The sequence below is a fragment of the Halichoeres trimaculatus genome, unplaced genomic scaffold (genome assembly GCF_033239565.1).
Source record: "Halichoeres trimaculatus isolate MK-OKI-2021-1 unplaced genomic scaffold, fHalTri1.1 fHalTri1_scaffold_2, whole genome shotgun sequence".
NCBI classification, from domain to species: domain Eukaryota; kingdom Metazoa; phylum Chordata; class Actinopteri; order Labriformes; family Labridae; genus Halichoeres; species Halichoeres trimaculatus.
In genome coordinates, this window is record NW_027437180.1 from 27023782 (window position 1) to 27265592 (window position 241811).

The 241811-nt window shown below is 40.4% G+C and overlaps 9 protein-coding genes across 10 annotated transcripts; 6 read left to right on the forward strand and 3 right to left on the reverse strand.

Annotated features, from left to right (window-relative positions):
- Positions 1-8053: 8053 nt before the first annotated feature.
- On the reverse strand, positions 8054-104185 carry LOC141800207 (uncharacterized). Its single transcript, XM_074682624.1, has 5 exons — positions 104006-104185; positions 82560-82669; positions 74878-75027; positions 64304-64448; positions 8054-8198 (listed from the first exon to the last, which is right to left on the reverse strand). Exons 1-5 carry the CDS (start codon positions 104183-104185, stop codon positions 8169-8171), a joined length of 615 nt encoding a protein of 204 aa, XP_074538725.1. The 3' UTR covers positions 8054-8168.
- Positions 104186-106079: 1894 nt separating this feature from the next.
- psip1a (PC4 and SFRS1 interacting protein 1a) lies at positions 106080-118436 on the forward strand. Of its 2 annotated transcripts, XM_074663948.1 has the most exons (17): positions 106080-106396; positions 106756-106838; positions 107004-107080; positions 107421-107559; positions 107935-108024; positions 108340-108435; positions 109527-109586; positions 109685-109745; positions 110193-110286; positions 110640-110820; positions 110922-111001; positions 111263-111318; positions 111541-111611; positions 112167-112268; positions 112749-112950; positions 116493-116589; positions 117850-118436. In XM_074663948.1, exons 2-17 carry the CDS (start codon positions 106767-106769, stop codon positions 117878-117880), a joined length of 1509 nt encoding a protein of 502 aa, XP_074520049.1. In that variant the 5' UTR covers positions 106080-106396; positions 106756-106766; the 3' UTR covers positions 117881-118436. The 2 variants fall into 2 exon arrangements, with proteins under 2 accessions (XP_074520049.1, XP_074520057.1); XM_074663956.1 differs by lacking the exon at positions 108340-108435 and having other exon boundaries at positions 106083-106396.
- A 1185-nt stretch (positions 118437-119621) lies between these two features.
- snapc3 (small nuclear RNA activating complex, polypeptide 3) lies at positions 119622-126088 on the reverse strand. Its single transcript, XM_074697168.1, has 9 exons — positions 125836-126088; positions 124533-124616; positions 124344-124422; positions 124148-124252; positions 123889-124038; positions 123675-123757; positions 120873-121031; positions 120002-120109; positions 119622-119914 (listed from the first exon to the last, which is right to left on the reverse strand). The coding sequence occupies exons 1-9, from the start codon at positions 126066-126068 to the stop codon at positions 119767-119769; spliced, it is 1149 nt and encodes a 382-aa protein (XP_074553269.1). The 5' UTR covers positions 126069-126088; the 3' UTR covers positions 119622-119766.
- Positions 126089-128066: 1978 nt separating this feature from the next.
- LOC141805225 (tetratricopeptide repeat protein 39B-like) lies at positions 128067-133561 on the forward strand. The gene is made up of 18 exons (XM_074690126.1): positions 128067-128197; positions 128647-128678; positions 129025-129129; positions 129259-129390; positions 129575-129651; positions 130162-130291; positions 130395-130500; positions 130629-130694; positions 130792-130900; positions 131044-131111; positions 131195-131254; positions 131359-131520; positions 131605-131696; positions 131777-131897; positions 131983-132094; positions 132178-132295; positions 132568-132684; positions 132846-133561. Exons 1-18 carry the CDS (start codon positions 128168-128170, stop codon positions 132958-132960), a joined length of 1752 nt encoding a protein of 583 aa, XP_074546227.1. The 5' UTR covers positions 128067-128167; the 3' UTR covers positions 132961-133561.
- Positions 133562-134292: 731 nt separating this feature from the next.
- On the forward strand, positions 134293-142154 carry dnajb14 (DnaJ heat shock protein family (Hsp40) member B14). The gene is made up of 8 exons (XM_074694631.1): positions 134293-134490; positions 137902-138076; positions 139679-139824; positions 140007-140195; positions 140485-140570; positions 140725-140834; positions 141004-141176; positions 141273-142154. The coding sequence occupies exons 1-8, from the start codon at positions 134358-134360 to the stop codon at positions 141395-141397; spliced, it is 1137 nt and encodes a 378-aa protein (XP_074550732.1). The 5' UTR covers positions 134293-134357; the 3' UTR covers positions 141398-142154.
- Positions 142155-142850: 696 nt separating this feature from the next.
- Positions 142851-144973, forward strand: pla2g12a (phospholipase A2, group XIIA). Its single transcript, XM_074694656.1, has 4 exons — positions 142851-143278; positions 143616-143692; positions 143838-144003; positions 144592-144973. Exons 1-4 carry the CDS (start codon positions 143059-143061, stop codon positions 144708-144710), a joined length of 582 nt encoding a protein of 193 aa, XP_074550757.1. The 5' UTR covers positions 142851-143058; the 3' UTR covers positions 144711-144973.
- Positions 144974-145232: 259 nt separating this feature from the next.
- LOC141808203 (caspase-6-like) lies at positions 145233-148783 on the forward strand. The gene is made up of 7 exons (XM_074694644.1): positions 145233-146105; positions 147258-147300; positions 147410-147553; positions 147678-147754; positions 147944-148119; positions 148226-148373; positions 148550-148783. Exons 1-7 carry the CDS (start codon positions 146075-146077, stop codon positions 148771-148773), a joined length of 843 nt encoding a protein of 280 aa, XP_074550745.1. The 5' UTR covers positions 145233-146074; the 3' UTR covers positions 148774-148783.
- Positions 148784-150343: 1560 nt separating this feature from the next.
- LOC141810348 (caspase-6-like) lies at positions 150344-156714 on the forward strand. Its single transcript, XM_074697786.1, has 8 exons — positions 150344-150427; positions 150707-150748; positions 151613-151655; positions 151750-151899; positions 152063-152139; positions 152291-152466; positions 152546-152696; positions 154668-156714. Exons 1-8 carry the CDS (start codon positions 150406-150408, stop codon positions 154904-154906), a joined length of 900 nt encoding a protein of 299 aa, XP_074553887.1. The 5' UTR covers positions 150344-150405; the 3' UTR covers positions 154907-156714.
- A 117-nt stretch (positions 156715-156831) lies between these two features.
- Positions 156832-176440, reverse strand: LOC141810341 (calcium uniporter protein, mitochondrial-like). Its single transcript, XM_074697773.1, has 8 exons — positions 176114-176440; positions 160623-160683; positions 160364-160531; positions 159096-159200; positions 158837-158997; positions 158533-158736; positions 157359-157475; positions 156832-157134 (listed from the first exon to the last, which is right to left on the reverse strand). Exons 1-8 carry the CDS (start codon positions 176219-176221, stop codon positions 157057-157059), a joined length of 1002 nt encoding a protein of 333 aa, XP_074553874.1. The 5' UTR covers positions 176222-176440; the 3' UTR covers positions 156832-157056.
- Between the last annotated feature and the right edge of the window lie 65371 nt (positions 176441-241811).

Sequence of the window (241811 nt, forward strand, 5' to 3'; positions counted from 1 at the left end):
ACCTGTCGTGTGAAAAAACTAAAAGTAAATGCAAATGATACATATACATACATACAAAGGGATTTTTCATTTATGATCTGGCAGAAATAAATCTAAAATGTAACATGAACACCTGCCAATAAAAATCAACCATTTAGAGCTAGGAAACAGTGACACTGACAACAGATACTAAGAGTGACACTGAACAAATGTAAGGTCATTTTACAAAAGCGGCCTGGGCTGACATCATTTGCGGTGACTGGAGGTCAGATTACAAATTGATATGAGCTCCAGCAGGGATGTCATGTTTGCTCCGGTAAGCAACAGGAAAACACCCCCTCTTTCCCCTCTGTGAGACTGAAGGAGTGACACAGGCCTTATTGACCTTGAATTAGACACCCTTCCTCTTTGTCACACACCAGCTCCTTGATCCCCTGTCATTTCTGATAAGTGCACAACACACATACAAGTACACACCCACACAAGTGCGCACACACACACACACACACTGACTAATGGCACCGGATTTTATTGATTACATGCAGGGGAAGTAAAAAATACGCAAACATACACTGACTTCCATTTGGGGACGAAGTCCCACCAGGGAGGCGCTGCCTGCCACCAGGCTAACCCCCCCGCTACATAACCAAGCTTGTTTTTGATGGCCGTAGACCATCGATTGGCATGACAAACACGCCGACCCTCTACTGACCTTTCACCAGAGCTCAATGCTGTGGGTGAACACATACCGACTAACAGACAGCCGGGGCCAGCTTTGTTGTGTCTGGACGAGAAAGGGTGAAGAGGTTGACAGGGCAAAGATGTCCATCAGTCCATCTGTCTGCGGGTCTGACCTTACAGTAAGGCAACTGAAGTGTCTGCTTCTTCCTTTTTTCCTGCTTAGGTTTAAATGTTTTAAGAGTGAAGGTTTCTGAGGAAATGTACAAAAAAAGACTTCCCTTATCAATGAACAGCAGTCACTTCAAAACATAATTGAGTAATTTTTTTAATGCTGAACACTATCATCTTTTGCAAGTCAGAAGCTTATATATGGGAATAAAACAGCGCACTTCCTCACATTAACCGTCAAAACTGCCAACATGTGCAAGTGTATGGAGCAAATGAATAAGGACACAGCTTGCTTTTTTAGCCACAAACAGTGCTATATAATAATTTCATGGTGTCTACAAAGGTTATGTAACATACCAGTTTAAGTTGTGAATGTCTATTACTTTGTAAAGAACAGACCAGCGTCAGAAATACTGTCCTAGAAAAAAAAAACATGCAAATATCATGCAGGCAATTAAAGAAATAGTGTAATCTGTGCAGACACAACATGGTATGCTAATAAATAAAGCAATAAAATGATGCACACAGTGTGGTAAAAATGGTATTTATTTATCAAAAAGTGTATGATTTTTGATCATCTTAAACTGCACAAACCCTGTTAGTGTATTCTCCTTCACCAACAAATCTTTACCAGCTCAGCAAGCAACTGCAAAATACTATGCCACTAACCGTCACTGCACCTCATCATGATGCAATTTCATTATCACAGTCTATGCATGTTAAAAGAAAAAAGGAAAAAAGAAACCAGAACATGTAGTGAGTCTTTCTGGAAAACAAGCAGCTAGAAGCATACAACACACCTTTTTTAACCGAGTATATATAAAGATATTGATATATAAATTTTGGAAATCATTCAGGGAGGAAAATATAGAGACCAAAGTGACACAGGGGGAATCACACTGGCAGTTAATTAAATTTTAAAACCTCTTTCACCGTTGTATGAAAGGATACAAGATAAAGATGGTGGCTCTAAACGCAGTGAGGTCAAGACCCTGCTGCACTTTCTTATATTCTACTATGTGAAATTTCAACGAGTCAGGTTGTCCCCGTATATAATGCAATCTCCCAGACTAAAAAGTCTCCATACATACTATATTTACTCAGACATCTTTTATTTTTGATCTATTTTTTTCTTACAACGCATGGGATTTATCTTCTCAGACACACTAATACACACTCACAATTCTGTCGGAGCACCGAGAGAAGAAATCAATTTTCATTCAGGACTAATTGATTATGATTGTGTTCTATAATTAGAGAGTCAATTAACAGAATTTAAAGGAAAAGTGCAAAAAAAAATTACATGCCCCCTTTTTCTTATCTAAAATCAGCAGATCCATACTTAATGTCACTATTTCATTGCCACAAGCTTCTAGCAGGATATGTGGTTAAGCAGAGAGATTGGAAGACCATAAAGAGAGGTGCCTTTAAGTGTACGTAAATTGCTGAGGAAAAGTTAAATTAAAGCAAACAAAATAGATGGTGACTCCTGAATTCTGGAAAAAAAAAAGAACTTAAATGTGGTAACATGAGCCTTGGCTGGGATGGACCACATTCACTTATTAGACTTTTTACTGGGCCCTATTGATTTGGTTCTACACCAGTGAGGCCTGCAATGCTGGCTAATGCTATTGACGAGCCATCAGTCTTGTCCAGAAGTGTGGAGGCATGCAGCTCTTTTTCCAAGACCAACCAAGGAAGGAGAGAGGAAGAGGAGAAGAGAAAGAGAGGGGAAAAACATCAATGGACAGTGATGGAGAGTGGGGAGGAGGGCGAAGATGCAAGCACAGCAGACAGACTCAGACCCCTGTCCATGGTTTGGGAACACTAAATTAGAAAAAAGACAAAAGGGATGAGAGAGGGAGAAACTGTAAACAGCCGCATCGATCCAACTAGTGTTGGGCAAATCAAACCATTACAGCCAGAGTCTCATGCCCTGCAGTAGAGGGAGATAGTGTGAACATCTCCACACTTCCCTGGTGTAGAGAAAAGTTTGCAACAGCACACCCTGCATCTCTTTTAGAATTGTTAGACTTGCTAAGTCTTAAGTCTGCTTCGCCCACTAAATAACAAGGTGGAAGTGCAGCAGGACAGGAAGGGGTTAACCCAGATGAGGGTGGAAGGCAGGATGAAAAAAGCCCTCTGGCAACCCAGGGACAGAGGGAACGCTGAACTCATCACAAACCCCTCTCCTGGCGTCCGCCAGCACATAATGACCCCAACAAGACGGGAATCCCTTTTAATTAAAGTGAAGGGAGATCAGTTAAGCAGATGGTTGCCGACAAATATTAGGGGAAATAGAATGTTTAATGGTCTGTGCACTTATCGCAGGCTATTTTCCACACCCAGCCCCAAACTGATAAACAGGACAGAGCCTTGTTAATCAACCTTACAACCTTTAAAGCCCAAGATAAGAGAATAATTCGGGATCTTTGTAAATTAGCTTGAGATGTGGCTAAGACTCTGGCCCCTTGCGTACTCAGGGCCAGACTGTCGAGGAGGGAAAAGAATTTCTATCAGTGTAATAGCCTTGTGCCACGGTGAAGAAGTTTGGGGGAAAAGTACTTTTTTTTCCAGGGGATGAAGATATTTTTTCAGGCATTTTCCTGAGTTTTTATTCCCCTTGTGGTTTGACCCTCTTGCCACCACCCTACTGCGCTCTAATCAGTGACACAAGAGAGTCACCCGCCTCTGTGGAAATAATCTAAACAGAGAGGCGGAGAATCTGTGGCCCGGGCCAGTGGCCTGTGCGAGCAGGTTAACGGGCTCTCACCCCTTTCAGGCAGGCACAGGTGGGGGTGGCCTGTGTTTATTTTGCAGATGATGGATTGGACAGGAAGGGATTATCGACAACTGGAGCAGCCCTGTGAGAACAGTAGCAAGAACTATTTTCCTGTAAATATATATATATAAAAAAAGACTCACGCTGGGGAAGTTTTTCTTCTGTTGGCATACTGCAGAAATTTTATAAGCTGTGTGACTGAAGACCTAACTATTTATTAACCTAACAACCTCATCAAAACAAAGGACATTGTTTGATTAATTTGAAAAATGACAGATACTTTAATACCAATCAGGATAATCCTTATTCATAATTTCAACCCAGAACTGGAACATTTCTGTGAGGTATTTAATAACCAATGATAAATCTTTGCAACTCTTATCATCTGTTTAAATAATTCTTAAAATACTGGTTTTAAAAATAAGTTTAAGACCTCATGTAAAGCTACACAATGATATGTTATATTCTGGTGAATGACTTGCGATAAAAAAAAAAAACACTTATAATTAATAGACTTTTTTTTTTCTTATGTGAATAAAAATAATTGATGTCATCAATATTTAAAGACAGTATTGTTTTTTCTCATATTTTTATCACGGATATAAAGCTACAATGCTGAATGCCCATATTAAAAGTGCACAAACGATCAAAACACTACGTATCCATATGTAGGGGAAATCCCCAATCTGTCTCTCATCTGCTCAAACCACTCAATTCTAAAAGTAGCACAAGAGCTTCAAGCAATCCTCATGAGACTTGCTGAAAAGATGAGGTCATTACATAATCTGGGTAATGATACAGTGGAGACCGGGCCTCAAACATTAAGGAATGTAGCTCTGCCTCTGGCAGGCCTCGACAGGGCTGGCCAATCAGAGGGAAGGGGGTTTGTGGAACAGGGAGCCTTTAAGAGACAAAAGTTAAAAGGGCTTCAGGGAAGGGGTGAAATAATGGGATTATTTTTTAAATGTAAATCAAATAAAGTTATTAAGGGGGGACCAGAGAGTTAATATCAAGCCAAAAAAACATCATACCTCTCTTTAAAAAAAAAAAAAAAAAACAGCAAACATATTGTTTTGTTCTATTTTGCTACAGGAAACTATTGTCAGGGAGCTGCTAAACAAAATCATCTACTTCTTCTTCATCCACAGACAGTATGGATTTTTTTTTCAACAATTTTGATTATTTGATGTCTTTAAGTCATGACCCCAATGGTATAAACTTTTAAACTTAGAAATCCAAAATGAACATAGACAACTGTGTTCAATCTAATGTCCTCAGGGACTGCAGACTTTTGCCAATGTAAATTTCCCCTTTGGTATATTCTACCTTTTCTTTAATGTAAAGCACATTGGCTGAACTCAGCACCACTTCCTCCAGTCCCCTTCTTTTTTAAGTAACATACAGCACAACCATACTTCACATTGTGCTCAGGTTATGATTTTCTTTTACCAGTTCAGCTTTGTTGTTCTGAGCTCTATTTTTTCCTTCCTGGCCTCTTAGTAAGGGGACACCAGATTGAAGGTAATTACATTGAGAAATGCAGACATTTATCAGTGCTTGTGGTTTGGGACCTTAATAGTCCTGCTGACAATTTTCCTTTACAGTAGGCCACTGTGGAACTGGCAGGTTCCGTTTGGAGCCCCAACACTGGGCCTGAAAGCTCAGAGTGCTGCCATATGTTGGACCTCACTGGTGCCAAAAGTAAATGTGCTGAACAAGGGGACTAAATCCTGAACTTCGTGCTTTGGCTAAAGGTGTGTGCACGGGCTACTTACAGGAAGAAGTACATAGTTAACAGGAAAACATTGCATATTAAGGTAAAAGTGTTTTTGTGTGTCTAAAGTCCTGACTACCTGTCTATTTGTGTGTCCAGTGTTAGATCGGGAACACATTTCATCCCCGGGTTTCTCCAACGCACGCACACCCATGCATACTCGTATTAGCCCAATATCCATGGAGAACATCCCAGATTGCAATGGGTCACACCTGGTTATGTTTCTTTCCCGTCTTCCCTCTCTCTTTACTCCCTGATTCCCACACCGGCGGCATCTGGAACCTATTGGCGTCAGAGTCACACCGAGCCATAAAGCCCTCAAAGGCTCACAAACGCACTAGGGGTAGAACGTCAAACAATGTTGGCCCAACAAGCTGCCAACAGACACAATGCATCTTGAACCTGAACAAACCCTACTGCTCATTTTTTATCCTGTCTGTCTCTGTATGTTTCTCTGAACTATTCCTCTCTCTTTCTCTCTCCCTCACAAACACCACCTGGGAGTTAGTCAGGGGAGAGTTTTACATTTTTACCCCTAAATGGAATTGGTACTGATGCTGAGGGAGCTAAATGCAGCTCAGGCGACCGAGACCGTGGAGAAACAGATACTGACGAGGCCAGAAACTGTCAAAATAACTTGTAACAGAAACAATATACTCTGGTGCAGATTTTCGTTTATTTAAACATGCTTTGGCTTTGTCCTCTTCGGTCTGTACCCTCTGCCCCACAGTGTCACCAAAGGGTTAATGGGCCACTTATTCCACCCAGCTGATAACGTGATCTGTCCTGGATATGATCTCAGGAGTGTGAGCGAGACCCGTTGTCACACAGCCATCCTTTTAGACACAGAGGGGAGCGGGAGGAGACAGGGCCTTTCTGTCACAGACTTGTAATGCTCTTATCGATTCTTCATATCTGTTACGGAGGCTGGGAGGCACGTCCTAAATTTGATATGCTTTTAATAGGGGCCAAGTTCTCCAAACAACACAGAGCCGATCAAAATGGAAAAACAACAGAAAAGATGACAGCAGCCAGAACAAAGCCTTTGTGGTTGAGCAATTAAATAAACTGAAGTATGTTACGTGTAGTTAGTCTGGCAGTTCTCTCGCACACTTTATACGTTGCTGTCTTTCTCCCAGCACTTTCTCCCTTTTTTTGATTTTGGGGCATTAAAAAAATGTTGGCCAGTGTTTGAGCACTAAAATCTGTGTTGGAGCAATCTCAAACCAGTGTTTTATTGCTAACAAATGCTGCCTTTGATACCGGCTACAATAGGTGATACTGCAGTGTTTGTTTGTGCTGGAGGTGAAAATGAGTTGCTAACATTTGGGAAAGAAAGGCTTTTTGAAATGCAACGCAGCAAAATACTGGCACTCTTTAATGTCGTGAAGGAGCAGGCAATGTTTTTCCACTCATTAGAGGGACTTTGAAGTGTGTGTCTGAAACCTAAGCACGGGAAATCTGACAGAGACAAGATTGTGGTGAACACTTTCTTCTCCAAGAATACCATGATTCAAGGTAACATATCCACATCCTATTAGTTTGTGGTAAACTTACCAATTGAATGCAGACAGACTGTGGCATTAGGCAGCACAGGATTTGATCATATTGCTCAAAGTATAAAATACTGTGAGTCTACATGGTGAGATAAATGCAGTTCTGTAAAATTTTATTCCTCCTTACCACTATGACCACAACAGCATTATTAAAAAATGAAATGGAAGACAAAAGCGGATTTAGTGTGAGAAGCTACATAAGTACTTGGCCGGGCTCAAGTCCTAAGGACTCCTGTGAGAGGTGGTGCAAAGTCTTGCCTCTTCACTGTCAGACCCCAGGGTGCTGTCTAAATTAACTGGGACGAGTGGATTGTTAGAGGGATGACCCTTTCCCTATTCACCCCCTTCTTCCTTCACACACACTCTTCATCACACATACACACCCTGAACATCAACCACTAAGCCTCAATAAATCTGATAAGCCGCCCCGGTGGCTTCTGTGTCCAATCCGCGCAGAGAACAACATGGCCGGTATCAGGCAGCTGCAAAGCCCTCGTCAAGCGGGACTGCAAAGTACTCTGCAGGGCCATGCTCGCACCCTTGAAAGCTGGCCTGTCTCTCAGCTCTCCTTTACCCCACCCCGGCTCCCATCCTCTACCCCAGTGCCTGGGTGATGTCATTATTGAAGTCTTTGGCGTGCTTTCCGAGGAGTAAGTTACCATTGACAGGTTCAGAGCCTAGCTGGCTCACCCATGAGGATTCATGACTTTGAAGCTATTGGCCTTAAGCTGCAAATTATTCTTTTCAGGCTCTCTCTGCTCTACCTTCAGCTTTAATCCACACCCTTCTTCCCCTCAGTACACTAGAGCTCCAGCAGGCAGCACCCACCAGCCTGCACACACACACACACACACACACGCACACACACACACGCGTATTATAGAAAGAGATGAAGAGATAGAGACAAGCCAAGACAGAGCGAGAACGAAAAGCAAACACATGCTCACTCACTTTTCCAGATATCTAGAAACACATAGTTTATTGAATAGCCTCATTGCCCCCCTCCCCTGTACAGTAAAGTTAATAACAGCAGCAGGGCAGAGCGGTACCAGGCTCCAGCAGCACCGGCAAAGATCCTCTCAGCCCCAGCTCATCCATTCCTCACTCCCTTCATCAGCACTTAGTGGACATCTGTGCAGTGCCAGCCCTCTCCATATGCCACGGCGGTCAGAAGACAAACGACCGTGTCAGTGCAGTGGCACGCCTGTATGTCTGATGCCACACAGGGCTACAGGGTAGGTGTGGTGAGGGACAGAGACTGTGAAAAAAAAGGCCAAGGCTGGTTAGGAACAGGCTGAGTGTGGACAGCTGCCAGCACGTAAAGAAAAACTGTAGACACGTGAAATACCAACCAAGACGTGGCTTATGTGGTTAAGAAGGCCTGCATGGAAAACAAAGAATACTTGAAGACTGGCAGCTTTAGAGGTTGTTTTACTAGTTATGGCCCATTTAATACACATATACATATTTTTGAAATCAATTTTCTACTTTCCAGGCAGCCACATTTGTTTATGCCCTTGTGTTTTGGGGGTAAATTTAACATACCACCTGTTTTTTCATGTACAACCTATCCACCCATTAATTCTGTGCATGGTAAGTGAGTAGAAGCCTTTTCAAGCAGGCAATAAGCAGCTTTGTTTCTACCACTGGATAACACTGGATTTCAAGTCATGATACATTTTTATACTGGGAGTTAAGAATCCTCAGATTGAGTATTTTTATTGCAAAACTTTTCACAAAGTTAGACACTAAGCAAAACAAGTCAAATTGAAATGTAACTTTTGAATGTACTCTGTTGAACACACTGGGGGCTAATAAAATAGTGAGACATTTTAACTTATACCAAAAATAGTTTGACATTTTTTGCTGAAAGTTCATGTTACTTATAAGTTGACAGAAGCAGTCAGACTATGCCATCACGAGCCAATGCACTTGTATGATTCAAGGAACAACTCGTTCATGTCCTGCAATTTTTCCTTAAGGTGTCCAAAGCCAAAAAGCTGATTTTCTCACAGCAAAATTAACATTTTTACATCTGGTTCAATGGCGTTTTGGGTCTGAATATCTAATTTTTCTGTCAGCACCTACCGTACAGGGGGTGAATTTTGAAGTTATTTACTAATCTTAAAAGTGATGCCCATATAAGGGCATGGCTGACTTGCCTGATAGGTGGGCAACTTGTGGCCGTCTGCAGAGAGGCTAGAGGCCACCTCTTTACCTCATCCAGACTCAAAACTAGGTTGAGCTCAGAATTCCCAGTGTGACTTCAGTCAACAATGGATTTCAAAACTCTGTTTCAGAAACAAATGGGTGACATCATAGAGACTACATCCAACCATTGTGTACTGCAAGATATTATAAGAAAACAATGATGCTCAGATTTCTTGTAAAGAGTAAAAAAAAAAAAAGGCTAACACTCAGGTTACAAAAATTTTCTTGTCATGTCCCTTGAAATAAAAAAATGTCTCAACAAGAACATTTTTCTTGCCCTATGGGTGGATTTTTTTTTACTCTTTACAAGAAATTCAAGTGTCATTTTTGTCTTTGAAACATATTACTATGAGACATTTTTCTGGACTTTGCCAGGAAAACATGGCTCATATTAACTTCATGAAGATTTTTTTTCATTAAAAACAAACACAAACATTTACTTGGACTTGTTAAGTTGTTGAGTTTTTGCAGTGAATAAGGTATAACTATTTAATAAATGCTCTTGTTTAATTTGTCAATCACACTTTTTATTGTATAATTTAAGGAACAACTTGTCAATGTCTTGCCGTTTGTCCTGTAGGTGCTACCCCTAGTTTCCTGAAATTACCAAAGTAATTCAGAATACCAACAGTTTTATTTTAAAAGAAGGAAAGAGACAAACTTAAATACACATTTTTGGGATACAGTGGAAAATTGTAAACTGTGCTGTTTTTTTGTTTTGTTTTTTGTTTTGTTTATTATCATTATTTCTTTTTTTTTTACCAAATTCTCCAAAAATAAATTACTTTAATGAAAACCAACAAGCCTGTCTGGAAAGAAGATAATCAATACCAAATTATATACTGCCGATGTAAAGCAATGAGCCCAACAGACACTGGCAAAACTGCTGGCATGTTCTTTAAGCATCAAAATGGCCTTGACAAAAATTTGGAGATTTAGACTTTCTGCAGCAAAGATGTAGAGCTGACAACACACAATTACTTTGTGGAGACTGTGGTATGCAACACACACTGGTCAGCATACTTTGATGATAAATCATCAAAATTGCCTGAATGATTTCATAGTGCAGGACTGATCCACATTCTTCCCACTGAAAAATGAGTTTGATGGAGTGAATGTGACTGAAAGGTGACTGCAATAATTCAGGCACACATAAGGTTAAACGTGTCATACTTGAAACCCCAGGCTCGAGTTTCAAATGTAACGCTATGACTCACGTATCACTCTCATGCTCATGCTCCAAAAACAAAAATCTGTGTCCAGCCCAGGCTGGGGAGAGAGGGACTGGTGTTGGGTAGCGGGGAGATGAGAGATGAGAGAAGGTGTGTGAAGAAAAGTAGGGGAGGAATAGCAGTATTCCCTGGGCAATGGGCTCTGGCGAAGGAACTGAGAGGTGTTTTGGCTTGTGTTGCATTCGGGGAGAGTGCAGCATCTCCCTGAAGGAGGCTATAAAAAGACAAAGGAGGCATGAGGCCATGTGGAGAGACTGTTGAAAGGGAGCAAACACCCACTTCATAATCCCACCACTGCCACCAGCGCCACTAGGGAAGAGAAAGGAACGCACCATCAGACTGAGATCACATAAACGCTGCCTTTAATTGCTATAACAATCACAGAAACAGACATATTAGTTATTTGATCAGTACTAGGTGAAGGTCACATTCAAGTTTCATTGGTCCAAGTGGATATGTAGTGTTGTAGCATGTATAAAACAAGGCAATACATCAGATACACAAGACTGACAGTCTAAACAAACATCGTGACATCCACCCATGCAAGGTGCTGATGGAGAGTTTTGGGCAAGCAGCCTTCAACAAATTTAGTCACATGTGCGCCTTGTTGGAACAGAGCAGCCATTAAAGCTATTTTCATATGAAACAGATGAAATTACAGATCAGTATCACAAAGGGGATCTGGAAATTCGACTGAACACAACGATATCAAGAGGAAACGAGGCTTGCACACACACACAGAACAAAAAAAGCCTCATATAGGCCTTAAGTCACAACTGACAGCTCGATAGACGTATACACAAACATAGGAAAACAAATGCACGGAGCACATGGTTTCACAGAGGGAGCGTTGAGCATGTTCTTTGCAAGATAGTTGAGAGATGAGGTAAAGTTGGCTGTCTTTAGTGAAAAAGTGGAGTGAAATCTAAGTCTGAATTCCTAACACAGGACAAATCAAAATCAGATAAATCCAAAGCCGGCCTCTGCTTTCGTTTTACTCCTGTCCTGGCCGGCGTGGCCAATGTGGTCGGTCAAAACATGGCAGACTGATTTGAGTGAAGGGGATGAGACGTGAAACAGAGAGGAGAAAAAAAGGACAAAAGAAAAAAAGAGGGAGAGGACATGCCACATCCAATTGTGAATATTTACGTGTAAAATGTGCTCTGCAGTTCTTTCCCTGAGCAGGTCCATGGGAATGCAATGCTCTGGCTCTCTGCCTGGGTAAATGTGTTCCCTATGTGTGGGCTCTCTATCCCTCTGTTGTCTTCACCAGATAGGGGAGCAACTGGGCAAGGTGCAGGAGAAAGGTGTCTCTGGTTAAAGAGCTCTTTTCTTCACTTACACATATGGTTGAAGAGTGGGAGAAAAAGAGAAAGAGAGGAAGAGATAGGGTGGGGAGAAACAGAAAGCCATGGCTCTGTGGTTGAACCTGAGTGTGGGAGGTCCAAACTCCCCCCATCCTCATACACACTCATATACACACTCACACATACACACCTTCACTACCACTGCTATTAAATACCTTTGGAACATCCCGACTGGCTTTTAAACAGAGCTGCAGAGGGTAACTGGTGGATATGGGGGAAACTAAGCATGCCCAGAAGGGGGGGATGTTGTGAATCGCTGGGTGTCCATGACCTGGCACTGCTCGAGCCCTCCAGCTCATTGTTCTGTGCCCAAGAAATCCTTTATAAGCCCATTAGAGTGTGAATTTTACCAATCAAATTGAAGTGTGTAGTACTAACAAATGCAAGCAGTGGATTTTATTGTTGTGTGAGCCCTGCTGGTGCGGGCCTTGTGGACTATACGGTCAAGCTGTTAGCCATTACATTGACAGCCATGCACACCTTTCTACATCTGGCCTTCTGCAGCTCAAACACACCAAGCCAATTACATTTTGTTGTTCCTTTTGACATATAATGTTTTTTGTAATCAGATAATTGCTCTACCCTTCAAACTTCCCCTGTTTCCTTTTTTTCCTCTCTGTGCATGTGCGCTGCGGCTAAAACACGGTGCCAGAAACTGCTTCATCAAAAGAAGAGGAAAAGGCCATTTTCTGTTTTTTTTACGTGTGCTCTTTTTAACAACATATTCTTGTGAAGTGGGTTCAAAACTTTACAAAGAACCCCCAAAAGGTGAACTAATGATAACAAATAATAATAATAATCATAATAACCACTGGAAAAACCCCAATGTGCACACAATTTCACTTTCACATGCAGGGGAGATTTCCTCGAACGAGTCCTCAATGACAAGAATCTGTCAGTTTCTCAATACTTGCATGTGAAAACGGCCACAAAGCATGCTGCATGTGTCAAGACTTTGATGAAGGGAGGAGATCTCCTGATTGAGTCATGTGGCTGCATATTATCCCTCAAATCAAGCAGCATGTGCTCTGCACTCACAGCTGCACTCCACACCACAGCTCTGCCATTTAGCCCCCAAAATACTGCACACCCTCTCATGGATATAAATATTATTGTTGGATAGTGTAAAACTAAAAATTAATCTGATGGTTGAGGTGAAGACATGATCTGTCTTCTGTAGCAGATTCCCTTCTTCTAAAATCCAAGTTCATGAAATGTTTTAAAATTTGCAGTGATTCAGCACAGGACTCTATATATACATCACAGAGTCCCCTCATTAGGAGCAGTTGCCATCTGCACATAGAGCTACCCATTGCCTGGGATAATTGTGTTGCTAATTGTCATGTGGTGTCTTCTGGTTGCCAAGAATAGATGCTGCCATGTGGCGCAGTGTCTTGGGGTTTGTTTCTGGCCTTGATAACTTGATAGGGAAGAAGAGAGGGCATTGGTCTCGCAGAATTGAATCAAACATTAAATAATGTTTGTGTTTTTGTCACAAATTCCTGTTTGTAAGGAGCCCCATCAGGGGTTTATCTTGGAGTGTTTTCTTCCTCACACACCCTACAGCTCTACCTCTCCCAGCACACTCCCTCCTATCCTTGTACACACACACACACACACACACACACACACACACACACACACACACACACACACACACACACACACACACACACACACACACACACACACACACACAGAAGAAACAGTGTCTACTTTATGCTCTACAGATGAAACGCATTAGCGAATGCATGGCAAGGGACACCGAGGGAGGGGGCAAAAAAAGCCCTCTCCAGTTCCAACGACATCAGCATTTTTTCGCAAATTTGCAATTAGTCCTAAGGGCCAGTGTAAATTAGGTCTCCTGACAAATGAGCTACCGGGACAGGACATGAAGTTTCAATAAATCTGAGAGGCTGCTCAGGGCACTGGTGTCCTCTTACTCTACAGCATCAAGAGGGAGTCCCAGCAGACAGCAGGGGAGAGATCCATGGAATAAGCCCAGGGAGCAGCACTCACCACAGGGATTCATTCGCCTGAGCTCCCTCCTCTACCCTCCCGAAAGCTCCACCAGGGAGAGCACTCTGAAAGTATTTCATGAAGGAGATGTGAGAAGGGGTTGAGTCTCAAAAGCTCTGATAAGGGGCCTGTAATGTGGGTAAACTAGCACCGGTGTCTGTGTCTGTGCTCATAACTTCATGGATGAGACCACTTTACGCTGAGACACTGAGAGTGAGAGTGCCGTGGTCCCATTCAGGGGAGTCTAGAGTTGCGTCTCATCACTGTTTAAACATATTAGAGCAGGGCCTGCGCTGTTGCTGATTTGATCTGCTGCCTCAGTGGAAAGAAGTAAAATATAAGGTTTTACTTTTTAAAGACTGTGCAATTCTCTCATCATGGTTATTGATGATGCATCAACTTACACAACTGGCCATCGCACAGGAGGGCTTCTGGACAAGTATGACAGTTAATGGAGTTAGCTGAGGAAGCCTGAGCTAGGATCAGGTTCAAATGGATTCCTAGTTACTGTCCATTTAATCCAATTGAACAAAATAACACACCACAATAAAGTGCTGCTTAAGGTAGAGAAATGCATTTAAAGGGGAGGAAAACTGATGACAAAGCGAGGGAATGTAGGATGGCACTGTGGATAACATTAAAGCCTCATTTGTCTGCATTACCTGCATAGAAGGGAGGTGAAACTTCTGTGAGAAGGTACAGTGATGGGAGAGAACAATAATGTGGTGGCAGGAGGGACTGCTTACTAGGTTACACGCAGATGTAGCCCAAGATTGAATTGCTAACAATTGGGATACTTGGAAAGTACAGGTTGAGACATCTGCCTCATGTTACAGCGCGATGCGAACAGTATCACATTATGTGACTGTGAACTGGCTATTTGATCAGCTTCATGGTGCTGGATTAGGAGCTGCACTACTTCAAGCTTTGGGACCAATGAAAAATAAGGATGGTTTTTCAATAGCAGCTTATCAAATTCACTCAATCGAATTCATTCAAAATAGTCTATTAACACTCAACAAAATTAGATAGTTATAAATTCAACCATCAAATTAATCAGTGACATCATCACTAGGGATAGGTAATGATTTTTTAAATATTCGAATGGTTGTTAACATAAGAAAAATTGAACAGTTCATATAAAGGTCGCTTTGTCCTGTCTGTGGCAGATGGCAGTTTTATGCAGGATACCAGAGCTGTTACGCGTCAATTTCACAAAAACCAGGTCAAGTGGGATAGGAAGTTGTGCAACCATCTATAATGCCCAATAACTTTGAAAACAAAACAAAACAAAATGTGTCCAAACCAGATTGTATTTAACTTGACCACGGCAATAAACTGACATAATGAATGGAGCCAGACCAGAAGTAAACAGGCTGGAGGGTTAACAGCCAAAACAAGAATGAGGAGATGTTAAAATATGGATTGGGAACCCCAGGAACTCCCTCGAAAAATGAACAAAAACAAGGTACGGTGTAAACTCTGCAAGATTAGTCTAGCATATCCCAAGTCGTCAACAATTGCACCGCCATATGAGAGCAAGGCATGCTGTGGAAAGTACGGCGCTGTCTGCAGATCAACATTCAATGGTTGGCTTCGTCACCCAAGAAGTAAATTTGATGATGGACGTGCAGAGCGTAACAGCCATCTCCCTCTTTGTCAAAGTGTTATGTTGGGGCAGGTATGTGTGTGGGCAGCGGCTTTGGGCTTGTCGGAATAATCTTCAAGTGTTAACGAGTGAATAGTGAATAGCTCTTTTGCTTGAAATGCCCATCCCAAATCATCACACAGTTAAGTTGCTGAATAGTGAGCCATCTCACATCCTTACTATCTTTGCTTTGAGCGGCCAACGTAAAACTGTAACTTGAAAGCAACAGGCAAACACAACATATCATTACAAATTACTGTGGGGTAAGAAATCTTACACTCTTGAAATCTTTGCTGTGTGTGGTACAAAAATAGTGACAGATCAACAAAACAGTGTGACATGACAGCACTAATGTTTTCAGTCCAGAAGCATTCTGAATAAACATTGTCACCCTCACCAATCAGCACCAGAGGCAACAGTGGGCTGACCCATAGACTGTATATAGAGTGAACAGTGTGGCTCCGCCAGTTATCATTGTACGGTTTTGAAGCCAAAATACCCCCGTCACAGGTGCAGCCATTGTAGCAGTTTGCAGCTAGAGTCTGCGCAGTAGAGACGATGATGGATTCTGGGAAAATCTGAGAGCAAAAATTAAAAAATACATTTTTTTCTTTCGAGAGTCTAATCACTTCTTGACTCTACCTCCGGACATATGTTACAATTCCCGGAAGAAATACACGAGAACGGCATCTGTCAATCATCGTTAAACACTGCTTAAAACCTCATTTTTAACCTCATATAACAAATAAAAACATAATTTTTAAGAAAAAAGAGGACTTGAATACAAGACAGCCAAATGATATCTTTAAATCACCACAACAATCAGACGTGAGAAACATTTCGGCGGGGTGTAATAATTTTTTAAAGTTTGACCACACCCTATCTGGAATGGCTGGAAACCCAGATTTTTTAACCTATACTGCAACCAGCCACCAGGGGGAGCAGTTTTTGTGGAGACCTCACTTTGAGCCGAGCAAGCGGACGTCCATTTTTTTTAGCCTATGGGTGGAACAAATTAATTATATTACTGGAAGGCTTGAAATGCTGGTCATACTTGAAAAGGCAGAATATGTAAGCACAGACATTAACCTTTAAATAGAACAGAGCTGGTGGTGCTCTGCTAAAGTTAGCCACACACAGCTAACCAATTTGACACGGTTTTGCTTTAGTATTTATTGTTTTCAATCTTTCTGGTTATCTTTTACCAATCTTTACACTCATCGGTAAGTCTGTATTCAAATTTTGATTTTAAGACCAGGAAATATAAATACAGACGATCCCTAAAAGCAACTACATAACATAATAAAACTACTTTTTTTTACTTCCATGAACAATTTTTAATGTCGTGGCATATTCAATTCATCTTCCTTTCATCTGGTAATTGATGACTGGGTAACTAATTCAGGAGCTGTAAAGCTTCTTGTTTTGTTTCTAATTCTTTGTAACCCCTTTTGCATGTCTTAGATTAATAAATGACCAACTTATGATCAACTTATGTGACAAGTTGCAGCGAGCTTAAACCGTAAATCATCTACTTCTGTGCCACTCAAGAATCTTGCACCAGTTTTGGAGATAGTCAATGTAAACCAGGCTTTTACTGAATTGACTGCCAACTACAGCCTGAAGTAAATGCTTTGTCTCTCTGTACTCTCTTCTTTTGTCTGAAACACAACAAAAAGTGCAACTTAACAGCTTTAGATTATGTCACATTGAGAGTAACAGCGGGACAGGTTTAGATCGGTATCTCAGTAAAGAGAGGCAACAAGGGGAGCAGGTAAAGGGAAGAGAGGAAACACAGGGACAAAATGTTGAATCAAAGATAAGTGTTTTCTTCCTCCCAGGAGAAAACTATCTGCAGCTCTGCACTTCTTGGCTGCTGCTGATCCGGTTGTGTTTTGCAGACACTATTGACACAAAGTAAAGCTGATAATTAAATTACATGTGTTGTGGCAGTCCTGAGATACTCAGAATCATTATCACATGTAGGGGGAGGAAGGAGGCAGTCATGGGAGACAGCCTGCACACTCAGATCAACTTTGAAGCTTTCTGTGATTCTGTCGTGGGCTACGTAATAAAGTTTAACAGCAAACAATCTGTTAATGATGTTGACGCAAAACAAAAAGGAAGCCAGGTATTCCAGTAAGCCTGGCCACTGATTTTCTGACATCCTCCCTGAACCTGGTCCCACATGTCACCTTCAGGAGGGAGAAATAAAAGAGAGAAGAGAAAACATCAAGAATTTTGCGGTTTGGCGTCTGCCCATCTATTATAACTATAAAGGCTTTCACACAATCCCTTTGATGCGCATCACTGATACGTGCTTCAGGGGCTTGTACTGCTTGCATGGGAACAGTCTATCTAAGTGACAGCTCCACCAGCTCTCTACAAACACGCACACGCCCCTGAACATGTGCATGCACACACATAAAGCAGCTGCTTTGAATCACTTAGTCTTGTTTGGTGTGAAGACAGAAAAAAATTTCAAGTAATACACGTCTCCAGTGGTTCCGTATGATGCCATGTCCCCTTAACTTAGAAAAGACATTTAAATGCAACTAACAGTCCATTTCTGCAGCACATTAACCTGCAGTTTAGAGATGAAATCTCTCTCCATCTCCCTCTTCGACTCCCAGCTCACCAGTCCAGTCCCTGTCCTAATTGAGTCAGCTCTCCTCTGTTGCTTAGACCTTATCGTATCACGCTTTCTAATTGACCTGCGCTGCTTCATAAGACAATGCGCCAGGAGCTTGACAAAAGTTATTAATTTTCACTTTGTCCAAGGCTCTGTCCCAATTAGGTCCCCTGGCTGGGGCCGACAGGGCGGCTAACGTGATTACAGGACAAGCTTATTAGTCTGTAGCAGGATCGAGGAGCAGGAGGAAGACCCTGAATGAGAACACAGAACAGAGCGGGCGATAACTAGAAGTCTGCAGCAGACTGAATTTGTTCTTCTAAGATTTAGGGCACAATTTTTTCACTGTTTCACAATAATAAGTTATATATCAATCAAAGGTAATAAACAAACTTGTCTTTTTTCAATTGATGTGTTTAATTTAATGCATGGTGCACTTACATTCCTTAGTGTACCCTGTCTTCGAGGTATAAGACTGTAATGGGGTCTAGGCAGTGGTCACAGTGAGTCTGGGGGTTGTTTAAGGAGAAACCATGCAAACCGGTGCTCAGTGAAACTTTACTAGATGCCAGGAGCAATGGCATCACTCCAGTCCTGACTTCCAGCCATGTCACTCGAAACTGGGAAGTGAGTGGACAGGCTAAAGGGAACCACTCTGCCCCAATTAAGAATAATTGCCTCGAGTCCATCACAGCTTGAACTGAAGCTCCCACTTTTGGTCTCCCCACTACCTCACACACACACAAGGCACCAGGTGAAAAGGAAGTTCTAAGTCTAACAGAAACCTGGAACAAAATGGTGGTCCTTGCTTTTTGGTGCTGACCTCCTTGATGCACTCCATCTTGTGTGGCATCTTGTTAAGCAATTCACCACAAGACAAAAGAAGATTTCAGCAAATTCTGTTTCCTCAAACCATCCAAAAAGTAGCTGATGCTTCTCCTAAAGAAAGTCACAACAGCAGCATGTATTTTGAGCCCTCTTTCATGTCTAGTTACAGCGCTGTCATGTTCAATCAAACACTGTTCAGAAGATTAAGATGGGAGAGATTGGAAGCCAGCTTGTTGAAAAGAGGGGAAAAAAGGAGTTATTCTTTAGATGGCGACTTCAATAGCCCTGAGTGCAAAATTACTACCGCACTACCAATGCCCGTGGGGGCCGTTTTAATGACAGCTCACAAAGATTGGCTTCACCCACCACGATTAAGGTTACCCTTCATGATCAGAGGCAGAGAAATACAAACAGTTAGTCCAGGAAAACAAGTGAGAGGTTTTGCACAAAGACACCTGCCCACTCAGCAGCTCCTTGTACAGTTTCAGCCATGGGGCCTCGCCTGTAGCTACCTGGCTAACAAGTCCAAAGTCCTGTAGATGATAGGAGAGTGACAGCAGCCTGGCAAGCTACTGCTCTCTGATAAATATTTCATCTAGGACCTTTGGCCCAAAGATGTATCATACTTGTCTTACTCTTAGATGACTTAGTGCTGAGACTACAGAACGAGGGACTTCAACACTATTTAAAATCTGTCTCTTGCAACTTTTTTTGACAACATGTCAAATGAAATGAAAACTGCTTTTGCTGCTGTAGTTCCTAGCTGTATCTCAAACCTCAAGGTCACAAGTTATTTTTACATCACAGTAAATAAAAAAGCATGTTTTAGGGGTAGTACCATAATTCTGGATTAAAATTTAACAGCTAAATAATAAAAATAAAAATAAAAAGTATGCTAAATGCTGAAGCTGTTAGGAAATTTTCACAGAGGGGACACTTCTCTGCAGATTCTGGGCCTAACTCTAAGGTGTCTGGCAAATTAACGTTGCATTCTATCCTTCGCTCATCCATCATCTGTGGTTTACTGGCAGAACTCTGGGGGTAAATATTTCTCTTATCAGATTTTCCTGGCAGGTGCGCCTGGCATATAGCACAATTTATCGTATCCCCTTACAGCACAACATAATGAGGCAAAATAAACAAGGCAAACCTTAAGTTGATTATTTTCATTTTGTGGAAATATGCATTTCTGAGGGTTTGAGAAAATGTCCTTTTCAGGGACCATGTGGTGAGAGCTGAGTCTCTGGTTAGTGTCCAGGCTGGGCTGGAATGAAATACGATTGAATGAGTGTGAAATCAAGAAAATGACACATGCATCACTCGGTGGTCTCTCATTGCATTTCACAGGACATGTCTTGGTGAAGTATCTGGCATTTCTTTTCCAAATGGCTTATTAAAATATTTACCCATGCTGCTCTGTCACTTGGAGAAAATGAGAAGACATGGATTCATAATCAATAAGCAGCAAAGGCAAAGTCCAATTATGTAAAAGTGTAAATTATAGATTTGGTATGATGCCAAGGACATGGACACTCTCTTGCTCTTTTGCTTGTACACACTCTTTTTCTCTCCCCTCTCTTTCTTACACATGCACACAGAACAAAATATGAAATTCTAATGTTTTGAGCCACAAGCTATTTCAAGTGCTGTGTGACTACATAGTGTACATGTGAGACCATATTCAAATTTGGACTCCTCGGCATCAGGGCGCACATTTTTTCTGAAGGTTTATGAAAAATGCATCTATTAATTCATTATTTCGATTGAACCTGTATTATAAAGCCCGACACGGAAACACAACAGTGATTCTGTCTGCCTCAAGTTTCTATTTCCATAATTTAATTGAGGTCACAAAGGCAGCTTTGAAGAAAGTCAAAAGTTATGGGGCACAAGCTTTGCCACATGTTTGCATTGACCTTTAATTTTGTGAAATATGTGTTACACAATCCTCAGCTTCCGTGGGTCAACCCTAGTGATTATTCATAGCGAAAAAACTAGCAGCTGTTGACTCTGACAGCCACATTCCTCTCTAGCCTCCTGCGTTTCAATTTGTCTTACAGCAAAAAGCCCTTCCGTTTTTAAATACCAAGCAGGGCTTTTTCCCACACAGGTCCTGCTGAGGTGAAGAATCCCACTCCTGCCACCACAACAGCAGATACGCCAGGGTCTTTCGAGAGGTTAAAACATTCTGCCGATGTTGGAGGAGGAGAGATAAAGAGTAGGGGGAGGGAGTAGAAGAGGGTCTCACTGACAGTCGGAAAACAGTCCCTCACAGCGTTCGCCCCAGCCTCTGCTGCAAAAACAACACTTGAATTCCTAACAGCGAGTGCCAGGTGGTCACAAGATGAATTCATCAGGGCAATGCATAACGCAAAAGGCAGAGATTATCACATTGCAGCAGCCCTAGGGCCATGGCAGCGCAGGCTGATTGGAGACATAGAAGGAGGCCCAGGAGAGGAGCTGGTCTTCCCTCTGGCCAGCGGAGAGGTGTCGGTCCACTCCTGGGAGACACGCAGGAGTAAGGGAGAGAGGAGGGAGGGGGTGGGTGGTTCAGAGTGATGGTTCACCTCGCTACAGGCAGCCCTCCCATTGGGGCAGGAGCAGGGTAGGAGAGGCCTGAAGGCCACACACACACACACACACACACACACACACACACACACACACACACACACACACGCACACACACAAACACACATTCTGCCTTTCAAAAGACACAAACACAACGATCTTTTCCAACCAGATCCTTGGCAACATTTTTTTCTTGTCATGGGACTTGCAGTCCCAACAAGATAAGGGTTAATATCAAACAAGAGTGCTTGTATGCTTTGCCACTGTAACCCTGCATTGTTGAATAGTTAAGTCTGAGTAGCTGCGCGGGTAACTTTGTGTCTATGTGTGAGGAAGTGTGTCTGAGTGTGTGCCTGTGTGTGTTTGCTTTTCAAAGGTGATGGAAATCAGGAATCATCTACGCTGTCCAACAATACAATCTAAAAACAGATACTACTGTCATTCAGGAGCTCATCAAAATGGCCATATGGGAAATATGCTAAACCTACGAGGCATAAACATTGAATACTTGTATAAACTATGTCAGAGTGAGGGTAAAATATTCGGTTGTCTGCAGGAAGGAAAAGCTCAGCGTGCAAAGAGTCAAACTGCTTCACACTTACACAAAGTGCTGCACATGACAGTTAGTAGTTAATGGTTGTATCTCCGTCATTTTGAATTATCATTACACCATTTGCAGCATGCCAGCTTAATATCTGTTTATTGGACTTGGATCAAAAGCAGACAGAAGTAACTGCAACAATTTCTCAACAGTTTTAAATACAAACTGGATTATGTTCAGTATTGGTGTTGTACGAGGTGGGCGTTGTGCTTCACCAGTAGATTGGATTTGATTATTTATTTTTTTTATACTTGACAGATTTCCCCTCCTAATGATATCTGTGAGAAATAATTGCAGACAAAAAAATGAAATTAACCTTTCACATGAAAAAAGTGGGATTAAAAAGACAGTTTTTGGAAGCTCCTGTATAAAACACTTTAACAGTAGGTTAGCTGTTCTTCTGATGTGCCTCTGGGCAAGATACTGACCCCAAAATTATTCCTTAAGGGGGGTGTGATGATAAAATATGTTCTTTCTTTTTGAGAATTAAGAGTCTATATGAATGTCAAAAATGTTTAAATGTTTGAAAACACCAAAATGACACAAAACACTGTCAGATGGACGGGTTAGATGAAGAGAGCATCATTTGTTAAACAGTTGCTGAGACTTTTAATTAAACTTATAAAGAAAAAAACATATAAATACATGAAAAATGCTCAGTGTTATGTAGGTGGGTTGTTATCAGGGGGTAAGTCTGCCATTAAGTGCACTTTGACACTGTCACGGTATCATAAGCACAAACATCTCATACTCCATCACAGTACATGCTGGATCAGATGTGCCTCTTAAAAGGCTTTCATTTTGTAGGAGCACAATACTACTTGGTTCGTTTATGTTGCACTCACCACCACTTTAAAAACTAAACTCATTTTATGATTTAAACTGCTGAAATATGGGACACTTCAAAACTCTAAACAGACTGTAAATTAAACATGACAACATTTCCCTTAACTCTGTGATTTCTTATTGGCCTCTGTTTTATTTCTCATTTACCTCAAACAGTCTGAGAATAAAACGGGCTCCTGGTTTTATGACGACCTCTCTTTCCTGCTTTGTTTGTTCTGACATAAAGATCATTTGAGTTTATCAGATCCTAGGACATGTAGGTATTGTGTAAATACATAATTGTAAACATGTCGTGTGAATCTTGACTTTGCAGTATTTGATATTTATGGAAAAGCTGTGAGATCCTTGTCTTTCGGGATGTAATATTTTTAAAAACCTGGTAATAAACAAAATAAAGCTGAAAGGAAAATAAAAAATTAACTAATATGACTGATCTTTCTCAAGAAGTAATCAAATCCACCCCTAATTTGTAGATTGTTGACATTTTTAGCAGCTTTGTTCACTTTTCCATCTGTGTTTTCCTCTCTTTTCTTATTCTAACATAAATTATTGACTGGCTAATTTGGTCTGCTGGCCCTGTGAGACACTGCAGCATCGGCATGACAGCTTTATCTATTAGACTGAGTCCAATGACAGCCTTGTTCCGGCTGTGTGTGCACTACGTGTGTCTATATGTGTGCATGTGTGTCGTATCTGTTCATGCATGTGTGTGTGCACGTGTGCGTGTGTGTGTCATGTGTCTGTGTTTCAAACGGGGAGGGGGTCAGGCTCATTCTCAGTTGCATTAGCACAGGAGCAGGACTGGGACACATCAACATCTTAATCAATATGCGAGAGTCAATTACTGAGGAAGCGCGTGCTTAAGCAAGATCTGATTATTGGGTTCATGTTCAGTCCACCAAATGGACCGAATCAATGCGATGTGATATGTGCTATACCCCTCTCCACACACACAGACACACACTCACACAATCATCCCTCCTCTGTTCATCTCCTGTCACCTCTCACACGTGGACTCACTCCACCCGCTGTCCCCCACCCGCTCGCATTCCTTGCGGACACTTGAGGAAAGGAAGGAAGGCTGATCAAAGTGACAAAGAGGAAGGATTTATGCTTTGGTGCGGCAGCTCACAGGACTGCACTGAACTTGTCCAGACAGCATGGGTGCATTGAGATGAAAAGACTGGAGGAGCTTCAAGCTCTTAACCAACCTTTAAATAAGTTATAATCAGGCATGATTTAAGAAACTGTAAGACAGTAAAAGAAAAGATCATCTAAATGTGCCTGATAAAGACTTGATGAAACAAAAAAAAACCTTATGATAGAATCTGAGCCTTGTGTTTTCCTTGTAAAGACACCGAAAACTTAACCAGTTTTTGTCCATAGTTTCAACTGTGGATTTGAACTTCTGTCTCTGAAGCCATCTGCTGATTCTTGTGAAGTAGAGCTGATTCTTTTACTTGTTATCATGTCATTTCAGCACTGATATCTTTCAGAGAGCACCACAACTCAACAAGCCAGAATCTGCAACGATTGAAACACTACAGCCTTTCACTTTTCTATTTTCAAAAGCTTTTTCTGTTAAAGATGCCTGCTGGTGTGCCCCCCTCCTCACTTTTAACATTTGGTTGTCATATTTGCTTTTATAAAGGAGTCTGTTTGGTGTGCGGCTCCTGTCTTTAGCCCGTCAACTTATCAAGATGGATCATACATTTCAACGGCCGCACTTCCTGGAAGAGAAGCCTTGCCACACCTCAGGCCTCACCTCGGCATCCCAGAAACCCCACCACACTGTCGGACCACTACTTTATTTACCTGACTGAAAAATCACACCTAGAGCACAGAGGACACAACAAAGGAAAGAGGGAGAAAAATAGGGCGATGGGAAGCTGGGTGGTAGGGAGAGGACCAACAAGGCAAGAAATCAATAGCCCACAGATTTTTAACTAAGGGTTTTTTTTCCTCTCACTCTCTGTCTTTTTTTATCTCGTAAGCTGCCAAACATCACCAGTGAAACTTGCACGAGGCAGTCGTTGCCAGAGGGTGAATCATAGCAATATTGATTTGATTATGTAAAAGCTCGGTGGAACCTCAAGCCAGATGCAGAAATAACTCCTCACCTAGGTCCTGCGGGAGAGTACACACACTGGTTTGGAGGAGAAAGAGAGACCGAGAGTGAGACAGAGAGAAGAGAATGAAAAAAGGAAAAAATATTGTTGCGAATAAAAGAATAATTACTTCCTGCAAAGATGAGATGAGTTTTTTTATTTTCAAGCTATCTCTTCCACCCATGCCCCCCTGCTCCCTTTCTCAATCCTTGCAGAGTGGTTATTAACACTGCTCTACTGTACTGAATTAGGAGCTGACAGTTATGAACTCTGCAGAAGGAGCGTGCTACCTTCCTTGATCAGACCTGTGTGTGATTGTGTGTGCTTGTTACCAGACAGCACCACAGCAGATAGAGAAGAAAGCAAGAGAAACGATAGAGCGTGCCTGAATTCTGATCTATGGCACCCTCTTCTGGATCCAGCATCTCTGTCTGCGCTCTGTTCCGAGAACACAACAAGACTTAATGATATGCTCTGCTTTTCTCATTCACTGTCAGACTCATACAAGTCAGTGTGTACTTAATTTCTGAAGATATATATTTAGCATTTTAAAAAGAGGTTGTAATTTTGGAATTGGATCAGCTATTTTAACAAAATGTGCAGTGTGATCCTGCAGGGGAGGAAGATAGTTCTGACAGTGATAATGTGTCTGCAGCCCAAAAAGTCGAGAGAAGAAGTAACATCTGTGGCATGTAGAATCCTCGCCTTAAGTTACAAATAGAGTCTTGAACAGCTACATAACATGAAAAAGTCTTATAAAGGATTTGACAACCAATCATTTTGATGGCATATGCAAAGCCAGCGCTCCTGGCTAGGCACTAATTGAGCCACCGTTTTTTATGGTGCATTATGGGGGCCACTGATTCAGGGGTCTGTCTTTGACTGCTTTAAATTATGATTCCACCTCAGTGAATCTCCAGCCCGTCGAATGACTGGAACATTGTGGTCAGCTCTCATAATTGGCCTGGGCTGGTATCTCATGTAAAATACTAATCAGATCACATGAGTGGTGGGTGTGTCTTCAAAGGGAGATGGGGTTTCACTGAATCTATTTGAGCGTGTGATTAGGTGGGTATAAAATGAGCCAGAATAACAGATCTCATTAGACTGAACTGAATGCCTACCACTCACTTTTTTTTTCTCCGCTTCCTGAGCATTTTGCTCATCTGGACTTCCCGTGAATTTTCAAATCCATCTGTGCTTTTTCTCACAGTAATGCAAAGCAGATAAGTCCCAATTGCTATTGTACCTTCTACAACCGTGCTCTCATCAGAGAGTAAAAAGCTAGACAGAGGCAGACACAAAAGAGATGCCGTTTCTTCCACTGTTACAAAACAATAACACCATCGTCATCTCTCTATCTTTAAGAAATGTAAAGAAGAGGTTATTTTAGACTTTTTCAAGGGTGTCATTTTTCATTATGATTTAATTTTCTTTGAACTAGTACAAAAAACATTTTTTGCAGTTATCTTACAGTTTCCAATTAACCCAAAGGGGAAACAAACATATTTTTAAAAAAAAAAAAAAAACGTGGCTGTCTAATTTTCAAAAAAAAAAAAAAAAAAGAAAAAAGTTGTTGTATAATTACAATTATTTGAGTATAACTTTTAAAAAACAGACAGCATTTAAACAAAAGCTTAAATTTTCTCTCCCACATTTTTGCTGACTTTGTTGAGATAACAAAATCTCACCCCTTAGTTTTAACAGAAAATTGGATAAACATTCAGCAATTTAAACTAAGTTGGTCAGCGATTGAATTTCTCCTTCATTCTGCATGATTAGGTATTAATGTGATTTAGTGTGAATGAATGCATGGTTTCATACCTAACTGGCATTGACTGCTTTAAGAGTAAACATCAATTCCAGATGCATATAATCATATTACCCGACTAATCATCATCGATTTTCACTCGAATCAAGACAATAGAGAAAAGGTGGCATGCAAATAAAATAAAATGCATTTCAAGCACAAAAAGAGCAGTGTGTACAGGGCATGTGAAGGACAGACTGCACTTGGGGTTTGAAGTTTGGAAATAAATAAAAAACTGCTCCTTTGTTCTAACAGACAGTAACTCCCAGTCTGCCTTTCTACCTCCAAAATGACTAAATTCATCTGGTTTTATAACTGTATTCAGATTACTTTACTTTGAAAGGAGTCCTCTGCCTTTGCTTGGTAATAACAGTAGAGCTCTTAATTAAGGTCTGTTTCAGTGAGAAGCCTTCACTCCTGTAAGCCCCCTCTTCACAATAAGGATAATTCCCATTCATTTGCAGGATCTCTTAATGATCACTCCCACACTGGACTCAACCTCCAAATAATACCATGCCTCAATCAGCATATTCCTCAATCAATTCTGGATGGATTTCCTTTGCTGCTGATTACTTTAATAACTTCAACATATCTATTAGCAAATGTGAATTTTGAGATGATTATCGTTTAGCTATGAGAGAGGATGGCTGTAATTTAATTAGGGTCCAATATGGCTTTGCTCAATTATGGTGCAGCAAAACGTGTTTCATTTTATTATCTGAACGGTTGTTTCAGTAAAGGTAAGTGTGATGAGGATTTTTGTTTAGAAAGGGTGTAAAATCACTTAGATTATGATGTTAGGAGTTTTTTTTTTCTTTTCTTTCTGCTGCTTAGTCCACGAAGGAGAGACCACCATAATGTGCTATGTGAACCAATCTCTAATTACATCAGCACTGCTCCGAAGATTTGAGCTCTGCGAGGGCTCACACACTCCAGTGGGTACAAACTCGTCTAATGAGTTCCGAGCACAGGATACAGACATATTTTACAAGCAACTGAAACCTTGGAGGGAGGAATTTCTTGGACAAAATCCCACCCATCTTCTGTTTGTTTCCATCTTTAAATACCTGTGTGACTGATAACCCGAAAAAACGCTCCTAATGTTCCCGTTCATTGTTTTCCTTGAGCTCAAAAGAAAAACTGTTTTTGTTTTTGTAAATTATATTTTTTGAAGAAAATTCTTAGGAAACACCCTGCTATTGAAGAAAGATAGAAATTTCAGGGAAGGTTTCATTGTTGATGACATATACTCAAATATAAGGTCTGAACAATCTGTATGTCTGTTATAAAAGCATCCAGGGTGATGAAGGTCTTAAAGCCTCTGGAGTCTGTGCATGTGTAAGTATCTATGTGTAGGAAAAAAACAATAATGTCCTGTTCATTTTTTTTGATTGCCAAGTCAGCACACATAACTATCAAATGAGTTATCATAAATGTTAGAATACTGCTTTGACACAGGTCTTTATCCTTTTCTGCTTATTTCCAGAGCTGCTCTTTTATGTCATTTTCACTTTCTGATGTTCTGAAGAAACTGAAAAAGAGATTTTCCAGACTACAGAAAAATCTGGCAATACAATCCCATTACATTAAAGCAAACATGCCAAATTACTGGAGAAGGAGAGCTCCTGAGGACTTCACTCAATGCCCATGCATCAGCTCCAGCACACACAAACACAAACACAAACACAGCAGCAGCAACATTAGTCTCCACTGCTGACAGAAACAACTGGAAAGCGTCATAAAATGTGCATTTGTCATGGCACATACTGATTTGTCAGGAGACCATCATTCATGGTCTATAATGTTCGCCCTCTCTATGCCTATCCAGGAACGTTAATGTTGTTTAAATGCCCAATGGAGCTGCACCACACCAGATAGCATCCATCTCCACCAATCAGTCAATCAGTACCTGTGAGAGCCCTAGAGAGCCTCTGGATTAGGCCAGTTAGGGTGCTCTCTGGTCTAGTTAGTGGATTAAGCTCTTCTCTCAGGCTCAGCAGAGTAACCCACAAAGAAAGGTGGCGGAGGTGAAAAGTAGTATCTCCTCTGAAACGTATTTGTGGCTTGTGGCCTCAAATGTGTTCTTAATTCCTGGGACAGATGTAATTGTTGAGCTGCTGGCTGAATGCGGTCTGGTTCTGTGTTGAGCAAGTCTGTGTTTTGTTACACTCCATCACAGCAAAGCTGGGAGAAATAAGATGTGTTTAAAAATGCAGCACTGCAGCTCTAGGATTTAATCACAATAAAGAAATGTGCAGAATTCCAAATATTCTCCGTAAGTCATACAAATAAACCAAAGGAAATTCAAATATGCTGGTGTGGCCCCTGAACCCAGGCTGTTATTACTTCTGATCCAGACATCTTTATCATATCAACATACACTTTCCCTGTGGGCTGCACTTAAATACTCCAAAGAGAAAGATACTACAAGAACGACTTTCCTGGTCGGACTGCAAGTCTGTGCTCCTATTAAATTAGTAACAATTATAACACTGTCAAAGAATTTATTGTCCACTGCTCCCCATTTGCAAAAGCTCTGTGGAGAATCCCAGGAGCAAAGAGTTTAAGATTCATCATCATTTTGTTGGGGGAACTCATGGGGTCACTGAAGGTGCACAGGCTTTTTTCCCCTGACGCAAACAAGCATTCCAAAATTAAAAAACACTGCAAGGAAAAACAAGCAAACGCTGCAATTAAAGGCCAATCCTGCTCATATAAAGCAAAATAAAAGCACTGTACAAATGGCAATAAACTGCGGATAATGACCTCAGGATGCCAAAGTAATATTTTTCCCTCCTTTTTAATTGTAGTTGTATTCGCCCTCACCGTTTCATGTTATGGGGTCGGGCTTTTTAAACTTTTCACAGCTGCGTGGAAGGGAAGGGGACAGCATCCCGAGGCTCTTTCAGACCCTGGTGAGCCGAGTCACTGTGCCAGCTCCCAAGACTTGGATTCATTAGCCGCTTTAGCAGTGCAAACATTACCTTAAATGGTGAGGCCATGTGCTGGCAAGGACCAACTCTCGCCTTGTTTCAATTACATGGAATCAAACATTGCAGGTATGCTAGGCACAGGGTCTTTATTGAAAAGGGGGAAAAGGAGGGAGAAAGTGGTTTACAAAGCTCTTGCTCTCCCTTGCCTGTGAAAGCCGGCCTTGTTTTATTAGAAAACTATTGTAAAACAAAAGAAAGTGGTAGTTTGGCAAACAGTTGTGTTTTCAGTAACAATGTGATTTCTTTCTTTTATCTTGAACAAAGCTGTGCTAACTATTACATGCAGAACTTTATAGTGAGGTTGCTTTGATTTTATGCGACTTGTCAGCCTTGTTAAAACGTCTGAAAAGATTAGAGTCAGATTATACAGTATGTGTCACTCCCCTCATGTATGTGTTTCATTATAAATCTTGGACTGATCCTTGATATGCAGAATAGCATTCCTGTTGTTCACATAGTTCCTGGGACTCCTGCAGAGCCCCCAGCTGGTGCCAAAGTACGGCCTTGTACCTTATTGCCCCGACATCACTAAACAGCTCTAATGTGCTCACACATCTACAAGAAGTCTTTACAGGTAATGAGGTCATTGCTTTGGAAGAGGATCATGACCACATCTCTGTAATGTGACCCAACTGGAGGGAAATAGATGGAATAGTAATTGGATGCACTGAAAAACAAAAAGCTCGCTCTCACTTTGAGGCTAAGGTGCAAAGCTAAGGAGTTCAGGGGATATAAAAATGGAAGCCATTTTTATGATAAGGTGGTGAGACTGTTACAGCCCATTTATGTAGAAGATATTTGCACGTTGATCCCAAATGGCAATCTGCTAAACAGAGACCAAATGTGAGCATTTATTGCTGATATGAACCTTGTGTGATAAAAAAATATAAATGAGAAAAGTAAAGGTGAAGTGTTCTTTCTGACTCTTTATGCATTAACTTTGAGTGTTATGAGTGAACTCAGTATCTCTGCCAAAGTCAAACGTATTCCCTTCTGTGCAAGCTAACTCTTCTTTGTACGGAACTCCAGCTCACACAAATAAAGTAAATTGCCCATCTGTATTAACTAATGCAGGGGTGGCCAACCTGCGGCTTATGAGCCACATGTGGCTCTTTGCCTTTCAATCTAAAATATTGATATACTGATGCCAACGTTAGGATCAGTGTTGATCAATATTTGGGTATACACATTGATACTTAAGTTTCAGTTTCTCTTCTCTAGTACGATTTTCAACACACCAACAAACACAGTGAACCTCCCTTTAAAAATTGAAAATGTATTGATTTTTATTTAAGTCATTTCGTTTATGTGTGACAGGAAGTGTGTTTGTAAGACCCATGTGTGACGTGGCTCTCTGTTGTACCACGGTAATTTTTGTGGCTCTTGGTCTCTGACTGGTTGGCCACCCCTGAATTAATGCCATTCACACACCAATGGCACAGCCACTGGGGGGCAATTCAAGGTTAAGATAACTTTGTCATGTGACCCCTAACCTCTCAAATGAGAGACTCTAACAGTAAGAAACATTTACTTTTCATTAATGCTAATGATGCTAGTAATCAGTTGATGTTAATAAATGTGTTTCAGTAGTAAGCTGTCATCCATATCATCACAACAGTAGAAGTCACACTTCTCATCAAAAGGGAAATTTAAATACTTATCATGTTACGTTGAAATAAGTTACATTAAAATGTCCTCAGACTTCCCAAGATCATTTTACCAGACCTTTTTTTGGAGTGCAGTTTCTTAATTTACTTTACCAAACCTGCCCAGAAGATGATGAGGGCTATGTGGATTTGAAATTGTAAATATTGAGTATGTTCAATATTCATGATCCTGTCGCGTTGGGGGAAACCCAGAGGACAGCCAAGTACCCACTGCTTGAACTGTCATGAGAAACAGAATAATAGCACATCAAGAAGCAAACTGACCGGGACTGATGGAAGCACAACAAACAACCTATCTGTGGAGGATCATCAATGTATAGTTTGCTTGATGTCAATAATGAGGGATCAACTTAGTGATATGTGGCAAAGAAAACCAAAGTTTATACTGTGTGTCCTGTTAAACATATCAAGAGTCAAAATGACAGAGAGTGGAGTTTGACAGAAATAATTACTGCACCAGATGTACCAGGTAGCTGAGCAGGTAGCAGTGTGGAGCGTGACAACTATCCAGTCATCTGTCTTATATGTCAACTAAAGTCACATTTGGTCTAAGAGGTTTTGTGTCATTTTCAGGTTTTGAGAGGTGACAGGAATCTGGCAGTGTCTTAGGGTAAGCGGATATAAAAACAGTTTTATTTGTAGGCAAATTAAAAAGAGAAGAGTTAAAACAATCTTGGGAAATCTTCCAAAAGCCCACAATCTTATCCCTAGTCATCTTCTACTTACAGGAGCAGTGAAAAACTAAGTTACAATTCACTTCATTTTTAGACCACTTCCCTGCAATGCAGTCATTCTTTGTCATTACAGTGAAACGTGTTAATTTTATGTCAGCAAAGTACAGCTATGACACTGTTATAAAAGTTGATAGTGTCTTGTCAGCTCTTTAGCAACATCACTTATACCTCACCATGCCATCCAAAATCAATACAATATTTTTCTCTCAATAAATAATGTAGGCCTGAAAAAGGTCCAAATGCACGCATCGACAGTTGGCTGCAATTAGGGGGCGGCGGCAGCAGTAACTGATGACAGTCCCTCCCTCCCTCCGGCTCACTCGGGATCAGCAGAAAATGAAGACGCGGAGACCACTTTGTCACCGGCTGAGGGTGGACCTGGAAATGACTCCTAATGGAAAAAAGGCTCCCTGAGCCGCTACTGCAACTGCTGCTCCAAGCACTTTCTCCGGGCCGATGGGCCAGCCCCAACCAGTTTCCAGCTCCCTTTATCTAAGCCTTTAATATGCTCTGGGCAGCCAGCAGCGACCACAAGCTGAGGTCAGGAGGCATCGTTGGCTGAGTGTATATGTGTCTCGTCTCAACAGATTTCAGAGTTTTGTGAAGTAAAATCACAAAATAGAAGAAGATAGTATTGATACCTGGCTACCTGACAGTGCTGTACTGTCATCCCTAAGTGACAGTAATAAAAAGAAGTGTAGCAAGACAGCAGAAAAATTGAAGAGAGGATGACTACTGCCACAGGAAATGCTACTGATCCATTGAGACTAAAATGATCATAACATCTAAAAGTAAAAAAAAAAAAAAAAACTCTTAAACTATTCTTGATTCAAGAGGTGGAATAAAACATATGGGGGCTTTCTTTCTGTTTAGTGGAAGTTGCCTTTTGGCAACTCAACTAACAGTTTGGTTTTACATCCAGAATTTCAATGAATACATATTTGTGTGAAATCATACTTACATAAATGATGGAATCCTGTGATGCAAAGTGTCAAATGGGGCTGTTTGATAACTGCTCACTGTGGTTCAACATGATTTCCTGTTTACTCAAAGGCTCACTGCTGGGTGTGTGTTTGTGATAAGGGTGATAAGAAATACTCTGCCTTTTCTTTATCTCCAGGGCTCTAAAATCTTAGCACATTGGGTGTTTATATAAATGTAAAATTAAGAAGGATGTGTAACTTGAGCATATGCAATGGCTACTTTGTTACCCAGTCTGCTACAGAAGAAGTCAGCGGTCACTAGTGTTTTTTGGAATCTGTGGACCATGGGTGTCATGAGAAAGCACATTTTCTGACAGTGTCTTGTAATTAAATCTAACCAACTACCCAAAATTTCCATCACTTGAGTTCAGCATCTGGGGAGGAAAGAAATGAGGGTACTGCAGGATAAAACTGCTCCTGCCTCTTGGGATGTTTGTATACTTTCTCAATTTTTTAGACACTTTATCGAGCCCCTGTAGCTGCCAAGCATATTACTCTCAAAGGACTTTTTCAGCTCTTCAATCACTTTAGGAAATTCAGTAAGAGATAAAAGTGAGTACCAAAGTAGGCAGAGATTACGAGCTGTACTTGCAGCACTTAACACACTTCTTTTTGGGACTAGCTTTCCAAACAGGCTGCTCTCCGAGGGAGGTAGAGATGGTTTCACAGAGTCTATCTTTGTGTCACTCTGTACTGGCATGCAGGTGTCTCAGAGTGATAGAGGGAGCTGTGGGAAACATTTATATCTCAAATCCACTTTATTGACCGGGCCCCTGTCGGAGCAGAGGTAGCGGTGGTCGGGGGTGGTGAAGGAGAGCAAGTGGCTCTTAGCACACATGCTGACACTGGAGCCCGTAGACTCCAGCACTCACTCTTCAGCTGTGAGTCTGGAACTCTTTATGGTGATTGTTTTATCAGCGTTCCTGTCTGTCCCCGGGGAGGCTGGGCCCAAGGAGGATGACCCTCATTTTCTGAAAGCAAAGTGTTCAGTATTGATCAGCAGGAATGAGCAGCCCGTGACATGGGTTAATTTACTGGACCCGGGAAGGTTCATTGTTTCCTGTCATTCCTGAACTCATCGCGCTGACCTTTACTGTGCTGTCCTGCCACACACTGTGTGTGTCTGTGCATGGACACACACACACACAGATCTACAAAGGCATACTGCTCCAGTGACTTCACTGCTCACTGTGTTAACACAGACAGAGGAAAAAGTGAGAGTGACACACTGACAAACAGATAGATGGATAAAGAACAACCATCCCTTCAGCAAAGAAAAGTCATCATAAACTGAGATGTTTTTTTAATCTATTTTAATAAAGAAAAACCTGATGAGAAAAAGGCAGAAACCATTTAAGAATATAACCCTCTCTACCTGGGACAGCGTCAAATAGGAGTTGGTATCAAAAATGTGCTCTAAACTTGTTTTAACAACATGTTTGATGTTTGTTTAAATGTGTAGTTTGCCATTCTGTTGGTATCATTGTATTTTATTTTTGTATTTTATTTCATAAATTGTCAAATGGTGTAACCACAAAAGCATTATAGTTATTGACCAGGAAAGCACTCAGAGAGAACATGCCTCCGCTAAGCATACCGTGATTGTCACTAAACACTTTAGTCCTACTTTAATGTTATACTCCCTTTCAGCCGACTGTCTGCTACAATTTGGTGTTAGTTGCAGGTTTGTACAATAATTTGTTATCTGACAATGATGAAAATTATGATGACCCAGTACATATTTCATATTCCAGATCTTAGTATCCAGAATATTACCAGGATCTGGATTGTACTTTTACATCCGTCAGAAATTATGGTGACCTTTCTGGTATTGTTTTGAAAAGCAATCCAACCATTTATGGTAGAGTTATATACACATATGGTAAAAAAGCAACCCTATCTCACTTGGATAACAAATCCTTTTAAAAATTCCGGATCTGGATCACCTCCAAAATTTATCCACTTCTTTCTTTTCTCATTTTGAACATTTCCTAAAAATTTCATAAAGGTCTGTTTGTTACTTTTTGAGTAATGTTGTTCACAGACAAACAGACAAACTCTCCATAAAACATAACCTCCTTGGGGGGAGCTAATAATTCACCTCTCTAGAAGTTATGCAAGTGTAATGGTGAAATAACTTATATGTCATGAAATATCACCTCAAAGTATATTTTAAGTATTTTATTTCTAAACTTGATGAGTTTCATTGTACTGCGCAAGTTAGTATGCCACAGACGTCAATATTTTCTCTCCTTTTTAGGTTGGTTGGTTTAAAATCGTTTTAAATTTCATTTTTACAGTGAAGTAGACTTCTCAAATCATAACCAACGTAACTTTTTTGCGCAATTTCATTTCGTAAATTTTGTATGAGAAACATGGTTACAATGTTTCTCATGCAACCTCTAAGTAGGTGAAATTTTAACTGGGCTTATTGATGATGACCAGACAAGTCTCCAGACCACTCCTGTGTTATGGCCTGCGAGGCCTGAAAGATATTCCACAGATAAATCCCTGAATATCAAATTTTCGATTTAATCCACCACAAATCTGAAAGGTTCAATACCTGACCATCTTTAAGACAAGATATAATCAATACCAAATTCATAGCCTGTGCTCAGAGTACAGAGAGTGACAGGGGTCAAAGGTGAAAGTCTGTGGGTGAAAAGGCCAGTTTAGTTACATCGAAAGGTCAAAGCCTTAATGTGGGGCTCAATTGCTGAACTTATTAGGGGCATGGCCTAACAACAACACTACAAAGTGTCAGGGTAGATCATTTTAGATAATGCACACTGAACACACTTAGGGTAAACAAAGAACAAAGAAATTTAAATTACAAACCATTGCGTCATTTTGTGTTTTTCAAAGTTGTTCAAAATATTTAGAAATTTCATTCATTTATTTTTAATTCGAATGAGCTGCATTTTACAAACACATGGAGCTGCAGAGCTTTGAGGGTGTTTTTGTGCTTTAATATCGTCTGAGCAATTTGCTTTGCCAATTAGATCTTGAGATGAAGCAGACAACAGGGGCAAAGGATGTTAGTTCTTGGTGCAACAAGCGGTCCCAATCCATTCTTAGTGAATCCCCCCTTCTGTTTTTAGTTTTCTGCCAGAATACTTTATTTTGCTACGACGAATGGAAAAACAATCATCACATTTTGATCTGAGGTGACAGGAAGAGAATATAATGAAAAAAAAACCAACTATCTCTCAATAATTATTCATGTAAACAAAGGAGCAAAACACCACCAGCTTCAGCACAAAGGCAGCCCTCTGGAGCTTATATTTGCCATGTTTGGTTAACATTGCGGTTGGGTTTATGTATTTTGCCCATTTTATGCAGCATTCTCCCCACTCAGGATGGAGATGGGAGGTAATAAATCCGTGAGGTGTCATCTCACTCCCCTCCCCTTTGCCTGGCATCTGCGAGTACTATGCCACTTCTGATTAGTGCCGCCCTTCCCTCCCAGAAAGCCAGCAGACAGGAACAAACTGATTACTGCCCATCTTTAGGGGATTTGAGACACCTAACAGGAGGATTACATTAACATATTAACGGACACCCCTCACCTGAAACCTAACTAATATTGGTTGTAGGCGCCTTTATTTTTGGGGAGGGGGGGTGAGGCATGTGTGGTGTATTTCATCTTCAAATGGAGAGCAAATAAATAAAGAAAGATAGTGAGCCCCTCTCTCTCCCATGGTGCGCAATCTGTCATTGATGATAGGTGAAGAGGAGAGGGGCTCCTTTGAAGTTTTTCGACATAAAAGGCGCAAATAAACGCAAACACATCCTTTCAGCTACTCACATGAAATTAGGACCTGCTGAAGACGGAGGTAGAAAGCTGGCCTCCGCAGCCACACCTAATCACTCTGACGGCAGCAAAGACTTCAGTCTCTGCTCTACTGGGAGCATCAGAATTGAGAATGAGGGGGGAAAAAAAGTAAAAAAAGAGCGCTTTAATCTGCCTCAGCTACTTTTCCAGTGTTTTTAACAATGTTCAGCTGAAACAAAACAACAAACAAGGAGCAGAAAAAGGGAAAAGTTTTGCCGCCCCCTGAAATAAATATGAGGAAACTTTGAGCTGGTTGACAGAAGTGTGCATGAAGTTGACTCAGGCTGTGATAATGTCAGTCTTTGATATTTTCACTGTGGAAAAATCATAGCATGATCCTATGAATCAATTACAAGGGTGGACGGGATAGTCCCTCCTATGAACTACCTCAGAGTAGAGAGTAAGAGCACAGACAGTGATAGTTATCAGAACTGTAAGTGTGAGGGGGCTCTTCTCACATTATTATTTGAAGCACTGCTCCAGACAAAATGAGCTAACTGCCAAAGGAGATAAAGGGATTTAGAGATTCAAAAGAATAGAGATTTAAAAATTAATGGTGGAAAGGATTTGCCTTCATGTTTCTACAACTTGTAAGCGGAACATGACTTATAAAGAGTCGAGGAGACAAATTGCTTTTTAGAATAAAGTGATGGTGAAAGGGAAAAAACAAGCTGTGAATATTTAATGTGCACCACAGCCTCTTCACAAACAAATCAATATGGTGATAGTAAACATCAGGAGGCTCATACTGTGGCATCGCAGGCCAGGAGAGAAGGGAGGACAGGTGTCAGCGGGTCCAGCCACACAGTTTAGGTTTATCTTGACATTTCTGAAGGTTAGGAGATTGTAACTGTCTATCTGTGTCAATCACTTAGCACAAAGGTCACAGCTAGTCTATTTTTCATTAATTATACCCTCAGATGTCTCCAGAATGCACGGACACCTAACAATCCCAACTCCCCGCGCAAGCTGCTGAAAGGTTGTAAGAGAAGAATATATACATAAATTTATAATCCAACATTTACTCCGAAGGCTTTGTCAAATCTGGATTCAGGCATGATTTATTCTGGAAACTTCAATTCAAAAGGACTACATTCCTGCAACAAAACTAAAAAACAGTTTTGGTTTTTTTTGACAAATACCTTATATAATGCTTTCCTGATCAAAAGGAGTGAGCAGTCAGTCACCTTTTTTGTTATTTCTAAAAAACAGAAACTTCTTTATCGGCCAAATATGCAAATACATACAGAGAAGTTTACTGGTTTTATGGACCTTCAGTATACTAACACCCACTTCTGAGTACAACAGAGCTTGAGATTAAAAAAACATATAAATACAAGTGGGTGGATAAAGATGTATACATAAATTTAAATTAAAAAGTACCAAAAAACAACTCAATTCAAAGCTCATTTCCAAGTGAGATACTTCACTACTGATTTTTTTACAGTCTAAATTTAAAAAGCAGTGCATAATGTATCTGATTTTTAAGTTTTAGGTGTAGAATAAGTTTGGGGATACGATGTAAAAATCACGCAAAGGTGAATAATACTGAATGTGGTCGCAAGTATTGTCTTACATAATCGATTTGAGGGAGGCCAAAAGGTGTCTGCAGCCTTTGACAGGATTTATGAGGACAGCTTGTACCATCCATGAGAAACCACTGGCCCTGATATTGTTGTTCTTTGTAAGTCTTTTCACATCTAAAAGAAAAAAAAACATATTACGTAGCCAGTTTCACCTCACAAAGCTCTTCTCTCTCGTGGTGAGCACATATTCCATGAATTCAATTACAACAGTGATGTCATGAACCAAATGTGCTCCATAACCTCAGATGTAAACATCAGTAAATGTTTATCACATGCTCTGGAGTATGAACTGTGCTTCACAGACAGCCGAGGAGGACGCTGGTCGAGCACAAGAGAAGGCAATGCGAGGACATTTTCCAAAGAGTTTTTGATCTGATACTTCGACTCTGATACATCCTGTTCCCAGCTTTAAGCTCCTGTCATGTTCTGCTCTGCTTTTCGGCATTCAACCAATAGTGTCACTGCAGCAAAGTGATATGCTCTGCATCGTTTCTGTGTGGAGTCGAGTCCGTCTGAATCTGTACCCTTAATGAAAGTAAATACTTAGCTTTTATTTTTCCCATTTGTTTTGTAATATTATATATCTGATATAAAAGTAATGAGAATGAATATGTTTGTCTGATCAGATGTAACGTTTGATCCTGATCGAGTCTGTAACCATTTGAGCGGCCCCAATTTTCAATCACATGATCTGATCGGGACATCCCTAGTGTTTGCTGTAGTTGCAACGCCTTTAGTGAAACCAAATTAATGGCATAAATCTAAGAGTTGGGCATCTATGTTAATCTGAAGCATCTTAATTTCTCTATAAAATCTGTCAAAAGATAGAAGAAGCCAGGGAGGCTGCAGTTAAAAGTTTTACAACAGTTTTCCTGAGTGCGCATGCACAGACATGATTTGTCATCCTTGTGTTGGATGTTTTAATCACAGTTGAGCATTAATATGCTTGTTAGACTTGTTTTAAATGGATGAAGCTGCAGTCTGTAAAGAAATCCTTACAAATATTCCCCCATGTCCGTCAATGTACACCTTTAAATCAAGCCTTTCTGATATTTCATAGCTCGTAAACTAAACTGTAAAACTTAGGAGACATTGAAGTTCTTCCTGTTTTTATATCCCTGCAGTAATTTAGGCCTTGTGAACAAGACTTCACAGTTTACTTGTCTGTTACTCTGCCTATCACCTTTGACCTCCTCTGGAGCACTAAATGCTCTCCTTGTCTTACCATGCGAAACAAGGCTGAAATAACGCCTCTCTCCGGCTCAGGGGGCATGTAAGAAAATGGCACACAACCTGAGGTGAACAATAGTCAGTGCACTCAGAGCACCTTTCAGAGCATTCCCTGAGCAGGATGCTCAACCGCTGTGACCAAGCCCTAAAGTGAGCGCTGGACTCTTCTGAGGCATGAAATAATAATAACATCCCACTTCCGTCTCCCTGCGAGAGAAGAGGGGAGGAGAGTGTATGAGGGCCTTCTATTGTCACCATTCACTAGAGAGATACCAGTATCCCTGAGACTTTAATGGGAAAGACAATAGGGCTGGCCTAAAAAGGCTTCCCATTAAAATTTAATCAGAGACTTTTGTCTCTCACTATATGTGACGATGCGTGTGTGAGTGTACCTCTGTATGTGTGTGTGGGTATAAATGACTACAGGGACAGGTAACAGCACTCACAGCCCATCTTCAGCCCCCTCTCCTGTTGTTTGTTTCAACTTCATCCCTATATTGCACCTTGGGAGAGTTATTTCACTTTCTCCCAGGTGTGTCACTATCGTCCTTTAACCACCCAACCACATGGCAACTGCTTGAAAAAAAAATGTTAAAGGCAAATTGGATTAACACCACGGTCTATGGTCTGGGCACTTAACAAACACAGATGCACTTAAGGGAGCCCGCAGTTTGATTTGTGACTGAACAAAGAACTGGAGAGCTGGAGCCTAGGCATGACCACAGGACTGGTGTAATATGTCATCTACCGGAAGAGTTATCAGCTCAGCCTACTGGAAAAGGAGGAAACTCCCAAGTGCTGAAGGCAAACTATGTACTGTCAAGTGCTTCTGTCCTACTTTGGTGGCTAACAAACATTGTTCTCTGTTATTGAATCACAAGGCTTGGTCAGGTTAACAACAGCAACTTTTATACAGACGCTTCAGAGGAAGACTGTGGTCAGGTTTATCATGGAGAGAAGCATAGACCTGATTTTTATGTGAGCAACAAAACTTGAGAGAACTGAAATCTCCTTAATTTTTCCTTGATTTTTATTTTTTTTATTATTTTTTAAATTAATCTTTTGTGTTTGTTTTGAACTACATCTATTTTGTTTTCAGGAAAGAAAAAGAAACAATTCAAGAGTTGAAGTTAACTTATGAGTATGTATAGTAAGTTTAGTAAACCTTGAATACATTCAAACATGATGCAGGGTGGCCTGTTGCATCAGAAGGAATCTGGTAATGGGAGCTCATAACTTTTTGATTTTTTTTCTAGACATGCACCATTCGATCGGTGCTGATTTCCTTATTTTTGGGGGATCGGTTATTGGCCCATCCTTACATATGAAACTGATCATATATACCTCCGAGAAGGTCTGACAGCCAGCCATTGTTGCTTTTTGCTCTGAGACCTAAACCTCAGGACAGTTTATTGGTTGTTTAAGTTAAAACATAAAGATTTTATTGTTTCACAGGTATTGTTCAATTATTTCCAATAAGATAAGATTGGAACGTTGTAGGTATATGCTGTCAGTTACAAAAAATAAAAATCGGTATTGGCCCAAATCGGTATGGGCAGGTCAGGGTTTTTAAAAATCCATGATCAGTGATTGGCCAGAAAATTGTGATCAGTACACCCCCATTATTTTTCGGTGTGTTCTGAGAATGCACAGAGGAATATCATGTTTTCAACCCTTTTACTCTATCATTGTAATGTTATACGTATTTTTGCAAGCCATTTTTGCATTTATCTTTTTTTTTTTTTTTACCTCCAAATTCAACTGTCATCCAAAAACAATAACAATTGATCACTATTCAGTTTCAGCAGACAGGTGAGATCTAAACCTACTGTAGATGATCCATAAGGGGTGGGGGGCTGTTGTTGTGTCTCTCCTCTTAATTAATAAATTCCAGAACAACAGCTTGTGTTGAATATAGATGTAAAAATATAAAATGTGTTATTCAGGGCTCTCTTGGCTTTAGGATATTACTTTCCTGATACTTTATTACTATATGTTGTGTCTGATGGATCTCTGTATTTAATACTGTTAGGAATTGTTATTTGCTGTTTTTTATGTCTTTATCCTCAATGTAAAGCACACTAAGCTCACCTGTGATGAATTGTGCTTCATAAATAAAGTTGCTATTGCTTAAAACGTCAAACTCCGTGCAACACTTGCTGAAAAGAGAGCTAGACCAATTTGTGACATTTTAGTTTGAATGAAAGACAATTTTTCCAGTCATATGCTACACCGTTCAAGTTTGGAGAGTAAAACTAAAAAAAGAGAAAGTAGGAATACATATGTGAGAAAAAGTGACTTAACATGTACCAGAGATTTTAAGTGTTGTAAAGGTATATACTGCAACTATTTGGCCACCAACCCCTTCACTTAATTTCTGGCATCTTTAATTGTACCTTATTTCCTTCACACTTTAGTAAAAGCCATTTATAAATGCTAATACTACAGGGCCCTATCAGTTTCATCCAGTGACATTCATGGCAAGGAACAGCCATCGATTATCTCTCTGTGCTTTGTAATTGTTTCTTCAAGGTACTGCGATCCTGTGTGCAAGTGAAGTTCCACGTATGGATTTCTTTCCAATTAAGGTTGGAATTATTCACAGGGGGCTCACCCCTGACGGCTGGCAAACAATGACATAACATTGGAAAAACATTTTTGAAACAATCGATAGGAAACAGCCAAATGATGTAGGCTGAATGATAAACAGCTCTTCTCACTGGGCCTACAACACCAGGCTCTTAAGAGGTCTGGTGTCAAATGGAGTGACACACATACACACACAAGTAACACACTTGATAGGGTAGTCTCGGAGGCAGCACATTCAGCAAGGATTTTGCAAAACTGGAAAAAGGGAATAAGCAGGTGGGGAGTTAAGACCTTTGGGAACACTGTTCCAAAGGAATGGCTTTATGGAAATGAAGGTTAAAAGGAGCATCGTCCGTCCTCTGATAGGGCGCCTATGAAGCACTGACACATGCACACCCCCTGACTATCCAACATGAAACCATGTTATATGAGAGGGGGTCACCGTTCACCCTAATCACGGCCGTGACATGACATGCTGTAGGTTGCCCCTCAGTGTTAAATATTTATGTCAGCACCACCGTATTGCCTTGATGGCTGTCAAGAATTTGACACATGCGCTCTCTCGTTCTCTCTTTCTCTTTCCATTAAAATTCAACATAAAAAAACAGGAAAACAGCAGAAAACATAAAAACACAGACCTAAGCCCAAGGAAGATGATTTCAGATATTTTTTTTATATCAATTGAGCATTTGAGTTGGCATCTTACACTATGCAAAGGTATTTTCAGGTGTGTCTCTGTTTCATTCAAAACTCAAATCATCTGTGATGAAGTAATCTCAAACCAAAAGTCCACTGGAGCTCATCCTAAAGACTGAAGATAATGCTTATATCTTGCCTTGTTAACACACATTTCAATAGACTCTTTAGAAATGCGTCTTCTAATTTGTTTTCTTCAAGTTGAGTGTACTACAATAAATTAAAATTAAACACGGTAAACAAATGTTTGTTGTCCTCCACAATTAATGCACAATGGTAACTTAGTCAGGACAGTACTTGTAACCTTATGTAAAAGATTTAGGGGACTGCTATCACTGGAGACAGCGCTCTCCTCCTCTAGCCTTGCTGACTCCCCCATGATAGGTGTCAAAGATATTCTAATGAATGTCAGAGTACATTTCAGGGGGCCATGCTCCGTACAAACCACTGGAGTGGCCCGTCTTACGGGGCTGCCAAACCCCCTCTACTCTTAGCTCCCCACCACTCTCTTCATGTTCAAGGGGGTTAAGAAGATTAATCAATGTCAATGTCTTTTCCCTTTTGAAGCCAATAAGGTGCACACTGTCTGGCCATGCCCAACAGAACATCACTTTGTTCCGTCGCACAGCCGCCCCTTCACTGCCCTCACTGACCCCCCAGCAGTCGCACTTGTCAAAGTCAAGGGGGCGTTTGGCGTTTGGTAGAGACTGGCCTTCCGGATAGCACTCAGCTCCACCCTGCTTGACCTATTCTCTGATATTTGACCATTCGGTTGCAAGACACTTGCTCTTTCGAGCTGAAATGTCACTGGGGCATCTTGTCAGCTCACAGACACCTCGGCCTGACAAGCGATTTTACTTTGGTGTGCTACAAGGCAGAAAATACAGGGCCGTGGCCTTGATGCTCACAAACTGTCAACTAGCCAGCAGGACTACTTGATCCTGACTTACTGGCCGAGTGATAAGACACAGGAGATGTAAAAATGTGTACATGGGACATTATATCAATATCTGGAAAATGATGCTGGCTATGCTAGAAAGTGCAAACCCTGTGGTGATCTCTGCGTTGAACAGATCAGTCATATTATTTATATGAGTAACTATACAAACTTAAGTGGTGTATTTGCTTTCATTAGTATTGGGACAAGACACTAAAAAAGCCAGTACCCTGGTAGCTCGACATATGGCACAAAAGGTCAACTAATAACCTTTGACTTCCTCTGTACTGATCTTCTTTCCCTCTCCCCTCTCCTCAACAACATCTCTTTTCTTGTCATTTCGATCCCCTCCAGTCTATTCACCTTTACGCTTTTTACTAAATCAGCATGTTCTTCAGTTAAATGAGGGAGAGCGCTCTCCTCTCCCCTTTCTTTGACCGCTAGTGGCATTGCAGCATGAAAGAGAAGTACAGGGATTGGAAGCAGCAGTCACATCATTTCTGGTTTGTGCAACCTGCTCAAAGTTTGCAACTAAATGCTTGTCTTCAGTTGAGCTGACAGGGGAGAAGTGGGCGCTCAGTGAACCATGGCCGGGCTGCCATGAAATGACAGGAATCATTGGCATACATTTCAAACAGCCTTACGCTATCCTATTAAAGTGCCACATCCCCACTTTAAAACAGACAAGAAGGAATCCACTTTGATAGATAGAGACTAAAATGGCTTATTGATTTTCTCCCCCCTTTTTTCTTTGTGAGGAACTTTGAAAAATTAGACTCCAAACTTATCTTTTTTTTTTTTTAATTACAATAGATTGGGAAAATGAGAAAAATGGTCCCTTGTGACATTCCCACTTCTAAATAATTACATTCATTGAAATGTTAATGGTTATGTAATTAAGGAAATACTCCAGCATTATATTGTTACCGTAGACTTTTACTCTAATCACTGCACAAATATATTAGATTCATTTTTAAGCATAAAATTGTGCCTTATTTTTAACAGTTTATAATTTTTTTTTCTGTCCATTCATTATTTTTTGTATGATAAATCAATATATTTGATATATTTTTAATCATCACCAATGATGAGTTTTGCTGCGTGTCATTGACTCATCTAATATTTATATTTAAAGACCAAAATACACAGTAAAATAGTAAAACTGGGGGGGATATAAATATATTTGAAATATTTAAATAAAGCTGAGTCCATTGATATCTGGGCTCTGAAATGAAATGAACACAAATATAGAAATTGAAGAAGTATTTCATCTCTGTTCTCAACCTGACCGCAAATAGCCCTTTAAATTAACTGCTTATAGAACATTTAACCCATTATGAGAAAGGAAGTAAGGAGACGTAATGGTCCTTTAAACAGTTTACATAGCTGTTAGTAGAGGAGTCAGAGTCATGAAGAAGAACCAGAGGGGGGCCGAACATACGAACAATGGTAGAAATGTTTGAGGAATTAGATTTTATAAGTGAATCTGAGTGCATTAAGATGATGCTCAGGTTTTAGCTGATACTCATGAGGGATAAACGCACGCTCTATATGAATCTCTCAGTAAGTGCAAAAGACCAATTAGAGGACTTTTTCGAATGAATCATCCTTCTATTTTTTTTACACAGAATATTTTTAACAACCAACGTCACCAATAAAATTCAGCAATGAGGTATAGTAAGTTGTGTTTCATCAATATTGTACTGTTTGCAGGATAATCAAATTAACATAATTATTTATTTCAGATCTGCCTGAGGCAGGTGGTAGCTCATTCAGAGTCAAAGGGCTTGTGTCTAGCTGCAGGGTTGGATTTGATCGACTATATCCCAAACATCCTAAAGTCAACTCCCAAAATTCTGGTAAAAAAATACATTCAATAAATTAAATTTATTACTTTTTGACTAAGCTGATCATTTAAATAAACACATCTACCCAAAGCATGTGAATTTAAACTTAGGTAGAAAGCAGGATGTGTCCTCTATGCGTATGCACTGCTAGAAACTTAAACACAATCCACAGGATTAGCCTAATCGGTGACTGTAGCCAGGACAAAGTCCTAACAACCTTGTCAAATGCTTTGTGCCTTTCAGAATAGAGACTGTGTTCTGGCCCATCAGTTTCATAAGGCCCACATTATGGGTGGTTGAGTATGTTGAGACACCCATAGCAGGGGATCTGCTGCCATGCTTGATCCCCACACTGCTCAGCACAAATATTGCAGCCATACAGCCATGTAACATGGTGTAAAACACAATGATCTCGGGGCCACGGCCATCTTCCTCTCATCTATCATTCAATCTCCTCTAATTAGAGTCTTTTTTGTCATACTGTGAGAGGATCACTGAGAAGCACTTCTGGGGTTGTGAATGGTACAAAAGCGAATCTCATTTCCATCTGACAGTGTGATGGAGATTGAATGTGAGCTTTAGGAAGATAAATGGGCATCCCTGCAACCCTACGACACTATCTGTATAGCTGCTCCAAAACACTCCCATGGGAGTAGCTTAACGCCAAATATTTGGGGCCTCTCTCGTTAAGTTCTGCTCAGGTTTGTCAATAACTTGTCAAGTCCCTTGATTACTGCCTTTAAATTAGGAAACACGGGAAGAGAAAAACAGAGTAAAATGTTTCATATTTTTAATGTTACAAGTATTCAACTAAGGTGTAGGAGTTTAAAAAAGTTATGCCATTTGCAGTTGTGTTGAACACAGACTGTTTTAGCATAGGACTGATTTATTTGACACATTAAATTACTGTTGAGGCAAAAATGTATCCAATTATAGTCAATAACAACCTGATATTATTAGAAAAAAAACTCACAGAGCCTTTTTTTAAAGTTTGCCATCAAGACAGTAAAAAGTATTTGATTAATATACTTTTGATTTTTTATATGATCGCTTTCAGAAAGGTTTTGATTAAATTATCATCATTAATAACCATAATCTAGAGATGTAAACAAAAGTATTCCCATGTCTTTTATTTCTACATCAAAGACTTAAAAAGCATGCATGTTTCTGAAATGTACATAAATTCTGATTAAAAGACACAAATCTATTGATATTTCTATTCAGGAATTAATTTTCTGGACAATCTGTCCCATTTAATGTCAAGGACTTTAGTGAAAAATGAACCACATCAAGTCTTTAACTTGAGGGTAAAAAGGGTTATCACTTACAGGTTATCACTTACACTTCTCTTTAAAAACCTGTATCTGTGACAGGGAGTGGGCGTGCACCAGAAGGGATGAGTGAATGTAATTGGGTGTACGTGTAAATGTGTGCAATGGCCAGTGCATATGCGCGTGTGTGCTTGTGTGTCTGTGTAGAGGGAGGGGTCTCCCTCTCTCTAACAGCCCCAGCGGCCCTGCTTTAGGCCTGGTGACAGGGCTCTGTCTCTCAGCCACACTTGACTGGGTCCCGCTGACACTCAACTGTCAAGCCTGCGAGCCCTCAACCACCGCCCTAACATGCTCTACAGCTTCACCCAATTAACTTGCTTTCACTTGACATCGCGGCAAAGAGCTTCATAATAGGTGGTCAAGGTGCAGTGTGTCTGCTTTCGCCCCTTCTCTGACGACTAGCGGTGCGCATACACAGACATTCAAGCGTTGCCCCCTACATCCATCCCCCTCCACCACCTCTCAATGCTTTTGTGCCTCTGCAGGGCTAGCAGGCCTCTCTTGGCTGCGTCTGCCTGCTCAGTGCACTGTGACAGCAGGAGTGCATTGATCCAGGAGAGGGGGCTGCAGCGGGGTACAAACAGTCCTGCATCGAAATCTACGTTCACTAATCCTACCGGACACAACCCTGCTTTGTCACAATATGATGCAAAACTACGTATGCAGAAATGCCTATCTGTGTGCATCTCTGCTTGCATGAATGCTTGCAAACACTTGTTAACATGGGTCCATGCATGCTTTGTAGTTCAGTTTTGTGTATGTGCATAATATTGTTGTTTTTCCCAAATCTGGCTGTGTGAGTGAGAGTGTTTAAAGCATTGTGTGGCTATCTGCAGCTCTCTCTTCATTACACATTCAGTAAGTTGGACACCAAGCCAGACTGGGTGAGGGAAGAAAAGTGATTTGACCCCCGACTGTGCGTTTGGGGAAGTGGGTCTTGAAGCATGTCAGCTCTGCTCAGGCTCCACTTCCCCTCTGTGTCCTTCCTATTTTTTCCCCAGTGCCCAGTCTAAACTTTGAAAACATCCACCTTAATAGGACCTAGTCAGCGAGAGCTACTCTTCCGTCTATCAAACTGTGATCCGAGGTGTCAGCCTGGGCCGGCTTTGACAGAATGTCTCCAAACGAAGAGTACAATGGTGTTTCCCTCCCCAGCACTCGGCTACTCTAGTGTAGCCTCTTGGCTGCTTGGCCTCTCCATCTCACTTCACCACCTCTCCCCTAGTTCTCCTGCTTGATTTCACCTCATAGAACACCTTGCTACAGTGAGTTGACTGACAGCCATAAGCCAGCCTAATTGTCTTCTTTTCCAATTTAGGGCCGTTAGACTTCAGTCTCATATCCCAGCTTAAGAAAATTAACTTATTCCTAAAGATGGTGGGAAAACAAAAGTGGTTTTCATTACTTTATCACAAGTCTGTCACAAATACACTGTATTCTTTTCAGAAAGTGCAGTAACAAAGAAAAAGCCTCCTAGAGCTGCTGCTGAACATTTCTAAATTATATGTGTAGTTGTTACAGAATTTAAGAGCCAAAGTTTTCTGTGCCTGCAGTGGTTTGACCCAAAAACAGATGCCTCATCCCCCAAACTCGTCAGACAGAAAATAAATATTGGGCTTAAATTCCCTCAACATAACAATCCCACTTCATCCATTCCTCACTCTGCCCAAAATAATACAATTCATAGCTGTCAGGCCCTATGGCTTCCCAAATTTGAACAGAATCGATCGAGGATATTGACCATTCACCAGATGCAACTCCCTGTGTCTTAACACGGTGTGCTGAAATTACATCTGCCCTCCCTATTAAACAATAGACTCCCCAGTGATCCTTGTTACAGCATGATAAGTAAAAACTAATAAAAGAGGTGAAAATTAACATCAGTAACTGCTTGATATGCATACATTTTGCAATACCCAAATGGAAATTTCTAAAATGTTAATGAAAATTAGTAATCCATGCAATTACACCACCTCCTTTTGTTCATATTCTGTAACATTTAATACTCCTGAACCTTTACATTGTCAGTGCTGAGCCTTTAGGCATCCTGTTCACTGTAGACAACTGCTAAGGAAACAGAGTGTATAACTAGAAATTCAGGGAGCTGACTGGTACTGAGGCCTAAGTGTTGTTTGGTTTGGTGATCTGATTGTGCTGTTGAGTTTTAACTATTAATACAGAACCCAGGCTGTGCTGGAGTACGCTTGAATCGTCTGAATCTCTCTGATGACTTCCACAGCTGAGGCTTTGTTCAATAAATTAAAAATAACACAGTCAGCTTTGTGTGAATCGGAGCTTCTTTTACACCCAAGACCATTTTTGGTAAGGGAAATAGAGTCCTTCTCAAGGCCCAGAGTCAAGGAGAACAACGGTTTTATTCTGAGTTTCACAGCACACCTGAAGTGCTGCACAGCTCTGGTCCCAGTCTCTCTCCTCTCCTCAACCAAATGTGCCCCTTTGGCTGTCAGTGTAGTTTGTCATTCAAATTGTATGAAACTTCTGTGGATTACCATGAGGAGGAGGCAGACTGCACTCCAGCTATACACCGTAGCCTCTTAAAAGCACTATTTGATGTTGTTTTCTCAGAGTGTGTGTGTCTGTCTGTCTCCCACTTGGCTGTGCTAGTGTTAAGATGGCAACACTGGCCCCTCTAACCATCACTGAGTCAACAAATGAGTCCACACTAGGTACTACTGGAGGAGCTCCCAGTGGTTTCCCGAGTTCCTGCCAGAGCTGGTGGAGACACACACACACGATCTTAAGCACGCATTTGCCCAGACACACTAAAGAACCAGCTAGGCTCAAGGACACTCATGTGGTTTCACATCAAGTCAGCCACCCAAACAGACCATTTTGGTCTTCCAGCTGACTTTGACATCCGTATCCACTGAGAGAGAACTGGCACCATATTATTAACACTTAATCATTTCCTCTGACCTAAATGATTTCTTTATGGTGCAGTGGAAACAGCTACCAGCCATGAATTGAGTTTTAATCCGTTTTTCAGTGAAACACACGTGAACACACACATTCTCATGCACGAGCACACACTGGAGTCACATAATAAAACAAGCTCCTAAGAGGTTAGATAGTCTCGTTTTGACAGCATTTCCCCTCTAGTTATTTTTTTCTTACCCTCAAACATACCATGTGTAAACCTTGTTTATATGTGTATTAAACTGGAACTTAGAGTAAATATTTCTACGTTGCCCTCTCAAGTTTTACAGTCCTTTCAACGTTTTATGCTTCAAATTTCCTGCCATGGCTGCTTCCTTTAGTGAATTTTCAATTCATATCAGGATAAGCGGTCTGTTCTCAGGAGTACCATTAGAATAAGATGAGTATTTAGCTTCAAGGAAAAAGCCTTTGAAATGAAGCCCTCGCTGTAATGGTAGAAGTAGCAACATATCTAGGAGGGAAAGACTCATTATTTGTTGGAGCAGGATGTGGCAAAGAACAATGCCAGAGCAGATGTTGCATACATCTGAATGTTGTTGGTTTCATGATCAACACTGTTAAATTAGTTAGTTGCTTTCAATGTTTTTTTAGTCACGCAGCATGTATGTTTCCTTTTCTATCTGTGGCTTGGCTGTAACACAGGTTTCAAGAAAGACATAGCAGTCTGGAAAGGAATTAAGCAAGAGACTGAGGAGAATGGGAATGGGAAAAGAGGAGGGGGCGCAGTATTTTAATGCCAGTTGTCACCACGTAATGTCCTCACTACGACAAAATGCTGAAGCAGAGAAACCGGAGAAGACTTTTATAAAATCCCCCGGCTCCCTTCAACATATCTCAGGGATATTCCAGGAGCAAAACATATAAATCTGGGTCTTTCCACATCCAAGTCCCTCTACTGAACACTGAGCTCACACTCGTACACACAGACACACCGAGACGAACTTTGTCCCTTAGGACCTATGACTGCTGTTTGAATGCATACTGCACACCACTGGGCCTTTGTCAGAGCCAACCCTGGCTGGGTTACAGTGAGTCTAAAATAACAGTAAGACAAGGATTTGGTCAACTTTATTTGGGTCCTATACCAAATTGAATAAGAAGTTATAGGTCATTTTAATTGCCTTGATAGTTAGTAGAATGAGAACGATTTGACTGAGTTTGTTCAGGAGAGTTTTTGGTCTTCGGTCGCAACCAAGGAGGTTAATCCCTAAGGGGGTGGCCTGGGCTTAAATCAAGCCTTTGGCTTCATTCCAGCAAGTTGCTCCCAAGTCTTACCCTGTTTCCTGCTTTAACCACTGCCCTGTCCTCTGATTAAGAGATATCCTATGTGTTTTACACAAATGGCAAATAAAGGAATCTGAATCTGAATCTGAATAAAAAGCTCCAAAAAATAACTTTTGAAAAAGTCCTATAATTCTTTGTAAAACATATTTTGGATCTGGTGTGATAAATCTGAGATTTCATTTCTCGGCAGTATTGCCCAGCCCAATGCGACAAAGCAGGCACCAACTAGGGATGGGTACCAAATCAGGTTCTTTTATAGGTACCAATCAAATTCTGTTAAAAGTACCAGGTACTGAGTCACGTAAAATTAAAAGGTACCATGTTTAGGTACCTAAATGCAGCCTTATGACTGTGAGGGAGCGGAAGATCGGGCGATTTTCCATGCTGGGCATGAACACAGCATTGCAAGGGTACATATTAAAGATTAAATATGTTTTTAAAAATAAATAAATAAATATTATTATCAAACAAGTCAATATTTTACACCACATAAACACAGAAAAGTACAGGAAATTGGTATCATTGAGTACTGGTACCGATGGCCAGGTCAATGGCCATCGGTACCGTATCGTTTTGAATGTAAAAGGTACCCATCCCTGAATCCAACAGCAGCCTCACTTTATGTCATGTCCTTTTTGCCCTAACCAGTTTCTCACTCTAGCCACTGTCTTAACCTCCCAACGGAAAGACTTGAAGAGGTGCATGATCCAAGTTTTGACCCAAACAGTAAGTAGCTTTCAGCCAGTAGCATACTTCCTCAGATTTTGGAACCTGTGACAGAACCAGTGCAGAAGGGAAAGAAAAATCTGTCAGATAAATTATCCAATGGCAGGCTTGAATCCTCGGTCTAAGTCCTGAGTCACACTGGCAGGAGGCTGACCCTGGACAATCCCTGATTATTGTTCAACACAGTTGAAGAAGCCAGAGAATCCCATGGATGTTGTTCAGTTGGTTGTCCCTACTGTTAGTCAGTTGCATTCCACAGTCATGCCATGATTTGTTTTTAATTTACTTTCTCTTCCCACAGCTTACAGTTTCTCTCCAACTCTCATCTTCTTATGTGCTTGTGGGGTGAGCATAGACTGTTTGTGAATGAATGTGTGTCCTCACACATTTATTTATTTGTTTCGGTCAACCACAAGCTGGCAAGCTCAGGAGGATCCGTCATTCTGCGTAAACAGTCGTGAAAGGCATGAGAGGGGAGCATGGAGCAGAAGAAAAGGAGGGGTGGGATGAAAACAATTGAAGGAACAAAAGGAAGACAGGGTGTAGTGTGTTCGGGAAAGACAGCGACTCTCCTACAGGGCCCAGGGGCACAGCGACTGCAAACGTGTCCTAGTCCCCACCTGGAGCTTGTCAACAGGAATTTAATGCCGGCTTGAACATCTGAACCGCACAGCAGGAAAAGCAGGAGGAGGAGGGAGCCGTGGTAGGAAATACTCTCCCCACCTTCTTCATGTCAAACACAAGTCTGTGTGACTGTGCTGCTGCTGCCACCTGAGGGACACATTAACATCCTTTCTGCTCCCCACCAGCCTCATTCCCCTCCTCAAGTCACACACACACACACACACACACACACACACACACACACACACACACACACACACACACACACAAACACAACTGCAAAAATATAAACAGTCTCTTTGCATGCTCACTGGCTGTCTTTGTTGCCTGCCCCAGGGTCAATTAGGTCACAGGACCAGGCCTGTCCCCATAAGGAGGATTTTGGTCCCACTCCCAGTTTGATTTCCCTCCTGCCTCCCTGATTAAATCAATCTGGACATTTCTGTGGGGGTGTGAGAGAGGGAGAGAGAAAACAAGGGAGGCAGAGAGGAAAAGTTTAGGCAAGCAGCGACACACTGTTTCACACAGGTCACACAGTCTTGTCCTCCTCTTTCTCAATCCATCATTTCCTCAGTTGCCTCGAGACTTGAATTCCTCCAAGGTATTCCTTGTTCATAAATGAATCAACCTATATGCTATAGGACTCGTAGAGGCAAAAATGTCATCTGAGGAAGGGAATGGAAAAGTCTTTAAAACGGCCATAAATCTAAATTAGCCCAAAGCACGTGGTGAAAGCGCTCAGTAGTTGCTAACACATTCATGGTCACCAAGCTGGGTGACGCAGCAGGAGAGCAAGTATGTGAGACTTTATCTGCCAGCTGGCTACAGACTGCACAATGTTGAGGAAACTATGTTCAAGTGTCCAGTCCAATGTGCAGACTTCAGTTATTTGGGGGGTTTTGGTAAATTTATTGATGTGTAAGAGTTTTACCACGTTAACAAACGAGCCACAGATTTTACAAAGCACTAAAATCTTAAACCTCTGCATAGGCCACATGCCACAGAGAAATGAGTAAGAAAACTTTGATTTTATGTGAGGATGGAAAAAATAAACAGCTGGACTAGCCCACTGTTGTGTCTCTCAGGCTGATGACAGCATATGACAGTGTGGAGGAGGTAACGGGCAAAACAATAACCATCCATTTCTATCAACCTCTGACTCTTTTTCTTAAACTCTAACTGATCTTCTTTCCCTCTTTCTAAAAGCCGCACATAATTAAATTATAGAGCTGGGACACTATCCTATTCTTGCGATTCGATTCAAACGAATCCAGAGAAAATTGCAATTCTTCGATATTTACGATTTTTGTGGTTTTTAGTTTGTTTTTTAACACCAGACCATGTGAAAACCATAGACTGTATATAGAGTGGACAGCGTGACTCCGCCATTTATCATTGTACGGTTTTGAAACCAAAATACCCCCGTCACAGGCGCAGCCAATCTATTGTTGTGCAGCCAGAGTCAGCGCAGTAGAGACGATGAGGGATTCTGGGAGAATCTGAGTGGAGCTGGGTGACAAAAATAATTTTTTTTTTTTTTTTTCGAGACTCTAATCACTTCTTGATTCTAACTCCCGACATATTTTGCAACCCCCCAAAAAATACACGGGAACGGCAGCTGTCAATCATTGTTAAACGTTAAGTAAAGCCTTGTTTTTAACCTTGTATAACTAATGAAAATGAATCTTTTCAGAAAAAAAGAGGACTTGAATACAAGACAGCCAAATGATATCTTCAAATCACCACAACAATCGGACGTGAGAAACATTTCTACGAGGAGTATTAATTTTTTAAGTTTGACCACAGCCCATCTGGAATGACTGAAAGGACGGATTTTTTAATCTTTACTGCAGCCAGCCACCAGGGAGAGACATTTTTGTAGAGACCTTACTTTGAGCCGAGCAAGTGGACATCCATTTTTTTTAGTCTACGGTGAAAACATTAAATGATGATGATGGAGTCTACAGACTATATCAGGACACATATTTTCCTATAAAATGCACATCACGTGAGTCAGAGAGAAACATTTCACCCTCTGCTGGAGAAAAGTGGCAATTTTTTCTAATCCAGTTTATAAACAAAGACTAAAATAAAGAATTTGAATTTGAAAGAAAAAAAGTTGATCTTTTGAAAAGGAATCACGATTTTGTTATTGTCAAACAAAAAAATCCAAATATAGCCTTTTGATTTACAATTTTTTTCTCCCACCCCAAATAAATTGCAAGGCCATGTGTCTGATGCACATGAATGAGAAACTGTGAAATATTACTGTTTTCAAATGGTTTTGAGTGAACTCAGTTCGATGACATTATAGTGATATCTCAAAACACATGCATGGGCACAGTTTGCTATTAAGTAAACATCTTTTTTTTTCTTTCTTTGCAGAGATAAGATGAACTTCTGAAAAGCCTCTATTGTTTTGTTTGGTTTTCAAACCAATTTACACACCAGCTCCTTCCACCTCCTCACATGCAGCCCCATGATGTTTAAATTAAAGAGGGAGGGGGGGGGGGCTGTGTAAAGCAGAGACAGAAAAAAAGTTTCCTGAACATAGTAGAAAATTATTTTCTCTGGACAGTTTTAAGAGTCGACATCCTGTGCTGGAGTTCTCTAATCATCACCAGCGCAATTTACAATCAGAACACACAGCAAGCCAGTTCAGACCAGCTCATCTGTTGACTTTGGCCCCAGCTGAGCTCCGCGTCCTGCTCTGTATATGTGTGCATATGTGTGTGTCTGTGTGGGCCTGTCTGTGTGCTGTTGCCATTTGAGACTTGGGTGACTCGGCACTGGGCCCTGACATGGGTGGGGTGAACCTCTGTGGGGCTGAGGCGACCGCACACATGCACATGTTCCCTCTCCCTTTCATACACACATTTGCAAGCCAATTTTTTTTTCTCGTACAAAAAGCACACACTATAAAACGTCCACTGAACAAACATGGAAATGCAGTTGAGCACACATGCATGCATAAGTAAGTTTTGGGCATAACTGAAGTGCTTGATAAACACAGATAAAGCACGCCACCAGATGACGAGTGCAACACACACAAGTTCGAACACAATTCGTGCAGATGTGCCTGAAAATTTCCTGCTCACACATATAGCTTTAAACATACATACAAAAAATCTGCTCCCCATAACTACACACATTCAGTATGGCCCTGGTTCCCACTGTACAGCCCTGTGTGTATATGTGTGCGTGTGTGTAAGTGTGTGTCACACTCAGGATGCTCTCCCACCCACAGTTCCCTTGGCTGGCCTCCACCTAGCCCAAGCCCAGTGCGGTGCTGCTGCCTTGCCGCAGGGCTGAACACAGCTCACTGTGTGTCTGCCCCCTCACAGCCCCAGACTGTCCCAACCAATGTGCTTCTGATTAGGTGGCTTAATTACAGCTGTAAAAACAATGTTGATATAAGCCTCAAAATTGCAGTGTGTCAGATACTATTAGCCAACCTTGGACTCCAGCCATTGTTATCCAACCCCTCCAGCGACCCTCCCACCTCTCCCTCCCTGCCTCCCTCCTGTGCTTTTCCTCACTCATATGATTTTTTTTCTCTGTCCTTCACATTTTCGTCTCTCTTTTATGTCACGAGTTGCAACAGAAGCAAACTCTGAGAGGCCAGATGGCTCACAAATAAACATCAGTGATGCGCACACTGACCTTGACAAAATGAGTAAAGTAAGAGAAAGTGTTGAGCAATGTTAAAAACAATTAGGACTAAGAATAAAAAAAGAGGAAGAAGAAAAAACATCCAAAAACATCCACTGTTGCTAATCATGTGTAAATTACCCTTAATTTGTGTCACTGGCCCTTGGCCTACTGCGTATGACCTTTTTAAGTGGTCAGAGAGAGTTCAAAATAAGGGCTTTGGCTTTGCAGCCAAACAAGAGGAGACTTTAATGGCAAACATTGCTATGCAGTGAAGGCTTCCAAAGCGGGGAGGTCACAGAGTCTGGAACAGGACATAAAGCTGTGTGTTGGGCTCTTTGTGTTTCAGTGACAGTGACTAAGGAGCGGGAGTGTAAAGTATGCCAGAGGTCCGGTCCAGGGAAAACTCGGCAACACCGTTGAGTGGAGGCAAGGAAGAAAAGCAAAGTAAAAACCTCAAGTATGCAAATTCTGGGTGGTCCCATCTTTCGCCTGGTCTAAGAGAAAGTCCCCTTTTTTCCATCTGTCTCCATCCTTGAGGTAACTCCAACATGTATTCCCCTGTGAACCAGGTGTTTCAGATGAACTGTGGACATTTATCAGGCTCACTTACAGCTAATCAGCTGAGTTCAGACAACAGGCAGTACAGAGACCAAAGGGACGGCAAAGGAGTTGACAAAAAAGCGGCAGACTGAGCTAAGTGACATGCCAAGGGCATGTTTCCAAATGTTACTGGCCTACATGGTGGCCTGCCCTTAGACTTGTGGCCTTCTCTGCAGCTGGCACTTCAAGGTTTCCCAAAAGTTTAATGCCAGGGCCCCAAATTCTCATTAGTATGAATAGCAAAACGAACAGGAACGAAAGCGAGGAAGCAAACTATCCAGGCCTGTATTGATTCTTGTGGACTGGGCAGGGTGTGTCTCTGCACTTCCCAGCCTTGAAAGGCCTTCTTGTCACAAAAGGTGGAGGATATACAGTATGCCATCGTTTGAATAATTGATGACTGATTCCTAAGTAATCAGTGTCCTCACAAGACAATGCATTCCCTCCCTCCCTGGTGGAGAGAAAGAGCTCGGCCTGTTTTTGTCCCGATGCCTTTAGAAGCAAAAGGTAAAAGCTTTAATGCACTGAAGCCACTGGAAGTGCTGCCTCTAAAGGACTCCCCCTGGAATCAGCTGGGATGGTGTGTCTCTCCTTCTGAGGGGTCTATCAGAGTGGCCTTCCAGTAAAGGGAGTGAAAGAGACAGAGGGAGAGATACAAAGTAGAGGAAGAAGATGGAGTCATTGAGTGTGTTGGAGCAGGAAGGCATGTGCATACATTTAGATGTGTGAGTGCATGCTCATGTGTGTGTGCTATAAAATGTTCACTAAGTATGAAGTTTGTTTGAATAGTGTGCATAAAGTATTTGTGCTCATATGTCTTTATAAGTGACCGTGTGTGAGTGTGTGTCCTGGAATGTACAGCCCCCTCCTCTAAACAGGAAAGGAGTACAGTTAATAGCAACACCACCCTTTCCCCTTCAACTGAACGGTGGCCAGATCAGAGGTACTATAACTCAGAGCAAATCTGATCCTGCCCTGGAACCTTTTCACAATCTGGCAAAAATCCTGTGTAAAACCCCTGATTTCTTAAGATTTTATCTAAATCTTTTTGCATTTAATTTTTCAGCCACCTGCAAGATTTGTGTACAAGGCAAGAAAGCAGACTAAGGGGACAGCTGTGCAAAGGCAAGCCAAGAAGTGTACTACCACTTAACTAGACAATGGAAGGTAATTAGTGAGTCGGAGTGTTGTTACTTCAAGAGATCTATGCCAGAAGGTCAGGGCTGCTGTGTGCACAGTGGGACTCTCACTGTGCCTTTGTGCATTTACCATGTGGGCTTCTTGTTTAATAAAGACACTTCAAACAACAAAAACACACAATCTGGTCTGTTCTCATCTCATAGAGCAACCCAGAGGGTTAAATAATGCTGTGTCCTCAAAAGACACAAACATGGGAACCATATGTGCGTCGGTGTAAAGCGAAACCACTGTATGTCGATAAGAAAGACACATATAAAGGCAATTTGTGTTTGGTAGATTATTTATTTGTTGTAACCATACTTTTTTGGCAATAAGCCTGTTTATTAATTTTTTAAACTGTGCTAAAATTGTAAAGAACAGGCATTTTGGGAATGAGCAACAGAGCTGAGTTTGCAGGTGACGCCAATGAAAAATCTGTCAGGTTTTCTCAGACAATGTTAAACAGATTATGCCACCATCAACTCTTGTTGGTTGATTGGTAGCAATTTAACACTTTATTAATTTAAGAAACAGGAGCCTCAGTAGTGTGAGAAAGAACCATACACAGAAATGCATGTTCCTTTCAAAGGTGTCACCATTTAAAGGGAAAAAACAGGCTTTCTAACTGTAAAAGGTGTATTGCCAAGAAACACAGTGCTAACTTTGGCTGACTTCCAAGCATAAACCAACTCATCACATTCCTCATACTTCCTCTGTGTTTCATCATTGATCTACGTGGTTGATGTACAGACATAAGTACTGGATAATGCAGAAAGCCTGCTCCTTTTTAACTTCTCTGATGACTTCTGATTAGAAACAATGATTTTGCCTGGTCTGGACTTTGTTTAGGCAAAGAGCAGACCTTTACTGTCAGACAAATATCTTGGAAAGTAATTTACAGTAAGAGGGTATACAACAGAAAACAATTACCATTAGTGTTACCATTTATAAAAATCACAGGGGAAATATGTACATGGTGTATATACAGTTGTGAAAAAATTGGGACACTCCATTAAATATTTGGTTCTCTATTAAAAATGCTTACATATTGATACACGTATATATATATTTTTTTTTTTCTTGTAGCAAAAGAAAGTGATTTAAATGCAGGTAAAAAATAAAAATAAAAAATAACCTTGTTTGACACATTAAACAAAAGATATTGACAAAAATGAAAATTCTAACAGAGAAAAAAGGTAGGACACCCTACCCCCTTATAGCTTGCATTACCCTCTTTAGCTGAAATAACTTCATTGAGATGCTTCTTATAGCCCTCCACCAGTCTCTGACACCAGTCTGAGGAAATATTACCCCAATCCTTATTGCAGAATACCTTTAGTTGTGTTATGTTTGAGGGTTTTCTTGCATGAACAGCCCATTTCAAGCCACCCCACAGCATCTTAGTGGGGTTAAGATCTGGGCTTTGACTCAGCCATTCCAGGACTCTCCATTTCTTAGTCTTCAGCCAATTCTTGATGGATTTAGTGGTATGTTTTGGGTCGTTGTCATGTTGCAGGGTCCAGTTCTGCTTCAGCTTTAATTATTTTTCTGTTGGTCTCACGTTTCTTGAGCACCCCTGATACGCGACTGAATTCATGGTGGATTCTGCAGCATCCCCAAATCATGACATTTCCACCTACATGCTTCACAGCTGGTGTAAGATTCTTTTCCAGCAAACATGTCCTCTGTTATGGTGTAAATATATAATTTAATTGAAATTTGAACTTGTGCAGTCTCTTCCTGATTGTAGAGGCATCCACTTTCACATCAACAGTAGTAAGAGCCTGCTGATGACATTTTAGGGTTTTTGGAGACTTCTTTCAGCATTTTGCGGTCTGCTCTCAGCGTGAACTTGCTTGGATGGCCATACCTGGGCATGATAACAGTTGATTTGAAGGTCCTCCACTTGTACACTATTTTCCAAACAGTGGAACAGCTGATTTAAAAATGTTTTGCAATCTTTTTGAACCTCTTACCAGACTCAGAATCTGCTACGATCTTCTTTCTGATGTCGTCAGGCAGCTCTTTGTTGCTCACTCTCATTTCAACAGTCAAGAGAACACCATACTAAATGTCTGAGGTTTAAAGCTCATCACGACAAAAACAAACAAACAAAAAAACTATGTGCGATTTTAACCATTTCAAGTGGGAATAAATGTCAGAGTATCCCAATTTATTCCCAACCTGACACTGCCTCTTTTTACGTTTTACAGGTTATTTTCTTCAGTTTCATTTTTTTATATTATAACTCATATATCTCAGTACTATTAGAATTGAAATTAACTATCCATATGCCTAGTTATATTTAGTCTACTATAGTATTATAGTATTCTTCTATAAGGCTGTTTTGGACCTTAGAAATTTTGGTCTTGTCTTTCATAAAATGATAATATAATTTTCATATTTAGGGGATCATCAAAGAATGATGTGTTTGAGCTGAGATAATTAAATTTAATCAATAGATTTTTTTAAACTAATTTGTGGCAACGGTATTTATGTTTGAAACAAACAAAGATAAACTCTAGTTCCCAGTGAAGCTCACCACTGGGGTAAGGTAAATGTAATTTACAGTAAGAAAGTGCACACAGTTCCATTTCTTCAGCAGAAATGTTTGTAGAAAAGCAGTGAGATCATTTCAATATCAAAGCAGCATGTTCGTTTAATTTGCATTCAACAGGGGAGGGGTGGGAGCACATTTGGAGCTAAGAGGAGGTCCTTATCTCAATCAATCAAGGCGTGTTACTTGTGCAAAATTACAAGATTAAAAAATGCACAAATATCACAACTCCTCAAAAATATCCAATTATGAGTTCTTTTTATCCCTTAGCACATGTCTCTCCTGTTTTCATTATGTTGTGACAGTAAAGTGAAACATTATTTAATATTTAGTGATGAAACAGGCAAGAAACTCTCCTCTCTAACCCGCGCTGCAGAGTTAAAACTGAGGAGACAGTGAGACTCTGAGAGAAATATGCTGAAAGTGTCAATGCTGCTGCTTCAATATGGCAAAATTGCTTATTTTCAGATTCAGCCACATCAAGCAGGTTTTTTTTCAGGCTGTTTGTGGAGGAGTTTGCATATTCATGGCCGGCATGTTTTGAAAACCTGTCACTGAACCTGTTATATACTAGCTCTCCCTGCCTTCTGCACAGGACGGCTTCAGAAGCAAAAACACTCCATCAGACTTAACACTGTCCAGCTGACACAGTCAGGCAGTAAAACTGACAGCCAATCGAGTCTGGCCTGGCAAATGAAGTGGACATAATAAACTGCTGACACGGGGGTCACCTTCTGTCACTGCTTATGTATCCACACACAGATAAAATAGCACATATACAGATCAAAAGGACAATGCATCCCTCATCCTATTGTTATTAAATACACATACACCCTGCATCCCGCACAGGCCATCACTTGCATCCTCCCACTTCTCTCCTTTGGCTGGGTTAAATTCAGCAGAGCCCCAGCCTTGTATTTGACCTGCCTCCCACCTCAACTGTAAAAGTGTGAGTGCAGGAAGGAGGAGCTATGAGTATCAGGCTGCCCACTTCTCAGACAAGAGCAGCTATGGATTTACGACTTAAACTTGGCTAGTTAGAAGGTCAATATAATATTGAAATGCATGGGAATTATTCCCCCTCTACACGGACGGCTACCGTCATAAGTCTGAAGGATTAATAAAACAACACAGGTTGAGTGTTTTTGCAGCTATGAAAGTTCTCACTGACAGTGTATCCCCTCATGGCTCTGTGAAACAGAAAAGGTGTTCGATGGGAGATTAGTCAAAGTGGAATACACTCGGGTCAGGAGCCCTTCACGTTGAAACCATCCACTGGCAACATTACGTCTTTGTGTTTCTGAGCATGTAGGCTTGTGTTTGTTTTAATGTGAAAATAATATTGTATAATTGGTGTGTGTTATGAATCCAGCCTCCCCCTCCTACACTATATGACTGCTGTGTTCCCCACTCCTCCTAACCTTTCCCTCTGCTGAACATTTTCTGTACATGGAAAGCTCAGCACGGTCCCCACGGAATCTCTTGTGTCAGTACATTACCTTATAAGTGGAGGCACTGACTGTGGGGACTCTTTGATACACATTCACATACAGTACAAACACAATTGATCTTCAGCGGAGCATTGAGCGAGTGAAGAGGAGGGGGGTAGCTGAAGAAAGATCCACACACGTATAAAGGATCACAGGCCTTCTTGTGGAATAAGAACTGTGAGAGCAGGAAGGAGCAAAACGCTGCTTTGATAAGGATGTGACAAGGAGCAATCTTTCCCTGGAGCCAGCCGCTGAGCACTGAACACTATCAGCCATCTAGGGAAGGCTCCCAGCGCCACAGTAGAAACGTAACATCACCCTATCTGTGCAGCCTCACATCAGGCATAATGTGACTGGCTGTATTAATTATACATTTCTTTTTCTTTTTGCATGAGCAGATTTTCCCCTCAGGGATGCTAAAATAATGAATCCATCTTTTGACAACATTTGCAGCTCAATTAAAAAGTGTTTATGTCAATCTCCCAGAGTGTGTGGGCGCTGCCGGTTCAACATGTACACAGTACTGGTGGGTAGTTGTCATCTCGCCATGAAGTGTCGGAGACCTTAGGATGTCAGGACAATACACAGGCATCAAACTGTAGCATTGACTTTTTCTCAAGGCAAAATAAATATTCCATCCCATCTCAGCACTCATTGGTAAAAGGAATTATTTACTCGCTTTATGTTTCTTCAGAGTTAGGGGAAAAACACACAAAAATCTGCGAGTGACTAATCGATCCCTCCTCCATTTATATTTAAAAATGTTGAAGAGAGGGGCGTTTGTTAGGTTCAAATAAATACTTTCTCTCAGATGTGGATGCAAGCTCAGACAGCAGTCAATGATATGTTTGAAATAAAAATAAATGAATTGGAGTGTTTCTGCTCTCAGTGAGAGGAGAGCCCTAATGAGAGTGATCACAGATGCCAAGACCAAACACTTCAAACAAAGGCAGCTTGTTCTTTCAAACATGAACTGAAAAAAAAAACTCTAAAGAAATTCTCTTTATAGAAAAAAGGAACAAAGAAAGTGACAGAAAGAAAGATAACTGAGTTTTATTGTCTGGATAAAAAAGTCTGAACTGAGTAACCACAACCTATTTGCTGTCTTTCTGGGAAATGGTCATAATTACATAATTTGTAAGTGTAAAAGCAGAGGAATTTAGAAAATTACTAACAATAATTTGCTGTAATTATGGGTCTCCCTTCGCACTACTTAACTCAGCAGCCTCACTTTGCTGCTTGCGATGCACAGTATATTCTACATGCTTTAGCTGTCCGTATTCAGATGAGTTGTGAATATAAACAAGTGAGTGAGTGAAAAGTCCTTCTTGGTCTCTTTAAACCCTCCCCTGCAGGCAACAGTATTTACAAGGAAACGGTTATCATTTAGTCTCTGTTGCGGATCAAAATGTCAAGCTCCACAGAGAATCTGAGCAGTGCTGTTAGGGCCAAAAGTGCAGTTTTAGAGCCCCAGGATCTGAGAGAAAAAAATGATTTGCAAATGCCCAAATATGTCTAATTGACCTGAAATATAGCCTGTGTGCAGGAAGTGTTTGAAATCAATACGAAGAGCGAAAAGAATATCCTTGAAGGAACATTTTCTGAAGATCACACCACATGCCTTTCAGAGCAGCATTATGAAGTATGCAAGAATTATGAAAACAATCAAGAAGTCATGAAAGGTCATGTGAATTTAAATTACAGCAGTTGCAGCAAATTAAAAGAGAGTGAGGAACAGCTGTTTTTCACCTAACACATCAGTATAACAGAAGAACACTAAGAACTACAATACATAACGTGGATAATCTGTGGGTGTGGAATCCATTTGTGAGTGAATTTGCATGAACTGTATTCCCTGTGTGTTGGTTTATTGTGTGTGTTTAGTGAGGTTAATCAATAGGTAGTATTCCCAGCCTTGATTGGATTCACAATTAGCTTTGTAAGAGACTCCCTGACAGTGGACATATTAGATTCAGCACAGCTAACCAACCTGATTTTCTTCTCCCCACATCAACCGCCACTGCACGCCATCCCGTTCGCCGTCCAGTTGCCTCATAGGTAACGTCTGGGAGGAGTGAACAGAAGTTCCACCCGTGTGGCAGGTGGGCCGTGACAGCCTCAAGATGCTCTTTGACCTGCGAGGAAGGGAAAACAACATCAATGGTAATTCCCCTTCAAACACATTAACTGGGATGAACTGGGTCCCAGCGAGCCCCTCTGAGTGGACTTGCATTGATCGCAGAAATCCATGAATAAATTTAGCACTAATTGATTTTTTTTCCCTCCTCAGAAAATAAATCTCTAATTCCGAGTGGAGGCTGTGAATGTAGCAGATTGTGCAACCACCTTCCTTTTTTTAATCTGTAGGAAATATATTTTTGAGAACTAACTTAATAAGCTGCAAAAATATTCAGTGTCTTCGCAGTCCGTCTGATCCAGGACGCCTGTTGTGTCAAGTGCAGCCGCAAAGTTTGATGATTTTGTGACTTGTAAGAGGAGTCGATAAAAATGTCCAGGTTGTGCTCGCTTTCTAAACAAACAGAGAGAATTTATTGCGGTTGGACAGCTGAAGCAACAACCCAGAAATTAACCCATTAGGTTCTCTGGATTTTATCTTCCTTTTTAATTGCATCCACAGGGTTACAAGCCAAAAATTTGTCACAAATGTCTTTACCAAAGCTCTCAATCCCCTCACCTCTTGTAGGGAGGCATTTACAAAAGATTTGATCATCAAGTGTAAAAACAGCATGGTTATTACAAACTGAAAGAAGATGTTGAAAATATGCTCTCATGAGGAGGAATCATCGCTGAAAATTATTTCTCTACTTGATAAAAGAAAAATGCCTGATAATTTCTGTTGAAATCACAAAGAAAATGTAACATTAAAAATAAAAAATAAAGAAAACAAACTTCAATGTAATTTGTGAGAAGTGATATTAAACAACAATTTGTAATTCTGCCTGTTTAATAAAAACACTCCAAAGTTCAGGATGTTTGTTTCACACACCACAGAATTTCATTTTAAAAATGCCTTCACCTATCATATCAACTGCAAAAACTGAAATCTTTGTTTTGTGAAATCTCCCAGCTTCATTGATTAAGAGTGAATTGTTTCCATCAGCTAGAATAAAAAGACTGAGTGTTGTGTTGCATTTGAATAAAGAAGTTGACTTTGTAAATCTGTATAGAAATGATGATTAATATCAAACATACCATTTTGTACACATAATTTTAGCAGACTTGCTGTATATTTCAAGCTGTCAATTGCAATAGTCAGAGTGCTTATTCTTAGTAATGATTGAGGAGTCTTGATTTGAGAAGTTGTAGATTCAGGTATCATACTGCCACCTACTGGTTGAGACTTTTCTCAAGGCTGTTTGGTCAGTCTGAACGCACTTCAATGAGTTCCTCGTGCTCAAAATGATTCAGAGTGTAAAGACAAACAACTTCTGCACTATGACGAATAAAGAAACCAAAAATTATGTGATGTTTGTCTTGAAATGATTGAAAGCTCTCTCAGAAACCCGAGTTAACAAGAAGGTAGGTTGTCTCATGGGTTCTCTGACTAAACATCCCACCTTAGGCCCTTTAAAGCACACATAGCTGAAGATGTGGTTATGGTCTATTAAGACTTCCCTCACAGACAAACCTCAATTGCTCAGTTGTGCGAAGAGAAAAGTGTTCCTGAAACATTTCTTTTTGTTTTAATGGATGACTTGTACTTATAACGGCTGGGCACAACCTATGCAAATAAACCAGACTTGACATTGCCCTGCACATGAACATCTGGGACGCCCCAGAGACAGGATCAAAGGCCTCACACGTCCTTGGACTCTATCTGTGCCAAACATGCACAGCGAGCTCAGGAACGGTCATGCAGCCAGTTCAGTCATCATCATCTGCTCCGGCTGTGTTTGTAAGTCATCAGCTTTTTCTGTTTAATGTGTCTCAGTCATATTCCTCAGTGTTTTCGTCATGGTAACAGCAGGGCTGAGAGGACGATCAGTAAATCAATTTATGAGCTTATTATCCCAAAACAACATCATATTTTTAAACTAAGTGGAAACATGAATATGATGTTAAAATAAAGTGCTACACTGATTGATCTTTCCAGCACTTTTTCAACTGACACGTCAGGCTGAACAGCATATCAACTCTGCTCTCATCTCTGTGATACTATGGGGGCTGTGCTACAACACAATTCACATTACTTGGGCTTTGTTTGGAGAGAGCCAGCCAACTGCATAACCTTAATTAGTCAAGCTGTATTCATTCAAGTGATTACAATGCCTCGCACACTAGTGAAGAGAAGCATCTGTCACTTAAGCTCAAATGATTTCTCAATCCGTACACTCAGTGGAATATTTTTCCTGTGCGTGTTTGTATAGAAAACATTTAGGTAAGGATCTGGTGCCAAAATAATAAAAAAAAAAAAATCTTGAGCAAAGCAGGAGAAATAAACATTTGCATAATCAAATGGTTTGTCACATTTAAACTGAATTATTTATACATTTTCTGGGTTGCAAAATGTCTATCCAAAAAGTCCCTTTCAGTTGATATTTGTTTGTTTTTGTCTAATCACCTTCTTGAAATGTATTATCATATTAAACAGAAAAACTCACAGGTACAAACTGGTATGAAATATGGTGTATTTGTAGCTTTTTTCCTTTTTTAAAAAATTTTTTCAGTCAAAATTATATATATATATATTTATATACACGTGTGTGTGTGTGTGTGTGTGTGTGTGTGTGTGTGTGTGTGTGTGTGTGTGTGTGTGTGTGTGTGTGTGTGTGTGTGTGTGTGTATGTGTATGTGTGTGTGTGTGTGTGTGTGAGTAAAAAAAAAAAAACAGGGGAAGCTATTCCAAAAAAATAATTTAAGGATATATTCTTATTTTCCCAAATCAGTTGTGTTGGTTACGTTTAAAACAGAAAGGCATGCAAATAACTTAAACTTCATGTTAATTCTGTTAAGAAAAGGACAAAGCGAGGTCTGCCTGGGATCACTCTGTTTCTCATGTTCTTGAGTTTCATTGTGTTTGCCATTTCTAAATCTCCCCAAGGCTATGCATCTGCTGCTCTGCAGCCTGCACAACTGGGGGAAAAAAGCAGGATGTCACTTTTGTGAATTAGCAGCGGTGCAGAGGAGGGAAAATGACGCAATCAACAAAAAAGTAGTTTGGGTGGTGAAGCTGGGGCCTGATGAGGGGCAGGTTGCAGAGATCGCCCGCACCTCGGCAGATGTGCTTTGGTGTCACTCCACATCCACAGCCGAATGAATCACCCAACAGATGTTTAACGTCAAGGCCAGGCTGTCACGCCAGCAAAACACACACACACACCCACACTCACACACACTAGCCATGCAAAGACATGCATACACTACACAATTTAAGACAACTGAATCAGTCGCTCCACAAGGGGTCAGAACAAGACAAAGATGTTCAGCTTGATGTGACTTTGACCAGAATAACCAAACTGCAGTGTCGATAAGCTTATGGAGAAGAACTGTATAGCTGGAAAAAAAAGACTCCTGTGATGTGCACTTAAGACACACAACGCACTGAGAGAAGTGTTGTACTGCTCAAACTCGCTGAGTCTCATGAAATGTTTCTACAGCATAGCGTATTTTCAGACACTCTTTTTGATCTCGCTTGTATCATCTGAAAACAACCCATCAATATTAAAAGACAGAAGATATTTTGGATAACTCATACTCCAGCCTCTCTTATCTCTTTTATTCTGAGACCTTTACTGGCAGAGTAAAGATGTTTTGTCAAAATATGTTTCCAGCCAAAAAAAAAAGAAAAGAAGTTGCTTCTCACCCTGTAATTTTTAACACTTTGTGTTTCAGGACTTGTTTTGGGGAGGGGATGAAGAAATGCAATACTGATCCAGTGAGCTTCCAATGGTATTAAACAGATGTTCTAAACCTCTGTAATGCCACTCTGCTGTGCTGTGCCGTACACAACACATCTCTACATTTACAAGTGGTAAGCCACGGTTGGACAAGGCAACAGAATCATTTTTAAAGCATGATCGTTTTTCCCTCTGGAACAGATCCAGGACCCAGCGTCGTTTAAGGTGAACAACCGCCCCAGGATTCACAGAAAAACAAACCTCTTTTTTAAAACTGTGTCTTGGTACCAAGAAGTCAGGGAGCCACATTTGTTAGAAAAAGCAATTAAAGGTAAGGAGCTTTTAAGACCAGCATAGCTGGATCTTTAAGAACATTCTTGAGGCCCTTTTCCCCTCTTTTGGAGAAACCCAGGCAGATAAAAGGAAACACTCGGGTGGATTAAAGTGTTCAGAATGCATCAGCATCAAACCACTGGAGTTTTTGCCCTCTACATTTTTCAAACACAGTCAATAGATCTAAATATTTTACTGTGCCCTGGCCGATTTATTGTTTGATGTTTAAAAACTTGTGTGGAATGAAAGAAAATTCATTAAAGAAGATGGCCCCAGAACGAGGCCCTACGATCAGCTTTGAAAGTCTAGTTTAACTGGGATATTGATCATTCTCTTTCTTCTGTGACAAAGGCCACCAGGGACGCTGGAGGTGTCGGTGGATGAAGGCGTACTGCCAATAACACCAGACGTGTGTATATACTGTAGGTGAGGCTGGGAATTACACCACTGACACTGGGAAAAAAAAATCCAATAAGTCAAAAATGACCAAACAAACATCACCCTCTTGATTTCTAGCTGGTCAAAGAAGACTCAATGTTTTCAGCTTGAGATGAAGAAATGTGCAGCCAAGGGGTTTGAAATGCATGGCAGATAAAATCAAAACACTTGCAAGCTTAATCATTTAGTTCTGAGTGGTTAGTTGATAAAGAAACTTAAGAGTCAGACATGTTTTTCTTGTTAAGCATTATCAAATTCATGCAGAACTTTGGTCAGTTTGGTGGATTTTAAGCTCTCAATCAGGAAATTTCCCATTGTCATGTTAGACAAGCTGAAAAGTCCAAGTTTAAAATGATAAATAAGGATGAGTTTGTGTTTTAGAGATTGCCAAAAAGGAAAGGTGCTTCTTAGAAGAGATCTTTATTTTTAAAAATCCTTTTAACTTAAAAATGTTTTATAATGTGCAGCCAAATCCAATCTGAATGAGTTGCTCAACCTAAGACTGCCATCAAAAACACTTCTTACATTTCTGGCAACTTTCTCTGACATCAGGAGGCAAACTGACCACAGCATAATTAATGAACACTTTGGAATATGTAGGCCAAGGAGTTATTTTCCCTGAGCTGCAAAGCATTCAAATCAGCAGAGCTTGACAAGTGGTAGCACCACTTTGAAGATGGCTGAGTAATTGCAGTCAGATCATTTCAAGACAAACATGACTGGGTATTGTAAATAGACCCATCAGTAAAAAAGGATATGAATGTCTTTGTTATAGTCGTAACCTTCTGTACATATTCAAACTTATCTGGCATAAAAGGTCCATTACCTGTGAGTTAATATAAAGCAGATAAATACTTCAACCAGGAGAAAAATAGATCCTTACTTTTAAATGCCTCAAAGATCTGATCCATTCATACACTTTCAATGGCATGAGTGAAATCATTGGGAAGAGAAGAGTTTGAAGCATATCTTTATATACTGCTTCTCAACTAAATCATGAATTGCTAAGTTGCCTGGGACTTTGGTGCTACTAATAGGAAATTAAAACTTATGAATTATTCTACCACACCTCTGCTACCCTCACCAGACACAATTTTTACTTAATGAGCAAATATTTAACACATATTTCTAAAAAGCTCACTCCTCACAGAAATTCCTTTTCAGCTTTTGCATATCTGGACCACAAAAGCCACTCCACAGTACCTTGATTTACATGTATCAAGTACACTTTGGTCACAAAACTAGCTCCTTGTTTCCAAGGCAACATGAACACAAGGATCTATCTAGATGCCAACAATGGCTGGTACTAACTGTTAAACTAAAGTCTTAACTATTTTTGAGTTTATATTTGCCTTTGAATCACACATTAGGGTTTATTATGAAGTCAATCATTATTAAACTTTGAGAGGGAACAAAAATTCTGATTTTTCATACAAGGACATTAAGTACGAAGATAAAAGTTTGGCAAATTCCTATACTGATACAAAATGAAGTTGCATTGTGTGTTCAACTTAGTGCCATGTAATATAATACAGTGAACTGTGTTTGAGCTGAAACTTGATACATTCTTTTACGAGCAGATTAACTAAAATTCAGAAATACAATATGTCATTTTACAGATTATTAAAAAAAAAGGTAAGATAAACTTTACTGGGTGAATTTTCTTTACATCACCTCCATGCAGCAATAAAAATGTCTAGCGCACTATGTCCTTCTTTCTAAGTGTGTTACTCTCCTCTGAAAAGACATACAGGACACAGCAGGAGGGGAGGTGTGATGTTATCTCCTTTTATTGACTGACATGGCTGATGAGGGCCCATCCTGCACTTTGGCAGGAGGGTAGGCCGGCATGCGGAGGTGGCGCCCACTGGGGTGCAAGGAGGGGACGACATGGTCGTCCTTCATAGATATTCAGTGCGTGGCTTTACCCTCAGCTGCCCTGTCAAGGTCTATGTATGCCCCCTCTGAGGGGGCTGAGACAGGGTCATGGATGACACCCGCCTCTGCCAGACGTGACAGCACAGCTGGGCCGCTTAATGACAGAGAGGCCTGGCCCAGCATACACCTGCCCATCCTGAGCAAGGCAGGCGACCTCACGGGGAGCGAGAGGAGCCGTGGCCACTTTCGATGGACAGATGTTCTGGAGAGAAGACAGCAGAGACAGCTGCACTACAGGGACCCCTCTGTTTCTCCCCTCTCCCCAGTAATTGAAAATCATGTAAAAGGTCAATTGTGTGATACAGGCTGTCCCCCTATGCAAGTTGTTCCTTTCAGCCAGAACATGACAAAAACAACACTGACTAGATGACAGCTTTTGCTGCAATTACTGCCTATTTAAATATGGATGTCCATGTAATGACGATATCTGCAAACATTCCCAGTGAATAAATCTGCATACACAAAGACATCTGTTAGAAGACAAGGGTAGGGGTCCCTGAGAGAAACCTAATCATTGGGTACATTACACAGACACTGTTATGACATTTGGACTCCAAGTGAAGGAGGACTGTAAGGGAGGGGGTGTAAATATTGCTAATTCCAAACTATCAACATTTGCTAAATGGCAGCCAAACCCTTCACAGAGGAACAGGGGGTCAGTGCTTGTCCTGAATACCGACAGAGTGACCCTCTTTTTGGGTTTGGCTCTGATGAGAAGTGGCAAGGTTGTAACCTCCACAGAACTGCTCTCTGTTTATGGTTGTCCTAAACAGAACCAGCTACAGAACTGTCACACACCATCAGCCTCTTTTGAATTCTGCAGAAAATTGTAAACTTCCAAGGATGAATTAACCAATTAAAACAGACAATGAGGACACATCAAGAAAGACCAAACAAGGAAATTAGATCAACTTAAGCCACTTTGGTGAGACATTTGGTTTTTGACTTTCAAGTGTTTTAAGAGAATCTCAGCAACATTTGAACTTTTTCTGGATAAATGAGGGTTTTGTATCAACTGGAAATGTTACAGGTTATTTAGAAGATCATACTATGAAATAAAGTCTTTTAAATACATTCTGTCGGTGTTGGACAAAGAACAGCCCAAATGTGACATCAAACACATCTGAACATTATGTCACTCATTAAATCATTTTTAAAATGTGTTACTTTTAATGAGGAACATCTCAGGACTCACCCACAGACATGTGGTTTTGCAGTAAAGTTTTAAAATCTTAACAAAAACAAATGCTGTGACTAGAGCACCAGCACAAACAGGAAGGAAACAATATATTCTATAAACTCTGTGAAATGAGTATGTTATCAATTACACTTGTGTCTGCAGGAAAAACAAAATGACGCTCTTCAAAATGCCTGTTTCTGCTTCAACTGACTGTAGCCCTCTGCCAGTAAAAACATTACCCGCAATCATGATCTAAACCACACACACTTGGCTCGGCACGCTGTCACAAATTATGTTTTGATTCTGACCAAATGCTACAGCTTCCCGTCTGGTGCTGTTTTCTCTTACAGACTGTTTTATTATCTTGAGCAAAATACAAACCAAGAAATGTGGTTTTCACTGCAGAGATGACTTTTAGTAACATTTCAAAGTTGTTGGATGCAGCTGATGACAAACTTGGAGAACAAGGATGTTCATTGAGGAAACAATAACTACAACTTCAAAGAAACCATTGATAAAACTCTTTCAACTCAATGAATCTGAAGTGACCGCATGATTTTGTGGAAGTGCGGGGGGGTCTGTGGATTCATTTAAAAGGTTTGTGATTTGTGTATGGGGAGAATATTTCTTGTTAAAGGAAAAACAATTAACTGAGTGACATTTGAAAGAAAATAAAAAGGCTAGAAGTAAAAGTATGGAGGACAGTAAAGCCATAACTACTGGGCACCAGTGTAGCTCAATGGTTGAAACATTTACTTTATCTATAGAGGGATTATCAGTCTACGTCATTATGAGGATGTGCACGTATCAAAACCGCAGAAGCAGCATTTAGCTCCATTCAATCAGATAAGTTAGTGTTGTTTAAACACTAAATTCAACCCGTTATCAGCATTAAAATGTACGGTTGTTCTGTGGTCAGTTTTTAGAAATGATACTACACAACAGAGGCAACGTCTATCAAGTTTTGACCGTCATAGAGCAACTGGTGTTTTGGAGTTAATAGCGACCAATGCTACTGGTGACTCTCAGCCACAGTATCTATGGACAGTATCAGTGATTAATGGCGGAGAGTCACCAGTTAAAAGGGTCACACTTTACACTGAAACACCAGTGGTGTCTGTGAGTTAATAATTAAATATGCCATCTTTATCTGCAGGGCTTGACATTAACACCAGCCAACCAGCCAAATGTGGGTGGATTTTGGCAGTGGCTGGTAACACCGCAGCTCCCACTGGCCACTTTGGCGGGTTGAATTTTATCTCAAACATGGAGCAGAGAGACAAGCAAAAAGATGACTGATGATGAAATCTCTGAGGAAATTCAATTTACCTCTCCTTCATTGTCATTCTCATGAAAAAAAAATGATTTTCTGATTACAATCTTTAATAAATATTTAAGCAGACAGTGTCTCTTGCTGAGTTTGTATCAGTTCAATTAATCCCCTTTACCATTTTGTTACAAGCAATAACAAACTACTATTTTAATTACTATGTCTTAATAGACTGCATATTTTCATATGAAAGAAGCACAATGTTACACACAACTTTATCAGAGCTGAATACCTGATTAAGGACCTGTGGATTTTAACATTGATGTAGTCTTGGTTTGAGTGTGCATAGGGGTCATTTACATTTAAAGAGGTTGTAAATCTTTTTAAAGTAAACTTTAGCATGTCATCATCGGCTTTAATCATATTGAACATAATTATCCAACAAAAAATTGTGGCCAGTGAAAAAACTGAGTGGCCAGTAACTCAGGGATACCACTAGCCACAGTGGCTGGTGAGCAAAAAAGTTAATGTCAAGCCCTGTTTATCTGATTTGGTGCAGTTCTCTAGGCGTAGTTTTCTGGTTCTTTTATTATGAACCAGGTTTTTTTTGGTCTGGGAGGATTTCTGATTTATTGACACATGTGTACGTCCTGTTCTGTCACAGTCTAGTAAGTGCCCACGGATGATGCAGTCATGAGCGTCGAGTGACAGTTGTGTGTTAAAATTGCTCTCTGGGTACACGCCTGATTTCTCTACTAAAAACGTCTGTCCACCTAATATATGTCCACTTGCTGATCCCTTCTGTCCACTCACTGCTATTTCACAAACCTGGGAGCTGTTTAGCATCCGTTTAAGTGGTGATATTTAGTTTAAAATGTGTTTTTTTGGTGGATAACTCCTCCACGTCAGCTGACAAACCGTTATACCCCGCAGTGCTTCTACACCCAAGTTGTGGGCATATCCAGCGTTGTTGATAAACAAATAGCGGCTATAGTTCTTGATGCAGCAGTTGCCAGATCCACTTCTAACCTTCACCATTCCAACAGTCATTTGCCACTTTCCACTGGTCAAATCTTTCATCTCTCTTGAGCTTTTCCAAGGATAAAGAAATACTAGGTCCCAAAACAAGAAGTCAACCCCACAAAGAGTTTTTATCGCTCATAAGTCGGACACACATACATGACTGTTGTTGCTAATCATGTTCAAAATTGATCCCCCTTCCTCCTTAACAAAATGATACAAGCGTGACCGTGTTTGTGTGTATGCCACTTGTATGAGAGAGTATCTGTGCAACTGCATGTGTGCAATACACCAGAATGCACATTTCAAAGGGAAGACAGCTCCTGGGCTTGCTGAACTTTTGCTTGTTATCAAGAGCTGAGAGTGAAATGGAGAGAATTGATCTTTTGTCTACTGGAGGTGCACTCCCTTGGGCTGGGCCGCTCGCTTGCTCACTCGCTTGGCTGCCATGCAGAGGGCTCTCTTTCTCATCCTCATCCCCCACCAACACCACCATCATCCCTGTATCCCCCCCCTCGTTCACTCACTCTCTTACTCTCTTTCTCTGCATGGCGGCTGCCTCTCCTCCAGCTGACACTTGTCCTGCCGTTACTGGGAGAGATGTGTGCTGAGCTGCTGACACCAGGATTGATCTTCCTCCTTTTCCCCATAAGCTCGGTATCAAGCTCCTGGAGACTCTGGAACAGACAAAGAATGGGTGGAGGGGTGGGGATAAGGAGTGTGAGGGAGAGAGAAGATTGTCAACTCACGTCACAACTTCATACTAACAATGTGATGCTAAAAGAGGAGAACACAAAGTTGACCATGAGAGATAAAGTTTAACATTCACTTTGTTGCTGAAAGTGACTCAAGCTCACCCACAAATAGATTTTCCTCTAAGTCACAGTTTTTTTTCCTGAACAAGCTTCAACCAGGAAACTATTTTATACATCAAATTGGCAAAATTAAAAGATATTTGCAGAACCACACAAAACGCTTCTGAGTGATGTCCTCTCTCGGATATCCACCAACTTAATGACTTTGCGGTTTTCCACTTGTGCCACAAGTTCACTTCTCCAGGTAATGATGTGTACTTTGAGTTTGGCTTTTCTGTAACTGATTTAAATTACTCCTTAAAGAAAATTCAGCTGATGAAATCAACTTGAGAAATGGAAATGAGATTTCATTGGTGAAGGCGATGTTTAGGAGGTTGATGACAGGAAAAAGAATAAGCCAATGTTTGATTAAACTGTAAATAGTTTAGTCTGCCAAGCAGCAAACATTTTGTGTTTTTGTCTCCATTCCTTTGCACACTAACATTTGATTCTTGAGCTACCAGGCTTTACTGGAGATAGGCAAGTGTCTAAATGTCTTGTTTACATCAAAGTTTGTTGTGCAGTAGATTTGGAAGATGAAAAAAATTGAAGAAACCTTTCATTTCTCAAAGGGAGGAAAGTTGAACTCCAAATAAAATATTTTCAGACATCCACGACAGAGGCCTTGATGGTTGCATCCTGACAGCTCTTCGACAGCGCTGCATTTGACTTAAAATAAACAATGTCACAGCGTTTAATGGCAATCAATCCAGATATATTTCAATTGTAGAACAACCTGAGTTTTGCAAATCTGTGAATGGCAAAGAGCTATCTTCCCAGAAATGTCATAATTGAGTTTTTGGCTTCAGGTGTTTTTCAGATATTTCATCTTACATCCACACAAAGTTTTAACCGTCACTGTTTGCTCTCTTGTTGATACTGTTTTACTTTTGTTACAGTTTTTTCATGACCTTAAGCTCTACTAATTAAAAAATAATACTACTAATTTCAAATATATAACATCTTCTGAATTACCCATAAAAACAGAGGTTTTCATATCCAGGATAAAACTGAAATCAGTATATCAGGACAAATTTTCAAAACAACTTAACACCCTTATTAAACAGCTAGATTCTTTTTCTGATCTGTAAATGTAGTTTTCTGTGGTTAAACTATCAGAACACAAACAAAATACCCCTCTGCAACAACCTTCCTCAAAAGTCTATTGGTATCTATTCATAGATTTTTCCAGTTCCTCTCTCACAAACAAACAAACCTGCCAAGTCCAAAACAAAATTCTCTTGGCAGGTGTAAAAATTATAGCATGAACAACTGAAAGGTGAAATTAATCTAGACTCATAATTACACAGAAATTAAAAACTATTAAGTCATAAACAACACCACCAAACATTAAACACTTTCATCTAACAATGTGTGCAGTCGTACAGTGAAGGATGTATTCTCAGCGGCTCTTGAGGACTTCTGTTGTGATTGTAAGTCCAGGCATCTGAGTGGATTTAACTGGGGATCTTTACAGTTATTACTGTGTGTTATTGGCATCGTGAGGCAAGCAGACCTAGGAGGAAGGGTGAGGGGTGAGGAGAGTTGAGGGTAGGGGGTGCAGATGGGGGAAGTCTAGCAGCAAACATGATAATTTGCAAGTTAGCCAATTTCAGGAGGCTGGATGGCCTGATACCCTTGGTGAGAATTGGAGAGCAGTGGAGACCAGAGCAGAGCAGGGCAGAGCTGTGCAGGAAGATGAATCAAGTTTAATAACAAAGGGTTCTAATTGCCCCCCACAACCCCTCGCCCCCACCTCGGAGCTGAACTCTAATTACGGTGAGAACACAGTGCACTGTCACCCAATATTAAGTTGTTGAAGAGCAGGATGAGATAATCGATAAACACTTTAGTTGTGGACTGAGGGAGCTACGGGGAACAGAGAGGAAAAGGAGAATGAAAAAACTAAGATGCCCCTTCCAGTCAGTGGGAACCAGGAGCACCCAAAGCCCTTCTGGCTCATGAGAACACCACTGGGACAGTCCAAGAATGATTGCAGAGCAATATTCCTGAGCACACCCCTCTTCTCCTCTTCAACAACCCCATACAAACACACACATACTCCAATCACTCACTCAACCGCACACATCCATGTGAGCATATAGCACAAAGTAGAGCCCCACCTTCCCCATGGGCTGCCTGAGCACCCGTGCGTCTGAGAGGAAAGGTGAACACGGTCACCCTAATTACAGGGGCCCCAGCTCTCTCACACACTAACACACACTCACCAGGCATAACTAAAGACAGGCCAATTAGGGCGAGAGGGAGATAAGGGAAGTTTTATTTGTATACTAATTAAGCCCCTGATGAAATTCAAAAGGGAGGTGGTGAAGGGGATTGGGGGAGGGAGCTGCCGGGTAATTGTGTGTTTGAGAAAAGGTTGCTTTAGGTGCGGTTATCTGAGAAGCACAGCCTTGAGATAGTTGCCCCCTAATCCCATGCTGAGCCCCGGCACTGCACTGCAAGGTCTCTCATAATTTGATCTGTTACATATGAAATGGCAGGCACGGACAGTGAGATCATCATCAGCGTTTATTGTCTTTTTGGTTTTTTTTCTAAACATTTAGGAAGTTGTCAAACCTCAGACACTCTTTGTCACTCATCTGTCCGTTTTTTCTCTGGTTTGGGCCAAACACAAATACCATTACATATGGAGCAACTGTTGTCTTGTTTGTCAGCCCAAATCAACACCTGGTAATATTACTTAATTTGTCCAAATTCATATTTGAGTCTTTACTTGGACACTAGAAATAACCTATCTCATGAAATCAAATGCTCTATGCTCTTATAGTTGCTTTTGAGAAATGTTAATTTTCTATCGGGAAATATACGTTTTGGGGGAAAAGGTATCATACCTGCGAGGCCACCACATGATGAGCATCTGTAAACTAGCTAATTTAATTACTTACAACTGGCCTGCATGTCTGTCCGCACAATGGGGAAGAGGAATTCCAGAAAGTTCCATCTTTCTGCTGAGGAGCAAATTCCCATAGACTCTTCAAAGAAAGACGGTAGATGTTCAACACATTTGCCACTTAATCTAAAACCTCTGTCACTGGAAGTGTCTGTGCACGAACAGGTAACTGCGTGTCTCTCAGTCAAAGTGTCTCATAGTGGCCTCTGAAACAGTAGTTGTAGTGCAGGCTCAGGGGACATAAACGGATTTATGCGCGTTTTGTGTAACAACTTTCCGATAAACATCCAGGAATCTTTGAAAATTGGCTTGGAGAAGAGACGGCTGTCACATCTACCTACGTAATGATGTCACAGTCGATTGCTTGTTTTATGCTATTTCACTGCTTTTATTTTCTGCACATGTACATTTATCCAAAATCTTCCTTTTTTAAACATGTTATGTCCTTTTGTTTTTTCTTGTTCAGCCAATTTGTTTTGCTTGAGCATTTTAAAATCATTTCTGTACTGTTTGTCATTCATACATTTTTTTTTTTTAAAGATCATAAAATATCTTTTATTTATGTCGATGAGTGCCAGTTGTGTTGTATTCTTGACACATTTTCTAACGTTTTATTGTTTGAATAACACATTACTTTTCAAGGTGTCAACACTGATTCTTTTCAAATAAAAGAATACACATTTCAATGAGCAATTTCTGTATAACTATCCTCTGGTTTAAACCTTGTGTTAGTCTAGGCTACTGTGTTAAAGACTGATATTTTCATCCTAAGGTTTTTACAACTAATTGGCATTTTAATCAAGAGATTTTCTTTTTTTAAAATGAGATTCCAATGTCAGTTTTTCTTTAAAATACACCTTCTTTCCTGTTATGTGCTAGAAAATACATCTATATTTGTTTCAACAAGATAAAAAGCAAGTTATGACCAGCTGTCACGTAATTTCAACTAACAGAAAAAATCCAATCATCCTCCTCCTTGCTTTAAATTTTTGATTTAAAAATTACTCTGCATTTCCTTTTTTTTTTTTTTTAAGAAAATTACATTCTTTTTGATCTTCAGATTGACGAATCAAAGTTGTGTTTAGCAGCAGCTGATCCAGTAGCACTTGGTCCGTCAACACTTTCACTTCAGATATTGTCATTAATGGTAAATCTTAAAGCGGTTCAGTGACGATCAACCTGGTGTTCAGTTTCTTCGTCAGAAGCTGTGTTTCATCTCTTATTAGAGATTAGCTTCACAGAGACCCCCTGTGACGTGTTGTCACAGTAAGCCATGTTGGGTCGATTATCAAAGTGGGTGCCCCACCGAGCTTTAGCTGAGCTTCCTCTTTATTGGCCTGGAAAAAGGAGACTGCATGTGGCAGGATCTTCCAAAAGTCAAGCAATCTGGATAATTTGAAGGTTCACAGCAGGAGTCTGTGCTGCTCATTTCTTAGATCAATTCTTCAGTCATTCTCCACCATTTTGCAAAGCCCTATGCTCTAATCAGCAGATAAAATTATTAATGATGTAATAAGTAATTCCCTAATTCTTAGTGTGTGCTATATACTGTGTGATGTTGAGTGATAAAGGGAATAAGATATAACCCTCAGTCTGTGAACAGAGGACACACTCATTGATATAAATGCAATCTGTTTACAGACAGAACTTTAACTTGGGATGAAACTCAAGTCTATACCAAAAAGTTTAGATATCTACACAACACAAATTAAAATCATAACAGCTTATGACTTCATAGGATAAATATTTCATACTAAATTTTTTTCTTAGTCAACTTTCAATCTTTTTTTTTTTTTTAACAAAATGTAAGGCTCAGGTAAGAAGAATAGGTTGAAACACTTGAATGTTTTGTTCTCAAGAGTCCAGATGGTAATATAAAATTTGGAAAAACTCTTTGAAGACAGACTGTACTAAAAACAGGCTACAAAAAAATGTAGAAGATTGATAACATTTAGCTATGACCATTGGTGCATCATGGATCCATTTGCCAGAGAAGCATTGGGGGAAGATTTGAATAATTCATCCAAGTTAAACCCATTAAGAATATCCATGTGGACACTTTTTTGATGTTGAAGACAGTGTATGATCTCAGGGTGCTTTCAAACTACATCTGGCCTTACTTGTGGTGTCTGTTTTCCCCTGAAGCGACAAAGATCAACTGGCTCCTGTGTTAATTCTGCAGAAGTGTACAGTACAGAGGTCTGTGCTCAAGAGTTGGCAGGCTAGCAACCCTGTCAGCGCTGTCTGCACGCAGCCTGAATACAGTCTCTCAAAAACTAGAGAATGACATATTACACTGAACATCTTTCAAAAATGTATGCAAGAAAAAAAAGTGATCTCACTGTCAAATGACTCCAGCTCAAAACTTTTATTAATATCCTTCTTTTACCTCAAATGTTCTCCAGCTTGATAAGAGTATCACTTGAAGAAAGCCCTTGTGAGAATTGCCACTCTCTACTTTCTTATTAGTTCATATGAAATTAATGTTGTTTACTGATTTTCTGCAAACACATCAGTCCAATCTTCATCCATCTGATAGGTTTCCCCTCCTGTATTTCACAAAAATATTTGGAGGTGATGCAAACCCCAGCAACAACCACAGGGTCAAAACAGGGCTGTGAGATCTCAGAGAAACATAAATCATCAAAAATCTCTCAGAGTTCTCCACCGTGAATACCAGACAAAGAGCAAAGAACATGTGAGCATTTGAATGAAAGGTAATTCAACACAGCTCTTGACATGGTTCGCAAAGAAAAACAACATCTTGCTATCGCCTCCTACAGCACAAGCGCTGTCAGAGCATTTTTGGTTTTTGCCCAGTGGTCACTTCACTTTTCACTTTACAAGCCTCCCCTCCACAGTGAGGATGAGAATCAGAGAGTGGGAGGTTTGGTGAGTGAAGCAGGTGAAGTGGAGGCTCACCTTTGGGGCCTGGCTGCTTCTCCCAACCTAGACATCATGCTTTGCTCTCAGGCAGGACGCCTGCAGGCTCAAGGCAAATCCAGAGCATACATTTTTATTCATGTGTGGGCCTTAACAAACTTCCAAAAAGCCTATGGGCAAGAAATTACAGCTCATCCGGCAGATAGCCGGATCTGTCCTTGTTCGCATATTCTTTGCTGTGCAATATCCACAAGGGATTGAAACAGGCTTGTGACCCCGTGTGATTTCTTCAGCGGTCATTAGCCAGGGGCCACTAAGGTGGGCTCTGGAGAGCTTCCCACACAAGAGCCAGCGACAGGCCCTGCACAGAAAAACTGCCAGGAAAGCACAATAAAGATAATTAGCAATGAGACCACTTGCCGCCCATAGCCCCCCCACTATCTCCAGCCCACTATCCCCTGGATATCTCACCCCCTTCATCCTGAAACTGTGTTTAACTCATCCCTCTATCTGCTCCTGCTCCACTCAATCATATTCTGTTCAGTATCTGTCAGACCAATAAGCAGGGAGACAAGAACTGTCTCCAGCTGGTGGAGCAGTTTACGGGCTATCGCTACCAGAATAGTTGAACAGTTTGAAGAAAGGATTTGATCTTTTATATTTCTTGAATTGTATTTAACTTGATTTAAGTATACATTCAGGTGTAATGCTGTCAACTGTAAGCTGAAAAATTAATTGATAATAATGGGGGGGGGGGTAGTAGACATAAAAATAAATGCTATATTTTATAGCATTTATTTATTTCACCAGTTGTGACCAAACAGAATTTCTTTTCTCACCATGAACACTGGTCTGATCACAATTACAGCAGCCTTACAAGAACTGAAAGCTCAGTACAAGTGCTAAAACTAGAAGAAACACTTCATTGAATAACTATGTTTTTATCAAATTGTCAATAAAAATAAAATCTGAATATGATACAAAACTTAAAAATACACAATACTTTATGGATTTAAATTATTAAGTGCAAATGACTTCTACAACAATTAAAAATACAGACCTTTACACATGTAAATAATAAAGTGAAACTTGGTAGATAGACAAAATAAATGTTTCTTCATTGGAACTGAAGAACCATCCATGTTCACGAATGTACCCTCTGAGTTGGATCAATAACAGTAAGTATGGTGGACATGGAAGGTATCTTATATAGTTCATTATTGTGCCATAAATGAGAGGATGAGGATGTCAGCATGTCTGTCTTATCTGTCACAGCCTTTTTTGCATCATAAAGGAGAGGCTGTTTGCCAGCCAGCAGCAAACGGTGTGATAATTAACTTATAAATTGTTTAGTGTTTTAATACACTTAATCGCGATCATTGGCGCTGTGTAGTCCGTGTCTGTGTGCGCGTACCACGCTTGATCAGCGTCTTGTGTTTATTTAAAGCATACTGTCAGACTTCGGACAAAGGAGTTGACATTTGCTTTTCATTTTCTCTGTGTGCCTGTTGAACAAGTGAAGTTACAACTGTTCAGTCTTTCAATGAAAGCTACTTACTTAACCGCGATCCGCTGCTCTGCCCGTGTTCGTGTGTGTGAAGCGTCCGACGTGCCGGGCGAAAGAGATTGGATCAAACCACTGCGAGGATCGCGAGGGGGGTGGGGGATCTTTCAATATTTAAAATCGTCAAACAGGGTGTTTTAAGTAGCATGACTTGTGTTATACCATTAGAAAAATATTACAATACTATTAGAAAATTAATTACAACTGATTTTTTTTGGGGGGGGACAACTTTATAGAAGGTGGGGGCATGACCCCTGCGCCCCCCTCAGGTCCGTAGCAAGAAAACATACTGGTGAATTCTCCAACTTGATGAGAAATGCTCTAAATAGAAATAGTGTGCCACATTACACATTGCATATTAGCCCTTACATTCCAGGCCTCAGCTCTGAGCTCTCACTGTGGACTCTGTAGGAAGTGCAGGGCAAATTCAGTGCAAAAAAAAGCAAGGTCGACTGGTGTTTAGCAACCCATTACTGGACCCACGACACTCCACCATTATCCCAGCCCTTCAGCCATGTTACTTCTATCTGAAAACAAGGTAGTGTAATTTAGAATGCATTTCAGGGCAATTAAAATTTCCCAGGCACAATTACTTATTCCCCCAGTGGGGCTGCCTCAATCAGTCTATGTGTGTAATGGGTTTACGGCCTTGACGCGGCAAACATGTCCTGCCTATCTGCCTCATGCTCTTCTCAAGGCTGTGGTTATTAATTGTGGCTAAAGTTGATAAATAAAATCACCAGTGCTCTTAATGCTAATTAGTGTTTGAGATAATATTTATGATTTCATAAGCACATATTTCTCCAAAGGCTCAGGCATTGTGCCCCCTATCCATCGGTCATAGGCTGTCTTGGATGTAATCTATCTTTGGGGAGAGGAGAGGCCGAAAGAGGGGCCTGAGGAAACACAGGCAGTAAATACTAATAGTACTTAGTGGGTACTTTGGGAGCAGGAGTATTTCAGGCAATTTATTGAGCTGGGCTACTAAAGTGAGGATACAGGCCTTTATAGACAGAAATATATATGATAAATAATAAGACAGTCTTTAAAATGCGGAGCATGAAAATGGATTAAACATTATACGATTCACATGTAGTGATTATATATCATTACCTGACGACTGGCACTTGTTAAGGATTGCTCATATATTCTTAAAAATAATTCATCACCTGATGTTGTGGAGGCGTAAAACCCCTACAAAGATCACACCACCTGTCTGATCTTAACGGGAAGTAAACAAAGAAAAAACAAAGTAAAAACAGGAAATGATTTTGGAGTATATTAAGAAAATGAAAACAAGATATTTTCCTCTGAAATAAGTAAAACAAAGAGAAATCTTCAGTGACATTCAATATGGGACATAACAGGTCAGAGTTGGTGACAAAAAGAATTTGTTTAAACAACTGTCACCTGATGTGACCATTTTTAAAGGGGAATAATTGTTTTTAATGGTCAGTAAAGTCAAAAGATCCTCTTTATCACACCACAACTTTATTTATCTATTTATTTTCACTTTCTCTTAATGAAATTAATTTGAAGTAAAGCTGAGGCAAAAAGAGCACTTTCAAGCAGGTGTAAGGGTCACTATCATGATGAAGTGCCATGCAATAACTTAATTTGGCAACAGGAAGTCTGTCATTGTCAATGTCATTTATGGACACAGGCTCTGTTGTAATTTAACTTTACCAGAGGAAATTCAAAGAGATTTCAAAACCAAATCCAAGCTTCCAACCTTTCTTTTTCTTTGATGTGGGAATAATATAAAAATCTTCCCAAAATGTATTATGAGGGCATTTTCAAAAAGAGATTCAGTTGATGTTTTAAAGGAAACTGTTTTGCTAACACTGTTCCATTAAAACATCTCCAAGCCAGATTATGCATCTGTTGTGTTTCTGTAACCCCCAAGTGTCTGAAAATATGGGTTATTGCAGTTTCAAGAATTATATTTACTTCAAGTTGATTGAAACATCTAACAAATTGTCACTCAAAGAAGTCCCAGATATGACTGTCCTCATTGTAATCTATTTTTGTTCCATTTTACAGGGCAGCTTTATATGGCTTGATCCAGTCTGTGTTTGCAGTCCTCTGTAGCCTGCAGTGTGCTGCTGAGATGATCTTGACAGGAACCACTTCCTCTTGCTTGCTTGCCTGGCGTGCAGGCATTGAGAAGCACTTGAGCTACTTTTTAACATCACAACATGCTGGTGCCGGTGGCTCACTGGTCTGACTATTGATCCAAGTCACCACATCAAGGTGAGCATCAGTGCTGCAGAGTCCATTGTGGGACCTCATCCTGAAAGAGCGGAGCTGTCCACAGCTCTAGGCAATGCCCGAAAGAGTGACAAGTGCTGAAACCACTTCAAGGGGTCTAACAGTGCCCTCAGCCCTTTCTAGTCCCCGCTTCAAAGCCAAGAGGAGCCTCTGGCAGTTCACCCCCTCCTCTTTCTGCCTCCCTCTCTCCCTCAATACAGTCCTCTGGGGTAGCTAGCTGGTCCTGTTCTCCTCTCTTAGGGCCGTCAATGTCAAAGCATGAGTGAGTCCAGTCAAAGCTAGTCCCCCCCTTTTCTAACACACACACACACACACACACACACACACACACACACACACACACACACACACACACACACACACGCACACACACACACACGCACACACACACTTGTTTTATTTTGCTTCTCCCTTTAAGTTTTCTCTTTCTCTCTGATGCACAGGTCCCATCCCCTCTGCATGACTGGCCCTCTCTGACAAGTGGAAATCACAGAGATCCTGCTGGCAGAAGATGGAGAGTGGAGAAGACTTCAGAAACGTGTACCCTACAGCTATCACTGTCCTGAACTCAAGAATGAAGACACCAAGCACATCTTCTCGGCGAATACTATAAAAAATAGTGAGAATGTGTTCACAAAAAATTTAAAGGGGGGTTTAAAAAAAGGGCTGCACTGTGATTTTTTTGACTTTCTAAGATAAATAAGTGATAAAAAGGAGGGAAGAGAGGGTGTTTTACTTTGCCAAAAGGGACCTTGGGTTTTGCCCTGTGGGCATGGCAGCTTTCATTTTCCTCTTTCGCCGTTTATATTCCCAGCTGGTTTCCGAAGTTATGATTGAGTTTCACATATTGGAGTTATATCTAGCAGCCAGACTTGTTTATCTGCTGGGGCTGATAACTGTACGGGCCTGAGTAAGAAACAGAAAGCGAAGGGAGGGAGAAGGAGAGTGGGAGGGAGATACAGAAAGACAGACAAGACACTCATATATTCTCATCTCCTCCAGTCTTTTCTCATTGATTTAGCATGTCTTCATCAACAGCCTGACCCAGGTACAGCTTTCTGTCTTTATCTCACACTGCAGCTCAGACCTCTGGTATGGACTCGATGGGAGAAACTGCAGAGCATGTCAGTCAAAGCAGCAAAAAAAAGGATCAAACAAGGCCAAGGGAGATTTTCACGGGGACATAGAGACATCAGATTAAAAGGTTTTTAAGTATTTTATAATCAAAAAGATGCTTTTCAGGGATCTTTTGTTTCCCTGAATTGAAAGTTGGGCTACATAATTTAAGGCCTGCCTCTAATTTACATCTTTCTTCAACAACAGACACAAATTTTGTAAAAGCAGCCATTCACAGGCCACCTGAATTTACTCAGCAGATATTTAGCACAAGAGCGTAATGCAACATCCCATTTGACCCATAATAAGCCTACAGTGTCACATCATCCTCTGAAATGAGTCTGTCTTCTTTTGGGACTGGCAGTTGAGTCTAGTTGAAAGGAAAGTAAGACAAAGAGACTCAGGGAAGGTTGAGAGAGGGAAGGAAAGAAAAAAAGAGGACTGAGGGAGAGCCAAAAGAGAAAGAGAGAAAGCAAGCAGTGCTCGCCGGACCCTGACTGCGTGCGAGGCCTCAATTATTCATGCGGCAGTGCACATGTCAAGAGCCCACAGACAAGCACAACAGCAAGGCCGAGCGCAAATCAAACAGCGCATCCGTGGGTAATGCCCACAATGCACCTGGAGGAACACACCTCGGCCCATTTCTCTGTTGTTCTCTGATAAACAGAGAACAAGGCTACCTGAGCACTGCCTGATTCTCCTCCAGAGCCAAGAGCTGCTGTAACACACTTTGTTTGTTTGTTTTTTCTCCCTGACTTTATTTACTCGCTGCGTTTTGCTGGCAGAGATGTTGGTGCCAGTGGGTTCCATCTTTTCATGGCTCATTAGTTCGCTGTTTCATTCACTTTATTTCTCTGAACTAGCTATCATGCCCTTAGTGTTGTTTAAGTCCACTGCCTCTCTTTGTTGGTCCCCAACATGTCTACATTAACTACGGCTGAGGTTTGTCTCCTCAATTGCTGGAGGTTAACGGATAGCTCCAGACTTCTATTCTCATCTTGTCTTACTTTATCGACCGCTGCCTCTGCTGTCTACTCTATTTTTTCTCTCAATATTCTCACATGCACGCTCCTAAAACTCGTGCTGACTTTTTTCATTGTTATTGTTGTACAGTTCAAGGCTCCAAAATAACACGTAGCATAAGAAACTGCAGCTCATCATTTACAAATGTGCTCCGAGCTGCAGTGGTCAGCATGTTTACTGGTTATTTTGTTGTTGAAACATTTAAAGAAAATTCTGTTGATACAGTAGCAGCAGCTCAGCAGATGACAAGTAACATGGGCACTACTGGTCAAAGGTTAAAGAACACACCATTTTTTTCCAGCTTTGTGCAAAACTTAACCAGTAAGTCTAACAGCTTGAAATGAAACAAAGGTAAGTGGTGAGCAGCAAGAGGTTAAAAAAAAAGTAAGGCTTCCCAAAACTGAAAATGTACACTTCAGAATTAAACAAGAAGTCCTTTTTCATGGAATAAGAAATAGATTAAAATCTTAAAGCTGTTTTACAACAGTGGAGATAAACCAAGGCTTTGAAGTTGGTGCAAAAGTTTCAAACTTATTTTTTTTGTAAACTGGTTTCTCAAGATTTTTTCATTATTATTTTCTTGCTCTGTGATTGCTAAAAGAAAAAAAAAAATTTAATACAAAAAAAGGGAAAATTGGGGAGGTCTTAAACTTTTAACCAGAAGTGTAAGTTAAAGGGTACAAATTTTGTCTGATGTCCATTTATCTTGGTCATATATGAAGATAATGCTTTATTTCCCTACAACATTGTTGTTTTCTGTCTTGTTTTGTTCAATGTAAATTTGGGCTTTTTAGGCCTTGATTAAGAAAAAGAATAAAGGAAGTGGACAGAACTGAAAACAGGGAGGGAGAGTAGGAAATTACTTATAAAACAATGGTTTGTAGGGCGGAATCAAGCCCAGGCCACCATCTTCAAGGACTACTGCATCTACATATGGAGCAGGCAGTGTTAGCCAGAGCAATGCCCAGATATTGGCACTATCCTTGTTTGATCATGATCATATGTTTTGTAGAATAGCTGGGGGTTTTTCTCTGTTTTGGTTGGACACGTTTTATTTCACCATTTGTTTGACTGCTGATAAGATAATAGGGTGCACTGGGGTACCCAAACTTGCTTCAGTTTTGGTTTTAAGGTGTATTCTATATCAATGTCTCTTTTGGAACCAAAAAAAAACAAACATTAACAGTAATACAATTTTTTATTCTCAGAGTCCAAAACCACTTTCAGGGTGAAGGAGTCAGATTCCCAATATGCTGAAGAAACAGTTCGTATTAACGTTTTCCACAACAAAGAATAGCAATGGGTGATAGTATCACTGTTGAAAGAAATCATGGTCAGAGTTTTTGTTAAGGACATCAAAGACAACTAAACCCTGCAAAAACAAAAGTTTTTTTTTTGACTGAAGGTTTAAAATGATTTTATTTTCTACAGTTTGAGCAATACATGACTTATCTTCCAACACAAAACGCTCTGAGAGGATGTTTGAGAAGAGTGTACCAGTATCGAAACTGCAACCTCAGTCGATGTCTTATTTTCATTGAAATTGTCTCAGTAGACTAAATTTGATCCAGACTAAGATCGAGCAATACAGGACTTATCCTCCAACAGGACTTATCATCTGACAGGACGTATCTTCCAGCACAAAAAGGTAAAATGGGCAATTATTTTACAGCTCTCTTAAAATTTCAGTTACTTTGGAGCGGAAGATTTTATCATTGCTACAAAACAAAGTGTTTTAAATCCTGTTCCACTGTGATTCTCATTTATGGGTCAGCCTATCAGTGCCCTTGTAGATTTATCCCTGCTATGAATGACGGGGATCACCGATAGGTCACTTAACGTGACCTCAAGTCTGCCTTATTCTGGAACAACAAATTTTTGGAAGAACCATGAAGCCACAAAACCAGTCATTTTTAGCTGCAGCACTGGCCCAGAGAACTGGCTATCATTAATATCCAATGAGATCTAGTTTCACTCTTGTGTCATCACCTCAACTAGCTGCCGTATACTTTTTCTAAAGTAAAATGTGTGTGTTAGAATCCTGGACTGTGTATTTCTCAACCTGACAGTCGGAAATATGTTCAACTGAGAAGCAAAGTGGCTGTGGGAGGGGAAATTCACTTCTGTGAGACATCATTTTACCGATCAGTGAATCCTATTTCCTCCTTCTGAAGGGACTCTAACCTGCAGTAAGGCAATAATCCAGCGTGCTTCCCTTGGAGGCTGAACCGGTCAACCTCAATTTAGGAATATACACAAGGGAAGGCAGACAAGCTCTTTGTGCAGTTCTGATATAACTGCTTCTTCTTCGTCATTGTTGCTTGGTCATACAACATGGATACATCTCGGTGTGGGAAAGAATTGAAAGCATTTGTTTCAACACAGTGTGATGGTCTGGGCCTTTCTTTTACGTTACCTGTTCAATAGCAAGACAAGTGAATTGACATCTATAGCTTTGTTTCAGAGAAGTACGATGTCACAATGCAAACACCTGGGACTGGTGGAAAGAAGTTTGCATCTACAAAGCATGTAAGTTCTGACATGCTTATTCTATGCTGCATGTTTTTCCTCACTTAGACATTTATCAGGTGTTCAATTTTCTCCTCTTCAACAGCAGGCCTAACTCGGTGTTATCCATAGAGGCATACCAGAAAAGAAAATGTGTGAGTTGCATATTAATGGAGTTTATTTTCTGGGACTTTCTACTGCAAGCCCTGTTCACAGGTTCAACATCTGCTTGAAAAGCTGCTGAGTTAATAAAGCCTGACAAGTCAAATAGCAGGATATGTGTGAGGAAAAGAGTTATTTTGTGTAAATGTCTAGAAAGTACAAGAGGTGCAAAAATGTTCATTAAGTTATATTAGATATTTAAAGCCTGAGTTCTCTCTTAAAGCAATACACACATGTATGGACAGGAGAAGCATTTATCACTGCTACAAACTGTTGAGGCCCCTCCAGTCTGTGGGGTCCCTCAAGGCTTTATTCTCGACCCTGTACTGTTTTCTTTATATATGGTCCCGTTGGGATCCATCTTTAAAAAACATGGCGACTCTTTTCATTGCTATGTAGATGACTTAAAAATGTATCTGCTTTTTAAAACCAATGAATCTATGAATGCATTGTTGTCCTGTCTAGAAGATGTCAAATTTTGGATGGCGTTCAACTTCTTGAGTGTAAATGACAAGAAAACTGATATTGTTGTTTTTGGTTCTCCTGATCCGCTGGATGGTGTCAGTGTTTTCGGTTATCTGGGATCTCACTGCTGTTCCTAAGTCAGGAACCTTGGTGTCATCTTTGACACCTCTTTCAAGTTTGACAAACAGGTCAGTTCTGTTGCTAAGACAAGCTTCTTTCAGCTTAGACTTCTGAGTAAGGTAAAGGCATACCTACCTCCTCAAGATCTCAAAAGAGTTATACAAATTCTCATAACATCTAGGCTGGACTTCTGTAACTCTTTCTATGTGGGTGTTGACCAGTCATCCTTCTGGCGCCTACAGCAGGTTCAAACAAAGAGCATAGATGGAAGACATGCAGCATTTCATCCTCTCTGTGATTGGCATGTAGCTCTCTGTTACAAAGTGCAATCAAGCTTTGTTTTAGAGAAGTCTGTGTCCCATCAGGAGAAATGCAGCTGTTGTCGGGGTAAGTGACGATTCTTTTGACCAATCAACGGTCTGCAGTGTGTTGCTCCACCCTCCGAGAGCGGATCGGTTCAGTCTGGCACCCATACAGGGGGTCCCAAAAAAGTAAGCCGGCTCGTCTCGGTTTTTGGGGATCTGTCCCGGGATAAGTCAGTGGAAACGCCACAAAACGTGCGCTGTACCCAAGACGAACCGAGCCGGTCTGCTTGGTGGAAACGCGGCTTAAATATCAGGACAGCTCAGACTCTTGAGAGCTTTAAGTCCTTACTCAAAACACACCTCTTTGCACTGGCTTTTAATACCAGTTAAGCAAAACATCCATATTTTTACTTTTTCTATTTTTTTTTATGGGGTCCTCTTCTGTTATTTATTGTCTCTTTGTTGTTTTTGTTGTTTTTTATTCTCTTTTGACAGAGTTTTTTAAAAACACTTGCTTTTATTTAATTGTGCTCTAAGACTGTGCAGCACTTTGGCCAACTTTGGTTGTTTTTAAATGCGCTATATTAATAAATTTGATTGATTGATTGATTGTTGTGATGGACTTATGTGCGTGCCAGTGTTGTTCTAGCATATGGAGATATACCTCAATATTATACATCTTACAGCAAAAAGAGAGGAATAAGGCAGTTGGATATGTAAAATTGACAACAGGTGTCCTGTTGAACAAAAAGCGAGGTAAAAGATCCTGCTCCAAGAGCTGACTTCTTGCTCAGAGTCTGTACAGATGGACTCTCCTCCAAAGCTGCAGCTGTACTCTTCAGCTGACCAAAATGAGCATTTATCTTACAGTTAAAAGGGTAGAGCAGCTTCTTGTGTTTGTCTGAAGCACACACTCATAGCTATGAAAAACTAGTAACCCCTGTGTTGATGTTTATTATGATTTATTTAACCCCCATTAACAATTGTCATCAGAGTCCTAAACACATTACATCAACCATATACAACTGACCCCTCGCTTCCCATGCTGTTAAGTTTTAAAATCTCATCAAACCTCTATGAATAACAAAAAAAATAAGACGGAAAGCAAATTTTAGATGTACTTGTAAAAATGTGTTGTTTAGTGGTTATCATTAACTACAAGGAACAAGTTACTCACATCCTCACTGAGTTGGATTTGGCCAGACACACATAAACAAGTACACAAACACCCACACACACATTTACACGGCCTTTGCTACATCTCTGTGAAGAAGCAAAACAGACCCTCTCCACCAAGTAAACACAGTTGGCCCTGTCGGTCTGCTGTGTGGATTGCGAGGGCCAGCGCAGCGGCACGCTGCCCTGTGATGGCATCAGTGACTGCTTTATCAGCATCCCATCATTTATGTTGTGTTAATTAGGTCCCTGTGGCTGTGGCTGGCTGGTAGCTGTGGCTGGTCCCATGAAGGGGAATGAGAGGCTGGGCAGAGACAGGAAAAGGAAGGGGTGGTCCTCACAGACATAGTCACATTAACATGCCCTCAGCAATGGCACCAAACTGAGATACGGGCATGTCATAATTAACGCTTGTGAATTATTAACGCAGCTGTCCTCGACTGTAGAGTGCAAGCTCTGGTGATTTTGCATGTTTACCTGCAGCCTCCTGTGAATTTCATCGTGCAACATTCACTCCCAGCCGCCACATTCCTCCAGCAATGAGGACGAATGTCATCATCTGGAACCTGGAGTAAAGCCCATCTGCTGCAATGCCCCTGCTCAGCCGTCCTGTGTGCTCATTAGCTGGGGCCGAGGTCAGAGGGTCAGGCAGAGGAGGGCTGCAGCATGCCGGCCCCTCGGTGCACAGGGGCCAGCACACTGCAGCCCTGCAAGGCCCCTGCCGCTGTGTTATTAGCTCACAGTCATGGTGCAGAGGGCCGGCATGGGTCGCACACTATGGTCCACTGCAGCTCCTATGAGAGACACACACATACACACACAAATAGACACTCATTAAGCTGTGAACTGCAGAATACAAACTAGAGTGCAGTTAGAAAGAGTGCTTCCTGGAGAGAGGGAAACTTGCACCCTTCACTGGCACACATTGAGCCAACATAAAATGGAAAAGCTGAGAGGTATTAAGATCTATATTGGCAGAAGGGGATCTCATAAGCACCCCACAAAAGACTTGAGTCTGTCTGCAGAATCAAACAAACGCATCTTGTGCGCACTCTGTAGAAGTGCGATAACTGGGAAAATCTTGAGGAAGATTAAGGACAAATGAACAATAATTGTCTTTGTGAATCCAAAATATTTTCTTGAGTAGTTTGATGCACAAATTAATAAACATGAAGTCATTTTTGTTTGGATGTTATTACATTTTTTGCTTTAAGTGTTACATTCTGGAGGAAAATATTTCATGTTTTCCTCCATTAAAAGCCTCTTACTTAACAAACATTGGTTTATACTTAAGAATGTTTAACTTGATTTCTAAAAATTAACAAAATTCACATCAAGTGGTAACCAGGGCTACTTACACATGCATACAAGTAAGTCATCCCCCAATACAATAAAATATGTGTAACAACCCTTTAAAGCTGCAGTGTGAAGGATCTGGTGGCATCTAGCTGTGAGGTTGCAGATTGTGTTCTCCAACCTCACTCTCCACAAGCTGGCAACACAGGTACGTAGGACAACTTACAGTGGTGGCAAAGCTCAAGTTAGATTTATCAATGATTTGTCCTTTCAGAGCTTCTGTAGCACAAAAATATCTGCAACACAGTAAGGCATTTTCTACATTAATCTTCTATTGCTGGAGCATGAAGCTGTTCAGGACTTTCGTACCCCAGATCACATGACCTTGGTCGACACAGTGAAGATTTTGTTAAGAAGTTGTGGGTTTGTATAAAAAGCAAATAGGGGAGTTATGACTTCTGTTTTCTGAAATACGTGGTTAAAGGTTAACCTTCATTTATCACTAAAGGGAAGAAAAGTTACACAATGTTCATTTTGTGGCTCTGTAAGAGTTCAAAGTGAGTCCTGTTTGTCTCACCTGCATCTATGTAAAGTTTTCTTTTTAAGCAGGGCCTTGCATTTTGTATTTGGATTGTTTATTGTTCTGGATTTATGAACATATACTAGTTTTTTCATCTGCATTTGGGTCCTCTATCTTTGGGTTGAACCTTAACATACCAGATCTCTCTGCAGTTCAGGAGTACTCATTTTGTTAAGCTGTTATGAATATGTTGGACTTTGGATTGTACCTTTGGTGTGACAATTAAAGTAACTTTCACCCCAAAATAAAAAACTGTTTCACATTTGTACAGTTTACTTGAACAATAAACCCATGCTGTGGGTCAGTGGGGAATAAAAAGAATCAAGCTGTATTCTGAAAGATCTTCTTAAAGCCTTTAAATCTGGATGATCTGATCTGAGGAGCCATGATCCCTCCTGCTGAGATCTCATGCGTCTTTTACTTATGTAATTTAATTTAATCTTGCATTGCAGTGTCGGAGCGTTTCAGAAAATAAAAACAGTTTTACACTCAGTCAACCACATTATTTATGCATCTGAAGCAATGAGGGAATAAATATGCCTTTTGAACACACTTTACAGAGGCATGGCCTGACAAGTAGCAGTTTTATTTTTCCTTTTACACACCCTATATAGAGTGCAATAAAACTCCCCCTCAAGACATTTAAATTGCTAATCACCACATAGCTTTAATATCATAGAGACAATAAATAATTTAGACAAATGTCCAGTCGGCATAATTCATTAACTCTGACTCAAATCCCTCTTTATTTCCAATCTGTTCAACCTTGAAACACTTTAATCCAGTGATGTTAAATGAGATAAAATCATAATTATGGCAGCAGTGCCTGTTATTTAAACCAGATCAAGGACAAGAAAGACTGCAGGGATGTAGCATGGATAGCCATGGTAAGTGAAGAAGAGGAGGAGGAGAAGGAAGAGGAGGAGAGGAGAGGGCTGTAAATGGGACAAATCCTCCCAGACCCTTGGTGCTTTGTGGTCGGTTGTATTTTAAACCCAAAGACCATTCATGTCTTTATGAACTGAAAACTAACCCTTTAACGCCCAGACAAGAAAAGTAAAAAAGTCCATAAGCACTCTTTCAAAGTGAGGTGAAATTTGGACATAGAAACTCAAACATGTTACTTGTTTTTAATGTCTAATGCAAGATAATACCTTCTTGAGGGGTCTCCTGTATTTTACAGTCACATCAACATTCATGCAATTTGTTTGATAGCACCCCGGAGCCGAACACAGCCGAACGCAACCCAATGCAACTCTGTTTACCATCTGTGCATTGCTATCTGGCACCGTCCAACCATTGGAGCATCTTACGTCACTCTTGCATCAGTGAATAAAGAAGTTGTGTTTGTCTTTTTTTCCTGTGCAAGAGTCTTGAGCTACAAGTGTAAGCAAGAAGTGAAGTTAAATAGGATGCCACAGAGAACCTTGGCCTGTGTGTTCAGTGGAGAAGAAGTCGCTTTGCAAGAAGGGGACAGTATGGTTTGATGGGAGGCTTGCGTGTGTTCAGATGTCAGATGTCCAAGGCAAGGATGCCTCCAAGAAGTGTGTGTGTTGGTGGATAGGGGCCCAAGAAGCCACTTGTCTGTGTTAGTACACCAAAAAGGGCAGGAAGTGGCCTCAGTGCCTTTCCTGTGCAAAGCCACTTTAGCCCCGCTGCAGAAGTACTGGAAAAACCGCTGCAGGAATATCAAGGCAAAGATGTTGGATAAAATCAAGTCTCTATCCACAAAAGTCAAGAATCAACATGAAGAATGTCAATGTTTGCACAGAGAGAGAGGAGGGGGGAAAAGACATCTTAAAATATACATTTATTCAGAGTCTGTGCAAGATCAAACAGCAAAATTGATCTGCTCTTCCTTCAACCCTTGCTCCTCTCCCTCCTCTCAATTCCCCTTCTCACCAAGTATTGACTTTCTGTGCAGGCCATCGCCATGACGACCCCAGCCTGGCCTGCTGTCACCTCTCCTCAGGGCAGAACCCTGACTATTATGGGATAGGGTTCATTTGACTGCCTTGAGCAAAGATGCATTCAGATAACCACACAAAGCCCCATTCAAAAAGCACACACACACACACACACACACACACACACACACACACACACACACACACACACACACACACACACACACACACACACACACACACACACACACACACACACACACACACACAAACTTCTGTCATAGAAGAGAGCCACTGTCTCCCAGAGGTCCCATTCAGACAGTGAACTACAGTCTAATCAAAGCATTGAAAGTGGGCTGATAGTAATACAGCTATTCTCCAGGATCCTCTTAAACTGATCCATCAGGAAATCACATTACTCACTGTGTCCCATCAAATTTAATTAATCTGTCTGCTCCTTGAAACTGCTTCTTTGCTCAGACTTCTTCAGTGAGGATCTAAAGTTTTCAGGATTTTCTTTGCAGAATTGAACAGGTTTCCAGACATGACAACCTAAATAACATTCAAGAGCAGTTTGTCTTGATGTGATGAAAACTGATACATAATGACACGTAGCTCCATAGTGAGGATTGCATCAACAATCATAGTAATAGTATTTTAAAATTTGTTTTGCTTGACACTTTACAAGGAGCAGTATCTCCATGAACACAGGCTGTGTGTTTAGAGGTAAGTATTTTAATATTCTGGGCTTAATGTGTCAAAATATCCCATAAAATTAGACGAAATTGACAACGTATCAGTCTACCTCTCAATATTTTCTGACCTCTGCAGCTTCTCTTTTTCTCTCAAAGCTGAATTCCTTCAAATCTTTGGCTTGAAAAAAATTGGTGAAAAGTAAAAACAACAGAGGCTGATGGGGCTGAGTTGATCTGCATCTTCTTAGAGTCATGCGCTAACTATTGGCAATGACCTCACACAACCCTCTTCTTCATTAATAAATGAATGAATTCATTAAAAAAATAAAAATAAGCACCCAATTAAAAATAAATGAAGTACTTATATCTTATGTTTAAATAAATATACTGAATATTATATTCATATGATTACATAGGAACAACAAGGACCAACGAGTTACTGAAAAATGTATAGGTCTACAGACTCCAGCATATAGTAATAAATACATTATTTACCATTTTCACGTTTATAAGTAAAAATGCTGACGTGAACTGTCTTGGGATCAAAAATATAGTTTGAACCCTGATACCTTTCACAGGTAGCAGCAAACAGTTTATTTATTTATTTATTTATTTATTTATTTATTTATTTTTATCTATTTATTTATTCCAATAAAAAATATCAGAGCATAGTTTCCCAAAATGCTTAAGTCTGGACAGCTGCTGGCTGCTTTTCTAATCTGTCCCTTTAAAAATAGCATACAGGCTAACAGTTAACTAAAAGCCAAAGCTGTATATGATATTTCTTAAGGTGATTCTTTATTTAACTTTATTCTCCCAATATCAGAACTTTCTAAATTTGCTAACAATATGTGACTTTATTCTCTTAACATTGCAACTTTTGTCTTGAAATCTTATCTTTATTATTTTTCTAGTGATGTTTTATTTTTGTTACTCTAATCGTCTTACATAAATAATCAGATGATCAACAGGCTTAACACACCACCTCAGAATAAACCACTTGTAAAGAAATGAGTACGACTGTAACAGTAACATATTTGGAAGTTCATCCATTTGGTCACTGAGTATAGTGAGAAGACTACAGAGTCTAGTCCTTAACACAATCCATTTGATGAGTGAGTGAAGAAGTGCTGTTGTGGCTGGATGGACGCTGGGTCTGGTCCAGTGGTGCAGACATGGAAGCAGCAGCTCCTGTGGAGGCAGATCTCAAATTGGTCAGAGAGGAGGATCAATAGCAGCAGGAGCAGATAGAGAGAATGATGGGCATTCCCAGGCATCTCACTGAAGTAAATTACATTAGAAACTCAGACACAGATTCATCATGAAGAAAGAAGACGGCAGAAGAAAAAAAAAACAGCCAGAGGGAGTTTTTCTGGGATCACCTAGCGCTTTAAGTTATGGACACTTTCAGTTTCAGAAATATCAGGTCAGCGTTTCAAGAAAAAGCTGGAGAAGTTGCAAGCAGGTATTTTAAGTGTTTGTTGAATTAAATAATTTTTACCGAATTTTCATTCATAATTTTGGTAGAGGTAAAGGTTAAAAATTACTTTAAGCATAGCACTGGAATAACAGAGTTTTTTTTTATTACAAGTGAATAAATAAAAATGACTTAATAAATGTTTTTGTTATGGGGAAAATATTCTTGAAATATGTGGTTAAAAAGGTCCCTAAGTGACAAACTATAAACTAAAAGATCAAGCCCGGCACGATGAGTCCATGTATGGAGTTAGTGTAAGAAGTGACTAAGGTCTTGTCAAAGTGGTTCATGTAGGCCACATGTATCAAAAATAATCCAGCAGAGTCTTTCTGTGCTCCAATTCCTTGACCTGAAGCTCCTCCTGTGGTCAGAAATCTTCAGCACTGAACGTCTTTTTTAAAGGCTGGTGATCACGATCTCTGCTTTTCTGTACTCTGTCATGTCAGGTCTCTGCCCTGATGTGACAGTGTAAAAGTAGGTGACCAGTGGGTGGCCCCCACAAGAGCCAGCCCAGAGGTCAGCCGGTCACTGTCCCTACGAGGCAGCCCTGCCGCGGGTCACCTGCTGCCCGCTTTCCCCTCGTTATTTATCTCTCCCTGACAGTCCATTCCTCTTCCTGTCAAAGCCCCTCCTCTTCCATCTCCTTATTTTCCCCTCTCCTCCGCTGAGTTTGGCACCACTCCTCTGATTCTTTCGCCAAAAGCGGCTTCCCAGGCCAAGGCATGCTGAGTCGACCCCTTCGCATCACCCCCGTCCGGGTCATGTGACATCCAGCTTCGGGGGCCTCCCTAACGATGGGGGCCACGGGCACATACTTGAGAGTCTAGATTGTATGAATTGCTCTGGCCGGTCCACCAGAGGGGTAATTACTTCCCCAAGTTGGGCTTGGACCTGGACTTCTTGGCCCTTCAAATCTCAGTGGACTGACCGGGACGCAGCACCTCCTTTCATTAGTGGGAGAGCCTCAAAAACAGATAAAGTGAAGGCCCTCCTCTGGCCGGTGATAAATTGGTTTTCTTTGCAGACAGAGGGCTGGAGAATGACACTCAGAGGACACGGAGAGGATGAGGAAGTCACAAATACGGTGCAGGTGAGGAGGGATTTAACAGATAAAAATATCCCAGGTAAAGGTACAAAGAGCCACTCTGTAGCTGCGCAGGTGCACAAGCTTGGGGAGCACACATCAAGGACAGAGCCTAAAGTGCTAGAAAGTGGTGGGCATTAACATCAATGTAGCACATGGTTATCACGGGAAAATAATTGCTATCATCTTAGCTGGCTTACTTAGACTTAATTATCCCAAAGCCAGGTCCAGGTTCTGTACCTTCCTCTACCTCCCAGTGATCAGAGCCAGTATAAAGTGACATGGTGAGGAGAAAAAAAGGAGCGATGTGAACATGTAATTAGCAAGTGGTTTCATGTAAGTGCCCTTTGATTTATAATTCAGCACAGAGAGAACCCCCTGCTACCCAAGGCGAGTGCTCCTCTGAATTATCCCTGCGACTGGGAGAGGCTGCTGCAAGGGGGGAGAAGGGGGGCTCACTAATTTGTGCTCTGTTTGAGGTGGGTTTAAAAAGGAAAGAGGAAGTGAGGTCCATACCTGTACCTAGTCGGCATCAGATCATAGACTATGGCGTTGAGGATGAACTGTTATGTAGAAATCTCTCCCTCTGATAAGATAAAGTGATGGCTAAACTTTGAAATGACTTTGCAGCTGAACTTTGGAGAGAAAAGTTTGATATGATGAAAGCTGCTCATTTGTAATAAGACTCAGCAATTAAGTCCATGGTGGCATTAGATCAGTTTGCAAATGGCAACTTGTACAGATACAGTTTTTGCAGCCCAAACTGCGTATGAAGTTATTTTCTATGGGAATTGAGCAACATTATTTCCACTCTCACTAAATCTTTGATGCAGGAAGCTTTTCTGTCAGCAGTGGCCTCATTTTTCCTCGCCTCAGCTTGGTACATACTGGATTCTCTTTGGTCCCCCATGGGTCCAATGATCCCCTGATCATCCCATATTCTGACGCCCTTATAAAGCTAATGTGCTGATTTTACGTTTTCAACCTGCCATGATCCCGCACAATCCCCTCTGTTCCCCCCGGTTCCGCTTTCGCACTCAAGTGAGGATCCGCTGCCGCTTTGATCACAGTCCCCCGTTAAAGGTTTAAAACGTCTCAATTCCTGACGATTGTTGGGGCCTCTGCGGTTTACTTTAAGCATTTCCCCATGCCCCCTGTCCAAATTCACCACTCCTAAATGAGGTACCCACTCTCCCAGCTTCCCATCCCAGCGCTGCTTTCAAGTTCCCCCGATTGGGTGCCGCAGCTGTAAGCCCTAGATTTTGTCTCCTCCATCTTTGTCAAGCCCATTTGCCAAATACAAAAAAGACCCAATAAGCTGGGTCTTCATTGCTGCTCTCCAAAGTAATCCCCAGATCTCCCACTCTCTCGAAAATCAATGCAAAGGTTGAGATGAGGTGAAACTCCCTTCTTAACTCATCTCATTGTGAAGTGATAAAGTCTTAGGAGCACTTTTTTGTAATCATTGTGGCTCCATGATGAAACTAATTGTCCTATTTCATGCAGCCTTACAGCTTTTCAAGATGTCCTTAAACAGCACCATAAGAGAACTGTATAAGTGAGGAAGATGGCAGTGCTGTGCTGATAACTGTTAGATAAGTTTAACAGAAAAGGTTTCTCACAAAGAAGCACAAGAAAATAAAAATAAAAATATGAACAATGAAGCAAAGTGCCAGTGAGTGATAAAAAAACAGCAGACAATTAACTTTATCAGTAACATTACAACAAAGGTCCCACAATGGTCAAGTACCAGGAGCTCTATCAGCAGAGGAAAATTTCTGGGTCACTTTGGCTTCAAGGTGTTCAACTTCTCTCACTTGAAACTCATTTATTCTGGCTCTATGCCATTTCACACAGGGCAGATATCATGCAGTTGGCTTGTGTGCGCTTATTTTCTGGAACTGGTTCCCACAATTTATATGGAATTTTGGTGGAAGTCTTTCGAAATAGAGCACGCGTGAACCATAACTTTACCTTAGGACTATCATGTCTGGACCCATTTGTATTTTTTGACAAGCACTAACTGTTCTTGTTGTTTATTTTTTGGAAACTATTGACAAGGTAACAAGCGAAGACTGCTTAAACACACTATAAATGATCAACAATTAAACCCTGAATTGTATGTTGAAGGTTCTATATCCAGGCTGTTTATACCTTTATTCAGAGAGGACAGGACAGTGGATACAGCAGGAAACAGGGCGTGAGTGGGGTGACATGCAGAAAAGGACTTTAATCCAACCTGCTCACTATACACAGTCCTTTATATATGATAGATTTAGCTATTCTGCTAGCTTATGTTTCAAGCAATTTATAAACTATAATTTTGTCTTATTTTAATTTCAGCTTACTTTCTAGCCACCTAGTAGACTAAGACCCAAAATCCAGACTCCTTTTCACCTTTATTTAGGTTTTATGAAACCCTTGAAGAAAAGATTCTGCTGACGATTGTTGATGTTTACAAAAGCAAGGTCTGTGCTAGGAAGGTAGCATCGTGTTCTGCAGTTTTTGTTGTTGTAGCTGAAAAGAGCCATCTGCTCCATGCAGAAGGGATGCTGATAAAATCAGTTCATCAAAATGATATTTTAAAAGTAAAGGACAGTTAACAGTATAAAAAGAAAAAAAAAACTTCATTTTGCAGGGCTGACAGACACTATTTTCCCATTAGCATTCCAAATTATTCTCAGCCAGTTATGTTTCATGACTGATTACAGATTATAACTCAAGCAGCTTCATGGCACTCTTGAGTTTGGTTTTCAATGTTCCAGACAATAACTTTTAAATACCACTTGAGACACAACAGCTAGCCATTTGTGCTTCAGCCATCCAACATGCCTGGGTGAGGTCTGCTTAAAAAGAAGGGTTAGTGCTAGGACAGCAGTAAATCTGCCAGCCAGCCTTGGCTAATGTCAGCCTGACAGAGGCTCCAAACCAGTGGGGTGGGATGTTCCACTACAACCCTCTGCCCTATGGTCTACCGTCATAATTAATATGTTGTTGTATCAAAGTTGAAGCATTTGCCTCCAAAATGTCCCGTGCCCAGCCCCCTTATTAAAGACCTGACCTCCAAGCAGCTGAAGGTTGCTCTACAAACTTGGCACACCCCTGAGTGAAAACATCTGCTTTCCTCACAGGCAGGACCGCCACGGACCCCACGTCTCAGCTGGTTCCCACAGCTAAGAGAGAGAGCCCTTCCCCTGTCCTCATGCGCTGACCCCCACATTTATAACCCCTAGCCCCCGCCTCCACCGCCGCTGAGACCTTCCTCAAGCCTTGGGCCCAGGCCTGGGCCTCTTCATCACCTTAGCCTCTCCCCCTGTCCACATGTAGTACTGTGCCAGTGTGATCACTCTACTGCTGAGAGGACTGCTCCTGTCTTGTTAGCCCCACATCACAGCCTGTCGAGAGGGAGGGGGAGGGAGGGAGGAAGGGGTGGAGGAGGAGGCATCTGCGCTGCTCCCACAAAGTGGCGACTGTTGGAACGCTGACAGAAGCATCTGTCATCCCCTGCCTTCAGACACTCACCTGCTGTCCAAGGGCCCGACTCTTTCTGTCTTCCCTCTTCGCTCCTTCCCTGTTTCTCCTCTTGTCCTGTACTTTCTGAGCTTTCTTTGTGATTGCGTGAAGCTCTTGAACGCCTCCTTTTGAAACCAAACAATCTGTATGTTCTCCCGTCCTCATCCTCACTAAATGAGTATGCAGATTTCTGTTTTAAAAGATGTTTTTTCTTGCACATGACTAAAATAAAAATCCAAATTTTGACCATCAAAATAATTGGTACTCTTCTGTTGGATCTTAAAACGTTGCAGCCATACATCTGTACAGAATTACATGACCTTTTTCTCCCTGCCAAGTTGGTGCCAAATGAAGCAGTATTTATGAACAAATATTAGTATGTTGTTAATGAACGTACCGACCTGTCTTGTGACCACTCTATCATTCCTCAGTCACACCCCAGCCCATTCCCCTAACATACTGAAGGCTTGCCAGCAATAAGGGGGAAAGATGCCAATCCATGTGCATGACACACACGCAAAAAACACACACCCAAGGACACCATCGCTCATTCAAGTCCTGAGAAGGTGCCCTTCAGGTAATGCTGCACAGAAGGGCATAAAGTGCAAAATTAAAGATTCTGCACAGAATTTGCTGGACTTTAATGTTTTCAACTCTGCAGTGAAGCTCTTTTTACATGAGCACTTGTGAAAATTTCTGGAAAATTTTAGGGCAGTCGCCTCCAAAATTTTTCTAAGTTCTTCATTCACACATTTCTCACAGCATGAAGTTTTGCCTGGTTGGACTGGAGGGGATGACTGTCTCGGGAGGCAGGACATGTCCTATGGCGTTGTGTGGTTAGGATTGCCAACTTTTAGTAAAGTTCTGGATTCAAGTCCAGTGCAGATTAAGAGCAAAGTTTAGGTGAGGACACTGAAAGGAGGAGGCAGGGAGAAGTGGGAAGCTTTCAGGAGTGTGACCTACACAAGATCTGAGTTAGTCAGACATATGAAATGATCTTAAAGAAGGCCAAAAGGAAACACCACACCATCCTCACTTCTGTTGGTGTCTTTACTTTCCTGTCATATAGTGTAGTTCAAAAGCTTCTGCCTGGTTTGACACAGAAAGGCTCCAGCTTTCTGTGCTGACACCATAACATAACATCTTTAAGTCTTAAACCCTGGCTTTAGCTTCACATTAAAAGACCTAATCATCACATTATTGTGCAGCGTGTCTGTCCCTTCTTTGCAACAATCTTTTTTACTATACAGTATGTTGTGTTCACTACAAAGAAAGCACAATAGCACCAAACAGAAAGACTTCAGCCAGGGATCGAACCAGTAACCATGCATCAATTACAGGAACCAAAGAGGTTTATGTTTTGAACTGAGACACAAATCTCTTGAAATCTAAATGCTCCTCTTCTGAGTTGTCTTGGTAGGCAGCATCATCACAGAGGTGATCTTGAAGGCCTCTGGTCATATACAAAGTAGCTTCTCCCAGCTTGTGAGTGAGGACACAGCAAAGTAAAGAGGCAGGTTAACAAATGAGTGAGGAAGGGTAGTTGGACTTTGTGGCCCTCGGAGACAGAGTGAGCTGGGATGTTCTGCCAACACCTCATCTGCCAGGGTGAAGGATATACACTTGCACACACACACACACACAATCCCACACACTGTCATCTCTCTGCAGCTCCATCCCAGCCTAGTGTCTAAGCAGGAACCCCACTAAGCTGGCTGGGGTCCAATACCAAGGTCTCTCACCTGGCAGGCTGGGCAGGGGGCTGGGTAGCTCTGGTGAGTTATTCCTGGACCTGGACTCTGGTTCCACCCCTCTCTTGTCTTCTTTTGTCTCCTCCTCTGGCCCAGCCTGGCCTCTACTTCTCCCTTATCCCCCTCTGTGGGACCCTGTGGCTGATGAGCCTGTCCTTCAACTATCAGCATCTTCTGTTGTCCACACACACACACACACACACACACACACACACACACACACACACACACACACACACACACACACACACACACACACACACACACACACACACACACACACACACACACACACTAAAACTATAACTAAATCAATACAAAAGTGAGGACAGTTGAATTTAGGACAAGCAGATGTTAAAACCAATGAGAAGGGGACTGACACACAAATACAGATGTCTGAAGAGAGACATCTGCTACCCTTAGAACCCATTAGTTTGGAAATGATTGTTCACTGAAAATATAAATTTCTTTAATATAAATTTATTTCAAATGCTCCACAACACTGGTTGCATTAGCTGTGTACTTGGGTCCTCAGCTGTGAACTGTAAATTACTGTAATAAGGAGTATTTGACTATTGGGTCTATTGGTAAGTGTTAATATTCCCAGAATTCATTTTTATGACAGTTTTATACTGTTACACCAAAATATAGTACGTTACTGTTCGGATTGTACTGTAAATTCACATCAAAGTCACACAGTGCAAGGCAGAAACAATATTCCTGAAAGTACCAGTGTTCATTCTTTAGCCTCAGAGTCACAAGAGGTCAGGAGGTCAGGTATTAGCTGCTTCTGCAGCAGTACATGTGAAACACTAATGTAAGTTTCAGAGCTGAGAGTCTCTGGCTCATTCTCTTACCACTTTAGTTAGGAATAACTGCCCTTTTTGTAAATTAAAGTTAAGTGAGGCTACAACAAGCGTCATTCTCTTCAGTCTGACCTAGCAAGAGCAATAAATTCACCCCCTATTTAGTGTGTGCTGGTAGTGAATTTAACGATCAGGGACGTTTTTTGAACCAGTCTGTAAACAGGTTTCAGTCAATGCTGTACAAGTCTGTTTTTTTTCTGTTAAGCTTAGGGTCTATGCGGTTTCCCATCTCTCTGTAGCCAGCCTCAATCGAAATTTCAAAGAACAGCAACTTTAAGCTCTGTGCATCGCTTCTTCTTCTTTTCTTTTTTTTTTTTTTTTGAACCACACACATCCCTGGGGAGCCATGTGGCCATGTTGATAAGGTCACCTTCATATATTTAGAATGCAAAATAAGCATACATTTTAGTTTTAAAGGGTATTGAAATTCCATGTTGTTAATAGTTGTGACTTATAGTTTCACACCTCCACGTTAAACGTGGTGAAACTACAGAAACAATATCCACACCTCCTCCATGTCATGTAATGTTCAGGTTTGACCACTAGAGTTCACTAAATGACAATTAGATGAAGGTAGACTGAAGACATGTACAGAAAAAAAATGCCCAGTGTGTTGCCAACAAGTGAGTGAACCTATCCATAAGTGAAACATGTTATAATGAAAATACTCATCAACACATTAATTGTCATTTCTAAAACAGTAATTCCTGGTTAAAGTGTCGATCAAAATAAGAAAGACAGTTAGTCTTATTTTCTCTTTGTTTTAAAGATAACCACAGAAATTACTCTGGAAATTCATGTATCCTGGGCTGAAATGTTGAACACAAACTCGCATCCTTTTGGAAAGGCTGAACCTCAGCCTCGCATCAGCACCAGGCACAGGTAAGGATAGGAGTAGCTACAGAGCTCACACTCTGATCCGACTTTCAGGTACCAAGAACATCAGCGATTTACATCTGACTAAACTAAACAAATCCCAATCTTTTACCGTCTTGGTTTTAAGTTAATTAATGACTCGTTCTGTTTCGGATAAGCATTGTCATCGCTGAAATTGCTGAACCCATGGCGAATAATTAGCATATTTGCTTGTGATTGAACGGAACGGTATCAGTGCGCGTGCGTGGAAGTTGACGCCCACTTTTTTTCCAGACAATTCCAACGTGTGCAATGTTTTCCGGGTGATCTTTGTAGTAGGAAGCTGATCAGTACCATAAATAAACTAAAATTTAACCTCGAAACAACAAAAATCCATGCAGGTTTCTTCCTGGGCAATAGGAGATTTTATTTATTGTCATGACGCTTTCAGTCTATTTGTAGACAACAAGTTTAATTAAAATAAAAAAAATACGGCCCAACCCCTTGTGGCATGTAATGGTACAGTCCAGTGACGTCCTGCGCGGGAGCGGAAAACGTGCATCTGACTGTGTTTTCCTGGTGAAAATTTGTGCTTCAACTGATCTGCGATAGAATACAAGAAATACTAAACTATTCACTAAAACGTCTGAACGACCTACAGGTCAGTAAAGTATGAGCTGTTGTGGGCTTGGTAGCATGAAAAAGTCACATGCTAGCTAGCAGGTTTGTTTGTTAATGAAGCGTTCTGCTCTGCTCACGTCTTGTCCACGCGTCTTACCTTTGCTTTGAAGGGCTGCCAAGTGTTTGTAAGGTGAACAAGTGTTTCAGAACTGTGCTGTACTATTTTTAACCGATTGATGATAACCGCCATGTTTTCAACAAGACTCAAACTCCACATGGTGTTGGTGGTTGGCAGGGACAGGGGGAGGGGCCTTGAATGACTATCATGACTGTTGCCGGTTGTCAGCAAGCGTATGAAAGCAAAAAGTGTTAATGCTCGTGTTTACATTATTTTTACAGCAACGTTCAGCATGGCCCGAGATTGGAAACCTGGTGATCTTATCTTTGCCAAGATGAAGGGTTATCCACATTGGCCTGCAAGAGTGAGTCTAGCCTTGATAATGAATATAGAATAAATAATTCAAACTAAATGGAGTTTACAATGAAGTGCAAGTGATAACACCTATCCTGTCCAAGACTGGTGTTGATTGTCAGTTTGTTTTAATTTCAGTTGCAAATAGTGGTTTTTATTCTAATTTCCACCCCAGATCGATGAAGTCCCTGATGGAGCTGTGAAACCATCCAATATAAAGTTCCCTATCTTCTTCTTTGGTACCCATGAAACGTAAGAAACCAATTGTAGACTATCTTTTCTAACAGCTTGGTGGTTAAATGTTGAATCACTTTGTCAGGTGAAGTAGTCAAAAAACAGAACTTGTGTTTAAAAACTTGAGATGAGATTGGCGCCCTTGAGTAAAATAAAGTTAGTTGAAATATGTACTAAACAAAAAATGATCCATGTAAAAGTTGTCAAGTATATTTAAAGATAGTAATATAAAATATCAGAGTCCTCATGTTGATAAGTGTACAACTACAGAGTTGAAGTTTTGAGCTCATAGACTGTTTCTTCTATGCTTCACAAAGAATGCAGTGAACATTTACTGTGCATTACTTTATTCTCACAGAGCATTTCTTGGCCCAAAGGACATCTTTCCATACCAGCCAAACAAAGAGAAGTATGCCAAGCCTAACAAGAGGAAAGGCTTCAATGAAGGATTGTGGGAGATTGAAAACAACCCAAAAGTTGAGCTTACTGCACCAAAGGTACAATTTCTTTGTCACTATACCCACTAAAACGTCTTTTTTTTCCCCAGTTTCTCTCCTGCAGATGTCAGAATCATTCCAGTTGAGGTGGAATGATTCTGACATCGTGAATTTGACAGTTTTCCTTTTTTCACTGTTTATGTATTTCTTATTTATTTTACTTACAAAGAAAAGTTGAGGTTTATATATAAATGTGCATAAGCTTGGAGAAACTTAAGAAAAGAGGATGACCTTAACTCAGTTGTTTACTTCTCCTATCCAGTCTGCTGATCGCTCAGTGTACAGAGGAAAAACATCAGGGCATCTTAGAGATTGTGTTTTTGATGCTGTTTTTTTTTCTTTAAATGAATCAGATACTTGTTTCTTTATTTAAAGCCGGTCCCTCCTGCATCTTTCACTGAAAAAGACTCAGACAGCAGCCCAGAGGGAGACGAGGAAGCAGAGAAAAAGGGTGTCAAGTCCAAAGTAAGCGCCTATTTTAAACATCTGTCATTCAGGAGTAAGACACAGTCGCTTCCCTGCATTGACATGCTACTGGTTTGTCCCTGTGTCATGAGCTTCTTTCTTCTTTTGCTGCTTTTCTTCTAATCTGTCTTGAACATGTGTCCTTACTTTGCCACGCAAGCAGTAGTTAAAGTTTTTGTGTCTTTGAGTTTTTAACACTTGTTGTTTGCTATGAGTAGTATCTTCAACAGAAGAATAGTTGCTAACTTTTTTCCCTTTCAAGACTTTTTGACCACCACCACACTGCGTCCAATGCTGTGTCTTGGGTACATTCAGGTTCCAGGAAGTGAGGCTGAGCAGGAGAATGAGAATGTGGAGGAGAAGGAGGAGGAAGGGTCTGTGATCACTGAGCAGGGTCCTCAGGACCAGGATGTACGTACTTTTGCATGTTGGGATCCTTTAAACGATGCAGGTTAAATACACGTGGGAAAGCATGTGACACTCTGTGATCTTATCGGTGGTTTGTTTCTGTTTGACTATGAGTTCCTGTTGACTGCCACAAACTTCTACTGGTTATTGTTGGTTTCATGAGAGGACTTGGTCTGGGTTTGCTGTATTTAGGCCAATGATGTGAAAACTGCCTATCCCTTAAAGGAGACTCAATGATTTTGGGTTGTATAGTTGTTTCTGTTTTGGGAAAATGAATCATAAAGTTAAGTTTTTTTTTTTTTTTTTACGTCTCACAACTTGTGTCCTATTTCTATTTCCTGCCTTTCACTTTGCACATTGTCACTAAACCAGAGTTTGCAATTAGTTTGATGTGATTTTATTTTTGCATGGCTTTCTATGTGCTTTGGAGAAAGGTAAGCTGTGTCCTTATTACAGTCTGTGTGGATTTCTCTGACAGTGTGTCTCTGTGGTTTCTCTAAAACAGTAAACAAACTACAAGCATATAAAAATATATAAATTACTTAATGCTGGTTTCAATTCTAAGATATTTCAGTTTTTGTGATCTGGTAACTTACTCAACTTAGTTTTTTCCTGGTGAATGAAATGAATGAATGAAAACTGTTAACTGCTGCAAAACAATTTATAAGTTATTAATGTGAATTATTTACAAAAACATCTTGAAAACTATACAAAAATAAATCATTTTATTATAATTGCATTCAAAAATGAGTTTGACAGAAGACTAGTTATTTCTGCCTATTCAAGTCCAGACTTAGTATTCGTCCGTGTTTGTCTATAATTAAAATAATATTAGGAGTCTGGAAATTGGACACCATTTTTTCCCCTTACACAGTGTAATCCCACAGTTATCCACTTGATGGTGCTATTGGTTAGATTCAACTTTAAAAAAGAGGGAGTAAGGGACCAAAATCATCCAAGTTGGGCTGAGTGAATAGAAAGTAAATATCCATACCTGGCTTTATCAACATTTTTTTTGAGTTTTCAAAAAGAGCGTAGCCAACAAAACAGCATTGTTTATTTTTTTTGAATTAACAGAAGATGTTCCATTTTAGGGCTTGACTCAAAAAGAATCCACAGACGTAGCTAAACCCAAGAGAGGAAGGAAGAAGAAGGTTGGTAATGTTTCAGTAGCTTGTACACTTTCACCAAGTTCATAATTTAGATTGGAAAAATGAAATGAATGTAATGTTATTTTGCAAATGTTTTCCAGAGTGAAGCTGACCAAGACAATGAGAAAGAAGATGCTCCTGCAAGTCCTGCTAGTCCCTCAGGTGAACAGTATTTCCCATGAAGCTGTCTCTAAACACTCTTTATGGTTTTATGCCTTTTAAAAAGATAAGCTGGAGAAGGTTCAGGCTTAGTTCAAACAGGTCATATTCCAGATCCACTTTACAGGGGACGACTGAAATACTCATGCTTTTGTGTATTGCTCCCTCTCATTCAAGTAACAGGTTTCGCCCATAGGTGCTTTATTGGGTTTGTTAAGCTCATCATGAAATTCCGCAGTGTCTGTGTTTTCAGGATGCTATTTTAAACTAGTATGTAATATGTCACTTTTTACTTCTTGCTGTTATGCAGTTGGATGACTCCTGCCTCAATCTGCATCTAGCTTATGTAAAGAGGGACAGTGCCACAAATAGAATTAATTAGCTGTCCTCCTCCCCCTGAATAAGGGTTTTTCATGTGTTTGTGTTTTGTGTGTGATTATTTTTGAGCAGGTGGAGAAGCCCCCAAAAAACGAGGCAGAAAGCCGAAGAGTGAGAAGATGCTTTTGCTCCAGCAGCAGGAACAGCAAGGCTCAGGAAGTGAAATGTAACTTTGACAAAATTAACATCCAACAGCAACAAACTCACGAAATCAATGTGTACTTTAAGGAAGAAAATGCTGCTTCTCTGAAAATCTCATCACAAGTTTGTGATATTTGTTTAACATGAGATGCTCCAAGCCCAGCTGATGTGAAAACCAAAGTAAAGCTGAAGTTAATGCTTAAGTTGCTACAGTGATTAGAAAAGCCGACTATTCAGTGCTTTTTGATTTTTACCAGACTTAAGGGTTTATCAGTGTTTTCATGGTTTGTTTATTTTTCTGAGATCTTCACACTTGCCAGCACTATGTAGTCTTGACTTTTATCTGACTTCAAGGTCCCGTTTCCTCCTCACTTTTAGGGACACCACTGAGTCAGACCGAAAGAGGAAGAGGGCAACGGAAGACAAGTCAAAGAGCGGAGAGGAGGAGAAGAGGAAGAAAGAGGAGAGCAAAGGAAAGGATGCCGAGGGGAAGGAGCCTGAAGCCAAGAAAAAGAAGCAGTCCAAGGATGAAGGTTCCTCGGGCTCTGATGATGAAGAGGTATGTCTTCACCTCATGCAAATATCTCTTCGATTTGAACTGGTTTGATTTTGATGTGGACTTGAACACTATTAGGTGCATTTATTTCTTTTCCATTACAGAAAAACAAAGGCAGAAAGAAAAACCAAAACTCAGAAGCAGACAAAGATGTGCGGCGGAGGAAAGCAGATGAAATGAGAGAGTATGCACACCTGCAACACCCAGAAGAAGTTACCAGAACAGAAAATAATGTGCCAATATTTATTTTTATTGTGATGTTAAGTCGGGGATTTTGAAATATGCAACTTAGAGAGACGAGTAGATGTTTTAGGGTAAAGAACTAGGAAATGTTACTTTAAAACTTATCTCATGAACAGGCTTGAAAGTTTAATGGAAAGAAATTCAGTCACTAAATGAATGAAAAAGGGGTAGGTGTGGTGACATGGTGTTTTCTGTTTTGTAGGACGAACAAAGATGACGGGAAGAAAAATGAGGAGAGGACAGGAGTCAAGAAAAAAGGTGAGTTAGCTTTAAATTTGTTTGGCTTTTTCAGAATATTCAATAGATCATCGAAAGATGTTGGCGATTTATTTTTGTCAGAATTAATAAGATTTCACGGCAACAGGAATGAGGAGGAAGTGTCTCTGATCCTCACAAGATGATGTTTCAGGCAGACAGAGATTCTTCAGTTCCCACCTGATTGAATAAACATTATTTTTATTTGCTTTTTTCTTTTCCCAGAGATATCAACAGACTCCAAACTCCAGAGACTTCACAGTGAAATCAAGATTTCACTGAAAATTGACAACCCTGTAAGTTCTACGAACCACAGTCTATTCACCAACAAATCAAACGATACGCTAAACTTTATCACCTCCATTAACAGTTCTGCAAATCAATTCATTTTCTTCCTTCATGGCCTGAACTTACAAGGCCAAACATGACAACATTTCAGATATCCCACACCCAAGAGCAATCTGTTACACACATGCACACCTTTTTAACATGTAGGGTATTTTCCTCCTTCTACTCAGAGCCAAAAATAAAAAGTAGTTATAACAAGATACAAATAGTCTTAGCAACATCTATTTTGTGATCCTCAAAAATCAGACACTCACTTTATAACAAAACGTACTGGCAAAGACACAAGGTCATCAATCCCCTTGCTTCAGCACTGCTGGATATCTGACTCCCTAACTTTAACTGCAGTCCTTTCTTTTTGCTTATTCAAGTGATACTGCCTGATAATCATTAATCAAACAATGCCGTAACTGGCAAAATGGAACCACTGTGACCAAAGTTCTTCCAGGAATCAAGCTTTCTCTGCTCTGATGCTGTTCTGTGTCTCCTGATGCTCTCTCATTTAGGATGTAAAGAAGTGCTTGGATGCCTTGGATGAGATTGGCGCCCTTCAAGTCACAACTCAGCACCTGCAGAAAAACAGTGAACTTATCGCCACGCTCAAAAAGGTAAACTCTTTCTAATTAAACGTAAAGTATGGCTTAGCTAAACGAACAATAAAACTACTTGTTCTAAAGTCACGTTGCTTTAAAAGGAGACAGTTAATATGGTTTGTGTATTTAATTAGAGTGCCTCCCAGGCACCTCCCTGCAGCTTTTGGAAGAAAATCTAGTCCTTTTTGAAAATAGTAAACCCTGAAGACTGATTGTCAAAAAGAGAGCGAAATAAATACTTCATTGAATCTTGCAGTCCAGTACCAGTCCGCAGCCCAGAGGTTGGAGACCCCCGCTGAAGCATCCTAGCTTAGAAGAGAGAGGAAAAAGAGACCCAGGGTAGATCCAGAGCTTGTAGGGGGATTATAGATCAGAGCTGGCCTAGGGATGCCAACCTTGGACAAGTAAAAAAAAAAAAGTGATGAAACCACCCCAGAATGTGTTGTATGTGTAATAATCAATAGTATGTGACGCTAGTTTCCCTGCGTGCTTTAGATACGCAGGTTTAAAGCCAGCCAGGACATCATGGACAAAGCCACCATGCTGTATAACAAGTTTAAGAGCATGTTCCTGGTTGGAGAGGGTGACTGTGTGCTCAGCCAGGTCCTCAACAAGTCCTTAGCTGAACAGCGGCAGCATGAGGAGGCCAAGAGAGGAGCGCTGAAGAAAGTCGAGCAAGCCAAGGAAAACAACCCAGGTACTGTTAATGATTATGACATAGCACATTGAATGTTTTATCTTAAGTTGCCACAGAATCATTCTGATATTGATATTGGTAGTGTGCCAGTCTGATGTCTTAATTTCTTGGCCTCTTTAAAGCGGGTGTGAGAAGTTTCAAAGTGATCTTGAAAATGTCTCCCTTCTAGATGTATGCTGGATCGCACTCCACACATTAAAATGACATTATCATTGCCAATATAGGTTATTTCAAAATGCTACTTTGTAGCTTCCTGTTTGGGTTGAGCAGGACCGAATTGATTTACGGCACGCCTAAGTCTCTATGATAACACCACGCCAGCTGACAAAGGCTGTGTCCGAAATCATTCACCCATTCCCTACTCACTACTCACTATAAAGTGAATTAGATGTATTGAACTATATAGTCTACTCAATCAGCTAAATAAAAAAAAAATATATATATAAAAAAAAATGTTTGTGACGACCTCACTTCAAGCCGAGCAAGATGACTTGCATATTTTGTTTGTTTTGTTGTTAAAATCTGCTTTCTTCATTGGCGTATGTGGTTTCCAGTATTTCTGTTCTGTTCTGTTCTGTTCTGTTCATTTCTGCTCTTCTGATCTAGAGCAGACTGTTGAAAAACTGTAGTTTTTAGCACCTCTGCATATTAGGCGTCATATTTTCACAAGAGGTCACCTCTTGATTTAGAGAGAAGATTAAACAACATAGGTAATGCAAGGAAAGAGAAGCTGACAGACACAATAAGCTGTAGATGTAGACATTGACAGATTTTTAGGAAAATAGGGAGTCTTGAAATGCCACAGTTCAATTGGGGTGGGAGAAAAAAAATAAAATCGATATATATATATATATATATATATATATATATATAGATATTTTGTTAGACAATATCAAAATCAGGGTTCTTTGTCAAAACATCAATTTTTTTAAATTCAGATTCTTCATTTCAGCAGAGGGTGAAATGTTTCTCTCTGACTCAGGTGATGTGCATTTTATGGGAAAATATGGCTCCTGATACTGTCTGTCGACATTATCATCATCATTTCACTTTTTCACGTGGATTGGTGTTAAAAAGCAAACTAGAAATCACAAAAATCGTAAATATTGAAGAATCGCAATTAAAATCGTAAAAGAGTTGAATCACAAGAATAGTGTATCGTACCAGTCCTGCTGTTTAAAGACTGCTCTAAAAAAGAGCGTTACTTAACCAAAATAATTATACGACCAAAAACTGAAAATTAGTTGTATCTTTAACAAAAAAAAAATCTCTGTTTTCCTGTCTAGGTCGACAGTTTATAGCATGAAGTCTGTATAACAACACCATGCCAGCTGACAACGCTTATCAGGGAGAAAACAAACCTGCCCTTTTTTCTGCTGAAAACAGTTTATTGGTTTTATTTTGTAGTAATGGCAGACACTGGAGCTGTAGTCTAACCTTAAATGCTGTGAGAATTTAGCACATGTCCCAGGCATTTTTGCTCCAAGTATTTCAAAACAATAAAATATTGGCCATTTCCACTGCATGATTTAGAGATAATAGCATCATTAAAAGCTGTCATGGTTGTAGCTCATGATGTCATCACAGAGTGGGGATTTTCCATATGATTTGCTGTTCATGGTTGATTTATCTTGAAAGAATGTTAGACGGTCAAGTTAAAAGAGACCAAAGTCAGCCTTCTGCCGTCAGCTCTTCTTCTTACGTCATCTTCACATGGACTACACGTCTTCAAAGTGGTCAGATTGTTGGGCTGTTGACATCATGGGACTGTAGGTCTTACTATGGGGTGTACTGGGGTTAGCAGTCAACCATTAAAACACTGTAAGCCCCAGGTTAATGTCAAAAGCCATAGCAGAATAAGCTGTTTGGTTTTGGGAGATTTAGCAAATTTAATCAGTGCTCTGATGCTCATCCTACAAATGCAGCGCCATTTAAAAAGGAAATTAACAGGTTTACCTACAGGATTAGCACTGCAACAAAGAAGAAGTGATCCACCAAACACATATGGCCTCACTTTTCTGCTAAGTTTAGATGCGTTAAATGATACTTGTGTTGAGAAATCAGAAATTGTTTTAATTCTAATTTTGTTTAACAGATAATACCCGATGGTTAAAACACAAAATCATTTACACAATTTTGAAAGAAAAAACCCCCCCAAATATTTCTAAAACTAAAAAATCTTTTTTTAATTCATAAACTTTTATTTCACATTTTTGCCAACCTGAGCATACTTCAGGGAACTTTGCATCAACAAAAGATGTTTGGTATGAAAATTTTATCAAAGAAAAAAGACTGAGAAGTGGTCTTCATGGCTGTTTAAACAGAAGACATGTCAGCCTGTAAACCTAATAATCTCTTTGATTATCTACCAAAGTATCTGTGTGTTTCAACAATGACAGCACACTTTTAGAATTATTGATCTGTTTCTCTTTAGCTTAGCCACAGAGTAACTCACCTGTAATTAGGGATGCACAGATCCAGCTTTTCTGGTCCCAATACCAATACCTGGGCTTTGGATATCAACCGATACCAATCCTGATCCAATGCATGTGTTGAATAATAACCTGCATGTTCTACTGTGGGATAAGACTGGTAATGTTTTGAGTATAAGACAAAAACGTGCAAATAAGTATTTAAATGTTTAACAGTCGTTTGGTAAAAAAAAACTGCTTCAGAATTAACAGAAATGACTGACTGTAAAATTTTATACCTTGTAGACTAAATCATAGTGTAGCCTTAGTGATCCTTTCCCACCAATACCTGATCCAGCTTTAAGAGGCTGGATCGGCGCCGATACCAGGTACCAGGATCAGATTGGTGCATTCCTTCCTGTAAAAGAGTAAAGTTTTTTTTTTTAGAAGTTCATTGACCAAAGTATCGAAGAATTATTAAATTACAGCTACCATTTGAAGAACTGTGATTGTAATAATCCATTTATAATACTGATTAATAAATTGATCTTTGTAATTGCTGAGCCCAAGTTGAAGTCTATTCCCTTTAAATGTTCAAGTCAGGATTCTTACCTAAAGGCTGCTTTTTGTTTGTCATCTTTTCATAATGTGAGTTGACAGGATCCAGTGACGATGTTGGATCGTATGACCGGTCTGTTGATTATTCACAAATCAATTTCAGCTCAGTCACGTATGCGTAACCAACCTTAGAGCAGATACTTTCAAGCTTTGTACTCCCAGTCAGCTTCTTCTCATCTTTCCTGGAGCGCATCATAGGATCTGTGTGGTTAACTTTCTCAGTACCAACACTGACCATAATCAGGTCTTCTGCTGCCACATCCTCGCTCTATTCATTCACTTTATGGTGTACATACTGTACTCCCACCGAAAGGAGTGTCTCTGTGAAAAGGTCTCTTTCTACAGCAAGGCATGCCAAATGGATGGAAAATCCTATTTTTCACTAAGGTCTGCAGCTCAGCATGTGCCATCACATGCTCCTATGAGCTCCCCTCTCTGCGGTGGTTCTAGGTTGTGTAGTGATGCTCCTTCTGACTGAGCCTTTGTGTGTTTCTTTCTTTGCAACGCCTAAAGACAAGATGACAAACGGTGATACAAGCCCTGATGAGAAGAAGCAGGAGATGGAAAAGGAGAGGGCTCTTGAGGACGCCTCAGTTGGAGAAAATCACAGGTATTATACCCAACACATGTTGACAACTGTGAGTGAGCTTCCACTAATTGACTCAGCTTACCCCGAAGCACTGGTTTAAAGTCACTTTTGATTCTTATCTTGCATAAACACTGAATTAAGCAATCTTGGGTTAAACTAAAGAATCAAGACCTAAAAGAAAGTCTGAAGAAGGAAAACACCTTGATTTTTGTTATAGGTTTCAATTGTGTAGAAAAAAACAGTGATGGTGTGACTACTATAGTTCTTTGAACCCATTTTATAACAGACACTGACCTTTGCTTTATGACCTATTAAATTAGCTCCAAAAACTGTATAAACTCATTTTTCTAAGAATTCCCTTCAAGCCCTATATGACAGACGTGTTTTAAATATATTATATAAGCTTTATGTAAGTGCATGCCCCGAGGATCCTGCTCAAGATTGCAATCTTTGAAATTAGGGTACTTTTTGTTTTGGTTACATTTTCTTTGTCATTTTGCCAAAGCTCCTTTTTCGTTTAAGAGTCAGGTCAAGACTCCATCATCCTATGGAGTTGTCTTTTCATATATGTAGCTACGAAATGTCCATTTTGCATACCCAACACCCTCTCATCAACTGCAATGGTTTGGGGAAAGGTGATCAAACATGTAATAGAAGGAAGGAACTTGCAAAAAAAACACAACCAAATTCATATCATTGATATCAACCAGAGAATGAATAGTATTAAACATGCAAGTGGAAAAGGGCAAGAAGCAGCTGGGCTCTTTGCTACGTCATTAACACACCCATTTACTCACATGGAATTCCTCAGACAATGACCGGCTGTGTTCACCAGAGCGGACATGGCAGATTCTGACAGGGTCCAATCGGACATTTGAGTTTTCAAATTCAGCTCCTGGGGCTAATGTCAAGATAATTTCAGGGTTGCAGAGCATGTGTGAATGGGATTATGGATTATGACAGCAGAGTAAAGATGTAAGACACAGGAAGGGGAGGGGTCTGTAGCAGTAAGATGATGCCACAGGTTCTAGTCATGTGTGCTCTTTAATACATGGTTAAGTCATCACCTGATTATTACAGTCTGAGCAAGTTTTATCCAACAGCAAATAGTGGGGACAGTTTTGATGCTGTGGAATGAAATATGTTCACCTTGACTAGAAACTAATTACAGCATTTGGACTTGGAAAATGCATTAACCTTGTGTTAACTACCAGTAAAACAGCTCATTGATATGTGTGTTAATTTTTGAATGATCATGATGTATTTTAATCCTTTCCGCAGTGCCCCAAAGGTTCAGGAGGAGTCCACTTGAGTCTTCACAACGCCTAAAAAAGTACTGAAGTCACATGCTGCTCTATTTTTACAACTCAAGTCCAAACTGGAACCTCCTGTCTGGCTCAGTCTCCCAGGTCATGACTGATCAGTTAATTCCATCAAACCTGTTTCAGATGATGTTGCTGCTCAAAGGTTTTAGTTTATCCAAACTCTCGATAAAGACTGACTGACATATTTTATTTTTTTACTTACCTTGTATTAACCTTTCAGACACCTTAAGTTGCTCATATTTCTCCATTGTGGAAACTGAGTAATAACTGTGTAGAGAGTAGGAATCTGTGCAGTGAAATCTTACTGAGCATGCTCACGGTTAGCTCCTTGTGGCCATTTTCCATTAGCAGTAGATGGTTTTGATTTAACAAAATCAGCTGATAATTTAAAGGACAGGAGTGTAGTAAGTTGGACGCACCGCTACCGTTAACATTTTAAGTTTGCCAAAGGTGAACTTTTCACTTTTCACACATCTGTTTTTAAAGGTTTTAGTTTTTAACATAGATGTATATAAGAGTATTTTTGTTCCTGTCTGTGTCTACCATCTTGTAATAAAGTAGTATGATTAGTATTTTAACCATTGCCTAAATCTTTTTTTCACCACACAGAATAAAGGGGTTACACGTTGTATCTCAAATATCATGCTGCTAGTCTCTGCTAAGTTAAAAAAGGGGGGTGTTGTGTATTTTTCAAGCTTTCAACTTTCCCTGTGGTAACACTGTAATTGAACAACATGGTTTTAGGTTAAAACAATCTATACTTTCCCCCACTGGTCTTTTAGTACAGCCTTATTTCAGCCTCTGTCTAAAATACTTTCTTTAGCTACCTGTGCTACAATCCCCTTCCATCTGATTGGCCGGCCCTCTAGAGGCCTGTTAGGGACAGACCTGAGAGTTTGAGGCCCAGTCCTTCAATGTGTCATGAACCATCTTGGTAATCCTTATATAAGGACCTCATCCTTTCAGCAATGATGGTTTTGTGTAGATCCTGTGCTATTTATAGAACAGACTGTAGTAAGCAGTTTAGATGGACAGATTTGGGGATTTCACCTACCGATGATTCTGTGGTGGTTTGAAAATTGGAAGATTTTTAGTACGTACAGCCAGTGTTACTTTGTATTCATGTGTAAAGTAACACACCTCCTCTTTAAAATGGGTTTTCTGGGATATAAATGCTTCATTTTGACTGATCTTATTGAGTCTTGGTGAATACAGACTCCTTTTTGTACTTTGCATGATAATCAGAGCATACAGTAAGAAATGCTTTCAGGAGATATCTGGCATTTCATGGTATTTCTCCCAGCAGAGGTTGCAAATGTTTCTTAATCACTAGACAAGGTTTCATGCAAGTCTCTCATCCACCCTGCCCCACGTCAGCCCAGCATCCATCATTCTAACATGTGCAGCCAAACATGCTGCTCTGTTCGGGATTCTCTGTTCTTTGTTCTATCCAGGTTGCGTTAATAATCAAATAGAAACACACGTTTTTTCACATGAATCTGTCTCAGGGAAGTAGATTTTATGAATATCTGTTAGTTTACTTCTCAAAATCTTTGGTCTTTGAAACTAAACTCAATGAGCTCTGACTGTAAGTACTTACAAGGAAATGCACAAAAAGATAGCTTTAATGGAGCCTCTGATACATTAAAAATTAAACAATGCAAACTTGCATTCACATCAAGCAACTCAAAGGTCAGATAAAAGAGACTGGTAAATCAAACTTTATTTTAACCTAAAAAAAACATACCAAACTTCATTTTAAGTTTCTTTTTAAAAGAAAATACAGATTTTCCAAATGTTTCTTTCTGAAATATGTAACATTTTACTGTATTATACAGCAATAAATATTTAAACTGAGCACCCACAGAAGGGGTTAATTGAAGGCACCAGGGTCCACATAGGGGTAAGCCTGAAAATCTCCCAGCTTGTTGCCCTGAGCATCGTAGTGCAGCATTCTGAAGCACTTGTCGCAGAAAAGGCACGGGTCACTTGGAGCTAACTTGTCATTAGTAGTAACCCATCTGAAACAAAAGAAATAGGATTTTAAAACTGTATTTCATGATTTTGAAAACCCAAAACCATTAAGGCTTTTTCTGTTTCCAACACACCTTCCAATATAGACGTGGCAAACCGCACACTTCTTCGTGACCACCCTGTGCTTATGAGTAAGCAGAGGATACAGCTTCTTGTCTAGGCAGTCGTTCGCATGCATCAGTCTGTAAAAATATGTACAGAGCGAGAATACAGGGACAATTCTAAGTAGGCTGACTATAACACAGATAGCTTTCACATCTCTGGTGATAAGAGAGGCTTTTATGAGAGGTTACAGTAAAAGACAGCTCATGGGTGGACTGACAATTGCGCATTTACCTCTAGTTACAAATGCAATGAAACCAAGCACTCGCCATGTGAGAGTGGTCAGAGCCTGCCGCCAAAGAGGATCTTGGTATCTTTACAACTAACTTCTTTTTTTTTATTTTGTTATGTCACCAACTGATTATTCAATCAGGTCAGTATGGATGTAAAGAAAGCATCTTTTTTAAATTGACTCAACATGCTGTGTAGGGATTTTTTTTCGATGTTACCTTACCATAGGGGATCTGAATGTGGGACAAACTTAATGTAGCATTTTGCGATATCCCAATTCTAATACAGTAACAGATTAATATTTTTGTACTATTTTGTACTATTAAACTATACAACTTCAATCAGTGTGCCAACAGGAGGGGCATACTGAGAGATTTCTTTCTTTAACATCTGGTAATCAAATACATAAGGAAGAAGGCAACAAGGGATTGTCCAGGTTAGTCATTGCAGATGGCGGTTTTATATAGATAATAACAAATAAATGTGTAAAAAATGGTTGGTGAATACTCGTGCAGTCTATCAAGGAATCATCTGTGTGGGCAATACTAAGCTTTGTTCGAGAAGAAGCTGAATAGCGGAATTGTCCTGCTACCTGTCAGTAGAAGCACTAACCTGACGTCTGTGATGATGATGAGATGCTCACAGTCTCCCTGATGACAGTACAGGTACGGGAAGCCCACTTTTACAGTCAGATCTGCAAATCTGGTGTCTTCCATCTTGGCCTGGCTGTAAGACGGGAAGTTTCGGGTTTTTGCCCATTCGATAGTAGTCCTGTATTATAGACACAAAGACATTACAGTAAGACTTTTTGAAAAAAACTTTCAAACATTTTAGGACCTCATCGCAATTTTAAGCTTTTGGTAGCAACCCATCTTTAGCAGCTGTGGTTTAAATTTAAATAGAAATGAGGTAAGCTGTGAAGGAATACAGCTTGAAAGAATAAATTAAACTACAGGCAGGTTTATTGACACTCCCATTCTTGTTCCCATACAAGTAACAGCAATTTTTCAAGGCCAACAAGCTGAAAAAACAATAATTCATTTCATCATCATCAAAATTTAGGAAATGTGCCTGAGACTGTGTGATTTGCTTTCTATCAGCTTCTTGTGTCCACCATTGGCACGTCATTGATGACGAGTAAGCAGGTGGCTCTGAGGCGATCTAGATGGACCTGCATGGTTCATTGTGTGAAATCCTGCATGTCCATTTTGCAAAGCTCCAAGAGCTGACAACTTCACTGGCTGAATGCTTAACGGCACAATCGGGACGATTGCAAGGAGGAAAAGAAATATTCATGGATACTTTTGGTGTCAAAGCTTGAAAACGAAGGGAATTAAATACCTCTGAAAACCATAATTAAGACTTTTCAATACTTTTTAAGGGCCTTAATTTTCCCACAATAGATTTATCAACTCTTGATACTTTTAAAGACCCTGCGGACACCCTGTCATTGTAGGCAAGTCAACCTCCAGAAAATGGCAACCTGAATGGCTTTATTCTTCAGATTATTTATTGGTTGCCTCTTGACCGCCTCAACCGCCTCTTTATATTGATCATTTCATTGAGTAAGCAGACAGTGGCAGACCCTTTCCCAGAAACTGTTTTTCAGAGTGTGAGAGGCTTTGAGCACAATGTTCTGTGAAAACTTTTAACCACTGTTTGGTCTGATTAGGAGCATGGTTAATTTTGGTGAATGATATCCTGATGGTGACCTGAGCAGGGCTCACAAGGAGTCAGTAAAAATCCTCTCAAACTGAGACGTCTTTGTTCACTCAAACATTAATAATTTGTCTTTGGTGTTGAAACAAAACACAACAGTTAACTCAAGGAAGTGTTTACTGTTTTTTCAGTGGTGACTGAAAAAAGAAGTGCTTCACAGAGTCTGTGGAATGACGCAGGATTTCGGGGTAACTCCAGGTTTAAGCCAGACTTAAACAGAATCCACTGTGGTTTACGTCTATTTAAAGTTAGAAGGTAACAGGAAGTTACATCATCTTCCACAATGGTAAAGCTTGGTTCTCAGATCCGAGGAGAATATCACATAGGAAATCCTGTTTAAATATTTAAAGATTACAATCTCATATTCTGAGAAAGGTTTTCACAAAAACAATAATTCTGCTCCTGTTTTTCTAAACAGGCGAGAATTCTGAGAAAAAGTTTTACAGGAAAACAATTTTAGCTTTTAAAGTGAGGAGCAACTATCTGATTATAAAATAGACTCAATTCAATACTTATCCCTCTGACAAAAGCAAAGGGCAATCAAAAGATTCATTGTTCATTTAGAATTAATAATGCCTCCAACCTCAGGGGGTCAGTGCTAGCCAGGGCGAGAACTCTGACCCTTGACATCCTGGACTTAAACAGAGGTTTGGTTTAAGCAAGTCTGGGCCTCACTGCCCATGAACAAAGCTTGCCAGGGGACCAGAACACAAGAACACTGTTTGTTCAGATAACCAGAGCATAAGTGGCATTATGATACCTTTTCTTTGAAAATTGGCATTAAAATCATTTAAATTCAGAACACTCCTCAGAATTTGAGGATATAACCTTGTTGTTGGGATATTAGGGCTTTGCAGTGCATTTACATTTGTGGATGTATTCCTTCAATCTGAGTTCATTCACAATGCAACTCTAACTTGACTTAATAGTATGATAACATGTTACCTAATGACTAAAAGATTCTCTGACTGGGCCATTTAAAAAAAAATCACATTTACAGAAAGGAAAGCAAATCCCTACATGGGTATGTTCTCTGTGGAAGATCCTCTACAACTTGTGAACCCTCACAGAGTTCATAGGCAGCACTGTGTGATTGGTGTGATTGTGGTTGTTCGGCTAGTGTATGAAAATATATGGCCTGCCCATAAGCAGAAGCTTTAAGAGACAGTCTAGTTACACAGTGGTAGTGAAAAAGGTCCATACATTAACGTCCCAATGAATGGATAAGCTTAAAGGCATCGTGTTCATTCACATGCACTGGTTTCTCTATATAGATCATAAATAAAAAGAAATAAAGAAAGAGAATAAAAAAGTTTAAATATATATTCATTTCAGGTATTTCTCTGTCAAGCATATGGGTTGTACTGGAAAAAGATAAATGTTTAAATAACACCACATATACGCACTGCTTTAATTTTCAAAAAGAATATTATATTGAAAAAAATTCAACTGGAAACTGCTAAAATTAAATAAATGATCTCCTGAAATAAAATCTAGGTGTTTCAACCACACAAGTTAACAGAACCATTCAGAATAGAAAATATTTACATTTTCAATGTAAAAGAAAAATAATGTATTTTTCTATAGCTTATTTTTCTATAACTTTGTGTACGAATCAAATCAAAGTAAGATCAGCTGTACTTTCAGTAAAGGAGAGTGTATTTTTCACTAAACTAAATGACCAGGAAGACTTACATGCTGATGTCCTGGCACTCTGGATATCGCATGTCATTGTAGAAAACTCCCTCAAAGAAAAAGAAAGCTGACTTGAAATGATCCTGAAACAGAAAATGTCAAAGTGTTATCTTTAGGTTTAATGCTTTGGTCTTAAAGATACTAACACAATCTAACCTTACAAAAGTGTTAGATTGCATGTTTATATTTCCAGTTGAAAACTATGAGAGCTTACTCTGCTGATGAAATCTGGAACAATGTCCGGCGTGTTGCTGAACTCGCCGCACACTTGCAAGTCGCTGACACAGCAGATAGCATCCCTGAGCTCCGCCAGGGTGTGAGAGCTGGTCATCAGCAGAGTTATGTGGGGCCGGACGTACTGAAACTGAAAAGGGGTACAAGAAAAAAGTGTAAGTATGAAAGAAAATTAATTCTGGAAGAAAGTGATTACTTCTGGAGGGTTTCTGGAAACCTTTGGAATAGTGAAAACGCACTTTCTCAAAAACGGCTGGGTAGTAAACATTAATTGTTAGAATGACTTCTCCTTCAGTGATCATGTCAGTCTTTGTTTCTGGTTTTCTTCCGATAGCAAGACGCTCCTGGAAATGACACAAACAAAGCAAGCTTCAAACTGAGACATCTCCATGGTGACTTCTGTCTAATGTTTCAGAAATTCTTCAGGACACCCACCATTTCATCTGCGTAGAGGTCATGTCTGTTCTTGCCTGCTTTTAGGGTGGCTCTGTAATCTTGCCTCTTTTTTCTTTCGCTGTTCAGAAATATTACACAGCATTAACTCTAACCCTGTTATAAACTTAATTCAAGACACAAAATGAAAGATGACATCTCATTTAAAAATAAATTAACAAAGAGTCGTACATTAGTGTGTTCAGTGATGGATCCTCAGGTACAACAGCTGTGTCAGGCTCCTGATCCTCAGGATGACAACGCAGTGAGTCAAGACTAGGAAAAGGAGAAAGAGAATATGACGTCATGCAAGTGGATGGAAATATAGTGAAAATATGTCTGATTCATGTGCAGAAAAGTTGGCTGTTTTAACCGAAACCTTGCAGAAGAGTTAAGGGAGAAGCGGAAGTTTTTCAATCCATATTTCTTTATTTTTCCAGACAATCTATTTTAAATGATTGTTTAGCTTCTTGACTTACAGTGACAGTATGCCACATCAGTCAAAGTCAGCTATGCACTTAATTAGGCAAATCAGGTTCAATATCTGAATATATAAGGACTTATCACCCCCTCAACAGTGTGCACCAAGGGAGAAATGAGTTAAATTGTATTATTAATATGCTGTTGTGTATGTGGTTTCTGGGGTTTCTACTGCCGACCCCAAGCTAACGCTTCATAAACTGCAGTTTTAACACACAATAAATTGTGCATTTCATGGCTCTTCTGCTTTGGGATGCCTCCTCATCAGTTGCGACTGCCCATCATAAAAAACACTGTCACCAATAATATTTAGGGATACAATAATAGCTGGATCCATGTGCTCTTTCAGATTCCCAATGGTTCCTGTTGCTTGTGGCTTTACTACTTGTATGCCCAGCCCCTCTGGATCTGTGCATGTGGATCTTACCTAGGCCTAAGAATTTGGCAGTAAAATGCCACCTTATGTTAGCTTCATATTTAGTGTTGGAGCTTACCTTGCCACTTGGGTGAATGATGCCAATTTGTGTAGTGCACGCATAACCCAGCCATTCTTATCTATGTCAGTGTTAAAGCTGGGACACCTTTTGTAAAATTAACAACAAAAAATGCTAAACGTGCCTCTCTTGGTGCACCACAAATAAGGGCCAGCTTTAAGTTTCACAACAGGGGTTGATAGTTGAATAGTTAAACTGTTCAGCCACCATCAAACTGTCTTTATTTTGGTTTAGTGATTTCAAGGGCAGTATGTCTTGGGAAACAGGCATAAAAACAGGACAAACAAAACATGATTCTTTGCATTCCTGGCACAAATCTATTACAAATTAACCAAACTCTGCAAGTTAAGTTGATCCGTTGTCAACTGAACTTGTTTTTGTGTCGAGCCCTTCAGTAAACTTATGTTACAAACAAGACTTATGGTTTTCATGTAACACTGCTCATATACGCTGTTTCAAAACTGTCAAACTGGCAGCCATGGCTTCAGTTTGTAATACACGTTCGGACTACGTTGGTGTACCTGCAGATGGATTTGACTTCAGCCATGGTCTCAGCATCGACCCCCATCTCTCTGGCAAAGTTAGCGTCAAACGTCTCCTCGTCCTGCCGCTGGAAAGAGAAGTCGCTCGGCTTCAGTCTCTTCAGCCACTCGCTTCTAAAAGAGCCAATATGAAAAGGTTTGGTGTTAACGTCTGTGTATTCATAATCTGGGATGTTAGAGGGAGCCTCTTTCGATGTTTTAGACGCCGCCATGCTTCCTTGAGAACAACGTCACCCGCAGTGGTTTATGGGTTATGTAGTTTTATGGAATGTTATTTAAATTGTACAGAAACCTGTCTCTCTTTATTTTCCGGAGTTATAGGCTATGCTGAACTAAGAAAAAAAATAATTAAAATTACATTTATTTAAATATTAAGTATAAACAAACTCAAACAGTACAATGCTGCCACTGTTATCTTTAAATAAATCTAAAAAATGAATAATACTACTTCTAATAATACCTCACTTGATGTAGCCTATTGTCTACAGTTTTAACTTGTTTTACTTTAACCTTTGCAAGGCAGCAATGAAACCACAAACAACCTAACAATAAAACTCTTATTTGGGCTATTTTCATACTTCGACGAGGCACACAAGTTTGGTGGTAAAAAGTATTATTATCTTATGTCCAAGTAATTTCAGGAGAACTACTGGAAGATTTGTCAGTCATATTTACTGATAAACTTCAAAAAAGAGCTGAACTAACAGCCAAGCGTTTAGAACCAGTGCTCCCTGGCTTCCCCCTGTGCTGATGTTGGTGGTGGAAAATTGAATAAAAAGAAGAGACAAATTAAAAAAAGAAAGTCTGCCCCTGTGCTGTCACACTTAAGTTTTGCAATTACCAGTTTGGCGTGACTTTGCTTGAAGGAACTTACTTTAGAAGTCACAGTGGTGTTTTGATAATGATGCTTTTCATTTCTGCTTCACACCTCAAGACAAAAAAGCCACAGTTCTGATGCACGTGTACAATGCTTGACTCTATTTTATACAAAGATTTCAGATGAACACTATACTTTACAGAAGTGGCAGCCAATATAATATCAACGATTTCATTGAAAAATGTAAAAATAGTTTCAGAACTGTAGCTAAATACTTTCTCCCTTCATTCTTGTGTTATTAAATGGTACACGTGACTTGATTTCAATGAAATGTCAACTAGACTGTACTCGACTGTGAAGAAAAATATCAAAGCCTATTTGGACATTGACATTTCACACCAATTTTATATTTTTTACAAAAATCAGCCTTTCATGAGTTCAATATGACTAAACAGCATTTCCTGTTAAAAATCAGCCCTGAACTTTACAAGCCCAATGCTAAAAGATGCTCAAATTAACCTGAGACCACTGAAGGGGAAGACACAGTTAGGAAATCACCAAAAGGTGATCAGGCTCCAAACCCCAGGACTTTAAAAAATTTGATAGAAAAAAAAATATAATGTGTCCAGATTCATTCATTTATTCATTCACTCGTTCACTCGTTCACTCACTCACTCACTCACTCACTCACTCACTCACTCACTCACTCACTCACTCACTCACTCACTCACTCATTCATTCATTCATTCATTCATTCAAAAACGTTGCTTTTTATTATTATTATTATTATTATTATTATTATTATTATTATTATTATTATTATTATTATTATCATTATTAATGTACTTATTTTATTTATTTGAAGAAGAATTGGCGTTTGGATTTTAGAAAAACAGATCATTCCAAAGCTGAGAGGGCTTATTGGAATACATGGTTCACCAAAGTACCAAACGTTTCAGGGAAGCTAGACAAGAAACACTGAGTGTCGCACAGCAAGGCTGGCTCAGCCAACCACAGGAATTAATATAATTGTAAGACTTAGTCTTGTAATTCTCTTTATATTGTGAAATGTCCCTTTTAATCGTTCGACCAAGAACATTTCACCGAAGCTTTACAAAAAGACAATTTATACACACCCTAGTTTATCATCAATAAATTAGCTACGTGCTCTTTTCAATTAGTTTCACTAATTTGTTGCTTCATTTTTTTTTTTCATCAAGTTTGAGTATGTAACATTTTAACTCGCTCAAAGTGCAGAACCTGTTGCCTGAGGGAAAAGTATATTTTTACTTATCCGTGCGTAGGCATCAATGATGTTCTGTTGTATGGGGAGACCAATCTGTGGGCTGGACCTGCACATCACAGCCTCTTCCGGGCTCTTACCCTATAAATGTCGCGGAATGTTAAAATACAATTGACTCCAAGTGCAGGGAAAGCTATCTCCACGGGGCCAAGAAAACTTAAATCAAACAACAGTTCTTATCTAAAAAAAAAATGGAACAAATAAGCCAGTCACCACTGGAGGTAAGTGTTGACTTTTTGCAGCTTCTCTACAGGTGTACAAGTAAGAGACTGAACAATTAAACTGCATTTTAATGAACAAGTTTCAACCTGCTTGTTCTTTTTAGGTAAAAACATCAAAACGTGAGAGTAAAGAAAAAAATGCTGTTTTTTTTTCGTCTCAGATTTGTATACCTTGTTACCTGAAAGCGAAAAAAGGTTGTTGTTGTTGTTTTTTTCAAAACGGGGTTTTAATGTTTTTTTTAATGCAACGAAATACTCATCGTCTGTGGGGGCTTTTGCAAATAATGAAATGAACGCCAACGATGGTTGAGCCACGTGACATATTCTCCGGAAAGTTCACGTGATTTAAAAAAAGAAGTTTTCGGGCGACATTTGATACACGTGTCAATTTGGATGGTGTTGTTTCATTTTACAGATGAAAAATCAAAATTTCCTTTCTCTGTTTTCAGGTGGACTCGAAACGCTCTGTCAGTGATAACGCGTAAGTGATGAAACTGAGTATCTTTATTTGTAAATTTTTGAGTGGAGTAGGCGTGTGTCAACCCGAGGATTTCAAATCAGCGCTTTCTACAGATGTATCCAATCATGTCCACTCATTGTAAAACTCAGTACATACACTAGATGTCACCAGATACACCTTTCCAATCGATCTTACTTTTTTTTATTTATTTATTTATTTATTTTAATTTTAAATGAAAGACTGAAGGTTTGGCTGTGCTCCAAAAGGTTTATGCCTAACCTCATGTCAGGTGTGTGTTGGTGACTTTGGTGTGTCTTGCTGACATTTAACATATGTGACTAAAGAAACTTTAAAATCTGTTCTGCAGTTCACCTAAAATGGATCTTGAGGCTTCGCTAAAGGAATGCACCGCTGCCCTTGATCTTTTTCTAGACAACAGGTTTGCTGATGCTCTAGCCCTCTTAAAACCTTGGTAAGTATTGATGAGTGATCATTCTTGTCTGAAGTGATGTGTACAGCTGCTATTTCCTTATTTTTTGCTATCAGAACCAATCCTATTACTTACTTTGAATACTTCTTTTTTCTTCCTTGCTTCTTTTAGGAAGAATCAGAGCATGTACCATGCTATGGGCTACAGCAGTATCTTAGTGATGCAGGCAGGCATGACCTTTGAACCCAAAGATATGGATGCTGCTATGACATCTCTGAGAGAATCACTGCAGACCTGTCAAAAGTACGACATCAAATTTGCAAGTTTTTCATGACAATATCATAAAATTTAGAGATTCCTGATTTCAAAATCCATCCTTATAGTGAATTAATATTAATTTGATGTTTGTTGCTCATTATAAAGTAAAGGTAAAGTTCTTAAAGCTTGTGTTAAAATGTGTCTGTATGCCATGTGCCCCTCAAATCAGTTTTAGAAAGAAAACTGGAATAGTGGAGACCCTGACGAGCTTGTGGTACAGACAGCCGGCTGACAACCTGACAGAGGGTGAGTGGAGAGGTCTGCTTTCTTCACATGATACACCTCAGTCAATGTAATCCCTTGATAAGATATCACATGATCACAGTGTTGCTATACAAGAAAATGTAATGGTTTTTCATGCCAGTTTGATCAACAGTGTACCCATTTAGATGGGTATGACCACAATAAGCCATAATCTGGATAACTGCCACTGATTATGAATGAGTCACAGCACAAAATGTCAGGGTGGTCACAGTTAGAGCAGCTCATAAAAAGGCCCCTGTGTGGTTTTAATTTTAACTCAAAGGATACTTTAGTCAGCTGTCTTATGAAATATTACTGTAATACTGTTTTTTTCCAAAATTATAATATGCGTAAATCCTCTTACTTTTGGGCTGCGTTACATTTAAGGTCACTTTGGCAATGTGGTTAATGTAATACAAACTCTATCTGACAGTAGCCTTTGATGCAAAATAATGGCTTAACTTTTCTTGAAAACAAAATCGAGCTAATATGGCATAACTTTCTTGTTAACAGAGGAGATGCATGCGGAGCTGTGCTATGCTGAAGTTCTGCTGCAGAAAGCTGCACTCACCTTCTTGGATGAAAGCATCATTGGTTTCATTAAAGGAGGGATGAGAATTCGAAACAGCTATCAGATTTTCAAGTAAGAAAGTAAAAAGGGGCAAGTGTGCGATGCACAAAAAAAATAAAAAAAATAATTCAAATAAAATGCACAAATTGATCAATATTTATTTATCCTCAACCAGGGACTGCCAGAATTTGGCAAATGTCACCACAGAGATGGAAAAACAGACAAGCACTCATGTTCACTTCAGAGGAGGTGTCAGCATGGGCATCGGATCATTTAACCTGGTGAGAGCTTTGTGGAAGCATTGTCATCATCCTGTGGGATCAATTTATTTTTGTTTATGCTATATGTTTTGATGATAAACTCTAAGATAATTAACAATATTATTATTATTATTTTTTTTTGTCTTCAGATGCTGTCCCTGCTCCCATCCAGAGTCCTCAGATTGATGGAGTTTTTGGGCTTTTCAGGAGACCGGGTAGGTGTAGTAAATATCGAGCCTATGTATTTCACATTGATTGAAAGAGGATAGTTTTATGATAAAGTTTTTAATGTCAAATGTTATTTTCTGTCAGGAATTAGGTTTATCTGAGCTGAGACACGGAGCAGGTAGCCACAGCCTGCGCTCTATCCTCAGCGCCCTGACTTTGCTGATGTATCACCTCTACATTACAGTCATTCTGGGTGAGAGCACTGTTGGATGACATCCCTCCTAAATCTCATCTTGACCATATTCATAGATTCCTTTGATGAATCAATAAACCACCCCTGTTGAAATTAAATATCTGGTTGTCCAATCAACATTTTCATCAATTTTTCTCCCCTAGGTACTGGTGAAGGAAACCTGAGCGAGGCCGAAACTCTGCTGGCGCCTTATGCTCAGAAGTTCCCAAATGTAAGCAGATTTAATCTTTGACTAATGCTAGTATTTTGAACTTTGTGACATTTTGGATTTATTTAAATGTTGCTTGTCCATAGGGAGCGCTTATTCTGTTCTACACTGCAAGAATTGCTTTGCTCAAGGGGAACTTCACATTTGTGAGTACAGCAGTATCTGCAGTGACCCAATCTTTCTAACTTGCGATCATAGCTCTTGTAGTTCTGGTTAAAGATGTCTTCAATATGTTGGTGTTCCCCTAAAGGCTCAGGAGAAGTACCTGGCATGTATTGCAGCACAGGAAGAGTGGCGCCAGATTCACCACCTGTGCTACTGGGAGCTGATGTGGGCCTACTCCTTTGAACAAAATTGGCTGGAGGCTTATCGATATGCTGACCTGCTCTGCAAAGAGAGCAAGTGGTCACAGGTAATTAAGCAACTCTTTCCTCCCTTTCCCATGCTGTGAAAATTTTCACGATTATAGTTTGTACCTCTTGTGTTTTTTTTGCAGGCTGTTTATGTCTTCCAGAAAGCGTCCATCTTGAGCATGATGCCAGAGGAGGAGGTGAAGAAGCTTGGAGAAAACGTGGTTGAACTATTCAGGTGGCTAAAAGAAAACTGTAATTTTTGGTGAAAATCTTTATTTTGTTCACCTTCCAATAACTGGAGTGTGCTGTTTGTAGGCAGGTGGATGGTCTCAGGCTGAGGATTGCTGGGAAATCGATTCCAACAGAGAAGTTTGCAGCAAAGAAGGCTCAGCGATACTCATCTTCTTGCCCCGTGAAACTGGTCGTCCCTGCTCTGGTGAGGATATATGCACACTACTACTTACAGTGTCATTTCTTTTAATCAAGCTGACGTTCCTTTCTTACATTACTATCTCCTGCAGGAAATGATGTACGTGTGGAACGGTTTCACAGTAGTTGGCAAAAGACCTGAGCTGACCGAAAACATCTTGAGTACACTAGAGAATGCCGAAGAGCAGCTCAGGGCTGATCCAAGTGAGATATACGAAAGACTCAGAAAGGCACTTACATATTTGTTGTTTTGAGACTGTTTAACTTAATTTGTCTTCTATTTGTAGACCCATCAGAGTATCACCTGGATGACCAGTGTGTTATTCAGCTGCTGAAGGGCCTGTGTCTGAGACAGCTGGGGCGGCTGGTCCAGGCTGAGCTCTGCTTCAATCATGTCATTTCCAGGTATTGTGATCTTTACTCCACAGCAACACAAACGCAGCTTCAGTTTGGCTTCTTTGCAGATTCAGTTAAATCAAAGGGCTGACATCAGAAAAGTACACCAATTTAACTCACAATATGTTAGTCCTTTTTGTCTGACTCTTTTGTACTCTCTTTTGTACACTCTTTATAAAATCTTTTTTCAAGAGACTGTTAACCTTAATTTGCTAAAAGACATCAGTTTTTCATTTAGTTTTGTAGTTTGTTAACTAAAATGATATCAATTTCTTTTGTAGTGAAAATAATATCAAGCATGACCTCTACCTGGTGCCTTTCACCATGTATGAGCTGGGCCTTTTACACAAGCAGAAAGGCGACATTCCAACTGCCATCACAGTGATAGAAAATGCCATGTAAGTATTTTCAACATGCCCAAAGTCCAGAGATGGTTCATATTTTACTATAATTAAAAAAGCAAAAATGCAAAAATTCCAAAATAATAAGCAAACACTTGAGTTTAAATAAAATTCATACTGGGATATAACACAAAGCAAAAAACTGTTTTTGTTTATAGGACAAACTACAAAGACTACAACATGGAGTCAAGATTACACTTCCGCATCCATGCAGCACTCAACACTATGGGCTCCTTCGCAGCCAAACTCCCCCCTTCACGTACCCCAGCTTAAAAGACCCCATAGTATGAAGCTCAACTGAGGACAACAAAAAGAAAACATAAGGTTCACCTCACACAACGTCCAGCACCATGCGTTTGCTGCCTTTATTCTGTGACTGTACTTGAAATCCTCCAGATGGGCATCTTGTGGTCATTTTCTCAATAATGGTGCATAAATCCAAACTCACTTTGTAGGTATTGTAGAGCAGAGCTCTGAGATTAAGCATAATGTACTACAGTAGTGTGTCTCATATACATTTTTGTGTGTAAAATTTAGTTGCAAGTTGCAAAAGAAAAGAGAAATGTATGAATATCTTCAAAGAATATGCAGTTGGGGTATGAACGGTTGAAATGTGTTTTGGTTGTTTTAATTATAATACACTACAGCTTGTGTTTTGTGGGCTTGTTGCACTTTGATTCACTAGTTATATAGTATGCAGTTTGCTGCTGTTTACCTATCTTGCTAGCACTACTTCACAAGCATAAAATAATAAAGGATTTTTATTTTGAAGACACTGAATAATATAAAATGGCACACATTTTACATCCTGGTGGAGTTCTAACTGTTATAGATGAGAAAAAAAAATATGTAAATAGTTGTTAAGAAGCATTCTCTTTATTTTATGATTGTTTCTGCTTTGTATTATAGTATTTACTGAATAAATCCAATGACTAAAAATGGTTTGTTACATTTGTGTCATGTCAGGTGGGATGTATAAAAAGGTGTGAATATGTGCTGTATATTGGGTTATTGATTCATGAATTTTGTTAATCTTTACTTACTTTTTTGTCAGATTTAAATCTGTCAACAGCTTTCTCTTAGTACTAGTGCCTACGATGACAGGATTTCGGGAAGATGTTTATGAAGCCTTGATTAAAGGTCCCCCTTACATATTGATTCTACAGATTGCTTTATTTGATTATTTTATAATAACTGTCTGAAAGGCAATCCTCTGGAATACTGTGCAGATAGAAGATCTGTCATAAATCTCTTTCCAGGTTTTTCCCAATAGAAAACCCCCATTGCATTGAAGAAGAATTGTCAACCGTCTTTTTTTTAATTTCCACTAAGGCTACTATAGAAAGGTCAGTAACGTATCAGTGATAGAATAATGTTATGGCCACATTTCAATCACAAGGCAAAGTGCCCTCTCTCAGCTTTCACTCCTGATCAGGCCTCATTTTTTCCTTTTTGGGTGGGGGGTTGGGGGGGCAGCAGTAAGATGTATCTGTTTTTTGTTTATTTTAATTTCAATGTCTAGCCCAGCATCAAAGTATCACAAGGACACGTCAACAAATAGAGATGAATAGTGATACCAGTGATGCTGTAAGGGAGAGTGCTGTCAGTTCTGGCGAACCACGTGTTGTGAGGGTGATCAGCTGACTGCCGGGGGAGGAAGGGGAATAAAGATGGAAGGGAATAGGGACGAAGCCGAAAGATGTATCAATATAGCAACGAAAGCCCTCGAAGCCGGTGATAAAGATAAGGCATTACGATTTCTTAACAAAGCAGAGAAGCTGTATCCTACCAGCAGAGCTAAAGGTAGGTCTTTATTATCACTGACTCGTCTATAGACGAAATTTTGTGACGAAATATCAGATTGTCAACGTTAGCTAGCCAGAAGCTAACGCTTTTGAATATTCCTAACATACTGTGTTTACAAGGTCACCTGTTGACTACTGTGTAATATCATGTGGTAAATGTTACAATCATGGAGTGGGTGGCTGTGTTTCAAAAACAGGTATTTTTCTCAAACCGTTAACTAGCGTACGCTTGACTGTCGGCCTAGCATACTGTTAGCTAACCGGTGAGCTAACCTCGCCGTCGACCTGCTGTAACGTTAAAACATTGAATTCTTGTTATTATTATTTTTTCTTGAAAACACCAAACATTTCAAGACTACATATCTGATAGCAAATTTAATGTTCAAAAATACCATCAACTGACTCAAGCAAGGTAGTCAAGTAACGCCAATCCATTACATTGGTAGTTAAAATTACTGGCTACCACTCATTGAAACAGATTAGTTGATCGTTGATAGCTACTGTGTCAGCTTTAATTTTACTTTCGTTTAATAATTAAGCATTGACACGAGTACACAGGGCTGCTATGTTGATGTCGCGTTTTGAGAGGAATTTAATGAGGGCAAAACAAGCAGCCAGTCTTGAGTTGGATGTAGTGTATCGTGGCTAGGACCTGATGCTAACAGCCACCTGCCAATCCTTTAATTGAGTGATTGACCCAGAGAGACTTCAAGTATAGGCTAATCCGGGATACACATCTGTCTGTGATGTGAACAGGTGTTAAGACTACATCGGACTTTCTTATGTGTTCTGGAGTGGTCTTTTGACGAAGAGCTCAATGAGTAACTACAGGTTAAAGAAAGCTAGAGACTGATGACTTATTGCAAGATGCCAAGCTCAGACTTAGCTAAGGCTTAATTCTGCTCAAGAAACCGTATAAAACAAAGATTTTCAAGTGGTATTATTAAGTATGTTGTTAAGTTTAGGAACTGTGTGGATTTATATACCTTTCTTTTGATATATAATCAGTGGCTTTGGATTTTGTGAGTAGGATAACACAAGTTTAAACTTGTGCCCAAAATATTGGCAACAGCTCCAAAAATCTCACATCAGTCAGGCTCTAATATTGAGTCAGTAATTTTTCACACACCAGTTTATTGATTTTAAATAACTTTTCTGGCCCTGATTTTTTGTGTTTGCCATAACCAACATGGGACATGCATTTGGGAGGTCTTGGTTCAATTCCCTCAGCTCCTCTGCTGTCAATTTTCAACTTGTCAGACAGTTAAAGATTTATGCAGTCAGATGTCCTTTTTCTGTCTGAACTCACACTTTCAGCTTTAGCTGTCTGTGTGTCCTTACAATGCTTTCGTTTATTTATTTATCTTTATTAGCTTTTTGTTTGATTTTAAATGGGACCAGAGAATTTTTTTCACACCTGGTTGGCAGCACATGGAAGCATGACAATAACCAACCTTGAATCCTTTAAACATTCCAGGGTCTTAAGAAAGTGTGACGAATAACCTCTAATTCTTAATATATGGAGTGAACACTCTTTAGCTCATATATAGGGCTGCAGCTATCGAATATTTTAGAATTCGAGTATTCTACTGAAAATCCCATCGATTAATCGAGTAATCGGATAAAATAAATTTTTGTTGAGTTAAAGAGCAGTTATTTTTCAAATGAATTTTTTTTTCTTAAAGAAATAGAATTGTCTGATACAGCATGTCAATAAGAGCACTTGCTTTGGTCGCTCCAAAATTTGTAAACACTCTTCGACACATGTTTTGTGCCTTGTACATCTCATCATATGTTGCGGACCCAAATGGCACCTGTTTCGTAGAATGACCCATTAGTCTCCAAACTCCAGAAAAGAAGCTAGATTTGTTGCTAATTGCTATTTTGTATAAGAGGTAGCTTCAGGGGTCTGAAAACTCTCTTAATATGGCCTCAGCTCTATTTGAAATACCACTCTTTGATCTTTTTTAAAGGCGGAGGCGGAGAAAATTACTTGAGTAATTTTTGTAATCGAGTACCTCGATTTATTCGATGAATCGTTTCAGCTCTACTCATATATACTACTGCTGGAGAAAAATGGCATTGTATTAACCTTTATTGTAGCCTGCATTTAGCGAATAGTTATCATTGAAAACGATAAAAGACATCAAGAATTTTACATTGACACAAGTTGTGTCAGCCCACTTTTTAAGGGGATGGAAAGTTTGTACAATTGTGCTTGGGTCTGGCCTTCAGCAACCATAGAGATATCTTCATGATCATTTCCTTCAACAAACAAAATTAGTCTCAAAGTTCTGTGGCACCAGTAGACTGTTCATTAGAAGGGCTGTGTGGGAAATTTTTCTGCCTGCTGTGAATGTGGTGGAAGTTGTCAGCACAATATTTAATGAATTTACAAATATAATAAAAAAGTAAATGTGTAAAGTACTGAGTAATGATGTAAATTTAAAAGTTGTACATTTTTCCTCAGCATTGGAAAGGCTTTCAGTTTGAACTCGCAGAAGAACAAAAAGAAGTTCAACATGAAATTGTTGCTATGTTAAGTAGCTTAAAGAGCTAACGAAAAGAGGGATTATGGATGTGGAAGCAATACTTGTGCCCTTGTGTAACATGAGAGCAATCCATTTAACTTTACATAATGCGTAAATAAACTGTAATGGACTGTCAAAAGCAACTCTGCTGTTTTAATGTGGCTTTGTTTTGTGTTGTCAAACCAAAATATACCACTTATATCTGTTTGCAATTAGTTGGTCATTTATTCGCGTTAGTATTCAAAAGCTGCATTTTCTTCTCTTTATTTGAGAAAGTGTTCGAGGCAACGTGGATTTACAATTTTCATCTGTTATCCAAAATGAGTTTTTTTCATCTACTTTTGCTTCAAATTGTTGCATATGAACAACAGAAATGGGAGTACAGTAAAGGCAACCATCTCTATGATAAGCAATGGTTCAAACTCACTTTGAGGCTTGATCCAAATTAAAACCAACCAAAACTTGACAGCATTAAGAAAAAGGCCCATTTCAGAACCCTCCTCTTCTTCTGAAAAGACATTGTTTTAGATTAGCTTTACCTTTGAAGAACTCAGCCCTATGAATTAACTTTGATTTGCTTGTAAACTTCTTTACCCGCAAATCCCTCTTTAAAGAAAGACCCCAAGGTTTTTTTTTTCTGGGCTTACAATGATATTATGATGTAAAGTTTGGAAGGAGAAAGCAGAAAAAAATGTGTCATGTGTAACATTTCTGTTATGGAATAAAAGGCTAAGTAGTCTCATGTTGCCTCAGTGTAAAAGTATCTTTGTGCGTAATCCGAAGAAGTAGACTTGATTTTCAAACGCTTAAACGTTTATAAAATACTTGAAGCAGTTCATGGGCATTTCACTGATCCTCATCTTTTCCCTCTTCATCAGCTTTGTTGGACGCATTACAGAAGAATGGCAGCTCAGCGGGTACAGGTCCATATCGTAGGAGACCAGCAGAAAGCTCAGAAAGGGCAGATGCTCAGCCAGAAGGTGAAAGTCAAGAGTCAGGTGGAGGTGACTCTTCAAAAGGCTTCACCAGAGATCAGGTCGATGGAGTGCAAAGGTGAGAATCTTAAGTCTTCTCAGATGTGCCACGTTTTTTTTTTCTTTTGCTCATAAGGACTGTCCTTTGTCTCGCTTCAGTCAGCCATATTGGTGCTTTCCATTAAATTGTCCCAGTAACATCAGCACTGTTTACATCACACCTGATTAGACCTTTCATCTAGGGCTGCAGTGTTGTGCACACACAGCCATTGCCATGGGAACCTCTTCAGCTTAGGACCATGCCCATGAGGGGAGGAGCAGAGGGACATTTAGCACAAGCAGTGATTACCTGGTATCTGGTTCATGATGCTGTTTTTAGACCACATGATCTAGAGAAAGTCTGAGGTATTTGAAGCTTTTCATTCAAAACCCACAGCTTCTTATTACGTCACAATGAATAAGAGCTGATGGAAACTTGAATTCAGTAACTGAATAAAACACCTTATTTATTATGCAGCCCCTTGAGGGACTCCAGTCCCTTGCATCATGTCCTCTGAGAAACTGAAAGGCTAATGAGGGCCAAATTGAGGTGGCTAGTTCAGAGCATTTACAAAATTTCAGCTCCAATGTGCCTGGTCTGCAGTGGTCAGCTCAAGAGATGTCTTTATGTCGACGAAAACAATGGCCCCATTGGCAGTCAGCACTAGACGTAATGGTTAGTAAAACAAATTGTTAAAGCTTTCAGAACTACAGGGTTGAAATGCTGTCCAGTTTTTGAATGAGCTGTAGCTGATACTGATGCAGTGATTTCTTTGTGTAAGGTGTACACTAAAATAATGACAAGAAATAACAAGGGCTGCTCAAGTATAGAAATTTGAAAGTTGTTAACTTTAGTGTCACTTTGTATTGTTCTGTTAATGCACCTTTTTTAGTTTTTTCATTTCTCGCACACTGAAGTTGCAACCCTGGCATTCATCTGACAATGTTTTGAATAACCCCAGAGATGCAGGACTGGTTCACAAAGGATTTGTCTGATGGCTTTTTTTTAACATATGGACACATGATGAGGAACAAGTTTAAATATTCCTGTCTGCCAAATGTGGAGCACTAGAAAGTGTGTGAACCAGGGGGTTATTTACAACTGTCGTAATGCGGCAGTGCTCCATGTTATGACTTTGACAGTATTTTGATCAGGAAATGGAGATAAAGTTAGACTGTGTCTGGTTAAACTGTATAGTCACCTCTTAACCCCGGGTACAAGCAAAATCGTGTTGATGTTAACCTGCAAAAAGGACCAAAGCTTGGTAACACTAGCTCTGGTAATGTTAGCCGCCCTTAGCAAACCAGCTTCACATCATTTATTCACAGTCTTTGATGCATGAAGCTGTGAGGCAGTGAACCACTGACGGTCTGTGTTAGTGTGGTCCAAACCAACAGAGCAGCTACTGGAGCTTCGGGGACTGAAAAGTCAAACTGGTTCTGTGACGGCATCGTTGTGTATGAGTGTACGTAGCAGCCGACTTCCCACTATGTTTGGCATGTGGTCAGAGTATAATGGCTAATCATTGAAGATGCGAGTTTCAGTGTGTGTGCCGATCTTCTGTTTGACACAGAAAGTGATTTCTCACCTGCGGATTAACTGGATTGTTTTTAACTGTGTGACTTTGTGTTTTTTTCCCAGAATAAAACGGTGTAAAGACTACTACGAAGTGCTGGGTGTCAATAAAGAAGTCGGAGAGGAGGAGCTAAAGAAAGCCTACAGAAAACTAGCGCTCAAGTTCCATCCAGACAAAAATCATGCTCCGGGTGCAACAGAGGCCTTTAAAAGTAACTACAGTATGATTCTTAACTGAACAGCCATTAAAAGTGTTGTATATTTGTAAATGACAAATACTTTATGAAATACAACCTCTTGATTTCTAAGCATTGAGATTCTGTGTTGCAGTATTAGTATTTTAAATCCACAGCTTTTACCTCCTGGTTGATAAATCACGTGTGTCTTTCTTCAGAGATTGGTAATGCTTATGCTGTGCTGAGCAACCCGGACAAAAGACGGCAGTATGACCTAACAGGAGGTGATGAGCCAAACAGTCCGCGTCACTCGCACGGAGGTGGCTTTGACTTCCATAGGGGCTTTGAGGCCGACATCACACCTGAGGATCTCTTCAACATGTTCTTTGGAGGTGGATTCCCTTCCTGTACGTGAGCTCATTCCTGACTACCCACCCAAGCTAGATTTTTACGTTTTTCAGAAGCTTGTTTCTTTTCTTTTTTTTTAAACAAGTTCTTGTGATTTGATGCTTTATTACTTTGGAAGACTGTGATCTTGACTTTTAGCCTAGATTTTGTTGTTGTGTAGCAATTTCTGTTTCTGACAGAAATTACTCACGAGACTTGAATTTTACACAATGTAGAAACAGATGAACATTTAACATAGTGATGTAATATTTTCTGTCTCCCTCCCTGTTGTGTTATTTCAAATTACAGCGAGTACGCATACCTTCACTAACGGCAGAACGAGTTACAGCCATCAAGCAGATTATCGACAAGAGAGGACAGAAGAAAGAGGAGATGTACGTAGATGTGTTGGGGTTTTCTGTCTTACATATTTGATTTACACAGATGTTGGAACTAAGTTTATGTGCATTCTGTGAAATGACATGCTTTGATTACACATGATCACAGATTTGTGTTATTGTGCTCATTACACATTATGTTGTCCTCCAGGGTGGTTTCTCAATGTTCATCCAGCTGATGCCCATTGTGGTGCTGATTGTCGTGTCAGTACTGAGCCAGATGATGGTGTCCCCTCCACCCTACAGTCTCTACTCAAGACCGTATGTACCAAGTGTTGATTCAACCTTTTACTTTTTCAGTTTGCTTGTGAAATGTCAGTTTTATATCTTTGATTGCAACCTACTTTCAATCCCCTCTATGAGTCAGCCCGTGTTGAAAATTACCAGTTTCCAGCATATTAAAATGGTGAACATTTTCTTTGTGTTTCAGATCCACAGGCCAGACAATAAAACGGCAGACAGAAAACTTGCACGTTGACTACTATGTCACAAGAGATTTCAAGTCTGAGTTTAAGGGCTCAGCCCTGCAGCAAATAGAGAAAAATGTGGAGGAGGACTACGTATCTAATGTCAGAAATAATTGCTGGAAGGAGAGGCAGACAAGTGAGTAGCTGATTTCACAAACATTTCTTCCTTTGCATCTTTTCTCCTTGGCTCTTATTATGACACGAACATTGTTTTCCTTCTCATCTCATTTAGAAACGGACCTGCTGTATGCTGCTAAAGTTTACAGAGACGACCGAATGCGTAAGAAGGCAGAACACATGACCATGGAAAACTGCAGGGAGCTGGACAGACTAAACAACCTATTCAGGGGCGGATGAGTCAGATGCTTTAAGATGTCATTGTACAGAATAGATGTGTATGTTCATGTTTTTTTTAAGAGTCTTCACTCTAGGAGCAAAAACTTAAGGAATAACTTAGCTCTATTGTTGAACTTTGAATATGTCCATTTCCTCATATCCCCGGCTGACTCCAGTCCTTCCTCACGCCAGTCTGTCCCCAGTAACCACCTTGTCATATCTTCATCAGTCTTCCCACACTATAGGAAGCCCCAGACCCTGCTTTCTTTTTTACTCTGCTCTTCTTGGTTTTTCTAGAAACAAGGACAAGGACACTTGATTGTAAAGGCATGTACTTTTGAGTCACAAGAACCCAAGAAGCATCTGCATAAATTACTTCATCGTCAGCTTTCAGCAGCGATGCGATTTTGGAATTAGTTGGATGATTTTTAAGAGTTGACCTCAAGCCAAATGTGTTTCTTGAGAAACACAGAAACAGAAAGAAAGAATTAAAATATCATCATCCACTCTCTAGCTACCTGCCACCTCCCTATAAAGGGTAGTGAATCATGAATTTTAGAGACATGACTAATTTTTGCTACAAGAGAACATTTTATGTTTACTTCAACATGTGAAGCTGGTTGGGGCTACCATGGAAGGACACTGAACTTGTTATCCATAAATGGTTGTACATTATAATTTTTTGAATGTTTTGAAGTTTATGCAGTTATTTAAGAAAATATGGAAGAAAGGAATTATTTCTTCAATGCTCGCCTAATCATTTAAATAAAGTAAAATTATTATGACTTATTACTGAATGTTTTTGTATTTTTTTTTTGTCCAAAAGTACTACTAATTGATTTCCCAATTAAAGTATGAACACAATATAAAAATTATTGGAGAATAAAATCCACCTAAAATATGTGAACAGCTGTTTTCAGGCACTGTTGTTAATTGGATGGAGTATTACTGTCAAGTCTTTCAGTTTCCCAGTCTGTTTAAGCTCATATCTGCCCGTAAGAAAAAAATGGAAAAGGAAAAAGAAAAATCATAATGATGAGATACAATCTCATTAGGATGACTTACCTTTTCAAAGACTTTCTTTTTTGTTTTGTTTTTTTGTATATATTTTACTGGTGGTAATGGGCTTTTTTGACACCAGACTGAAGGTTGACTGAAAAAAATCTGTATTACGCAGAGCTGACATGAACATTAGTTTTTTAGCAATGTAGAAAAAGTGAGCCAGCTCATTAAAAAAAAAAAAAAAACCTGTCTGATTTGTAATTACTTATCCTGTATCTTGTCTCGAAGTAAGTCTAGTTTACTGGCACACATAGACGAGTTTATGTTAATTTATATTCGCAGGTCTCATTATGTTGAGACAAAAAGAAAGGACTCCACATATATATTTAGGGTTGCAACTCTTGTAAACGGGAAAATTGGAATACCTCGTATTGTCAGTGCAACTTCGTGTCGTGATTGGTTCTTCAGCGGTCACATGACAGCTTCAAACCCGGAAACGAAAACTATACCTGCGGGAGCTAGGCTGGGATCTCGTATGGAAGTTAGCGTCAGAGAAATAGAAACACCAGGACTGAAAACTTAGAGATGCCGTCAGATCAACAATTTGGGAAATAAAATTGGCTCAATTTTCACAAATGCGCTGTGGAACTCTGTTTTGAGGCTCCGTCACCAGTTGGACGATGTATTACCGTAGATTCGTTTGTGTTGTTGTATTTAGTTTATACTTTTGTGGATGTCCTCGTTCTGTTTTTAGCTGCAAAAATGAGCCAGAAACTCCAGATTGGAGGTTGACTCTGAAAACTATTCGTAACGGAATACACAAGATAGACACGTACCTGAATGTCGCTCTGGACCTGTTTGGCGGTGACGATGGGCTGTGTCACTACAGGTGTAGTGATGGTGAGTCACGTTCTTTTTTCACAACATGTCATGTCTGAGCCACATCTTAGGACTGTTTTGTTAAATTCAAGACCATGTGGGTTGTTATTCTTGGTTACTGGCACACGTTAAAATCTGTCTTTTTGTGTCTATTCATCCAAGATCAAAATAGAAAAAGTGAGATAGACTTCATGGACTTTAAGTTGGTGTTACGCTTCAAAACGGAAAAAAATACACAATGTTCCTGAAAAGTATGGCGAAGCATGAAGTCATCTGTGCTGATGTGTTTATCTCTCACAGCAAGATAACTGACTGTGACAGAACAAGAAACGGCCTCACCTTTGCTCCTCTCTCACAGGCTACAAGCCAGTGCCTCGTCCTGGGTACAAGAAACCACCACCCAATGGATGTGGATCCCCACTCTTTGGATTTCAGGTAGTTTGACAACAGGATTGGTCTTTCTTAGATGTCTGAGGCAAAAAAAATCAAATGTTTCCAGGTGTCAACTACACCTAGATCCAATGTGATAGTAACATTGCAGCAGTATTATTTGGATTTCCATTCCTCTCTTTTTTTCCAGTTTGACATAGGTATACCATCCATGACTAAATGTTGTAACCAACATGACCGCTGCTACGACACCTGTGGTCAAGAGAAACGTGACTGTGATGAACAATTTCAAGACTGCCTTGAAACCATCTGCAGGAATGTGCAAAAGACTCTGGGTTTGGCACAGAGTGTCCAAGGTGAGAGTCAAGAGCCTTTTTTTCCAGCAGAAACAGGATGAGGATGGGGAAAATTATAAAAAACTTTAAATTGTCTTGTACCATGTCAAACATAAAAAAAGAACTCATTCAGCTTCTGATAAAAAAGATACTGAGGCTAAAATAGCTGAAGTGTAATCAGCTGCTTCTGCTTCAGCTGATAAAGGAATAGTGCATGATATCCCTGGTTTTCAAAATTAAAGCTGAGGTAAAATTTAGAATTATTTTTACTCTCAAGTTACAAAATGTAATTGTGAAAGTCAGGAAATGTAGGAACACAGTGAGTCCAGCAGAGGGCAACACAGAGCTTAATTTCTGAATACTTCAACTATGAGGCTGAGCTTAAGCCACAGTTGCTCTGATCCAGGTAAAAGACATTGCCGCCTGGTAAAACCACCTCATCAAATTCACTTTGTCTATCATAAATGTAATCAAAATATCTGACTTCCTTTAGGTGCTGTGATAATGAATTCATTTTAATTTATTTTCCAAATGAAACACAAATTGAGGAATCACTGCAGAGTAATTTTGTATTAAGACATTTATATATGATTTTTTTTCTATCTACAGCTTGTGAGTCTGCGGTGGCTCTGCTGTTTGATGCTGTTATGCACCTGGGATGTAAGCCGTACCTGGACAGCCAGAGAGATTCTTGTGTGTGTCAGTATGAAATGAAAAAGGAACTGTGACACTGTTATGAAAACAGGACTGTAAAAAAGACTGATCAAGAAGCACAACACTGACAGGAGGATGCCTCTGACAAACTTTGCTCTCAGGGATTGAGTGTCATCAACTTGCATTGTCTAACATACATTGTCTCTCATAATATAAACCACAAAATATTAGATTTTGCCAAAGTTTGAGACTGTGAATAAATCATTTTCTAATCTATATTTTGTTAACAAGGAGTAATAAGTCTGTGTAGTGTTGCACTGGAGAAGTTAAGTTTGGCACTAATTTTTTTAGTTTTAAAATTCATTAAAAGTGATTGAAGAAATTAGTATCTGTTTATATAGCAAACACGTTTAAATATTGCCTAAGTACAGCTTAATGTTTCCCAAAGAAAAACAGAAAGAAAGTTTACTGTTATTCATAATTTGTACATTGTAAGAATAAACAGAAGTGTCTTACTCTATTGTGTATCTTGTAAGCAAACAGGCCATGATGAACGTGAAAGAGAAATATTCTAACAACTAATTTAAACCCGAACGCCTAACTTAAACTCAAATACTTTATTTGTTTGAGAGTGAAGCTGGTGATTTCACTCCTGGATCTTATTTTAACTCCAACTCCACAGTTATTTCTAAGTTTTACTTTAATAATGAAGTGTGTGGAAAAAGAAATCTTTATCCAGAAGCTCTTTGCCCACTGTTGGCCGTACAAGAATTTAATTTGTTCCCAAAACTTAAATGGTCATCAGACGATAGGTTATATGGTGGAAGACTATCCTTTGGGGATCACAAAAGCTAAAATGAGGAATTTGAAGACTCGGGAGTGGTCTTTCCAGTCAAGGTCTCTAAGGGTGTTTATAAGCTGCTTGAGGGAACCATGCCAGTAATGGATTAACATGTTCTGGCGTCCTGGTTTCTCTTGACATCGTCAAACTATCTTAAGTTTCGATATGAACAATCACCTCTGTGGTCAAGGCTAATTGTGTTCTTCTGAAGTCAAAAGGAGCATTACTCCCCCTGTGTTGGTGGATATTTCTGTCATGAGCAACTTGATATAACCACCATGATGTCTCAATCAATGATTACAAGAAAAGATTTTAAGAGGAACTGGGTGACACATTAGCGTAATGCAATCTAGTTTGGAAAGGAACCAGGCAGTCATGGGATAACAGATGTCTGTGAGACAAGCACACAAGCCTTTTCAATGGTCATTGGCTAACACCTGTTCAAGCCTTAACTGGTATCTGCCTGTCATACTCTGCTGATGAGGGTGTGGAGGGAGGAGTTAAAACCCTTTTTAAATAATGATGGATTGATGCTAAAAAGTCATTTCCTGCTGATATCACTTCTGCTGTAGACTACCCAGTGAACTACCTGTGACCATGTCTGAGACAACATATGACAGTGTTAAAGGTAAGAACTTCAAATGAATGATTTCAACTGTAATAATTATGAGTAGTAAAGTCATGTAACAGGTTTAAAATGAGTCAGATGAGTTCAAAGACCTGTTCTTTCATTGATAACTATCTTTGGTGAAGTTTTACTGTGCTCTACAATAGTTTTGGTGTTTTTTCTTCTCTTATCCTCTGACAGCTTTAAAGTTGTGGCTCTGTTCTAAATGTATGAAGTCAACTGCACTTTCTCATCTTCCAAGAAGGTGTCCTGAAGGTCAGCAAAAGTGACCAACAGGGATTGATTCATAAAGAAACACACTAAGAAAAAGAAACAGAAACTTTATATTATTATATTAGCATATTCCAAAAAAGGTGTGTAACGCCACATTTTGTAATAACGCCCTAATATATGAAATGTAATACTTCTGTAATAAGTTCTTAACTATTGTATCACTTATCACAAAATGTGGGTTCCCGCATTTTGTGATAAGTGATGGCCAAGAACTTGTTTCATAATGCGGCAAAGTTTATGGCATATTGCATTTAAGAATCTTATTACAAAATATGGCATATTATTACAAAATGCAGCCTTTTTACATGATGAAGTGAGAATTTGGGGCCGTTACTACATAATGTGGTGTTACAGGGTGTGGTTCCTCTAGCGAAACAAAAGTGAAACCATCAGGTCCAAGGTTCAGGGACACCTGTCGATACTGCCCCTGACATCAATGCCAATCCAAACATGATGGGATTAATCATTAACTATAATAATGTGTGTCTTTATCTCAGTTATTGGCTACACTGTTGAGACTTCACAGCTTAATGGAAGAAGGTTTTTATTATTATTATTTTATTTATTCATTTATTTTTGATTTTAACATACTGAGTAATTCTTTAAAAGAATGTTTTTTTTTTCATGAAAGTAGGATTCACTGAATGTGATATGACACTCATTTTCTCTCAGTGTATCCATAAAACTGATGTTTGCAGATTAATAAAAGTTAATTTTCAAGCAGGCAAACTATTATTTCCAGGGTGAGGCTATAGATTCCAGTTATGGCCTCAGTTTTTCGTGCTAGCTGTTGAAGCTCATGGTGACTCTTTTCAATGAATAACTTCTGCATAACTTATTTATTCTTTAAGAGATAATTACATCCATTTTTTTCCACAGCAGGCATGGGGAGCTTCTCAGTGAGTAAAGGGACCATCAGCAGGTAAACTCCCTCCTCATACCTGTCTCAGTCATTTTGTAGTTCTCGACTACTTAGTATGCACTCTGCACTGTCTGTAATATTTCTTTTCTTTTTTTTCCCTATAAAACAGCTCCTCTGGTTTAGATCCTACAGAGGAGTACAAGATGAACAACAAACGACGAGGCCTTGCTCTCATTTTCAATCAAACACACTTTTTCACTGGGTTCAAAACCCGCTTTGGGACTGAAGTTGACCGCGACAACTTAGAGAAAAGGTATTAACTCTAAACCAAGTGCTGGGGAACACATTATTTGCATTAGTGTAGTGATTCTTGTGTTTTAATCTTTGAAAATTTCCACATGCAGTTTATAACATGCTTTGCTTGTTTTCTTGTTTAGACTGAAAGAGCTGGGCTTTGAGGTGAGGGTGTATGAGGACAGCACAAAAGAAGAGGTTGAAGAGAGAATCAAAAGAGGTGAGCTCATGAATGATCCCAATGTGAATTAGAGAATGATGCATGTTTTCATGAGGCAGCACTTCATCGATACTGTCATCTCAATTCATACTTTTTTTTTAGATTCCTTTGTGCTGCTTTAATGGCATTTTGTACATCCAGTATTGATGTGAGGGCAAACTTCGTTAACAATCACTTGATCTTCAACAGCTGCAGAAGCAGACCATTCAGACGCAGACTGTTTCTTACTCGCCTTCTTTAGCCATGGTGATAAGGACAAGGTTCATGCGATGGACGATGAGATCAACATCCAGGATATCACAGCTCCATTTAAAGGAGACAAGTGCAAGAGCCTCGTAGGAAAGCCAAAGATCTTTATATTCCAGGTACATGCAGAAACCAGACTTCATATAATAAGTAAACAGAAACATACTTTATTGCCTGTATGTGATTACTTCACTTGGAAATCCATCCCATCTTGTCTGACTCCAGGCATGTCGTGGAGCTACCCATGATACTCCTGCAACTGCTGCTGCTGCTGAAAGTGAACCAAAAGAAGATGAGTTGATGGTGGATAAAGGTGCCATTTACACACTTCCTGCTGGAGCTGATTTCATCATGTGCTACGCTGTGGCTGAAGGTGAGTTGATGAGGATGATTAAAACTCTTACTGTGTCTCTGTTAGACAAGATTTAATGTGGGTTTGTGTGTAACAGCTGACCCTCAGAGAAACTAGAATGAAAAGGAAAGATTTATCGTGCTGTTGTTGATGCTAAGCCAGTGTTCATCCTGAGAAACTGTGTGTTTTTCTTTCAGGCTACTTCTCCTACAGGAATAGAATGGAAGGCTCCTGGTTTATCCAGGATCTTTGCAAGCTGCTTGGAGAGCTTGGCAACTCCATTGAATTCACTGATTTACTCACAGTGGTCAACAGGGAAGTGTCAAAGAGGACCGTTCAGTTCAGTGATGCCGATGCAAAGCAGGTGCCTTGCTTTGCTTCAATGCTCACCAAGCAACTCTTTTTTCGACCAAAACAGTAACACGGTCAGAAGTGCCCATTACAATTTTCAACTTTGAAAATTTTAAGCTCTTTGCCACCTGTGATTCATCAGGGTTTTACTATTTGATGTTTGACAAATCAGAATTAAACATAAAGAATAAGTAAGCAGTGGTGTCAAGTAATTAAGTAAAAATACTATGTTACACTACATAAGTAAAAATTTTGGGTATCTATACTTAACTTGGGAAATTATTTTTAGCCAAGTTTTTGACTTTAATGGCATTTTCTCCCCTTTCACTTACTTTTATTTTCATACTTTAAGTAGTTTTGAAAGCAGTACTTAAACACTTTGACTTAAGTAAAAAGCTCAAGTTGATACTTCAACTTCTATAAAAAAAAAAACCTTTTCAACCCTAGTATCTATACTACTTGATCAATGAATGGTAATACTGTTGACAGTTCTGGTAGTAAGTCATTAACCTGATTTCATAAATACTGTCATCAACCTACTGTATCTTTGACTGATCACTTTCTGCACTTCAATATATTTTATTCATGCAACTGGGGCAATGTTATATAATGCTAAAGGCAATGTGAAAGTTGTAACTACCGCATCACTGCATTTATGTCCAGTTAAATTTGATATCTACTTCTTCTTTTCTTTTTTTTCTTTTTTCTTTTTTTTTTTTTAATTGATGTGTTGTTACATAAAAATGAATTGGGTGAATACAGATTGTGCTTAGATTTAATGGCTTATTCTTTCTCAATGTCATTTTATTGCAATGATAATTAAAATAAATAAAAAATATTATTAAAAATGATAATAATATGGTGTTTGACTTTGTATCACATTTCATTACTGATAAATATAGCTGTTGTTTTTATTCTGTATTTCCCTTACCAAACAGGTGATTTTATGGGGCCACAGGATTTTAAATGGAGTTGTCCCTAAATAAAACTGCTGCTGAAATCAGCTATAAGCCAGAAATAGGTCCACCAAGTCTTTCAGCTTTGTGTTTGTCTTCTTGTAAATAATACCAAATTTTAAAGGATCTTAACATGAAACTGATGACAAAATATTGGGATAAAATTAACGTGTTTTTTTTTTTTTAAATATTTATTTATATATAGAAAAGAAAGAAAGAAGGAAGGAAAACAAAAAACAACAACAACAAAAAACATCCATTCTAAATCGCCACTCTTGATGGTCTTTGTCTTGGTCTTATCGCTCATCAAGAAATGACCTTAACAAGGAATACTCTTCACGTCCTATTTGAAACACTGTGTTCTGTGTGTTTGCATTCATAAAAAGGGCTGAATAAATAGGATGTTGCTTGTTTAGAATAGATTTTGTCATATTGCAAGAAAACAGTATTTAAAGTCATTGTTTTCCAATCTTAAATTTTGAGTTTGCTATTTATTTATTAAACCCACCGTAAACTATTGTCTCCTACAGTGTTTCGTGTGTCTTAAATGTCAAACGCGGAAGTCCCGTCACAGGCGTCTGATTGACAACCACAACCGCCAATAGTCTTCTCTCTTTTTCACCTTCAGCCAATAAGATCGAGGAGGAGGAGCCAAATCCTGTTCCATCGCTATTATTGCATTGACGAAGCAAATTCATTTTTCAGTGGTTGAGTCGGAGAGAAGACAGACTAGGAACACTTCAAATATGGCAGAAGACATATGTAGAGGTAAAAATTGAACATAAATATTTTCTATTAATGCTAGCTGTAGGTTATGAACTTCTGTGTGTGACATTTTAAAAGTTGGGTCCAATAAAATTCTTAATCTTGAAGACCCGATGTAACACGCTAGTAAGTGTTCTCATTCAAGCTGTGTACTATCATGTACTATACTTACACAGGTGCCGTCACGCCTTTATCCCAAATGATATTTCATTTAAGCCTTTTTCTGAGTTCATATAACTTTTTACAGCCAGCACTTCATTACCTTTTCTCTCACCTTCCCAGGAAGTGTTGCCAGACACAACAAAACAGCAACTGACAGGGCGGGTGAGTGCATTACTTCAAAATTCAAACTGTTTTCAAACCATGAGTAGGTTTTTTTTCTGTCAATATTATCTTTTTTTTAATTATTCGAGAGAGATTTCTCTCTTTAAGCAAAAGTGAAACAAACAAGTCACAGGTGTCAGACACATGCCTTTGCCAGGTAAGCTAAAGTACAGTGACTCAAATAGGACAAAAAGTAATCATTAACTCCCACTGACTTTTTAAATTTGATTTATATCATGTAGACTTGATATCACTTTCTGGATATCTTGTCATAAACATCGTTGTAAAAACTCTGGAGACAGCAATTGGCAGCGTTTTCTTGTAGTTCAGTAAACAAGTTGATATGATACACCAAGCTAACACGGTTAAATGGTAGTTGTTAAAATATAGTTCTGGGCAGCTCTACTGATAAACTGGGTGTAGTAAGAAAAGCATCAGACAAGCAAATATTTGTGTGCACACTGATTTACATGTTAAAAAGATAGTCAGATAAGGCTTAAAAGTTGTCAAACAACCCCAAGCTACTTGCTTTAGCACATAATCTAACCTCCACATCTGTAGGGAGGGGTGTAGAGGTGTCACCTCTTTTCTTTCAGCAGCCTTTGCGATCTTTCTCCACCTGTCAACCAGCCATTGAAACCAATGAGGATGCTAAGCTGATATAACAAAGGCTGCTTGACCCCATACCAGCAGCAGTGGAGCAATTTATGCACTTGTAGCTTTGCTGCTTAACAAAGAAACCTGAAAAGCTAAATTCTGCATTGTAGTTTCACGACTTTAAGGGCTTAAAAGCTATAAAAGCCCCTCTTGTGATAGCTCTATAGGTGAGTTTACATTTTTTTATTTATGTGTTCTTTTTAATAGCATGCACAGAGAACCTCACAGAGACTGATGCCTTCATTAGCAGGTAAACATTTTCTTCCTGTGTATCTCAGCTGTGATTTTCCTCATTTCCTCATTTCCTTTCTCTCCCAGTACTTGACATTATTTTTGTTGAACAGCTCTTTAGGTCTAGATCCTGCAGAGGAGTACAAGATGAACAACAAAAGACGAGGCCTTGCTCTCATCTTCAACCAGGAACGCTTTTTTTGGCGCTTAGGGTTAAATGACAGACATGGAACTAATGCTGACCGCTACAACTTAGAGAAAAGGTATCACATCTTGACTACTTGCAGAAGAGAAAACAGGATATGTGTGTACGAAGGAACCTGTCTGTACTTGTTTACTCTTGTACTTGTGACTGTAAAGTCTCCTTGTATGTATTCCTGCATTCCCTTTAAAACATGCTTGACTTATTTTGGCCTCTGTTTTCAGACTGATTGAGCTAGACTTTGAAGTGAAGACTTATGAAAACTACAAACAAGTGGAAGTCTTAGATAAAATAAGTGAAGGTAAGCACATCATCGTTACTGACATGTTGATTTCTTACCTGCTTTTTGTTCCATTTATAGTTGGAATTTACATCTTATCAGATGGCTCACTTTCAGCTCCTCATGAGTTTTTTTCTCAGTGGGATGTTCAATAAATTAATTGTCTCAACAGCTGCAGAGGCCAACCATTCAGATGCTGACTGTTTTCTACTCGTCTTTTTGAGCCATGGTGAAAACGATCATGTGTACACTTATGATGGAAAGATCAGCATTCAGGACATCACAGCCCTGTTCAAAGGAGACAAGTGCCAGAGCCTTGTAGGAAAGCCAAAGATCTTTATATTACAGGTACCAAACCAAACCAAAGAAAGTCCTCTTGCAGAGTTTGATTCTTGATGCTTTAATGCTAAGTGTACTCTTTCACCAGGCATGCCGTGGAGACAAGCATGACGATCCTGTGATGGCTTTTGACGCTGTGGACAGTGAGCTGAAGAGAAATGAGGTGGTGGTGGATGCCAGCGCTGTGCATACACTTCCTGCTGGAGCTGATTTCATCATGTGCTACTCTGTGGCTGAAGGTGAGCCTACTAGACAGGTCACTCTTGGGTTGATTTTTAACATAACAAGTATATTGTAAAAAATTTATCAACCACGCCAATACCAGTAGTTTCTTCATAGAACAGCCTGAAGGCTACTTTCCAAGTAACACTGACAATCATGTGGTTTAAAACCCTGACAATGGGTGCATCTCAATGCGTTAACCTCGTGCTTCCTCCGTCCTATCTCCTCCACGACATCGGGTGTACTTTCCAAGTTGCCATTTTGAAGACTGTCCCAAAGCGATAATTGCGCTCAGAGGAGAGAGGAGAGAGGATGGAGGAGACTGATCGTAGGAGTTATGATCCAGGAGACACGAGAGCCGGCTTTGCGGAAGTCTTTTCAGTGAGCGACGTGCCCCCATATGGAATATCACTCTCTGATTGGACGCTGCAGCGGCTCAGACTTCACATAAAACTTCACAAACACAATGGAGTTTAATGAGAGAAAAGACGAGCTGAAAACAGGCACTGAGGATCGTTCAGAAACTGATCATAAATCTGGTAATTAAGTGTTTGCTGTGAGTTTAAAGCACAAAACACTAAACACAAGCATCATCAAATCAATATAACAAAGGATTAATATAGAAAACTGATTGATAAATAATATCTTCCTGAGACACAATAAGGTGGGTTATATTAATAAGCTTCAAAGTTCACGATCAGATGGGCTCCAGATAAAGGCTAAATAATTCATCAATAATCTCACAATTACGCATTTTACCGGAAAAATTATCCATATGAGCTTCTAAACAGCACACAGAATAAACAGACAGCAGGTTTTCTTCATGGTAACGTGTGTGTTTAACAGGTTAAAGAAACAGACAAATCTCTGTTACTGTTTCTGTTTGATCAGAGTTATTACAGCGCACATGCCCAGACGCACAAACAGCTGTTAGAGCTGACTGACAGATGATCCAGAGGTGATCAGCTGATGCCGTTATCACTGAAACACGTCACTTTATGTGACGCTCTGAAGGAGAGAATGTCCCATTGCTCTAAAACGAATCTCCTCCATCCTCTCTCCTCTCTTCATTTCCTCACGTCTCTCCCATGCATCTCTGGTGGGAGGGACTAAGACGCAAGTGAACGATGCAAGTGTAGGAAGGAAGGATGGAACTTTGGAGCTTTGAGACGCACCCAATGTGCACAAAACTCCTATGTGAAAATGAGGGGTCACCAGGACAGGATGTTCCTTAAAATTTCTATATTAAGGATTGATAGTAGAGTGGCCCCTCAGGCTGCGCTCACATCTGAAACTGACAAAATTTCACCATTCACGAGACCAACCTGAGACAGGAACTAACAGTTTAACATTTGATTTATGATCAGGTTGTCCCCAGCTTTGCACTGAAGAATAAAAACTCTTTTGTCACTGTAAACAAATGATCACCACTGGTCACCACTGGTCAATGTTTTGGTAACTTAATCTAGCTTGCAAGGTGCAGGGCACTCTCCAGGTATGGTGAAGTCAGTGTCACAGTGCAGGGTCAGGTGTGTGTGCCTGATCGCGGTTGCGGGAAGCTTATAAATACTCTGTGGTTGCAGTTCCCTGTGCTGACTCATTAACTCACCCTCAGAGCTAAAGAGCAGTTGCTTTTGTTTCCTCAGCATAGCATGTGTTTACACTCTGGCCTCTCATGTGTTTTGTTTAAGGAGTGATTCCCATGAGTTTGTTTTCTGATCATCTGCTCGGCAGCAGTGATTTTGTTCCTCTTTTTCCACCTTTTTTTTTAGCCTGTTTTTCCTGACTCAATATTAGTTTGTCTTTTTCTCCTTCCTTTTAACTGTGTGTGATTTTAGCGGTGACACCTTTGTGACTGTTTTGGGACTACACTGCTTGTTTTAATATTTTATCCTACTTTCCCCCCATACCTGTCATGCTTTAAGCTAATAACTATAGTTCATGTTGTTTACACATGTCCTACCTTGTCTCCCTTCCATTCTGTCCAGGTTACTATTCCCACAGGGAGACCATCAATGGCTCTTGGTACGTCCAGGATCTGTGTGAGCTGCTTCGGAAGCATGGGGACTCCCTTGAATTCACAGAGCTGCTCACGATGGTCAACAGGAAAGTGTCCATGAGGAGTGTTGGGAGCAGTAGTGACAAGTCGTCCATTGGGAAGAAGCAGGTGCCTTGCTTTGCTTCGATGCTCACCAAGAAACTCTACTTTAGACCCAAAAAGGAATAGCTCGACGCTTTATAAAAAGTCAGAATGAGCTGTTTTTCTATATACTGGTGCATTTTTACTTTTATTTTTTCTAATCCTATAATATGTGTTTTCCAATGAACACTATTTTCACTGTTAGACACTACTGCTCACATATGCACTAAACAATCAGGTAAATAACAGGAACAACCTTATACACATGCACAGCAGTAACCTGAATGTTCCTGGCCTTAGGCTGTTAGTTTTTGTGGCCATATTAAGTTTCTTCAGGTGGAACTTGTTTTCTTGCCCCTAAAATAATCCTCTTGAGGATATTTTACATTTGTATGATAGAGAATGAACTCAGGGACAGTCTCAGCAGCAGCAGCACCAAGAAGAGGGTAAAAGATAAACCAGTGATAACATGATACCTGATGTACTGGTTGATCTCCTCTTACTGTGTCTGGTTTTACCAGCTTATCTAGTTTCATGTGTGAATCCACAATGCATACATCAAGAGGACATCATAATGCAGTCTAATACATTAACAACTGTGCTGTCATTCAGAGTTAAATCAAATATAGAGACTTATATTGATCACATGTTTGCGTTTACTGAAATGAGAACGTGTCTCATCTCGGGAAATTATAACATATCAGAATCAGCTGGAGAAGGATTTTTAATTAAGCAGCTTGTATAGAGAGTCTTTTTCCAACTACATATATTTTTAACAACTCTGGGTATAAATTTTAAGGAATCCCTGAAAAACTGATGAAGTTTGACCTCAGCACAGGTGGGCTGAAGAGAATTAAACGCCTCTCCTTCTCAATAAAACATCAATTTTCATGGGAAAAGGCAGAAACATCATTTTAATGTGACTGTTATGAGATGAGACGCTTGGAGGCTCAACATCCCAGGGAAGATATCCTTCAGTAGACCTAAGTTTACAATTAAAGAAAAAAACACTTCCAAGTTCCTACTATAAGTTTTTCAAATCTACATTAACCTAATTTTCTGCAGAAGCAAATTGTGAGTCTTCCTCAGAACTCAAAACAGACTGATGACCCAGCAATTTTTGCCTACTTGTGCGTTTAACCATGGTATTATATTTTTGTATTGGATTGCATTATGATCTTAGGTGTTCCTGTTAATATTTCAAGCTCATGCAGATAAGCACACATCTTGCACTATTTAGCAACTTAAACAGCCTTTTTGTCACATATTTACTTGCTTTTTTGACCCTATTTTAAAATCTTTGGTTGTAAAAAAAAAAAGCTTATCATTCAGCTGTCAGTTGAAAAATCTTAGACTGTAGACTGCACGAGTTGAAATTTCTAGCAGCCTTCTGTCATGCTGAACATTGATGGTACTAGTTGTCAGATGTGTCATGTTTTCTGGAGTGTAAATTCACTTGTAGACACGCCTATAATCCAGACAATTACATTCCTACCTAATGAATTTATAGAGGTGGAAAGCAGCAATAGTAATGGTGGAATATTGCTTTAAATGTTCATGATTGAATAGTATTTCTTATAGTGATTATCCAGGCACTACACACATGCTGTTATGATGTTTAAATCACTCCATCAAAAAGGGAATCAATGTTTGTGCTGTACTTTGAGTTGTGTTAATTAACAGTACCAAATATAATAATGCATATTTGTGCCCAAAATGGCAACAAACCCTAGTGTGGGAACCTCAGGGAGGAGGCGGGGTGTTTTTGAAGCTGTACTGTGGACCTAAAATATTACTTGCAGTGTCACATGATCTGGCTCAGGAAAAACAAAGCCCCCAGCAAACACTGAGCCTGTATTTTTGTGGTCTTACTGTTGTGACTTATTACAATAAAATCTGTGTGACATTTCAGATACTGCGTGATATCTTCATTTTCAAACAGCACTTAAACTGTGCTTACAAATTTTTTGCCGTTAAAAGAACTGGTTATTATCAAGAACACAATCCTCACACAATGAGACATCATACAGGCAGGAGACTTTTTATGTGTGGGAAATAATATTTAATCCAAAATTCCTCAATAGCTCTTCTCAAACATGATTAGCATCATTATAAGGACTGTAAACTAACACCGGATGATTTGGATTTCAGTTAAAAATGTTGCCTTTATCAAAAAAAAGCAGGAAGATTTTCTCTGAAGTTTGTGTCTTTGAGCATTCTTTATGGCTTGGCTTCAGTTATGGCTTTGGCTGGATAGGTTCAAGAGGTAGCTGAAGCTGAGTTGGATCTCTCAGACGCTTCAGGTCCTCCTCCACCTGGCGCACAAAAAACACAAAGAGCACTTAATACCAAACATTAAAACAGTAGAATGCTCAGAATGCAGTGAAAACATTTGATGAAGACTTGAAAAATACATGCCAGAAATGACACATTTTTTAGACAGTCATGTTTGCAGAAGACAATGATCAAAATGCCAATAATTCTAGAAAATGAATAACCTCATGTGAGATTTAAAAGATGAATCAATGAATCAACCAACCTGAGCCAGTTCACTCTTCAGTTCATTGTATCTATTCACATTGAATTTCTTCTTGATGGCGCCCTTATAAAAGTAATGCAGGAACTGTCTGTCTTTAACTTCTGGGTAGATGTAATCCTAGGAGAGAGCATGATGAGGGATGGATGTTAATGTGAAAACCAAAAATGTGGAAGTAGTTTTTCATATATCTGATCTGGTCAAACTGGTAAAAAATTTTCAAAAAGAAGATTCTTGGACATGTTGGAAAAAATTAGAGCTGTAATTGATGGAGAAAATAGTTTTTGGCAGGTTGTGATTTAAGTCAAAATGACGAGAATAAAGTCAAAATACAAATCCGAGATTTAGGTTGAGATGATGAAAAAAAAGTCAAAATAACCTGCCCTGATCTTTACCAGTAGTATGCTGGGTAGAGTCAGCTCCTCGACAGCCACAGGCATGTAAGTATTTACATGCATGCACTTTGCATTGTCTGATTTCATGAAAATAAAACATAGTAGCAGCACCGAAAGTATACCGTCAGTCACACCTGTGGCAGTTAAAGGAGCTGACTGTACCACACTCTCAACTTGCCTAAAAGTATTTTCCATCAGTGATGGCCCTAATCTACTTCCATATTGGAAAAGTAGTGATGACAATTAGATTATATTTATATGTCATATATAGTTCTCTGTCTAAATTCTTGCTTACGCTGTGCTTAGGGATGAACCCATCTGATCATGATATCAGGTGTTTGCGCCGATCCAGCCCCTCAAAGCTGGATCGGATATCTGTGGGAAAGGATCCAAACTTGACGCTAAGGCTAAACTATGATTTAGACTACAAGGTAAAAAAATTTACAATCAAATGGTCATTTCTGTAAATTCTGAAACATTTTTAAAACAAACTGCTCTTACACGTTTAAACACTTGTTGATACCCAAAGCCCAGGTATCGGTATCGGTATCGGTATCGGTATCGGTATCGGTATTGGGGCAAGAAAAGCTGGATAGGTGCATCCCTAGTTGTACGTCGCTTTTGACATAAGTACCTAGGACCTAGGTTAGCATCCATGGGTGTTAGTATTCAAATGAGGGGTAGCCAGTTAGCATGTGCCGTCTTGAACAGTACTGTGATTCAGAAAAATCAAAGGGCGGAAAAACATAGCCAACGTTATTGTCTAATATCCTGACACTTACCTGTTTGGTGAGGACATAGTAGGCGAAAGCTCCCATGCTGGTGCCATATGTGATGAAGTAAGTGACAGGCTCCATAACGTCCCATGAGTAGACCCACCAAGTGAGCCAAGCCAGAGCACCACCCTGCACAGACAGCAGGGCCAAGCCAGTCCAGATGACCCTGGAGCTCTGGAACTCTGCTGTGTGAGAGATCTGTGCCTTAATCTGCCAGGAAACAACACAGAGAAGTATTAGTTAACAGTTAGTTTGTAGAGGCCTGTCTGATAAAAGGAGCAGTGAGCAGTAGTGAAATATTACAATCCACCTTCTCTAGAGGTGTCAGCTCCTGTTTGAGGTTGTCCAGTCTCTCCAGGAGCTGCCTCTCTTTCAGAAGGTGGTGTTCAGGTAAGTGTAGTGCTGTGTGCAGCAGATGAACAACATGCTTCATGTCCTCTAGTTCCATGGCATGCTCACTGGATGTAGAAACTGCAGTAACAACAGGAAACACAACAACATAACTGGCCTATTTTGTGATTGTACATCAAGAAAAGCAGACTTATGACTGGACAGAAGTGTCTTTGTACCCTTTTCAGGAGAGCAGACGTGGTAAACTGCATCATTAATGATCAGCTTAAAGTCTTTGTCCAGCAGGGCGTCTATTAGGGTGGTGTTGGCTACACGCTCTCCATCTGTCAGAAGAGGACATCATTTTTACTGAGAACTGTAACTGCAACAGTTAAGACCACATTAAAACAATAAAAAGAGACTATAAGTGCATAAAAACTCTCACATAAACTCCACAAAGCTCATATTAAACACCAGAGTGGTAGTCAGTTCACATCATAATACAACAGAGCCACAGTCCAGAAAAATCTTAGCTATCAAGATATGAAAAAACAAAATGACACCTCAATTGCTTGAAGCAAATTAGCAGAAAAAAAAACACAAAACAAAACAAAAAACATAAAAAGAAAACTGCCACTGGGGCAAGAAAAATGTTCTCAATAAGTTTCCTGAATTCATTTATCTTTATTTCAGAAACTTGACAAGCAAATTTGTTTTACCATTTGGGCAGATTGTTTTTTTTAGTCACTCTGAGCAGTTCAGGCCTATTTTGTGTGTTTTAAGACATTTCTTCTGACTTGTCAGGGGAGTCTGCCTCATATTGAGTCTAATGGGATGTTTTTACTGGAAAGAAGATACAAACTCTTGCTTCGATTTCATTTTTTTCAGTGAGGACTTGTTTTTCCAGACAGGTGAAGTGACTAGGGAGTAAATTTTTAATGCCCTACTGGGTCTTAATGGACGCAACAAGGTCACCCTAACTGCCTGAATGAAGACATGATAACACTGTGTTTAGCTGGCCAGCAGATCACACTAATCAGTGTGTCTCAACCTGTGGTCCTCAGACCTGGAAGGGATCATAAAAAGAGTAAAAGAAAAATAGAGTCTATAAACTCTTTGTTTTTATATATTTTTTATATGAACACTAAATGCTCCCACCTCTTCCCTTTAAATTCCTTTCAATAAACCATGCTAGACAGAAGTTTTGTTTCCATTTTCAAAACTTATAACTTCACAGAGCTGCCTGAGGGGACTCAGGGCTTTGAAAATCATTTTCCAAATATGCTGTAGTGCTCAGCAATGCATGCAAATAAACTCTGACGTGCCCAAGTGGAATTTCCTTAGAATTCTATGACAGTTTTTCTTGCTTTTCCTCTGCTTTTACAGAAAAGAAATAAAACTTGTAGAACTAGGTTGGGACATACACAGTTTAACATGACTGAGTAAAACCCAGGAATGTAGTCAGTCTGGTGACTACATGTCTGACATGTGCGTCATGTCCTCTTACCTTTAGAGGAAACAGAAGCAGTGACTCCAGGGTCCTCTCTCTGCAGATCTGTGATCAGATCTCCCACACTCATCAGCATAGGCCGGAGGTAGAACAGACAATTCTCATTTCTTGAGGGCAACGGGACCTCCAGAACTAAGCGACCATATTTATACTTCAGGGACACATCTGCAACACAACAAGGAGAATAAAGCTGTGTTTTATGCAGAGGTTATAATGTACAGTTTCTTTTGATTTGGTTGTAGTAAGAGCACCTTACCACAGGGGGGTGGGAGTGTACTGTAGAAAGAAGCGGTGCTGTGTCCAAGAGGAGGCAACTTCTGATGAACCCATAAGAGAAAAAAGACAGTGAGAAAAATTGCAATAGTATTAGTTTTAAAACTGTTCTTCAAAGTAGACCCTCCCCTTTGTAGATGGTCACATACACTCAGAGTGAACAGATGAGCAGAATCCTGAAAAGAAGGATCATAAAAAAAAGAAAACATCCCAACAGTTTGCCAACAAGCCAAATAAATTGAGTGTAGCCTTTGGCTCCACTTTTACAATCCTCTCAACCTTTTATAAATCTCCTCTGTGGCATCATTGGCATCTGAACCCCTCTGCCCTGCTTCTCAGTGCTGTGTAATAATCTGTTGATGGCACAGATTCCTCTGATGAAACCATCTTCGTTTCAGCAAACGCCTTCTCATTAACTTAATTACATTTCAGGCTGCGGCCTTTGCGTAACGCCTAATGAAATGCCAGTGTGTGTCACAATTAAATGTACAATCACTCCACAAGTCTCTCCCACACACTTCTGATAATGGAGAGAGCACCAGGATCAGCTCCAAAGCTAGTCAACAGAAGTACTTCTCTTTCTCTCCACTTGTCACATAATATCCAGGGCCATTGGAACATGCAAAACAGGTTTTTTTTTTAAGTCTTTAAGCTCCTCAAAAACAAGATTCCTCCACATTATTTCCTTCAGCTAGTCAGAAGGCTCACACATAAATACATTTTCATCCAGCTGACATTAGGGGGAATGTGGCAGCCGCTCTCACCTACCCCTGTGTTAGCCCACAGGGAGTTAGTTCAATCAATATCACATTAAAGAGAAGAAGCAAAGGGAGCCGTCCAGATTTAAGGGGTAAGAAAGCAACCAAGCCTGGAGGCAGAGTGATGGAGCAGAGGTCCAGGAAAACCAACATCCACATGGAGTGAAGACCAACTGTTCACATGAGCTGAAGCATCTGTATAAGAATCAATAATGGATCATAGAGTCTTAAACCAGGAGGGGAACAGGGAAAAATATTTTGTGAGAGCAGCTTGTTTTGCAGAGATTGCATTCAAGTCTGTCCTGAATGTTTGTCATCTTGCTAATGAAGCAGAGCAGCACAGCGTGAAGGAAAAGGTGCTTTTATGAATTCTTTGTCCCTGAACAAAAAAAGTAATCCCAGTGGGACAAAACTTTGCTGTTCAGCCTGCATAAGATCTCCAGATGTCATTTAACGGTGAAAAGCTGTTGCAGAGTTTCCCACCAACACATCAATGCACAGAAAAGTATCCTGAGGTTATTGTGCTGTATATCTTATTTAGTACTGGTGGTGTCTAAATGTGTGGACTCACAAGTGTGTGGAATTATTTCACTTAAAGAGGAGAAGGTTAGGGAAATGATGTATGGTGTTTTTGCTCTGTTCTGAATCTTGTTTACATGTCATGCAGTGCAGAGTTAGTGAAAAAGATGCAAACCTTTGCCTCTCCTATTGATGCTCAGTTTAACACTATAATGTAATTGCCTATAAAATCAATTTTAAAAAATGTCATGGGTCATCTCTGGCTTCATTGTAAAATTGAGCACCTGACAGTCAAACTACTCCATCATAGAATTAAAAATGTAAAGAAACCAGATTAAGAAAAAAGGGAAGCCTGGATAAAGCAGTCCGCCCTTTTGAGTTTACATTAGCTACAATTAGCCAACATTGGTTTGAATGGCATTGAAAGAGGTTTACACATATAGCTTGCAGGGTTCTTTTTCCCCATCCAGAAACCGAAATTTATGTTTTTCTTTTTGAGAAAGAAACCTAAACTCTAGCCTTAATTAGAAATAAAACTTAAGAAATGTAAACATCCAAATAATCACACATTGACATACTTTAGGGATGGCAGCGCCAGCACCAGCCTCTGGTCCTGTCTGCAGACTAACATCCTGGGTGGCCACATGAAGGTTGCATGCCAGTTTAACCAGACAGCTTATATCAGAATGGAACTTCATTCCTACATCAATATACTGCGACATCAAGGAACTGAATAGTAAAAGCCATCCATCTGTGGTTTACATTCAGGTGGTAGAGCATTATAGACACAGGGCAACGGCAGTGATAGTCCTGTTTTAGAGCTGTAGCCCCAAATATCTGACTATTCTTTTGGGCCCACACTGATTATAATGGTAAAAAATCCTTTAAAGGCTGTTTTGGCATTGATTGCAGGGACACCTTTGGTCAGAACTAGGGATGCACTGATACCGATCCTGGTATCGGGTATCAGTGTATCGGTGCCCCTCAAAGCTGGATTGATATCGGTGGGGCTATTATTTAACTCTGGTATCGGATCAGTATCATGGACTGATACCCAAAGCCCAGACATCGGTATCGGAACTAGAAAAGTTGGATCCGTGCATCCCTACATACCATGCCATTAAATTTTGCACTCAGGTTGTTACAACACTATTTAATAAATGGCTTGAAATTGACAATGTTTTGTTTGTTTTATGTTTTACTTTGTTGCCTACTGTATCGGTATGGGTCGGGTATCGGCACAATTAAATTTTAATACATCGGATCGGAATGTAAAAAAGTGTATTGACCCATCTCTAGTCAGGAGTCGGAAGTGTTTCCCCAGGATAAAGATGCAACTTGACTCTTTATTTTATAGACAGACTCTAAAGTTTCAAACAGACTGCAATAGTTGAAGTGCTGTCGATGGGTTGTATACTTTATCATGAACAGCTTAACCAGTGTTTCTGCCTTTAGCCCATGCTCTATCACTTTCCCTTTTAACTTTCTTCTGCTCTTCTGTCCTTTTACTTTTTGACAGTCCAGCTCCAGTGTCCACTATTACCACAACCAAAGAAACTATGGATCCTGTTAATCGTTTACTTCAAGTAAAACATCAGATTTTGCTTCTCACCTGGTCAACTCAACTTTGCCTGCTGGTGTGGTGTTGTCATAGGGACTTATGGTCTACGTACCATTAAGTGGTTTGCGTACTAATAGCAAAATCTGTGGCCATCTGCACCCTCTGATAATATCATAATATTATATTTTATGGGTTATCAACAGACAAATATATAAAGGTAACCCCAATAACTTTGGATGTTGGCCCAGCAGTCTACAGTTCCCATTGTATAGGCTGGTTCAACTCCCAGCCTAGTCCATTTTTTGTGTGTCCCCCCTCTTCTCCCCCCATATCCTGTTTCTTCAGCTGTCCTATCAATAAAGCACATAATTCACCAAATATAACTATAAGAATAATTATTAAAAAAAAATGGAAATTCCAGTCCCAGCTGGAAGGATTGATTATGGGGTTGATGAAGGTTTGATTATGTTCAATCAATTTGTCGACTAACCATACATGTCCTTTGTGATTATGACTAACATTGACTGGAACAATCGAGCAGAGAGGTCACAGAATGATTAGCTAATCTTATTTATTTTCTTCAATATTTATCATATTGATGAGTGAACCGTCCGACGTGAACTGCATTAGCCCCATCCATTTACTTCTGATAATAAACACATCATAGGGCATTATCCCTTACCTAATCAATTAATGGTAATTATAAACTGAAAAGGTGGGGTGCAAGAATACATTGGCCCTTCATTTAATCACTAGTAATATTTTAGAAATTATTTTATTGGGCTTTGTTTCTATTTGGTGGGAGGAAAGAGACAAAAAATGAGAAGGAATAGAAGAGATGATACTGGGACAACTCCTCTGCTGACTGATCTGAACTGGTACATTATGCTGAATAATCTAAGCAGGTATCTGTCACAGTATTTGTGTAAAAAAAAAAATTCGTCATCTGAAAACTAAATGTAGCATCATAATGCAAATGCAGATTACAGCAGCACACAACTGTTGTGTCCTAGAAACTGGAAAAAAAGGGCTAAAAAGTTATTCAGTGACTCCTCATAGTGAACCTCAGACAGAAAGTGCATTACCAATATGCAAAACAGCCTGTTACAGCTTTTTATAGGCCACCCAGGGCGCAGTAACCATAGTGCTTCATTAAACTGAGTGCAGGAGCTGAGTGCCATCACATACAGCAGGTGCATGGGAATAGAAGCTGATACTGAACAATGTCGCTCCTTTCAGCACAGACTCAGTCACAGCAGTTTAACAGGGAATTGAGTTGAGAAACATGTGTGCTCATGCAGCTTTCTGCTGCTCTGTTAATGTGGAAATAGGGTACCTGCTGAACCTCAAGGGTGAGGCTGGACTGTTTGTCTCCTCTGTGTGAAATCATTGACCAGAGTCAATTCAACAGCTGACTGACTCCAAGCAGTCTCTGTGCTGGGTGCACACAAAGCAATCCCACTCTCAATCAACAGGACGTGTCCGCTGTGGCATGTAATGCTTCTCCAGAGCTGTGTGATAAATAACGCTCCATTTCTGGAGTCATGCTCCTTGCCCTTTGTTATTACTGTCTGTAACACACTGCAGTGTGAGAACTGATCTATTTTGTTCTGTAGCCTACATGTGCACAAAAAAAGACAATTACTCATCAGAGTAGTCACATTACAGAAGAATTTGGGGAAGAAAATGATTCATATTTGAAGCAAGCATAAGCTATAGACATGTTAGCAGTGAGGTGCAAGTTGCAACAGACATCAGGCTCTGAGCAGTTAACGAGGCCCCTGGTTTCATTACACTAAATGACTCAACGCATGAGTAAAAGGTGCAATAATGTTTTTATGTACCTTCAGGGATTTATGTGACTGCTGCTTTAATTGTCTTGGACACAACAGAGGGTCGTTAGGTATTAATAAGAGGATCATAGGCTATGCTACCAGCTCTGAGGTTATAATTACTGTATAAAGATACACCAATGCCTATAGAGTGCTAATTGAAACATGATCTGGGAAACATACTCATTTTTCAAATACATCTAACTTCCCGAGGTCATTTTCCAGTTGTGAATATTTTCATGCTTTGGGATGCTGACAGTTGCTACCAGCTAGTAAAGCTAATTTGAGTTTCATCAATTTACATTTTTTGGTTACACACCAAAGTATGATATGTGAAATAAAAAACCGACCACAATATGGTGCAGGTAGAAAATTGAGGCTGACAGTAAAATTATTTATCCCCTGGGAACTTCATGACACTAACACATGACCAATGTCTTTTTTAAAGTAGCAAGATAATTGGGGCTAGTAACATCATTGTTCAGCATAGCAAAAGGTTGCTAGCAGTTTCGACTTATGCAGTCTCCAGTCTTAGATTTTTGAAAACTTTCAAGTGAATGATAAGCTTTTTTTTTTACTACCAAAGATATTAAAACAGGATCAAACAAGCAAGTAAATATGTGACAAAAAAGGCTGTTTAAGTTGCTAAAGAGTGCAAAATATGTGCTTATCTGCAAGAGCTTGAAATAATAAAAGGAAAACATTAGATCATAATACAAGTCAATACAAAACACTGTATACGATGGTTCAAATAGCTAACCTTGTGTGGAGTGAAAGCACAGGTAGGCAGAAACTGAAACTGCTGGGTCATCAGTCTGTTTTGAGTTCGTTGCTTCGAGTTAAGCCTCTAAATTCTCAGATTAATTTTTAAAATCAAGTCTCACCACTTAGATAGATCTTTTATTCATATACATTTTTCATCTTGCAAGTAAGCTGAAATCTTTAAACTTCCATAAATAGCATGTTAAATGATTTTAAACGACGAGGTCATGGCTAAGTCAGAAATGTATGATCTCAGTGCTACGATCCTTCCATTGGGGAAACTCCCGTGCAAATAGACACACCTACAAATAAAAGACGACAAAGGATTTTGAAAGACCTTTGGTGAAAGAAAACATGCCTGAACAAGCCCATACACCACAAACACACCCATGCCATTGTGCACCATGCCAGAAGACACGCACACAACCTGCAGAAAGAAGTTCACATGTTCACTGAGTCTGCATCGGCCTCTTTACTGATATTTGTCTTGTTTAAAGAAAGACTCCATACATTTCCCAACAACAGAACTAATCGATATTTAGAGAGCAGCGCGCTTTCTGTCTATCTATTGTCCGTCACACATTTTGAGACACAAAGTGGAGCTGCAGGGGATGATACTGCGCAGCTGCTCCTCATCATCGAATTACTTTCCCCCGCTGTTCTTTGTCAAAACAATCAGCTGAAGGTATATTTACCCCTAAAGCTACGCGTTTCTTATTAATGCCATGGAGAGGCGGAAGACGGGAATGAAAACAGAGCAATGCGGTGACTAACCACCATGTCCCTATCCTCTGCGGTGAGGCATGCTGGGGCTTCCAGCTTGAGCAATGATCGGGGTTATCACGGTGACGAGCAGCCTCATTTTCCCTGCAGGCTCTCAGCGGGGCGTTCCATTATGAATCCTGTCAGAACTGAGCTATGGCCTGTTGCATCCCCGTCTCCTAAAGGTATGTCCTCCCACTCTCTTCAAGGGTTAGATACTACTAAGCAAAGGCTTAAGGATGCTTACACACACACACACACACACACACACACACACACACACACACACACACACACACACACACACACACACACACACACACACACACACACACACACGTCATAATGTGGTGACTTACAATTTCTTGCAGGCAGGACTCATAGCAAAGGGGAAGGAAAATGTGTGTGTGATAAACAGCCTAAAAGCCAAGGTGAAATATGAAGGCTGCCAGGAGGAGAAATTGGAATCCCTTGCCGTGGCCATCATGAGAAGAAAAGAGAGCCAGCGCTGTGCCATGAAAATGATTTGCATTGAATCATTTGTCTTCTTCTAAGCAGTTCATGGCCTGTCAGGTTAAGAGAGAGAAAAGGAAATTCAATGACAGTGTAGGGATGAGGAAAGACGATATGTGAGTTTGCATCGCGCCAACCTCTTCTCATGATAGTTTGAGAAAAACACATGTAATGTGATCCAGAGGACTGTGGACATGGGTATGAATTTTTTATCTTTCATATGGTCGGCACAGCCTCACAAGAAAGCATGACCGGGTGTTGGCATGAAAGCCTTCAGGGCTTTGTGCCAGAAAGCGTTTCTCTGCTGACTCGGCTGTTTTGGACCCCTGTGAAACCAAACCAGTGTTTGTGCACTGTTGAGTCATAACCAGGACTCTCTCTTTTACCTAAATAAGTTGTTCTGTGGCCTAACACAAACAAAACTGATAACAATGAGGATAAATCAAGGTTTTGGTTCAACAATGCTACTTAATGGGAAAATTTTACCATGATAGGGTTTTGAATTAATCTTCGTAAAGCAGCTTCAGGAAGGCAGCACTTTTATTTGTTAAAGTTCTGTTCAATATATGCTCCAAACACTCTAAGATTAAAACAGCAAACAGGGCTTTTCTTGGCAGACAACGCAACACAAAACAAAACAAGAGTTTAACACTGAAAACAGGAGAGAGGGGACAAAAAAGCAGGACACAGATTTAGGAATTCAAGTATTTTTAACAGAAGTTTAGATTACAAAAACAAATCATCCACATTTCAGAAAACTCAACTCCCCTTCCTACAGAAACACCAAGCCTCCACAATGACTTATCTTTGTGAGTGAGTCATATTTCCTCTTTGGTCTAACACAGCCAAGCAATGCATCATCACAAGACCTCAGCAGTGCCAGAAGAACAATAGAGAACTCATTTGTTGCATTAAAAAAACACTCACTAAAAAAACTGTCAAGCTAAGCCTCAGCTTTCTGCTAGTGCAGAACTTCTGTGATGTTTTATAGTCAAACACCTCTTTACTTTCTGTTCATGTTCACATGCAGTGAAAAGATATGAATCTAAGCATGTTTGTTGAAGGATTTTCAACCTTATGAGTGGAGATATTGTTGGATCCATTGTTTCCACGTGTTTGCCTAAGGCCTAAGTCCCTATGCAAATATTATGCAACCACATCTTCTTAAGTGAAGAGGTTTCTCGTGACAGGTTCAATCACCTACAAACAGTAATTCCAACATGAGCTGTTGACAGGGCAGGCCTCAGCAAATAGCATTAAAAGACTTATTAGAGTATCTTTTTGGACCACAGGGGAAATACACTCTGTTTTTTTCAAGAAATCAATACTTGGCCACAGACTGCAAGAGTAAGCTTTAACAGTCACACACTGAAGAAGATATCAAGCAGTCTGTTGATGATTTGTGACGCCACAAAAACACATTTAGCTTTGAAAATGAAAGAGCTGCATCAAAGTAGATGAATTACACTTTGAAGTGTGGGGAAAGACTGAAATAAAAACCTCACTTACACCTGGGTTTCTCTTAGGAACTGTGGATAGATGGATAAGCCTGATTTAGAGGTTGAGACACTGTACAACAAAAATAAAGACATAATTTGGTGGTCAATTAAAAAAGTGCACAGAAAACATCAAATGTTAAAACTGAAAAATTGTATGGTATGAAAATTGTTTTTACAACAATTTAACATTAATGCTGAAAGCACTTTTCAAATTTTGTGACAGGACATGTTTGTGTAGCTCTGTGTTGCATTAACACTTAATTAAAAATACTCCGTAAATGTTGGGGAACCAAGGACACCACTGAGAGCGGGGCCACGAGCTCCGAGTGCACAATGTTTAAAAAACAGCGAAGCTCGTTTACCGTAACTTTACAGGCTAAAACAACAGGCTAACCGCAGCTAAAGTTAGCATCCTGAAGCTAACACAGAGACAGGGGGGACACTGAGGAAAAGCTCTTACATCTGCTCCACAGCACACAGCACTTAAAATACTCACATTTACACGGTCCGAGGTTTGTTTGCAGATGGCTGGTAATGCGCCTGGATTCAGGACCAGTCTATTCACTAGCCCTCTGTTGTACTGTCCAAAGTTGGAAAAGCAGGTGGCTGTGAAGTGACTAGCACACACATGCACAGTTTTACTGAGTGTAGCTGGCACATTTCCTTGATAAATGACCTCTAGCCACTTAGTCTTGACTTCTTCCGAGATCGGAAGCTTGTGCATGGAACTATGTGGCTGTTTACAGCCAAAAACAAAGCAGTGATGGCTCTTCAACTTTGGTATTCTCCTCCCTGCTGCAGGACAGATTTTTCTCCAGCAGCAGAGAGGGAAGTGGGCGGGGAGGGGGTTCGGGGGTATCTGCTCCAGTGGACTAATCAGGTCAGACTTGCTCCTGATTAATCAAAAAAGGGAATCGCTGACGTCGGCAAATCCCCAAAATCCAAACAGCTCGTTTAAGGTCAGGATTTTACATTCACAAGCATAACTAACAAGTTTTTTCATTAAATATCACATTTTGTGGGCTGGGAGGAAAGCCAAAGACCCACAAATTTCACTAAAAGACTTAAAAAAGTAATTTTTCCATAATATGGGACCTTTAAACCAGGTCTGTTACTAATCTGTTGCAAAATAACCTAATAGTTTGAGCAATGGTCATTTTGCTTTTGTCTTTTTCTTTTTTAGCATATCAAAACGTTTTCTGTTTTCCAGTCCTTGCCCCATCTTTTTGAAAGCTGTTGTTTAATCTTCCATTTAAAATGAGCAGTTTTTAATCAACATGTCACACAACCTCCAAAGTTTTGGGGAATTTGGTTTTAGATTTTTTTTTTTTCCTCTAACAAGAAAGTTGTTTTCAGAGATAACTACTGGAAACAGGAGTACAGAAAAATGATGTGCCTGATGTTAATTAGACTTTGTCACAACATTTATCAAAGACTAAATAAGCCTAATTTAATTGTAGAGTGGAATAGAATAAAGAGAAAGTAATGAAAAAGCAATGACTGTGGATTTGTCCTCCAAACAACCAACCAGAGAAAACCACCCTCAGTGGTTTATGACACTTGCACGTTTTTAAGTCCAGATGTGGACCAAGGGGCAACATCCAGTTAGTAAAAATGAAGCCTTTATGGAAGTGCTAAAAGTTGTTGTTCATCGAGAATCCACTTTAGGCTGGCTGTAGGACTGGAAGTCACGTACACAGACTTTTACGGTATTTAAAAGCATATTTACAGCCTGGTTCAAAAAACGTCTTGGGTCTAAAACGCTGTCTTCACTATTGGCACACGCTGTACTGTGAGTGATTTTTTTTTCTTTCCAACTTGGCAGTTTAGAAGTTATTAGGATGGTTTGATTGTCCAATCAGAGAGACAGCTCAGGTCACATGACCAACAGGCGCCCTGTAACTGTTCAAAAGGAAACTCACACCCGACGTTATATCAAATGTGGCTGAGTCCGTGGATTGGCTTCATTTCACTGTTTCAGGAACAGATGGGCGACATCGCAGAGACTGTGTCCATGTTTTATACAGTCTATGATGTGGACTGTTAATTTTAAGAGAGGTGTGTGCTGCCCTGACATCGTTCTAGTTACCACTGGTGGGATGACTTATAGATTGAAATATGCAAATTAGGGAATTGGACACATCTGTAGTGTTTTTCCAGTGCTGCCTGACAGAAAGGAGATGCTGAGTTAGTTTGAGAATGTGGTTCAAGCTTATTGATTGCACTACCTGTCTCTGATCTGATTACATTGAAAGCCAGACCACCTCCAGACCTGTTATAATGGATAGCTTTTAAACTGCACTCTGTTCTGCATGCATAAAAAATTGCATCAATGTGCGTTTTCTGTACAGCGATATATAGATTACATTTTTTACAGCATTTTTCATCTTCACTGGATGGCTGTAACAGAGACAGATAGGACAGAAGAAAGATGAATAATACAGAAGAAAGTGTCAAGCTGATATGAAACTGGGGACTCTGCATGCATAGGCTCTGCCACAAGGCCATCAGACATCCTATTTAAAACAAGCTATGAATAGAGTCCTCTGCTCTGCTATACTGTTTGCTTCCTACAGCTCTGGGCAGGATTTTTCCATGCAGAGCCACACTGGTCTTTAGCAAAGACCTTGTTATCCATTAAGTAAAATCCAAGTCAGACTCCCTTCAGGTGATGTCTGTGAGCTTCCCATCCTATTTCTGTGCATGGTGTGCTAATGAGGAACAGCCTCTGTGCCTGGCATCACTAGTCCTGACACTCAAAAACAGGCAGTCAGGCTTGGAGTAAATGCCAGTCCAGACGTTGATAGGTGAATGGCAGCAGATGGAGCCAGCTGTCAGACAAACATGTCAGCTGCTTCAGAGACTGACTGAAACCTGCATTAGCTGACATATTTTGGGTTTTTCAGCTTATAGAGTATAGCGGGAATAGATCTCATGGGCACAAATGTTGTCATAATTTCAGCAGAGACTAACAGAGTAATGACAACAATGCAACTTCTTTTTGGATTGGTCCGTGATGTGGAAACCCTGCCCATCCCTCCCTGCCTAAAGGAACAGAGTCATAAAATCATACATTCACTCCAACATTTACGATCTTCACCAATCATTTCTAACCATTGGGAGACACTGCATGAAGAAAAAGCTAAAAACGTGCAAAAAACTCTGTTTTATTTGACTTTTGAAGAAGCTGTGCTAATAGTTTCCCCTTCCTCTTCCTGAGATACACTTGATAGGGACTCAGTTATGACTCGTGGAAATTTAGCCAACAAAAACAAATGTTCTGCCAAACTACCATACTGTTAATTTTTGTTCCTGTAAATACAAGCTACAAACTACTGGGGGGGTCAGTCAGATTTCTCCCAGCACCCCCCCTTAGCTAAATCATGTTTACTTGTTTGGCATACAGCACTGATTGCAGAGGAAAAAGAAAAGCTCTAGCATCACACAGCGACATTAAAGCCAAACTACCTAAAGCTTCTCTCATAAAATTGAAAGTGTGTGTCTTCATAATATTGTCCCAGCAGCAAACTTTCACTGAAGCCAGTAAAAGCAACGACAGATGTTTAGAGTAATGTGTGAAGTTTTATATCCTTTGAGATCTTAGTGGATGAAACACTTATTCTATGTTGTTCACAAAAAAGTGTGACAAAAACTTTGACCCAAGACAGAATGTATCCCAGGTTATCCCAGACAACTGCACACAACCTCATACTTACAGCTTGATAATCAGCTCACGTCTCCTCACACTGACAATGTTGTAGTAGTTAAGACTTGATGATACACAGGGGAGCAGAACCAGAGGATTAGACAGGATTTCCTAAATCTAAACTTTAGAGAAATTCATTTTTCTTGTCTAACTGACAGCTTTAGAAATGAGCCCTGTCTTTTCTTTCATCAATACGACTTTTATAGGCAAGTACATAATTCATCTGGCTCATTTATAAGCCATCTACTTGACTTTATGATTTTCAAACTGATTATGTATGCAGCTGGGTTCTCTTTTCTGACACCATGCTCATCACAGGTGTTGTACCTGTCTATTTACAAGTTGTGGTAAAGCCACACCTTTAAAAAACACCTGATCAGACAGTTTAAATGTTGTCCGAGGCTGCAGTAGACTTTGTAAAGAAACCAGATTGCATAAGGTACGACTAAAAATAGGATATGGAGTAGAGTTTTGAGGCCCAACAATGGCGGTTGCCACACTGGAGACGTTAACTCAACCTAAGTTTCAGTCAACCTAACAGGAGGTGGAGTGAGGGCAGGTCTTTAACCTCTCAAATCTACAATGTGCACACCTGTCTGTCAAACCAGTTACACACTTTGGAGAAACACATCAGTGCCTTCACTTACACTGTGTAGTGTTCACTCCACACAGACAGGAGGGAGCAAATAAAAAAATATTCACTGACCAAAGCCCTCCAGAGGATTTTTTCACCTCAAACTTTATAGTTCTTTGGTGCTGAGTTGCATTTTTTTCACTTTGCATTGAAAGCCTAACTTTCCCTGCTATGCCATTAATTGTAACAGACAGATTAATGTTAATTTCCTACCCACTCAATATTTCATTAAAGAACTTACCACCTACATCATTTTTCTCACTCATTATGTATTGCTCTAGCTTTAGCATGTAGTGCTGGGATGTAATCCTGCAGAAGAAGTTTGATATGTCATTCTGGACATGCCATAAATGCCCCCCACTGCCAACTTAACTTTGGTGGATGTGAACAACACCCATAGCCTCCAAATCTCTTGACGAGTACAAAAACAAACCATAAGTGTCACTTTGTTTCTGTTTTGTGCAGGTTGTGCCAAACATAATGTACTGTCTCCTTCTGAAGAGAGATAACAGACACTTGGGGTAGCCGAGCCTTTGTTAAAAATAATTGGGACGTTTTAAAGCACTGTTACCGGTGAAACAAAAAAACCCAAAGCGAATTTCCTGGGCTAATAGAGCCATCCCTCAAGAACTACAGTTTTTCTTTATCGGAGAGTGCAGATTTGGAGAAAAACAAAGTACTGCTGCTTAGGGATGGGTACCTTTCACATTTGAAACGGTACCGATGCCCAGTACCTGGCAATAGGTATCAGTTCACAACGGTACCAATTTTCAGTACTTTTTTGTGTTTATGTGGTAAAATATATCTGTTTGTTTAATAATAAAGTATAGATTCTTTTCAATTTGACATATTTATCCTTCAATATATAACCTTTCAATGCTGTGTTCATATCCAGCATGGAAAATAACCTACTCTTCCACTCCTTCACAGTCACAAGGATGCGTTTAGGTACCTAAACATGGTACCTTTTGATTTTAAATGAATCGATACCCAGTACTTTTGACAGGATTCGGTCAGTACCTGTAAAAGTACATTATTTGGTACCCATCCCTACTTCTGCTGATTGGTATCGGCGCCCAATATGGCTATTTTTGGAGGATCAGATAGTATCTAATTTTGTGACATGATTGGGACCAACTCAGTTTTCACATCTTTTCAGCACTGCTGTAAATCAAACCACAATGCAAACATGTCCACTGTGTGGGACTAACTCTCTTTGGAAAGCAATTATAGTAAAACAGTGACTTGCAACATTTGTAAAGTGAGTGTTCCTCGAGGAGGTACTAACAGGGCTCACTTTGACACAACAAATATGATCCGTCATTTACAACAGAACCACCCACCCGAGTACGGGATATATCAGAAAAAGGATATTGGTCTTGGATCGGTGTCAGATTAGTTTCGGCATAACATGAAAATCAGATTGAAAATAAAAAAATCTGTATCAGGATATCCCTAATTTAGAATAGACAATGTTTCGCAGGAAAGGTACAAAACGTGCACAACAACCGGTAAATATGGGATATTTTTTTTGCAAGCAAACACAAACATTTTTTCATCACATCACTTTAACAAAGCTTATCTTAATTACATAATTAAAATGCTGCCCATAGGGTCCATATTAATTATTCTGATTTTCTCATCTCAAGGACCTTTATTTAAAGTTTTCTAACATTAAATTACTACTCCAACAATAGTTGCATGTCTTGTGTCTACACCTTTACCTACCTATTTGGAGTCTGCTACAGGAACATTTTTCCTTCAGTCCTCTGAGATGGGGGAGTCTGCAACTATGATTTTACATATGATTTCGGACTAAAAATAGAACCCATCTTAGTCATTCTTGCATGCAGGAGTGACTCATGACAGCTTGCCCATTTCACAGATATAATGGCTTTCTCCTCAACCCCGCAAACTGTAGGTCAGTATTCTCTCAGTGCAGAGACGGTTATAGCAACCAGCTCTGGTGTATGTTCTGTTCTTTCTGCCCGTGGCTGAGATTGGAGACATTCACTTGGGATCAACCCGCTCACGACTTAGCTGACCTGTGCATTTTGTAGCATGGATGATAAAATGGAAAATAAAAGAGAGGTGATTTAAACCAGGGTATTTAACAGCTTATTAATAAAGCTGTGAGCACAGCTTCACCATAAAAAATCCTCTTGCTGATGCTCTGATGTGATTTCACTGTCAGCATTGTGCTGACCTGCACCCACAAATGTTTCCATTTAGTGCTTTGTAAAACAACCAGATCTTTAGCTCAGATATAAACTGAGCAATGATAGTTGCGTCTACTGCAATTGTCCAGGGAAAGTCAAGCCTCTACTTGAAGTTAAGAAGACTATTTTGCAGTCTGATCACGGTGTCTTTCCTCAGATGGGTTCCTGATGTGTTCCCTCAGAGGAGTAATTGAATGAGCCGTGCTTCAGAGATGAGATTATGTACAGTAATGCTCACACAGTCACACTTTTCAAGGCTTAATCAGTTATGTACACATGTTTGGACTTTCTAAGCCCCTCTGGAGCAATGTTATGTACATGAAATATTCATGCCATTCTCTAAGTAATGAGGAAAATCAAAGGACACTGGCAGAGGTAGGGAAATAAATGCTCAGTATGAAACGACAGTATTCAATGTAAAATGATCACAAACAAGCTCGCATGTTGCGTCTAGCTCAAAGTGAAATAAATAAAAAGTGTCTTTTTCTGGTTTTAGACAAAAATGGGAAAATGTAAAAAAAAGAAACCCTTTCCTCACGTCGCTTGTAAATGACTGAGGTTAGCTTTCTAAAATCACAACAGTTACGGGTTTGTTAGAACGCATTAAAACCAACTTAACTTCCTTAACTTACTGAAACAAACAAATAGTCGCACTGTGGTGTAACAAACCAACGCCGAACTGAGAGAGGAAGCTAAAAGAGACTTTTACCTGTTGTAGAAATGTTACAGGACGAGTAGGTTTCAGACTGCAGGGAAGAGGCCGAACACTTCCTAAAAGTCTCGCCGTAACTTTGCTGGCAATCCCAACCGAAGCCATCGTCAGCCTTTAACCTGGTCTTAGCTGCTCCGTGGGTGCATACCGGGCGAGAATATCCCCCAAAACGTGCCTTGAGTGCTCGGTTACTGAGTTGAAAACAGGATGTTCTCGGTGCAAATAACAACAGATGAGCTCAAAGCTGCGGGACAGAGAGGAGGAACAGCCCAGCCCGAGCTGCATACCATTTCCTCTTGAAAACATGCGCGGTCTGTCACAGACTCCGCTCCCTTTCTCTCCAGTTTGCTTCACTGGCTGGTGGTTGGTCCATTCAGCAGGGAAGCTGGAGTCACTGAGCTCTATCAGCAAAACTGAAGCGAGAGTGTACTGACCGCTCAACCACTAATAAGGGTTCACAGAAAGCTAGCCATGTGTGAAAAGTTGGCAAGAATATCTGCATTATCTCATACATTAGCATTGGAATACCAGTTAGCTAAGTACAGTTAGCGTGTTCACCCAACTGGCCACATAAAACAAAGGGTTAAGGGAGTGACTTTATTCTTAACTTAAACCTTAAACCCACTACCTGTTGTATGCTCGCTATTTTGTGTGAGAAACTTTTACATTCAAAGTCTAAGTGCTGCCTCCTGTGCTGTGGGTTGACCCGGTGAAACCACACAGACAGGAAAACTACACAACTGATGGGAAAAAAAACGTCAGCCATATTGGATTTCACAGTGATGACATTTATTATCGAGGTAAGTAGCACATCATGTAAGTTATATTCAAGTTCTAAGTTTTACTATTGTAAAAAAAGAAAAAAGACAAGTTATCATTTTCCTTTGCCATTTCAGTGTCACCTAAATGAGCTAAAATGGGTTAAGTACAGAGCCTTGTCAAGATGCAATAGCATGTGCAAGTTAGCATTAAGTTGGCAATTTTATATGGAGTTCCTCCATATTTAGAGTTTGGTAATGGTAAGAATGGATTTAGAATTGGTGCATGGATGACATTCAGGGTTCACCAAATTTAAATCAAAGGAACAGATCAGTAGAGTGGAGTAATGGAGGACAAAATGCCAGTCTTGAGTTTGGTCACTCCAATTTTTCCATTAATGTTTCAGCAACACTCATTAAGCTGACCCAGGCTGATCAGAAATGTAAAAACACTAATTAATTCAACTTTAGTCTTTACGTAGTGACGTAAAGACAAAAGTATGTGACGTAAAGCCAAGTATTACAACTGCTTTGAGCCAAACATTAAAAATACAGGGCTGAAGCCAACCATAACTGTTAACTTTAACTTTTCTAGATTAACCAAAGAAGAACTTGATTTGTGAAATTATGGAAAATAGTGATTCCAAATGGCCAAAGTATTTCTGATACATCTTTTGAAATTTGACACATAATTAAGGCAACTGATTCATCTTCACACAACAGAAGATGAAATAAGCATTTTCTATCATTTTGTATTAAAAACTACTGACACAGCCAATCAGTTAACGAAATGGCTTATTATTAATTTCCTGTCAATGGACTTATTGATTAGTTCTGTAACCTATGCAGCTCTATTTGCTGTCTGCACATGATTTACACTCGAGGGAACATTTGTACAGTTTTCGTAGCACAATTACTGTATATCTTAAAAGCTGTTTTAACATATTTCACAGAATTAAACTCGTAATAACCTATTATTTTGAGAAACTGTATTACTGCTCTATCCAAGCACCCTGGGTTAGAAATACCTTAAGACAAGAAAAGAGAACTATCTTTATCTTTTAAAGCAGTCTTATCAAACTTTGACCTATGTTATATCCCCACAGACCAGTGCATTGGTTGGCTACATCATTGGGACAAGTGACAGAAAGGCTGCAATGGATATGCTTTCAGAAAGAAGGTACTTTTTTCATGTTTAAACTCATCCTTTTTGACATGTGTAAAGAAATTTCAAAATCGATCTGTCTGACAGTTTACAATGAGTTTTATTGAGTTTTAGACACTTTGTGCAAGCTGTCCTTTACATCGACTCTTTAACTGCAATTTACATCTCTTACTCAGGTTCTATTCTTTTTCTGCTCAGCTATTCTCTATTATCCAGCTGATAGATTTACCCTCTCATATTAGCCAAAAGCTGACTGAGCAAGGCTCTATTCAGCTCTCCTACTGAATGAACATATTGGAAGTGTGCCAGGTTTCTTTTTGCTGATGAGATGGCTGGTGTGCTGTGAGCCAATGAGAAACGTAACCTACATGTGCAGCGCTTTGGCTTTAAGTTGTTATTGATTTGCAGGGTAATGCATGCAGTAATTTGATATTTGTGATGACAAGCTCTTTCAATCCAATTTATGTAACTGCACAATGTTTTCTTTAGATAAAGATAGTTTTTCCATACACCTCATGTACCACACTGCAGCATGGAAGTGTCATGATGTGCAGTATCAGAATGGTGCTCACAGATTATGTATTGTCTTTTCGATCAGGTTGGATAGCTCTTTTTTTAGCTGCAAGTTGTGCCTTGGCATCCTAGTCAGTCAAATTTCGATGAGACTGAGGGAGAAAAAAAAGCAGAATTAGTTTTTTTTTCCCCCTAATTTTACCACAAGATTTCTCTGTCTTGTTAAGAAGACAATTCTGCCACCTTGTGTACTTGGGGTAGCATTACAAAGTTGTGGATTCTATTCCTGAAAAAAAAGAGGAAGAAAAAAAACTGTACAGCTGGCAGAGGAATTTCAACAAACAAGATTTAAGAAAACAATATATTTCTTTGTAAACTGCTGAAAGAGAAAATAAGAAGCCTAAACATTCTCTGTGTTATGTTTAACAGTGTGGGTATTTCGTGCTACCTGGTTGTATCTTGCAGTCATATAAAGTTTCAAATGATCAGTGTTGCATATAAATTGATGCTATGATAAATATATTTTAAAGTAATTAACTATAATTTGATAGAACAGAAACTTTTCTTTAGTGCTTTCTGAATGTCATTAACCTGCAGAGCAGACAGATTTGCCTGATTCAGTTTCTGAACTCCTGCAGGTCCATCTTGAAAGGCTCCAATAACCAACGATTTTACTCGGCTAAATTCTAACCGGCCCAATCAGGGAAGAGAGGCGGGAGCTGTGGGAGCAGATGTGACGTCAGCAGACTTTTGTACTTGTCAGCGTTCCTTTGATTCTTAAGTTAAATTTATAAAAACGGAAGCTGTCGTCTAACGCCTTATTCACAGCTGTTTCTCGTGATTCAGTACTTGTTCATGTATTGTTTCTCAGAAGCATCGGCTCACATAAGCTACGTCATATCGTGGCTTGATGTGGATTGGTCATCCAATCACCAGCTGCAGATTTTTTTTTTAAGTCCCGCCTCTGAAAACAAATCAGAAGAGCTACTACCCAGATGGAATTGTGAAATAATTCCGTGGCGGATATATGAAACTGTCCGTCTGGCATGTCAGGTTAGAATGTCATACCACATCCAAACTTCCTAAATAAGAAACTGATGAGCACAACCTAAAACCAAAACGCATAGACTGTATAAAACATGGACATAGTCTACGCAATGTCACCCGTCTGTTCCTAATACTGTGAAATGAAGCCAATCCGTGGACGCAGCCATGTTGGATATGACTCAGGCTTTGAGCTTCCTTTCAAGCAGCTATAGGGCACCTGACAGCTACATGAGCTAAACTGTGTCTCTGATTGGACAATCAAACAACCCTAATATCTTCTAAACCGCTGGGTTAGAAAAAAAATCACCCACTGACAGTATGTGCCAATAATGAAATTAGTGTTTCAAGCCCAAACTGTTTTATGAACCAGGCAGAAACTTTTAAATGCTATAAAAGTCTGTGGGTTTTTTTAGGCTGGATATGTATGCGACTTTCTGTCTTTCTGCAGCCAGCCTCAAGCGGTTTCTCGATGAACAGCAACTTTTAGCACTTCCGCGCAGGCTTCATTTTTCTAAACCGGATGTTGACCCCAGCCAAAACTTTTATTCTTAATCTAAACATCAAAGGACTTCTCCTTGAATTTATGGCAGTTATCCATTCTGTGAGATTTTTTTTTCATTATCATATTACTGCAGTCCACCTCTACAGCTAAATTATCATCCTGGTAAGATTATCTCAGCAACTCACCACTGGGATTTAAAAACTTAAAACTTTTTTTTTTTTTACTTGTACAGCCAAATAAATGTAACCCTGCGCTGCTACGTGGTTGGGATATTGAAATGATAACCCCCAAATTTATTGCACTTGTCCTTGGCTATAACTGGACTTTTAAATACATGTAAACATGTTTGTGTGATTGTAACCATACAAAGTCGTATTACTCAGGTTAAGATCAACAAACACACATGATGCAGACCGGAAATGATTTTCTCTGACATGTATATGCCTCAATCCATCAAAGTAACCTATGTGTTCTCCACGTGCCTCACAGTGTACAGGCTGGACTGTAACCCAAAAGTCACCATAAATGCATAGAAGCAGGCCCTCTGCCTTCAGATACCACCATCAGCTTCAGACATAGCATGCGTCTCATTACTACCCAAGGTCAGTTTGTTCCAAAGATATTCTATGATTTGATTGTTTGAAGTCAGCCAGATGCAGTAGTAACTCACTGAAAGCAGGTGTATCACCATCTTCTTTCTACTATCCACTCTAGAGGAGGTGGACATGTTTGACAAAACAGTCCTCGAATTAGATTGAATAATCAAGCCATGTGGCTTAACTTAACTGTGCATTTAAGCATACCGCATATATGGCGAGGAAAAATCACACAAAATCTAAGAACTGAAATCATGAGTTATGGTGAAGCAGTTTCTTGAAGAAGCTGCTGCCTTAGGGCAAATTTAGCTCCATCCTTTTAGAACTACTTTTTGTGCGATTAGCTTCCTTGTGCAAAGATGTCAGTGAGAAGGAGTATGGAAAGAAGCAGAGGCTATGCAACACTTCCTGTGCTTCTACATTTTCTACCTTTGAAGAAGCATTTTTGTCACTGATCAAAAGAATTTAACCCTTCAACAACATGTATTTGGTTTTTCTTTATTCTCATGGGTAGCTTTTACCATTTTGAATCCCCAAAGGTTTGACTGTGTACAAAGTTTCTGACACCAGTGATCTTATTTTAACTTACTGATGGCCATGATCACTGATAATCATTGTTTAACGTTTTCCTTTGTGCATAATAACACTGACTGGAGTTGTTGTATGATGTGGTGTCTTGCTTTACAATCATAGCTGATACTTACTGAACAGAAACACAGATGTTGTTGACATGTACCACGCATGATCCACATTCGTGCTTGTAACTTAGTCAGCTAATAAATACTGTGCGCGTGTGTTGTTAGCTGAGCAGAGGCAGCAGAAAGTAGAAGACTGTCAGAGGCATAGGGACTAGGCTGTTGTTTGAAGTGCTGGGGAGCGGGGAGTCGAGGTAATTGTGTCTGACGGGCGGGGATAATGATGAGGCGCAGATCAGATCAGCTGCATATCCCCCGCCTCCAACCCCCTGCTGCTCTTCTTCACTTTTCCCTTCTCTCTTAATTGACTGGGCCTCGTTTTCCCCTAACCCCTTTGTTATTATTTATTAATAATTCATCAATAAATAATTCACACCCCTGGACCCACAGTGTTAATTAATCTGGGTGGGGTGGCAGAGCTGGTGTGTGTTCATTTGTGTGAGGGGAGGGGGCTTCTGAAGCAAGGAGGAAAAGGAAAGAAGGCCTTCCTTGACTTGTAGAGTTAAAGAAAAAGGGGATGATGCAAAAACAAGGACCGGAAACCACATGTATCATTCATTCTCCTTTAGTCCTCTCATAACATTTTATTAATTAAATATTCTAAATTGATTTTTTAGTGTTCAAAACTGGTGATGCTCAGCCTCATGAGGCATGGAACTACTCGATCATATTGGTTCAAGTCAGGGTTCATCTCTCAAAGCTTTGTGTGCACATGAAACCACCTAGTGGCCAGGTGTATTATCACAAGCAGCTGTATCTTAACCACATAATGTGTGTTATACTGAATTTTTGTGTCTGATATGGCTCTTGGTAATAACTATAGATTACAAAAAAAGCATGACCAAATAATTTGCCCAAATAAATTACAAAATCACATATGTGTAAAATAGTTTTATTAGTTTTATTTTTTCAAAATAGTATTGTGGTATCATATGGTAGCTTGTGTAATAATGTTTTTGTGTGACTTTAGGAAAATAACATGGGCTTACGCAGGCATAGGACAGTGAAAATGCTTGTGGAACTAGGAGGTGGCTCTGAATATGCTTTTGTAACTTGGACAGTGATGTAAAGAACAGAGAAAACTTGATTTTCATCCAGAAATAACAGTTCTATTAAGTTTTGGGTTTACAACGATTCTTGTTTTTTTTTTGACACAACCTCTTTGGCCTGTCAAAACACCCTTTTACACAGTACAGAAGATGCAAAAAATCACAAGAGCAAGATTATTATATCCCCACTCTCCCAAATCTTTGAACGATCTCTCGCTCATTCTCTAAACAGTCCAAAGTGTCTCAAAACTGTTTTAACACTTTCCACTAGGGGTGCACCGATTACAATTTTCTGGCCGATCACCGACCTTCAAAAACCCTGACCTGCCAATGCCGATTTGGGCTGATACAGATTTTTATTTTTTATAACTGACAGTATATACCTACAATGTTCCAATCTTATTTCATTGAAAATCATTGAACAATACCTGTGAAACAACAAAATCTTTATGTTTTAACTTAAACAACCAATGAAGTGTCCTGAGTTTTAGGTCTCAGAGCAAAAAGCAACAATGGCTGGCTGTTAGACCTTCCCGGAGGTATATAAAATCAGTTTCATATGTAAGGATGGGCTGATCACCGATCGCCCAAAATTAAGGAAATTGGCACCAATCAATCGATCAGTGCATGTCTACTTTCCACGCTCAAGTATCCAACCCACCCATTTTGAATGGAGCTTGGGCAAAATTTGAATCATTTCCTGAAGCATTCAGTTGGAACAGCTGGGCAGCAAGGCTTTAGACGTCACCAATTTAGCTCCTCCCCCAAATGAAGCAAGCCTTTGCACACTGCGGAAAAGCCCCCCTCCAAACCTTTTGATTCTAACAGTTAATTGATTAACAGTCACAGCCACACAATGGACAGCCTGATCTAATGCATTCCAGCAAACCAATCTACAAATAGAAACTACAAACAAAAAAAATTGTTACCATTAGCTATCTACAATAGTGAATGCTTCCACTTCACATTGGGGTCGTGCTAACCTTGTCGGGTTTCTTATTCTCATAACCACCCAATCACTATACATTATCCCTTACAAGTTTTTCAGTTTTTGGCTGCTGTTGCACGAGATGTAAACACAATTTTAATATTTAACCAACTTTGAATTTCAATGAGAATGTTTCTGGATTTTTTTCACCTTACATCCACAGCTAATTATTTCTAATGAATAAAATTCCGTCTTTTTTATTCCGTTGTTATTTTCTAGAATAGCACACGGGGCTATCAGAAACAAGATGGACTATTTATGTATTCTTATTTTTAATGCTTGAAGCTTTTGGAAGGCGGGAAGAAGTCATGACTAATGAAAAGGCCATTTTTATACCTTTTTAACAGCAAATACTCACAATGAATAACATATTTGATTGTTAAAAAACAGGGACGACTTTTTCTTTTTAATCAGAAAAACAATACCTTGGGATGTTTGGGACAAAATCTACAAGGATATTGGATGTGCATGGATACCCTCATGGGAATCCAAAATTGTAAAGTAGAAGGCTGCTTGAAGCATTCTTTAAAATATTAGGCGCAATCTTTAAAAAGTTACCAGAAATTTCAGTGCAAACATCCTCAACTATCAGAGGTGATGTCCTGTAGAATGGCTCCATCAGTATGCTTTTCAACACATCCAAATCTTAATTTTTAAGATGATGACTAATCGTTTTACATGTACAACTGTTTCACAAGTATCAAGATGAGAACATCAGGACTAACGTGAAGCTGTGACTAACATGTGGGATGTGTTGGGGAACACTCTTACGTTCAGCAGCAGAGCCGTCCAGCAGAGGTCAGTATCATATCATCAGAATATCTACCAGCCTGTACAGCGGAGCAGCTTCATGTGTTTGCAGCTGCAGTCAGCTTGGAATCACATGCTTTGTTTATGTTAAATTATTCATGCAACCTTTCATTAACACCCTAAACAAATACAAATTGCACAGCATAGAGGGAATCATAGCAGTCACACTGTGCCAAGGAATGTTTTCTTAAGAAAGCGCCTGCTTGCTGGTTTGTAAACCATCTCTGTGTGTTATTCCTGTGAATCACACATCCTCTCAAAAGAAAAAAAAACACACTGGTCGACTCTCTTTCACTCTTTCTGCTTGGCTAACTAGTTTGTGATTAGAATACATAAAAATGTTAGACTGGAGTCTTTTTGTTGCCTCTGGCTGAATAGCTCATCACACTGAATCCAATGTTTAAAATTAAAGATAAATTTAAAATTGAAAATGCTGAGTGTTTCATAACAACCTTTAAAATCATTCTCTCTCTATCTTTCCTTCCTTTCTCGCTTTCACTCAGTCTTCTTTGCGCTAACTCACACTGGCACTGTGTCAAGTCGCTTGGGCAATGCTGCTCTTCAGAGCTTTGCCTAGTTGCTAAATCTCTTTTAAGAAGAGTAGTATATCAAAAAATCAAAGCTACTGTGAACCCAGTCTTTTAAAAGTTTAGATTTTTTGTTGGAGGAAATCTCTGGGTTGGGGGAAAAAACAAGCTTGTGAGAAAAATAAAATCTCCCCGGTTTGTGTTTCTTTGGGGAATGGTTCATCAGAAGCTGTCGACAAGGTCCATACAAGTCTCCAGCTACCACAGAGCACACAGACCGTCTTTCATGCTGCAGCGGTTTGGGACCAGAGAGGAAGGGCCAGCAGAGAGGAATCTGTCTAGCTGAGCTCAGTGTACACTCTGCATGTATTTTTGTAGACATCGGCGTAGACTTCACTTAATCTAAGAGTACATCAAAGCATCCTCTGCTCCTCTTCTTCAGCTGAATCCTTCTCTGGTCCTTATTACCAAAGTGCTCATAAATGCCCGTGGGGAGTTCAGAGGAGGAAAAAAACACAAACAAAAAACAAACATGTTTGCTTTTATCTTTCAAATAACTATTTATGCTCTTACAAATGAGCATTCGGAAAGGGGAGCACATTGTATCATTGTGGTTGAAGATGTAAAGATTCGTGCTGACTGGAAAGAACAAAAGGAAGACAGAGTACAGCAGAGTAATTTGTTTTGTGACGTTTGCCAGAGTGTCATCACCACTGGTTGATGTAAGTGGGTTGAAAATGAAGCTTTTTTTTGGATCCAGCAAGAGGTTTCATAAAGTGCCAGTGAACATGAGATTTACAAATGGTTTGCACCAGTCTGTTTTTGATTTATTTTTGATGGCTCTGATGTGAGCATGGAAGTGAAAGGGACTGGTTGTACACTCCAGCAGCGGAGCAGCGGGGCTGGGTGCCGGGGAATAAACAGGCTCTCAGCGGTGCAAGAGTCTTTCCATCAGGATAGAGAGTGTAACCCCATGGAGATCCTAGAGAGTTCTGAAGCCAAAGATGGTGAATAATAGAACAAAGTGAGGATGAGTCTTCTGAGGATCCACTGCTCTTCAACATCCCACCATTGCAGGGAGAAGGCTTGTGTGTCTGTGTGTGTGTGCATCAGAAAAGCACTGATAGATGCAACTTTTCTGTCCACCCTTTCTAAACTTACCTAAGTTACCTGACATGTTTTCACCACTTTATATTCCAAACTTTGTCCAGAAACAAACTGTTATTGTGCAGTGACAATGACAGCTAATGGCATGTGACAGCATCTAAAACTAATCTCATGGGACTTTGGGCCTCTTCTTCTTTTTCCCCCTTTTCCCTTATGAAAGATTCACCACAGCCATCCCCCTGTGTCTCTCTTCTGCGCCTCTCCAACACAGAGAACTGACATGCGGTAAACGGAGAGATATTCAAAGGCAGGCCCGGGCTGCCTGTCTCCCACAGGGGTCTCTTTTTTTTTACCCCCCTCGCCACTGCTGAGAAATCAAAACTCTTTGGACGTCACACAGGCCGATTGAAGTTCATCGCCTGCTCTGGAGCAGTCCCTTGCTCGACGATGGCAGGCTTCATTAGAGCTGTCAGTCAGGCCCTGGCGACGGGGCAGCGCCGCAGGGCACCCTCAGGGCCCAATCAGTGTTGGGGTCCCCAGGAAAGGGCCATCAAACGACCCTGTAAGACGATGCTGTAACCCTGCATCGCCGAGCTTCATGCTTATCCCCCGTTGATCACATGATTAATAGCGCAGCTCCACACTTTCAGCCCTGTGTTTTTGAACTCTGATGCAAAGCTGCCGTCTTGTATTTTTAATCATTGACTTCCCATTGGCCTGGGTATGGAAATGTGCACCCTGGAAGTCTATACAGGAACAGGCTAATGATGAAGGAGAATGAAACTTCTTCCACAAACAGCACCCTAGTAGCGGCAGTGGGAAACAGGAGTCGGTTGTTATTTTTTGCATCATGTCAGCCCTGCTTTTTTCCCTGTGTGTTGCAATTACAATGACTCACATGATGCAATACAAATAAATGAGCCAGTGGGTGCTTCTCTGTCCAACAATCTCAAATCCTGGAACAATGAGATATCCACGAAATCATGGTACACAATTCAAATACAGGAGCAAACAAAACCCAAACAAAACAAAGCAAGCATCTTTGAAGGGAAAGAAAGTCAGACTGCCGAGGTTCCTTTCAACAATATACAGAGCGCAATATTCTCAGTACCAGTATGTTATTCAGAGCGTTCCTCCAAATATTTGGAGAGAAGGAGGGGAGATGAAACAGGGGTAGAACAATGGGACTTTGGCTGTGTTATGGCGTTCGTGCACCTCGCCCCGCCAGCCCTTTGTAGTGTGTGCAGTGTGGTGTCCCCAGCCGGTCCCCCCGCTTGTTCTGAGTCCAGGTGGGGTCTCTTCAACAACCCCCCCTCCCACTCCCCACTCCCTCCCTTATCAGCCCCCATCTCACACACACCTGCTCCATAACACACACACACAACCACACTCATACACGTGCTGAAACATCACACAACATTTAATTTTCATGCAACCAAACACAGATTAAAGGGTCAAAACATGCTGCTTTACTGCTGAGTTATGGGAATTTAATATGCGGGGCGTTTTCAAAATTAGATGTGAAAAATGAGTCTTGGATCAGGAATGGTGACTGTAATCCAAATCTGAGTCTCCCTATAAAATAATTCACACCGCCATAATGTTAATTACATCGTGAAATATTCTGTTTGATCTCTTAGGTTCAACTCAAAGACTTGTGAGAAAGGTATTTTAAGGATAAGAAGTATCTTTGCAAAGAAATTAGAAAAATATTTATGAAACATGACTATGATGTGTAAAACAAAGCTGATTCTATACACACGTATTAATTGAGTCATATATAATTGATTAAACACAAGATTGGTTCTGTCAAGAGCAGTGGATAAATGTGGAATTATTAAGGACATTGCTAATTAATTCAGGATCTTTCTCTTCTAATGGAAATGGGTAATATATTCTCTCTGGACTACAACAGTGAACAACTCTACAAAGTTGTGCAGAAACTTTGCCTCATTTCTAATGCATTTCATACGCACAAAGTTGGCCTTAAACTGCCCAAAAGCAACACATTTAAAAGTGGTAAGATATCACTTTCATTTTATCTCTTGCTCACATCAAATCCACAAGATAACTCTTCACTGCAAGTTTCACCCCCCCTCTCCCCTTCCAGGGTGCAGTACCCAAACAGACCACTGGGTGATGCTGTGATGTGTGCTGCAAGAAAATGAAGTTGTTGAGTCTGGAACAAAGAAAATAAAGTAACGATTTCTCTGTCAGATATTTGGCTTTGGGTACAGAGAGCTGCCTGTTCTTAGTAAAGGGTGATCATTAGTGGGTAACAGCGACTGTAGACACCTTTTATGCAGGAATCAAAGGAAACAACAAGCTAAAGGAGGTCTGACCTATATTCACTCTGCAGCAGCATCACAGAAGAATGACTGGCACCTGGGCGTGATGCGCCCTCCTACCAATACAATAACCTTAGTACATCGTTTTTAGATTGCATGTGAATGAAATTGTAACAAGGTATGGATATAAACCTTCCTGCTTTTGCAAATATGGATGATAAAGAGAACCTCCATCCACCAAACGACTGATTAATACAGTCATTCAGTATTAAATTAAAATCTTGCTCTCTTTCTCCATCTCTATGGGGAGTTTCTGTGGTCAGCGTGTAGAGGCTGAATCTGGTGGAGGTAATCCTTAGTGATCTGCCCTAATCTGTCACAGATACGCAGCTGAAGTTCAGAGAAGCTGTTAAAGGAGAGTGGAGAGGGGGATGGATGAGAGTCAGAAGAGGGGGAAAACTGGATTATGGCAGTACGTCTGCATTAACTCACTGCCCTTATCTCTTAAATGCTCTGCAAAAAACAGCTTTGGCTTGTACACAGGGGATGGTGTGCTGTACACGCTGGGATGTATATGTATGTATGAGTGTGTGTTGTGTGAGCTGAGCTCATTTCATGGCAGCCATAAGAAATAAATGTCCTTATTATAGAAGGAACACAAGAAAAAAACCCTTAGTGTCCTGAAGGCCTGATCTCTACACCCAAGCTAGTGACAGTGAAACCACTATTTTCATGTTCATTTTAAAGGCCCTGTGAGGACTGAAGTACTGGAATAGTCTCACCTTTATAAATTTGCCTGTTTGTAATCAACAATTCAAAATGAGCTATTCAGTCAGTTATTTCATACTGTTTTCAGTTTTTGATGTTTGGTCTAACATAAATCCATTTACGGCACGTAGACCAAAAGTCCCTGTGATGACACTACACCAGCCAGCAAAGTTTAGCTGTGAGAAGTGAGTTCTGTCCTTTTCTCTGCTGAAAGCGATTCTTTGGTTTTATTTTGCAGTAATGACAGAAAATGGAGCTGGACTGAGGGAAAGACGAAAGGACAGAAAAGCAGAAGAAAGCTAAAAGGGTGAGTGCTAGAGTACAGGCTAAAGGCTGTAACACAAGATGAAGGCGAAAACAGGGGTTAAGCTGTTTGTGATGATGGGCATTGCAACCCACATGAAGCAGTTATTCTGTAGTGGTCTGTTCAAACTTGGGAGTCTAGCAATAAAATGAAAAGTGAGGTTAGATTTGCTCTGCTTGGTGAGGTTGTAGTTGGTAGATGAGCTCTCAGACATAACAATAACCAGGCTGCGAGTAGCGTTTAACATATAGTCCAGTACACTAATCTAATGTAAAAATTGAGTTTACAAAGTTTGCTTGTTGCCAAGTTTCAAATTATAGCACTTCGTGACTATTGATAGATGCATTACGTTCTCGCTTAGCATTCTGTAAAAAACAGTGGCGGTTGCTGGTCAGTCAAGGAGGGGAAGCTCCTTTTTTTCCGGCCTACATCATAAATTTGTTTATTTATTTAAACCCAAATTCTACCCTCCGTGCCAGCTTGCTAGCAGCTGGAGCTGCTATGTTAGACTACGAAAGGCTGTAAGCGTGAGTGACAGAGGGAGAAGCTCCACAGCTGTAGCTGTAGCTGCTTATTGGTGAAAAGAGAGAGAATCTTTAAACACCATGCTCGTCGTTTTTAAGAAAAGCAAACTCGCTTGGGATCAATAAAGCCTCCGGATCAGTCCAGAACAACTGACTGTAAAACTGAGAAGACGCTCCGGTGGAGGGTTATACTTCAAGATCGCTGACTGGCTCATTTCACTGTCAATCAGAAAGGGATTCGGCCTCAGACAGATCATCCAATCATCATGCAGAAGCCCAGCATCCAGGCCAGCCTTCTGCCTCATAGACCCCCAGAGACGCTGAGCGTCCGATGGGCGGGACAAAGCCCAGCGTTTATCCAATGACTGTCCAGTTTCCACGGTGGAATAATCCACTCTACGCTTCCTCGCTGAAGTCAGAAGACGCTCAGCGTCCGACTGTGTTCAAGCGCTGAGACGCTGCGGGGATGAATGAGAAGGAGGCTGAACCAGTTACCTGTGATAGGTAGCTGATTCTGAATAAAAGATGAAGGAATTCTAGCGCATATTTTGTCAATGAAATGTACACACAGCAGTACATATCACCACTTTTTTTAGGGACATTTTAGGGGAAGCTGAGCTTCCCTTGCAGTCTTAGATCAATCGCCACTGGTATAAAATGTCTAGAACAAAGAAAAGTAGTGTCATTAAGACAGTTCAATCCCTTGTTGCTTCCAAAACAAATGCACGTCTTGGCCAGAGTCACGTCCTAAGGATTAACCGTAATGGAAACAATTCAGCCAGTTTCTCCCTCCTTGGTTGTGTGCCACAGTCTGTTTGTCTGTTTTCTTACAATATGATTTTTTGATGTCTGCAGTGATGATACAGTCTGTTTCTATTTCCTCCTCTGAGAGTTTTGCCCTTTTGACATAATTTATTCCTGTTAATACCACATGCAATTATGGTGAATGTGGTTGTTGTGGAAAAATAACTAATTGTTGGTTGTTGTGGCTGAAACTGTCTCACATGCAGAGTCATGCCCAGGTTTGGAGTCTAATTCACCCAACAGCAAAGGAACACACGCATCCTCCAAAAACATGTGCCCCCTCTCACACACACACTTTTTCTCAGCCACCCACATGAGAAGAAGTCTAAAATCAAGCTCACAGACCTCTGTTATAAACCTGATATGTTGATTGATAAAGTGGCTGATTCTCCCTAACACAAACAGTGAGACAGCCAGAAGCACGCACAGTCCTGCGCTCGTGCTGTCCCTCGTCTCCTGTCATGGGAGGGTCACCCTCTTGGCCCTGAGAGAGACACTGTGTGGATGTTCTTATGTTTATGTTTGGGAGATTAGCAATGATGAAAGAATGCCTTTTCAAGTCTGGGCTAGAGGGGCCTCTGTTCGACGCCCCACCCTTTCACCATACGCACACACGCACTCCCTTTCAAACTCACATCCGTGCACATGTTTTCAAACACACATAGGCATACACACTCACAGACTTGTGTGTAATTTCATCATCAATCAACACATATTGTTCTCTTTAGCTGCCATGTGTTCACCACATCCAAAGTTCTGCAAGATTGCAGAAACATTGCCTCCAAATCCACACCTGACATTGATTCAGTCTTGTCTCAGGGGCAGGATCCCAGACAGGCTGTATGTGGAGTCTGAACCGACACTTAACCCTCATCCATCCTCTTTACTCTCATCTTTCCTTTATCAAATGAAAGAGCGTCATTGTTTTTAAACTTCAAGTGTAGTCTGACGTTTCAATTCTGTCTCTCTTACTTGCAGTCTGTGCTTTTCTGTCTTCACTGTTTCCTCCTCTCCTTAAATTCTCAACCTCTTGGCTGAAGATGACTACTCTTGATATCCCTTGTCGGTATACCCCCCTACTGGATCAAGCATAAGAAGTTATGAGTCCTCTTTCTCATTTTATCAGTTGTGAATCTTGATTTGGGAATCCCTGAGTTTGAAGAGGCAGCATGCTCATGCAATTCGTTTCCCATTAGCTGTAATATAAAGCTGAGTTTTCCAAACAAAACATGATTACCACTGGGTGAAGCACTCACCGCATATAGGCCTCTCCCAAAAAATGATCTAAAGACTATTTGGTTGCATGATCCTTTTCACTCCTGAACGGTTCTATTGTCTAAGAGGCATCAATCACAGATTTGTTTGACCAGGTATTACAGGCTCTATTGTGTAACTTTTCTCCTTTATGCAAAGCTGATTCTGTTTTCCTTGGCTCGATGACAAGGCCCCACATGATAGATTCACTCGCTGAAGAGATTCGTGCTTAGGGAACAGCTCATACTTTTACACCTGAGTTCATGCTTGTCTCCAAACTGACTAATCACTTTGATATTCTCTGGGTTTATTACCCTGTGTGGTGACTGTATCCAGCTCCCGCCTTTGTTGTCTCAGCAAGTAAACCATTCATTCATCAAATGGTAGGAGACACAGATGTAATTGAAGTTTTTAGCGTGATCACTGATCCTGGGGGGGCCAGGTTGTTGAGAAGCAATCTCCCCCAGGTCTTACCTACCAAACAGTGGAAAGCACCTCTTTAAGGTGAAGTCATCACAGGGCTGTTTCGCCGTGGTGCTTTTGGAACACTCTGGAAACTACTTAATTAGGCATGGATCTTGATAATAGTGATTATCTTCTGATTGGCTTGATAATGTGTTAGCACCAGGAGCCAACTTCCTGTTCAGGGAGCAAGAGAGAATAAAAGCAAAGGCCTGATAGACAGACATATCAAAGAGGTATTAAAGAAAAGATGAAACGCTGTCGTAAAAGCCACCTAGGAGCTGTAAACCTGGAGGCACTGGCCCGGCTGCCTGTGCGCAACATGATACGGCATCTGTGACAGCTGCTGACACTGCTCAGTGTGCAGACTCAGAGGTTGTGGAACCAGTCGAGAGCTACCAGTGTGGAAAGTTTTGTGTGTCTGTGTTTTGACGGTGTGGGGTCTGGGTTGGCATGCTTATTCAAAAAGTGCCACAAGGCAAATGATACGCCTTCCTCCATTTTTAAAATATTTGCTTGCAGATTAAGTTGCATCCAACACCCCAGTCACTCCAAGAATGAGCAGTCCCGTGCACCGCGCTGTCGATCACTGTGATGGCATTTGTAGTTTAGTGAAACACAGGAATGCAATGTCAAGGGGAGCTGACCTATATCAGCATGCCTGTAATACACATCATTAACACTGACTACACCAAGCAGCCTGCTGACAGCTGCCTGCTGCACAAGGACAGTCCGCCTTTATTTAAATGACAAAATTAAGGAACAAACATATTTTCTCAATCAGTCATGTCTCATAAAACTTACATGAGCTAAGGTAAACATCCTGTATGTATTTCACAGTATGTGCCCCAATGTAAAGCCTATAGAGCGATCAAAGCTGCAGACCAAGGAGCTGGTCATGTTTGGACAGTGAAGCTGTTTGTTGATGTGGATGTACAGTATTTGTTGTACATGGGGAGCAGATGGCACTACCGTTGACCCCTCTGTGTGTCTTCCTGTCCCTTAGCTGAACCACAGCATGAGGGGGCCCTTATCTGGTCAAACTGGGCAGTGGGGAGGGGAAGGCTTTGAAGGCACGCTTGTGTGGCGATGCAATCAGGCAGACTGCCGAAGGGCCGCAACCCCTCTCCCACCCCTCCTGTCCAATATCCCCTGTTGCCCTTCCTCTGCTGCTAGAAACCAAAGAAAGATGCTCGCGGAGTGCCTGCAGGCTCCATGGGTGTTGTTTGGCAGAAGAAGCTCCTGGACAGGCCTTGGGAATTGTGCGGGCGGTAGTGTCCTTCCCACTCCCAAATCAGCAGTACCATCAAATGATAAAACACTTGCAGAAACCCAGGGGGATTCATTGCAAATTTTCCACCCTGGACAGAAAATAAATAGAGATTATCGATATAGACAATATAATCCCAGTGGTCCCACTGTACTGTGGCCCCACCATCGAGGACACAGTACAGTGGGACACGGATAAGCCTCTCATATTGACATAAAAATGGACAACGTGAACAATAAAAGGCAGAAACTTGCAATGTGTGTAAGTAATGCCAGAACAACACAAGCTATATCTTTCTGGGAGAATTTTTTACAAATTTGACTTGACAACCTCTCAGCAGATCATCATGAATGTAGCTCAACTCACATCCTGTTTTCTAGAAACTCTATGCAGTCAAATTTCAGTGACAGCAACAACCTAAAACTTATGACCTCTTGAATATATTTTCTCATCAGTTATCTGTGTTGAAGAGGTAAAAAAAATGTGTAAACCGTTTTCAGTCCAGTCTAGTGAGGTCATGAGGGCAAGTTTGTTGTCCAATCAGAGGCTACTATAGTATGGTAACCATCCATTACTTCTCAAAATGTTTGAACGATATCAAGGTGTAAAAATCTTCAAAATATCACAACTTGTTTTGAAACTCCAAAAGAAAAAAAAAAAAAGTAAAATCTTTCCTAACAATTAGGTTTTTGAGGTGACAACAGTGCTCGAAAATATCCTGTAAATTTCTGGGGGGACTGGTTAATTCATTGAATGTTCTGTGTCTGACTATTGCAATAATGTTGCAGCCTCCTGTCAAAAACCATGAGGAGTGTGGGTGTGTCTTTAAGTCAAGTGATGCCATTGATGTAATCACTCATAATGTCTGTTTGCTATGCCCGGTGAAGTGGGAACTCAGCTGTCTCTCTGAGCTGTCAGTCAGGTAGCGTTGAAACTGTGCCTGTGAATCATCACTCAAGCCAAAGAAAGCGACTGCCTCGATGTCTCGTGTGGTTGGTGGGTTATGAAAACATTGTATGCTAGCAGAAATGTCCCCCCATCTCTCCCAGATTTTTCCAATTATTTCCCAAGATATAAAAGACATAATTTCATCTAGCTAACCACTTTGATGCTTTCATCTAACGCTAATATGCTCCACACTAGCATTGTAACACAACACTCCACCACTCACAGATATTGATTTGGATTAGGCTCTGTCACGTTCAGGGATTGCGTAAATGAGTCTCTTTTTTTTCCTTTTTTCTCCCCTCACTCATTTTCGTTCCCCCTCTCACTGTCACATCTCCATGCTGCCTCCTCACAGGCCCTTTGATGTGCCTGCTTTAATTTGGAGCTTAATGGAATCTGTGGCACTGCTGTGCCTATCGGTGGCAGGATCACAGATCCCAGGGTTCATTGCGGCATGCCTCCATTCTGGTGAGTGGGTGTCAAGATAGCCGTGAAACAATGGAGGAGGGCCTGTAGCCTTAGGAGAAGAACTGCATTTCCATTGCAGATCTCAGAGTATCGGAAGCCCCTGTCGGGTTATTGCCAGTGTGTTTCACTGGAGGATATCCCATCTGTAGCTCTGTAGTACAAACAACTGTTGACTTAACAAAGAAAAATAAGCATAGAGCTGTTTCATTGATAATACATGAGGTCCTAGAGAATAATGTCAGTAAAACAAGGGCAGCAAGAAGCAGCACACATCTGAAGCTAAATTAATTCATCATGAAGACTTATATTAAGGATAATAAATGTAATAATAAAGCAAAAATAATTAAACATTTTATTTTTTTCTTGGTGTTTGTAATGCCCAAATTAAGGTAAAAATGACTCAATTATATTATATATATTATGCTCCTTTTCTGCAGTTTAAAATGGATCATTGATGTCTTCATGAAATGGTAGTAACATGTTTTGGTCCAAAAAGCCAATAAATCAAGCACAGCAGCATTGTTTCCAGGCTCTCATAGCCCCTCTGTTCAGAACAGTCTGATTTAGTGGGCGTGACCTTCAGATGTAAATGAGCCACCACTGATACCGCCCTGCTCTTTTGCGTCACTGAGAGCGGCGCCATGAGCTCCGAGTGCACAATGTTAGGAAAACAGCGAAGCTCGTTTCCCGTAACATTACAGGCTAAAACAACAGGCTAACCGCAGCTAAAGTTAGCATCCTGAAGCTAACACAGAGACAGGGGGACACTTAGGAAAAGCTCTTACATCTGCTCCACAGAACACAGCATTTAAAATACTCACATTTCCAGGGTTTGTTTGCGGATGGTTGGTAATGTGCCTGGATTCAGTACCAGTCTATCCACTAGCCCTCTGTTGTACTGTCGAGAGTTGGAAAAGCAGTCTGCTGTGAAGTGACCAGCAAACACATGCACAGTTTTACTGAGTGTAGCTGGCACATTTCCTTGATAACTCTAAGATGAACTCTAGCCACTTAGTCTTGTCTTCTTCCAGGATGGGAAGCTTGTGCATGGAACTTTGTGGCTGTTTACAGCCAAAAACAGAGCAGTGATGGCTCTACAACTTTGGCATCTCTCCAGCAGCCGGGAGGGGAGTTGGCGGGGAAGAGGTTTGGGGGTTTCTGCTCCGGTGGATCAATCAGGTCAGACTTGCTCCCGATTGGTCAAAAAAGGGAATCACTGACGTCGGCAAATCACCAAAATCCAAACAGCTCATTTTAGGTCAGGATTTTATGTTCACAAGCACTACTAAGTACAGGTTCTATCAATAAATATCACATTTTGTGGGCTGGGAGGAAAGCCAAAGACCCGCAAATTTCACTAAAAGACTTAATTAAGTGATTTTTGCATAATATGGGACCTTTAACAGAAATTTACCTAACGTTGCTGTAGTAATAAAACTCAACAAATGTGTGACCCAACAACAAAAATTTAATATAATTGCAAGGGATGTCCAGTGAACCCAACACATTAAACATTATTAAATATTGAAATGTTCACATTATGGTAAATCATGCACCTACTTTAAATTTGATACACAACATCACAATTTTTTTTGGAAACTGGGTTGTAGTCAAATCACAGCTGGTCCCCCTTTGAATAAATGTAAGGTGCAGTGAAGAGTTGATAAAGAGTTTACATGTTGAATAGCCTGATATATGGTAGAATACTTCTAGCAGACCAAAGATTGTTTCTCAGTCCAGCATTTATGAAAAGCTTTCTGTCTCACTTCTTGATTTAAAAGGGCATTTTCTACTGGGAGCATTATTTACACTTCTTTCAGTCGACAATACTTATCCATTAACTATCTGTCCCTTATTCTAAAAGACAGGTTTTAAACTCTGGGCGTCATGACAATGAGCCTTCATCTGTTTGAACTAAACAGCAGGATCTGTCTGAAGCAACTGCTTTGGGCATAATATCTAAAACATATATGTTTTATGGTTTGGCCTTTATGCCTAATGCTACATCTGTGCCCTCAGATCTATTCGTTATATCTCTCGGTGGAACCCTTTATAGTCTTGATACTTTTTAATCTCTACCATGCTCACACTCCTTTGTACCTTATGTAGATCACATCATATCTTAAACTCTTACCACTTGTTTCCCTCATGGATTTTTATTACATATCATAATCCATATTCAAGTCCACCTCCTAATTCAGACCATCAGGTTAATAGTTAGACTTCCTGGAGCCCAGCAGTGGAACTGAACCTAGAATAGATGTCAGGGATTTCACACATCGCAGTCCAGACCACAACTTTCAACCCATTGGGGTTATAAATCAAAGCAGGTGGTTTCCTCCCCAAAAGCCCTCTCCACAGGATACGATGCTCGGGGGCAGCAGGTTATGAGTGAGCGATGATAAAAGTGTGGCCATAAATCAATTCTTCATCCTTATCAAAGGCATATTTCAATCTCTGTATCTACCGTTTAACTAGCATGCTAGTAAAAGAAAAAAGACAGAAAAGGAACTTCCATCTGTGCGCTGGGAGAAGACAGGATCTGATGAGAATCCGCCCTCAGTCATGCATTTGTACAGTATTCAAAGACACTGGCAGTCATGTTCAGGCAGTGCGCGAGCAGGGGGAAACCCCCCAATGCAGGGCCTTTATCTCTCCTCACATACTCAGCTTAATGAACTCTGCTGCATGTAATGGCACATACAGGAGCTGTGTTGGAGGTGCTTCGCCTTCCTCTTTCATCCCTGTTTGCATTTGATGTGTGGCTGCCAGATCATTATATTGCAGGGAGAGTTGTTTATGGCTTTGATGGATGTGTTGCTCTCTTCTTTCATGTTGTAGTATTACAGTGAATATGCATCACAGAGAGGTCAGATTTGACATAAAACTTCACAAAGGGTATTTGAAGTATGTTCAGACCAACTTAAATCAATAGACTTGTAGAAGTCCCGAAACTTGTGTAAAGCGTTTTTTGATATTGATCATGTACAAGAAAAGTTTGTCAGCATAACCCCTGAAGATTAAAAAGCATGTGAAAAAAACAGAATTTAACTCACAGATATTAAAATTCCACACCACAGCCTGCTCAGAATAAGAAATGTGAATGCACACAACTTGTGAAATGTTAAAGCAATCTCTTTTTGAAAGCACTGACAAATCCAAATTATGACTGAATGCACCAATATCAAATTAACTGCTGCTTCTGTAAATGAGTTTTCTTATAAGAAATAAGATCATGCCAAACATTTGAGATACTACACCCGTGCACATCTCAAATTTCAAACAAGCCTTGGTCAAAAAATTAAATATTTTTATTCCAGTCAAAGCAATTAATTCTATGAAACTAACTCCAATCCTGTGGGGTTCAGACTCAAACACTCTACTGAAGCTCATCTGAAAAGAAAAAAAAAGTATTATTACCAGCTACTGCATTTATTTGATGTCTGACATCTCCTCATACAAAGACATATATTACACTTGACTTCAATGCAGTTCAAAGTAAAACATGTATTTTTTTCTCGCTTACAGTGGTTTGAATACTCCTCATGCAGATCAAAGCAGAAAAGTTTAATCTTAACTTCGGTCAAACTCAAATTCCAATACAGCCGCAGGCATGTAAACAACATTTGCTTTGTTTGTGTAATGTACCTTGTGCTATATCGAGTTAGGAACCAGCTGCTCTCTGGACAAGCCGCTGTTGCTATAGTGATCTCTTGCTTCTTGTCATCCGTCTCATGTCTCTGTGAATGAAGTTTGAGATATTTAAAAGCCATGAAGATAGAGGAACATGGGCAAATTGCTAATACCGTATAACAGTTTACTGACTGTTGGAGCATGCTCTCTCAGGGCTTTGATGTGCCGACATACAAACCTTTATTACCGCTGGTGGACACACCACCTCAGCCAACCCACGCTTTGGGACTCTGCGCTGAACTGTTTGCGCTCCTGCTCATAAATCGATGTGTGTAACGAACCCGACAATGAAGCAGCTTTAGCCGAGCTGTCCGAGCTGTCTGTTCCATTCAAATTTGACAGATGAGAAGGTTGTGGATCCACGGCCCCAGCTCTCTTGGCCTACCTGAGCAGAAGAAGCCTCTCTCTGATGTCTGTCTTTAAATTGACTTGCCTTTTCAGGCTTTGACCCTGATGTCTGATGTAAGACCCAGACACCCACACATCAAAGGGAACTGTGGGGGTGGGAGAATGGATTTCTATTTTGGAAGAAATATTGACTTTAGGCACTAAAGTGATGAGGCATCCAGCTTTTCTGTCCAATGTGATATTACAGAATCTTCAAATTGATTTTTCTTTCTTTTAAACATCCATCATTGGTAAAGTGCTGTGTTTTTGGTGCCAAAACATGATTTGTATCTGTTTTGCATTATTTTCACGTAAAAGACAGTGCCAAATTAAAGATATATTACACCTTGATATTTGATGGGGTTTGGTTTCGATAATTCCAGCTGTTATGGGTATGAGTGTACATTTTACTGGGTTGAAATCTGCAGACTAAAATCTCTCAAAGCCAAATATTAAATCTGTAATGGCCAATTTTGTCCATCAAAGTCCAAAACTCAAGTATGGAAAAGAAAAAAGCTGCAAATACTTGAATTTAAAGTACAGCTCAAGCACTCTGTAATCATGGAATTGAAGCAAGGTCTGCTATAATTCATAATTTTAAGTGACAATTAATTCTAATGCATTTGGTTATAATTCCAAAGTCATTGCACAAATAATTATTGTTATACTGTTTGATGTCCATTTTTACCTGTTGCAAAGTACAAGACCATGATGTAGATTTTGGAGTAATCTCTGGACATGTTTTGCAGCTTCTCTGAACAACTCACTTTGAGATCTTTGTCTGAACATCAGGTTTCACCATTCCACCATCCAGTGTAGCTGCATGTACTCGCCACTCCACTGATGACTCCTTTGTAAACAGAGTCAAGTCAGCCAGTGCAAGCTGGATTTGTGTCTTATAAGTTACTAAAATCTGGAGCACTTACATCAGCAAAGACCTTACATGAAGGCTAAAGATTAGGTATTGACCGATTATCGGCTAGGCCGATTATTGGTGGCGATATTCCACATTTTGAGGCATATTGGCATCTGCCTTTTTCTAATCCAATGGCCAATAATGAATCTGTTTAAAACTGAGTTATTTTGACTCTGATGCAGCTGTACTGCTGTCTGCAGTTGCTACTCTTCTGAGTCTAATCTCTTCTTGGCTTTCCCCTCTGACATATCTTATTATTCCCAAAAAACTACACAAGAACGGCAGCTGTCAAACATTGTTGAATGTGACTTAAACCCTGTTTTTTTACCGTCTAATATCTAATAAAAAAAAAAAAATTTTTAGAAATGAGAGGACATTAACACAGTAAAGGCCTAGCTTCATATCACAACAGCAAGAAAATGTGAGTAACATCTCTACATGGTGCATTCATTTACTTAAAAGGGAGACAGACTTTTTGACCTATACTACAGACAGTTACCAGGGGAAGCAGTTTTTGTGGCTTCCCCATTTTGAGCTGAGCGAGATGATGTCCATTATTTTCAGTCTATGGTTTTAGCTAGGTTTATGGTTTTTAGCTAGTGTGACATAAAAAGAGTTTTAAGCTGTAAATCATTCAAAACTACTCTATATAGTAAATTGACATTCATGGATGATTTGTTCATCTTGTGTTTCTGCCTCTAGATTGAAAGGGTCGCCCACACCTGCCTCCCTCCCCCTTTATGTCAGTGATATTTCATGACTGAGTCAAAAGGACGTAGTCGGTGAGCAGCTCTGTGTTGCTCAAGCCTGTCCCTACAGTTACCTCTCATGTTTCAAAAATCATGGAAGTACAAAATATTTAGTTTAATATTTAGTTTAACATTCATTTGTCCCAAAAATGTATGTGCTTTTTATAGCAACTGTCGATTTGCACACAGCCTATATACAACTTCATTTGTTTTTATGTGTTATTTAAATTGATTTTATTTCTTTTATGTTATTTTAACTGTGCAGCACTTTGGTGAACTTAAATGTTTTTAAAAATGTGCTATAAAGTGGATTGGATTGGATTTTACTCAGCTGACTGTTTTAACATTCAGTTGGGTTTGTGTGTGACAGAGGCTTGGGACTCCCAGACTTGGATGTCCAAGATCTGTCGGTCAGTTGTTCAGTAAGGAGGAGCTCCCTCACAGGTGAAAAATCACTCACTGATTGTCGTTCAGCAAATGGACAACAGCTCCAACAGAATTACTCAGAGACTGTCATTCAATGACAGAACGTGCAGAGCGGCAGCTCTGCCTCTGAATCTCTCCCCTCCTCTCAGTCACACAGTCAGTGAATGATTTATGAACTGAACATAATAAACAGAACAGTTGGGGAAATGATTGTTTAAGCAGCTTTCATTTTGCAAAATCTAGCTTTATCCCACTAAATTCTCATCTTACTGGCTTATTATTCACCACTGGTAGTTTTTAGTACAATTGTGAGCAGAGCTAAACGTTTGACTGAGTTTCAGCTTATTAACCTCTGATTCACAGGCAGAGCTGTGAAGAGTACTGAACAGATCTTTTAAACGAATCACTTTTACTGAACTGATTCCAATTATTCAGTACTCTAAAAAGAACTGTTTTTCCCATTAGTTACGCTATAGCTGTCCCAGACTGACAAAATTAAAGGTGAAAATTACAGTAAAACAATGTATTGTTGTGTTTATAAACTGATCAAACAACTGATTGTGTTCAGAGACCATAAAAATCTCAATCTGGCAAGTATTTCCTTATCATAGCTGTCATAAAGTGAGGAAAATACTAAAATATTTATCTGGAAATGTATTTTAATGTAAAATGTTTTGATGTTTCCCAAAACCGTGTGCAATTTGGATGCTTGAAACACTTCTTTTATTTTCTTTTGATTAATTATCAAAATGATTTTTAATTTAGTATCATTATTATGAATCGGTCAAAGCTAAACCGATAATTTTAGGTGAAGTTTAGACTTAAGAAAATCAGAATCTATACACCAGATGACATTCCCATAGGTTATATGCTGCTATTTGAATTGGTGCTCCTATTAGATGGGTCTGATTGTCCTTCTCTTAACCAAGGGTACTTGTTTTACAGTATCGTGATGCTCAGTTGTGAACATGTTGTATTTATGTACGATTCTGCACCCTCTGTCTTCATCCTGGTACTGGTACTGGGACTGGGCCCTTGACCTGCTACTGGGCCACTCTTTTAGTGCAGTGTGTGTGTGTGTGTGTGGTGTAATTTCTTTTTAATTTTTATCTAATTTTTTTTTTTTGTATTAAGCAGTGTTTTTTTTTTGTATTGTACAAGGAAAACATACATATCTATGAATCTTTACACCAGATGAAAAGGAACAGTCCAGTCTCCACTCCTGAGTAGAGATTTTAGTGTGTGGTGGCTGGATTGGTGATAGACTGTTATTGTGCAGGCCTCTCCTCCTCCTGCAGTCCACTATCAACAAACGGGTCCCAGCTGTTGTCACTAGAGACAGAGGAGCCACCTGCTGCTTTATCCTGCAGGCCCATTCTGCTGCAGCATAAACATACCTGCACACTTTTGGGACTGGGCTGAAAACATACATACACAGACACATGCACAAAGGTGCTAATTTTACACAAAGCTTAGGTCAGAGCAGGGACTGGCTCTGTTGGATTCCAGTAAAGACTCTGGTGGAGCTGTGGTGAGTCACACACACTGCCAGGAAGGCTGAAATGTCAGCACAGCACTAACTTCTTATTATATTCAGTTAGGCAACTCAATCTTTAAAGAGTAAGTCATGGGTCATGATATACACTTTGTCATTGTGTTTGTCAAGATAAACAATGTGAAGAAAATTAGCTCTCAATGGCTTCAGCACAAACAGAAATCGGTTTGCACGACAGGCGTCTTCTTTTATTTGTCTGAAGTCTGATGAATCACCTCGACCCGTTTATGGAGTAGTTAAAAGAGGTGGTGAGACTGCACACACTCAAACACACACACACACACACACACACACACACACACACACACACGCACGCACACACACACACACACACACACACACACACACACACACACGGCCAGAGCTAGACTAGTAGAGGACTAAGGATAAAGCTCCTGATGACGAGACTTTACTCACAAACCAAGCAAACATTAAACACACATCTAATGGCACTGGCAAAGCTCCACATGATCTTTGTTGTGAGGAGTTAGTTGAGACTCTAGAGCCATCTTCAAGGTTCAGTCAGCCGCCGCGCTCAGAGAAGAGTTTGCGAGCTGGAAAAAGCATTTAAGCTGGATTCACAGCGGGGATCTCCACAAAGCAAGCTCAGAAGACGGCGAAACCAAGTATTATGCAGCTCCCTTTGAAGAGTGGGAAATACCAGTTGTTATGTTTCCCCAAAATAAGCAGCGCGGCACACTGCGGGTTTGTACCTTCAATTTCTCTCCTTGTACAAATAAAACTAAACACGGGGGGAGCGCAAACACACAGCGCCATGCATGAGCGCACAGGAAAACTCTTCAAGAATCAGTACAGCCTGTATACACCAGAAAACCTCAGTGATTTACAGTACTTGTACACACGCCACACACACATGGCAAACCACTTCCTAACCCTTTACTGCTAGAGCAGTGAGTCTGAGAGTTACGTCCTTCCTCTCGCTGCTCTTCTCGTAATTGACGACTGGCTGCAGTCTCAGCCACAGCACTGCCTTGCTCAGGAGCCTCGGGGAAAACAAGACCAGCCAGCCAAGCCACCTGTGAGGTAGGCTGGCTGGGCCGCTGCCAGAACAGAAAAAAGATATGAAAGATAGTACCTGTGAAGGCGTCACACTCCACTGCAAACCATACTCACCAGAACTTGCACACACACATACACACACGTACACACACACAAAGGGGAGGATAATTCCCTCGGCCACATGAAAGCAAGAGGCGGTGGGCAGAATGCCAGGCAGCGCTACCTGGAGACAAAGGAGCAGCACCTCTGGGGGGGTTGATGTTCATCTGGGATTCAACATGCTGATGGATCCTGCCTGTGAGGGGGGAGAGGGAGTTGTGAGTTTGTGTGTGTACGCAGATGAATCTATTTGAGCCTGCAAGCGGTGTGTGCTCTCAGCGTGTTGCAGCTCCGTAGTCTGCAATTAATCTCTCCGACATCAGGCCTTACCCCAGGGGGAGGAGGAGGAGGAGGGGGAGGGGGGTAAATATCTCTGTGGTGCTACTGATCTCCACCAAACAGTGGGCCCAGGGGTGTGTGGGCGGTCTGAGAGCGCGCCCTGTCTACCCTGGCAAGAGGGGATCCACCTGAGATATGAGCAGCAGCACAGCTCATATCTTGGCTGAGTAGATGGTGTGATGTAAGATTAGTTGTGATTGGAGGTTAATGAAGTGTAAAAAGCACTTAAAGTAATGTCAGGACATGTTTATTATTTCTGCTCTCATAACCCTGGAAGTCACTGTTACTTTGTGCTCTGTAGTTTTCACTGACCCACTTTGTAAATTAGAAGTTGTTGTCATGTGAAAATTCAGGAGTACAGCTTATTTCTTCAGGATCTCAGTCAAACAGTTTAGTTTCAACTTTGATGACAATGCATTCTGACATTATCTGATGGTATTAAAAAGTCTTTTAGCCCACATCAAAGTTTGATGGCGTCGTAACGCTGAGCTTTTACTTTAAATGATGTGACAACTTAGGAATCAACAGGAAACAGACAGTCCTCAAACCATGGCTGAACAGTATCTCTTTTGACCAGCAGTCACATCACAGAGCCTGTGTGATCAATTCAACTCAGTCAAACAAGATTTGTTCTATGATTGTGTATTCCTGCTTGTCCCCATGCTTACAATGTAGGCTCAATGTTGTAAAAATCGCAACTGAGGTAAGACGACAAGTTTTGTTTAGTTAGGAGTTACTATAACAGTCTGGTAATGCATAAACCTGATCTGGAACATTAATACGACAATGTTTTTGGCATAAAAGTAAGTCAGTTGTGTTAATTAGGAAAGTTGCAGAAATAATGTGCTGCTCCACCTGTCCTCCTGCCTCTTTATGCTTCTGGTAAAAGTCAGAGAAGGGATCTGAAGGATTTGATTTGAAAGCACAAAATAGAGTCAATGATCTAAATAATAAAAAGTTAATTGTTTTATTAGAAATGATCATTGTTGATGAGTGCACCAAAACATGTACCTGATATAATTCACTGTTTTTCAATATCATGCAGTTCTAGTTTACACATCTGCAAAAAAAGTTAACAATATGTAAATAGTTGTTTGTATTTTGTAATTTACTGTTCTTGTCCTGATTGAGTGATTAACTGTGATGTTGGTGTATTGTGAGCAAAAGACAACAAAAGTTCATCGCTGGGTCTTGAAGTCAACTGTGGCTGCTTGATTTTTTTTTCCCCCAAATCAAAGAATATTCTCAATCCAGAGGCTGAGATTAGATATTTTTGAGTTTTTCCTCTTAGATATCTGTCTTATCTATCTGATAAGAATCTTGAATCCTGAAGTAGAGCAGTTGCTTTGCAGAGAAGTTTGTGATTTAACTGATTGTGTAGTAATTTAATGAGGGATTTCAGCTTTTAGCAAAATGTTTATTTCTGTTAAAATTGATCCGTAAAAGTGATGAAACTGTACATCTAAGATTTCCTTTCTGCGTCATAAAGTTTGTTAAAATGTAAACAAGCAGATGTGCTTCAGCTGGCTGTGACAAGTAGATACCAGGTGTGTCATCCTTTTTATTAAAAAAAAAGGATGACACACTTGATCTCAAAACTGTGACGTTTTATTATCTAAAACTTATAGAGGAAAATCTTAAAATAGCACTCCTCATCCGTCAAGAATCTTTTATTTTTTGGCAGCATTAAAAAACTGTGACCTTTGCAGAGATACATCATCTGATCAAGTACTTCTAACACTAAATGTCTCTTAACTGCACTGTCTGCCTCCCCAACGTCTCGGTGCTGTTCCACATACGGCACAGCTGACTCGCAGCACCAGTGCTCGGATGTTTCTGTTCTGCTATTGCCAGATAATCCTGTGTTTATGTTTGCATGTGTATACTGAAACACGCACAGTGTCGCTCCACATCAGCACAAAGGACGTGTGATGGGAGGATTAGCACGTCGAAGCCACGCCGTGCTTTTGGTTTCATGCAGTGGGGACGACGGTTGGCTGCTGTGCTCCACCAGCCTCTGCTTCGTCCTAATGATGTTGTCTGAGCACCGAGGGGTGGGGATGTAAGAAGGGGTGGGGGAGCTGGGGAAAATGGGGGAGGGGGATGTTACTTATCTCCACGGCTCGGCAGCATTTCTCTTAATTAAAACTCCTATCTGTGTCTTTGAAGTTCGTAATGAGTCAGTTTGGTTACGCGCAGGAACAGGGAGAAAATAAGGCCAGGGCTGATATTTATGCTGTTATTTTCCACCTCTGATTCCTCCTGGTATTCTATGACACCACACTGAGCGTATGTAACTACGTGTTATGTGAGGGAAGGAGTATTGTTACGTCGTTGTTGAGTCTGTGTTTATAACTCCTGTTGACTTATTTACAAGAAAACAACCAAGAGGAGAGACGATGTACGAAATGAGGCAGATAAAAAAGGAGCAAGTGCTGCTGATTTTCATTATAGGACATGAATGGGTTTAATCTTATCACTGACTGCTCCTCACAGCTTGTGCTGATCTCTCTCTCTGTCTTCCTCACTGCTTTCACAGGCCTTTCAGATTACAGTCAAATATTACAGCCCGTGACCAATCTCCAATTAACCAAATGTTGTAGGGGTATAGTATCACCCTTGGCTCCTTTCATGCTCCTTTAACGCCTTTTCAACGGGCTTGAATATTTTTCACTTCTGTACTGTGAAATATCCTTCTGTTAAAGCCTCCTTACTCTTTCCACACGGCACCAATGGAAGCTTAACCTAAATAAATCACTCTGCCTCTAATGTATTCCAAATCAGCTTGGAATTAATTGAACATCACATTTATATTCCAATCAACTAAATTATCACAGCATCCCAATTTTTGAAAGGCTGACCAAGGAATTTCAGTGTCTGTAATTTCTACGCAAACTCCCAGCCGGGCATAATCAGGCATTAAATGAGCTGTTTATCTGACAACATGGTCTACATGGGTTTTTCTGAGTTACATCGTATCCTTTGTGTGTTTTCACATCACTAAGACATTTTTTTTTTTTTTACTGTCCCACTCGTGTGTTGGCTTCACTGTCATGTCCACATGCTGTCACTGTTTCAAGCACATAAGGGAATAATTAGAGACTTGGGCAGTGCATTATGGGTAACGTGAATCATAGAAAACCAAGATTCAAAATGCTCTCTCAACATTAGTCTTGTCACATTGATGAGTAGATTGAAGTCTTTCTTGCTGGGAGACTACAATTGTTTGATTCATCGACCTGCATAAGTCTTCATTTACAAGCTAACACAAAGCATTTCTTCACACTACAGTTTGATTTTTCCTCGAGTGCTTTCCTTTTCATCTCTTGAACCTGAAATTCACCTTTATTTTTCTTCCCTCTTTTGAATCCATTTTTCTCCCCCTCAAAGCTGGCATCTTCTCTGTTTTCTTCCAAGCAAAGAAAGACCTCTAAAGTTTCATGTCCAGGTTTGCTGGATGAAGAACTCCAGATAGCATGTTTTGATCATCCTGCTCCTTTTTTTTTCTCAGGTTAAGAAAACTTCAAAGGAATTGATTGTGTGAAGCATGTTTGATGTCACCAGGGACATTTATTGCAGCTGAGACTGATGCAAAGTTTGGAGACGATGAGCAGAAAAGCTTCTCATGTGTGGAGAGGACATACTTTATGTCACATGTAGTGAGTTTGTATCTTTGTGTTATCAAAGGATTTCAAATTCAATTTAGCAACTCAAAAATTGACTTCTGGAAATAACCTTTCCTTATTTTCTTTTTTTGTGCCACTTCACTTATTTCTGTAGTGGTACGAAGCTGATAAAGCAAACATCTAAACATAAATAGGACATCAACATGAATTTCTAAAATGGCTAGTTTGTCTGAAATGAGCTATAAGGGACATGCAAACATGTGGCTTTATTATTCAAATAAACAGAGAAAGGAAGTATATGTTCCTAAATGAAATTAAAACAGAGAAGTAGTGAGCCATGTCCTCTAGCAGTCATGTATATCAGGCAAGTTTAAATTTCTCTACACATTCACCTGTTGCTGAATACATGTTTTTATGTTATGGACATGACTAGCAATATGCCCTAAAAGCGTCTTGACTGAAGCTCTGAGGTGCATTATATTAGCCTCTAAATTGGGAATCAGAACAGCAGAAGCTACATATCTTTTAATGTCCCAGGTATTTGAAAAACATTTCCCAAAGTGTGACACTGTGCAAAAGGTTAATGAAAAACTTTTTTTGAGGGTTTAAACATCATTCAATACAAATCCAGCCCCTCCATTTAATTGAAAATAGTGCAAGTATAAAATTTAAAACGTTAAAGCTGAGAAATTTCCTTGTTTTGTGAAATATCAATTTTGAATTTGGTGGCAGTAAAATGTTTCAAAAGAGTCAGGTTGGGCCAATGTTTACCATTGTGTTGCATCACCTCTTCTTTTATAAAACTGATTAAACATTTGTGAACTGGGGAGACCTTTTTTACTGAAGTTGAGAATTTGAAATGTTCACCCATTCTTGCCTGGTATAGGATTTCAGCTGCTCACAGTTCTGGGTCTCTTTTGTCCTGTTTTTCATTTCTTGATGCCCTAAATGTTTCAATGTGTGATGAGTCATGACTGCAGGCTGCTCAGTTCAGTACACTCTTCTCCTATACTCTAGTAAGGATGTGGTAGCCATGCAGGTGTTCACTGCTCATAAAGGCTTTGTTTGGATGGCAGCATTTGTTACTCCTTCTCCCGCACTGATCAAAAGTCAAGAAGTTTAACACTTATTAAGAGTGGAGGATGCAGCTTCCATGATTTCCTAAAAGAAAGAAGGACTTGGATTAGCCAGACACCAAAGCAGTCTTCCTCAGCCCATCTTAGAAAGGTCACATTTCCTTTTTGTGTGGCACGGTATTTACCTGCATTTGTGGATGCCACCACAAACTGTCCACAGACAAAAAAAAACAGACAATGGTTTTTGGAAGTGATTTTGATCCAATGTGGAAATTTCCACTACAGAGCCTTGCCTTTGTTAGATGCAGTCACACTCTTTGTCCTGAAGATTACAGCAGTTCAGTGCTGTTTTTTTGGATGTGCTCCTTTTAAATAGACATTTTTCAGGAAATGTTCAGAATGGCATAGAGAAGATTAAATTTTAAAGGAGATCCAGATCACCTCCAGGATTCTTTTTAAAGCATTCTTTATTATTATAAGAAAAGGCCGTTTTCAGCATATGTGTATATAACTCCGCAATAAATGGTTAGATTGCTTTGCAAAACAATACAAGATAAGGTCACCATAATTTCTGACAGATGTTAAAGTACAACCCAGATCCTGGCAATATTCTGGATACTAAGATCCGGAATATGAAATATGTACTAGGTCATCAAAATGTTCAACACTGTCGGGTAACAAATTATCGTACAAACCTGCAACTAACACCAAATTGTAACAGACAGTCTGCTGAAAGGGAGTATAACATTAATGTAGGACTAAAGTGTTACGTGACAATCACAATATGCCTAGTGGAGGTCTGCGCTCCCCCATAAATTTGAGGCAGCTTCATTCTGAGGAACAGTATTTCCAAATTGTTGATAGGGTGAGCCTTTTTCCATCTGTACTCTCTAGAGAGTTGGCTTCTCTGGCCCTTTTCTAACCCAGTCATTGTTATTAACCTGTTGCATATTAATCAAATCACATGGTTTTTTTTGCCACTGTTCCATCTGTTTTTTGAAAGATGTTGCTAGTATCAAATTTAAAATGAGTTGTCCATAGAAAGCTAGGACTTCCAGGTTAAACATTTTCATTTTTCAGCTTGTTTTTGAAATTTAAGCTATAGAAAAACCAATGGTGAAATGAAAATGTTGATTGGCAGCTGTGAAACTTATATCTTATGGTCAATATAAATTTAAGAAATGGCAGGGCAGAAGAAAGTCTAAGTGTTTATCATTGATATCTCAAAGACCAGAGCTCCAGCAGAGACCAAATATTCCGGCACCTCTTAACTGACACACACAGCCCAAGGCCCGGAAATTGCCTCTCTGTGTCCAGAGGCAGAATTCACCACAACATCTTGAGAAAATGCATCTGCAAGGACACAGAAAGTCCTCTTCAGGTCCAAACCTTTGATCCTTAAGAGACCCCCACCTTCTTTTTACCCCTTAGGAACAGGCATCAGTGTAATTGAAGATCATTACCGACCCACAATGCAACCCTCTCAGCGAGCGTCTCCATAATGGAAATGAATTGTGCGTCGTGGAGCCGCTCACAACAGCAGAAATGGAAGCCAAGAGGTAGAAGGAGCGAGGGATGTATTCCAAATTGAAATGAAGTGGAAATATCCCGTCCGTGGTGCCATTGGTTAGCCAAGGAGCCGAAACGAGCAAGATTACTGGCTTACATTTGTAGCTCCTCAGTGTTTTTGTTTTGTTTCGCTGAAGTGGGGTGGTATCGGGGTGGGGGTGGGGGGTTCTGTGTGTGCACTTCAAAAGAATTTGCAACAAACCTAATTCATCTGAAGCGTAGGATGAGCTGGTAAGAAAGATGAAAGATGAAAGTGAGTTGGCATGGAAACAGAAAGCACATCAGTGCTTGCTGGCACACAAAAGGGCTGCCTGTGTTGCATGTTGCATTTCTGCGGGAAAGGATCCAGAGAGGCTTCAAGTGCTATCGTGACCTTACACACAAAATTAGCCAATTATGACTAACTAGGCTGCTCAATTTCCACTTTTTTATGAGACCGTGCTTATCATGTTTTTCTCTATTTTTACATAGGACTATAATCTGGAGCATAGAATCAACATTTTTGTTACACACCTTCCAGTATATTTCCTCCACACTTGTTATGCTGATCTACATGAGAGCACATTCAAGACTTTCCAAAACACCTACAAAGCTCATTCCAGCTGTATTTCACACTTTCTTTCAACCTCTGGCTGTCCCCGGCTCGCTTCTTTTCACTTTTCATCTCATCTGAGACACAGGTGCAGTATTAATTGGAAAGCAGATATATATATCTTATTTTGATCTCAGGTAGGGGGATTCCACAAGTTGCTACCGCACAGACCTCCCGCTGTACACACTCAAACACGCACAAACACGCACACACAGATGTAGCTTGATGCATGCTCAACACATTAAGACACAAGAGAAGTCGACGGAACGTAAAGAAAGTTTTTTTTCTGCAAACAGCAGCAGCTTTAAAAGAACAAACACACTTCAAGTTAGCAAAAAAAAAAGAAAAAAAGAAAACTTAAAAGCCAACAATCACTTCCAGAAAAGCAAACAATGTACAACAGCTTAGCCCCCAAACATTTGCGGTCAGAACATTTGAAACAAAGAGGGCCTCTAAACAGGTAAACCGCCAGGACACTGTGTTTACCACTTCATGTTCTCTCTGTGCACAGAGCAGTTTGATCTTTTCCTCCTGTATATCCCGCAGTGTCACAAACACAATGCTGTGTCTCACAGCTTCAAAGGCCCAGCGGTGACAGGTTTGGGGGGAAAAGATCAAATATTCATTTCTAAGACACAGAATGGAAATATAAATGAAATACAGTGAAAATAGGAAAATAACTGCTTGTGTCACTCTTGACAGGGTCTCGCTCGAGAGGAAAAACCTTTTGGGCTCACTTTTCTGTTGCCTTTTTAATGCTTGTTTTATGTTTTTATAATATTTTGTAGTGCGGTGACAATCTCTCTCTTTTTTTTGCTTAAACAGAAAGTTTGAACTTAAAATTATTTTTTTGACAGTCAAAGGAAAGAAAGGCCTACAAAGGGTCTGATTTTAATTATTCCCTCCATCTAAAAACCTTTTCAGCCCTTTATGAAACCTTGGGCTCTCTTACTCCTCACTGCAACCAACTTAGTGTGAGAAAAGTCGCAGACTTCTTTTCCCTTTAATTAAAACTTTTCCAGTTTGTTGCTTGTTATGGCACCAAATGTTCTCATCATATCGTCATATTAACTGGCAAGCCTTTTTCGGCTCACTTTTTTTTTACATCAACAAAATATCCCTCTGGGCCTCAGTGGCGTGCCCAGCAAAGAGCTAATTGAATTAAACTGCATAAATCTGACACACCCCCTCCATTTGTGAGCTACCACCTTATCGTGGTGGAGGGGTTTGCGTGTCCCAATGATCCTAGGAGCTAAGTTGTCCGGGGCTTTATGCCCCTGGTAGGGTCTCCCATGGCAAACAGGTCCTAGGGGAGGGACCAGACAAAGAGTAGCTCACAAAGACCCCTAATGATGACAAACAGAAATGGTTCAGCGTTTCCCTTGCCCGGACGTGGGTCACCGGGGCCCCCTCCTGGAGCCAGGCCTGGGGGTGGGGCTCGATGGCGAGCGCCTGGTGGCCGGGCCTACTCCCATGGGGCCCGGCCGGGCACAGCCCGAAGAGGCAACGTGGGACCCCCTTCCCGTGGGCTCACCACCTGCAGGAGGGGCCATAGGGGTCGGGTGCAAAGTGAGTTGGGCGGCAGCCGAAGGCAGGGACCTTGGCGGACTGATCCTCGGCTGCAGAAGCTAGCTCTAGGGACGTGGAACGTCACCTCTCTGGCGGGGAAGGAGCCTGAGCTGGTGCGCGAGGCTGAGAAATTCGGGCTAGATATAGTCGGTCTCACCTCGACACATAGCAAGGGCTCTGGAACCAGCCTTCTCGAGAGGGGTTGGACTCTCTTCCACTCTGGAGTTGCCGCTGATGAGAGGCGGCGGGCAGGGGTGGCGATACTCATTGCCCCTCGGCTCGGTGCCTGTACGTTGGAGTTTACCCCAGTGGACGAGAGGGTAGCCTCCCTCCGCCTTCGGGTGGGGGGACGGATCCTGACTGTTGTTTGTGGCTATGGTCCAAATAGCAGTTCAGAGTATCCACCCTTTTTGGAGTCCTTGGAGGGAGTGCTTGAGAGTGCTCCGTCTGGGGATTCCCTCGTCCTACTGGGGGACTTCAATGCTCATGTCGGCAATGACAGTGAGACCTGGAGGGGTGTGATTGGGAGGAACGGCCCCCCCGATCTGAACCCGAGTGGTGCTTTGTTGTTGGATTTCTGTGCTCGTCACAGATTGTCCATAACAAACACCATGTTCAAGCATAAGGGTGTCCATATGTGCACCTGGCACCAGGACACCCTAGGCCGCAGTTCGATGATTGACTTTGTAGTTGTGTCATCGGACTTGCGGCCGCATGTCTTGGACACTCGGGTAAAGAGAGGGGCGGAGCTGTCAACTGATCACTACCTGGTGGTGAGTTGGCTCCGATGGTGGGGGAAGATGCCGGTCAGACCTGGTAGACCCAAACGTATCGTGAGGGTCTGCTGGGAACGTCTGGCAGAGTCTCCCGTCAGAGAGAGCTTTAACTCCCACCTCCGGGAGAGCTTCAACTGTGTTCCGGGGGAGGTAGGGGACATTGAGTCTGAATGGGCTTTGTTCCGTGCCTCCATTGTTGAGGCGGCCGATCGGAGCTGTGGCCGTAAGGTGGTTGGTGCCTGTCGGGGCGGCAACACCCGAACCCGCTGGTGGACACCAGTGGTGAGGGATGCCGTCCAGCTGAAGAAGGAGTCCTATCGCGCCTTTTTGGCATGTGGGACTCCCGAGGCAGCAGACAGGTACCGACAGGCCAAGCGGAATGCAGCTTCGGCGGTTGCCGAGGCAAAAACCCGGACATGGGAGGAGTTCGGTGAGGCCATGGAAAACGACTTCCGGACGGCTTCGAAGAGGTTCTGGACCACCATCCGGCATCTCAGGAGGGGGAAGCAGTGCACTGTAAACACTGTGCTCAGTGGGGACGGTGCGCTGCTGACCTCGACTCGGGATGTTGTGGATCGGTGGAAGGAATACTTCGAAGACCTCCTCAATCCCACCGGCACGTCTTCCTTGGAGGAAGCAGGGTCTGGGAATGATGGGGTGGGCTCTTCCATCTCTGGGGTTGAAGTCGCCGAGGTGGTTAAAAAGCTCCTCGGTGGCAGGGCCCCGGGGGTGGATGAGATCCGCCCAGAGTTCCTTAAGGCCCTGGATGTTGTGGGTCTGTCGTGGCTGACACGACTTTGCAACATCGCGTGGACATCGGGGGCAGTGCCTCTGGATTGGCAGACCGGGGTGGTGGTCCCTCTTTTTAAGAAGGGGGACCGGAGGGTGTGTTCCAACTACAGGGGGATCACACTCCTCAGCCTCCCTGGTAAGGTCTATTCGGGGGTACTGGAGAGGAGGGTCCGTAGGTTAGTTGAGCCTCGGATTCAGGAGGAGCAATGTGGTTTTCGTCCTGGCCGTGGAACTGTGGACCAGCTCTATACCCTCAGCAGGGTCCTCGAGGGTGCATGGGAGTTTGCCCAACCTGTCCACATGTGTTTTGTGGACTTGGAGAAGGCATTCGACCGTGTCCCTCGGGGAGTCCTGTGGGGGGTTCTCCGGGAGTATGGGGTGTCGGGCTGCTTGTTACGAGCCGTCCGTTCCCTGTACGACCGGTGCCAGAGCTTGGTCCGCATCGCTGGCAGTAAGTCGGACTCGTTTCCAGTGAGAGTTGGACTCCGCCAGGGCTGCCCTTTGTCACCGATTCTGTTCATAACTTTTATGGACAGAATTTCTAGGCGCAGCCAGGGTGTTGAGGGGGTCCGGTTTGGTGACCTCAGGATTGGATCACTGCTTTTTGCAGATGATGTGGTCCTGTTGGCTTCATCAAGCCGTGACCTTCAACTCTCTCTGGATCGGTTCGCAGCCCAGTGTGAAGCGGCTGGGATGAGAATCAGCACCTCCAAATCCGAGTCCATGGTCCTCAGCCGGAAAAGGGTGGAGTGCCCTCTTCAGGTCGGGGACGAGATCCTGCCCCAAGTGGAGGAGTTTAAGTATCTCGGGGTCTTGTTCGCGAGTGAGGGAAGGATGGAGCGAGAGATCGACAGGCGGATCGGTGCAGCGTCTGCAGTAATGCGGACTCTGCACAGGTCTGTCGTGGTGAAGAGGGAGCTGAGCCGGAAGGCAAAGCTCTCTGTTTACCGGTCGATCTTCGTTCCCACCCTCACCTATGGTCATGAGCTTTGGGTAGTGACCGAAAGAACAAGATCGCGGGTACAAGCGGCCGAAATGAGCTTCCTTCGTAGGGTGGCCGGGCTCTCCCTTAGAGATAGGGTGAGAAGCTCGGCTATTCGGGAGGAGCTTGGAGTAGAGCCGCTGCTCCTCCGCGTTGAGAGGAGCCAGATGAGGTGGCTTGGGCATCTGGTACGGATGCCTCCCGGACGCCTCCCTGGTGAGGTGTTCAGGGCACGTCCCACCGGGAGGAGACCCCGGGGCAGACCCAGGACACGCTGGGGAGACTACGTCTCTCGGCTGGCCTGGGAACGTCTTGGGATCCCCCCGGAAGAGCTGGCCGAAGTGGCTAAGGAGAGGGAAGTCTGGGCTTCCCTGCTTAAGCTGCTGCCCCCGCGACCCGACCCCGGATAAGCGGAAGAAGATGGATGGATGGATGGAAATCTGACACACTGTATGTCCATCCAGCTAAAGAAGAACATCACTCTCTAATGCCCTCATGTTTATGATTATTTGCTATATTGATTCCAGCACTTAAAAGAGATGTGCTTTTTATCCTATCATCCAAACAGCTCTCTCAAGGCTGCTTGTTTACAGCGAAACCCACTTAAATCGTAAACACAGATAGCAAACACATGCGTGCAAAATTCCCACAGCAATTTGAATACCAATCCTCGGTATACACCCTTCTTTTTACTCTTTCTATGCACTCTCGGAGGGAGCAACTTAATCTCTCCCCTCTCAGAGGCGCACTGGGCTGTCAGATGGAATATGGGCGGGCCGCGAGGCCATCGCTCGCCGAGCTGTTTCATCAATCCAACAACGATAACAACGGGGCTGACCTTATGAAGCCTCCAAATCCAAACTTCACAGAGGGGGAAGGAGCCTCCCGCCACTTCTGTTAAGTGTGTGAAGAGGTGGAGGACTTTGGTGGATTACTGTGATCCCTGCCTGGCTGGCACACGCATGGGAGCGTCTGAGCTCAAAGAGACGAATATTAGGAGGATCCATCGCTGCCATCATTGTTTTCCTTGTGTCACTTTGCTTGAATATAAATAGAGCGACATTGGCCAGAGGTGATCTCAATGATGTCTCTTGTTTAATTGTACAATCTTGAAACCACAGAAAAGCATCATCACACCAAACACCAGAGCAAAAAGATCACAAAAACTTCCTCTTTTCCCCTTTTTTCTTGCACTTCATTGTTCCTTCTACCCCCTTACATTTTGTGTATGTGTGGCTGCATCTGAAATGCGAGAGACTGCTCCAGCTGAGGGGAAAGCGGAAAGGAGACCAGCCGGCACATGTTGAAAGGCATGGCTGCTCTTTAATGTGGCTCCAGCTCGGGAGTCCTGGGCCCTAATGAGGTGCTGTGGAGCTCCGCTGCTCTATCTCCGATCGCCTACACACCAGCAGCCCCCACATACTGCCACTGTGCACCGTTCACCATCATTAAGGAGATGCTCCCAGATTCCTCCAGGGACCCCTGGAAGAAAAGACTAAAAAGGAAAAAAAGGCACTTTGGATTGGCACACAGGAGTTTGGGTAAGAGCTGCTCTTCAGTTGCCAGCTGCCACACCCTGAATCCACCATTCACACACACACACACACACAAATTCACTAACAGCATCCCTGACCACCCTAAAAAGCAGCTCCAGCACCAGTCTCAAAGAAGAGAGGTGAGCCCAGGCATATTCACATTTTAGAAGTTTGATTCAAAAGCATCAGATATAGAGGAGGGTATTATTGGGATCTGACCTTTGGAACGGACACTTAGAAAAGATCCTGAGACAGTAGATTATAAGCTCCTGTGCCCTTTGTTTGGTGACAGTTAGAAGAAAGCAAACCTAAATCAGACACTTATAAAAGAACCAACCCGATCATAAAGCAGAGTGGCGAGTGAGGACTTTGGAGTTAGTAATGAACCTCAGGGCTCTGAGATACAGTGTCCAGAGCATGTAAGCTCTGAGAAGAAGTATGCACATACAAGACATCACTGTAGTCAACACAGAGATTTAAAAACGGCAGAGAATGCTGTCTCTTTTGACTGAAGAATATAATAATTGATTCTGAAATATAAGATCTGTGTCAGTTTAAATTTCTCACCAGTTGCTTCATATGAGATGTCAAAGAGAGGGAGTTATTGATGAAAATACAAAGATATCTGAGGCACATGCTTTGTCTCTGGAAAGAAGAGACTAAAGGCAGATCTGGCGGGTCTAATTTTGCATTGGAAAACAACAAGATTTTTGTTTTATCATTTATTTGGAAATTATATTGAACAGTATCAGGCAAGCTGCAGCTTGTCTGGAGTGATCGAGAGCAGCACATCACAGCATCATCAGCAAAAAGTGAAAATTCGCATTATGATTGATACTATTGACATTAAGGATGAAAAAGAGTGGTCCAAAGAATGACTCTGGTCACACTCCTTTAGTCACTGTGGGCAATAAAATACACCAGTTTACTGTTTGTTCAGATAGTCCTGCCCTCTTTTTTTTTTTTTTCTAAATGTGTGGTCCAAAGTGTTGAATACCTTTGAAAGATCAATAAAAGGATCAACACACTGCTGCATGTTTTGCAGAACTAGTGAAACCATCAAAAGCTGTTGATGTGAATTTTCTTTTATTCAACAGAAATTCTGATTAAATGTTATAATTTAAAATTTTCACAAGCCAATGTGTTAAGTAGGGATCGTCCAATACTGGTATCAGTATGGGGTATTGGCCTAAACCAGCCTTTTTTCAAGGTATCAGTACTCTTGAAGGCTGCAGTTACCAGGAGTCAATACTCAAGGCAAAAAAAATCCTGCGTTGAGCAAGTCCTTCCTACCAGTAGTTGGCGCTACATTGCTGCAGTTTAACATGAATGAACCAGGGAGAGTTAACAGTTAAACTGTTTTATTTTGCACTTCAGTTGAGTTAAAACAATACTTGAACTCTCACAGTTGTTTGTTCTATTTTGCGCTTTTGTTATTTTATCCAAAAAAAAGTAAACTCAGGGAGAGTTGTTTGTATTTTGTTTTGAACTTAATGTTAGAGTGACTGTGTTGTCTTTGATTAAAATGATGTGTCACTGTAAATTTAAATTTTATGCATCAAAAGTACTAGTAGTGTCGTTACTCGGTATTGGTGAGTACTCAAGAGGGAGTACTCGTACTGGTATTGGTCTGAAAAAAAGTGGTTTCAAATGTCTGTAGTATTAAGTGTAAAAAACTAAGTCATTCCTGCAGAACAGATAAAGGTGTATTAGATGCACACTTGTGGGCTCAACTGTCAACTTAATTTTTTGCTTCACTGTTAAAGTGAAAATTCTGAAATTGCAGTCTTCGTTTTTGTTTTATTAAAGATTTATTAGACTTTTTAATGCCTATATTGAGGGTATAAGATATTAAACTAAGTAGGAAACTAGGAAGAGAGATGGGAAGCAGGCATGCAACAAAGGGCCATGGGTTAGATTTGATCCCATGTTGCCCACTTTGAAGCCTTCTACTTCTATACATGGGGCAGCTGGGCTAAACCAGAGCCCCAAAGGACTAGTGGCTCTTATTTTAAAGGTTGGCCCTTAATGTAACAGAGCAATTGTTATGTGTGGTTACCTATAATTTGAAAATTTTAGCAGGGAGTGGCACACAACACTGGAATTTGTGTCTTGTCCTTCGCCTTAATTAAAGTTATATTGTTACCGAAATTAACCAAAAACCTGAGTGTGGACGCAAACCCTGTGCTGGGATGTCTTAGTTCTGCACTTTGTATATAATCCATAGCACCTCTACATAATCATTGAATAAGCTCAGTGTTTGGAGAGCTGTACTCTCCAGGGCTGTACTGATGCATTTTTCCTCTTGATATCAAAAATTTACTTAATAGAGAAACTATAGATTTCTATTTACAAGTTTCAACTCACCTCAGAGTTGTTTTGGCTCTCAGTCTGTTTTTCAGGATTAGGTTTCAGATAATCAACCCTGTCTAGACACTTCACTGTAAATATCTAACATGGGACTTGATATGTGCAGTAAGAGCAGTTCGGCACAGCTGTGCCTTCAAATTAAATTATCTGAACTTATTCTAGTTTTGCTCAAAAGTTACTTGTCGAAAATGTTGTGTATTATTTGGAGTCTCCTTTGAACTGGGTCAATCTATGACCCGTCAAACTGTTACACAAAAAAAATGGTATAGTTTATATCAGTTTCTAGTTGTAACTTTACAGCATCGAGATAACAACAACAGCAGTTCAGACATCAAAGAGTGAAAATGGAAAAAGCAGAAATTCCTGTGGAGGAAGTGTTGGTGCAGTTATTTTTTAAGTGTGTGCCAGTATGTGTATGCATGTGATGCTGCTGTGACAGTGTAGTACGGCCCAATGAACAGGATGAATAATCCCCAACACCATCAAAGGATCCTCAACTAGGGAGCTCGGGCCATGACAGCAGCACATACAGCCAGTCTCCCAGCTTGTCTCATACCCCCTGGGGACAGCAGAGGCTGAGGAGAAAGAGGAGAGAAATGGCGGAATGGGAAAATGACGAGAGGGGGAATAGGAGAGAAACATGCAATAGAAGAGAGTGTGTGTTTAAGAAGAAAAGACAATGTGAACAACACCAAGTTAAAGAGCATTTAAAAGTATTCCTCTGGGGATTGGAGACAAGGTGTAATAGATTGTGTTCTGTCTCTGTCTTGGGGGAACCTTGACACGCAGCTCTGTCACCCTGCTCTTTCTGAAGCATGGCCAGCTGAAATAAGACCCCTAAAGTTAAACCAACTTTCACCAGTAAAAAAAAAAAAGTTTGAATGGGGTAGCCAGGTAGATTACCTAATAGAGTTTGACCATTGAGGTCTGTAAGCAATGGTTTGAAGTCTACAAGCAAGACGTAGGGCCCTATGCCTTGTGTGATCAGCTCTTTTTTCCTCATTGTACCAGTCATAACTCACTAGTCCATTGCGCCATAGTTTGGTAAAATGCCACACTGCCTGACAATGGCCAGATTTCAAAGTTGTGATCCAATTCACTGAGGTTTGGTTATGTCATTTCTTAAAACTGTGCTCAGAATTTTCAATCTTAAGCCTTGTGCGAGACTCTGATTTAAGCTTTTATCATTAGCTTTGGTGGCTGATCAAGATGAGTTACTGCACAATAAGAAAAGAAAGAGAAAGAAATAAGAAAATGAGATCAGCAAAATGACAGTTTTCTCCTCAGAAACAAGTGATGTGGACTTAAATTGAAAGACAACGTTACATTTTTTGCAAGGAAGTGATTTACTCTCTTTTTTTCCTTTTCCTTTTTTTTTTTTTTTGGTGTCAAATAATGTTAAATGAAGTCTTAGAAATTTGGTACCCAAATACCTTTATCATGAGACTGGAGAGAAGGCAACGGTCATCTGGTAGCACCTCAGACCTGTTAGGAACCACGGAGCCCACTGACTTATAACATTCACTGGGGATCAACCGAAAGATCAATATGTAACAGATCATGGCAACACACTGCCTTTAAATGCCATGAGAAAAAAAATTCAAGTTGTGTCCAAGTCATTAAGCGCCAGGTATTCTCTGCCTTTTTATGCAACTGTCCTTTTAACAATGATGGATCTGGTCTTGTTTCCTCTTCTTTCTTCTCTCCTCGTGGTATCACTGCATATCTGGTCTGACAGTAAAATACAGTTGATCATAGCTGGCTCGGCGCCCACAGATAGAGTGGTTCCCCTGCGTCCTCACACCACTGCCTCAGATCCTGAGCCAATTCTCTTGCCCCGCCTTGCAGGTCAACCTTGGCTGCTCTCTACACCCTCACACTCCCTCGAGCCGAAGCCTAGCCCACCACCGTTGGCACAGACAATCCTGCTTTTCTATGCCAGATTTTTACACAATCCAAAGAGGATACAGTGCATTGTTTTTGTTAAGAGATGGACATGCAATTAACCTCAGACCATGGGTGTTTGTACTCTGTATAAAGACTAGAGAAGAGATATTGAAGGCAGGTTAGAAATGTTAGCAAAGTGTGATGGAGGCTAAATGAGTTAAAAGCCATACACTGACCTTTGAGGCTCACTCCGTCTGGGATGTGGATGGATCGATTTTGTGGCAAGAAGCTCGCTCATACTTTGAGCTTCTACCATTATACCAATTAATCTGCTACTATTTTGGTAATTGATTCTTTATTTCTCAAGTCACATCTCAAGCCTGGAGTGATCTCTGGTTAAATGAGACAGCATTTGTGATTCCAGCTTGTCTGTAATATTGGTCTGGTGGTTCTTATACCCCTCTTGTCGATATCTAACAGATTCTGTGGGCAAGCCGAATAAAGCACAGTAATGCCACGTTTTGGCATTGTGGGCAGGTGCTAAGTCTTGCTGTAAAAGAAATCATAATCTCTATAAAACGTATCATCAGATGGAAGCTGAAGTGCTTTAAAACCACTCTACAGAGACAGGAATTTTGAATACTTGACCCTCTTATCTTGCTGCCATGGTATTTCTGTCAACCATACTGCACCATTCTGTGGACCACACGCACAACATTAGTCTTTATGGAGGCTTCCTAATTGGCCTGAGCATCATGTAATAATGTGTTTTAGTTGAATTCAGATTTATACAGTCTCATCACTCAAATGCAGCTTACATTATGAAAACAGTTCTCATCACATGACCCTCTAAACTGTCTCCTCCCACAATCTATTGGTTCTGTGACATGGTTCATCAGCAATTACATAAAGCCGCCACTGTCTTTGTCAATGTTGGGCAGCATTCATTCATATGCAGATGTTTCTAAATCCTCTTGTTTCATGTTTTTTTTTGAGAGATGGCTCATTTTGGTTTAAGGCTTCTCCCTCGCACAGCTCTTTTCCCTCTATGTGTCATATTCATTAACAAAAAAAGAGGATAAGACGTGAGAACAGGTTTTACAGAATTGATAACTGATACAATTGGTTTGTATAATCAACTGTGCACGTGCTGAGAGACTGTATAGGCTGTGACTGATGGAAATTTTATTCCATTGGTTTGATTCTACAACAGGCATGATACACCCCTTCTTTCTCATCATATTATTTGCTATTCCGTCTTAAAAAGGAGGCTCACAGATGCCCTATCAGCAGGGGCTCCCTTTCATCAAGCACTGAACTCGATGCTCGTCATTTTTTTTTCTTTCATCACCCTCACAATGGGTCAGGAATCACAGCAACATTACGCAATAGGCTGTAACACTATTACCTCATTGTCACATTTTAGCGTCGTGGTGAAGGCGGGTACAGTGTCTTCCAATACCGCAATCCATTGCATTCAAACAACACGAGAGAGACACACTGTGACTTCCTTCCTCTGCCAGGCAGACAACCGAGTCACGCTGCGGCTGTTCGGCCATCTCTAATTATTTTATGCCCCTTGGTTCTGCGCATACAGGACGACACGGCATACTGTTGGTGAAGAATGAGGTTGATTGACAGCCGGCCCCCATCCCACAGGAACTCATTAGGCTTCCTGACTAAAAGCTAGTGGGCATGCTCATGCTGCTCCTGCCTCCCTCTTCCTCTGGTCCTCCTTTTAGTCCAACACTCAGTAAGTTGGAGAAAGAAACGCATGAACTCAGCTGCAAGCGGAGAGTGAACTTACTGTGCTCTTATCTCATCTGATCTGAAGATCGACTCAGAATAAAAGTTTTTTTTGGAGCTCCTTGCTCTTTCATTTGGAGTTTCTTTTTTTCTGTGAGCGTTTCTCTGCTCTTCTCAGCCCCTATGACTCTTTTACATTTTGGTTTTAGACTGTTCTCCCTCTTGCTTGCTATCTCTTTTATTTCTCTTTGGCCCTCTTTTCTCTCCTTCTCCCGGGGTGATACGAGGCAGCGGTTTTGGTTCTAAGAAGCCCTTGAAGTGTTGGCTCCTCTGAGAGAACTTTAAAAGGCCATTTCATCATGTTCATGAAGCAGCACTTGAGACCAAGCTCAATATGACTTATGTGAAACTAGCATAAACTCCCTGGAAAGTTTTGTTGGGCCTTTTACAGTATACTTTTCTGTACTGTGGATGTCAGCTCTTGCTGCGTGTTTGTAGTCTCTCAGATGGTTAGCTTCAGATCTTAATTCATGTACATAATGTTTGTAGTTCAAGGCAAAGGGAAAGTGAGTCACCAGATGTAGATTGACATCAATTATCTTGAATTGTAACTCTGGTCCCTACTTTTCTGTCTCCAGAACTACTGAATTAGTATAAAATGCTCGCAGAAATTCAGCATCCAAACTTCACTGGGCTTTGCTTTGTGGTAATTGATCTGCCTATTAGACAGAAACGCAAAGAAGTGTAGCCCTCAAGTTTGTCAGCTGCCCAGTACATGGTCATTTTCAGCCCTAGTGAAAGATTTGGTCCCATCGCTGTCATTACTGTCACATCTGTGAATCCACACAGTAACCAGTTTACATGTACAACAAAAGGACTCTCACACCTGAAATACACCAGATACATCTGTAGTGCGACTCTGTTGCGCTGCGTCTTGACTGCATTTGTCAACTTACACCAGCTGTATGTTCAGTCCGACAAGCTGCATGACTGACAGACAGCTGGAGTCACACGACCGAGGAGTTCCCGCGCTTCCCTCTCCATTGATAAGTCTCTCTTCATTCATGGTGGGCTGTAAAACCTCAAACCTGTTGACTTCTGGTCTGGCTCTGCTCATTATGTCTGTTTGTCATTGTAGTCAAGCTAAATACAAACTGATTTTGACATGGTCTATTTTATATTTTATTTTGAAAGTCACTGAGTGCTTTTAGGTAGTTTCCGGTCACAACTTCATGTCCCGCTCGATCTTCCCTACGCTGTTTTTATGGGTTACATCTCCGCATCCATCAAAAATAGGATGGCTGCGTGTTACCTGCAGAACCAGATCCAGTTTAAGTTGACACATTGATTTGAATGAAACATATCTGCTCTCTTGATAGGTCACTGCAATTTTTTTTTTTACACAATTCATAATTCAACTCAAGGCATTTTTTTTTTTTTTTGACATTTTGGCCTATATTTTATTTCTTGTAAATCTCTTTTGGTATTGACCTTTTCAAAAAACCTCCTGTGGCTTCCTACTGTGACCATTCTTCCCTGTTTAGTAACTTTGTTTTAGCTTACTTGTCCAGGTTATTGTGCATGCTTAAAAAATGTGTGTGAACTAGCTAGTGGCACATTTAAAAGAGCAGAATCATGAACTACAAGAAAAAAACAGAGAGTTTTAAGTAGACAACTAGATTTGTGCATAGTAAACCGGTTTTGCAAGCCAAATCCATTATTAACAACAAAAGTTTTAATACCTTGAGCTTTTACCAAGGGGAAACTAAAAAAATGAAGCCCATGAAGAAGTGCTAAAATTTGCTGTTAATTGAGAATCCGCCGGAGGCAGGCTGCAAAAGACCGTAAAACCGCACACACACTAAGCCAAAAAATACAGACTTTTATGGTATTAAAAGCAGATTTAAAGCCTGGTCAAAATGTCTGAAAGGCTAATTTTGCTATTTGCACACACTGTGATGGAATGGGGTGGGGTGGGGGGTGTTCCAATTCCGTGGTCTAAAACAGTGTTTCCCAATCCTGGTCCTGGGGACCCCCTGCCCTGCATGTTTTAGATGTTCCCGCCTCCCAACACACCTGATTCAAATGATCAGCTTGTCATCAAGCTCTGCTCAAGCCTGATAACGAGCCATTCATTTGAATAAGGTGTGCTGGAGTGGGGTTACATCTGAAACATGCAGGGCAGGGGGTCCCCAGGACCAGGATTGGGAAACACTGGTCTAGAAGATGTTAGGATCAGCTGATTGTCCAATCGGAGACACAGCTCAGCTCACATGACTGACGGGCACCCTATAGCTATAAAAAAAAAGGACGCTCAAAGCCTGCGTCATATCCAATGTGGTTGTCCCCACAGATTGGCCTCACTTCAGTGTTTCAGGAACAGGTGGAGCGTTACATGGCTGAGACTACGTCCATGTCTTACACAGTCTATGGTTTTTACTTCTTATTTATTTGGAGTTTTTATTTAAAACAAACAGAGATTTAAGTACCAACAATAAAAAAATATGTCCTAGAATAAAAGGTCAGATGTTTTATCCTGACTTTAAAAATGGGAAAAAGTCAAGAACATTACAGATTAATGTAAAACTGCCTCATACAATTTCTTCTACACACAGCATGTTTTTCAAATCAGTACATTTTTATATAACACAAGGGAAACGAAAGATTTTGGGTTTCATTTGACCTGACTCCCTTCCTCATAGCTTGGACCCTAGCTGCTGGTGTGTCTGTCCCAATTAGTTTCCAAACACACATCTGAGAAAGTTCCTGTTTGAGCTCATGCAATTCAATGAAGACAATTACTTCTTCTACTCTCAGTGTAGTACCAAGACTTTAAGGCTCAACAGCTTGTTGTGGGAGCCGGGGTAAACACAGTCCTGTTTGAGGAAATGTTGATGGTGAAATCACTCAGTTTCATGTGCGATTACCATTATTTACAACATTGTTTGGCCTGGGTTTAGCAGTAAGAAATTAATGATGGATTTCAGAGGGCCATAAACACAATCTTTTTTGGTGCCAAGCCAATGGTTAAATATAAATTAAGAAGAAAGCGCAAGATCAATGGGGCCTCTATCAGTCTGAAATCCCCGTTGCTTTATGTTCTGTTTGATGTCTCAAGTGAAGAGCTCACTCACACTGAAATCAAAGACCTGTCATCTTGGAGGCAGTAAGAGCGGATAATATCACAGTGCGCGACTTTGGGTATACATGGGTTAGTTTTAAAGCCTTTAGGAAATTGTTGTTTCTTCTGGGAGGTTTATCTGGGCTCGTCTTTGGCTCTGATGCTCGCTGCCTGCTGACCAACAACTTTAACCCTATAGACCCCAGTATAGCACCAGTGCCCCGATTAGCAGATTAAGTTTTCATTGGGGTAGATTTGAAACGCGATACAATGGATCAATCATTCTTTTTTCACATAAAATCTGGGGACTTACAGTTTGATATTGTGTTTTCAACATGTCCCAGAGCACTGTCTTTCCACTAATCAATTGCAGAATAAAGTATAAAGCGTAAACAACAAAAACCTTTTGATCCAGACCGTGGTTGTTCACATGGCTTCCTACATTAGACGTCATCACGTGCATAACATTTACATTTTTTGAGGGAAACAGCTATGATATTTCTGTATTTATAAAAATATGTGTAAAGTTGTCATTTTTTATGGTTCATTGCAATTTTCAGCCATTTATTTAGTTATTCTAGCAATAAACCTATACATTTTATCAAAGTTTTGATGTACAGGTAAAGTTTTATGCAAAAAATGACACTAACATTTTAAAATGTAAAGATATGCTCTGGCAGACTTGGTATGGTAGGTCATGAAGGGTTAAACTACTTATTGATTGTCAAAAGGGACCAGTGAAAAGTCCCATGGGATATTAACCAGACCATATGGGAAGGGTGTTGTCCAACAGATTCTGTTGTGACTGTGCAGCCCTATCTAGAAGGGAAAAAATCAATTCCCTGGGCTCTGCTGGACTTTTTTGTAAAAAGTGATATGTCTACATACATTCATTTGTAAAAGTATAGCTTGTTCCAGCTTTTTAACCCCTTACTGCCTGAATTAATCAATAATTATAAAAATAAATTTATTATGTGTTTTTGCATTCTTACAGATGTTAAATTAAGGGGAGATTCCAAATTGGATGAAAGTACACACAATAGTTATAACCAAGTTATATTATATATATAGACATGAGAAGTTCCTCCACTAACCAATACATTATGACATAGTGGATCTGATAGGATCTGTGATATGTGTGAAATACCAATCAATAGGTAATAAGGGGATACAAAGGTCATTTCAGCCGCATCAAGAACTGACAGAGTATGTCGTAAATTTGCGACAACAGGTATCAGGGGGTTAAGAATAGGTGGGTGTTTGGTTCTGATGCTTTTAGAGCCTCAAGTGGACACCAGAGGAACTGCAGTTTTCAGCATGTCTTCATCGGCCTTCATATTTTTTGTTGCTTGGCCACTGAAAACAACCCCATTTCCTCAAGCCCAAGATCCACATTATTGTCAGAGTACGGTTCAAGTTTGGCTGCGACACCAGTTTGTCAAAAACCAACAAAAATCACAACATCCAGAGAATAAAATCTTACCATCATTAAAGCAAAATACACACACATCCAACACAAAAACCTTTGCTCTCCCACCTTATTCCTACTTTTTATAACTAGATGTAAATTTTTCTGTCTTTACTGACTACAGTTTATCTCTTACTGCTTTGGGGTGGCTATGAATAAGAGACATTGTGTTTTTAAATAGATGTACTCATATTTTCCTCTCACTGAATCGTCTCTTGTATATACAATCACACAAGGCACTTTTTGTGCTACTTCAATGAGTGATATGAGTGATTTGGTAAGAGATTTGGTGCTATCAATAACCTGAACTGACGTTGTGGAACAGGATGTGGTTGAGAAGGATGTGAAAAGTGTTAATGGGGCCTTAATGCTATGAGCCTTTGCTTGGATTGTGCATTTGAAGACGCACAGGAAACCCACAGATTGATGACATGAGAAACACAAACACAAACCAAACCAAGCAGGAGCAGAAAAAAAAACTTTCCATGCTGTCAGACGTCATGAGCAGGCCACACAATGTAAATAAACAACATGGCTGTTATCGCATGGATTTTAATTTAGCTGCGCTCAGAGTGCCTTCACCAATCATGATCCTTTTTCAGGCACACTTCAGGGTGACCGCAAGGGAACAAAAAACAAATGTTGGGCAAACAAGTCTCTAAGCCTGTCCTGTCTTTGCAGAGACAAAGCTGTCATGAGGCATTCAGGGACAGAGCCTCTTCTCCTTCAATTTCTCTCCCTCAGGTTTTGTTTTTCACCCAGAATGATCTCTTTACTTCCCTAGTCCGTTCTTTACCTTAACTTTCCTCTCCTCTTTTAACTTCTCCCCCCTCTCTCTGTATCTATCTGTGTGTCTTTTGCCTCTCTCTCCTCCCTTCTCTTGGTGTCACTTGGCCCATCTGGGCTGTCTGCTGGAGTTGGGAACATCGGTCCCTGTCAGGGGAGCTCAGTGGGGCCCTGTTGAAGACACAAAGGGCGGATTACTGCAGCTGCCAGTCACACTAAGACCCACACAGCAGCTTCTCGGAGTCTATTCCAGTGTCCTCAACCCTCACACCCAGCCCCATCACAAAGGGACATCATTAGCTTGGGCACAAAGGAGACCCACGCTCACCCCGTCTTAAGCAACACCGTAATCAGGCCCACAAATAGAGTGATTAGAGAAGATAATATGCATGTGTAATATATGCAAAGGCAGTGTCATCTGCTCAAAGAGGAAGGGTGTGATGAGGTGCTTTGTTTTTGTGGAGCATTTCTCACACTGATTTTGAATCGTATCCATTAACATGATAGGAACATCAGAAGCTGAAGCAAGCAAGGTTGAGTTCAGAAATTGTAATGTGTCCCCCCTGACGACAGGCTTCTAAACTCTGTATCAGAAGCAAATAGGTGATGTCATAAAGACTACTTTCATATATTATACACTCTGTGTTCATGACACTTTGGAGGGGTAGCTGTAAAGCACCAAGATTTGCCCATTAATCCAGAGGGCTGGCCAGTCAGAGGGAAGGGGGTGTGTAGAGCAGAGTGCCTAAAAGGGACAGCAGCTAAAATAAAGTGTTTCAGACAGACTCGTAAACAATGTTTTCTAAAACACAAAAAAGAAAACAAACAAAAATAAACAAATAAGCAAAAAAAGCTAAAGTGCCTCTTTTTTGTGCATAAATTGTTGTGTTTATAAAAAGGCTTTAATATTGTGGTTTCCTTTTTGTCTTTTAAATTTTTGTTCTATAAATAATCTAAATATTTTTGCTGTGTGAGCCAAGAGGTATTTGGAAATTGAAAGAATCTTTTAAAGTTAAAAAGAATATATAAAATTACATTATAAAGAAACTTAATAAATCTGTATTTGTTTCTCGTCCATTCAATTATCTAAGAATAATTTCATTTTTGGAGGTTTTAATGTAAACTTTGTGCATTTGTTAAACTAAACCAAGTGTTTTTTTTTAATTAAGCAGATTTAATTATGCTTTGAAAAGTGTGTTTTAAATAGACTTTCTCAAATGATCTCACTGATCTCCATGATGACTGCATCTGGGGAAAATATTTGTCTCAGAAATCATTGCATTTGACCTTTTATTATAAGAACAATGAACTCCCCACACATCACTCTCACATCACCACACAGCCACAACAAACAGCACAGTTTCCTTTCCTTTTGTAATCAATCCTCGTCTCATTGAGAAGAAACAGTTGTGCTTCACCATGATTAATTTCATTTTCACCCGCTGTGATCCTGCCCGATCCCCTCTGACAGATCACACTGAGCATCTGGCTGGTTTCGCTAATGCACCGCAGCCAAGCTGCGCTCAGGGTGCCTAAAACACACATTCAGTGTTCCAACACTCATGCTGGGCCGCTAACACTGTCCAGCTTGGTTATAGTGTTGGCTGTAGACTATAACTAATAATGTCTCCATTCATGCTGTTTGGCCTGCCACAACACTGAATTCTTTGCATGGAGAGCTGCCTTTGCTCTGTCAGAGGAACACGAAAAATGTTTCCCCCTTCATAATTCTCTGGTTCAGCCCAGACTGCAAGAGATATGGATGGTTAATGGGGCTGGTGACCATATTATCACTCACAAGATAACCCTGAAATTTGGAAAACTATCCTCTTTGATGGATTTTGTCCTTCCTTCCTTTTCCGTGAGGAGTGGTTTGACTTTTAAGGAAATTTGTTAATTCTGTAAATTTTTGGTGGATTGCATGGAAAACTAACTAAAAATATCTCAACATAAAACCCTAAAGCAGGGCAATCAATTTCTTCAGCAGGCCAAATATATAGAAATCCACCTGTCATCACATGTAAAGTCCTCTATTTAATAGGGTCTATCCAATTTATTTATAATTCTTCCACAAAAAAAGCATTTGAATTGACATTGCAGTGTCACAAGAGGGGTATGTTTTTGATATATTTCTTGTCCAGCAGTGCAATTGTTAGAGCTTTAGATATAACTAATAATCTTTATATAATATATTGTTTTTCACCACTATGAAGGGATACATCTGAAATAGATGAACTGTTAAAATAAAGACATTTCGGATGCTGTCTTCCCCACTGTATGTTAGTGAAAGACTGGACTTTTCCATATCAGTTATTTTATTACTGACCCTGAGAATTTCTGAACCAGAAGCAGTCTCTGAATGGGTTGGATTATAGCAAGGAGTGATATAAAACTGAGGCCCAGAGGCTTGATAAAGAGGTTGGGAATATCTTTAAAGTCTGAATCAGGACCAGTGTGAGTCCACAAACAGAGGAAACATTCATGTGTTTTTATTTGTGGTGGGAGAAAACATTTTATGTGTTGTATGTGGAGGACTGGCTGGGTTTTCTCTATTACCTCTGTCTGTCACTTTATACTTCCATCTGACAATGCTGTGCCTAAAAATGGTGACCCACAACACAAATTGCATACCCAGATGGGTCAAACCTCTGGGCAGTGATTGCACTGGATTGAGATAAAAACAGAAAAATGCTCCAGGGAGGTTTGTTCACGAGCATCACTCCAAAGTCAAAGCCAAGTAAAGTCACATAAATCAGAGGACGACAAACGACATAAACAGCAGTGGAGAGGTACAGAGACTGGAAAAATCAGCAGGGGCAGCTGGTCACCAAGTCCTGAAAGAAATGCCTTCCTTGCACACCTCGATTAAATGCAAGGAAATTTGGAAAAGACGAGTGTTTACAGGGAATACTTGAAGGTGTGGTGGCACACGCAGGCCCTTTTCGTGACTCCACTTTATGAAGCAGATGGCAGGGCGAGGCTGAACGAGGAGGATTTTGGCACAGCCTCTTTACTATACATCCTCTGGGACTTTACTGTTTCAAATCTGGCTCAAATTGAGCCGCGACTTGGGCGAGACTGGGGCCAAGAGTTCAGACACTCTCCTTGCTGCATATTTCAGCTGTTGTAAAACTAGCAACAAGACAAAACAGGCTTTGGTTTTTTACTGTAGACCCAACGTCTTGGGCCCCACATACTGTATGTATTGCACTTTTAAAATATTACCTGCAACCACATGTTGGAACCTAAAGGAAGTTGGAGGAGAAAATCTGACATTTTGAGTTTCAAGTTGGAGCAGAAACAAAGGCTCGTCACAGACTGCCTTTGATCTCCCCTCCTTGACCGGCAGAACAATAACACACTCATTTACCAACACATGAAATCTTGCATGCGCACACACTTTAACCTAAACACAACATTTTTCTGGACACACAATACAAGACTTCACTTTTTATAATATCTGTGAAGCAAAATCACCTTTTCAACCCAGTGAGGACAATACACTGTCAACACGTAATTCAAGATGTCACAGGAAAATGATAATAAAAGTAATAACCACTTTAATCAGAGCTAATTTAAGTATTGACAGGAGAAGTAAATCATTTATGTCTACTCAAATAGACTTTTGGCCATTCTTTTTTTTATTGCTCCTAGCCTCAGGCCTGCCAAGAAGAAATGACTCATTTGCAACAATTTCTTCATGTTGGGAATCGTGGGGGGAAAACCCTGAGACAAAGGAATGAAATGAGTTGTTTCTCTGCTCTGAAACATACTCGCATAGAGTCTGCCTTGAAAAAAAAAATAAAAATCATTTGATGCTTTTTAAATACAACAAAGAAGCGCAGCCAAGGTGCCTAACTAAACCTGTCAAATTGGCAGCATGTGCCTGTTTCTGGAAACGCTTTCCTCTCTAGTAACAACCCCGGGGAATTGGGGACTACTCCTCAAGGAGACGAAAGGAAATCAATCAGCAGGAGTAAGTATCACACTCCAGCAGTTTTAACAGTTAATATCCTGATGGTGTGGGCTGGTGCACACAGGAAATCAGCAACAAAACTGGTTCAGTAAAGCTTGCTAGCTTTCTTTGGGTTGGACCCTCTTTAGCTGTGGACTCTCATAAGCCTTTTACTCAATACTGAGGGTTGAACCAGAACTTATTAAGTCAAGAATGCTCTTTGAAATGTACTTAGATGTGCAGTCAAACAAACCTGTGAAGCAAAATTTGGTAATATTTTCTAAAGGTGCTTTTCAACTGCAGAAACTTCCTCCCAGATCTACAGGGATCTTTGAGGAAGATGTTTTCTTCAAAGTTTGTAGTGTTGGTGACTTTCTGTCAACCTCCAATTTTTCAGTCCAAAGAGTGACTCTAACTGGCATCTTTCTGCTGAACATGTCAGCAGATATAAACTTTAAAACAGCCATTTAAACAGAATGAGGCCATAGAAAGCCTTCCTGGTTTAGTTTTGGATAACAGTCATAATTTTGTCATAAAATAAATAAATAAATGGTAATATGAAGTGAGGGGTGCATCTAACTGAAAGTTTTATGTTAAAGGGGTTTCAACTAAAAACCCCAGTTGATATCTGCTATGGCTTTCCAAATGTGTTTTCTTAATGTCAAGCATCTTTGAAATTCCAAACCATTTTTGTCGCTTGAGTTTGTCTCCTCACGTGTTGATTTAGCATTCTCAGCATGCAATGCAATAAATCAGCACAAGCTGAATCTCCACCATACAAACATGCTAACTGTGATGTTGCACATACTAGCTGTGTCCCAATCCAGGTTCTGTAGCCCACAAAGGCTGCGGCCTTTGGAAGACTCGGACGTCATAGCCTGCATAAACCGCAATGGCCAAACGGTCTAGCCTACAGAGCATTTCCTGTTTGTTACTCTTGACGTCATGCAGCGTTGCCCTCACCTGTCAGGCTAACATTACTTTTCAAACACGTAAACCAAAACCTTATACTTGAAACAGGATGTTTTTTACTATTGGGTTCTTAAAAAATATGGTATAGAACCACAATCTACATGTAAGAGTTAAGCAACAATGTACATTGTCATTGTTTGAATAAGCACAACAGGGGATGTTAGTTTAAAAATGCAAGCTGTTATAGTTTTTAGAGCTTTTTAGAGTACTGAATTGATTGAATTAATTATTTGAATTGCCTTTTTTTCCCAGAGAATTTACATTTATGAACGTAGAATTTTCCATAATGAGAAGATTTATACAGAAGAACTGTTTTTCCTCAGTATATGCCTTAAAAAAAGCCCCAACAACACATTGTTCTACAGTAAAACAAAATCTTCTCCAGTGTTTCAGAAATACAATCACATAGTTGTTGCCAGAAATACTTCACAAATGGTTGAAACAGGACCACTTCTGGGGTTTGGTCGTGTCAATCATCTTAGGCGTTCACGGGCAATGACTCTTAAGATACGTGATGCTAAGAATCTATCCTTCGCAGCACCCAAAAAGGAGACTGGATTCATCGAGACAATGGGAGAGCCTCGCAGTGCTGTGATGTAATCTGTCTTCAAATTCTGCCTTTGTCAGCTGCAGACCCTGATTTGGGACACAGCTTTTGATGCTGGCCCTTCTATCTCCTTCTATAGCATCATCATCATCATCGTGTGGCCTTCCTCTCTTTCTTACAGCCCTCTATTGGTCTGGGAGTGTAGATTTAGACCATGATTAGATTCTGGAATCAAAGGTTCCTCGTACTTCTTTTTCAGCGTTTTGTGCCTTCATTGAAGAGATGGGGCAATGGAAAAAGTCAGAAATCATAATAGGCATGGGAATTGACAATGCAGGAAAGAGGCAGTGAGTTGAACTCCTCTCCCGGTCCGTATGCATGACCAGCCATCTCATCTCATTTCATCTCAATTTCCAACACTTATCTGGGTCCAGGTCACAGGGGCAGCAGTGCCATCAGTGAAGACCAGTTGCCCCTGTCCCCGGCCACTTCCACCAGCTCCTCTGAGGAGATACCAAGGCGTTCCCAGGCCAGTCAAGAGATACAATCTCTCCACCGTGCCCTGGGTCTACCCTGGGGTCTCCCCCAGCTGGACATGCCTGAAACACCTCCCCAGAGAGGCGTCCCCACCAGATGCCCGAACCACCTCATCTGGCCCCTTTTGATGCAGAGGAGCAGCAGCTCTACTCCGAGCCTTTCCCGAGTGTTGGAGCTCCAAACCCTATCTCTAAGGCTGAGCCTGGACACCCTTTGGAGAAAGCTAATTTCTGCTGCTTGTATCCGCGATCTTGTTCTTTCAGTTACTACCCACAGCTCGTGGTTATAGGTCGGAGTTGGAACGTAGATTGACCAGTAAATTGAGAGCCTTGCCTTCTGGCTTAACTCTCTCTTCACCACAACCGACCGGTATACTGTCTGCATCACTGTAGATGCCCCCCCATCTGTCTGTCAATCTCTCACTAATTTTTTTTGTGTGTTTAAAAGAGCGTTTTATTTAATGGAGGTATACCCCACCGTTACAGGCAGTCACTGCAGGATTACAGTGCCTGTTTGGCTGTTTAAAGGCAGACAGTGCCTTACTGTTTGCTTGCTCTGCAAAGCAGCTGTCATTTTGCTTATTTATTATTGAGGTTTTCTACTGTGCGCCCGGAAACACCACACGCATTTATTCTGTTCAGGATCACCAAACTTTCTCCTTCTCTTTGTTTACCTGATTGACTCGCTGACACAGCTGTTCATCCATGCGTATTCTTGTAATAAAGTGTCCATTTCTTCCACTAAAACAGTTTTTCTTGATCTTCCCTCAGTCGCACTGTTAACGCTCGCCAGGTTTATTGCTGTTAATGAGTCCTAGGCATGCGCAGCTCGAATTTGTTTGATGGGGTTTTCCAGGAGGTTCCTTACTACTTACTTGTATAACTAGTAAGGTGTAATAGCATTGTTCACTATGTCTCTAGTTAAAGAAATAGTATAACATAAAAGTTGTAACTTGCTCTGGTGGGTCCATGCTGGAAAAAGTTTAAGTAACAGTCTTAAAAACACTGATTTAGTGCTCTTTCGTGTCAGCTATGGACACAAGTCAATGAACAGGTAACTTTTTTTCCCTCACTAATGCTCGCTACTTCACTTTTTGACAGTTATCCTTCATCTGGAGGTGACATTAATTTCCTTTTAATCATTTTTACCATTTATCTTTTTTCATCCACCCTTTTTTGGCATAAGTAACCTTTTACTTCCATTTCCCTGAAGACCACAAAAACTAGGTTGCCTCCTCCCACGCATGTCATTTTTAGTCCTTGTTTTTGTCACGTCAGTGCTGCCACAAACACTTTTTTATAAGATAAATAAAAGGGCTTTCATCTTCAGGCCCAAGCATCAATGTGTTCTGCATTTGGCAACAGGTTGTGACTTAGCATATGTTAGTCACAAAGCCATATCCAGAGTATTTAATTACAGCTTTGTACTGATTAATTTTACCAGCTGTTTAAACAGCGTGTATGAAAGAATCTCTTTGTCATGAAGTAACTCAAAGTTAACAGTCACCCAGAGTAGTTTTTAAGCTTCCCACAGCTCAATATTTTGGTTCAATACCTGAAGCTTAGATATGATTCTGTTACACCAAGCTGAGAATCCCAGATACTCTGTATCAAAAAGTAGGTGAAATTGAAGGCTGGATGGTAAAGTCAATTAATCATTTTTTAAGGAGGGTCAAGACTTGGACTGAAAACTTTAACAATTATTGAATGTTGTAATTTCCTCATTTTCTAAGTAAGCCAATTATTCTTAACAGGCCAAAAAAACAGACTGATACAATCCAGCAATATCTTACAGCCAGGGTTTGAGCAGGCTTTTCTGCTGATAGGTACACAACCTTGCGCGCACAACCAGAAACACACACAGTGAGCCAAAGCAGCCAGGCTGTGTTTACTGTTTAGCCCTCTGTGTTGATGTGATGAGACACCCAGGCTGATAACACAGAGGGCCAGAGGTACCGCCGCTCTGTTTTTGATCTCAGGCAGTCAAGGTGGGCTGGCCAAAGGGACAGACGGAGGAGCCGGGGTCAGCGAGATGTGCTGTGTGCTTGATTACAGGCTGGACGGGGGCCCCACAACCTCTTTGCAGGTCAGCTCCGACCCCTGACCCTGACACAGCAGGCCTTGACGCACTGCTCAATGCTTTCTCCAATAACACTTTGGGGTGGATGGAGTAGCTCTGAGCCGGGAGAAGACTGGATCACTTCCCCTTTAGACCTAAAACATGTGGCACAACACAGCAGCACAAAGTGAAGGACTGCTGGTAGTGAAGCTGGACCAGCATCTGAACATATGTCAACCCATGCAATTGAAAAGAAACTTGTCATGCCTCTTCATTTTGATCAGGTGGACCCAAGGGGTCATTGTCAGCAAGATATTGTTACTGAAGAGCAGATGTGAAATGTGTCAAATCTTGGGGGATGTAAATTTTGAGGGGCAACTGTTGCATGTGAAAGTCATTGTATTTTTTCAGGAAGCAATGTGAAGTGAAGTGAAATAACTACCCCTACCAACAATAGAAAACCATGGTCCCACTTGCCTCGCTCAGCAGATTTCTAAAATCCCAACACTCTGAGTCGTCTGAAAAGAAGGTGGCCTTCCCAGTTGGGTAAAGTTTGTAGGTAAACACCATAACCATCATTTTCCCTCAAGACAACCTGGGTCAGCCAAGTGTTAATCTGCCTATTAATCTTCACTAGTGGCAGCAGGATGGGGGCTAATACACACAGAGGAGAGAAAGACTGCCTGATATTATATACCCTGGAGGGTTGCTCTTTTGGCTGTGGTAAGGCAACACTTGGATGAATCTCTGCCTGGAGTGAGTGAGCTGGGTGTTTCGGAAGGTGAAAGAGGAGATGCTGAGGGTGTCTTTGCATGTGCATGTCTGCCTGATATTGTCTAATGATGATGGTTGGGTGCAAGCACCTGGGGTATTGAGTGTTGGAAAAGGTAAATTGATGCTATTTCCCTTGTGAGCCAAATCTCAGGGGAAAAAAAACTACTTAAATCTACAAATCAAGAGTTACTCAGTGCTTTTCTGTCAGCTTCATGGACTGGGGAGGGTAGAAAGGTGGGGTCAGGTGCCACGTGGTGTGACTCGTGCTTATTGTGGATTGTTGAGGATTCTGCAGATTGGGTAAAAGATTTTGTTCAGTGAGTACAGTAGAACATTTGTTGTTCCCCAGTTTTGAACAGAACAACATGACTTTTAATTCCTACAATCTTTCCTTTACTCTAGGTTGAGAATCATCATTTTAAGTTATGCCTCAACATCTTCAACATCAACTGACTGCTTTTGTCATGGGATGATTTTGTCATGGTAGAACCCAAAACCAGACTCAGATCTTGTTTTCCAAATAGTTTTATTACTGAAAGTGCTGGTGGGGGGTGCAGAGGGAGAGGTTCAGACTCTTGTGAACAGGCAAGAGCAGGTGGTGGAGCTGGATGCAGGTGAGTCCTGGAGACAGGGACGACATGTGTCAGGTAATTTGAATGCAAACAGATAAAACTGGCAAAAAATCTTTGCAAAATGTTCTCTAAATATGAGCTAGACTCGTCCACTCAACAATCAGACTGTTTAGACAGAACAATCTGGCTGGGTCTGGATGATTTTGCAGGGTTCTTGTAGGTGGTGGTGGTTGGATGATGGAAGCGGGAGTGGCAATTGCAGATCCAGAGCAGGTGTGCAGAGAGTCAACGCATCACTAAAAATGTTTTCTGAAAACTCTGGCCAAAGTGAAGAGTTGGGAAAACTCTGGTTCATGTGTACGCTGGGAAACAGAGGTTTTGGTTCTCAAATGTCACAGCTGAATGATGGGTTCATTCTGATTGGCTTGCAATAGTTTCATGTATAAAAAACACTGCCACGTATAAGTTTGGCATGCTCCGGCTGTACTTATCTGAGGATTTGTACGGTGACATGTGGACAGAAGTTTTTGTTGTTTTTGCTGTTGTTGTTGTTGTTTTTAATGAATGAATGAATGGGGGGGCATTCATTTTTATTATTAACGGCTATGTGTGTAGAAGGCCTAAAAGTCTTACAGTAAACAAAAACACTCCTATAGGGGCGCACAGGGGTCACAGGAATAGAACAGGGACTCTAACAGCTTTGCTTTTAAATTTGGTAAACATTCATGAACTCCAAATACTGATTTACAGAAACTGTGGGTTTTGTATCATTCTGTCATCAGTCAGTCGTATGGTTTGGGAACAAGAGTCAGTCACACAAGCATCAACTGTAGAGAAATATTACCATATTGAACTGTAACTGTGAAGTTCCTGGTTGGGTAACCAGGCACAATTCTTTGTTGATGGCTTGAGTCTAAATTTGCAGTCAATACTGTGAGTCGCAGTCCCCAGACTGAGAGTTTCTCTCTTTTTCTCAGGACACTTTTTCAAAAAGCCTACTGAGACTACCTCTGTTTAGTTGTTGGAAAGACACAGCATTACCCCTAAATGAGCTGATGCTTGACACTGGGGCACAACATTTTTACGGATAGTTACCTCAAGTACAAGCAGACTTGTTGGTGAACATCCACCTTCTACAACGAGCTTGGCCAAAAATGTTGGATTTACAGAGAGAGAGGGAAAGAGATATGTATCTTAAGGTCTTGTAAGTAGGCAACACCAAGTGGGATCAAACAAGTGTTTTTCTATTAGTTCAGGCCAGTGTAGGTGAGTGTTCATCCATTGTCTTAACATTAGAAGCCATTCTTAGCATTGTGTGGATACCAATTATCTCTGCCACAGCACTATTTTCCACTTCTCTTACGTAAATTTGAAGTGAAGTTTAGTACATTTAGTGCAGGTAGGACTGTGCCAAAGATACTTTACTATATCACCCACTTTTAAGTGACTTTTCTGAACACATTGCTAACACACTAAGCCTAGGTCCTATGTGTTAAACGTTTTGCTAAAAAACCAGCATGCTAATATTGTCTTAGCATGGAGCTCCAACTCATCTGTACTGCTTAAATAGCTGAAGGCCTTTTTTAACTGGAATACTTCTTTTTGGGTCTTGTCTAGCCTTTGGATTCCAAATTGGACACATCCTAAATATATACATAGCATGACAAATTCCCCTCCTCTTCCATCAAGGAGATAATTTCATTTTAATGACAGTTTGTCTCAGACAGCCTCCTGACAGGGTTGTCATAAATCAACAGATCACACATCCTCCCCTCTCTTCCTTACCTTACCCCCAAGACACTTTCCTCCCCTTCAAGAAGGTGACTCATCTTCTACCAATCAAAGAGCAGCCCAAATGATCACTCACCTTGGACCTCCCTCGTTTTTTTGATTAGCACCTTTGATGAATGGTGTCTTTTCCCTTGCTTTAATTGGAAGCCCTTTTCATCATAATTTGATGTTTGTTTCCTGTCGTTTTCTCGCTGATGGCTGTGAGCTCCAGGGCTGTAATTTCTACATCAAGGAAGTTGTTATGAATGACTAGCAGGTGGAATAGGCAGCAGAGCAGAGATTTCACCACTGAACTCACCTGGTAGGTGAATTTAGGAACTGGTATTGACAAATCATAACGCTGAACAGGCTGATTCTCTTTCTCTTTCTCACACACAGAAGAGAAAAAGAGAAACCCACACAAATGAAGCACAAAACACAAACAGGGGATAATTAGGGTAATTTTTGTTTGAAGTATTATGCGTCCGATGAAAATAGAACAGATAAAAGATGAGACAATAATAGATCTAAAGAGGACCTTGACTGAATGTTGTTCCAACAAAGAGCATTTTGTTTGACACAATTCACGTTGTCTCCTAAACTGATATGCTCTTTCAACTTAGTGAGGATGGAAATAGTATATAAAACAAAATATGCCTGCTATGCATTGTGTTTATTAGCACTTTTGCTTCTCACTTTGATACGTAGACATTAATGTGCTTATTTCTTTCCTCAGAATGACTCCTTGCCATTAAAGACATACAATGCAGAATATAAAACTCGGATGGTAAATCATGCTGTGTATAGATATATTTCCCACTTATATAACATGCAAAATGTAGTTTCTAAAGTGAGAGACAACTGAAATGAGGTCGCACCGCAGCAGGAAATCTTCCTTTTCATGTGAGATCCAGAGGGGTCACTCTTATGAACTCATTAGGAGAGAAATGCAAATGTAGCTCCATTTCTTTCCTCTCCTCTTTCTCCTTTTTTTTTTTTTAAAACAATTGGAGCTGTGGTACACAAAGCCTCACTGGAAAATATAATTCATTTTGATTGAAAGATTAGGTGTGGCTGGAAGAATTGTCATTAAGTTTCTGAATCATTACACAGCTTCATTTCTATTTTCGAGAGCTCCTAAAAAATGCAGTATTAACTGATACTTATTATATTCATCAAATATGTTTTAACTAATCAAGAAGAATCTATATTTCCTGTTAGGAGATATGATTGTGCTGAACAGATGACCCCTCATCACAGGCCTTTTCACCAGGCGAACACACTTCTCTGCAGTGGTTTCTCATGACGCTGCAGATGGCATTAAATAATGAATCTCTCACTGAAGAGCTCTGCAAACTGTACTCCCCTTTACAAAGCCAATGTAAAAGTATACCCAATCTCGAGGCTACTTAAAAAATAGCATATTGAATACTAAATCCTAAATATACATTTACATGTTATATGTTTGGACCATGGGTATTGACTTCCTGGCTTTTGTAATGTCAGGGTTGCATCCAATGTCTTGCACTTTTGAATATATGGTCCTTTTTTTATTTTTCATCAATCCATCGAGTAGAACTTTTGATAGATTTGAAAATATCATATCGACGAGTGCCTCTATCATGACAGGTTGTTGTGTTTTGGTGGGCCAATAGGACATTCTTCTGAAGGGGTAATTGTACCTGTTTTTTTTTTGCTCTCTCATCAGAAATTCATTCCATTTAACCATGGTAATCGCAGAGAATTGTTGTATTTATCATGAGGTAGAGCTTTAAGGAAGGCCTGGAGGTGCTGTATGACAAACAGCTTTTAGATTAAGGTTGGTATCCCTAAAAAAGTTGCATTTTATAATACCTCACAATGCCAATAAACCAAAGCCAAAAACCCAACATGAATCACTTTGTCCTGTGATTCTTTTAATCTGTTTCATTTTCTACAGTTTGCATCTCCTCACCTCTTACCTCAGGCCCCGCAGGCCTGCACTCTCTTTTTAGTCACTTAATAGGCCTGCTAAAAATCGCTTTTCTCCTGATTTCCCCTTCCCCCAGAAATTTATGATTAAAACCATATCCAAGGTGAAAGCTGAAAAAAAGAGACACAGAGGAAAAACTATACTTCAAGGCAATGAGGTTGTTCTCACTTGGATTTAGGGTGCGTGTAGGTAGCGTCATTTTAAACTGTGCCAGAAAAAAAAAGAGGCGGATAATTAAATTAAAGAAATGTTGTAATTAAGTAGAACAGAGAGGAAAGAAAACAGCCCGAGTTTTAAGCTTGTATCACATATTTCCTCTAATTTTTGGGGCTTGAAACAAAAATATAATGTTAAAGGTTTTTTTAATGAAAGGTTTGGTTGTTTGGGACTGCCTGTGTGAAATCTTGCTAATTAACTCTCTCTCTTTCTGTGCTGTGTTTACGTGCGTGTGCCTGTGTCCCGCGTGCGTTGCGCTCGTGCGTTTGTGTGTTTGTGCGTCTGTGTGTAAGGGCGCGTGCGTTTTCCGCTATACTCTGGAATGCAGCCAGTCTCGGCTCTTTTGAATCCACACTCTGCTTCCAAAACCGAAAAGCCTTTGATCTTTTTTTTTCC

Excerpts from the sequence above, each read along its gene's own strand:
- LOC141810348 (XM_074697786.1), top strand. The coding sequence starts at position 150,406 with ATGGCAGAAGACATATGTAGAG. Across the intron at positions 151,656-151,749 it reads ACTGATGCCTTCATTAGCAG|CTCTTTAGGTCTAGATCCTG; the intron begins GTAAACATTTTC and ends TTTGTTGAACAG. Across the intron at positions 151,900-152,062 it reads CGCTACAACTTAGAGAAAAG|ACTGATTGAGCTAGACTTTG; the intron begins GTATCACATCTT and ends CTCTGTTTTCAG.
- LOC141810341 (XM_074697773.1), bottom strand. The coding sequence starts at position 176,221 with ATGGCTTCGGTTGGGATTGCCAGCAAAGTTACGGCGAGACTTTTAGGA. Across the intron at positions 158,998-159,095 it reads CGTCTGCTCTCCTGAAAAGG|TTTCTACATCCAGTGAGCAT; the intron begins GTACAAAGACAC and ends TTGTTACTGCAG. Across the intron at positions 157,135-157,358 it reads TGAAGAGTGAACTGGCTCAG|GTGGAGGAGGACCTGAAGCG; the intron begins GTTGGTTGATTC and ends TTTGTGCGCCAG.
- LOC141800207 (XM_074682624.1), bottom strand. The coding sequence starts at position 104,185 with ATGCTGATAGTTGAAGGACAGGCTCATCAGCCACAGGGTCCCACAGAG. Across the intron at positions 82,670-104,005 it reads CCCCCTGCCCAGCCTGCCAG|ATCCCCCACCCCCCTCGCGA; the intron begins GTGAGAGACCTT and ends AAATATTGAAAG. Across the intron at positions 75,028-82,559 it reads GAGCAGCGGATCGCGGTTAA|AGTCTCCAGGAGCTTGATAC; the intron begins GTAAGTAGCTTT and ends TGTCTGTTCCAG.
- dnajb14 (XM_074694631.1), top strand. The coding sequence starts at position 134,358 with ATGGAAGGGAATAGGGACGAAGCCGAAAGATGTATCAATATAGCAACG. Across the intron at positions 138,077-139,678 it reads CAGGTCGATGGAGTGCAAAG|AATAAAACGGTGTAAAGACT; the intron begins GTGAGAATCTTA and ends TTTTTTTCCCAG. Across the intron at positions 139,825-140,006 it reads TGCAACAGAGGCCTTTAAAA|AGATTGGTAATGCTTATGCT; the intron begins GTAACTACAGTA and ends GTCTTTCTTCAG.
- LOC141808203 (XM_074694644.1), top strand. The coding sequence starts at position 146,075 with ATGTCTGAGACAACATATGACAGTGTTAAAG. Across the intron at positions 147,301-147,409 it reads AGTAAAGGGACCATCAGCAG|CTCCTCTGGTTTAGATCCTA; the intron begins GTAAACTCCCTC and ends CCTATAAAACAG. Across the intron at positions 148,374-148,549 it reads GTGCTACGCTGTGGCTGAAG|GCTACTTCTCCTACAGGAAT; the intron begins GTGAGTTGATGA and ends TTTTTCTTTCAG.
- LOC141805225 (XM_074690126.1), top strand. The coding sequence starts at position 128,168 with ATGGAACAAATAAGCCAGTCACCACTGGAG. Across the intron at positions 129,130-129,258 it reads CTAGCCCTCTTAAAACCTTG|GAAGAATCAGAGCATGTACC; the intron begins GTAAGTATTGAT and ends TGCTTCTTTTAG. Across the intron at positions 131,521-131,604 it reads AAGAGAGCAAGTGGTCACAG|GCTGTTTATGTCTTCCAGAA; the intron begins GTAATTAAGCAA and ends TTTTTTTTGCAG.
- psip1a (XM_074663948.1), top strand. The coding sequence starts at position 106,767 with ATGGCCCGAGATTGGAAACCTGGTGATCTTATCTTTGCCAAGATGAAG. Across the intron at positions 109,587-109,684 it reads AGAGAGGAAGGAAGAAGAAG|AGTGAAGCTGACCAAGACAA; the intron begins GTTGGTAATGTT and ends AATGTTTTCCAG. Across the intron at positions 112,269-112,748 it reads TTATCGCCACGCTCAAAAAG|ATACGCAGGTTTAAAGCCAG; the intron begins GTAAACTCTTTC and ends TGCGTGCTTTAG.
- snapc3 (XM_074697168.1), bottom strand. The coding sequence starts at position 126,068 with ATGGCGGCGTCTAAAACATCGAAAGAGGCTCCCTCTAACATCCCAGAT. Across the intron at positions 121,032-123,674 it reads GAGTGCCAGGACATCAGCAT|GACTACTATCGAATGGGCAA; the intron begins GTAAGTCTTCCT and ends TCTATAATACAG. Across the intron at positions 119,915-120,001 it reads TGCCACGTCTATATTGGAAG|ATGGGTTACTACTAATGACA; the intron begins GTGTGTTGGAAA and ends CTTTTGTTTCAG.
- pla2g12a (XM_074694656.1), top strand. The coding sequence starts at position 143,059 with ATGTATTACCGTAGATTCGTTTGTGTTGTTGTATTTAGTTTATACTTT. Across the intron at positions 143,693-143,837 it reads CCCCACTCTTTGGATTTCAG|TTTGACATAGGTATACCATC; the intron begins GTAGTTTGACAA and ends CTTTTTTTCCAG. Across the intron at positions 144,004-144,591 it reads TTTGGCACAGAGTGTCCAAG|CTTGTGAGTCTGCGGTGGCT; the intron begins GTGAGAGTCAAG and ends TTCTATCTACAG.